Raw genomic sequence first — 264,236 nt, forward strand, 5'->3', positions numbered from 1 at the left:
ATTCAATTAATTATAGAAAGCAATTTAATTAAAGATAACCTTCACATTAGCCTGATTTTAATCCTATTCAGGTCGTTTTTCCTGAAGCGACAGACGGCCGCCGAGGAAAGTGCTTCTCGATCTAATTTATCTCGGTAATTGCTTCCTCAAGCAAATGATAAAATATTTAAAATCTCGTTTCCCAAATTCGCAGCAGCTTGACACGCTTGCAAAGTAGGTCTAGCCGCGCGTTTGGACTATATTTCGCATTAATTAAGCGCATTATTTCGTGCGCGGCCCGCGAGTATTAAAATAATAATAAAAAAAAGTAATCGCGAGCGCGCAATCAAGCCGCGCTGTTCTCATCCTCGTATAGACGTAATTGCGGCCTGGCCGAATAGAATATATACACGAAAAGCGCTGCTTTTGTTGCGGGAGAAGATGAGCGCCGCGCCGCGCACAAAAAGGTGCAGATGATAGATAGTAATCACGACGAAAAGCAGCTCTCGTGCACGCGGCCGCTCTCGTTTCCATTCATTTCGCGTCCGACACAAGTCATGCCGACACCTCTTCTCCTGCTCTTCGCACTCGTCGCCGCCGCCACAGCCGTGAGTACAATTTTAAAATTATATTTTTCATCTTAAATTACAATAGCAGCAAATTAAATTAATTTTTTGACTCGTTTTGTTGTTTTTAATGGCCAGATTTATTTTTAAAATTAGGAAAATTAAAGAAGAGACTAATTTTGAATTTTATTTTAAAGGAATTCACAAAATAAAATATTAGAAGGGTGGCTACATTTTTAAAAAATAAATATTTTAAATAGAAAATTCAAAATTAACCTCTAGAAGGAATCAGAAATGTTTTTATATTGTTTAGGTAATTAAAAAATATTTTTAAAAAATTAGCAAACGCAAAAAAAATAAAATTTTAATTTTTTATTGCTGCTTTTGAGTTTTATTATTCAATTCAGCATCTAAGAAATTAAACAAAAATATATTTACTAATTTTTACAGTAGAATATTGAAAAAATTAGCAACAATTTTAATTTATTTGGTGAAAAGAATGTATTAATTACCTCCCACTTCTAAAAAATTTCTACTCGCCTTTAAAGGAACAAAAGGAACCGCGTGGTGACAGTAAAATTACACGGAGCGCGGCTCCGAAAATAATAACGAGCAACGGCGTGAAACAGAAACGCTGATGCTGTTATTAACACGCACACGCAATTAAACCCGTCTCGGAATAAAACGGTGCTTCGTCTCCAGCACTTTCTTAAAAAACCAAATAATCCCTCATCCAACTCTCTTTTCAGGGCTACGACGGCCCTGGCGTGATGCAGGTGCAGGTGGAGGGCTTCTTCAACTCGGAGGGCAGAGAGGCGAGTGGCCGGTGCTGCGTTCCTCCTCCAGAAAACGAAACCCTGACGGCAACCAATTGTGCCGGCGATTGTCGCACCTTCTTCAGGGTGTGCGCGGCCAGGGTCGGTCCCAACTGGCCTGACGAGCCCGACCTGCGCCAACACACGCTCGCCTGTCCCCTCGGACTGCTGGTCACGCCCGCCATTGCCGGAAATTCCCTCGAGCCTCGCAGGGACGGACTGCTCCTCATGCGGTTCCCCTACGTCCAATGGCCGGTAAGGGTTGTTTCAGGGTGTTTTATGGGATGGTTTTTAATGGTTTGGTTTCAGGGTAAAGTGAAGCTGGTCATAGAGGCGTGGCACGACGTCGTCGGAAACCTGTTTGGGAAGGACCCTTACGACTCTCCTGAAGGTTTGTTTCGCTCTTTATTGCCCCAGTTGCCAATCCCTGTGGATCAAGGTGGAATCTAGGTGGATCTTGGTGGGTTCAATGATAGTTCTCCCTATGCCACCGTGGATACGGCACCTGGGATAGTACCTAGTACGTCTCCAGTTGCCAATCCCAGTGGATCTAGGTGAAATCCTGGTGGATTCAATGTTATTTCTCCCTATGCCGCGGTGGATCGGCACCTGAGTTCCCTCCCCTTGGAGTAAATTACACGCTGAGGTCATCATGTTGAGATTTGAAGCATAAAAGTCCCTTCATGGTGACCCCACTGCGATATGTACTTGCCAATCCTTGTGGATCTGGGTGGAATCCTGATGGATTCAATGATATTTATCCCTATGTCATGCTGGATTGGCACCTGAGGTTTACTCCCCTACTCTAATCACGTTCATGATTTGCAGCAGAGAAGGTGGCAAAGCTGATCGTGCGTGTTGAGCGGCGGCACAAGCTGGTCTACGGCCAGGATTGGCTCAGACGGAGCGTGCGCGTCAACCTGCCACCGCGTGGTCCGCAACGCAAGTCCAACCTGCGCATCACCTTCACGTACGCCCTTCGCCTCACCTCTCCGTCCGCCCCAACCACGACTAGCACGACTACCTCAACCACAACCACCACCACCACGACTACAACGACCACTGAGAGGCCGGAGAGTAAGGATACGACGTCACCAGGATTGGTCATGTCATCCTCAGCAGTCGTCGGCTACACGCCGGTCGTCCTTCAGGGCAACAATCACCAGCAGGCGACCACAGAAGCTCCGGAGAGGGAGTTCACGCTTCTGACTAATACCTTTAAACCGGAAGAGGTGGTCACCGCCACCATGATCCATCCTGCCACCCCTTCCACGCCTCAGGAGTCCGAGGAAGACAGGTAAGAGACACACAAATACCCCCTTTGGCTACTGGAGGTATTAAAACATAATTCAAACGAAGATTTACACCTGTGGGCATAATCCCTCAACCTCCAAAACGGTGGCCGACGGCTCCACCTGCGATTCCGTCAGGCTATCAACCTGAAGGTTACTACCCTGAGACGACGACGATGACGACGACAACCACGCGCCCACCTTCCGTCGTGTTGCAGCCCGTCAGCAGCGTCTTTGTGCAGCAGTTGGTGCCCAAGAGACCTACCGACGCGCCAGGAAAAACTGTCCTGGCGCAGGAGGCAGAGGAGGAGGAGGAAGAACTTACCCTGATACATCCCCCCTCCAAGTAAAATATCGATTTTTTTACTGATTTGGGATTGGACTACGGCACTGTTTTTAAGTTTGACCTTGAAACCCTGTACAATGCTATCCTTATGCCCAGCGTTGCCATTTTCTTTCAAGGTTGCGTTGCCGTAATCCTCCCTTGAAGGCTGAAATGTGTTTTAAGTGTCAAAAGCGCCACCTGTTAGTGGATTTAGATACTGAGCCATGGCAACAGAAATTTTTAAATTTCATTTTAAGCTGTTTATAGAGTTTTAGTTAATTAATTCCGAATTTTTAGGTTTGTCCCGTACAGTTACCCGACGACGCTTCAAGATGAGGTGGAGACAACGACCACTCCTTCCACCGCCGTCTCTGAGGAAGAAGAATCGACGGAGGCGTCCGTGAAGGCAGCGACGAACGCCACAGCCCACGTCGTGCTGGGCAAGCAGCCCGACTCGTCAGAAGAAAGCTCGGAAGAGGCGTCTGAGGAGAGCACCGAGACGGACGAGGAGCGCCTTTTCGACTACGTCGTTTACCCTGACACCTTGTTGTGAAATTATTAAGTGTCACATTAATTGTACAGTAATTTATATAAAAAAATGAATTGTTCTCAGTTCTCACTCAGGCAAAAGGACAAAAATTAGTATTTAATTTAGTTAATGATTTTGTTAAATATATGCATATATTTTTAATATAAAAAATTGCATTTTATTATTGAAAATTAAATTAGCATGCACTTTTTACAGTTTTTATTGGTGTGTAGGTAATGAGTTCTCTTTTGCTTCGGCTGGTCAATCAACTCTGCGTCGCGCGGAGCAACTTTCTAATCCTTGAACTTGACTGCCGTTGATTTCCTCGTGAGCGAAAATAAATTACGGAGGGAGAGAGAGAGAAGGAAAAGTTGCGTCACTGGCCTCGTTACCCGCATTTCTGCAAATTAATATTAATTTCTTCCTATCCGTCCGAGAGGACGACAATGACCGCGGCACTTCGAATCAAGGCCGGTGCACAAAAAACCTTTATTTAATTTTCGACAACTCACTCACTCACTCACTCGTCGGCATACAAACCTGGATTTTGCCTTTTTGGCACACGCAATTATAGCTCTGCTAAATTTGTTTGAATGCAATTGGAAGACGGGATGCTGGGAATGGAGGCGATGATTGAAGAATTAATTTTTAATTAATGTACTGTTAGTTTTAAAAAGGATTTTTGTTAAAAATTATTTTATAATTTGATAATCAGGCAAATTAATTAAATTCCATGAGAAAACCTTTTTGTTTCCTAATTAGTTCAGTAATAAATTTGAAAAATAATTTAAATGAACCACCAGGAAACGACGAATAGTTTTTTGTGCTGTTGTCAGGTGGAATGGGAAGTGGGCCCGTACCCTGAATCGGCGCGCGGCACCAAAGGCCGAGTCCCGTTACTCGCGCCGCTCGGCCGGCTTGCTCGCGCTTTCCTGCCGCCGCCGAGTCAGTCGAGAGCAGGTCTCGCTGCCTGCAACACGTTCGAGAGAAGCGAAAAGTAAACCACTTTGTCAGCCCAGAGATGAATTCCACGGGCGCCGTGCTGCTCGTCTTGTGCGCCATCGCACCCCTCGCCCTCCCCGCCAGGAACATCCCCAAGTGGAAGAAACAGGTAATTTTAATTTTTTTCAGCTGCGTTGAATTAATGAGAAAGGAAAGCGGAGCAGGAAAGACGATCGTGTGTGTGCCGTTGTTACACATTCGTGCGAGTGTGTGAGTCAGCAACAGACTCGCGCGCGTCAGGTCACTCGCCGCACCCACCTGACTCAACCTGAACCTGAGAGAGCAGCCGCGCTGACGAAAAAGGAAGCCGCTTGCTTCGTCTTCGCGCTTTAATGATTTCAATCAAATTTCCAACATTTAAATTATTTATTTTTCAGGCGTGCGAGTTGCCGCAGTCGGCGGACTCGAGCAGCCACTACGTGTGCGACGAGAGCGGCGAGATGCAGTGCTTGCCCGGATGGACCGGCGACATGTGCGACGTGCCCATCTGCAAGAAGGGTTGCGACCCTCTCCAGGGATACTGCAGACGCCCTGGCGAGTGCAGATGCAAATTAGGTGAGCTTAAAATTATTTAAAATATTTTTTCCAGGCTAATTTATTTTTGTCAGGTTTCTACGGCGAAAAGTGCGACAAGTGCATCCCCCTGCCAGGTTGCCAGCACGGCTACTGCAATTCCAGCTTCGAGTGCAAGTGCCGCGAGGGATGGGACGGAATTTTCTGCTCTGAACGTAACAATTTAAACAAAAATCATTAAATAAATTTAATTATTTATTTATTTCGGCAGCCGTGTGCAGGAGTGACTGCCACCCGCAGCGTGGCTACTGCGAGGGCCCTGGCGAGTGCCGCTGCCGCCTGGGCTGGGCCGGAGAGACCTGCCAGGACTGCCAGGTGCTGCCCGGCTGCCAGCACGGCTCCTGCTCCAGACCCCTCGAGTGCCGCTGCAACGAGGGATGGACCGGGCTCCTCTGCCAAACAGGTAACCCCGAAAACCCACTCTAGAAGTCGGAAAAATGGCTAATGGGCCCCCCTCCTCAGACCGGAAGTCATTCAAACGTTGTAGAGTCTATTTTAAGAGGTTTCGTCGGGAATAAGTGGCTGATTTTGGTTTAGAACCTTAAGGGAATATTCAAAAATACCAACTCCAGCCTGTGAAGGGGGGTCTAGTGTGGTGGAGCTCCTATTTTTACTAAAAGATGCCTATATTTTCCAGCCATCTGCTCAGGAACGTGCCACAGAGAGCACGGCTACTGCAAGAAGCCCGGCGAGTGCCGGTGCAAGGTCGGCTGGTGGGGCAACGACTGCGACGAGTGCTACCGCTACCCTGGCTGCGTCCACGGAACCTGCAGCAGGCCCTGGGAGTGCAACTGCGAGGCTGGCTGGGGTGGAATGCTCTGCGATCAAGGCAATAACCATTTTATTTAAACCTTAAATTCATAATTAAATTTTTAAATATTTTAGAGTTGACCTACTGCAAGGACAACGGCGATTTGTGCGAGAACGGCGCCAAGTGCGTGAGTCTGAGCGAGGAGGACGGCAACTACCGCTGCGTGTGCACCGAGGACTTCACAGGGCGCAACTGCGAGGTGCCCAAGCTGCAAAACGCGACTTCGCCGGCCACCACCACCACCACCGCCCCGGCGGCGCCGGCCACCACCACCACGGCCGCTCCCGCCACCGAGAACGAGGCGGCGCCGCCGTCTCGCCGCAAGTCCAAAATCATGAAATGGAACTGATTAACATGTACACGACTGTCACCCTCCGATCGCTCATTAATTTATTTCTTTATTTATTTGTAGTAATTTATTGAAGCAATAAAAATATACAACGGTTTAGAATTATTTTGATAGGATAAATCATCTGTCCCTCTTGACGACACAATAAAATTGAGGTTGACGTGGATCATTTTATTTCCTTTCAATGCCCTCATCGATAGGAAAGCTGAAATGACAGGGTTTTTAGTCCTTCAATTTTTCATTAAATCTCCAGGGTCCAGGTGACGATCTGTGTTGGTTCCCGCAGGTTAAATTAACTGAATTAATTAGCTTGTAAAATTCTCCCATTTTAAACTTGCGCAGTAAATTTGTGCGCATCTTATGCATGCGCAGTTTGTTCGAATCGCTTCTTCTTCTCTCAGAGAGGTCAAAACGCATCACTGCGCAGGCGTGACCAAAATTAAAACCTTCTGCGCAGTCGTAATTCCCACCGGGGGGCCGGGTTGCGATCTGTGCTGGTTCCCGCCGGTCAGATGTCAATATGGCGTCGAAATAATGGCGGCCAATCAGGAGACAGTGCAAAAAGAGGCGTGCCGACCTAATATTTTCACTCCTGCGTATTTTGTTACATTTCCATCGGCCTGACGTGCCATCTAACGGTCGATTCGCCAATTTCCAGGCTAATAAGCTGGTACTAAAGAAAGAACAACAAAAATATTCAACTTTTCCACCGTACTCAACCCGACGTCGCGGGAATCAGGCCCCCGGTGCACTAAATAATTTTTAACTTACTCCAGACTTTAATTATTAAAAGCACTTTCTCTACGACGCATACGTGATATTCTTATCATTTTGATAGCGTCTGATTGTGAGAGGAAATTAAACCGCAGATATAACAGGCGCGATGAAACCGCACGTGCAAAACACGAGGAAAAATTGCGCTCAGAACCCGTTAAGGCTGCATTCAGAGCGCACAACATGATTTAAGGTCAGTGCAATAATTTATTTATAATTAAATATCTGTACAAAATTAAACACGCTTCAAATTTAAAACCAAATTATTATATATTTTTTTAAAGTTGAGCGCGATGGCTTCGTTATTCATTGTGGCCTTCCTCCTTGCGCACTCTTTCTCCAACGCCGCCAACTTCGATACCGTTTATACCTGGAACGAGATGGATTACGCATGGCCTTCGAAAGCGAATAGGGCAAAGGCCGTGCGCGATGGAACATTTGAACCAGAGAATATCAAGTTTGAATACATGGCTGTGTTCGGCACCAGGATATTCTTCAGCCTTTCTGAAACTGGTGGTGGAATTCCCGTATCTCTGGTGTCTTTGCCAACGAGCAGCAAGTCCTCTTCTGCGTCCCAGAAGCTCACTCCATTTCCTTCGTGGAAGATGCATGTCAGTATATGTGTCAGCATATGGATGGTTTTCCGGGGGAAAGTCAGCAAAGTGCCAAAAGGGGCGGAATAAAATCGTGAAAATTGGCTCTTGGACCAATCTCAGGGTGGGGTACCCTGAAAAAGGTTGTCAGGGTAATTCTGGTGGTAGGGCTCGGCGAGACCTTTCGTTTAAGACCTTGTGACTTAAAATCTATCCATCCGTCGAATTATTAGGATTTTTCGAAACTTTTGAGCTTTTTAGAAATTTGGACATTTTAACAAATCGTAGTAATTCAAAAAATGGTCCGATTTTTAAAAACTGCACATGGAAATTTTTGCCTTACGAAGGAGCGTTGACTAGCACAGAAATCATCACCGGAGGGCCCACTGGGCCGGAGCTGGGCCCCAAAAACCACAATTTTGTAATGTCCAATTCCCATTTTTTACATTTAAAAAATTTATTTCTCGGCTCCTATCAGTCACAGAGGGGAAAACCAATGTTCGTTAGACTTGTGCTGAAATTTCACGTTGAATGGATCCAAAAGCACCCACAAATATTCGATTTTCATTAAAATATCATTTTAATTTCTTTTTTACAGAAAAAAGACAACTGCGATTCTATTCAGGCGGCCAGAGGAATGGAAACGGATACTGAAGGTCGGTTGTGGGTCCTTGATAACGGTAGCGGCCACTGTCCGAGCAAAATTTGGATATTCAACCTTCTCAAGAACGACAACACCGAGCTTGTTCACCAGTTCCCGGACGCAGTCGTCTCTCATTCATTTTCAAATAGGTACCTGCGTGATATAGTGATCGACAAAACACCAGACGATTACCTTGCGTACATCACGGACTCTCTTTCTGAGCACATAATAGTTTATAGCCAAAAGAACAACCTTTCGTGGCCAGTGAAAACACCGGGATATAAATTTAGTTCAATTTCCCTTTCCCCTGAGGAACCGAAACAGCTGTACCTGAGGATATCTCTCTCCAAGGTACTCTGTTCAATTCCCGTGGTGGCATTCGCTCAGAACGGAAATGCACCTGCAAAAACACTAAACCTTATTGTAACGTGGAAAGAGAGTGCATATAGAATGTTGATAGACACCAACAGGACTATGTATGTGGCTTTTTACAACAAGGACTACATTGTTGCTAGAGAAATCAACAAGCCTTTTAACGAGAGGCGTATCTATGAGGTAATTAAAAAATTGATAAAGGAATTAAATTAATTTATAACTGTAGTAAAGGGCAACTCGTCTATTTTTTTATTCCTTTCGAAAAATTTTATTTATCGCAAGCCACGAATTATATTCATGCCTATCCCTTAATCAAGCTAAAATATAAATTGTTCCTTTTGAAATATATAGATTGCAGACCTGAGCAATACATGGCCGTTTACTTTTGCCTTGGATTCGTCTGGAAACCTCTGGATTACTCAGCTTAAAATAAATTGGTGGAGTAGGAGGTACAGTCTCCTCAAGATTGCAGTTGGCTCAAAACCATATATCTTCGGTTCTCGGCAGACACCAGGTAATTTTTATCCATATACTTTTGAGTTTGAGTTTTATTTTCAATGCCAGCAAAGAATTCAATTTAGAGACAGTCTTTAACGAAGTTTCTGACGACACCAATCGATTCTTGACGGTCGAATTAGGTAAAATTGATATTTTTACCGACCAAAAAGTGCAGAGCGGCGTAAGAACTTTTTCCCGCCAAAAATTTGAACGTATTTGTGACAAATGCGCATGCGTGAGAGCTGGTTTGAGCACTTGTACGCGAATGACTTCTTTGTCACATCCAGCCAGCTCTGAAGCATGCGCACTTCTCGCATTTACGTTTTTATTTTTTGGCGGGAAAAAAGTTCGCACGTTGCGCTGGCCTTTTTTGGTCGGAAAAACATCCACTTTACCTAATTCGACCCTCAGGAATCGATTGGTGGGCTCAGAAACTTCGTCAAAGACATTCTTTATATTAACTTTTTTGTAGTTGGTAGAATATTCGTCCACTTTGAAGCTGCGCAGTAAACCTCTGCGCATCTTATGCATGCGCAGTATGTTCAGATCGCTTTTTAATCTCACAGAGAGGCCAAAATTCATCACTGCGCATGTGTGAACCAAATTAAAACCTTCTGCGCAGTCGTAATTCCCAGATTAAGGAAAATATGGTATGTTTCAGAAACGAGCTCTTCTGTGACTCCAATGACTTCCACATCATTGACAGCAAATAAATCAACACATGGTGAGTTTTTTTACATTATTTAAGGATTTTTATTTTGGCGGTGGACTGAATGAAAAATTCAAATCCGATTAAATTTTCACAGCTCCACAATCAAATGTTTCTTCGGCTAAAGATACCAGTCATGAGGTCAGAGATTGCAACAATGACGCCAAATATCAAAGCTTGCTCGTTCTGAACACCGTTTTGTCGTGCTGGAACGTATTCAGCCTCTTCTCCATCGCATCCCAGATTCTTTGGTTCCGGAGGATGAAGAAAATGCAAGACTGCATCGCCAAAACCAAGAAGGAGAGTGAACAAATGTGTTCTAATCCACCTATTTACAACAGAATAGAACCAGACACCTCCGAGCCGATTTATGAAGAAGTCGCAGCCGTGCCTTCAACTTCCACTTCCGCGCAACGCACAGTCGCTGAGGTTTATACTTAATTAAAGGTGTGTTTTTCTTAAAATTGTATGAAATAAACATTATCTTATGTCAGTTTTAAATAAATTATCGTTAATTAAAAATTTATTGATCGTTGTTTTAATTTCTTTTACTGAAAAACAGAGGAAAATTGCACAAAAGTATTTTTTGGGCGCTTATAAATATTTATAATTTTAATTTACACTGAAATATCACATTAAAAATGGTTTAAACACCCTCTTCTCTTGATTAAAATGCATTTTTACATTTTATTAATAGTAAGAACACGTACATAAAAGCAGTGAACCGAGTGCCCAGAAATCACGAGAAAATGTAGGAAAGTCTGAAAAAATCAAGAGGAAAATCCAGCAAAATTGTGATAAATTTTAATTAGAGTAAAATTATCTGCAGCTCGAGTGTTGAGTCGGCTTAGCTTCCGGCTTTGTGGCTTGAGCAGATCGGCGCTGGCCTCTGGGGTCTGGGGCAGAAATATAAAAATGTGTCATTCACCGTTACGCGCGTTTATGGTTAAATTATTGCTGAAAATTTTAATTAACAGGGCTTAAAAATATTTTTTTCGGGCCTCACAGGCCAAAACAAGACAAACCAAGGCAAAATTAAAATTAATATAATATTTTATAGGTTTGGTCGGCCTCCAGGAAGTTTCTTTCCTGTCGTGTGGCGATATTGCAATGTTATTCAAATTTAATAAAAAATTTTAAAGGCTTGAAAAAAGCTGGACACGTTATGATGGCTCTTTCTTTACCGCAAACGCGCCGTAAACGCTGTTTATGCAATTTTGATAGTGCCAGAGAGGAAATAAAACCACGAAAAACCCCGACAAAATATGCGCACTAGTAGAAAACAAGAACAGTTCCATCAGAGAACATGACAGAGAGCACGAGCACACATCAAAATTTAGGGTTAGTTTAAGCTCTTACCTCTACGGTATTTCGACAGGTTTTAGATCAATCTTTGAGTTTTTGTTAATTTAAATTCACAGGCATAAATAATTTGTCCAGCATGGCTCCGTTAGCAATTGTGACCTTTCTGCTCGCACTGTCTTTCTCCAACGCTGCCAACTTCACTACCGTCTATAATTGGGAGCACGAAATGGACTACGAGTGGCCTTCTGAGGAGAGCAGGACAAAGGCCTTGATAATGAGGTCTTTTAATCCAGAGAACATTTTTCCTCTTTACATGGCTGTGCACGAGACAAGATTATTCCTCAGCCTGTATAAATCTGATGGAATTCCCGTGACCCTGGTGACTATTCCGACGAGCAGCGAGTCCTCTGTGTCACCGAAGCTCACTCCATTCCCTTCGTGGCGCATGCATGTACGTTAGTTATTTCATTTATTTGTCGATTTTTTCTTCCTTCCACTGAAATTTTATGGGTTACAACCCTTGCCCCAGGTGCCAATCCAGGTACAGGTAGAATTGAATCCACCTAGATCAACCAGGATTGGCAACTGGGGCGATTCTAAAATTTTCCATCACATTTAGGCTAGTTTAGACCTCTAAAAAGTCATTTCACGAAGTTTCTGAGCCCACCAATCGATTCCTCAGGGTCGAATTAGGTTAAGTCGATATTTTTCCGACTGAAAAGTGCAGCGGGACGTGCGAACTTTTTTCCCGCCAAAACAATATGAACGTATTTGCGAGAAGTGCGCATGCGTCAGAGCTGGTTTGAGCACTTGCAGAGAGACAGCCTGTACGAATGACTTCTTTGTCACATCCAGCGAGCTCTGACGCATGCGCAGCCCTCGCAAATACGTTCATATTATTTTGGCGGGAAAAAGTTCACACGTCGCGCTGGACTGTTTGGCAGGAAAAACATCCACTATAGCTAATTCGACCCTCAGGAATCGATTGGTGTGCTCAGAAACTTCATCAAAGACGATCTTTAACCTAAAAATTATCATTTAAAATTAGGACAATAGAAACTGCAGCACGATTCAGGCGGCAAAAGGACTGGAAGTGGACGCCATTGGCAGGTTGTGGGTTTTGGATGACGGTAGCAAGGATTGTGGGCCCAAACTGAGGATTTTTAACCTGGAAAATGATGATGCGCAAGAACTCATGCATGAGTTTAGTTTAACATACAACAAGGAAAGCTATGAGTATGAATTACACGACTTGGTGCTGGATAAGACGCCCATGGGATACTTTGCCTACATCACGCGGAAGGGTCAATTTAACCATATCGTCGTGTATAGCTTGAATAAGAAAGAATCGTGGACTGTGAACACGCTCGGAATCAGTTTTTATTCCATCGCCTTCTCCCCTAAGGCTAACAATAAGGAGGAAGCGGCACAGCTCTACCTAAGCGATTATTTCTCTCATCGACTCGCTTCAATTCCCGTGGCGACGCTTCGAAACGGTACTCTAACTGCAAATCCAAAATTGGTTGGAAATTGGAAAGCACGACCATATAGAATGTTGGCAGACAGCAATGGAACAATGTATGCCGCCATTTATGCCGGGAATCACATCTCCACCTGGAAAATTTCCCAGCCATTCCAGGAGCAAAGTTTTTATGAGGTATAATCACCACCAAATGTTGCTTCTTAAAAATCTCAACTCGTTTCTATGAGCAGACTGGAGCACTAGAAAACTCTTGGCCTTTTTCTTTTGCCCTGGACTCGTCTGGAATCCTCTGGATGACTGAGCGTAAAAAAACATGGGGGGATCCAGAATACACGAGTAGGCTTCTGAAGGTGGCAGTCGGATCACCATCTTACGTCTTTGATTCCACAGGTAAACCTGAAAAATCACTCCCCAGTTACTAAAATCCCGGTGGAATCCTGGTGTATTCAATGTTGAAACCTGGGATTATTTTGTGGCAGAATCAATCCAGTTATGTAAGTTTAATCAAATTACAGAAACTGTGACATTCACGCCTTCTCCATCTCTATCATCGACCATTCATGGTAAATTTTCAATTACATGGTTGAATCAATGCTTACGCAAATCTAATCACTTCAGAATTTCTATTGACATCAAATTCACGTGGTAGAGGCAGAGAAAATAAAAATTGCGACCAGAATTTGGTCGTTTTGAACGTCGTTTTGTCCTGCTGGAACGTTTTCTGCCTCTTCTCCATCGCATCCCAGATTCTTTGGTTCCGGAAGATTAAAATGACGCAAGACTCGGTCGCCGAAACCAAGAAGGAGCGGGAACAAATGTGCTCTAATCCGCCTATTTACGATAGAACAGAACCAAGAACATCCGAGCCAATTTATGAGGAAATAGCCGACCCCGTTCCCTCCACATCAACGCAAACCGCAGTCTCTGACGTTCATTTGCAGAGCTAATTTTTTTCTAACACCTTTTTAGTGCCTAGAGAAATAAAGTAATGTATGAAAATAAAATTGATGTTCGAATAATTGTGTAAAAAATGTGTGACTGTATAATTTCGTGATAAAAGAAGAAAACCGCGGCCGCACCAAAGCAAAAAGTGTTTATTTCCCCGAAGAGAGAAAAAATAAGCTTCGCGCAAGCCGAGATAAACTGTTTCCTGTTATTCAATTAAAAGGAAATTTTCTTTCAAAAATTTGCTGCAGCGACAGCTTGAAAAACTGGCTATTTTTAATGATATTCAGCAAAAATGTATGCTCAAAAATAATTTATTTAGAATTCTAAGGATCACGCGCGAGGATTTTTGGAATTCTCGCCTCGCCAGAGTGGGAGCAGACGGTGGAGAATAATTATTTAAAAGGATTAGGTGCCTTTTTTGGGATTTTTATTCCGCGTTTGATATTATTGCAACTGCGCCTCTGAGAAAAAAGCATGAACCTCGTGCAAGAATTATACGTTTTTATATCAGAGGTCGGAAGTCGTAATTTTTACCATATACGGCTCTAAATTCGAAAGGAAGCTGGCGGTTTTTGTGACGCAAATGCAGCACATGCTATTTTTAAATCGATAACGCTCGAGAGGAAATGAAACAGTATGATAAAAAAATCGTGCTTTTCACATTTTAACGTTAAATGAGATGTAAGAAATTTTCAGGAGCTCAGAATACGATACCAAAACTGAACTACTAGAAAAAGGAAAGCCTGCCGTAATTTGTCTGGTCCAATTTTCCATTAAAAATTGTTTCCTTTGCGGCCAGCCTCTGTTTGCATGGAAGAAAGAAAGAAAATAGTCAAGTTAAAAACATCCTGCTTAAGCGAAAGGCGCAGATTTATTTCATGCTGAAGGCAAACATTCTGAAAAGCAATTATTATAAAGATGGGAATTCAATCACTCTTAACTGTCGCTCTTGCTATTAAGGTACACTACACGTGTGTACTATTTTATGTATATTTTAATTCCAGTACGAAATTGAAACATTGCGCATTATAATATAATTTGATTTTGAGTGCATGGTGGGAACACTTCCTTGTTTGTCGGTTTCAAAAACTGAGAGCGGACGGAGCCAAAACCACTAACAGTCAGCATTCTGGTCGTGCACGGTCTCCACGCTTGTGCCTTGCGCTTCATAAGGTCAGTTAAAATAAAATTTCTTAAAATGTCACCTCACTTTTGATTTAGCGCGCGGAAAAGTCGTCGGTCGCGCGATAAAGTATATTTTAAGGTTAGAAATTCACATATTCGTGAACTATTTTAGTGAGAAATCTTTAAGAAAATAAGTTTTTGTCTATATATCATAGCCCTATGTAGTTTTTCCTTCCTTTGTTTCAGGTTGGATAAAATTTCGGGACCCAGCAGTGAGCTCTAAAAGCCTGCTGGGTGTCCTGAACATGACTTCCTTATTCTTAATCGGGACATTATTTCTGCTCGCTTTCTCTTTCTCCAATGCCATCAACTTCACCACCGTCTTCACGTGGGATGAAATGGACTACGTGTGGCCGTCAGTGGAGCAAAGATCAAATGCCTTGAGTGACAATTTATTCAAGCCTAGATATATTGAACCTCGATACATGGCCGTTTTTGACAAAAAGCTGTTTCTAAGCCTGCATGTATATTATGGTATTCCCGTGACTCTTGTATGGCTACCAATCAACAGTTCGCCTGCTGCTGCGCCTCCAAAACTTGCACCGTTCCCTTCGTGGGAAAAGCATCGCGTAAGTTATTTTCTCGTCATATCCGTCGTTCGGATAAAAATTTTGAATATTTTTCTTGCATCTTTTGTTAGTCAAAGTACTCGACATCATTATTGTTTGCACTCTGATATTTTTATTTAGATTGATGTTTCAATGTAAACCTTAAACAGCTAAATAAAAGAATTAAAAAAAATTGGATCACAACATTTTCCTTATAAATATTGAAGTGCAATTCTTTTAGATTTTCTTATACTCATAGTAATCTTTTGTAAAAAATGAAAATCTTAATAAAATTCCAATACAAAATTTAAAATAATTGTTTTGATCCTAAATTTCCTTTTTTTGAAATTTTTAATTAGCTGGATAAGTGATGTAACTTCAAAATAAATTAGTTAATTCAATGTGAATAAATTAATGAATAAAGGAGAATATATATATTTATATTAATTCAAAATTGTGTATGCTCTTGTTGTAGGATTATAGTAAATGTGACTCAATCCAAGCATCAAAAGGGCTGGAAGTTGACATCATTGGGAGGCTATGGGTTCTTGACGGTGGTCATTTAAATTGTCCCGCAAAACTTTGGATTTTTAACCTCACCAACAACGATGAGGTCGATCATGTGCATCAATTTTCTTCAGACTATGGGCATCAAATGCACGATCTAGTGCTTGAAGAGACACAAAATGGATGGTTTGCATATATTACGCGCCGGGTAATCGAGAACATCCTTGTGTTTAGCTTGAAAGAGGACAAATCTTGGCTGATGGTTAAGAGTGAAGAAATATGGGTGTCAATAGCGCTTTCTCCTAAGGAAAACCCAAGACAGATCTACCTTGGAAAATACAACTCCAATGATCTGCATTCTATTCCCGTGGCCGATCTTCAGAACGAAAATCGATATTATTTGAATCCAAAAATTATCAGAAAACTGACTGCAGAGCCTTACCGAATGTTGATTGACAATGCTGGGACAGTCTATGCCGCATTTAATGGGAAAAACTATATTTCAACTTGGAAAATTTCAAAGGAACTTCAGGAGCAACGTTCTTATGAGGTAGTTATATTCACATTTCCAAATTATATAATTTATTTTTTTTGCTCTTTTTTATCCTTGTCCTCTCGGACCGGGAAGGGCGCGCACTGCACTAGCACGAATGCTGAAACCCGGGCTTAACTGAAAATTTGATTTTCATTCGGGACTTTGAAGAGAGTTTTTAATTTTTTTTGCTCAATTCACTCACATTTTAGTTAGAATTTCTTTATAGAAATATTGTTTTTAGTCATATTACACCTTTTTATGTATATATGTTTTAGGCTGTAAAACTGGGCTCATGGCCGTTTACTTTTGCCTTGAGCTCGTCTGGGACGCTCTGGATGATGGTGTTTTACGAAAGTGGAGAGCCGAAGTACAGACTACAGAGGGCTGAAGTTAGTGTATTGCCGTATCTCTACAACACCTCAACAGGTATTTTTTTTTCAAGTTTAACCGCATGCCAGCAAGAACTAAAGCAGAATCCGCAGAATCAAAATTTGATCCCATATTACAATTGTTTCAGAAGCTATCACACTGCCCCCAACTCCAACATTAGCCATAGGGAAAGACAAAGAAAATAAAACATGCAACAGCGACGACGCCACACACCAAAGTCTGCTCATTTTGAACACCATTTTGTCCTGCTGGAACGTTTTCTGCATCTTCTCCATCGCATCCCAAATCTATTGGTTCCGGAAGATGAAGCGCACGCAAGACACGATTGCCAAAACCAAGAAAGATCGCGATAAAATGTGCAAAGAGCCTCTTATCAACCGCGAAATTCAACCACGCGACACTTCCGAGCCGATCTACGAGGAAATCATCGATCCCGTTCCTTCCACATCAATGGACACTACGATCGCTGATGTCCACTTGTAGTTATTTAATTAAAATTTGTAGCCCTAAAATAAAAAAAATAATCTAAAAGTTATCATGAGCCTCATCATTTAGAAAGCGGAAATGATAATAATATTATTAAATTCTGATTGGCCGCTGGACTGTCTTCTGATTGGCCTCCATTATTTCGACGCCATATTGAATTCTGACCGTCGGGAACCAACACAGGCCTCGATGGGTATTTCGACTGCGCAGAAGGTTTTAATTAGGGTCACGCATGCGCAGTAATGAGTTACAGTCTCTCTGTGAGATCAAGAAGCGATCTGAACATACTGCGCATGCTTAAGATGGGCACAAGTTCACTGCGCAGCTTCAACACAGATCGCAACACGGTCCACTGGTGTGTTTCAAAAAAATTTATATTTTCACCTAGAGATATTTAATATATTGGCAAGGCATTGCATTTCCTTTATCAGATAGGTTTAAAAAAGGGAAATTATATATTTAGAATACACCTTATGATTGGTTTCAAGGTTAAATAAAAGCAGTTACTTCTATTAGCAGTAAGATTTTAATATAACTGTAAAATTGAATGTTTCTAAAACCGCGTTAGTGTATATAAGAAGTGCAGGTATCAGCCAATGCCAATTGTCCCTCGTCACTTTCTAACTGGGATGATCACACAGGGTTTCTCGTCAAACCTTAAACCTATCAAGTTGGGTCCGTTTCCACCCCAAATGCTGCAACTTGATGCGGCAGCATTTGCGGTATTTTTACCGCCTTTATGTGGATTCCGTCGTGGGGGTGGTGGCGGAGGTTAAGATCGTTGGTTGGGTGAAGGTGAAGTCGCTGGACGTTAATATTAGTTGAATCCACCCCCATTTCCCTGGGGTGAACACTACTGTGGAACGTGAGGTGGATACGGTGGTAGACCCTGCGGTGGGAACTGACTTGAAGGAACCAGCAGGACAATTTGTGGCGCACCCTGAGGTGGGAACTGAGCTGGAGGAACCTGCGGTGCAAACTGTGGTGGACCCTGAGGTGGGAACAGAGTTGGAGGATTCTGCGGTTTTAACTGTGGTGGACCCTGAGGTGGGAACAGAGTCAGAGGATTCTGCGGTTTTAACTGTGGTGGACCCTGAAGTGGAAACTGTGGCGGGAACTGTTGATTCAGGTTAGGTTGACTCATAGGAGGTGTACATTGGTTGAAACCGCCTTCTCCTCCTCCTATTGGGCCGTTTCCCAAGCCACCCTGGGACATCAGAGGTGGTTGATGTTGTTGAAAACCTTGACCTTGACCGCAGCCACCCTGGGGTGGATGCGGTGGTTGTGGTGGCCTTATCTGGGGATTGCCCTTTGGATGCCCATGCTGCTGCGGCTGTGTCCCTCCGGCGTATATAGAACCCTGCTGAGGGTCATGCTGAATCAGCAACTGTCTCCATTGTTGAGCTACAAATAAAATATTTGAAGACCAAAAAGCATAAATTCACATGTCGTAAATAAAATCTCGAAATTAATGTTGGAACACTGTTACGCACAATTATTTGTGAACTGTGGTGCACCCTGAGGAGGAAACTGCGGTGCACACTGTGGCGGACCCTGAGGTGGGAACAGAGTTAGAGGAACCTGCAGTGTCATCTGTGGTAGACCCTGAGGTGGTAACTGCGGCGGAAACTGTTGATTAGGGTTAGGTTGAGCCCTAGAAGGTGTGTTCTGGTTGATGCCTCCTCCTCCTCCTCGACCTGGACCGCAGCCACCCTGGGGTGGATGCGGTGGTTGTGGTGGCCTTATCTGGGGACTGCCCATTGGATGCCCATGCTGTTGCGGCTGTGTTCCTCCGTATATAGAACCCTGCTGAGGGTTATGCTGAATCTGCAAGTGACTCCATTGTTGAGCTACAAATAAAATATTTTAATGGATGAATTCATATACCAGTTCTAGTAGAAACAGTTAAGACCAAAGCATAATTTCACATATGTTGTGGAGAACATCAAATCTCGAAATTAATGTTGGCAACACTGTTACGTACAATTATTTGTAAACTGTGGCGGACCCTGAGGTGGAAAATGCGGCGGAAACTGTTGATTAGGGTTAGATTGAACGCAACCACCCTGGGGTGGATGTGGTGGCCTTATCTGGGGATTGCCCTTTGGATACCCATGCTGCTGCGGCTGTGTTCCTCCGGAGTATATAGAACCTTGCTGAGGGTCATACTGAATCGGCAACTGAATCCATTGTTGGGCTACAAATAAAATATTTTAATGGGTTCTAGCGGGAATAAGAGTAAAGACCAAAACATAATAATCACAAGTTGTACAGAAAATCAAAACTCAAATTTAATGTTGGCAACACAGTTGCGCACAACTATATGTGGTAAGAATTTGTATTACTTATCGGTCCTTTAATATTCAGTCATGCGGATTAGTCACATGCTTTACAGATTTAAGCAGATGTCTCGAATATCGCCTGCTCCAGCTGTAGCTTTCTTTCCAGACACTTTCGATCGGGGGAATTTCTCAGTTCTTTTATTTCCCACGGTCATACGCTTGCAGCAGCCACCTTTTCCCCCACTATCACCTAATATATGTTCAACTCGCTAGCGAGCGGGGTGGAGGTTATTGTAACCTAGGCCGTTGCGTTGTACAGGTGATAAGAGGGGAAAGGTAGCTGCTGCAAGCGTATGACCGTGGGAAATAAAAGAACCGAGCTCTCATCGTTAGACACCAATTAAGACGCGGATGGCTTCAGGAATTTTGATACAGAGCCGCTAGTAAAGATTGAGAATATGACATCCATATCTGGGAGCAATTTTTAAAAATAGTTCCTGTAAAATTTTCTGCATTCTTCGTCCCGGAATTACTAGAAAAATTCTAGAATTTCACTGGAGAGACTTAATGAAATTATAAGTAGCTTTTGTATTTTTCGGTGTTTTCTTTCTTTGTAATAAAGCTTTTGAAAAATAAAACTCAAAGCCAAAGGAAGGTTTAAAATCTCTCGTTCGCATCTCTCAATTTAATGAATTAAAAGGAATTATGTACCTTGTGCAGGAGTATAGCCATCAGATCCTTGTTGAGGGTTTCCGCCCCTGTAACCCTGAGGAGGGTTGCCATTGTAACCCTGCTGACCTTGCTGGAATTGTCCGGGATATTGGTTTTGCGGCTGGTTGGGATCGACGTAACCTTGAACCTGACCATTGGGATACCGATTGTGGTGCATGCTGCAGTCGCTAAGCAAGAAAACGCGTGACTTCAACCCCGAAACTGGTCTACTTGAGGACTGACTCGTTGACTGTACGTGGACGCGATCCCACCTGAAGCAGAACTGTATACAGGTACCAGCTGATAGGGATGCTTAATATTTGGTAGGAGTGTAATGTAAGGAGTATGGGAAATATTAATGTGATACTTAGAAATTATGAAGTTTTCCAGTTTATAATTGAAAGATGTGTTTATTTTGGTGCATTCTAATTGTTCAGAAGGTTTTTTAATGCAAATCAATATTCATCTTCTGTAATATATCTTAAGTTCTATTCCTGAATTTCAGCTCCTCGTCGTACTCCCTTTAGCGGGAAGAGGGGATCAGGGAAAGCAACCAATAAGCTGGTTTCCCCTCTCCCCTGATATTTAGGACATTATATCAAGAACGATATATCAAATTTGATATGCCCAACCCTTTTTCCTGCTAAATTTTAGTTTTTGGTTTGGTTGAAAATAAAAGTAATGTGCCTTGGAGAATTTTTGCCGTTTCCTGAAGCATATTTAACCGTTATTAACAACGCGAACCCATGGGCTTGTTAATTTGTATTTAAATTCTTTGAACCCTTCTTTGATTTTTTTAACGTTACGTTTATTATTTGATGATGGGGATTGTATTTTATTTATGAATTTGATGCAATATATTTCATAACATTAAAAATACGGTAACTTCCAGCCACTGGCCAAAACTACGTTGACCTTATTAGCTAATATGTGTACAAAAAATATTATTTCGGGACATAATTATAACCAAAATAAAACCCTCCACCTGTGCAGTATTGGTATAGGTAATCCTAATTATCAATTATTTGGTTTTTCTTGGCTCCAGCATAACTTTCTTTTTCTTCCGCTGACGTAAGAAATCCTTGAATATTTAATCTTTCTCATACCATATGGATTATAAGAGCGGATGTAGATTATTAATGCGAAATATCCGTGTAAAAGTCCTGTTGAAAGAAATTTATTTGAGCCAAAGTAACGGGCTTTGTATGATGTGCTGGTGCACTCTGTACTGCTTTACCTGATTCTCAGAACAGGCCAGTAAAAGCTTAGCTTTGAATAGATCACATATTATTAGTCGTTTGTTGATTAATTTTTATCGATTCAATTTCCAATTTTCCAGCTGCAGCACCTCTTCAATCATGACTCCATTATCCTTTCTGACCATCCTCCTAGTGCCAGGACTCTCTGCGGCTTCGAGCCATGATTTCACCACCATATACGAGTGGAGCAACTTAGTTTTAAAGTTGCCCTCTGATACAAGCCTGGTAGATGGAGAGTACAACCCAAGAAATAAACCATTATATATGGCAGTGTTTCGCGGAAGGGTGTTTGTCAGCTACTCTCGATACAATGGAATTCCTGTGACCCTTGCTTGGTTTCCAACGACTTCCGAGTCTTCTACGCCTCCACAACTCAACCCATTTCCCTCGTGGCAAGCGCAGGTAAATAAAATTCTCAGTAAAAAGTTTAAATCTCGCCTGAAGCTATCTATAACACACTATTTACATACATTTCATCGTAACACAGAAAAGAAGTGATTGCAAGGCCGCCTTATATAGCATCAGGGGCTTGGACATTGATATCTACGGTCGCCTCTGGGCTGTTGATGATGGAAGTGACGTCTGCAAACCAAAGTTGTGGATATTTGACCTCAATCACAAAGATTCGCTCAAAGTTAAACACGAGTTCCTTCCTGAAGTTGTTTCCTCAGAACGGTTCCTGCTTGACCTTGTTGTGGACGTAACGCCGGAAGACACTTTCGCGTACATTGCTGACTCATATGAGCAATCAACACACATCATCGCATACAGTCTCAACAAAGATAAGTCCTGGCGCGTGGAAACTGGAGCCAGTCGCATCGAAACTCTCGCCATTTCACATTCCAACATTTACGTTGGTGGACTGCACTCCAACAACCTGCATGCGGTTCGACTGTGTGAAATCAGAGCGGAAATTAAAAAACCGAAAACGTCTTTCATTGGTAAATTTTCATATGAAACTAGAAGAATGGTTTTGGACCTAAACGGGAGGTTGTATTTCGACCTTCCTTACGAAAGGTCCATAAAATCATGGGATACCAACGTTGCCAGCTTCAAAGAAGAGAAATTTTTCAAGGTATATGTCTTAATTTTCAGATATGAAAAGGACTAAGATAATAAAATACACTCGGACTTTGTTTCTAGGACACAAGGTTGGCCGAATACTATCCATTTATATTTTCCCTTGACGAATTCAACAATCTTTGGATAATAACAATGTCCGACAAAGAACCAAAATACAAGTTAATGAAATATGCAGTCAGTCGCACAAAATCAGAGACCTGTACCTGCAACTACACAATAAGTACTGCAACAACCAGCACGACGACCACTGAGCACCAGCCCGACATTTCCGCGTTTGACTGCGGTCTCAATTTCACTGAAAGTGGAATTTTTGCACGGTTGGATCGCCACCAAACTGATACTTTGATCATTTCCTTGATGTGCTCGAACGGAGTCACCTTCTTAATAATGGCTCTAATCATTTTGTTCCTTGGTCTGAAATTTAGAAGAATGCAAAATTCCATCGACCAGATAAATAAGGAGGGCGAAGAAATGTCCCAATTTCCTCGTGATGATGATGAGTCGGACACGTACGATGATGTTGGACCACCTGAGCCTTTGGCCGAGAACCAGGACGATAATGAACCGATTTATGAGCGATGCGAAAGTGAGTCAGAATTGTACGCGGAAATTGTTCCACAACCAGGACATAATTACTTTGTTTAACACGTTACGTATAATCTCAATATTTATATGAATATAGCAGAGCCTTATTATCTTATATTTGTTTAAAATTTGTGTGCTTATGTCAAATTAAAAAAAATAAATAGCTTGATATATTGTATTTTAGCTTATGCTTTAGTGATGTTCAATAAATTTAGCACAAAATATTCAACCCATTATAGATTTTAATTAAAAACCGCCCATACCTAAAACAGTTATAGTTTGAGTAAAATTTTTATTAGTAATGAAAATAGCATATTTTAAATTACGAAATAATTAATTTCTGTAATAGAGCCCACTTGAAAAACGTGAACAATTAAATCATTTTGTTGAATGTAATCTGATTTTGTGGTTATGTGTTTTTACGTCTAGAATTTATCGTTAAGTTTGCGTTCAACCTCAGAGATTGCCATATGCCGGATGTGCGACTTAAAAATTAGTACGCAGTTGCAGCTTGATCGGTTATTAGAACCATATATGGTCAAAACTCAGATTCAAAACGACAAGCAATAAACAATTTATTTCCTACCAATCACAGTCTACAAAACAAGACCATATTCAGAGGCAATCACTATTAAGTAGCGAGTTAAATTATATAGAAGGGTGTTGATAATAGCAAAAGTTTCTTGAACATGCAGTCACGTGACCAATAGCCTCTCGCCCTATAGGATCTTTCTCTTGTATTCTTCCTCGCATTTTTTGCTTTTTATCCCTGTCCAAGGACCGGGAAGGGCACGAATGCTGAAACCCTGGTCCCAATAACACCGCGAACGGATAACCAGGCCGCAAAGGGACCCAGCCCACTCAAGGGCCCCTTGCTTCCGCACTGAGGACTGCATTGAAACGCTAGACATTCGTCCCGTGAAGCCAAATCACGCATGCTGGAAAGGTGCAAAGCAGCAAGTAGCGAGTAGGCCTGGAGCTATGCAGCCGGCAGCCAGGTGGTCACCCATCCACCTACTGACCTTCGATGATCTAACGAGAACCAATGTATCCGCAGCATGCTACACCCTAGAACACATTAAAAAACTGTAGTAACCTCTTTAACAGATTTATTCAGAGTTTTGCTAGGGTGCTATCGATTAAGGAAAAAATGACGATATTTTTTGTGCAGCATGTACGACTATTTTTTATGTTTTCTTCAAGCTGAAGGAGCATGACTCATTTCCACTCCATTACTGATTTTTCCCTCTGCTAGTTTATTTTCAAATTATGTTATCTACTACAATTTTTACTAATTTTCCTTGTTTGTTTGAAATATGATTAGTGAGAAGCAGTCACTCTAACCGGGGCCATGGCTCCGTTCCGTTTGATCGCTCTGCTGCTCAGCCTGTCGGCGGCCGCGGCCCTCAACTTCACTTCCGTGTACGAGTGGGACCAGTTTGATTTCAACTGGTCCTCCTCGGACGATCTCAAGGGGACAAGGAATTTCGAACCCAATCAAATTTATCCCTTATACCTGGCTGTGTCCGGGCAGAGGTTGTTCTTGAGCCTTCGCCCGGTCAAGTACGTCCCTGCGTCCCTCGCGTGGCTGCCAACTCAGGACGCAACCTCGTCGCATCCCAAACTCAGTCCTTATCCTTCGTGGGCCATGACGGTAAGATTTTTTGTGTATTTTGGGCGTGGATTTAAATTTGTTGACATTGCCATTGATGAAAAAACCGAATTTTTGGTCTCTTCTCTTCTAACAATAAGGAAAGAAGATTCTAACTATTTACACGTCAGCTTTATGTGCACTTGCACTGCGTTGGTCTGTTGCTAGGCAACGCAACTCGTTCAATTGTTTGTTTACTTACGAGCAGTCTCGTTGCTAGGCAACAGACCAACACAGTGCAAATAAAGCTGACGTGCAAATAGTATCTGATACAATTGTCGTCTCCTTACAATTAGTCTCTTCTTGCAACTGAAGAACTAATCTGTCGAATTATAATCGCTGGAACGCATTGAAAGTTGCTTTAAACCGAATGAAGACACGCGCAACTCGAAAAAAGCACTAAGAATTCTTTGGATTTTAAATTCACGACGCTGACGTGTACGTGCATGTCAGCAGCTACTCAAGCGTTATTCATGCGAGCCGTTGCTAGGCAACCACGGGAGCTGTTGACAGCCAATCAGCGTTTAGGATTTGCTGCCTTATTAGATTGCTTTATAGCTGCTATAGTAGAGACCAAACAATCGGTTTTCCTGCTCTTATCGCAAGTCGCAAGCGGCTTATCAGAGGCACGGGGTTCAGCGACTTTTAGACTTTTTTCTTCTCTATTGCCAACTTCACGGTTCTTTCGAATTTCGTAGGGTATGGAATCCTGCAAAGCAGTTCAAAGTGCCAAGGGAATCGCAACCGACAACATGGGACGACTCTGGGTCCTAGACAACGGCCACCTAAATTGCCAACCAAAGCTCTGGATTTTTAATATGGCCGACGATTCCGTTCACCTGCTCCACGAGTTTCCGAATAGCCTCGTCTCCGCCAAATTTACCAGCAGGAATCTAAATGACTTGGCTATCGACGAGACAATTCGGGACAACCTGCACGCCTACTTCTCCGCCACCATTTCTGGCACCGATCACCTTTTCGTCTATAGACTGAAGGAAAATCAAATTCGGCTCGTTGCAACACAGAAAATCCAGATTTTTTCCCTCGCCTTCTCCCCTATGAGACAACGTCTTTACGTCAGCGGTGCCAATAATCCCTCTACACTGTACTCCATCTCGACCCCAGACCTCAGGGCTGGAGTAAATTCTGTGTCCCTCGCGCGAGTAGGAAACAAGATGGCTCCATCTCACAGAATGGCTATGGATGGCAAAGGGGTTCTTTACTCTGACCTCATTTCACCGAAAGGTTTATTTGTGGCGACTTGGAACACGAATTTATCCTTCAAGGAAGAGCGAATCTATCAGGTAAAACCATCAAATGAAATTATTTGTGAAGTAATTTTTGTTTAAAGGGTGATGGTCTCTACGAAAAATGGCCTTTTACTTTCGCTTTTGACGCACAGGGTGATTTTTGGATAACGCTCAGGTATAATTCGGTCAAGCCAACTTTCAAGCTTCTCAAGTATAAATTCAGCACATCTCAAGGTAATTATAAAATTATTAATTTATGTTTTTTCCCTAAAGAACGTCTTTAACGAAGTTTCTCAGCAAACGAATCGATTCTTGAGGGTCGAATTTAGGTAAAGGGGATATTTTTTCCAACCAAACAGTCCAGCGCGACGTGCGAACCTTTTTCCCGCCAAAACAATATGAATGCGAAAACTGCGCATGCGTCAGAGCTGCCTGGATCTGAAAAAAAGTCACTCGTACAAGTGGTCTCTCTGCCAGTGCTCAAATTAGCTCTGACGCATGCGCACTTCTCGCATTCAAATTGTTTTGGCGGGAAAAAAATTCGCACGTCACGAAGGACTTATTAATTGGTCGCTAAAAATATCCGCTTTGCCTAAATCGACCCTCAGGAATCGTTTATTGTGTTCAGAAACTTTGTTAAAGCAGTCGATTCAATGGTTTTCTCTTCATTTTGGTATCAGAAATATTCATAAAATAAATAATTAACTTTCAGGTTGTGATGGGAGGAGATCTTGCGTGACCGTTGGCAGTACAACCACCCCCGCGCCACCCACAACCAAAAGAATTCCGAGAACCACCACATCAAAAAAGTATCAAACACTTGTAGCCAGAATTTCCACCAAAACACCCGTAACGGACAAAGTACCAGAACCACCAGCAGAACTTAAAAATTCAAAACGAGAATCAATTTGGATCATAATTTTGATCTGCTCGAACGTCTTCACCTTGATCTTTTGCGGATTGGTCATTCTGTGTCTTTGCAAGCGTATGAAAACGCCATCTAGCGAGCCGCAACCATTATTCAACATGGCTTTCCGGAAACACCAACACAAGACGCACTCGATCCTCAGCGACGAGATCGTCGCCGAACCAATTGCCCCAGTGCGGGACCAAAGCCCCACCCCGGACTATGAAAACACGGCTCCAGCCGCTTCTTCTTCCGGTAAATTTAGGCCTTATTCAACTTCGGATTTGTACGAGGAAGTTCAGAACCCTTTCCCGGAGGAGGAGATTTATCAGAACACCCAGCAAAGCCGGATGTAAAAGTCTTGAGGCTTTTTTATTTATATGATTTTGAGTGTGTTCTTTGAAGCTTTTGAGTTCTTTGCACTTTTCAGACTTATATTATCTTTTTTATAAAATCACCGGGGTCCAGTAATTGGAAAATAGACCGTTAGATGGCTTATCAGGCTGATGGAAATGTAAAAAAATACGCGGGAAGGAAATTATTAGGTCGGCACGCCCCTTTTTTGACGCTTCTGAATGGCCTCCATGATTTGGACGCCATATTGACTCCTGACTGGCGGGAATCAGCACAGATCGCAACCCGGTGGGAATTACGACTGCGCAGAAGGTTTTATTTAGGGTCAAGCATGCGCAGTAATGAGTTTCAGGCTCCCTGTGAGATAAAGAAGCGATCTAAACATACTGCGCATGCTTAAGATGCGCATATGTTTACTGCGCAGCTTCAACGCAGATCGCAATCCAGACCCCGGTGTGTGAAATGAGGTTTTTAGGTCATTACATTAAAATTTTATTACTCTAATATACTTGGCATAAGGTTCATGATGTTATCTTTATCGGCGGAAACATATGGCTGCGGTCAAGCACATGTTCTTGCTGGTAAAATAAAAAAGAAATTTATAATATTTAATATGCTAATAAAAAATTCTTAACAAGCGTGAGAATGTTTTTCCTTTCTTAACAAAAAAAAGCACAAATCATTTCCAAAATTATAAGAACTTTAAATTAGAGAATATTAATTATTTAAAGCTAGGATCCAGTGCAACGGAATCATTTTAACTCATTTTGGTTATTTAAAATTAATTTCCCTGCTATTTGCGCCGGCTGCTGCAATATAAATTCGTTATCAGCAATCGTTTCCGTCTGTGCACGGCGCAAGCCGCAACGCACACAGCTCATTCGAGGCCTGCAATTAAATTCGAACTTTTATAGCTCTATTAAATTTCTTTCATTGACTTTTAACCGAAATTAAACCAAAATAAATCAGAGATACAAGCAAATTTTTATTTTTGTTATTATCAAAGGTCCAAAAAATTAGCAGAAATTTTTTCTAGACGTGCAACTCGCTATGGCTGCTCTCCAGAATTTAATGGTTGAAAGTTGACTAAATTGAGCAGAGTCCTTGCTCCTTATAAACCTGGAAAAAGGGAACATCAGGTTTTATAAAAGAACTAAACTGATTGTGAATAAAGGTTTACCTTTTTCAGGCCTTTAACTTGATCGGCGAGATTGTTATACTGCAAGCAAGAAAAATAATTAAGACGTTTAAAATAAAATTATTTCATGCACACCTTGATGATAGTTTCATTTTGATCGGATTCTCCCGTCTTGTGCTTCGAATCTTGTTGCTCCAATTTTGCTTGCATCCTGTCAGTTCTGGTCTGCAAATCATCCAATTTCGAGTTCGTTGAGCTCATTTTGGCGTCTAAAGAGTCCAATTTCGCTTTCACCTCGTTCCAGTGATCATTCATGTCCTGAAAATTGCTATTTCGCGAATGCAACAAAACCAAAATTACAAAAATCACCTTTCGCATTCCGCTGATGGAATCTGCGAACTTGGCTCGGAACTTTTGGCTTTCCAGGGCAACTCCTTCGAAAGCGTTTTCGACTTGACCAAACCTAGTGATTTAATATTAGATTTTTGCAGATTTAAATCGGTGTAACTTTACAAGAATTCGTGCTTGTAGATGCTTTCCTCGATGTCCACATTCGCCGTCACATTCGGCGAGAGGAAAGCGACCAAGAGGAACCAAAGCAGCAGCATAGTCATCGCTCAATTCTTATTCTCCGGTGAACGAATGTTGGAACTCTCACCACGGTTGATGGAAAGAAATAGTCGATGTGAGTGCTCGAAATGAGAGGAAAATTAATTTTTTAATTATTTTACCGCACGAATGTGGAAGTGGAAAACCGAGGAAAGATATACACCTTTTAAATTTAATTGGCCACATTTTTATGTAATCAGCTTGTGGCGAAAAGCAGAAATAGGCCGCTGACCAACACACTCTGATTTTGAGAAAAATAAAAAAGCAATCTCGAACCATAAAAACCACTAACAAGGAGAAGTATAACTATAGTGACCAGAATTTTTATCAACCTCTTGAATAAAATTAATTATAAAAATGAATTGCATGCCACGCAAATTAATTTTTATAATTTTTCAACTTAATTTGTTTGAATTAAGAGTTAGAAATGTTTTTTTTAATCTAACATTTTGCTGAGGCTGCTAAAAAATTGTGCTTCGAGTTCGAGACTAATAATTAATAATTCTTCTTTCCAATTTTTTGTTCGACTGGTGCGGCTATGGTCTACCTCATTTTCTCTTTTTGGTTCGTGCCGCAATAAAATCTTAATCAGCGTTGGCTTCCGTCTCCATCTGCTCGCTGGCTGCATAGCAATTTAAATTCTCGCTCGCTTAATTGGAGATAAAATTTTTAAAGGGCAGTGCATGAGTTCTTCTACTATATATTTATCCAATATCTGTTTCTGCTTGGCGAGCTTCCTATTTTTTAGAAGTTTCAGGTGAAGTGCAAATAAAACTCTCATGTTTAGATGGCCAAAATAAGTGTCAAAAATATATTATTTGCAACCGAGATAATCTCACCCCTTGGATGATTTTCGCACGCTTTTATTCCTGGTCGTCAGGGGCAGGACGAGGCACGAAATTCACATATTGCGAAACATTTATATGAGCATGGGTAGAGCCACCATTTATAGCCGTATATTTTAGAGTTGCTTGATGTTCCGACGCAGTGGTTTGATAAATTTCCGTATTTACGTGGATCATCTGTAGACCACGACTCGCTGTTTTTCGGAAGAGCCTGTCCATCGTGCCATCTTAAGTCACCTGCTTCTCGTCCCACGTTCGATGCAGACAGCCACCAATGAACGTCAGCAGCTGCATACAAATTTTGTACATAATTGTTTATTTAATAATTAAATTTCTAACCACTAAAAATTTCACCGGCTTTGCTGGACAACAAACGCACATCGTCTCCAGTCTTTGGCGACGCCAACTGCATTCCGATACTTTGGCAGTATTTTCTGGATTCATACCAGTCCCGCTGAAAGGATATATATTTATTGCCTCAATTAATTTAATTATTCAAACGGTCCTAGAACTGCATGTCGTGGAATGAAATGGAATAAAAATAATACTTGCCTTGACGGCCGAAAAATGGTATTTCTTTCCGTTTTCCAACCTATGCAGCACTGTCATAATAATTGAACATTAATTACTCAGCTTTATTTTCTTTTTAAAAAATCCTTACCGCGGGTTTTCAGGCAATCAACATCCTGGACACATGAAACAAAATGTTGGCACTTAAATATCAGTAGAACAATTGCAAAAGATATAAAAAGTAAGTTTAAAGTGCGTAGAATTGGAATAAATTTATAATATATATGTTACAGTAAAAATTCCGTCTATTCTCGCTGGCAGCGCTGATTTGTGACTTCAGTAGTAGGGGAAATTGTGCCGAGAATGCGTTGGTGGAAGAAAAATAAAAGCTATAACAGCCGTAAGGAGAGTAGAGACTAGGAGGCGACATTCCGTATCAGAGCTGATACCCTACTATATGCACGCCAGCTTTATTTGCACGGTGTTAGTATGTTGCTAAGCAACGCGACTGATTCCTAGTAAACAATCAGTCTAACAATGGGTCGCAATATCGAAAATCGCAGGAAAGCCCTGAAATCTCGCGTTCGGGACGGATACAGAACCTTCGGACAGTCGGATGGATCGCCAATAACAGCAAAAGTCTTCAGGTTAGTCTGTTGTGTTTGCACACCTGGTGCACACTACTAGACGAAGCTTGCTTAGCTCACCTATACTAACATGACTCGCGGCTGACACTTTTGCTGTTATTTGGCGATCCATCCGACTGTCCGAAGGTCTGTATCCGTCCCGAACGTGAGATTTCAGGGCATTCCTGCGATTTTCGATATTGCGACCCATTGTTAGACTGATTGTTTACTAGGAATCAGTCGCGTTGCTTAGCAACATACTAACGCCGTGCAAATAAAGCTGGCGTGCATATAGTAGGGTATCAGCTCTGATACCGAATGTCGCCTCCTAGTCTCTACTCTCCTTAAACAGCCGTTTTTAGATAAAAATCATGAAAAATTTAATGTTTTTATCACATATAATGCAATTAGAATCCAAATTTGTAGCTCTAATGTTTGTTAAAACCTTGATATGTTGATATGCGTGCTTACCTGTTTATACAAACTCTCTATTTCAAGAGCCAATGCGGTGTGCTAAAAATAAGAAAATAGTATTTCGAATTTAAGTAGCACTTTTGGGAAACCTTGTCTTGTATTATTTTCCGATTGGATGCTCGCTTTTCATGCAATCGCTCAAACTCTTGCACTTTCAATTCCTGCTCATCCAATTTTGATTCGATCCTGGCAATTTCAGACTCCAGCCCCTCCAACTTCCCTTCCATTTCGTCCGTTTTGGAGTGCAGATCGACCAATTTTAATGCCACCTCGTCCCATTGATCATTCATGTCCTATAAAATTATTAATTCGCGATTATCGTAACTAAAAAATAAAGAAATACCTTTGCCATTTGACCGAGCGATGCTGTGAGCTGAGCTCTGTACTTTTTGCTTTCCAGGGCCTTGTCGTCAAAGGTTTTCTCAACCTGACTGAACCTTTATTGTTTAAATTAACGATATTTAAATTAAATTTGGATATCAAGATTTTCTGTTTATACATCAAGTCGTGTTTGTGGATGAATTCTTTAATGTTCAGCTTTTCCTCCGCTGTCACAGTCGGCGAGAGAAAAGCGACCAGGAAGAACCAACGAATCTCCATGGCTAGAACTCAAATTTCACCTTTTCCCTGGAAAAAATGCGATTTTGTGCTGAGGGGACGCATATTCGCGTGTTGGAACTCACCACAGTTGGAGATTCGGCTGCTTCTGATTGTGATTTAATTGAGACCTTGCCTTTTTATACCAGAATAACCACAACTGCGTATAAGGAAAGAAAAATTCTAGCCTTTTTATTTTTATTTAAATCATACCACTATCGTGAAACGGCGACAAATGTGCGGCGAGCGAAAGCGGGCTGGCAGACCGACGATAAAGCTTTTATATTATTTTAATTAAACTAATTAGTTGTAAAATTTTTATCAGCTTTTGGTGAGAAGCAGAAATAGCCAGACGAATGATTGTGAGAAATTAAAAGGCGAGTCCGAACCTACATGAAAATTAAAAATATCAATGCTAGCATTTTTTGCCACGGTTGCCAATCCCGGTGGATCTAGGTGAAATACAGGTTGGTTGGCAGCCAGACCAGGGAGCTCAGAGAGATGCATCTTCGAAAGGTAAAAGGCTGAGAAAGAGCCTCTCGCCGCCGAACACAGCCATATGAATCGAGGAAGAATTTCTTCGGAAACGAAACCTCTTCCCCCACAGCTTCCAACCTTTTTTCCTCCAGGTGAAGTCCATTTTATTCCACTTGTAGACGGTCGTGAAGTTGACGGTGGCGGAGGCCAACGCAAAGCAGTGAAATGATTCATGGCGGACCGCACGGCTTTCTTATCGTCGACTGACCGAGGAGACGCTTTTTTTCACAACAAAAAACTCTTTTTGGGCCGCGTGCCCTCTGGAAGGAGGAGGTGATTATTTATTTCTCTCTGCCTCTGAACCAGTTTTTTCGGTTCATTGCCATGAGGATTAAAAGGCAAATCGGTGAATTTTAAAAACAAAATATAATGCTTACTCACAAATTCATATTTTGTCAAATTTTCATTTAAATTCTTATGATAATCAAATGTGTGTTACTGCAATTTAAATTTTGAGAGGAAAGCCAATCGTATTCTGGGGGGTTGAATTTGGTTTGGTAGGTGAATTAAATACTCGGCTGAAAATGCAGCGGAATTATCGCAGAGAGGTCACTTTTTTAAATTATTCGATCGGACGACGGCTCTCAGATGTTATGGACCTTAGGTTTTAAATCCCATGAGAACGAATTTTTCTGCTTTTTTAAATAATTTGCTTTTTTTGACGTGCTGATAACCAAAATCGGTTCAGCCATTCGCCGTAGAAACGTTGGAAAAGATTTTTTATTTAAAAAAAATAGTTTTTCACGATTCTACGGCGATTGGCTGAACCGATTTTGATGTTCAGCACGTCAAAATAAGCAAATTAACTGAAGAATGCACAGTAGCTAGATTGAGTCTGAAATCGCAGCGGAAGTGCCTTAAAATCGAAAGTCTACGGTGGCGCCATCTGTTGGCGGCTTCAAACACTTAGGGTTTATGCAACTGGTGAATTGAGTTTGTATCGCGGATAGCGTTATCGCAGGCAAGCTGACTTCGCGGGCTAAACGCCAAACGTAGAGCGTGTGGAGAAGGAGGCGGAGCCAGATGGCTCAAGTGCGCATGCGCGGTTGGCAGCTAGCGGTGGCATTTAAGGAGAAGCAGCCAGAGTACAAAAAGAGGGGAAGGAGTGGGGACAAACGACGCTTGGCTGCTGGGTGAATGACCCACTGCTTCCCCTCTTTTGCTGACTCTGTCTGCTGCTTCGCTTCTCCTACTCTCGTCAGTCTTTAACTGGCAGTGACGGCAGGAGGACGTGCGCGGAGCTGGTCTGTAGCCGTGATGGAGGGGCCAGCGAGCAGCGAGGCGGCCAGCGACCACCAGGTGACCATTGAGGACCACGGCCACATTAAGGGTGAGTCCAAATTCTTTTTTCATTCCTTTCTCAGCAGGGTCATGCCCGCCTGTGTTTTCGACGCTTGTGGGTGTGGCCCTGCTTTTTCCTTTTCCATTAATTTTCTCTTTTTAATTCAATTTCCCCTTTTCTACTTAATTTCCAGCAGGGTCGTGCCCGCCTGTGTTTTTGACGCTTGTGGGTGTGGCCCTGCTTTTTCCTTTTCCATTAATTTTCTCTTTTTAATTCAATTTCCCCTTTTCTACTTAATTTCCAGCAGGGTCGTGCCCGCCTGTGTTTTTGACGCTTGTGGGTGTGGCCCTGCTTTTTCCTTTTCCATTAATTTTCTCTTTTTAATTCAATTTCCCCTTTTCTACTTAATTTCCAGCAGGGTCGTGCCCGCCTGTGTTTTTGACGCTTGTGGGTGTGGCCCTGCTTTTTCCTTTTCCATTAATTTTCTCTTTTTAATTCAATTTCCCCTTTTCTACTTAATTTCCAGCAGGGTCGTGCCCGCCTGTGTTTTTGACGCTTGTGGGTGTGGCCCTGCTTTTTCCTTTTCCATTAATTTTCTCTTTTTAATTCAATTTCCCCTTTTCTACTTAATTTCCAGCAGGGTCATGCCCGCCTGTGTTTTTGACGCTTGTGGGTGTGGCCCTGCTTTTTCCTTTTCCATTAATTTTCTCTTTTTAATTCAATTTCCCCTTTTCTACTTAATTTCCAGCAGGGTCGTGCCCGCCTGTGTTTTTGACGCTTGTGGGTGTGGCCCTGCTTTTTCCTTTTCCATTAATTTTCTCTTTTTAATTCAATTTCCCCTTTTCTACTTAATTTCCAGCAGGGTCGTGCCCGCCTGTGTTTTTGACGCTTGTGGGTGTGGCCCTGCTTTTTCCTTTTCCATTAATTTTCTCTTTTTAATTCAATTTCCCCTTTTCTACTTAATTTCCAGCAGGGTCGTGCCCGCCTGTGTTTTTGACGCTTGTGGGTGTGGCCCTGCTTTTTCCTTTTCCATTAATTTTCTCTTTTTAATTCAATTTCCCCTTTTCTACTTAATTTCCAGCAGGGTCGTGCCCGTCTGTGTTTTGGACGCTTGTGGGTGTGACCTTGCTGTTTCCTAATTCCCACACTGCAAGTCAGGGTTGCGAAAATGTCACTGCGCTGCATTGAGAAAATGTCATCTCACCGCATGTCACTATTCATTGTGTGGGGGAGTTTTACGCACACACAGCAGTGACATGCGGCGGGGTGAGATTTTCTCACTGCAGCGCAGTGACATTTTCTCACCCCTGACTTGCAGTGCACTGCATCACAGGACCTTCATGTGAGACGTCGAAGTTGAGCGCGATGATGCTCAGTTTGGATCCTGGACTCGGCGTTCGCGACGCCGATGATGCAACCTGGTGCAGCGCTACGCCCTCCTCTTCACGCCGCGCCGCGACCCGCTCTGGCTGCAGCTCCACCCCCTCGAGGCCGTCAGTCTGATCATCGGCCCGCTGGATGTGCCGAGCAGCGAGTGGCAGGTCGGCAAGACGATGTTTCTGTGGAGGAGCGGCGGTCGCAGGTGGTGCGCCTGCTGGTCATCCAGCGCTCGTGGAAGCGCTTTAAGGCCGTCAAAGGTGAGTCAAAAAGCATTTTATTGTCTAATTTGTCTAATTCAGGGTTGGCAGAGTTCGCGAGGGTGCGGTGGGCGTCGCTGACCAAGCAGCACGGCATCCGCTTCCTCAGACAGCGCCGCCGTCGTCATCGAGTCGCACCTCCGCGCGGCGTCTTCGCCAGAGAGGTGGCCAGCTCCCTCAGGGAAATGCGGGGCGTCGAGCATTTCCTACTGTCAACATTTTAAATTTTATGTTTGAATAAAAGGATTTTCAAATACGAATATTTTTTATTTAATAAATCAAGTCAATGTATCATACGAGTGGACTTTGCAGGCAATTATTTACTCTTAGCTGCGATAAATTTGTGATAATTAAAGGAAAGAAATAAAAACCTCAATTATGCATGAGTGGTTTTCCTTTTTTAACAAAAAAATCAAAAATCATTTCCACAATTATTAGGTTTTAAATAATTTTAATTTAATTAATTTATCAAATTTTTTGATCAGTTTTAACGGTGAAAGGCAGAAATAGCCTGACAACTGATCGGGCTCATAGGAGAATTTAGAAAAAAAATCGGTGCGGAGGCGGACAGTGGCGGGCGAGGCGCCTAAAAGACGCAGAATCTTGTGCAAATTCTAAATAACTTTAGTTTTACACCGCACGACCCATAGGAGCCAAGTTATTAATTTTTTAAGTAGAAAAAACGTGGTTCAGACATTAATTCCTTGATTTTCAAAGCTCCAAATTAATAAAATCCAGTAAATTATGACGTCAACAACAATTCTGTGCATCAGATGAGGTTGAGACGAGTCTAACGGTGGGTAGTTTATTATGCCCTTCTGATGATTAGAACCTGATATTTGGATTAGCAAAAATCACAAAAATGGAAAAAATGCCTTTATCTCGCGTTTTTGGAAATTGTGCGACAATCTCAGGGCTCAGGCCGATTCAAAATCAAGCCCATTAGGCTGCACTTATTATTTTGCCTATTTTCCGTCAGGGATTCTGTTTGCACGTTTTTTATGATATTTCAGCAGTTTTGAGCACATTTGGCGATGCTCGATTTTTCACCATTGCCTGTTACAAACTTCCTCAGGTCACGCGACCTTACTTAAGAGCTGTTTTTACGCTGTGTCGACGGCGTCGTGTGCTGCTATGAAAATCTCATGGGAGGAGAAGAGGAGATTGTGAAGCGGCCAAGCGGCTCCATGTGCGCAAAAGAACCAAGCGCTTCGGGGGGCGGAGCTCTTTAAATTTCACCGAGTTAATACCGGTAATTTTTTGGAGCACCACTTCTACCGTTTACACCCATGGGAAGAAATGTAGCAAAATTTTCATTTTAATTTGATTAAAATTGGTAAATATTTTGATAAATAATTTAAAAGTTTCGATATAAGGGAGAGTTTCGTATTTAAAATACCTGAATTATTTATACCGGTTGTTTCGCGAATCACCACACTGTCTCTTGGACTTTGCATAAACCGGTACAGCTCAAGAAATTATTATCCTAATAATGCCGATTGCCTATTGATTAACAGCTCACATGCTTGAAAATTACGCAAGAGACGCTTTCATGCGTGTGCATCACCCAGGATTTTCAATTGATTATTTAAATTATTTCTTTTACTTCTTTTTACCGGTTTGAGCAAAACTGGCTCAAGTCACAACCGGTTATTCCGCTCTAGAATCATACAATAAATCGGTTTTCCCACAATTCTCATGCAAAGACCAGCTTGACCGCCATGTTTGATTCGCTGCTGCGTTCTTCCTGCCGCCTGTGACGTCATTTAAGATGGCGGCGCATTCGGCTCTCGCTCGCAGCAGCAGCAGCAGCTGCTTGGTTTGTTTATGTTTTGATTCGGGTCGCGTTGGTTTCGCGATGCTTACTCGAGTTTCGATACCTGAAATATTAATCCTTAATCCTGCGCAGCGGAGACGTCAGGCGGCGGCCGAGTCATTATATATAAATTGCTGGAAATGCTGTCGAGCGTCACGAGAGTGGTCGGCCGACTCCTGTCGTCAGCAACAACAGCCATGACCACTAAGGCCGACGACTTCCTCTTCAGACAGGTGAAAATTCAGAAAATTACTTTCTTAGAGGGCTGTTAATGGACCCTTTGCACTCCATTAACGACGGAACGGCCGCAGAGACCATTTTATTTGTTGGGAGGAGCAGCGTAGAAGTGGTCCTGATCTGTAATTCAACCAAATTCCAATTTATAATCGCTGGAATTCATGAATTTAGGTGGCCACAATCTGTATTAGTACCAATATTTCACTCTTCCATGCCTAAATAACGTGGGTCTTTACTGTAACGTGACCAAAAAGAATTAATTTTTTAATTCTGGTAGCTGTTTGACCGTGAGAGCTGCACCTGCTGACCGACCTGGGCCGTGCTGATCGACCCTGAGCTCGAACTGACCGAAAGGGATGCCCAACTCTCATCTCGCAACTCGGACTCACCCTCAAATACGCAAGTAAGGCTTCACAAAAGGTGAATTTGGGCTGATTGAATCGATTTGTCTGGTTGCAGTGAACACGACACACACGCCCACGTCACGGACAGCGAGCTCGTCGAGTTCAGACGCCACAAACTCATCACGCTCGGACACAGCAACGGTGATTTAAATTAATTAATTAATTACCCCTGCTTATAGCGGGCTGGATCAAAATATTTTGGGTTTTAGAATTGTTTGAAATTGATTTCGGTTTTAGGAACTGGTGCATGGCATTCACCGAGGACACGCTGCTGATCTTCCAGGAAGGCAGTCCGACCACCCTGTATTAGTCGGACCACTCCAAAATCTTCTCGCTGCCTCTTGAATTAAAACTCTACTCGGTAAACGATTACAAAGGTTTTTATTTTTTTTAAATCAAAATTTTTAGGAGCATTTTTTTTTAAATAATTAGCTTCTAAAGCAAAAATATTTTTAAATTCTACGCCTGTAATTCTGTAAACCAACGGCAGTAGCAAGCCAAATTTTTTCACAAATCCGGCCCATAGGGGCCCCGTTTGGACCCTCGGCCGAATCCGTTCCCTATCTTCCCATGTAAAAAAATCAGCAAATTTGCGAATTTCGGCACTCAACCTGAGAAATCAACGCGTTTTGTTGCGGGGAGGCGTATTTTCAAGTCAGAAACCGAATCCGGCCCATAGGCGAATTTAAAAAAAATAAATTAAACTAAAAAACCCCAGATTTTGGGGGCGTTGGAAGTGGCGGGACGGGCGGGGACGGAATTTGGGTTGAATCGACGCGAATTGTTACGGCGAATCTAAAAAACTTTGATTTTTTGCTCTGCGCCCCATAGGGGCCAAGTTATAAATTTTTTAACACGATTTGTGACACTTGCCAACTTTGGTTTTTGGGGCCCAGGCGGCCCCTATAGGCCGGATGGTGCCGGTTTTAGTACCAATCGACGCCTCTTGGTGCGGCGCGTCCGCCTATGTGTGGATTTCTAAAATCGAACCCATTTTAAAATTTTTAAAAAATAATTCTTCCAAATTTTTGAAAAAGTCAAAATTTTTAAAGCCCAATTTCGGTACAGGCCAAAAATTCTAAACAGTGACCCCTGAATCAACGCAAAATATATCTGAAATAATTTTGAGACCAAATACAAGCCGATCCGATCAAAATTAAAATAAACGTGATTTTTGCTATTTCTTAAACATAGAAAATTGAAAATTCGCAATTTTTTCCAAACGGAAGAAAACCTAGGAGTTTTTCTAACTCCATCGCACGCGCAGGTCCACCGCCAGTCTGGAAACCTATTTTCAGATTGTTCGAGCACATAGAAAAATTAAAATTAATTTTTTTTCGTTTTTCTTTTTCGGCTTTGCACTGTTTCCGAGGAAAAAGGTTTTATTTTTGTTTAAATTCCACCACTCATCCGATCGTTGACCACGACCCCTCATTGGAAACGTCTCAGGAAGGGCTTTGATGTGCGATACCCTGACGACCTTTTTCAGGTTACCTCGACCTGAGATCCGCTTGGAGACCGATTTTTAATGCCTTTTAATTAATTTCGGAAACGAAATTTTACGAGTTTTCACTATTGCATGTTATTTGACCTTCCTCAGGTGGCGTGACCTGAGGAATTTTTTGTGGTTTTGTTTGCGCCATCACTTATATTTGAGTCTTTAGGTTCACATTTTTCATTATAATTTCCAGGTTTGACCGAGACGACTGTTGGCGAGGAGTTCAACGCCCGGCTGACGAAGCTTCAGAAGGAGTTCTTGGACATCATGGACCACCTGAACCTGCCGTACCCCAAGATGATTGGTTAGCTTTTTACTGTCCCAGCTCGGAAGGGCCTCTTATTCAATTGTTCTGTCTTAATTCGCAGACAAGGCCGTACCCGCCAACCACGTCTGTTGCCTTCAGTTCCGAAAACAACGCACGTAGTGTCTATTTTTTACGATTCTGATTGGCCGCTGGACTGTTATCCTGATTGGCCTGCATTATTTCGACGCCATATTGACTTATAATTTAATAGAAATATTTTCAAATATTAGAAAATCCAAAATATTTTATTTTTTAAAAGAAAATTGATAAAATTCTGGAATTTATTATATGTTTTCAAGAAAGAAAGCCTTTATTTCCTAAATAAACACAACTTACCACGTAAAAATCGACTCTTCTCGTTTTGGCGGTCTGTGGCCCAGTGTGGTGACGGCGAGGATCGACCCGCGCAGAGAGCAGCATGTTAGCCTTGATATCATGAAAAGAGCAAGCTGCCTGTTCGTCCGCCTCGCTCCATCCCTCGGTTCAGCAGCCAAACGAATGAATTCGACTGACAATGAGCCATTCCGGCAGCTTTTGTTGCAATTATAATCAAGTCTCGGGGTGATTTTTATTTTCTTTCCTCTTAATTCATGAAATTTTGTATTGAATAGTTTACAAAAATGCTGAAATAAGAACACCGCTATTTTTATTCTTTCTTTGTTTCAAAGTAAAACTATTTTATTTACAAATTATTCATCGTTCCTAAAAATTTGTAGATAAAAAGTAAATTAATAAAAATGCTGAACAGATGTTTTTTTTATTAAATTCAATTCCTATAAAAATGATTCAATACCTCATTGCTGAAGAGTAAGTAATAAAACTCTTAAATATTCATAGTATTCTGCTCTTTTCTCTGCCGACGGCCACTCGAAGACCAATTCATCAGGCCACTCGAAGACGGGAGTGAAGTTAATGACGCCACTCGCCTATTTTTTGAAATAAAAAAATCTTTTTCAACGTTTCTATGGCGAATGGCTGAACCGATTTTGGTTTTCAGCACGTCAAAAAAAAGCAAAATAGATAGATTGAGTCTGAAATCGCAGCGGAAATGCCTTAAAACCGATCAAAACAAAATTTTAAAAAAGTCTGGTTGCGCCATCTGTTGGCGGCTTCAATAACTAAGGGTTTATGCAACTGGTCAATTCAATTTATTAATATTTCTAAGAGGATAAATGCCTCAAAATGAGCTACTCGCCGCGTTCGTGCCGTGCTGTGCGGCCTGTCTGGATCGACTCTCTCGACGGGTTAAACATTTCTTGGTGACGCCAGCTTTTAAAATCAGCATCTTGCCTCTTCTCCTTCACATTTAAAATTTAAAGCGCTTGCTCCGTCACTCCGACAAAAGTGAACCGAATTTAATGCTTTGCATAGATCTGGTTTAAAAGTTCATCGCAAAGCGTGAAAAATAAACTCCGAATTCCCAGGATAATAAAAATGTTCGGCGCGGTCCAATGTTTACAATGTGAGTCGTTTCTCGTTTCATGTGCCGCCTCGATATAACACACGTACGTAAATAATATACCCCTACTTCTTTTAAACACGTTACCGCGCTGCTCTTCTTTCTGCACATCGCACTTTCCTCCTGCCAGTCGTGCGATTGACTCGGCACGAGTGCTTTCAGCTCGGCTTGAAATCGTTAACAAAGCCTCAAGGTGCGTACATATTTTTATTTCCTCGGTTTAAAAGGGATTATTCACTAAAAGACCGTCTTTGACGAAGTTTCTGAGCTCATCAATCGATTCCTGAGGGCCGAATTAGGTTAAGTGGATATATTTTCTGACCAAAAAGTCAAGCGCGACGTGCGAACTTTTTTCCCGCCAAAACAATATGAATGCGAGAAGTGCGCGTGCGCCAGTGCTGGCTGGATCTGACAAAGAAGTCATTCGTACAGGTGGTCTCTCTGCAAGTGCTCAAACCAGCTCTCACGCAGGCGCACTTCTCGCATTCATATTGTTTTGGCGGGAAAACAAGTTTTCTTTTTCGTTCTGAAAAATATCCACTTTTAAACCGTCAAGAATCGATTGGTGGGCTCAGAAACAGTTTTAAGACATTAGATAAGCTCACCTTCAACGATGTCTCGATGTTGGATCATCTTGCTGTGGACAACTTGTGCAACGGCCCTGAACCTGAACCTCACCACCGTCTACGAATGGAATTCGACCAGCTTCGACTGGCCCTCCGAGAGAGACAAGGAATTCGCCCCGCCTGAACAAGGGATCAGGTACGATCCTCGTTTCATGGCCGTCTTCGGCTCCAGAGGCTGTTCCTCAGCCTGTTACCTTCCAGTCTGGTCTGGCTGCCAATCAACTCGACATCGACGTCTCCGAAATTCAATCCCATGCCGTCCTGGGAAATGCAGGTTGGCCGCAAATCAACGAAGAATTAACAATTATCTGACATTATATCCAGGTTTCAGGCGACTGCGAGGCCATGCAAGCAGTTCGTGGTCTGCAAGTGGACACCGTTGGACGCCTGTGGGTGCTGGACGACGGAAGGACTTCGACGGAGTGTCCACCGAAGCTGTGGATTTTCGATCTGAACAAAAACGACTCCGTAGTACTCGTGTACGCGTTCCCCCGTGACTTTTATTACTATAAGAGTGAACGTAATTATTATTCAAAAATAGTACTGTCCAGAATACAGGTTAATTTTGATCTTAAATAAGGTGGTAAGCTACACGACCTGGTGCTGGATCGGACAAAAACTGACTGGCTCGCCTACATCGCAAGTCCTAACGCCCGAAACCTCGTCGTCTTCAGTTTCAAAAGAAACGCATCTTGGGTAGTCAAGTCCAGTGTTGTTTTTTGGAGACAAATTTCTGGCGTCGCCATTTCTCCAGGAACCAGGGCAAGACTTTACTTCTTCCAGTTTAATTCCAAGGAGCTCTTCTCCGTTTCTGTACGTGATCTCAGAGCTCGGAAGGAAGATCCGGCCGTCAGGTTGGAATTCTCGGGAACTTCTATCAGTAGGATGGTTATGGACGCCGAAGGAGTGCTGTACTTCGACCTTGGAGTCAGGAAATCGCTTTTTAAATGGAATACGAGCAGCCCCTTTAAAGAGGAAAGACTCCTGAAGGTATTCTTCCTTTTTATCTTTATCTCAGCACTTTTATTATTAATCATTTTTATTAGGATGTGTTGCTGGTTCGAGACATACCGTTCACTTTCACCTTGGACGAGCAGGGAAATTTCTGGATTACGAAGCAGTACGAAAATAAGAAGCCACGGTACAAACTGCTGAAGGCTGATGTCGGAGCAAAATCTTATTTGTACGACGCCATAACAGGTGAAATTTAATTTCCTCTTTAAGACCGTCTTTAACGAAGTTTCTGAGCTCACCAATCGATTCTTGAGGATCAAATTAGGTAGAATGGATATTTTTCCGACCAAAATGTCCAGCGCGACGTGCGAACCTGCTTTTTCCCGCCAAAACAATATGAACTTATATTCGAGAAGTGCGCATGCGTGAGAGCTGGTTTGAGCACTTGCAGTGAGACCACCTGTACGAATGTCTCCTTTGTCAGATCAAACCAGCTTTGACGCATGCGCGCGCTCACAACATTCAGGTTTTGGCGGGAAGAAAGGTTTGCACGTCGCACTGCACTTTACGCTCGGAAAAATATAATTTACCTCAAGAATCGATTGGTGAACTCAGAAAATCCGTCAAAGATGGTCTAAATATTGCAAGAATGGAACACTTTTCTAACAGAGAACTCAGCCGCTTAGATTTAAAATTCAAATTGCTTGAAGTAGGAACAATAATTAGTAAAATTTTTATCATATTTCAGATTGTAGTTCCAGCAACGAAACCTGCGATTCCTCAGAAATGGAAAAGGACGATTCTCCAACCTTCAGCTGGAACTTTGAAATTTCCCCCGAAGGAAAGACGATTTTTATTATCTTATTGATATGTTTAAACGTCGCCATCGCTGTTTCACTTGGAACTGTTATTTACTGTTTGCTGCAGAAGTTAAAAAAATTGCAAGACTCATTCAAAGAGGCCATGGCCAGACCCAAGGAATTCAAGGGTCTGCTAGCTGTGAACTCAACTTGATGATATGAATGTATCGCGTCTAATGACACAGATTGATTAAATAAATTAGGATCGATATTTAGGAGAAAAACCAATCATGCATATTTATTTCGCGCAGTTTTTATTGTTTAGAAACCCGCGATAATTCTTTTATTCCATGAATAAATAATGAGATAATTAATTTGAGTCCTCTGATAGAACAACTGTGTTATATTTCAAACGAAAATGCAGGTACTATCCCAAAAAGAAACAAAAATATTGCCCCAATGACTCAATATGTAATACGGAATCACAGTCCAGTTTCCAATTATTTTCGAGCTTAAAGTTTTTTCTTTTCTTTTCAGGACATACAGTTCACTTATTCCTGTCCTTTCCGCGCTAGTTTAAGCTCTATATCTCTCAGTTCAGCAGAAAAACTAATTTAATTCTATAAAATAAATAAACACTGATGTCCGAGCGAACAAAATCCTTACAAATGCGTTAGAGTTAAATTGAGGTGGGGGGCAATATTTTAAGCCAGAACCCGGATTTGGCGGAGTGGAGCGTGGCCATATGTTAATATAGCGATTAAAATTTGTTGATAATATTTCTTATCCATATACGTCAGCATCCTTTTCATGTTGCTGCTTTTAAATTTTAATTGGAACCCTTCTGTCCATTGAAGGAATTTGAGATAGTAATTTTAGTATTAATTTAAACATGAGAGACGATTGACCGTGAGAAGCAGCTGCCGCGACGGCAAAAGATCAGGACGAAAATCTCCAGTTCAGCGAGCTGCATGTAAGTAAAGGGGTAGGCGGGCACTAATCATGTTTTCGGAATTCTCTATGTGTTCAAGAAAATCCGCAACAAATACAATAAAAATCGATCAGCCTATTCTTTTACTTTTTTGCTTCATCCTCAGACTCTCGCTCAGAAAAAAAATGATTTCGAAGAAACTCCTGAGCCGTTTAGCTACCAAGAAATCGTGAAGGGACTATAATCGTCGAAAAAATATAGTTTATTAAAAAAATACATTTAATTCGAGATATTATAAACTAATTGTGTGGAATTAAGTAATTGTAGATCTATAAATCATCAATATTTTGCCACTGTGAAACTTCATCAATAAAGCAGATTAACACGGCCTAAAATTTCCAAATTTTAGCCCCAATCTTTACATATAATCTATTTTCTTCTAAGCCGGACCAATATTCACTCAAAAATTGAAACGATTAATTTTTATATAAGAATTAAATATATATAATGTTGCTTTATAGAAAAAGAAATTAAAGTCTAAAATGCGCTAATTAAATAATCTCGTTTAGCTCGATTAGTTTGGCTGCTGCCGCCTCTGTGCGGGCCAGTGTAGAACTTACAGAGAAGAGGGCGAAACCGCGGTGACTCATTTTTAGCGAGAAAGTCTAACTCGCGAGAGGCGAGTCGCCAGCCAGCCAGCCGCTCCGCACGCACACAACAACAAGGAGCCGCTGCCGCGAGTCGCGAGTGTGCACGTCCGCCCGGCGACTGGCAAACTGCTCTCTATTAAAATTTGAGGGCAACTGCCTTGAAAATTTTCCTGAGTTCTCTGATTAAATGTGAGATCAACTAATTGGTAAGTAAAATTTTTATTGGTTAATTTGTTCCTGGCTCTGCAATTTATTATATTTTGTACTAACGTTTTGATAGCAATGTTGAGACTGAATTAAAAAAAATAATGCAATTAATTACTCTTCCATTTATATTTTACTGTTTTTTCAAGGAGTGATGAGTATAATAATTCGAGAATCACTCCAAGAATTAACGGAATTAATGTTTAATTATTTATTCTCCTAAAATCGAGCCACAGAGCCTGCGTAATAAAATAATGTTCGCCGCCTGCCGACTGCTGCGATAAGAGCGCGAGTGTGGTTAAGCAGGCGGCCTTGAAAGCGGTTATTGGACTTTTGGTGCGCGAGTCGCTCTTTCCTCTTGCCATCCGCCGAGCAGCCGCGCGGCAGATCGACACACCGGATTAAAAACATTTAGCTTGCTGGCACCGATCACACAAATAAAATGCATATTTAAGAGATTTGCCATAATTACATTACGATGGCCTGATATTTTTACTCATTATAAATTTAGGAAGTACATAGATTTAAAAATTAATTAAAAAAATTTAAATGAATCTAAGTTGAGGACGAGTTGCTTAGGGAACCTCTTAAAATATTTTTTTAAATTTAAACATCTAGGAATTTCATCATTTTCTATGGCATAAATATAAACGTTTGTATAATAATAGTTTGATTAATTAAAACCATTAACAATGGGAGAAATGTTCAGGTAATTTATTGGCTACCTCAACTCTGTTACCAGGAAAACGACAAGATTTTCTTCTTCCTGACATGGAAGAAATAAAAAGGATTGTTGAAGAAGGTAAGGACCCTGACAGGGCCGGACTAGCTTCCCTGGACCTATTTTTTCCGTTTCATGCCACGAATATATCACTTAAAAAATTAAATTGAACTTCTTGCACGTTGAATTCAGTGTTTTTCACATTAAATGCAAAATTTAAATTCTTCTAGACCCTTTCCACCCCCAAAGGCGCTCGCTTCCTTGACGCCCTTTTAATTTCCCATTCATTCATGCACGACCTTTTGGAAGTAATTAAGTGATATTCACTCATTATTTACAATTTCAGGGGAGAAAATGCCTGAGAGGCCGGCCAATTTAGGGTATTTCGTGTCCCAAGACCAAACTAGAACAAACGCAGACAAGTATAAACATCGTGGAAATTATCCGATGTATATTTAATTAAAGAAATAAATTTCAGTGTTTGCGTGCTGGTCGTCCACTACAACTTTGAAAATGCCAAAAACAAAAACTTGCATCGGAAAGGTGATGCTCAGGACGTAAAGAACCTGGAAAGAACCTTCAGAGTGAACCGGAACTGCAACTTCCGCAGTATTTTGTCACCGGAAAAAGGGCAGTTGCTCCAACTTCTCGCCAATCAGGAAGAGCTATTACGATTATTCGGCTCTTCAGGTAAAACGAATAATTTTATCTTTTTTTTATTTACCTTTATCAATTTTACAGAAGTTCCGTCCGTATTTGTGCTTTACATTCTTTCTCACGGCTACAGAGACGGAATAATCTTCACAGACCACTACCAGAACGAAGACCCAAATGACTTAATTTACTTCACAACAGCGGAGATATTCGATTCTCTGAAAAAGCTGACTGGTTTCGAGGATTGTCTAAAATTATTAAACTTTGGTGTAAGTCTCTGCTAAATATCACCAAGACTTGCAATAAAAAAATGTTTATTTAGCCATGCAGAGGGGAACTAGGAGACGAAGTTTTTGTTGCAAACAACAAAATTGTCCCTTTCAAGAACGAAAATTCCTGCCGAATCACCTACAGCCCTCTGATGAGGAACACGGTTGTGTTCTTCTCAACGGTTGAAAGTATGTCATTTGTCAATATATTATTATATTCTACTCTAAATTTAAATAATTTCACAGCAACCAGGGCTAAACGAAACCAGTCAGGAACAACTTTCACCTTCCTTACGTGCCAGGTCTTAAATTCGCTTGAGCAGGACGAGAGTCTCATAAATGTCCTGGCAAATATTCAAAATGAGAGTCACAAAAATGTGGACTTCGTGGAAAAAAAATACACTGGACAGACTCCAGAAGTGAAGATGTTTTCCCAGGACAGAAGTTTTTTCTTCTCAAAGTGAGTTTTTAACAGAATTTCCTTAGTGTTCATACATTTCAATGCCTGATATGCTTTCTAATTGTGTGATAAAATTTGTGTTTCAGAAGTCCTTCAATCTACTCGGCTCCCTCGACATCTGACGCAATGGGCATAAAAAATAAAAAGAAACGCGAGTTTTACTCTTGGAAATCGAGCTCAGGAGTTAACTTGCGACACCGCATTGCGTTCCTATTTTCCGCAGAACCAAATGAGCAGTTGAAAGAAATTAAAAGGGCCTTGTCCCAAAACCTAGACTTTGAAACCAGCGAAAGGATGCTCAGTGGAAAGCCTTGGGCGTCTATTAATGAAGGTTTTATTACTGATTTTATTGAATTGCCGGAAATTATGCAATTCATATTTCAGCCTCGAGGCTTGACTCCGACATTGGCTGCGTTTTCCTATTTCTGTTTGGCCGTCTGATTGAAAACAAGGACATGAAAGAGGTTTGCGTGCAAGTGGACAGCAGAGAAACTGCGGTATCAGAAATACTGCGCGAGTTCATCGGGCCGAAAAATGACCAGTGGATTGGAAAACCAAAAATATTATTTCTTGTGAACCTGGAAACGAGCTCATTTGACTACGTAAGTGCGATTGGCATTAAGTTAATTTCGAAATAATTCCAAAATGTCTAAAATATGTAAGAAACTCAATATGTCTTTTTCCTAAAGGAAATTCCATTGAGACCGAAAATGGAAATATCAGCAACAAACCACAGTGGATGGCTAGTCCTAGTTCTCCACAACAAAGGTATATATATTTAAACTCCTCTAGATTTTTTAATTAGTTTATATTTTTCATCTAAATAGAAGAACTTCAAAAGCTGATCGAAATCTTCAAGGGGCAAGAGCTGAAAAAGGAGAAAAGTCTGCAAGAACTGCTCGCAAGTCTGCTAATTTCCGATTCAATAGAAAGTAGGGATTTGCTTAACTCGACGCTCCAATATCTTCTCAATTTCCCCGACTGGCCTAGGTCTTTTGTTAAACTTAACTTTTCAGTGAAATATTCTCAACAATCTCAAAAAAAGAACTTCAGCTTTGACAGCTTGATCAAGGATTCAGCAACAAAAAAACAAACTTGGCTCTTGAGTTCCGATGCAGGATCAGGAAAGACGACAATTCTCAGGGAAATGGCTTTTCAGCTCGGGAAACTTCATCCAGAATTAAAAATTTTACGCGTTTCTCTCCCAAAAGTTTCGTTCAGCACTCTAAAGCGAAATTTTACTGACATTGAATTTCTCGTAAAAGCCACTCACAATTCGCACGAAGAAATCACCAAGAGCATAGAAAACAAGCAATGTGTTGTGTTTCTTGATGGGTTTGATGAAACTGAAAACCAAGAAATAATTCTGAAAGTTATCGACGCTTTAGAAAAGAAGCAGATATCGGTATGGGTTGGAACGAGACCTCACGCAGCAGAAGCAATCCAAAAGTGGGTAACAAATGCTGTTTTAGTAAAGATTGAACCCTTGAACCAAGAGCAGCAAATCGAGTTGCTTCAGCAAGAGACGGGCATGCGTAAAGGCGATTGTGAAGAATTCATAGCGAACTTTACATCAAAGGACATCTTGGAAAATCCTCTGCACCTCTCTTTGGTTGCTAAGTACGGAGCAGAAGGAAATTTGTACCAAATCTACGACCAGGTCGTGCGACACAAAGTCGAAGACTCTCTGATCAGGGAAGGATATGACAAAAACAACGTAAACACATTTCAAAGGAAATTAAACAAAGCTTTGGAAAGTCTTCAACAGATAGCAAGTTGCCACATCAGAGGAGTTGAAATAATAGGTGAAAATTCAAAAGACCTTGTAAAAATCAACTGTTATGGCATTGCCACGTTTGAAAATAACAGGGTTGATTTCATTCATCAGACTTTCGCAGAATTTCTTGCTGCCCAGTATTTCCTACGAGTAATCGAGGATGGTGATGATTTCCAAACCACCAACCAAGATGCTGCAAATTTGTTTCTTGGGGAATGGTTTTCTTGGTGTAGAAAGTTTGTCGATCTGTTCTATTCCACGGTGTTGACTGACGAGGCCAAAATTGAGGAGCACAGAGCATCAATTCTTCCAATCGTGAAGTTGAATCCAGATAGATTTATGGAATTGATTGCTCGCAATGGCTGCACAAATATTTTCACAATGATTGAGCCAGTTATTACCTTCGGTAATAACCAAGAGGGTAATTGTATTTCTGTTGTAAGGGATAAGGCTCTTCTGGTCAAAGCAATGGATGGTGAGGAGGAAATTGCTATGAAGCTGCTAGACAAGGACTTGATCAACAGTGACGACGAGTTGCTAATATTGTTACCATACCTGTTGAAGTCAGTAGCAAGGTCAAACGCAACTCTCTTTTTTGAAAAGCTGAAGACAAAATATCCAAGATTGCCAGAGATGATCCGCTCTAGAAGATTATCTATAGACGCTGCAGTGATGGCAGCAAGAAATAATAGCGGTGAAATCCTTGATCTACTGCTACAAAGCGGTGTCGATGTAGACACCATTGATAAAAACGAGGGAAACACCCTATACTGTGCAATTTCAAAAGGAGCTATGAAGTGCGTGGAAATTTTGCTAAAGCATGGCGCGAAATTGGCAAAAGATGTGAGTGGCAACAGCTGGGACCCATTGATGGTGGCTGTTAAAGAAAATCAACTAGACCTAGTCAAATACTTCTTGGAAGAAAATATCAGTGGGCTGCAACGCAACAAAGAAACTTTCGAAATCAATGAAGTAAAGACAGATTTGAATGCTCTTCAGTTTTCTATTCACAGAGGACACAAAGAAATCGCAAAATTTTTAATAGAAAAGAGCCCAAGCTTGAAAAATGTTGACAATGGCAAAGAAGGAAGTCTTCTACAAATTTCGGCAAAAAAAGGATATTTAGGAACGTGTCAATGGCTTGTTGACGAAGCAGAGGTTGACGTGAATACCTTACGACCAAGTGGAGAATCAAAAGATTGGTCTTTTTGGGAAACCAAATACATGGACCATCTCTTAATTCTGCAGAAGAGTGACATTAACAAAACAGACGAAAGAGGAAAAACTGCCCTTCATTGTTCTGCAGAGTATGGTTATCTTGAGAGTGTCCAAGATCTGATTCAATCTGGTGCAAACGTTCAAGCTCAAGACGATAATGGATGGAATGCTTTTCATTTTGCTTGCAAAAGTTCTAGTGACCATAAAGAAAAAATTATTCGACTGTTGCACGGCACGGATTGTCAGCTGGCTAAGGAGAAAACCAAAAGCGGTCAAACAGGGTTGCATATTCTTCTGAAATTCAGCTATTTCTCGGTTGAGAAAGTGCGTTTTCTGGTCGAAGAGATTGGAGTTGACGTGAAAGCAAAGGACAACAATGGCTGCAGTGCGTTGCAATTTGCACTTAGCAAAGGAATGGGTTGCGTTAACTATTTGATGAGAAAAGATATCAACCTGGAAGTAAAAAACAAATGGGGGCAAGCATGCCTGCATCTAGCCGCTGTAATGGGCGATTTAGAGGCTCTGCAAACTTGGATAGATCTAGGTGGAGACTTGGATGTGGTAGACAACTACGGGCTGACTGCGTTGCATTATGCCGCTAATGAAGGACATTTGCAATTTGTGAAGAAGCTTTTAGTGTTCGCGGCCAAGGAAGCCAAAAATCCAGATATCGGTGAAGGTTCTGCTGGATCCACCCAAAAAAAGAGAGTGAACAGATTTGACAACAGTGGAACAACAGCTCTGCACCTTGCTGTTAAATCAAAAAATGTTGATATGGTGAAAATGTTGCTTGAAAGCAACGCAGATTTAACTCTAACGGGCATGGAAGGAAATAATGCTATCCACTACGCTATCAACAGCGAAAGAATGTTACGATTCATCCATGAGAAAAACGGATCTCTGCTAAAGCAGGCTTTAAAAAACGAAAGCACACTTCTACATCTGGCATTGCACCACAATTATGTACTGGAAGATAGCGATAAAATCTATAAGTGGATTGTAGAACAAGAAGACGACACCGATTTGAACGTAAAAAATGCTTCTGGCGATACACCACTCTTACACGCTTGCAAACATATGATCTGGAGTGTCGCCGAAATGCTGCTGACCAGAAATGTTGAGGTCAATGTCCAAGACACGGAAGGAAAAACTGCGATGCACTACGCCGCAGAGAAAGGAAAATTGAATTTAGTGAAGCTGATGCATGAGAAAGGTGCGAATTTTGCTCTAACAGACGACGATGGAATGAACACTTTGCACAGCGCAACGGGTTACTTCGAGATATTTATATTTCTTCACGAGAAAAACGATGCCTTGTTGAAACAGCGTTTGAAAAACGGAGACACGACACTCCATTGTGCAATAAGGAGTTCCTACTGCACGAAATTAATAAAGTGGCTAATTGAACAATGCCAAATTGACTTGAATTCGACAAATAGTGGGGGTGAGACACCCCTTCTGCTGGCTTGCACAATGAGAAGGTGGATGATTGCCAAAATGTTGTTGGAAAAAAGCGTCGATGTACACGTGAAAGATAAAATTGGAAAAACGGCCCTGCACTACGCCGTTAATTCCCACGATGGCCTAGAAGATTTACATGCTTTTGATGTGGTGCAAGAGTTGTGCAAAAGAGGCGCAGATTTGGCTTCGACGGACAACGACGGGAAGAACGCATTTCACCATGCGATGAAAAACTTCCACATGGCGTTATTCATTCATGAATTGAATGGTGAATTAGTTAAACAGCGTCTGAACAATGGAGATACCACTCTGCATCTGGCAATCAAATCAGACCTATTAAACAGGAATCAAGCCTTAATTATGTGGCTTTTGGAGCAAGACTTCGTTGACTTGAACGCGAGAAACGCTTTGAATGAAACCCCGCTGATTCTGGCTTGTAAGGCGAGTCTGTACACTTGGAAAATTGTTGAAATACTACTGTCTCAAAACGTGGATGTCAACGTAAGAGACGATAATGGGAAATCTGCTCGGGATTTCGTAGAAGAATTTGTTGGAGGCGGTTTTCTTAAAAGGTTTGACGAAATTGTAGCGTCAAGAAACGCCAACAACGAAGTTGAGGACAGAAAATAAGGGATTTCCGCTCTTATTTAAGTTTGAGAGTGCCAGATGAGCTAATATTCTCATTGTTTTTGTGGCGTTTTATGACATAGGATCATATTTTTACTTGATTTTCATTTTTGAATGCCTAATTTGTATATAAATATTTAAATCACATTTGAGAAGTTTGAGTTTCGCAGAACTTTGTCCTCTATTTGAGAATTATATTATATATAGGGTGATAAATGTGAAATATGCAGTATATAAATTTATGTTAGTTACTAAGAGATTTGTTTAATTTCTGTACTCCACTAACTGGCTATACAGCGAACGTACCATAAAGAAAAGCAATAATGGTGTCCGCTGAAAGCATTTTAAAATAAAATATTAATATTTTGTAAAAAGACAACTGCATTTTACCCAAAAAATCCAAAAAATATAGCATTCTTATTACGAATTCATGTATAGTATTATGTGTTATGAATCAAATTAGAATCATTATTATTGATTTTAGTTTTTTAACAATGAAACGTACAGCAATGTCGCTATCCTCATTAATTAATCTTAAAATTAATTCAAATAATTATTTAAAACAATCCCTTGAAAGATAATCTAATTAATTTAATTTTTTAAATCATGACCGTTTCTTAATAATTTCGAATATTATATCTTATTATTATTTTTAAAAGTAAAAATCTCCTGAAAATTAATTGCGTAAAGATAAAAAAGACTTCATTCTTCACTACAAGTCCAACTTACCTATTTAAAATTGTGCCACGTGTCTCTTTTGAACTGAATCTTACTTCAAATAAATATGACATTCAGTCTTATTAAAAAAAGCTCCACTTGTAAAGCAAAAACAGCTGCTGCTTCCACACTCCCATCTAGTCGCACCTTTCTCAATCAACTACCCTGAACTACTTTTGAATTTCGATCCAGCAGCTGATTACAAGCGTGCAACAAAGAAGCTGTCTATGTTTCCACGCTCCCAGCTGCGGTCGCGGTCGAGCCTCCTCGATTGCCCTGAAGGTGGCAGGGAAGTGCGGCAGGCAATCAGCTGTAACCACAAAAACACCGCTGGATGAAGCCGTGGGTGCATCGAGACGCGACAACTTGGCTTTTCTTGGAAAATAATTGTGTAACTTGGGTAATTTTAATCTTTAAACCCTTTTTAACGATTCATATTTAGTTTTTGGAATTAATAGTGTTAATCATCCTTTCCCAAGCAGCACAATGGCGGAAAATTTTGACCCGATTCAGGACGTATTTGAGGTGTTAAATAAGCATTTCGATGCGCAGAAAAAAGCAGAGTCTGATTTCAAGAGAGCTGGGTGAGAGCTTGAAAATCCTTCAGCCTTTTTGTTCCTTTTTTAAATATTTTTTTCTTTAGTTTCGCCATGAATCTTAAAAAGCTTAGAAAGCCTGATTGTCGAGGAGAGACTTCAAATTCTTATGGTTTGTATAAATTTATTTAATTATTCTGAGGTGTTATAAACACTTCTTTTTAAAATATATTGAAAATTGAAATACAGTCACGACTATATGTGATTTAAGTCTTTTAACTCTCTAGATGAAAATCGTTTTCAACCTGCCAGGATCAAGACAAAAAACTGCGACTTTTGTGGATACTCTCCTCCATCAGAAAACCAATTAGTCTTAATCTCCAAAGGCGTCCAGCCGAAAAAGGATTATTTGAGGATTTGTACCGAGTGCGTCACCAGAACAAAGTATTTAACCCCTTTTAATTGTGTTAAGAGAAATTTAAAAATTAAAATTCACAGGCAGACCCTGGAGGATTTCTGCGAAATGATGAACATTCCCAAGATGGAGGATTTGACAGATGAAGCTCGTCAGATAATTCGCGAAATATTTGGTAAGCCCTTTAAGCTTTAAGAGTTCGAAGCCGGCAAAAGATGGCGCCACCGAATACTTTTGTAATAAATTTAATTTTATTGCACTTCAGCTGCGATTTTAAACTCAATCTAGCTACTGTGCATTCTTCACTTCATATACTTTCTTTTGACGTGCTGAAAACCAAAATCGGTTAAACCAATCGCCGTAGAATCGTGAAAAACTATTTCTCGAATAAAAAATTATTTTCCAACGTTTCTGCGGTGAATGGCTTACCCGATTTTAGTTATAAGCACGTCAAAAGAAAGAATATTAAGTGAAGAATGAACAAGAGCAGGATTGAGTCTGAAATCGCAGCGGAAGTTCTTTAAAATTTAATTTATAACGAAAGTATACGGTGGCGCCATCTGTTGGCGGCTTCGGATACTTTAGGGTTTTATACATCTGTTGTATTTTGTGATTTTGAATTAACCGCATCAACTATTTTCAATTCCAGACAATGATGATTGCGTAGGCATGTGGTTTGAGAGAGGAGAGTGCACCCTGTGCACCCTGGAGGGTAAAAACGTTTCCCTCAGCGTCCACGAGATGGAGGACCACGTGCTGGAGCATCACCGCGACACCTCGGCTGGCGGCAAGTGCGTGAAGGATTGCAACCTGCACTTCAGGACCTTGGAGGAAAGGGCCGATCACGAGCGCTACTGCGGCGCGTGGTGCAGGGAGTGCGGCACTTGCTTCCTGAAGTGCGACGCCCACTTCAGGGACGTGCACCATGCTTACGTGTGTCCGGGCGTCGGGTGCGTGGGGACCTTCCGTTCCCTTCGCACTGCCTGCAAACACGTTTCCTGGTACCACCTTTGGAAGGTCGAGGTATTTTTTTTTCTCCAAATATTTTCCTGAATGAAGAAATTAATTTTATTCTATTATTTTAGAAATCTGGTGATGGGCCAGCAGCCGCGCTGAGCCGAGCCAAACTTTTCTTAAGCCACCAGCCAGAATTTGCATCTTCATTTCATGTTTCATCATCAGTCGGGTGCGTTGGAACCTCCCATTCCCTTCGCACAGTCTGAAACCACCTTTGGATGATGGTCGAGTGATTTTTCTCCAACAAAAATATTCCTGGCTGATGAATATAATCCAACGAATTTGGTTTACTCGAGTAAATCATAAAAACGTAATTTTCATTTCAAAAAATTCACAACATTTCAATAAAATTTAGCATGACGCAAAATTCAAGAGGATCACATTTTTTATTGGTACTAAGAACCCTAAAAACAGCTCTCTTTTTGGAAGGCTAGAAAAGAATCTTTGTAAACAGAAGACGCCCGGCGAAATATTTCAGGAAATAATTTTTTATGCTCGATCATCTTTTTTTATTTTCAAAATAGAGGAATTATTATTTTAAGCAGGAATTTCGAACGGTAGTTCTCGTCTGATGGCTGGAAAATTGGTCCAATCAGCAGTTTTTGTAAAGGTAAGTGGTTGCAATCTCAGGAACGACCTGATTCGTCTTTTAGGGCGACGAAAAATGTGTCGGGAAAATTATCGTTTGGAAAGAAACGTTGTAGGGTAAGCTATTCAGGCATTTTAACTTGCCTAAATAATTGTTACTGCGAAAGGTGACACGGCAAAATCTCAGTTACGACCTGAACCGCAGCAGAAATAAAGATGGCTTGCACTTTTAAAAAATACGCGCTGAAAAATTACTCTGGTGTTTTTAATAACATCGTGAGGTTGATAAAGAATTTCTTTGTAGCTTTCAGTTTCTGACGCTAGGTGGCGGTATAATCTCAGGTACGGCCTGATTCGTTGAGCCAGGGTGATGCGCAGTAATTATCAAGTTGACGCCTGACGCATCGAGGGACCATTTTCAGCTGTCCGGCCGTGATTCGCAGGTAGGAAACGCACAAAATACGAAATTTTAGCTCCGCTGATGACAAATCTTCGATGTATCTCGCCCGTTTTCGTTTTGCATAGCGTCCCGTCAGGTTTTTGTACCTTTATATAACCGCGTACGCGTGTGTTTTTCTTCTGCACCCTCTAAACCGAAATACGAGAACGCAAAATTCGGGAATAGTAAATTATGCCTAAAAACCATTTTTTTGGACAGATCAAGAGTCAATTTACACTGTTTTCAATTCCATTACAGTTTAATTACTTTTGAAAATCCTGAAATTCCACATTTTTGGAGCAACCGACGAAGTGGGCGTGGTATACACCATCAAGGCGCGAACGCGAAGGGGAAAATTGACCAGAGATGAAGTAAATGCAAAGTACTTGACGTTATTCTGACAAAATCTTATTTTCCAACTTTCTAAGTGAAACTCTCTGTATAAATTTAACCATTTTAACTCATTGAATCACCTGGAAAAGGTTAAAAACGGAATTCTTAAGATCACTATTTTTATCTCCTTTGCTTACACCCATCAGATCCAGTGATTGTCATTTTTCACCGCGTGTACCTTTCGTCAGGGATAGCCCAGGGCCAAAACAAACAAAAAATGGCTTTATTTTAGACGCGAAATATATTTCGGGTCATTTTAAAACCAAATGCGAGTCGATCAGATCAAAATCGTAGGACTAGATAGTTTTTAAACTTTGAAAAACGTGATTTTTTGGTTTCCCTCATGGACGACATTCGGAAACTATTATTTTGAGATAGTTTTAGTTCTGATTTTAACTATTCCACGATGACCAGCCCGTCCTCTTCTAATTGACAAAAACTTATGCGAAACAGAGTTTGAATTTTTTGCGACCCAAAGGCGAATAATGGCGATTTTTTTAAAAAAAATGTGCGAAAATGGTTTTATTTTTGTTAAAATTCAGCCGCTCGTCCGATTCTCGATCACGATCCCTCATCGGACAAGTCTCGGTCTGCACTTCAACCTGGCATACCCTGATGACATTTTTCAGGGTACCCCGACCTGAAATCCTCTACGAGGCCGATTTTTGATGATTTTTCAACAATTTGGTGGTACTCACAGTCAGAGTCAGCCATGATATTTGACCCTTGTCCTTCATTAGCCTTCCTCAGGTCGCGTGACCTGAGATCTGGCCCCAGAATGATTATTTTCCGTCGCTTATTATGATTTTTACTGGCAAGTGAGCGTAAAGCTTGCGTGAAATCCTCTTCAGCCTCATAGACTGCAAAAATTCTGCCATTCAAATCCCCAGAGTTGCCGGCAATGTACGCAACTGGCTTGACAATAGCACCAAGCAGTGTGCATAACCAGAGAAAAAGTACACTGCTTTTCATTTCAGCTTGGCCATTAAAATTATTTTATCTTAATTTAGTCAAATGGAAATGCAGAAATAAAATGTCTGTGCGAATAAGCACAGCAATAAATTTAAAATGCATGCAGAAAATTAATATTAAATAAAGGGAAAAAATATTTTGTCCTCGCTTTTTTCCTTCCGACCAACTGCATACTCCCTCTTTCCTTGAGATAAAAATTAGAGGGCTAAGGAAATAAAGAAGTTAAGTTTATTCATCATTTACAACCGAGATCCGAATACATGGTGCTCATTCACGGCAAGATTTTCAGACATTGCAGAGACTCGGAAGTAGTAGCGTCTTCGCCACCTGGTGACCTGGAAGGTGCCGGTGCAACGTATTCGCACAGAGGTTCCTGTTGACCAGGGCCGCTGTCGTTGTTATTCTCAACTGTATCACGAGAAGCCTCTCCAGGTTTCTTGGAAGTTCTCGGCGTCGCTTTCCTTCTTCCTGCCGATCGCGGGCTGATGATGAGAAGTATAGCAGAAGGGGGCGTGGCAATGGCCTGGACGTCATCGACCACCCTGTACTGCCCTTCAATGGCGCCGTTGTCACGGAAAATGGACGTTTTCTGGGCTTCGCTGGTGTTTTGCAAAGGGGTGTTTTCTCTCTTCACTTTAAGTAGCAGAAAAATCATGAAACCCAACATGACGACGGTGCAGTAGGTCGTCATGATAATGATAAACTTTTGGTCAGATTTTGTTCTGGTCGGAATACGAATATGCGAGTGGGATCGTCCTGTAATGGTAAAAGAAGCACCGGTTAGTTAGTTCTTTTAGGAAATGGAATAAGTGGTGATTGAACAATTAATCGCCATGATGTCGTTCATTCTTGCTCCAACCGTCATTAATTCAAAGTGGAATGAGCCAAACTTTAGCAATATTTTTTTTTAATTAAAAATAAACAAATAAGGACTGCTATTCCCCCACGACGTTTTGATAAAACCAAGAGAACTAAAATAGAATATTAACTAATTACTGGTTTAGTTTTCAGCCTAAAAATTTAGAAATCCACTTGAAAATTTGAAAATTAAACCAACGTTTCAGTATTAGCTGTCAATTCTTTAAAAATATACTCACAGAATAAGAGCCATTATAATTATTGCATAATTATTATTAATAAATTGAGATTAACGACAATGTGAAATTTTACAGAGGGGATTACTTACTTCGCGATTCCTCGACGATGTACGAATCTGCACTGACTGCAGCCTTCAAGAGCGTGTATTTTGGCTGTATTTCATCAACAACCACCATCCAAATGGTTCCATTCTGATCCAATACAAAAGTAAACGGCCATCTTCCAAATGATTCATTCAGTGCAGGCTCCTAAAACCAAGCAATGCACTGATTTTAAATTCGTTACAAAATTATTCTATATATACTTTGTATTCATGGCTAAAATTAAAGTTAAACTACTTTATTTCATATTTGAGAAATTCTGCAAGTATTTTTTAATCAACGCATTAACAAAATTCACTAAATGCTCCGCACCACCAAATATAAATTTAATATTCATCTCGATTTTCAAAAATAATAGTAGAATAGCAAAGGGGCCAGTTTCAAATAAAAAACTTCGGCAGCTACAAAGGCATATTCGCGGTCCATCCACCTCAAAAAAAGAGACGCGCGTGCTCCCAAGGCTGAACACTCAAAATCGCGGAATATTTATCATTTTGAACCTCCACATTGAAAAGTTGACAAAATAGTTAACGACTAGTTCACTAAAATCGAGATTGATTTCTATTCTCAAATGTATTTTAAGTGAATTGGTGACCAAGTTACCTCATGAAAACGCTGCTGCACAAATGACTGAGAAGTGTTCAATAAGGAAGCGTAACTCTTAAACAGAAAGGCAGCATACGAGTTCCCGTGGTTGTCCATCAGCATTCTATTCGAATTTTCTGCAGTCCATTTTCCAGTTAGCTCCGGATTTGCAATTCCGTTGCGAAGGGTGGCAACGGAAAATGAATACAGATATCTATAGCCGGTTCTGGTGAGGTAGAGCTCTCTCGGTTCCTCATTCTTAGGGGACAGGGCAATGAACAAAACTTTGATTCCTTGCGTGTCCACAATCCAAGATGCATTTCTCTCCAAACTAAACACGACAATGTTTTCGTGATACCACCGCGAGATGAAGGCCAAGGTTTCGTTGGGCGTTTCGTCAAGAACCAAGTCATGCGTCAATATTTGAAAAGGAAATCGATGAAGGAGTTCAATGTGATTGTTGGACAAGTTGAAAATCCATAGTTTGGAATTGCAATTGTCACTACCACTGTCCAGTACCCACAGCCTGCCAACAGAGTCCACTTCCATCCCTGTTGCTTCTTCAATTTTGTCGCAGTTTCCGTATTCCTGCAAAAAAAGTAATTGAATTTTGACACAAGTACAAGACTACCAATTGAATTAAATAATAATTCCGAGCACTTTTTACTCCCATTAAAATATTCATCGAATTTAATTTATGTTTTGCTACTTACATGCATGTGCCACGAAGGGAATGGAGTGAGCTTTGGGGGTGCAGAGGACGCGCTGCTCGTCGGCAAAGACACCAGAGTAACCGGAGTGTTATTGTATTTTGTAAGGCCGAGGAAAATCCTTGTTCCGTTAACTGCCATGTTTATAGGTTTTAAATTCTCTGGTTCGAAAGTTCCATCTTCCAAAGCCTCTGTCCTGCTGGCCTCCGACGGCCACTCGTAGTCCAATTCATTCCACTCGAAGACTTGAGTGAAGTTGGCTGCTACTGTGGCCAGAGATGATACGCCGAGGAGGGAAATGGCGCACAGGATTGGAGTCATGCTTCTATCCTTTCCTGCCCAACTGTTCACAAAAAGCACAGAGATTAATAATAAAAGCGACTCTATTTTGACAAATTTCGGAGCAGGACGAACAACCAATGATCTTGTTTGCTGTACAGTCCACTTACCTTCTCATTGACTAACTAAGGGCCCCTTTGAGGCCTTTAACACTGAAAATACTAACGGAAAACCCCAAACACTTGTGTTTGTTTACAACCTGAGCGGCCTGTCCAGGATGCGTCGCACGCGGCCATCGGTGTGGGGATGCGGAAAGGAGCTTAGGACTCTAGTCGGCTATTGGTCGTCTAAGTACTTCACCCCGTTTCCTGCAGCTCGCATCTGCTCGCTCCTCCCGCACCTGAGCTGGCTGCGGAGCCGTTTTTGATTGGTCAGCTAAGGGTTTGCCTCCCTACGCGTTTTTTTCAAGTGAGAGGCGCGAAAGCCACGAGGGCGGCAGCAGGTCAACATTAAAATTAACCTGCTATATTTTTTATATAGATCGAAAACTCTACTATAACTAATCATAGCCAATATAAAGTACAATCAATTAAAGAGAGACTAAATATGCATCGAGCATGTGAACTGATTAAGTGATTGGCCAATTTTTTGAGTCACCGACGCTTACCTTCAACGGTCGATTTAAACCGCCCGCCGCACTTTCATTGGCTCTCTGGTGGGGCGCGCGCTGAGCGCCCCCACCTCTCCCGACCAGCCACGAAGTAGCTGAGGGTTGAGGGCATCGGGAAAGGTGGGGAAGTTCTGAGCCAGGTTAAAAATAGGCAAATATTGGCGGTTAAACATTCAAATGTCGAGAGGAACCATGAAACGAAACAAATAATGCCGAAATGAAGTTATAATGCATGAAAATAGTTCAGTCTCAATCAATGGGCCTTGCCGGCGAGCGGGCCGCTGGGCCTGTGCGCGTGCGGCCCAGCAGAGCTGGCGAATTACGGTCTGCTTGGCTAGCCTGCGCCTCTTGCCGGCGAGCGGCTGCCATCTTGGCTTGGAATCATATTTAACGGCAATAATAATCAATTAATTCCACAGCGTTTGGGTTCTAACGCGGGCTCAAACTCATTCCACACAACAGCGAAGCTTTAATTAACATAATGCATGTTGTTATTCGGCCGCCTTCGCGCCTCAACACTCCAAAAAATAACTATCCGTTTCCCGCCTGCCATGCAGCTACAGTCACCGCACTTCTGAGCGGGTTTTGAGGGAAAACAGGGGGCGGCGCGTGTTCGACCTCAAGGAAGGACTTCAGCTGTAATTGTTCAATCATTTTGGCCGTTGGCACACTCATCTTTCGCCCTTGAAGATTACTTTAATGACGTACTCTCCAGTCACACACATTTACTCTGCGTGCACGTGGCCTTTCCCACGCGTCAAGCTCGCTAGATGGCGTTGGAGTTTGCCAGACGCGGGAACCCAGGGCGTGCATATTGGCCGCCACCTCTCACAAAACTAAAATTGGTTAAGCTTTTTGCTACGCTGATTTGGTTGTTCAGCACGACAAATTAAATCTTTTTACGCCCAAAAATGTTAAGGAGCGGAATTAAACGCGAAAACGCAGTGGAAATACAATAAAATTTAAATTCAGCGGTGGCGCCATCTATTGGTGGCTTCGGGCACTAAGGACTCTCCCAATAAACGACTTAAATACATATAATCAAAATGGCCGACTCGAATTTTTTTCCGATTATTTTAAAATTAACCGGTTTTTTCAATTGAAATGTTTATCAAATTAATCGATTATTTCCTTACAAATCGACTATTTTCGCATTAATTATATCTAAAAACGATCATAGACTCTTGCAAATGACATTAAATCAATCAACTTTTAATATTTAAAAACAGGTTTTATACCGGTTTCATCCCAATCACTAACCGTGCCCGACCTTCCTCAACTGACCTGAAGGTGGCACGTGAGATCGGGAGGGAAACATCAGCTGATCAAGTATAAACAGTCTGGGTCAGCTTCTTTTCGAGTGTCGCGTGGTGTTTGAGTCAGCGTAAAACTAATTTGTGTTTAATGCACTTGGAGAAGTCGGAAAATTCCGAAAATGCCGTTTTACTGCACCTGTTACCACGAGGATCCTGATCTTGTGAGACGCAATTTGGTGTGCCCAAATCCAAATTGCACGTTACTGATGTAAAAAAATCTTTAATTGAATTTTCACAATTTTTGAATTGAAAATTAATTTTTAGAAGGCAGGCTCCGCAAGGCCCGCGTTTTCACCGACCTGCTCAACAAGGTAAAATCAGGTTTTCTTTACATTAGATCGAGATTTAGAATATTAATTAATTTTTCCTTGCGCAGCACTGCCCTATGCCAACCCGGCCTATAACCAGGATAATGGAAATCAAAATTATCCGGCTTTTCCGAGAAATGTTCCAGGTATTTTTTATTTCTAACATTGCTTGAATATTTTATAAAAGGCGCATTTTTCAGTTCCCCCGAGACACATCCAGCCTGGAATGTTCCTTGTACCTGAAGTTCCTGCAGCCCCACAGAATTTTAATCCTTGTGGTAGGTCGAAATTTTTTCTCCTGTTGTGTTCAAAGCCGCCAACAGATGGCGCCACCGTATACTTTAGTAATTTATTTAATTTCAAGTCACTTTCACACAGGGTTCCGAAAAAATCGGGAATTTTACTTTTTGTCTAATATCAGGGTTTTTTACCTGACGATGTTCCGATTAATATTATTCGTACCGATGTCATCAATCCAAAGGGGACAGGCGAGGTATAGAGTCAGGTGAGAAAGCACTCCTCAAGGGGAAGAGCTCTCGTTCACACTTTAGCCTGGTCAGTTTAAACCAGGTGGGGAAAATTCGGAACCTTGTTCGTTGCAATTTCAGACTTACAATTAATCCTGCCACTGTGAATTCCTCACTTCATATCCGTTCTTTCGACGTGCTGAAAACCAAAATCGGTCCAGCCATTCCCTCACTCATATCCGTGAGCGAGCTAAGAAGTTCAGCATCCTCTGGCAGGTGGCAGGTCGATAGCTTTTTCAGCCAATCAGAGGACGTCTCAGAGTTTCTTGCCTGTTATGCCCGCGTGAAGAAGGAGCGAGGAGTAGAAGGGCGTAAGCGGTGTTTTTCGTGGGCGTAACAGGCAACAAACTCCGATACGGCCTCTGATTGGCTGAAAAAGCTATCGACCTGCCACCTGCCAGTGAATGCTGAACTTCTTAGTTAGCTTGCTCACGGACGCTCCATATATGAGTGAGCTGAGCCATTCGCCGCAGGGCGTAGAAACGTTGGAAAAGATTTTATATTTCTAAAAATAGTTTTCACCATTTTACGGCGATTGGCTCAACTGATTTTGGTTTTCAGCACGTCTAAAGAAAACATTTTAAATGAAAAAAACCACAGTGGCAGGATTGAGTTTGAAATTGCAGCGAAATGACCTTATAATTAAATATACGGTGGCGCCATCTGTGAGCAGCATCTAAAACTAGGAGCTCATTCAAAGAACCTAATGAAATTGGTCTTTCAGCTCCTCCTGCCCCTCGTCGTGTGCGTGCACTTTATAATGTAGAGCCTGGCCGACCACCTGCACTCATGGTCGGACAAAATCGTCAGCAGATGAACCGGCCTGCTGCTCGCCCGGAATTCCAAATTCCGCCTCCTGGGTTCGGGTACATAGCGCCAATAATGAGTGAAAACTATAGCTTTAACGCATCACGTTGCTCTTGGTGCAAATTGAAGTTTGGCGTTCTCACTTTCGAGAGGCTCACCCTTCAAAATAATAGGGCCGACGTTTGCGAGCTGTGCCTTGCGAGAACACAGTATGATATATTTAAAAAATATTTAATTTCCAATCCTAATCCTTGATTTATTTTTCCAGGATGACAATGGAAAGAATTTTCGGACGCATCGAATTCGATAATAATCGTAACAATAATTTCAGAAACATATTCGATTTCACAGGTTTGTAAACTATCCTATTTAAAGTTTGATGATGGTAAATTTACCCGAAATATCCTTTGATACACATGCGGATTAAGAACAGTAAAAAATGTACATACATTTTCGAGAAAATCGGCCTCAAAGTTAGCATTGTTTTTAACGGAGAATCTTAAAGTAATTTTGCAATCATGATTTTCAATGAAATTCCGCATTTTCCCAAAGAAAGACTCTCGCTGTCGGATAGATTTCGATCAGAGGATTCCAAATCATGTGAGAAAACATGGTCAAGCCATGGGAATTTCGGAGAAAACGGGAATTTCTCACCCCGGAAGCAATTCCTTTGCTTAACAAAGACGGCGTAACCGGTAAAATTCGAATAAAATGGATTTTCGGGCAATTTCGGTAGAATATGAAGAACATTGGTCGATCATGGTTAAATTTTCATTTTAAAATCATTTTGTAAAATGAAAAAAATCCACTACATTCCACTTTAAGGAATTAATTCAACTTTAAAAAATTATTTCCATTTTCAGAGACAGGCAGAGTTCTTGGATACATGAATGACATGGTCCAATGCAACCACTGCCCGAAAAAAATACCGAGAGAAGAAATAGTTCCTCACGTAATTGACATTCACAACGGCGGTGCCTTTTACAAATGTCCTCGTAACTGCGAAAACTACTTCAGAAATGATCAGATATTGCAGCACTCCGAACAATGCGTGCGCCAGTGTATCATCTGTGTCGCCAATGGAAATTTGAATGCGCCACTAAATCTCATTAGTCACATCAAAGCAGAACACTGGCAGTACGCTATTTGTGGCATCACCGGCTGCGACGGAGTTTCCACCGAGCCTGATAGAATGTTCAATCACATGATGGAAAATCATGTCTGGAGACTTCAGCATGTCTAATTCGTCTGCTGCGGTTACAAAAGTTCCTAACCAACGAGTGATTCGCAGCAAGATTTTTTGTCATTTTTCCAACGCATGTTTTAGTCCTGATTGACGATGTACATATGACCGACCTATCTGTGCAATATCAATATACAAACCGTAGTGGAACATTGTAGAACTGTCTCATGACTTTAAATTCAACATGAACTACCTAACATTTAGATTAAACCGGGAATTTTAATCTGTACAGCTAATATTGCAAGAATATTGATTTGAGATAGCGTTTAAGCGGCGGAATTTTCGCCAGTCTTTTCATCCCGCCCACTTTTATGTCTCTCTGCATCGCACGCTCGAGTAAGCTGATCGGAGTGAAGTTAGCACTTGGAGAGGTATATGACATGGCGATAACTTCACTTTTTTCAGATACCTCGAGCGCGCGATGACAATACCAGAATCAACAAGTCAACTACAGGATTGAAAGGTCAATTCCAGGATCAACAGTCGATTCCAGGATCGACCAGGATCTTTCCGTGCATTTGTCGTGTACCAGAAGAGCACTGGGGGGTCTACGCGAATCTACAGGGGTGTCGGTTGTCTAGGGGGATCTTAATCGCTTGGGGGGAAATAATTAGTCACTGTACAAACAACTACAGAGAACGTAGGTAATAAATAGCAAATCAAACACACAGAATTAATTTAATCAAGAATGTACTAGTATTTAATCAATCTGTTCGGACACCTTAACTGAGGTATCACGGCTTTAATATTACAATTCTAACGTAACTTGACAAACTTTAAACTCTATTTTCAGACTTTGGATTTCTTAGCTCAGACTCAAACTTCGTTACTTCACAATTAACTCTTTCTCTAATCACAAACCGAATTAAATCTCACTAATTCACGCTCCACTCTGTCCTTTACATACCCGCCTAATCAACGTTTTCTCATGGAAAACACAACCGCTAGCCGCGAGAAAAAGCACACACGTCTGTCTCTTTTCGCAGCCAGAAGCCAAGAGAAGAGACGCGGCGGAAGCGTCATGACGCTAACTCGCAACGGTCATTTTCAAACCACGCGCCGCGCTCTCATTGGCTGTTCGGTGGGGCGCGCACTGAGCGCCCCCACCTCTCCTGACCAGCCACGATGTGGTTGAGGGCATCGGGAGAAGTGGGGAGGTGAGGGGCAGAGTCGGGCATCATGAACAAGGGGCAATGGTACAATGATAATTTGAACAATGTCGGGCGGAATCACATAAATAAACAGAAATTATGCCGAAAAAATAAACTCAAATTCAAGTTACATCATTAATTCACAACTGGCCCACGCCGGCGAGCGGGCCGCGGGGCTGGAGGGCCGTCAGACGGCGCCCTGCCTCAACATCACGCGCCATTTTGGACGCCTTGCACTTTTGGTTGAAAATACGAGTTCTGGGCTCTTTTGGGGAGCCCAGACTCGCGTTACATGGTTATGCACTTGACATTATGACGGAACTTAAATATCCAGTCGGCAACTAGCCGCTGAGTACAGAAAAACAACAGAATTTCATGCGGGCTTTGCCGCACCGCGCGCCATGTGGCTGACGCCGCCGCACTTTGGGGCCGTTTTTGGGGGTTTTTGGGTGATGACAGGGGGGGGCGCGGTTCACAGTGACGACACGGTTCACCTGGCCGGCTAGCGTCACTGCTTGGTTTGCACACGGTGAATTTCCCACGTCTGGCTCGCTAGATGGCGTTGGAGCTTGCCAGGCGCGGGAATCGCGGGTTATGTTTGCCGGCCGTCCCCTCTCACAGTCGGTCGGTTTGCTCTTGGAAATTGAGAGATAAAAAGCTCACCTGCAACCTTAAAAATAATGTTCCATGAAATTCAAGGCAAATTTCTCACCATAAGATTGGCAAAATGTATTACTTGCAATCTAACGCTTCAGCTCAAGGAATTCTAAGCAAACCACTGTCTTTCGGATAATATTTATAAAGTCTAGAAATGTGAAATATTTACGAGAGAGATGCTCCACGTGGCTCATCCAGACGATTATGGCCGAAGGTTAAAACGTCTAACGCTAACGGGTGGACTTCGTGGAGAGCAAGGAAAGGTGTTTAGTAGTCGAAGCGAAATTAATCGAGAAGAGAAAGTTCTTAATGGGACAATGCAATTCCCGCCGTTACTGCCCTGTTTCTGTTTCCTTCGTATTTGAAATAGCCAAGCACAGATGGCACGGCTGTTCCTGTGGCATCATTGGCATTGGCGGGAGAGGGACATCGCACCTGTGACACACAAGTTTGAGTGTGTTGGTTAATTTATCAAATTTCAATTTTAACCCTCTATTAAGGGTCTGTAGAACACTAAATCTGATCTGATGTGTGTCTAAATACTGGAACCTGGAACTGACAAAGAAGTCATTCGTAGAGGTGGTCTCTCTGCAAGTGCTCAAACCAGCTCTGACGCATGCGCACTTCTCGCATTCTTGTTGTTGTGGCGGGAGAAAATTTCGCGCGCCGCGCTGCTCTTTTTGGCCAGAAAAATATCTATTTTACCTAATTCAACCCTCAGGAATCGATTGGTGGGCTCAGAAACTTCGTCAAAGACGGTCTTTAAGAGATAAATAATCGCTTTTAATTCGCTAGACTTTGCGCTAAAATTCTCACAAGCAAATGCGCCTGCAAAATTTGGTTTTAGTGATGGCGCCCCGTTAAATTATTCTTTTTGTGTTTACTAGACTAAATTCTGTGTTTATTCTCTTAAAATTGGTTGTCTTGATGGGCTACATACAAAAATCAGTCAAAATCAGCGTTTTATACTCTAATTGATTTTTTAACTTTTTACCAATAAAGCAATTAAACGTGCTTCTTATTGTTAGCTCAACACAGTAAGCTAAAATTAACTAATAAATTAAAAATCTTGTTCACACAAAGAGTCAGGAAATTTATGAAAACGGTTTTAATTTTATTTAATCTTTCGAATAAACATATATTATTTACTTTCCTCGGTGATCACGCTGTTGATCCAATTGGTGAAGGATGCAACTTCTGTGTAGACGCCCGGTATTGCACCGCAATCTGCACCGTATCCCCACGACACAACGCCGTGCAGCACGCCATCCTTGACCAGGGGACCACCTGAGTCACCCTGAAATTTTGTATTATCTTAGACATTTAGACATCAAAGCATGAAACAATAAGCCTCGTCATTTAAATAAATAAGTTACTCACGAAGCACGTGTCCTGTCCTTCCCCACCAGCACAGATGTTATTCTCAAAGATGCCACGACCTATCTTGGCTTTGTAAAGCTCGTCGCATTTTTCCTTGCTCACAATTCGCACTTCTGCCTTCTGCAGGTAATAGGGTAGCCTGCCCACTGATTGCTGCGCATTTTCATCGTTTTGTAAACATTTTAAAGGGTACAAATATTTATAATTACATCAGTCTGTCCCCATCCGGAGACAGTCATGAGCCACCCGTCCTTTACCCTGCTGTTTCCAATCCGCACAGGTTGAATATTTTCGCTCCAAATGAAGGAAGAATCCACCTGATCATGGAAAAGGGTGTCTGATAAGCAATGTAGATAGTTAATGTTATTTAAACCTCCCAAACAGCAATGTCGTTTCCTTGGACCTTTTTGGACAAACGATCATATTCAGGGTGAATTGCGATAGAGCGAACGCGAACTCTTGTGCCTTCATTTGGGTGAATCGAGCCGGCGACAACGTCGATGTAATGTGGATTAAAAATACTGAAAATTCATTTATATTCAATGGTTATGCTTAAAATAGTTAAAATTTTCAAAATAAAGCAGATTTAAGAGGTTCATGGCATCTGTCCTGTTAATTTTCAAAAAAGGATTAGAAAAAGGAAAGAAAAGACTAACGAGCAATGTGCAGCTGTGACAATGTGCTTCCTGCCGACTATCGTCCCGCCACAAAAGTGGCCGAATCGAATATACTGGAGGGACACCTGCCACGGAACTTCACCATCGCGTGCATTCGTCCCGCCGATGATTCTTCCCTTCAAGGTCAGCTCCTGGTCAACGATGAGAGGGTTAGCAGCCACTCTCGCCCATGTACACGCTGAATAATTTGATAAGAAAAAAATGAACAGCTAAATTTGTTTTAAAAGGGTTTCTACCTGCACAGAACGCGGCGAACAACAGCAACGACCAAAGGAAATTCATGTTTGAGCTTCAAGTGCCGTAGCTAAATTGATTTAGACTTGACTTATATTTAATGGGCAGGTAACAGAAAATTAAAATGACGGGGGAAAATATTATTTAATGGTTTTGGATGGGCAACTTTAAATGCGAGGAAATTATGTTAATTTATGTCTTAGTTAGAAAAACATCTCGCAATTAGTTATTTAAAATATCGGTGCTGCGTGGTTCGAACATGGCAACGCCGCATGGGGAGGGGCTGAGTGAGGCCGGTAGGAGAGTGGGAGTTAGATGAGGAGCTGCCACGCGAGATACTTGAGGTGGACGATATCAGAGTGTACAACCACACTTAATACATTTAACAGTTTAAACTTATTACACTGAAATTCTTTTAAATTAATTCTCATTTAGTATTCTAGTGACTCTTAGAAGATTTAAATTTTAATTAACTAATTATGAGATGTTTTCTCAATAACACAAACATGATTTCCTCGTACTTAAAGTTGCCAAGAGGTTATTAATTAACCATTACAGAATATTTTTCCCCATCATATTTTGATTTTCTGTAACCTGCCCATTAAATATCAGTCAAGTCTAAATCACTTTAGCTGCGGCACTTGAAGCTCAAACATGAATTTTCTTTGGTCCTTCCTGTTTTTTGCCGCGTTCTGTACAGGTATTGAAACCATTTTAAAACTCATTCAGAAGTATATACTAATTTTAATTGAATAAACTCAGAGTGTACATGGGCAAGAGTGGCTGCTAACCCCTTCGTTGACCAGCAGCTGACCTCGAAGGGCAGCATCATCGGCGGGACGAATGCACGCGAAGGCGAAGTTCCGTGGCAGGTTTCTCTCCAGCGTAAGACTATTCGAATCAGTCACTTTTGCGGCGGGTCGATAGTCAGCAGGAAGCACATCGTCACAGCTGCACATTGCTCTATTTTTAAGTTAGTCTTAATCGATTTTAGTAAGACTTTAGAAAAAGGACATATGCCGAAAAATTCTAATCCGGCATCATTTTAAGCCTTTTAAAGAAACCATAATTTTATTGTAAAAAAATTTCAGCCGTTTTGAAGTCGTCGTTTTAGCCGGCTCGATTCACACGTACGGAGGCACTATGTATGACGTACGCTCTATCAAAATTCACCCTGGCTATGATCGTTGGACCAGCTTTGTCCAAGACAACGACATTGCTGTCTGGGAGGTAAAATTAAAAACCATAATTTAACCCTCAAAAATCGATTGGAGTGCTCAGAAACTTCTATCTATAATTTTTTGTCTGACTCTCACTTTTGAATCATCAGGTGGATTCACCCTTCATTTGGAGCGAAACTATTAAACCTGTGCAGATTGGAAACAGCAGGGTACAGGACGGGTGGCTCATGACTGTCTCAGGATGGGGAAAGACTTATGTAATTGGAAATATTTGAACTCTATTAAATGTTAATATACCTTCAAAATGATAATGGCAAAGCAGAACTCATGGCACCCGGTGCTACCTTATTACCTGAAGAAGGCAGAAGTGCGAATCGTGAGCAAGGACAAATGTAATGAGCTTTACATGGCAAAGTTTCATGTAACCATCTTTAAAAACAACATTTGTGCTGGTGGCGAAGGAAAGGACACGTGCAACGTGAGTTTTTTATTGAATTAAATTGATGGCGGGTCTAATTTTTAATAAAACTTCTTTCAGGGCGACTCAGGCGGTCCCCTGGTCAAGGATGGCGTGCTGCACGGCGTTGTGTCGTGGGGACCTTCAGAATGCGGTTTAATGCCGGGCGTCTACACCGAAGTTGCATCCTTCGCCAATTGGATCAACAGCGTGATCACCAGTGACAATGAATAATATATGTTTAATTGAAAGGTTAAATAAAATCTTTTTTAATCGCTTTCCTAATTTTCATGAACAGAAATGGATAATTTCCCCTCCATAAATAACAAGTGAACGAGATGTAAACGTTTTTCCCGCCAAAACAATACATATGCGACAAGTGCGCATGCGTTAGAGCTGGTTTGAGCACTTGCACAGAGACCACCTGTAGGAATGACTTCTTTGTCAAATCCGGTATTTGATATTATGCCAAATAAATATTTCCATATGGAAACTATGTAATTATGAGATGATTTCTCAATAATGTTGCGAGAAAGAAGGAAATAAACGAGAATTCGAAAAAATACCCTAAATTCTCTCAACTCTGGCCGACAATTCCTATAAAGCACAAAGCCTTTCTTCTCGCGGTGGGTTCTACGACCGCCAGCTGCAGCAAAATCAGAGATTCCTTGAGCAAATATCCAAAAAAATGTCTATGCTTAAAGTAGGGAAAGCCAAATTTAAACCCGCGCAACTTAACAAGACAATTCGACTTTATTGAATTACTCTAAACAAGAGATATAACGCGGATCACTCGAATTCCGCTTCGACGCCTCAAACCGCAATCACTCGCTTCCTTCTGGACCATAAAACCCCACGTCGCTCCGCCACTGCCGAAACCGGCAGAAATTAGCAGCAGCCTGACTGCTCACTCGCCGACATCTTAAAGTCCACGGCACGGCCCTGCGACGGAAGTCCTCGGCGTTGCCCACGAGCCCTCCAAAAGTGATCTCCTACCTTGTCTAATTACGCTGTCCGACTTCGGCTCGTTTAACTCGTGGACTTCGCTTCTCCTCGTTCCGTCCTTGTTCGGGTTCTTATACGGTCCTTTCTCCTCCTGCGTCTAGCTCCTCCTCGTTCTCCACGTTGTCACAACACCTAATGTGCTGATAAAAATGTTTGTAGGATGCCAGTTAATTTTGGAAAAATTAACAAAATTTATTCATTCAAAAAAATCTGCGTCAGAATTAAACTAATCTTTAATTATGACTCAAATTGCTCTAAACCAAAGGTCACTAAGGTTCTTCCCTGCCCTTCAAGAAAAATAGACTAAGTTAGGAATATCGCAAAAAATGACACACGGAATTTAATGGAATTAAGGTCGCTGATTATTATTATTAACCGGAAAAACAACAATCTTTATGAAAATCAGAACAATAGAAATTTGGCGTGTTGTTGAGTGTTTGTCTGTTGTTTTTCAATCGAGCGAATTCACATTAAAAAAAATGGAAGTTGTTAGTGGGGAAATTACAAATATAGAAATACAACAAAGAAAGAGATATCGACGCGCAACACTAAAAGGAGTACTTATCACAGCCTCTTCTCGGGTGTTGGCGCGGGGCCGCTCCGTCTATGTAGCTGCCGCTCGTATAGAAAGAAATCCGCAAAGTTGTCGATGCTGCCGCTCTCTCCAGGCTGGTGTGTCCACCGGGTGACCATGGGTTCGGCAAAGGTCACGGCGCGCGGGTGACGTGTGCGCGCGGCCGCCGATATGACGCCTCGGTTGGGCTCCGCGTGGACGAGGGACTCCTGACAGGGACTGGCCACGAGGGACACCTACAGGGTGGTGGACGAGGGAACATCAGAATGGCTCTTTGAAATAATTGTGGTGCCCGAAGCAACCACTGGCGGAAGCCCAAAAGGAGAATCCCAAAAGTTGGAAAAGCAAATGTTTACTTACAATTCCTGACTTAGGAGTGAATTAAACGTCGAATCCGAAATCTTATGATTTCGTTGTCTACAATGAGAGACGCACCCTGCTCAGGTGACGTGCGCTCTCGTCGGTGATTTTGGGCCATCTGATTTATTGTTCCCTGACCTACCGTGGGTTAACTCAGGCTAACCCCCCTGCGGCACCTATCGAAGGTGGAGAAATTGGGAGGGCGAAGCAGCTGGTCGCTGTGCAGTCGCACTCGTGCTGCACACAAGTTCGCTTTTGCACAGTTTTTCACATGATCACTTCACTCGCACAAATACAAAAAAACAAGCAATAATCAAAGAAGAGAGGGAAAGATAGGAAAGATATTTTTACAAAAATAAAAATAAATCAGTCATTTTACACAATTTACGTGTTTGCCAATTTCGCTATTGCCTTTATTACAAGTGATTGTAACAACGTTAACCCCTTCCTGTGCCTGTCGTCTTTTGAGAGGGTAGTTTTCTGCCTCCCCTAATAAAAGAATTAAGTTATCCCCTAGCACCTTCATCCCCCACCTCCTTAAAGCGCCCCTGCCCTTGCATCACACCAATAACTCAAACACAGTTTCCTCGTATTTAAATAAGTTGCCAAGAGACTATTAATAAACCATTACATAGAAAGTTTCCACCAACCTTTTAATTTCCTACTAGAAACCTGCTCAATTGCCCATTAAATATCAGTCAAGTCTAAATCACTTTAGCTGCGGCACTTGAAGCTCAAACATGAATTTCCTTTGGTCGTTGCTGATTTTCGCCGCTTTCTGTGCAGGTAGAAACCCTTTTAAAACTAATTTAGAAGTTTTTATTATTTTAACTAAATCAACCTCAGAGTGTACCTGGGCGAGAGTGGCTGCTAACCCCCTCGTTGACCAGCAGCTGACCTTGAAGGGCAGAATCATCGGCGGGAGGAATGCACGCGATGGTGAAATTCCGTGGCAGGTGTCCCTCCAGATAAGAGGATTCGGACACTTTTGCGGCGGGACGATAGTCGGCAGGAAGCACATTGTCACAGCTGCGCATTGCTCTACAATACAGTTAGTATTTCCGAGCATTTTCATTTTTAGAAATAATTTGGAAAAAAGGACAGATATGCCTTGAAAATCGAATCCTGCTTGATTTTTAAATTTTAGCCTTTTTATCGGAATATATAAATGAATTTTCAGCATGATTAACGTCTTTGTTGTGGCCGGCTCGATTTACAAGGACACCGGCATTAGTTTTGGCGTGCGCTCTTTCAAAATTCACCCTGACTATGTTCATTCGACCCAAGGAAATGACATTGCTGTTTGGGAGGTAAAATTAAAAAAATACAATTTGAAGACCATCTTTTGAAGAAGTTTTTGAGCACAACAATCAGGTCTTTAATTCGACCTTCAAGAATCGAATGGTGTGTCCAGAATCTTCGTCAGAATTGTTGTCTGACACACTTTTCCATGATCAGGTGGATTCTCCCTTCAAGTGGAGCGAAAATATTCAACCTGTGCAGATTGCAAACAGCAGGGTAGAGGACGGGTGGCTCATGACTGTCTCAGGATGGGGAAAGACTGATGTAATTGGAAATATTTTTACTCTATTAAAGGTTTTCATACCTTCCAAATGACATGGTAAGGCAGCACGAGGTGTGTCCTGATAACCTGCAGAAGGTAGAAGTGCGAATCGTGAACATGGACAAATGCACCGCGCTTTACAGGGCAAAGCATGACATGCCAATATATGAGAACCAAATTTGTGCTGGTGGGAGAGGGAAGGACGCGTGCTTCGTGAGTAACCAATTTATTTCAGTGCTTTATGATTTCAATGTCGAGGATTTTTATTTGTTGCTGTGTTATGTCTAAATGTCTTAGATCTTAGATAACAAAAATTTCAGGGCGATTCAGGTGGTCCCCTGGTCAAGGATGGCGTGCTGCACGGAGTTGTGTCGTGGGGACCTTCAGATTGCATGTCAATTCCGGGCGTCTACACCGTAGTTGCATCCTTCGCCAATTGGATCGACAGCGTGATCACCAAGGACAGTAAATAATATGTTTGTTTGAGAGGTAAAATAAATTAAAACGCTTTTTAATCGATTTCTTAATTGTCATGACAATTTTATCAATTTATTTGCAAATTTAAGCTGCCAGTGTTAAGCAAAGAAACACGTTTAATTGCTTTATTGCTAAGAAATCAATTACCATACATATACTATTTTAGGGAAAATAGTTTGTTTCTGACTGATTTCAATTTATTCATAAATTTAACGGGGCACCATGAAAAGCAGTAAAAGGGTTTACAAAAATTAATTTTAATTTTTAAAAGAGCAACTGCAATTTACTTTTTAGGTATTTAAGCAACGCGCAGGACTCATTAGACCAGCAAAATGCCTATTTCACATTCTTGCAGGCGAATTTACTTGTGGCAATTTAAGTTAAAAGTAACTTTTAAGCGATTTATTAGCGAGCTGTGCACCTGCGCAGAATAAGTCATATTTTTTCTCGAGATAAGGGGCAGCTCAGCGAGTGAAAAAATAAAAAGGCTTTGAGCACCCAACTAAAGTTGGCACGACTGTATCTGTGACGTCACCAGCAGTGGCGGGAGAAGGAGGAACCATTGGATTTTGGAGCACTTTTGGTCATGAAACAAATTCATATCATATACTATCTTTCTTTAAATTAAAAAAAATCATCATTCCCCGTTAAAGCACGGAATCAAATGATTGGTCTCTGTTATATATAGTAACCGCTTAAACATTTTACACCTTATTTCTTTCCAGATTATTTTCATTTAGTTTTCCAGTGACTCTTATATAAGGTTAAAATTTTAATTTGGAAACGAATTATTAGATGTTTTCTAAATAACACAAACAAATTTTCCTCATATTTCAAGCAGCCAAGAGAACGATTGCAAGATTAATATTAAAACCATTTTACAGCGTAAATGATTAAAGTTCAACCTGCCCATCAAGTATCTAAATCACTTTAGCTGCGGCGCTTGAAGCTCAAACATGAATTATTTCCTTTGGTCGTTGCTGATTTTCGCCGCATTCTGTGCAGGTAGAAACCCTTTTAAAACTAATTTAAAAGTATTTTTATTTTAATTAAATATGAAACTCAGAATGTACCTGCGGGAGAGTGGCTGCTAACCCTTTCGTTGAAAAACAGCTGACCTTGGAAGAAAGAATCACCGGCGGGACGAATGCACGCAAAGGCGAAATTCCGTGGCAGGTGTCCCTCCAGAATAGAGGATTCCACTTTTGCGGCGGAACGATAGTCGGCAGAGAGCACATCGTCACAGCTGCACACTGCTCTCAGGGTTTAGTATTAGGGTTGTACAAAACCGATTATTTATCTTTTGCCTCTATGATGTCCGCGGATAGATTTCATAAACCTCGAATCCCCTGATTTATTTTAAAATTTAATCGTTTTTAAGGCACAATAATTGAATATTTATTAATGAATTTTCAGCCGTATTAGCATCACCGTTGTCGCCGGCTCGATTCACAAGGACACCGGCATTAGATTTGGCGTGCGCTCTATCAAAATTCACCCTGACTATGATCGTTCGTCCCAAGGTTACGACATTGCTGTTTGGGAGGTAAAAATCATAAATATAATTTGAAGACCGTCTTTGACGAGGATTCTAGTTCATTATGAAGGTATATGCGAGAAGTGCGCATGCGTGAGAGCTGGTTTGATCTCTTGCAGAGAGACCGCTTGTACGAATGACTTCTTTGTCAGATCCAGCAAGCTCTGACGCATGCGCACTTCCCGCATTCATATTGCTTTGGCGGGAAAAAAAGTCCACACGTCGCACTGAATGTTTTGGTTGCAAAAAATACCAACTTTACCTCATTCGACCCTCAAGAATCGATTGGTGGGCTCAGAAACTTCAAAAGACGATCTTTAATTGTGTTTCTGACACACTTTTGCATTTTCAGGTGGATTCTCCCTTCATATGGAGCGTAAATATTAAACCTGTTCGGATTGCAAACAGCAGGGTAAAGGACGAGTGGCTCATGACTCTTTCAGGATGGGGAAAGACTGAGGTAATTGTAAATATTGGTACCTTTTAAAATGTTTTCAAAATGATGGCAATGCAGCAATCAGTGGACAGGCTACCTGATTACCTGCAGAAGGTAGAAGTGCGAATCGTGAACATGGACAAATGCAACGCGCTTTACAGGGCAAAGCATCACATGCCAATAAAAGAGAACCAAATTTGTGCTGGTGGGAGAGGGAAGGACGCGTGCTTCGTGAGTAACCAGTTTATTCCAGTGGTTTATGATTTAAATGCTGAGAATTTTTATTTGTTGCTGTGGTACGTCTAAATGTCTAAGTTAAGAAAAATTTCAGGGCGATTCAGGCGGTCCCCTGGTCAAGGATGGCGTGCTGCACGGCGTTGTAGCGTGGGGAGATGCAGATTGCGTTTCAATTCCGGGCATCTACACCGAAGTTGCATCCTTCGCCAATTGGATCAACAGCGCGATCGCCACAGACAGAAAATAATTTATTTATTTGAAAGGTTGAATAAACTAAGAACGCTTTTCCTAACTAGCTTTTTATTTTATTTGCGGATTTTAGCTGAAAGTGTTGAGCTAACTAAGAAAGCACATTTAATTGCTTTGTTGCTAAAAAAATGTTCAAAAGTAAATGAACTTATAAAACGCTTTAGCGAAAATAAATTTTTCTGATTGATTTTTGTGTTCAGCCAACCAAAAGAACCTCAGAATTTAGTCTGAAATCATGAAAAGTGCATTAAATTATAATACAGAATGATGCAATTCATTATTTGAACAATGTTAAAACCGAGGACAAAATCCTTGTGTATACTCTCCATAAAAATGTCAAGTATTAACTGTAGTCGATAGGAGAAATCTGCACGTGTTGGTGCAGACACACAAAATTCTTTAGAGACATTTACCGCCTTATCTGTGCCCTTTAGTAACTAAAATGTATATTGTTAAGAGCGCATGAAAGTGTTGAAGTGCCTGGAAACAGTCTTCAAGTTCTAAGTTACCGCCTGTGGAACAACCTCCCACAGTAATTTTATTTGCTTTTCAAGTATTTATGCAACGCGCAGGATTCATCAGTCTAGCAAAATGCCTAGTTCACATTTTGCAGGCAGCAACGCACAACTAAACACGAATTAATAAAATCTTGTGTGTCTTTCCTGCTTTCGTCGGTTAAATTAAATGTTTTTTTTTGTTTGCCTGTAACGAGTATTTGAAAATTCAAAGCTCACAAAACTCATCTGCCACCTAAAGAGTAATTTTCAATTATATTCAAGGCATATTTCTCGCCTAGAGAATGGAAAAATATATTACTTGCAATCTCACGCTCTAACTCCAGTAGTTCTGAGCAGCCTGCTTTATCCTCAAATAAAATATTTCGATGCAAAAATGTGAAATCTTTACGAAAGAGAGATGCTCCGCGTGGCTCCAGATCCAGATGAGTATGGCCAAACGGAAGCTGTGTGGGGACCAAGGAAAGGAGTTTAGGAGTCGAGCCGAAATTCTTCAGGTGGAGATAGTACTTGCCGGGACTAAGCCATTCCCGTCCCCGTCGTTACTACTATGTTTCTGTTTCCTTCGTTTTTAACGCAGCCAACAACAGATGGCACGGCTGTATCAGTGATGTCACCGGCATTGGTGGGAGAAGAGGAGTGGGTTTAGCCGGTAAAATTAGGAGAATTGGAATATTCGGGCACTTTTGGTCATGAAACAAATTCATATAATATACCATCATTCTTTAAAATAAAAAAATCACCATCATTCCACGTTAAAGCACGGAATCAAATGGAGTGACTGCAGAGGAAAATTAGGAATTTATATTATAAGGATTTATGAGGTGGATCAAATGTTTTAGTCTCTGTAATAATTACAGCTTAAACATTTTCTTTCCAATTTATTTTCATTGAGTATTCTAGTGACTCTTAGAAAGTTACTATTTTAATTAACTAATTATGAGATGTTTTCTCAATAGCACAAACATAATTTCCTCGTATTTAAAGTTGCCAAGAGGTTATTAATTAACCATTACAGAATATTTTTCACCCATCATTTTAATTTTCTGTTACCTGCCCATTAAATATCAGTCAAGTTTAGCTGCGGCACTTGAAGCTTAAACATGAATTTCCGTTGGTCGTTGCTGATCTTTGCCGCATTCTGTGCAGGTATTGAAACCCTATCAAAACAAATCTGGCAGTTATTAATTGTTATAATTATAATTAAACTTAGAGAGCACATGGGCCAGAGTGGCTGCTAACCCCTTCGTTGACCGGCAGCCGACCTTGAAGGACAGAATCATCGGCGGTACGGATGCACGCGAAGGGGAAGTTCCGTGGCAGGTGTCTCTCCATCATATTCGATACGGCTTCTATTGCGGTGGGACCATAGTCGGCAGGAAGCACATTGTCACAGCTGCACACTGCTCTAGAGATGAGTTAGTCTTTACACGCGTATTCTCTTTGGGGGAAAAATACATATGCCATGAACCTCGAATCTGCTTTATTTTAAAATTTTAACCTTTTCTAGGAACAATTACTGAATAATATCACATGTAAATGAATTTTCAGCCGTAGTGACGTCTTCGTTTTCGCCGGCTCGATTGACAGGAAAACCGGCACTAGATATGACGTCAGCTTTATCACAGTTCACCCTGACTATGATCTTTCGTCCGAAAAGGTCCAAGAAAACGACATTGCAGTTTGGGAGGTAAAGATAAAAACTATAATTTGAAGACCTTCTTTGACGAAGTTTCTGAGCACACGAATTGATTCTTTGATGGTCGAATTCGGTAAAGTGGATATTTTCCAAACAAAAAGATGAGCGCGACGTGCGAACCTTTTTCCCGCCAAAACAATATGAATGCGAGAAGTGCGCATGCGTCAGAGCTGGTTTGCAGAGAGACCGCAGCTGTACGAATGACTTCTTTATCACATCCTGCCAGCTCTCACGCATGCGCACTTCTCGCATTCATTTTGTTTTGGCGGGAAAAAAGTTCTTACGTCATGCTGCACTTTTTGGTCGGAAAATATATTTAATTTATCTAATTCGACCCTCAGGAATCGATTGCTGTGCTCAGGAACTTCAAAAGAGGTCTATAATTGTACGTCTGACATACTTTTGAATCATCAGATGGATTCTCCCTTCATTTGGACCGAAAATATTCAACCTGTGCGGATCGCAAACAGCAGGGTAGAGGACAGGTGGCTCATGACTGTCTCAGGATGGGGAAACACTAAAGTAATTGGAAACAGCGGGGGCCAGATGTGCGATAAAATTGGTTCGCACCGCGCAGATCCAAGATGGCGTCTGAAAAAGCTCTCTTTGGATTGCCGTACGATTGTTAAGAGTTTGTTTTTACGATCCAAAAGACACAATTAGTACAGGAAATGCAAATTATGTAACAATATTAACGAAAACTTGCTCCTTTACCGTGACCCTTTTTTCGCGCCATACTCCACCGGACGCCATATCTGCGCGTCGCACGAATCTGATCCCCACTGATTGGAAATATTCTATTAAATGTTTTCATACCCCCAAAATGATATATTGGCAATGCAGAATGCATGGGACGCGTTTCCATCTAATTACCTGAAGAAGGCAGAGGTGCGAATCGTGAACACGGAGGAATGCAGAGCGCGTTACTACGCAGTTTTTGAAGTAGACATCCCTGAGAACGCTATTTGTGCTGGTGGCGAAGGAAAGGACACGTGCAACGTGAGTTACCAATGTTTCTGGGCTTTTATTGAAATCAATTTTTCTTGCTATGCTGGGTCTAAGATATAATAAAACTTCTTTCAGGGCGACTCAGGTGGTCCCCTGGTCAAGGATGGCGTGCTTCACGGTGTTGTTTCATTTGCAGTTCGTACAGCTTGCGGTTTTTTACCGGGCGGGTACACCGAAGTTGCAGTATTCGCCAATTGGATCAACAGCGTGATCTTCGAGGACAATCAATAATATTATATGTTTGCTCGGAAGGTTAAATAAAGTACCAAACGGTTTTTAATCGTTTTCATAATTTTCCTGACTCTCTTCTCTCCAATACTTTCTTGTTGTTTTGGCGGGAAAAAAGGTCGCATGTCACGCTGGACCTTTTGGTTGGTAAAATTATCAACTTTACCTAATTCGACCCTAACAAATCGATCGGTGGGCTCAGAAACTTCGTGTTTAAATTAGCGAACTGCTCTGCGCCTGCAAAAAATTGGTCTTAATTTTTCCGAGATCGAGGCGCAGTCCATGTCGATGACCAGTGATTTCAGGCAGTTTAAAAATACAGCAGGTTTCAGAAGAAATGGTTTAAAGCCAAATTAATTTTAATTATTTTTTAATTCCCATTTAATTTTAGCAATTGGGTTCCTCAAGTCAAACACGCAGGACATATGAAAATTAAACCAACCGTATTTTCTATATTTAAAAATTTATAGTAGTAACAATTCTTCAAATTAATTTTCAATTAAATTCAAGGCATGTTTCTCGCTAAAGGAATGGAAACTTATTTTACTTGTAATCTCACGCTCCAACTCCAGTAGTTCTAAGCAGCCTATATACTATCCTCAGGAAAAATTTGGAGGAAAAAATGTGAACTATTTACGAAAGAGAGATGCTCCGCGTCGCTCCAGATCCAGATGATTATGGCCAAGCGGAAGCTGTGTGGAGAGCAAGGAAAGGAGTTTAGGAGTCGAGCCGAAATTAACCAGGAGGAGGAAGTGCTTACAGGGACTAAGCAACTCCCGTCGTTACTTCCCTGTTTTGTTTCCTTTGTATTTGAAGATGGCTCGGCTGTATCAGTGACGTCACCGGCATTGGCGGGAGAAGGAGGGAGCGTGGTAAAAACTTTGAATTGCATAATATGGCTAAATGTTTAGGGAATGAATGAAATTACGGAAATTACGTCCTCGGCGCTTGGGAAAGGAAAATAAGCGCAAATATGGTGCCGTTTTTGGGGATTTTAAGAGGAATTTTAATTAATTTCCACGCAAAATCCTTTATCACAAACAAACAGATTAGGTTATTTTCTGCACTTTCACGGAATCGAATGGAGTGACTGCAGAGGAAAATGAGGAATTTATTTAGTAAGTATTAATGAGGTGGATCAAATGTTTTAGTCTCTGTAATAATTACAGCTTAAACATTTTACACCTAATTTCTTTCCAATTTATTTTCATTGAGTATTCTAAGTGACTCTTAGAAGGTTACTATTTTAATTAACTAATTATATGAGATGTTTTCTTTTTCTCAATAACAGAAACATAATTTCCTCGTATTTAAAGTTGCCAAGAGGTTATTAACTAACCATTACAGAATATTTTTCCCCATCATATTTTGATTTTCTGTAACCTGCCCATTAAATATCAGTCAAGTCTAAATCACTTTAGCTGTGGCACTTGAAGCTCAAACATGAATTTCCTTTGGTCCTTCCTGTTCTTCGCCGCATTCTGCGCAGGTATATAGAATCCCTTTTAAAACAAATCCGGCAGTTTTTTTTAAATTATGCTTTAACTCAGAGAGCACATGGGTGAAAGTGGCTGCTAACCCCTTCGTTGACCGGCAGCTGATTTTGAAGGACAGAATCATCGGCGGTACGGATGCACGCGAAGGGGAAGTTCCGTGGCAGGTTTCTCTCCATCATGTTCGATACGGCTTCTATTGCGGTGGGACGATAGTCGACAGGAATTTCATTATCACAGCTGCACACTGCTCTAAATATGAGTTAGTCGGATCTTTCCGCTCATACTTTATTTTATTAAATAATTTTAAAATTTTAGCTTTTTTACAGATCAATTATTGAATAATATAACATGTAAATGAATTTTCAGCCGTAAAGACGTCTTTGTTTTCGCCGGCTCGATTCACAAGGACACCGGCGATAGATATGACGTCAGCTTGATCGTGGTTCACCCTCGCTATGATCTTTCGTCCCAAAAGGTCCAAGCCAACGATATTGCAGTTTGGAAGGTAAAAATAAATACAAAAATTTGAAGAACTTCTTTGACGAATAAGTTTCTGATCACACCACTCGATTTCTAATGGTCGAATTCGGTAAAGTGGATATTTTCCCCAACCAAAAATACCAGCGACGTGCGAATTTTTTTCCCACCATAATAATATGAAATGTGAGAACTGCGCATGCGTGAGATCTGGTTTGAGCACTTGCATAAAGACCGTTTGTACGAATGACTTCTTTGTCACATCCAGCAAGCTCTGGCGGGAAAATATTTCGCACGTTGCGCTGGACTTTTTGGTTGAAAATTTATCCACTTTACCTATTTCAACCGTCAAGAATCGATTGGAGTGCTCAGTAACTTCAAAATACGATCTTTAATTGTTTTTCTGATACACTTTTGAATTATCAGATGAAGTCACCCTTCAGTTGGAGCGAAAATATTAAACCCGCGGGGATTTCATTCAGCAGAAGGGTAGAGGACGGGTGGCTCATGACTGTCTCAGGATGGGGAAAGACTAAAGTAATTCCAAATATTTGTACTCTATTAAATGTTTTCATACCCTCAAAATAATATGGCTATGCAGAACTCATGGGACGCAATGCCATCTAATTACCTGAAGAAAGCAGAAGTGCGAATCGTAAACAGGGAGGAATGCAGAGCGCGTTATCAAAATGTTTTTGGAGTAGACATCCCTGAGAACACTGTTTGTGCTGGTGGCGAAGGAAAGGATACGTGCAACGTGAGTTACCAATATTTCGGGTGTTTTTATTAAATTAAATTATTATTTATTTGCCATGCCGGGTCTAAGATATGATAATACTTCTTTCAGGGCGACTCAGGTGGTCCCCTGGTCAAGGATGGCGTGCTGTACGGCGTTGTTTCATTTGGAGTTGGTACAGCTTGCGGTTTTTTACCGGGTGGGTACACCGAAGTTGCACTATTATTCCCCAATTAATGGATCAACAGCTTGATCACCGAGGACAATGAATAATGTATACTTGAAAGTTTTAATAAAGTACAAACCGTTTTCCTAAATTTCTGACTCTCTTTTCACATATAAGTTCATATTATTCTGGCGGGAAAAAAGTTCGCACGTCGCGCCGCACTTTTTGGCCGGGAAAAATATCCATCAACCCTCAAGAATCTATTGGTGTGCTCAGAAACTTCGTCTTTAAATTAGCTAACTGTGTGCCTGCGCAGAATCGGTCTTGATTTATTTCTGGAGATAGAGGGCAGCTCTCTCTGTGAGAGAAAACGACGTCTTCTGCGTTCCTATTCTGAAGCAGATTGCACGTGGAAAATATGAAAATGCTTCAGCTGAAGGAATAACAAAGAAAACTCTAGGCTTTGCTTCAAATCCGATTAAAATGTATTTATCCATCTGATTCATCTGAAAATCCGGAACGAAACTATTCCAAATTTAAGTGTTTGATTACTAATAATTTTTGTAGAATTATTAATTATTAGAAAACCGGTCGAGAACGGAGATGAGATCAGTGTCGACGAACCAATCAATCTCTTCTCCATCCGCGCCGGAGAAAAATAAATCAGAGCGAATTTTCGGTCCGTCACAGGTTCCAAGGTGGCATCTGACCAGGGTGGTGTACTCGTCCAGGTTGTTCATAAAAAACTGGACATTCTCGAGACGATGCTCTTTCAAGCAATCGTCGACGCATTTGATCAGCTCGAAGTACGCCTCGAGGGTTTCATCGTAGACCTGTTCAATCGTGGCGCAGTCCATGTCGATGACCATTGATTTCAGGTTGCGCAGGATTCCTCTGGTACCCTGAATGCTGCAGACCACATTCTCCACGTCCTCCACGTTTTCAGTTTGGCCAATCAGCTTGACCCTTTCCAAACTGGCTGACCGCAGAATGAACGACAGCAAATCGCTCCTGTCCTTTGAAATGCTGCAAAATTATTTACCTTCAAAATTATTGTATTTATTTCCTAAAATAAACCTACTGGGTCACCAGCAGCTCCAGTTCTGTCAAGTGATTAATTGGTGGTCGGAGCGCATCAACGTCCATCTGGTGAGAAACAAAATTGAGCCTTTCCAGATTTGGACACTGGTAGAAAATGCAGCTGATGCTGCAGGTCTTGATACTCGGAGACAGGCTCACGACGCTCAGAGTCTTAATTTTCATTTTGTATGTTTTCAAGAGCTCCTCCAGGATCGGATTGAACGTCAGTGGCCTGGACATGCGGATGTCCAGATGCTCAACGTTGGAAAAATAGAGCAGAAAATCTAATTGGTGAGAAACAACGTCCACAGGGAATAATTGGTCCTGAAACATCTGCGGAAGAACAAATTTCTAAATTAAAATCACCTTAAATTGAGCAAATTGGGGTCCGGATTGCGATCTGTGTTCGGGTTCCCGCTGGTCAGAAGTCAATATGGTGTCGAAATTTTTAGTTTTTTGAATACTCGCCCAATTTGAAGCTGCGCAGTAAACTTGTGCGCATCTCAAGAATGCGCAGTATGTTCAGATCGCTTCTTCGTCTCACAGGAAGGCTAAAAATCATCACTGCGCATGCGTGAAGCAAATTAAAACCTTCTGCGCAGTTAAAATTCCCACCAGGGGCCAGGTTGTGATCTGTGTTGGTTCTTTGCCGGCCAGAAGTCAATATGGCGTCGAAATGATGGAGGTCAATCAGGAGACAGTCCAGCGGCCAATCAGAAGCATCGAAAAAGAGGCGTGCCGACCTAATAATTTCATTCCCGCGTATTTTTTTACATTTCCATCAGCCTGATGTGCCATCTAACGGTCGATTCACCGATTACCGGGCTAATCAGCTGTTACTAAAGAAATAACAAAAAAAACATTCAACTTTCCCGCCGTTCTCGTACTCTACCAGACGCCATATCTGACCGTCACGTGAATCCAGACCCCGTTTGTCCTTATTAAAATAATTTTCAAACCTTCAAATGGGTGACGTGGGGAAACCTGAGATGAATATCATTAGCGTCGCGCAGATCCGTGTCCATATCAATTGTTAAATGAAGCAGGTTCGAAGCAGGTGGATTTTTATTTCTTGATTCTTTAGGATCAGGAAGGGGCAAACCCTGGCCTGTGCAGAATTCACTGGCGAACTCCTGGACGACCTGCAACTTGGGCAGGTTCCTGACGCAGAGCTGGTTCAGCTGCTTGACTGCCGCCTTCGATGGCGAGCGGAAGAGGAAAATCCGCAAATTGACCAGTTTTTTCTGCAACTCCGAAGCAGGTGGAAGAGGCACCGAGGCGTCCAGGTCGAGGTTGACGCTGACGAACACGAGAGAAGAGCGGCAGCTGAAGATCAGGTTCAACAGCTCGTCTAATTTGAACGAGAACAGCTCAATCCGCAACTCTCGCAAACGCTGCATGTTGCAGAGCATGTCTGACGGGAGTAAATTGGAGAAACTGATCTGCTGGTGGAAGAGCGGGTCGAGGTCCAGGTGCCTAAAGAGCAGCACCTTGCCGAGCGTTTCATGAGCGACTTTGAAGATTTTTTTCAAAACCTGTTAAGGATTTAGGTTGATTACCGTCTTTGATGAAGTTTCTGAGCACACCAATCGATTCTCGAGGGTCGAATTAGGTTAAATATACAGTGCAACGTGCGAACCTTTTTTCCCGCCAAAACAATTAGAATGCGAGAATTGCGCATGCGTCAGAGCTGGCTAGGTGTGACAAAGAAGTCATTCCGTTCTGGCGGACTCTCTGCAAGTGTCCAAACCAACTCTACGCATGCGCAGTTCTCGCATAAACGTTCATATTGTTTTGGCGGGAAAAAAGTTATTCGTTGCGCTTGACTTTTCGGTTGGATAAAACATCCATTTTACCTAATTCAACCCTCAGGAATCGATTGGTGTGCTCAGAAACTTTGTCAAGGGCGGTCCTTAATGAGTTTTAAACTATATTTACGTCTTGGAAGGTTTGAAACTTTTTGTCAGGATGGCAAAAGGAGATTAAGCCAGTCAGGTCGACCAAGTGCAAATGAGGACCAAGCATTTCATCTACCATCGCTTCGCAGGTCGGCAAAACTACCTTTTGCAAGGCTTCCTCGTTTCCGTACGGATTTTGACACTTGGACGTCTTCAGCTCGAGCGAAAAGTTCGTCGCTACACGAGGTTTAGACATCAAAGAAAGTAGGTTAATGCACACGGAATTAATGGACTCACGGGATTCTCTAACGGTTTTCATTTGAGTTGACAGTAAGTCCAGGAAGCATAATTCCATTTTCAGCTTTTGGGCCCGATCCAAAATAGCGCATTCGCATTTCTCCAAAATCTCCTCACTGTTATTCGTAACCATGGCCTAATAATTGAAATGTTTATAAATAATGATGGTAGTAAATAAAATCTAGGGAATTCCAATCATTTAAATAATCCTCAAGATATAATTTTAATAATTTCCCGAAATACCAATTTCAATATTTCTAGCAAACAAGTGAAATAATAATTTTCATATAATTAAATCTCCCCGAAAATAATTATTTCCTCTTGTAAAAAACTAATTTGGTGGAAATTCCACAAATATCGTAGAAAACTAAAAGGCTAAAATACCCACCTCGGTGTAAATTCTCGTCCAATTCTGCCTTTCTTGGAGCGACAGCTGTTTCTGTCGATGTGAAACGGAGTTGCACGTCTGGAAATGAGTCAGCGTTCAGTTTACCCCCAACCCTCGCAGCTCTCGCAAAGGTGGCACAGGAAAGCCGCGAGTTTTTAAGATGGAAAATTGTGCCGTTGAGGGTATACCCTGGAAAAAAGTTATTTTTATTTGTTTTTCGTAATTTGACTGCCTCGCCGAGACCTAAATATTAAATCGAAATAATATTGTCTGCTATTCTATAAAATACCGCCCTTTTCATTCTGATTGTATTATATTGAATTTTTTCCTTTGCCTGTAACTGTACCTGAGGATGGAGAACATGCCTGGAAAAACCGGAAAATCGTCGTTGACGGCTGCTTGGGACGAGCTGAAATAAACCTCTGGTACTGAGTAATTTTTAAAAGCTTACCTTTATTTCATTTAAATGAGCGTAAATATATTTAGAAAATTCCAAAACACGAACATTGAACCTCATTAATTTTGAAAAATAATTAAAATAATGTCAGGAATAATTACTGGAGTATTCTACATAAACAACATTTCAGCGTTTCTTTGGCCTTCAAAAATAAAATATATAACCTTTAATTGATAATAATGTTAAATTAATTCCCCAGTTGCATAAACCCTAAGTGTTCGAAGCCGCCAACAGATGGCGCCACCGTAGACTTTCGATTTGAAGACACTTCCACTGCGATTTCAGACTCAATGTAGCTACTGTGCATTCTTCAATTAATTTGCTATTTTTTGACGTGCTGAAAACCAAAATCGGTTCAGCCAATCGCCGTAGAATCGTGAAAAACTATTTTTTTAAATAAAAAAATATTTTCCAACGTTTCTACGGCGATTGGCTGAACCGATTTTGGTTTTCAGCACGTCAAAAGATAGCAAATTAATTAAAAAAAGCAATTTAGCTTGATTGAGTCTGAAATCGCAGCGGAAATGCCTTAAAAATAAAAACTCTTAAATCAAAATTGTTAAGAAAGTCTGTGGTTGCGCCATCTGTTGGCGGCTTTGATAACTAAGGGTTTATGCAACTGGTCAATTGCGTTAAGAAACAAAAATTAGAACTGGATTTCGGAGAAAATCACTCCATTAAAAGGGTTGCACCATTGCTCTCCTCACGAACCGCGATGCCGCCTCAGGAGAGCCCCGCAACCTCTCAGGTTTTGTTGTTGCTGTATTGGACTGGAGGATATCTGGTTTTCGGTCAATTCGGTTGTGGCTTGGCATGAGCGCCACAACCTCCATGACCTTTCCTTCTGCAAGAGAGGAAAAAAAGGATCAGTGGCGGAGGAGAAGTGGGCGGCGCCTGCAACTGTTTCAGTTTTTTACGCGTGGTATAGAGGTGTTTTTCTTTTATTGCAAAAATGAAGGCTGAAAGAGATAATTTTGTTTCCCTCTTATTTATGCAAATGCCTGACTGCATTAAATTTAAGATTTTAATTTAAACAAACAAATTTTTCAATAAAATTTTTAAATTACTATTGATTTCAACGGTCATGCAGAAATATTGCAACCTGCTCAGCGCTTATGTCGATCCGGTTGCATAAATTGCCAAAAACTCTGGGGATTTTCAAGGCAGAATTTTTGCTGAGTGAGAATATATCACGGAAGCACACGCCGATTTGGCAGTGAAAATCATTGGACAGAACAAAGAACTGGACGTAAAGGAGGCTGGAATTGCGACTTTGGGGAATATCTCATCTTTTTATAGATAAAATTAAGTACACAAAGCAATCCTCATCGCCGTTCTTTTATACAAAAATTAAACCAGGTCTTCTTATTACTAAGAAAAAGCTAACCATTTGAACGAAATATCAACCATATAGTTTTTAGTTTTGCGGTGTCTTAATTACGATCTATTTTCACGCGGCGGAGGACAATGGGAGTTCTGATACTCCAACGCTGGCCAGTTCCAAGATCAAATAGACCTTTTTGGAGATATTTTTAATTTTTAAATAACAAGTTAAACAAGAGACATCAAGAGTAGCTGGATAATGGGTTTTAATTTCGATAATATCACATTAAAACATTTAACTATATATAACAAATTAGGGAACACAGAGAATGCGACACAAATTTTGTATTTTATCGAGGACCGTCTTCGAAGAAACACGTACAATTTTAGAATGGCCACGAACGACGAGATGCGGCTGAAAATGACAGTGAGCAAGATGAACATCCACCGAAGCACCGAGTTAAATTAAAAACTTCTATGTTTAATTTTTAATATTTTCAATATTTAAAAAACAAGTTATAAACAATATTATTACAATGCAAGAGCTGGGTAATTGCTTTTAATTTCGATAATATTCTACATACATGTGACAAAAAATCAAATTCAGGGATAACACTCTGACAGTGAAAATTTTATTTTTATTGTATCGAGGACCGTCTTCGAAGACACACGTACGTTTTCAGAATGGCCACGAACGACGAGATGCGGCTGAAAATGACAGTGAGCAAGATGAACATCCACCGAAGCACCAAATTGGAGACGATTGCGGCTAACTGCATCGTGAGGAACCTCGATTCGTTCCTCGATCCGCAATACTCCGAAACACGGAACGTCAAGCTTCTTCGTGAGTTTTTTTTTTTTTTTAACAAATTCATTACAATTTTGATTAATCTTTTTGATGATCTGCAGCGAGTGCTCTGCGAAATATTGTTTTGCAGCACTGGCTGAAGAAGCATTCTGCTCAGCTACACAAACCAGAGAACTTTTCATCTGACCACCACATCAAAAATTTCGAAAAAAGAACGGAAGTCATCCAGAGTTTAGTCAGCTGCCATACTTTAGACGTTGATTTCACCCCTTTCACGAAACAAAAAAAATATAATTATTTGGCCAGAGGACACCTCTTAAAGGTAAGAATTTTACTTTTGTACTGTATTTGAAACTGATGTAAATCTAAATATTTGTATAGTATTTGAACCTCATTGGAGCAAATGCTACCAATCTCAAGGTTCTGACTGTGTCAGAGTATTGGCCAATGGGCGAGGAACTGAACAGTACAATGGCCGAAACGATTGGCAGGTTTCGCAATCTGAAATCATTGAATGTTGAGAATATTTTAGTAAATTACACAAATCTAAAAGCAATGTGTAAAAATCTGGAAAGCTTGACACACCTTTTCACAATGATACATTTCAATCCCAATTTTGACGAATCAAACCAACGTGAGATCGAGGACCTGCAGATCTTCTCAAACTTGATTGTTTTTTATATTGGCTGCTATTATAAGAACTTCACGATAAATTGCATCCAACGCCTGCCCAAGCTGCGGTGTTTTGGCACATTTTTAAAAACGCCCATAATTGAGGAATTGCTGGATCGCTGCCCCAACCAGAAATTTAATTTGACGCATATGACATTAACAGAAACGCCAAAAAAGGAAATTCACCTGAGCTTTCCTGATGTGACCAACCTTGTGGTAAATAACAATTTTCCTTATTTTAAAACGTATATTCTAACGCCCTCCACCATTATGGCTCTGTCATCGAGTTTTAGTTGCTATTATATTTAAACCAACTGCGTTTATTTTTCATTTTCTTTTAGATATTTTAATAACATAAATTTTAATAAAAATTCCAAATCTTCACAAGGAAATATGAAAATGCGTATAACTGAAAAATTGTCTTTTTTATTTTAGATTCTTCATCGTAATATTGCCGGCTTTCTCAACCTGCCAAAGTTTTCAAAAATAGAAAATTTGTTAATATCGGATTTCGAATCGGTAGACAGGCTGATCCCAATCCTCGATGAATATGGGCAACGTCTACTTTCGCTCAGACTAAATCGTTGCATTGGCCAGTTCAAACTAAGTTCCGTTCTCGACCGCTGCCCTAAACTTGAAAGTCTTCATTTGAAGGGTGTGTCCATACTGCCAGAATGCTCGAGACCGGAAATACACTCGTTTTCCACAGGATTGAAAACATTAAAATGGAAATATCCACGGTAAGCCAGTTTTCTTGAGCTTCTATCCTTAATGTATAGCACTGCAAATTCATTTCTGAAACTGACCGAGGGCCGACTTAAGTTTGGCAGTTGAAACGCTCGGTCGAAAATCGGCCACTACGTCGAAACCGTAAATTTGGAAGTTCTGGGCATGCATGAAAAACCAAAAAGTGCTACAATAAATAAAGCCGGTATAGCAAATCTCATTTGATCTTGTGGCACTTTTTGGCTTATATAATATTTATAAATAACCGTTTATCGATTTTATTGCTGGTGTTGTTGAATTGTCGACCGAGTGATTCGACTGCTGAGCCTAGATCGGTCCTCAGAAGATTCAAAAGCTAAAAATAAACATCACGAAAATATATTTTTACCAATGTTTCAGGTTTCGTAACGGCCCGGCTCCATCATTAATGGACATTCTATCAGTGCCCACAATAGAATGCGTAACTCTGAAAATGGTCCTCAAAATTTTTCACCTAGAAGACATTGAAAGGTTGACGGCAATGATCGCGTCACGGCAGATACTTGGCAACCTCAAACGCTTGAAGATATTTGTGATTAACATGGATGAGAGGGACGATGATAATCCTCGTGTTTTTCGCGTGCTCAGCGATTTCATCAAAAGCGCATCCGCCTTTCTGCCTCATTTGACTGAAATAAAAACTGATATTCTTTCCAACATCCAACTTGGAACGAGCTCCGAAGCTTCTTTGCAGGTTGCAACCCTTAAAACATTTATTGATGTTTATGAAAACTAGTAATTTATTAAAATGCAAAACATTTCATTCTGTTGATGAATCGTTTTTTCTGTAAATATCGACTTAGTACATTTGGATATCTGTCAGTCTAAATAAATTAATTTGGCACTGAAGAGTGTTTTATAATTTCCCCAGGCTAATGGAAAATAAAGAAAAACCATATTGCTGATTGAAGTTTTGTCCATAGGGTTGCCCAAGAAATTCCTGATTTCAATTTTCTCTCACTCTTTAGGTTCGGATTGAAATTGTATATTTATCGCTGATGGCTGTGATTTAACAGAGGAAGCAAGGAGTATTCTTGAATCATGATAGAATGATATCTTCGCCAATCAATTAAAATTAAATAGAAAAATATTAAAACAAACGCTCCACCCCACCATTTAATTGAATTATTTGGCAGAGAAGGATTTCCCCGGGTTTTGCTCTATCAATTTTTTTGACAGACGTCAACAGACCGGATGGGGCGAGTTTCTCTTTCAATTTCCGCTTGTGATTTATTTGGGACAAGGGTTATTTATAAATTTTGTCGGTCTACGCGTGTTTTTCGATCGTGTTGGGGCCTCTATTGGCATAACCGTAGATTCAATCGACGATTTTGTGGCCGTAAAAAGTTCGAGTTTGGCTTGGAACTGCGGTCGTTGAAATTTGCACCAGGTTTAATTGATATGGCGAGGCTTTTAGGGCCAGTGTGCTGCTGCAGATTTTGCCAATGGATTGGTAAAAGTTGAAGCTCATCTCTTAAATAGTTGAATCACATAACAGAGCAATCGCTGCTAACGCAAAAATAAGAGGATCAGGATGCGGATAATAAGAATGTAGTCTCAGCCGAAAATTTTCCTGCGGAAGAAATTTTTGGGATGATTTTAAAATATAATAAGTGGTATCAAAAGAGGAAAAGCTTGAAATGGATAAGAAAATTCATAGTGTTTTGCGTTAGGATCATTCGTTCAGATTTTCCAACACCAATTCCACCGCTGTCCAAGTTCATTAATATAACAATCGGGAGATTAAATTTATTTCCAACATTAACTGCCGTTAATACTTTTTAAATTCAAATAATTGAAAACACTGCTTGTTCTATAAATATTTTCAATTTTTTAATATACAATACTTTAATAATGCAACAGCTGGATAACTGGTTTGAATTTCGACAATATCTCTCTAAATACTATACACAGACAGTGACAATTATATAATTATTAACGATATTTTTACTAGAGCTGGATAATTAGTTTTATTTTCGGTAACATCTCATTAAAAAATTTAACAGAATAACAAATTAGGGAACACAGAGAATGCGACAAAAATTTTGTATTGTATCGAGGACCGTCGTCGAAGAAACACGTACGTTTTCAGAATGGCCACGAACGACGAGATCCGTCTGAAAATGACAGTGAGCAAGATGAACATCCACCGAAGCACCAAATTGGAGACGATTGCGGCTAAATGCATCGTGAGGAACCTCGATTCGTTCCTCGATCCGAAGAACTCCGAAACACGGAACGTCAAGCTTCTTCGTGAGTTTTTTTTAACAAATTCATTACAATTGATGAATCTTTTTGATGATCCGCAGCGAGTGATCTGCGAAATATTGTTTTGCAGCAGTGGCTGATACAGCAATCTGCACGTTCGCATGACAATAACTGCATCAAAATTTTCGAAAAAAGAATGGAAGTCATCCAGAGTATGGTCAGCTGCCATACTTTTGAAGTTGATTTAACCCCTTTCATGGATAATAGACCTATTTATTTCGTCCGAGAACACCTCTTAAGGGTAAGAATTTGATTATTTATTGTTGCATAGATGTAAATATATAATTTTGTTACAGTATTTGGATGTTATTGGGGCCAAAGCTACCAATCTCAAAGTTCTGACTCTATCAGCTTTCAACCCACATAAAAACAATCTGAACGGAACAGTGTGCGAAGCGATCAGCAAGTTTCGCAAACTGACATCGTTGAACATGCAGAACATTTATGTAAACTACACAAATCTAAAAGCATTGTGTAAAAATCTGGAAAGCTTGACGCACCTCTCCACAAGAATCATTTTCAATCCCAATTTTGACGAATCAAACCAACGTGAGATCGAGGACTTGCAGATCTTCTCAAACTTGGTTGTTTTCGAAACTGGCGCCATTGATGAGAAGTTCACGTTAAATTGCATCCAACGCCTGCCCAAACTGCAGTGTTTTGGCTATTTGGGATTTCCCCTCTTGAGTAATTCCACGATGGAAGAGTTGCTTGATCGCTGCCCAAACCAAAAATTTGCTTTGACGCGTTTGAAATATTCAACGTGGTCCAACAAGGAAATTCACCAGAGTTTTCCTGATGTGACACACCTTAAGGTAAAAATCAATTCTTTTAACGTTTATTCTAACACCCTGGCACTTTTATCGTTTTAAAAGATCGAAATCAACTGCGGTTTCTTAAAGATTTGAAGAATATTCAGACAAATTAATCCTGCCAGCTTTGGGCGATGATTTTTAATGATTTTAAAAAACTATGACGATTGCCTGAAACGAATTTTGGTAATTTTAAGATGAAAATTAAATGCCCAAACTCAAAGTGCCTCAAATAAAGTCGTATACGTAGAAAGTAGAAACTTGTAAACCAAGATGTTTGCTTGTAGATAATGGCATATTATAATGTATTAATGATATCTATTTTCTTTTCTAAAAGATAATTTGTCCTTTTTTATTTTCGAAATTTTATAATAATATAAAACTAAAACAAAATTTCCAAATCTTCACACTGCGTCTTTTTTATTTTAGGTTCATCGTCATGATATTGACGGCTTTCTCGACCTAAACGCGCTGCCAAGGTTTTCAAAAATAGAAAATTTGACATTATCGGATTTCCAATTGGTAGACAAGGCGATGATCCCATTCCTCGATGCATATGGGCAAGGTCTACTTTCGCTCAGAATAAATAATTGCAATGGCCAGTTGAAACTAAGTTCCATCCTCGAGCGCTGCCCTAAACTTCAAAGTCTTCGTTTGGAGGGTGTGTCCATACTGCCAGAATGCTCATCGAGACCGGAAATACACTCGTTTTCCACAGGATTGAAAGAATTTGAATGGAAACATTCAGGGTAAGCCAGTTTTCTTGAGCTTCTATATTCTAAAAGTAGCACTGCAAATTCATTTCTTGAAACTGACCGAGGGTCGAATTAAGTTTGGCAGTTGAAACACTCGGTCGAAAATCAGCAAATATGTCGAAATCGTTAATTTGGCAGTTCCGGGCATGCATAGAAAGCCAAACTGATTCCATCTTGTAGCAATTTTTGGCTTAAATATGATATGTTCGGGCTTGTTTATCGAGTTTTCGACCGATTGATTCGACTGCTGAGTTTAAATTCGGGCCTCAGGAGATTCAAAAGCTAAATTTTTCAGATTTGGAAACGATGAAAATGCACCATTATTATCGGACATTCTGTCAGTGCCAACATTAGAACGCGTAACTCTGAGGTTGGGGTGTAATCGTTTCCACCTAGAAGACATTGAAAAGTTGACGGCCATGATCGCGTCACGGCAGATTCTTGGCAACCTCAAACGCTTGAAGATAATTGTGATGAACGTGGAGAGAGACACTTTTCATCGATTGATTCGCGTGCTCAGCAATTTCATCAAAAGTGCTTCCGCCTTCCTGCCGCTTTTGACTGAAATAGAAACTAATGTTCCCTCGATTCCCTCCTACGTCCAGGTTGAAATTAACTCTGAAGCCTCCCTGGAAGTTATTGCAACCCTACAAAAATTTATTGATGTTTACGAGAACTAGTACTTTAAAATGTTAATCATTTGCTCCTGTTGATGAATCGTTTTTTCTGTAAATATCAACTTAATAAATTTGGATAGCTGTCACCTTATTCAGTATTTAGTAAATTTTATGTAATCTGGCACAATATTCACGATTGAGAGCGCAATTACACGAGTTTTGGATAAATTTTGCACAAAATAAATTGAGAAAAACGCAAATGTCTGTATTTCAGAAGAATTAATGGATTTTTGTGGACTGTGTGATAGCAGTAAATTGAATATAAGGTCCTAAGAAACTAAAAAAGCAAGTAAATAGATGATTTTATCAATATTTTAACATAAAATCTAAGCGAAAAATGACAAATTTTGATATTTTCCAGCGCTTGGCGAAATTTGACATTCCTCCAATTTTTCAATTTTCCAGGGAACCACGCCCCTATTTTAAATTCATTGGTGCTCTCAGTGAAAACAATAATTCTAGCGATTTGCCCAAGCTAAGTGCCCTTTGTCAAAATTCCACTGAATTCTTATCAAAAACATCGAACTTTACGTTTTTTCTCGCGTATTTCTGCGTAGAACCACTCCCCCATTTCAAAATTCTCTCAAGCTGTCAAGCTACGCCCTATTTCAGCCATCAAGTGATTTTCTAATCAAAAATTGGCAGCTATTTTACTGATTGCACTTAGGACATTGAATAAAAAAAAGAAACCGCGTTTATTCTCCTTAACAGAACAATTTTCAATGCAGTAAAATCGATTCATTTAAAAACTTTTGACTTACCGTGCTCGCCCTGCACCGCTTCCTCTGGTTGAAGGTTGCGTTGGTTGGCCTCAGCATAATTTTAAATTTGTTTTTGTTTTTCCTGTTTATTATTTACATTTAACACGTGCAAATGATGAATTATTATTAAAATTTTTTCAAAATAAATTCATCTTATCAGTTTTAATTATATTTAGTGTCAATAAGTACTGATTTTTGTCCCTCCCAAAATTCTAATAGAACTTTCATGAATTTTATTGTCAACAATTGGAATTTGCCTATCAGAATCTTGTGTTCAACTGAGCAAGACTTTTATCGCTCCGCAGTGAACTCGAGGCAAAGAGGTTCAATTTATTTTCAGCACAGGAATTGATTTCCATAAAGAAACAGTGTAGGACTGAAGCCTGCGGTTGTATATAGTATTTTCTTTTAAAAATTAGCATGGATTCAAGTAAATCAAAATACATTTGAATGATTTTATCTTTTGGATCAAATTTCCAGACTGTTTATTGAATTTTCTTTAAAATACGATCATTTTATATCATACTAATTAGGTTAATTTAAATATAACCAAATTGGATAGTGTTTATTTAGCTAGGAGTTTGAGCAAATAAAAAAGTCACTCATATAGGTAGAAGCACAACAATTTATTTAACAACACTCGCTGCCTGCACACCCGTGACATTTAATGTATTTATTGCTAGTATCAAAAGTGAACAAAGCATAATAACAATCAGGAAATGCAGGAAAAATCCGTTTGGCTCTTCATCTTCCCTCGACGTGCCTCGTTCGATCAACATTTTCTCTATTTCGTGACAATTTGACATTTTGGCATAGTGCAAAGCAGACTTTCCCTTATTGTCCTTTATGTCAATATCGACTTCTCTAGATAGTAGAAATCTGGCGACATTCCATCTTTTCTTTTTGCAAGCCAGCAACAGTGCTGTTTCATTAAATTTGTTTTTCGCGTCCAAATTATTACACATTCCGCATCTAAAAAGCCGAAGGATAACCTTATCGTTAAGTGCACATTTAATATATAACAATTCTGAATCAGAAGTAAGGTCAAAATGATTTTGTAGGGTTGGTAGAGAGTCCAAGCTATCCCAGGAATTTAGGTCTTCCGGCTTCTTTTCCCTCAACAGATCCCAGGATTTCCGGGGTATCTTTATGTTTTTAATACTATTTCCTGCTATTGCATAGTGCAAAGCATTCCTTCCTTTGTAGTCTGTCAAAGAAAAATCTGCACCGTGTGTTCAAATAACTCTTGAACTAGTTCTATATCGGTTGATTGGACAGCGTGATGCACAGCAGTTCTGCCTTTTTTGTCTTTCATATTTACCTTTGCTTTCTTGTGTAATAGAAATGAGACCGCATGCGAATAGCAGCATTTGCCCGCAATATGAAGTGCGGTTTCCCCTGCTTTATTCACGGCATTGACGTCGACACCAAGCTCTACGAGCCTCTTTATAAACGCAACACTTTCGTGCACAATGGCCACGTGAAGCGCTGTAGATTCTTTTCCGTCCCTGACGTTCAAATCGCCTCCCAGATTGAGCCAAACATTCAGAACTCTCAAATCATTCCTCTTCGCAGCCAAATGTAAACGCGACTCTCCTTTTTTATTCTTGAATCCTACGTCAATCCCTTGCATCATTAAATAGTCGGTGCAACGCAGCTTTCTTTCCACCGCGATACACAATGCCGTGCGTCCATCCTCGTCCACTGCTTTCACGTCAACTCCCGCTTTCTCAATCAGAAAACGAACAATTTCCATGATATCTCCTTCATTACCGTCACAGTTTCTGAGGTAAATGTGCAACCCAGTTTGGCAACTTCCCACGGGTTTCTCTTTGGCTTCACTGTGCAATAATTTTATCATTTCGTAGCAATTACGACCGGAGTTTTCGCAGGCATAGTGGAAGGCATTCCAGCCGTTTATGTCCTTTTCCTGGACATTTGCTCCAGAATTTATCAACTTGCGTAGCAGCTCCAGAAACCCGTACTCGGCCGCGCAGTTTAGGGCAGTCTTCCCTCTTCCGTCTTTTTTGTTAACGTCACTTTGGAGCATCAGAAAAAAGTCACAGTAGATATCATCTGCATCTTCTGGTTTTCCAATCGGCATCAAACTATTTAAATCGGCACCTGCTTCATCCACAATCCACCGGCACAGGTCCAAAGATTCACTCTCCACTGCCAAATGCAGTGGACTTTCTGCTGATTCAACTTTCATGTTTTTCATTTCTGGATACTTCTCTAGCAAGTATTTCGCGACGTCTGTGTGTTCTTCGAAAACTGCACACTTGAAAGCAAACCACTTCTCTTCCAACTCGGCTTGCAGGCTGTCGATTTGCCCCTCCAAGAGGAACTTGACCAGGTCCAGATGACCAAAGCGAGCAGACACAGTTAGAGGAGTGCAATATAACATTGAATCATCTCCACTTTGAGCCACTTTTGCACCATGATTGAGAAGAACCTTGACGCATTCAATGTTGCCGTTTTCGCATGAGATGTACAGAGGGTTTTCTCCGGAAAAATCTTGGAAATCGGTTTCTAGGGATTGGTATATCAACTTTGATATATCAACTTTGATATGATATTTCAAATATCATATCAATATCAACCCTGATATCAGAAATATCATATCATGGTGATATTGATATCAAAGTTGGATATCAAAGCTGATATTTTAGCCGAAAAAATACTTTTTGAGCTCACTTTTTCGTCTTTTTCTTGAAGTTTTCCAATTTCCAACCAACCTTTTTTGTGCCGGTGTGGCTGTGTCGTTGTCAATGTCAATATCGTTGTGTAACGTGTCACAGTCACAAAATATGAAAATATGGGCGGGCATGACTTGCATGGGTGTGGGCGTTACCGTAAACAAAGGCCCGGCCGTGATCAGCCGGGATCGGGATACACAAACACAAGTACTACGACAACTTCACTTCACCTTGTTGTTGTTGGCCTGCTAATGGCCTTACCTTAATGTAAGTCAAATATCATTCGTTAAATACTACATATTGCTTCAAGTGAAAGGCATTTCAATATTTGTATTGAATTTATATTTATTCCATTCCAGCAGTTATGAAAGCCATGAAAATTAGGAAAAATTGCTGGTGTGAATGTCATCTTGCTTCTGCTAAACGCTGGCGAGCCGAACGGAAAAAGCGCAATGCCCAAGCTAATCGACTGCTTATTGCACTGATTATCCTTGCTAATATTCCAATTAGTCTGGTTGAATCTGAAATATTCAGACGTTTTGTGAATTATTTGGCTCCTTGGTACCAAGTTCCTTGGAGGAAAACGGTAAGTTCCTTATTTGAAGTTTCATACAAGATAGTTGCCATATGACCAATGACCAATTTCGTAGTTCAACAAAATCTTGGACCACACTTACATCTCAGGGCAAAAATTTATGAAAAAAGAGTTAGAAGGGAAGACAGTCTCTTTAACTCTTGACCTGGCAACTGTTTTGAACTCAACAAGACATTTCATTGTTTGCTCTGTGCACTACCTGGCAGGTTGGTAAAATTTGTGGGAACTATTGAACATTTATTTATTTCAATTGTAATTAATGTTTCAGACCGCAGCTCAAACATCATGAAATGTTGCACACTGTATGTAAGCCAAATGACGCAAAGGAGCACATCAGCCGACATCTGCAGGTCTTTGAACACAGCGTTAGTAGAGTTTGGAGTTGACGTGGACCAGGTCATTTCGACTTGTACGGATAGAGGTGCTAACGTCTTGAAAGCGTGCAAAGACCTATTTGGAGAAAACAAGGTCACATCTTGCGTTTGTCATTTGGCTGATAACGTCGTGCAAGATTCTCTCTACTCACTACCTATTGTTTACGCATTATTGAAAGACGTGAAACAAGTAAGTTATTCTCTGAAAATAAAATTGATTAGTGTTGCAATTATATTAGGCCTTGATGTTTCTTCAAGTTTGCTTTTGGTAAAAAATAGTTAAATTCGTTAAATTAATTCACCTACAAAAAATAATATACACATGATATCATTGTATATTAAACACTAATTTTATTGCTATTTACCAAGTCTGAAATTCGCTCTAATATTTTTTTTTTATTTAGATTGCTGGGTTTATTAAGAGGAGTCCAACTGCAGCAAATTTGCTGAGGACATTCCAAATGCAAACAGGGAAAACGTATAGTGCTTGTCTTATGCCTATCCAAAGCGTAAGAACAAGATGGAATAGCACACTCGCATGCATCCGACGATACATCGAGCTTCATCATCATATAAAGAAAGTGCTATCGCATCCTTCCCTGAATTCCTCTAAAACCAAACCACCTGGTGTGCCTGATGTAGCGGTGGCGAGTCTGTCTGAAATGGCCTCTGTACTCATCCCATTTGAAGAGCTCACGAAGACATTTTCATCGTCAACACGTATGCGTAGCAGTGCTGTTGTCGCGTCAATCAAAGGACTCATTTTGAAAATCGAATCAACTAGTTTGACTGAACCAGTAGCAAAAAGCCTCAAAGAAAAGCTGCTTTTGAAACTCAACGAAAAAAAAGCAGCTATTGAAGGAAACAAAGTTTTCTGCGCTGCAAACCTTGTTGACCCAAGGTATTCCTCAAAACAATTTTTTAAAATATTAAATGCTTCACAAACTGAGAGTAAATAGCTGCAATTGAGCAAATTAAATTAACTGTTTCCTCACACAAAAGTGCAACAAAATGTTTTTTATTGTAGTTAATCTACAGGTGGTACCTGTATAATTATCTTGTTATATCTGCATAAAATTTGAGCTCAATGTTACTTTTTTGTTTCAGATTCAAAGGTTTGTCGTTAAGTAAAGAGCAGTTCTCAGCAGCTGCCAAACTGATCAAATCAAGGATGATAATGGAGGAAGGGGGAGATTCAGGTCCAGCTGCACTGTCCCTTGGCTCTAATAAAGATCAGGAGTAAGTAAAAAGTTGTTTTTATAACATAAATTAAATATGAGCTTTTGTTAGTGACATCTTGCTGGAGATGTTCTACAAAATGGAGCCGCAACCCAAGAGACCGCGGACTGTTCACCAAGAATTGAACGATTATTTTGACTCCCCAGTTGAGCCCTACCACTGCGATCCTTGGAAATGGTGGCAAGAAAACGCAGTACAATACCCAGCTTTAGCATCTGTCGCTCGAGACTTATTTGTGGTTCAACCATCTTCGGTGCAGTCCGAAAGAATCGTGTCCTCCGTCAATGCAGTGTTAACAGATGAGCGGAGTAGGTTACTTTCAATGCGGTTAGGAAAAATAGTATTCTTGAAAAGCCTTACTACAGACGCTTGGGATGCCATAATCTACAATCAAATTTAAATTTCAGCTGAGAAAATGAGTGTTTTATTTTATTATGTCCCGGAGTTGAGAAAAAATTGGTAACATTATGGGAGCAAACCATATAATATAAATATTTTGTGGTGCGCTTTAACAAAAATTATCATTACTATCGGCGATTCATATTATGGAGTTGAGACTTTTGATAGTTTGATTAGATAATCTAGAACTTGAGAAATAATAGTTTATAGGAAGTTTTATACTACATATTTTCTATAACATGATGAGTTGCAAAGTTTCTAACCATTTCATATATACATAATAATTTTGACACTTCGTGTGAGTTTTTGAAAAAAAATGGGATTAGAGAAGCCGAAGAGCAAAGCAACACCACATTTTAGGGTTACACTCGAAAATTGATAAAAAAAGAATCAGAAAATACGTATTACACACAGAGGCAATTCAAAATACTTGCAATATCAAATTTTACAGCGAACAATGCTAAAATGGAAACGATATTCTAGTGAGTGGAGGGTAATGTGCTAATAGAAAAAATTAGTTATTTTCACTTTTATTTAATGTTATAACAGTAAGGAACATATACTGTCAGTTGAGCATGGAAGGGTAAGATGCGACAAACGACATAACAGTCGCTTCGTCGTCAGACACGTCTCTTGTGAGCAATTTTAGCTTGTTTCGGCTCGCACACATCACAGCAAAGTATTTAGAAGCTACTGAATACAATTCATGACCTGACTTCAGCAACCAAGGCTCATGAAAGGTAGGAGTTGTGATGCTTTCCTGGGTCTCGTCTAAGTAAGCCTTGAGGTTGCTACTCATTCCATAATGTGCAGTGCTTGCATTTCCCCTTGAAATACATCTATCGCTCAGATATGTTTCCCAAAATGTTTTTAACAAGCCTAGATAAAGAAATAATTGTATTATTGAAGCCAAATAATTCCCATTATTTTCTGCTTGAAATTTTGGAATAAATCAAATTAATATGCTGTGCCAAAACCACACTTACAATGAAGAAGGCCCTGCGTGCTGCATAAAGGAAAAATTCTTCACATGCCGCTCCTCTCCAGTGACCAGTTCCGAGCAAGCAGAATCAGATTTTCTAATACTCCTTCTTCTAGAGTACTCGGTAAAGTGAGAAAGGCCAAATAGATCAAATGGGATCATAGACTCAAAATTACGGGGAAGCAGGCGATCCCTTTCAGTGAGCAGATAGTTAACTTTGTTTAGTTGTACTTTTCCTCTACTTATATCTATGGCCCCATTTGATCTATTTGGCCTTTCTCACTTTACCGAGTACTAGAAGAAGGAGTATTAGAAAATCTGATTCTTCTTGCTCGGAACTGTTCACTGCCTGGAGAGGAGCAGCATGTGAAGAATTTTTCCTGTTTGCGGCGCGCAGGCCTTGCTCATTCCTCATCCAGAGGAAGTGTTATAGTAAAGTCAGGAGCAGAGTGTGAGCAGAGTACATACAAGTATTTTAAGTAATTGCTATCGATTTAATTACAAACAATTGAACTATGTCCGTGATGTTATCAGTATTCTTAGCTTAAATAATTATATCAAAGTTCTGGGCAAGGTTTACATAAATGTTTACGTAAAATCTGAAGGCTTATATTAAATTATATCTATAGGAATTTTTTCAGTTTACCAAGATGCATCAATTATGCACGCAATCTGTTTCAAGCTCCTATTAAAATAATATTAATATTACCATCTTCACAGCTACTTTCCTTGCGCCTTTCCTCTTCTGCCAAATCATTGTGGTTTTTGCGCGTCCTTTTCAGCTCGGCTTCAAGTCTAGAAATGCAATTGGAATACACGATGGCGTCTTGGATGGGCGCATTTTTGGTTCTCAAGTCAAGAAGCTTCAGATATGTGGTTGTGTCTTGGTCAGGTCCCGAAAAGCAGTCTTTCAAGGCTTGTTTGGCAAGCTGTGCAATCGTCACAGCATCAGGCATTTTTAAATGCTTGATTTGTCCTTCAAATGAGGCTGAAAGAATCGATTATATTAATAAAGCGAGTATAAGAAACTCGACAAACAAATTACATCACAGATTGTTAAAATATTAAATAATAATGTTACAATATTAAAATTATGAGATCTATTCTCAAGCAGAAATGTAAGCAAAATTTAATTCATTCAATATTACCTAAGAATAAGCTCTCAAAGGTAGTCCAAAGTGAAAGATGAAGATAGTCTGGTTTTAAGAGTGAAGAAGTGAGGATCTTGTTCAGAGCTGAAAGGATATCAGTGATTTCCCTTGCAATGGTTCGCTCCCGGTGCGAGAGACCATCTAGGTCAGCCTCCTCGTCGCTGACGGTGGCCAGCAATGAGTTGTAAAGGAGGAGCAATTTTAGGGTTTCAGCAATGGACCCTCTTGCATTGGTAACTTGGTCTCGCTCCTCCTTGCTGGCTAGCAACGCCAAAAAACTAGGGCTGTGAAAGTGTTGAAAGGCTTTATTAGTAATCAAAAGACTGCAGTAGCGAAATAATTTACCTGAACATCTTTTTGGATAGTGGAACCACACGAGACTTGTAGAAATCGATGTCTTCGATTTCTTTTTGCACTTTTTCCCATGCAACTTCCAAGGCTGAAAACACGCAAACGACGACTGGGACGTGTTTTGTTGTGGCACACATGGCAGGAATCAGGAGTTCAGGCTGCGGGCCAATGATTATGCAGCCAACCTTGTCTTGGAGGTATTTGGCTGACATAACATTTTGGACCATTTGTTCGAGTTGGTCCCAGTGGATGAATTTTCTCACATCTAGAGTAACTGAAGCCATTTTGTTTTCCACTACAATAATAAAAGCAGTATTAGGATGCGAAAATTATTGTACATTTTAGGAATATAGACTTACCCGTCATGTAGATCAAGGTTGCAGTGAAATAATCTTGTCCACAGACGTTCCGAATCTTAAACTCAAGTGTTGCATCAGAAATTGATTTGTTCACTTCTTCAATCAGCATGCTCTTCTTCATTTCATACTGGGCTCGCATGTGGCATTTAACCTAAAACGTAGAGATCAGAATTTTAAGATAGAGGAATTCAGATTTATTAGAAATATTTGTTGCTTACATCCTCCGAGCTGGTGAAAGAACTGAATGCTGGACAAGCGCACTCAAGAATGGCCTTGAAATGTGGGCTATCAAACAGCCGAACGCTAGCGAATTCGCAATTTTCCAGAACAGCCATGGCTAACTCAGATAGTTTAGATTCAGTGGCTTTCTTGCTGAGAGCTGGAATAGAAATTAAATTAGTTTTTATTATACAAAATAAGTGGATTTAGATAAGAGGCTTCAACTGCACATCCCATTTACATAAATAACTTTAGGAGATTATTCAGGTGTTTTGCTTAATCTAGACTCACTCCCCACTAGTTGAAAAACTTACCGAAAGACTGCAAAATTGTAGCTTGTTTCATTTTCTTAGGCCCATTTTCGCTTGCATGTTCTACTTCATTATAGCTGCTGGTGCTGCTGCTGGTGCTTGCAGTGTTTGTTCTTTTCTGGTTCTAAAAGTTATACATATAGTTAGTGTCATCTAGAATTCCATACATTTTTATTAATACTTTTTTTTTACCCTCCTTTAGTTTCTGTCTTGAATGATGTTTAATGTAGATTGGAAAGTGGTGTTTTTCCAGGTGGTGCCATAAATTGCTTGTATTGCTTCCTCTTACTTTCTTAGCGCCGGGGCATTTCAGACAATAGTATAGCCCTTTATCATTTGCATCACGTCTGAAGTATTTCTTTACTATGCAGCCATGGCTTTGCGCACCAGCCTCAGCCTCCTCAGTCACATTCGATTCTGCTTCTTCCCGCTCTTCCTCCTCATCCTGATGAAATTAAAATTGATTATTTTAACCTTAATGAATGCTATTTCGTTATCGTAATAAAATTAAAATATGTAATGTATGTACCTCTATGTGGATATCTATTGGTTCCGAATTTGGTGGTGATGGCGGCGGCGGATCGTCTTCTATTTCATCGTTCTGTTGCATATTGCTTGAGGATAGCTGGTGAATTCTTTTTAAATTCAGCATTTTATTATCAATTCAGTCTCCCAGTTTCTGGACTTGCTTCTTCTCTTACGCAACGCAAAACGAAAACAACAACAGAAGCACACTCCCACGCTAGACCTGCGCAAGAGCCAGACCCTCCCCTGCGCCCGCCGATTGTCAACTGTCAATGTCAACAAAACCTAATCGAAAGGCGCCAAATTGAACTTATAAAGCAGTAATATATTGCTAAACACCTATAACCGGCTAAAATAACAAAAATTACATGTTTTTAAGGTTTAAACTGACTGTTGCCATTCAAGACCCATTAAATGGTCAACGTTTCGTACATCAGGTAATATCAACTATGATATATCAACTTTTGATATTTTTGTGTTGATATATCAAAAATTTGATATCTGAAATATCATATCAATATCAGATATTTGATATCGTTTTTGGCGCGAGTACCGATCCCTATCGGTTTCAACGCCACTTTGCAGAAGCATGTCAAGGATTTGTTCGTTTCCCAGCCTAGCTGCTTCCATTGCCGCGCGTCTTCTATGTCTTCTAGACAATTTAGATCCGATCAGCTGGGGTAAAATGGGGAACTTATCTTTGAGCTTCTTAAAGAAGAGAGTTGCGTTGCATTCAGCAACTCTCTTCAACAAGTTAGGCAGAATTTTAAGCAAAGGATCTTCGCCTTCGATCATGTCTGTTTCCACAAAATGAACAGCGATGTCCTCAGCGTTCTTTATCACGTAATTCAACAAAAGCGAATCCTTTCTGCAGTAAATCGAATCACCATTTTTGGTTTTTTTAAAGGTCATCAAAGATTTTATCATAGAGTACATGGATCTCAGATTCTCAAACACGACAAACTCCAAGAACGCATCTGGATTGGATTTCACTGCATGTAAAAGTGCATTTTTGTGCAGGTTTACTTTTTGTGCATCACGCTGTATCGTGGAGTAGTACATATCAACAAACTTCCAACACTCCCTGAAATCGCATTCGTCTTCGAATATGGTTTTCTCCTCATCGAAGAAGTTGCTTGGCTTGAAGAGCCCGTTAGCCTCCTCAACGTCATGCACGAATTTTCGGGCAGCTAAGAACTCCGCGAATGTTTCGTGCAAGAAAATGATCCTGTCATTTTGAAACATGGCGACACCGTAGCCATTTAATTTTTCCATGTCCTCTATTCTTCCTTCTCGGCCGAAACGTTTAGCTTGGCCTAGATAGCAAAACGCTATCCTTTGGAGAAAGCTCATTGCTGAATCGGTTTCAATTTCAAACTGGTTGTGGGTTGCGTCAAGCCCTACTCGATTTTTCAAACACATTTCCACCTTGAGCCGCACAACCTGCTCGTAAATTTGGTACAAATTTCCTCTGCCTCCGCTTTGCGCGACTAAAGAGAGGTGCAGAGGGTTTTGTAAAATGTCCTTTTTTGGAAATTTTTCTATGAATGATTTGCAATCATCTTCACTCTTTCCAGTCTCCAGTTTTAAAAACTCTATTTGCTGATTTTTCTTCAATGGCTCAATTTTTAATATCACTGCATTTTTCACGGCTTTTTTAATCAATGCAGCTTTGTGAGGTCTCGTTCCAATCATAACTGGCACCATATTTTTGCTCAATGATTCGATTAATCTCAGCATTTTGTTTTGGTACTTAAAGTAGATTTCGTCAAAACCATCGATCAAAACGACGAATTTCTTGCTTGAAATCCAGTTATTTACGTCTTCTAGTGAACGGTTTGTTGATTCGGCGAGAAATTCGAATTCATTCGAATGGCTTTTTTTCATCAATTCGTTTGAGATGCTTGCAAGGGAAATATGTACTATTTTCAGTTCAGTGTTTTCTTTCCTGAGCTGGAAAGCAATTTCTCTAAGGACAGTCGTTTTTCCTGAACCAGCAACTGAACTTAAAAGACAGACAAGATTTTTGGACACTACAATTTCAACTATTCTGTCCAAGCAGATTGTTTCATCCAGTTTGTACATTCTGAGAGATGGGAAGTTTCCAGATTCTATTGAGAAATGAAGTTTTACAAACGACCTTGGAAAATCGGGAAAGTCAAGAAGAAACTGAAGTGTCGAGTTGAACAACAATTGTTCGTCATTTGATTCTGAATAAAGCAGACGAGTTGCGAGCAGTTCTTGCAAACTTTTACCTTCCTTCAGCTCTTTACCTTTGAAGATTTCAATCAGCATTTCCAGTTTTTCTGTAGAACACGAAATCATTAGTTGAATTTATTATATTGGAAGAAATGCGTTACCTTTGCTGTTCAAAACTAGGACAAGCCAGCCACTATGGTTCGTTGCAGACATTTCAAAATTCTTTGGCCAGGAAATATAATCAACAATTTTTTTTTCAGGTATTAGCACAAAGAAATATAATTTCATTCAAAATTCAAACTCCGTGTGATTTTTTTTAAACGAATATATAAGTTTTTCGCTAAACAAGATTGAATTTCAAGTCTTACTTTGAATGAGCCAAGAGAGTCGTGGCAAGTTTCTTCCTGGTCAATTAGGAAAAATATTTTGGGCTTTCCGATCCACTTGTCATTGTTCGGGCCGATAAAATTACGAAGTATACTAGTCATCGTAATTTCTTCATCTCCCACTCGTAAGCAAACTTCTTTTGTATCTTTGTGTTCGCTTACTGACCCAAACATAAACGTAAAAATGCAGCCTACGTCAGGTTCAAGCTCAGATACTGCAGGTAAAACACTGTTTAGATTTAAAAACTTACGAATTCATTGATCTCTACCTTCTTTGAAGTACAACTCCAGGGACTCCTTTTCATTCAGCATCCTCTCACTGGTTTCAAAATCTAGATTTTTTGAGAGCGCGTTTTTAATTTTATCTACGGCTGTGTGTGGTTCTGCTAGGAGAAGGAACGCTCGACGGTGTCGGATGTTCGCTTTCGAGCTTGATTTCCAAGTGAAAAATTCTGGTTCGGCCGCCAAATTCTTCGGTGCAGTTTCGGAAGTAGGATAAGAATGGGAGCTTCGAGCATCATCCTGGCTTCTGTAAAATTACTGCATGGTGTTAAAATATCAATGAATTACCTCGTTCCCATCTGTTTAGTAAAAGATCTTTCCCGTTCTCACGTAGAAACTCTCAGCTTATTATTATTAAACTCACTTTGAGAAGGAAAAGTTGCTTTTCATTGCAAATATTTTGATCTCCGGTGTTTGGCTGATGTATTTGCATTCATCTAAGTCGTAGTTGCCCTTTGAATTTTGGTAAATTTGAAATTGAATCGAGGTGAAAACATTTACGAGGGGCTCATCCTTCGGCATCGAGTTTATGACATTGCAAGATTCTTGAGCAAATATCGTTCCAGATTCTCCTCGTACGGCTCTAGTGGCTGTCAAAATGTATTTCATGTGTAAAAATCGTACGTAATATTCTTAACACTCTTACTTTCCACAGTGGAGTAAAAGACAACCAAGTTGCGCATCTTTGGTTCGTATGTGATGCGACAGGAATTTTCGTTATCAAACTTCCCTTGGTTGGCGCTGTAAATCGTGTCGAAATATTCTCCTCGACATGGCTGTAGAAAGATTCTATTTTAAAATATTAAAGTCAAAGAACAAAATTACCCCAAAGTTGACGATTTTGAGGCAGGTGTCAAAAAGCGTCAGATTTTTTAAAGAGTCGAAAATATCGGTCGTGGAGAAGGAAATGAATTTGTCAGAATCCTCACTCTCGTAATGGTCGGTGCAAATTTTTCCATCTATGTTGCCGAAGGATAGAATGTAAAGCACGAAAACGGAAGGAACGTCGTCTGAGCGAATTAAAATAGTTATTAAGATCTGAATCATGAACTCATGAAATTTCCACCTTCAGAGCTAAATAAACGCAAAAGCTGTTCCTGGTCAGAGAGGAGTCCAAGCAACGCTTCTCTTTTTGGTGATAAAATACTGCGAAAATTGCACTTGCGATTCCCTTTAAAGGTCATTTCCTGGTCCAATACGTCCTTGGCATCTCCATGCCGAATTAAATTTTTGTTTCTCGCGTTTTTGAAGTCATAGTGGATGACAAGGACGCAAACGCTTTGAACAAATTAAAATTGTTAATTTTTCAAACAAAAATTCAATTGGATCCTTACTTTTCGGCATTTTGTTTCACGTTTTGAACAATCCCAGGCGGAAGGAAATAGCCAAGGTCAGCTTCTCCTTCAGGTCGGCCTAATGCCTCACCTATAAAAAATATGAATCGTTCAAGGACCCGATTTTGAACTGATTCGTAATAATATTAACAACAATAAATCTGACCTACCTCTCGCCACTATATCTTCTAAGGTCTCTTCCATTGCAGGTCTGGAAAAATCCCATAATTCTTTTAATGTAATTTTAAATGGACTATTGCTGCCTCTAAGGCTTAAAATTAGAGTTGTTGATTTAAGACGATCGACTGTAGTTTTGCTGAGCCTCAAATCTACATGACATTTTGAAATATGCATGCATTATGTATATAATTTGATAGCTATTAAACCATATTGGGAATCGTTTTCGTGCTCGATTTTCTCTTCGAAAATAAATAAAAAGTTCGTGTGTGAGCCGTGGAAGTGGCAATCAAATCCGAGCTCCAATGCTCTCGAAAAATTTGGCTGTTTTAAATTGATGTTTTGACGTATTCCAAAATCGCACCTGCACATATTTCGGATTAATAGAATAAAAATTATTTTGAATTTGAATTTGAACTCTGAAAAAACACTAAAATTCGGCCTGAGCAAGGATCGCAGGTCGTGGTACCCTGAGAAAAGTCGTTTGGGCCCTTTGGGCCCGCGCACAGGCCTCCCGGAAAAATTAATATTTGCCCAAACCACGTTTTTCGACCTTAATACTTCGAGATCTCGGCTCCTATGAGACGCACATTCAAAAACTTGTGTTGCCCGAACTCGTGGTAAAATTCTGCGTGCTGTAGGCGTATTTTCAATCCCCGCCCGCCCGCCCTCGCCCACCCCAACCCCGTTAAAATGCATGCAAAAAGCCCACTTTTGTTTTATTTTCATTTTTAATTTCTCATATGGGCCGGATCTGGTTTTGCACACTTTTTGGCACCGTTCTGCGTCACCAATCTTTATGAGATCATCAAAATAGCTTAAACCAGAGTGGTAAGGGAGGAAATTGCGACCCGGCCGCGCGCACAGGAATGCAAAAAAAGTCTAACTAATCGGTTACAAGGTCAGCTCTAGCTTGCACACACTAAATTATTAAAAACAAATAAATCAGGTCTATAAAAACACTTAAATCCATCTTTTTGGAATTCCCCCGGCCTCGTTATCAGAGAGTGATTAAATAAATTAATTTAATTAAAAATAATTATTTCCTACATTTCCAACTTGATTGTAATTTAAAATACTGAAAAAATTTAAAAATGCGTCGAAATCGCTAAATAATGATCAGTATTATTTAGAAAATCGCGTGAATTAGAATAAAAGAGAGCAAACTCACCGCGCGGACGTGCGCATCCGCCGACTCCGCTTATCACTCCCTGTGTGTGTGCTGCTGTGCTGCGCTTCGCCGAGTGTGTGACTCGCCGTTCGCCTCACGCGTGTTGTTAGACTTTTTCAAGACGACATCAACGCCCCACCCAGTGCTCACCTTCAGCAACTCTAGTCTGAAAGGATTTATTTATTTTCATGTAAAGTCTAGGTTTTTTAAATGTAAATTGGACCTGAGTTGTTAGTTGTAATATAATTTAAAAACTAATGTGCTCGAAAATTAAAGAAAATGGCATTCTAGAAAATAATACTATAATATTTTTTGGTCAAAAATCAACGGTTTGCCTTGTAAAAAATGCATTTAGGTTTTTATTAGCTCCAACTAACGATACAATAATTAAGTAGCTTTTTAATTATCCGCTATCCGCTTGAACAAGCACCCGCTAGTCGCTTACGGACCTTAGAGAAAAAATGGACAAGATTTTGCGTTTTAACACGTAATAAGATTTTATGCAGAGCAGGTTTCACGCCAAACGTCGGATGCATCGCCGCAACAGTGTGGCGAGAGGACAAAAATAGAAGCCCGGTCACGCCCACAGCCATTTAGGCAGGCAAAAGTCAAACTATCGGTTACAAGGTCAGCTCTCTCTTTCACTTATTCGATTAATAAAACAAAAATTAAAAATCGGGCACACGGAAACCATCGTTTTGAAATTTTCTCCGTTATCAGAGAGTGGCTGAATGATTTAATTTAATTCAAAATAATTACTTCCAACCTTTCCTACTTCATTTTAAAATACTGAACAAATCTAAAAATGGATCAAAATCGCTAAATAATGATCGGTAATATTTAGAAAAGCTCGTGAATTAAAAGAAAAAAAGAGAAACTCACCGCGCATAAGGGGGCCTCCGCCGACTCCGCTTGTCGCTCGCTGTACAGTGTGTGCTGCTGTGCTGCGCCGCGCCGAGTGTGTGGATTCGCCTCACGCGAGTTAGACTTTTTCAATATGACGTCATCTCTCCATCAGCTGTGCTCGGCTATTTTACGCATCATTTCCTCCAAACCAACTTGGGTTAGTCGCAAGTTTATTGCAAGAAGATGCATGCTGCCTTATAATTGTTTTCCTCAACACATTTTTACATGGCTTTATTGGTATTGAATAGTCAAATTAAATCGTTTGATATTTTGAAAATTCTAAAATTTAATTGTTTCCTTGTGAAAAGAAAAAGCATTTCCTTCGCAGTGTTACAATTTTATTTATTTTTATCTAGCACGTAAAAGATACAAAAGTTTGCATATTACAGGATGACTGCAATAATATTACATACCAATTTAAATCTATTCTATAAAAAAGGAATGCGACATAATATAACCAATTCGAACAAAGTAAAGTAATAAGTGCTATCATCCAAACTTGGAACTATTTCTCGTTCTAGAGTTTTAAACATGAATCGTGTTTCTTTATTTAAGCCCCATGATCGAGCAGTTCTTTCACTAAACTATTGCCAAACCAAGAATTTAATTTTTTGGCGTAGTACAATGCCGTTTTTTTACTATTGTCTTGTGTGTGTATGTCCACATTTTTTGACAGCAGCAATTCCGCCGCTCTGCAATTACCATTTTTGCAAGCAAGCAGCAGCGCTGTTTCTCCTTCATCGTTTGTGCAATTTAGATCGACTAGCCGTTCCGTCACGAGCCAAAAAATGACGTAATCATTCGAAGATTTAATAGCCAAATGCAAGGTTGTATCTCCGTTATTCAAGCGCAGTTTCATCAAATCACCGTTTATTTCATGGATGAACATAAACATGTATAAATCCCAAATCGCGTAGTGCAAAACATTTTTCCCTTCCTTGTCGGTCACACTAGGGTCTGCGCCTTTTTCAATTAACTTGCGCATTAAGTCCAAATCCCTACATTGAGCGGCGTAGTGCAGAGCGGTCCTTCCCTCTAGGTCTACCGTGTTGATTTCAACATCTTCAGCTGATAGAAGCTGCTTAGCGAATTTCCAACTCGTTTTTTTGCACGCCAAAAGCAGTGCAGTTTCGTTCAAATTGTTTTTCGCGTTCGAATCGACTTCATTCTGCTCCTCGAGCCAGGAAAAGAGGGAATCACTAACGATATAATGTTTTGCGGCCGAATGCAAAATTGTGTTTCCGTTTATCAACTTTGCTCTCGCCAAGTCCCTGTTTTCCTCAAAGATGAATTCAAAAATATGTGTGTGAAGTGCATGGTGCAAAGTATTTTTTCCTTTTTTGTCCGTCAACTTAATGTCTGCTCCTTTCTCTATCAACTCTCGCACGATATCCAAATCCCTACATTGAGCGGCGTAGTGCAGAGCGGTCCTTCCCTCTAGATCTACCGTGTTGATTTCAACATCTTCAGCTAGTAGCAGCTGCTTAGCAAATTTCCAACTTCTTTTTTTGCAAGCCAACAGCAGTGCAGTTTCGTTCAAATTATTTTTCGCATTTAAATCGACTTCATTCAGCTCCTTGAGCCAGGAAAAGAGGGAATCACTAACGATATCATGTTTTGCGGCAGAATGCAAAATTGTGTTTCCGTTTATCAACTTTGCTCTCGCCAAGTCCCTGTTTTTCTCAAAAATGAAGTCAAAAATATTTTTGCGACGTGAATGGTGCAAAGCATGTTTTCCTTTGTTGTCTGTCAACTTTGTGTCTGCTCCATTCTCTATCAACTCTCGCACGATATCCAAATTTGATGATTTTGCGGCGTAGTGCAGAGCCGTTTTTCCCTTTTCGTCTTGTATGTTGACATCGACGTTTTTGCACAGCAGAAAGCTGACGATTTCCCATCTAAATTTCTTGGAAGCCAGTATGAGCAATGTTTCGCCCAAGTTATTTCTCGCATTCAAATCAACGCAATTCTGATCCACAAGCCAATGGATTACGTCGTCGTTTGAAATTTCCTCCAGTCTAACCGTGATTTCATTTTTACACTCGATTGCATGGTGCAACACATTCTCTCCATCGTTGTCTGATATAGTCAAACTTGCCCCGTGTTCTACAAGATTTTGCACCAGATGCAATCGTTTAATTGAGTTGGCAGCTGCGTGATGTAGAGCGGTTTTGCCTTTATCTCCTCTCTGATTGACGTCAGCTACCTTTTTTAACAAGCAGTCAACAGTTTGCAGACATCCTTTTGCACTTGCAATGTGAAGAGCAGTTTCTCCCTTGTCATTCGTAGCGTTGACGTCAGCTCCAAGTTCTACGAGTTTCTCCACAAACTTGAAATTTCCCTTCTCTGCGGCAACCTGCATCGGCGTCGAGCCTGTTTTGTCTCTGATGTTCAGATCGCCACCCAGATTTTTCCAAATTTGTAGAGCTTCGTTGTCATTCCATTCCGCAGCCAAATGCAAATGTGACCGTCCCTCTAAATTCTTGAAACCAAGGTCGATTACCTTCTTCAGTAAATATGTGACGCATCGCAAGTTTCTGTCAACAGCGATGGAGAAAGCTGTTCTTCCTTCCTTGTCCACTGCTTTCGCGTCAACTTCTGCTTGCTCAATCAGGACACATAAAAATTTGTTGATTTGAAATCTATCACGCCGGAAAACTCTTTCGAGAATAATATCCAGTTTGGTTTGGTCACTTCCGGTTTTCTTTTCACGGTGACAACTTTGGAGAAATATATGCAGGCCGGTTTGGTCATTTCTGGTTTTCTCTTTGACAAGTTGTTTATCCGTGCTGAGCAACAGTTGGATTATTTCAATACTTTTGTCTCTCTGGTTCTTGCAGGCAAAGTGAAAGGAGTTCCATCCGCTATTGTCCTTTTCTCTAACGTTTGCTCCAGAATTAATCAACTTGCGAACGAGTTCCAAAATACCATATTCCGATGCGCAGTGAATGGCAGTCTTTCCCCTGTCGTCTTTTTTGTTGACCTCATTTTGAAGCATCAGAAAGAAGTCGGCGTACTTATTTTCCACCTTTGACCAATCTTTCGAATCTCCACTCGGAATCAAAGTGGTCACATCGGCACCTGCTTCGTTCACAATCCACTGACACAATTTCCAATTTTCTCTCTTTGCTGCCAAGTGAAGAGGACTTTCAGCTGATTGAATTTTGAGGCTTATCAAATTGGGACACTTTTCTAACAAATATTTCGCGACGTCTGTGTGACCACTTTCTACAGCACATTTGTAAGCTCTCCAATCTTCGAACTCTGTCCTTGCCCTGATCTTATCCTCCAACAAAAACTTGACCAATTCAAGGTGACCGAATATGGCAGATACTTCTAATAGGGATTCATCTCTGATTTCTCTGGCTCCATGTTTGAAGAGAACTTTCACACATTTGATGGATCCACACCTGCAAGAAGAGCGAAGAAGGTCTTCATTCAAAGTATAACGTCCATTGGTTGCTTCTGTTTGAACTGTATTTTGAAGAAGAAAATCAAGAATTTCATCGTGTCCTCTAACAGCTGCTGAGATCATAGGATCAATGGACTCAATCATCATTAGCAATTTTTTAAACTTCTCATCCTTAAACTTATTTAAGAAGAGAATTGCGTTGTATTTTGCCGCTTTTCGCACTAAGACAGGTAAACTTTCAAGCACCTGATCTTCGCCTTCGAAAAAATCCATTTCAATCAAATGAGCTGCGATTTCGTCGGCGCTCTTAACTGCACGCTCCAAAGTGTTCAAATTCCTCGAATAGCAAATGTGACCAACTTTTGTTTCATCAAAAGTCATGAAAGGTTTCAGCATGGAGAAAATGTTTCTCAAGCCCTCTTCAGCAACTTTTTCCAGGAACCCATCTGGATTTAATCTTGCTACGTCTAGAAATGCTTGTCTATGCACTTTTATCTTCTCTTCATTGCGCAATATTGTGCAATAGTACAAATCAACAAACTTCCAACACTGGCTAAGATTGTACTTGTCGAACAAGCCAGACTCCAACTTGCAATTTTCCTCAATATCGTGTACAATTTTTTGGGCTGCAAGAAACTCGGCGAAGGTTTGATGAATGAAAGTGAGCTTGTCATTTTCAAAGGTGGCAACTCCATAGCCGTTAACTCTTTCCAGTCTTTCTTTTGTCTCACACGTAGGTCGAAAACTTATCGAATCAAACGCTGTTGTTTCAAGAAGCTCCATTGCAGAATCCAACTCATTTCCGAATTTTTTGTGGTTTGGGTCAAGTCCATTTCTTTCTATCAAACACATTTCCACCTTAAGCTCCACAATCTGCTTGTAAACATCATGCAAGTTGCTCTTGCCTTCGCTCCGAGCAACCAATGAGAGGTGCAAGGGGTTTTGCAGAATATCCTTCGACGGAAAATTGGCAAGGAATGTTTGGCACTGCTTTCTACTTTTCTTGGTTTCCAATTGCAATAATACGATTTGTTGTTCTTTGTTCAATGGCCTGATTTCTGCTGAGACCACATTTTCCACAGCTTCTTCAATCATTTTTGCTTCATGGGGTCTCGTTCCAATCCAAACGGGAATCGATCTTTGTTTCAAAGCTTTGATCAATGTCATTATATTTCCTTGATATTTTGAGTCGATCTCGTCGAAACCGTCAAGAAAAACGACGCAATTTCTGCTTTCAATCCATTTCTTAACTTCTTCTTTGACTGGATTGTGCGTAGCTCCTGCGAGGAACTCAATTTCGTCTATTCCTCTCTTCGATATCAATTTGTTAGAGATGCTCGCGAGGGATATGCGCAGTATTTTCTGTTGAATATTTAGTAACCCGAGTTGGAAAGCAATTTCTCTAAGAACAGTCGTTTTTCCTGCACCAGCAACAGAACGCAAGACCCAGATACGGTTACCTTTCAAAGCTTTTTCCAAAATCGTGTCAAAGGACAACACTTTTTCACTATCAAACTCTGGCAAACCCTTGACTAAGAAGTGAGGCTTGAGGAAAGATCTTGGAAAATCCGGAAAGTCGAGTTTGAAGTGCAAAGTCGAGTTGAGCAGAGCCCGTTCTTTCGATTCTGAAATTAAAAGTTTTTCGACCAATTCTTGCAGGCTTTTTCCTTCCTTTAGCTCTCGGCCTTTGAAGATTTCGATCAGCAATTGAAGTTTGTCTGAGGAATGGAATCTTTGTCAATAACTGATTTTAAAAATTAAATAAACTCTTACTACCTTTGTTTTGCAAAACTAGGACAAGCCAACCACTGTGGTTCGTTGAAGTTACTTCGAAATTCTTCGGCCATGAAATCTAATTAACAAAATGGACTTTAGAAGAAAAATAACTATTTTTATTTTAAATTGCATTGACTAGACTGATAGATCAATTAAATCCTAGTTCCCGATTTTCAAGCTATTGAATATCTTCTTAATAATCTTACTTTCATAGAGCCGCCTGCGTCGGTTTTTGTTGCCTCCTGGTCAACTAGGATAAATATTTTGGGCTTTCCGATCCACTTGTCATTGTTTGGCCCGATAAAATTACGCAGGATCTCAGTTATTGCAATGTCCTCATCACCAAATCGGCAGCAAACTTCTCTCGTATCTTCTTTTTCACTTAATTTTGCAATAATAAATGTAAAAACGCAGCCGACGTCAGGTTCCAGCTCAGATACTGTGAACAATTGATTTCAATCAAAGCAATCATCGATATCGTCTTTTTTAACACTGACCTTCCTTGTAGTACAGCTCCAGAGATGATTCGCTCAGCATCCTCTCGCTAATTTCGAATTGGAGGTTTCCTGAGAGGGCTTTTCTAATTTCATTCACGGTGTCATTTGGCTCCGAGAATAAAAGGAACGCTCGGCGGTGTCTCACGTTTGCTCCTGAGTCTGATTTCCAAGGGAAAAACTCAGAATCTACTTTCACTCTTGAAACATCACCAGAGGAGCAGGAGTTAGAAGAAACCAAGCTGCTTCTGCAAAATAAAAAATTCAATATTTTCATCCAGTAATATATTTTATTTGCTTACTTTGCAAAGAAAAATCTTCGATTTAATGCAAACATTTTAACCTCTGGGGTTTGACTGATGTAGACTCCTTCCTTTACGTTGTAGTTGTCCTTCAAATTGTTGTGGATTTGGTTCTGGATTGAGGTAAGGACGTTTAAAAGGGACTCGTCTTTCTCCAGGGTGTCCAGGACCTTGCAAGCTTCTCGGATAAATGCCGTTCCGGACACTCCACGGATTGCTCTAGTAGCTACGAATTTTTAAGTATGATTGAATTTACTAGGTTTTTGTTTTTCATGATCACTCACTTTCCACAGTTGAGTAAAAGACAACTAAGTTGCGCATCTCTGGTTGATAGGTAATGCGACAAGAATTTTTGTTGTCAAACTTTTCTTGGTTGGCACTGTAAATTGTGTCAAAAAATTCCCCTCGGCATGGCTGTAGGAAGTTTTAATTATTATTTATTAAAGTTGAAGAATAAAATTACCCCAAAGTTGATGATTTTCAAGCAGTCTTCAAAGAGCGTCAGATTTTTCAAAGAGTCGAAAATGTCGGTCGTGGAGAAGGAAATGAATTTGTCCGAATCCTCACTCTCGTAATGGTCGGTGAATATTTCTCCATCTATATTGCCGTGGGATAGAATGTAAAGCACGAAAACTGAAGGAACGTCGTCTGAGAAAATTAATATAGTTATTAAGATCTAGATCATGAACTTGTGAAAGTGTCACCTTCGGAGCTAAAAAAACGTAAAAGCTTTTTCTGGTCTGCGAGGAGTCCAAGCAACACCTCTCTTTTTGGTGATGAAATACTGCGAAAATTGCACTTGCGGTTCTCTTTAAAGGTCTTTTGTAGTTTTTTCACGTCCTCAGCGTCTCCGTCCCGAATTAAATTTTTGTTTCTCGCGTTTTCGAAGTCATAGTGGATGACAAGGACGCAAACGCTTTGAACAAACAAAAATGTAAATTTTCCTACATAAATTCAGTCGGATCGTTACTTTTTGGCATTTTCCTTCACGTTTTGATCATTCCCAGGTGAAAGGAAATGGCCAAGATCAGCTTCACCCTCAGTTCGGCCTAATGCCTCACCTATAAAAAGTAGACCATCGTTCAAGGACCCAATTTCGAACTGATCCGTAATAGTTAACAAAAATAAATGTAACCTACCTTTCTCCACTATGTCTTCTAAGGTCTCTTCCATTGCAGTCTGGAAAAAACAGCCCGAGTTGATTAGCTGTTTTCCTGAACGATTTCCCATACTTCCTTTAAAATAATTTTAAATATAGACTATTGGAATATATTGCAATGTAAAATATTCGCTACGCTATAACAATTATTTCAACTTTTTTTGCATTCATCTGTACTTCAACAATCGGTTAATTACTGCGCCGCGCGACAAGGGGCTGCCCGGCTGACCACGACCTCAGACCTTTGATCCTTCAGGCGCCTGTCACCCTGCGGGCGTATGTCCGTCGAGACGATCGTGCCGCACACGCGTTTGTACTCGTGTCCTTGCCATTTGGCATGAATCATGTTGAAAATCCCCCAAAAAATCCCGAGCGGGTGCGTTTTGAATGCGTCAAAATGGTTCTGAATAAACTATTAAATTTGAAAAAAGTCATTGTGGCACCTCACTGCGTGTGCACGTTGCAGCTCTCCGCGAGTGCGAAATCCGCACACTGAGGAACACACCTGAGGAAGAACCAAAAATAAGCGACTGCGCTTGCAAAACCGCGTAAAAGCAGTCCTCGGCTGACGCGCGACCACAGGAAGGTCAGTAACAAGCGAGATTTCAAAACACCATCTCCGTGAATCGTCAAATGTGCTCGAAACTACAGAAAAAGAAATAAATACGATCCGCGGACAGGATATCAAGTCTGGGGAACCTTGGATAATGATAATGGTCGTCGATCGTCAGGGCATCAGAGATTAAAGTGGACAAAAGACCTATCCGATGAGGGGACTATTCGACTAACTTTGAGCTATCATCCCTTCACCCTTTTAGTTAAAAGAAAAAAACAAGGTGACCTCTGTCCCTGTAGGAAGATCTAAAATTTCTTAAAAATAAAAAATTAACATGGCGTATAGGCTCACTTTCAACAACTCTCGGTTCTGAAAAACCACGTAATTTGTAAAAAAGAGTCGTTCGGGCTTCGGGCGCCACACGGCGCTGAACCTCGCAGCACCGCAGAGTGCGCAGCACTACAAAGTGCTTCGCCGCGCTGCTGAAAATCGCTTCGCTGCAGAGCGCTCCTCCGCACACGCACAGCGAAAATTAGAGAAAGTGTTAGCAGCGCCGCGTGACGACGCAGAGTGCTTCGACTGTGAAAAGTCGGGAAAATGAGCTCGACGGCGGAAAAGACGAAGAGGCAGCTTGAGGGGAGAACCCCCCATGTAAAGTGGACCCCCCGCCACCCCTTGCCATGCCCTCAAAACCCCCCAAAAAGTACCTAAAGTGCCAAGGGCAACGCGGGCATGTATACACTATGCCGTCGATTTTAATTTTATTTCATTGTGAGTTGATGCGCTATTGATTTTACAACTTGTTTGCTATGTGTAGTTCAATTGATTTCGTATGTATAACAAGTTTGGGCCCCCAATAGGCACCAAGCGCCGAATAATTAGGTCACGAGCGCGAAATATGGGACCAAATGCAAGCCGGCGACACCAAAGCTTTTGGGACAGCCTCGTTTGCCACTGTGCACCGGCACTGCGTCGCTCGGTAACCCTAAGACCCCGCGGCCCGCTCGCCCAGGCAAGGCCCCCACGTTGGGTCTGACCCATTCTTGGTAATCTTTATCATTATTTTTCGGCATTATTTATTGTATTTCTCTCAAACGTATAATTGCTTAGAGTTTAAATTTTGATTTTTCTACGCTCCAAATTTCCACTGGTTCCGCCTTTTCCGGTGTCCTCAACCACCAATGAGAGAGTGGCGGGTTGTTTGAAACGACCGTTACGGTTTGGCGTCACTACGCTGCCGCTTGTTCTCTCTTCTCTCTTGGCGTCTGAACGTTGCAGAGATCGAACGTGTTCTACAGTAATTGTAAAAGTCAAATTCTCTTTAATTGTTTAGTGCCGCGATTAGTTGTTTCCACCCAAGCGAATCTTTACTCTTCCTAGACTACCGATTTCCCCAGTAAAGTAAATAAGCCCTAATTGTAAGTGACAGGTCAGCACACCCGTGCGCCATTGCGTTATACGTTTGGATGAAAAATTCTTCGCTGCACAGCGCTTCGCCGCAAAAATGAGCGTCGGCACCGCCAATACCGCGTAGAAGCAACCCTAAGGTTTCGCGACCTGAGGAAGTTCGTTGACAGGCGAAAGTTGAAAAATGTCGCCAAGTATGTCCAAATAAATTGGAAACGTCGAAACTGCAGAAAAACCATTAAAATTCAGCCTGGCAAAGGATTTCAGGTTGCGGCACCCTGAGAAAGGTCGTATGGGCAAGCCTGGTCGAAGCCCTTCGTGACCCCTGTTTAATGAGTGGTCGTGATTGACTCTCTGACGAACAGTCGAATTTTCACAAAATTAAATCCATTTTCGGCGGCACACAGAACGCCTTTTGCTGCACACACACACACACACACACACACTCGTGTCCAAAACCCAAAAAACTGCATAAAATCAATATAAATTGAGATCTAAGCGTCATTCGACTTCCTCATGGCCCGAGACAGATTGAGCTAAAAATATTTGAAGCCTTTAAAAAACATGTCAGCTTTCCCAGAGAGTTGGGACCACCTCAGGGTGCAGGGCAATTTTTCAACGGTAAAAATCGCCAAGTTTCGGTACTCGCAGCCCCCACGCGGGGGCCCAATGGGCCCCAGGGCCTCGAAACCCGAGATTCGGTTAGTACTCGCTGAGACAAAGCTAAGGGTGTGCGGAAATCTAAAATCGAGCCCATAGGGCCCGAGTTATTAAAGTGCCAATTTTCACCCTGAGCACCTTTCGTCAGGATTGGCGTCGACCCTGGGTAAAAATTCAAACAAGGACCACGATCATCGATGCACAATTTATCTGGAAGTATATTAAGACGAAATTCGACCCGATCGGACCAAAATCATGGCATGCATTCTTTTTGGCGCACGGGGTGGAATTATGTTCGCGCCTCTCATAAGGGTAACATTGGAAATTAAAATTATCGACCAGTCTCTTGGTAGAGCTTCGATTGGGATTATCCAAACCTCCTTTCTAAGGGTACCGCGACCTGAGATCATTTCCCAGGCTGGATTTAAATGCTTTTTCTGCAGTGTCGAGTTTATTTGGACATACTTGCCGATGATTTTTCACCCTCGCCGTCAGGTCACGTGACCTGCCGACTGCTTTTACGAGGTTTTGACAGAACCGACGCTCATTTTTTACGGTGAAGCATTTTGCAGCGGCACATGGGGTTGCAAAGCGCAGTAGCGAACGGGAAGGCGAAGCGCTGCGCTCTGCGGAGCTGCGAGGTACGGCGCCGCGTTTTTTAAGTTACTCACAGGCTCTTTCTTCAAATTACGCCGATTATTCAGAACCGCATTATGGAAAGTCAGCGCACGCAACGATAAATTTTGGTTTTTAAGCAATTTACCAATTGCTTACTTAGGGGGGGGGGGCACCTCGGTCTAATAATTCGACGGGACGAGGGATAATCGGTCACGACGTAAATGGCAGAGAGTTCATGCCAAACGTTTGGGTATCGCGGCAACAGTGAGGTAAGAGGAGGGAATATTGGCCGGCCACGCGTGCAGGGAGGCAGGAAAAAGTCTAAATATCGGTTTCAAGGTCGGAACAAACATAATTAATAATAAAAAGATATGTAACATAAAAATCGGGCGTTTAAACACGAAAATCCCATCGTTTTTGAATTGTCCTCGTTATCAGAGAGTCATTAATTTAATTAAAAATAATCATATTTACACTTCTTCCTGCTTAATTTTATTTGATGTTGTTCCTTATAAAAAAATGCGTGAACATTGCAAGAAAAGAAAGCAACTCACCGCGCGGGGGTGCGCATCTGCCGACTCCGCTTATCACTCGCTGTGTGAACAGCTGTGCTGTGCCGCGCCGAGTGTGTGCACCCGGTGCCTCCGCTTATCGCTGTGCCGCACCTAGGGTAAGTGATCCGCCTCGCGCGAGTTAGACTTTTTCAAGGTGACATCATCACCCCGCCGACAATGAGTGCTCTCCTTCAACTGTGCAGACACAAAGAATCATTATCAATGCTCAAACATGGGTTTTGGTGTTAGAAATGATGGCAAAAATAGAAAATTTTATTGCTGAAATTAATAAAAAATGTTTCCCTTATAAAGAGTGAAAAGGCTGAAAATAAAAATATATTTCGCCGCAATTTAACTAATCACTAATCAATATTTACTAAAGTGGTAAAAAAAAGGCAAATTGGGGTTGGTGGGGTAGGAAATCACCCCGAAAACTCATTGGCTCTCTAGAGCAGGTAGATACGAAGTTTTTCGAAAAATGGACAAGATGCTACGTTACAACTCGGAATATGTTTTTATACAGAGCAGAGTTCATGCCAAACGTCGGATGTACAGAAAATAGCAGCCTGGCCAAGCGTACAGCCAGTTAGAGAGCCAAAAGAATAACTATCGCGGTTACAAGCTTAAAGTCAGCTAGGTCTCTCTTTCTCTTAGATTTGAAAAAGAAAAAAATCAGGTCTATAAACACGAAAACCCATCGTTATAGAGTTTTCCTTGTTATCGGAGAGTGGTTCAATGACATAATTTAATCAAAATATAATTATTTCCTACACTTCCGGCTTATTTTTCATTTTAAATGACTAAAAAATATAAAAAAGCGTCGAAATTGCTAAATAATTGACAGTAATCATTTGAAAACGGCGTGAATTAGAAGAAAAGAGAGCAACTCACCGCGCAGACGATGTGCATCCGCCGCCTCCGCTTAACACTTTGCCGCGCTGAATTTGTAGATTCGCCTCACTCACGCGAGGTGTTAGACTTTTTCAAGGTGACACTTCTTATCTCCCCGCCGAGTGATCTCCCTTTGATCGACTTTTATCTCCATCATTTGCTCCAAAAAGCAACTCTAGACTAAAAAACGTTTTATTTATTTTAAGCTAAAGTGTTGGTTTTTTAATAAGGAATTGCGGTCCTGAGCCGTTATTTTTAATGCAATTACAATGAAAATACGCTTTAAAATTGTTTTTGGACAGGATTAGAAACATCATTAGCTGCTCATTACGGTTGCTTTAGTGTAGCTTTCACAGAAGCTAGGTGAAGTATACTCTTGGGGTGACTTTAATGGTGGGAATTGGGGTCTTTAAAATAATTAAGTTCTAAAATATTAAATCATCGCCATCACACGTTAAATTTGAGTGACTCTAACAATTAATGTAGCCCTTATCTAATCATCGCTTCTGTGCTGGCTTTGGGCGATGACATCACCATGAGAATTGACTCACATCTCTCCGTCCGTCTTATCGGGTGCTTTCGTGTTTGTGCAATGGCGGTGCTCCTCGCTCTCATGCCGATCGCGCCGCTCGCTGGAAAAACGGACGCGGAGGGAGGCAACTCTGAAGAATCCTGCTCAATATATATAAAACTATTCTGGCAGTGGTGGTCATCAATTCGTTGGCCTCAGATGGGCAAACTCGTCGGTTTGGAGAGATAGGGAATCGGCCAAAGAGCCGTACTAAAAAGCCAAAAATCCGCTATGAGCCGTCTGGCACCTTTATTAATTCTGACAAGGATAGTGAGTTGCGTCGGAGTTCGGGTTCATGCGTCAGCAACGGTGTCCTCTGATCTGCTCCTGTCGTGGTCCTCAGGTGGAAAAGGCGGTCGTGCCTCTGTCTGACTGCTGCAAGGCCGCGTGCGTGCTTTCTGCAACAGTGAATTAACGGAGGTGAGCGGAGTTAAGACTTCTTCAGGTCGAGCGTCTATTTAAGACCAGCCGGGTACCGGGCTGGTCCTGAATAAAGATTCCTACCTGAGTGTAGTGCTCAGGTTTGTTCCTTCTGCTCTAGGTCGTCGGCTGCACCACATGTCAGGTCCCGAGCACTTCTGCGAACAGAAAAGCACAGTTGATCAGGCTGTCTTTAAAGCCGGGAAGGTTAACACTCACAGGGAGTGACTGATGCAGGTGTATTCCCTCCTCACTCGAAGCTAGGTTCTTTCCAAGATCCGCTTGCCGCAGGAGTCGCCTTAACGGTCGCACTGGTCTGCAGGGGGCTCGTCTCAGAAAGTCTGTTCTCCGAGATCTCCTGTGTGGAAGAGCAAGAAGGTTGAATACGAGTGAGCTCGACTCCTTTTGCCAGCCGTACCTAGGTGTATATGAGATCGTCGCTCGGTCGAGCTCTCAGGGAAGAAACGTCCTGGGCCAAGTCGAAAGCACAGCAGTCGAGAGGTCTGGAAGTCTCTCCTCTCTAAGGAGAGTCTCCTCCCTAGGTAGGCGGCGAGCTCTTCTCCAGGGAAGTGGCAGCTCGCATCTGCCTGGAGTAGTAGCTTGCAGGCTCTTTTATACCCTCGCTGGCCTCCGCCCCTCGTGCATCGTGCAGTCGCCTGGCAGGGAGAAAGTGGAGGGTGGATCCTGCCTCGGGCGTGACCTTCCCCTAACATGTGGTTAGCGCTAGAACTAATTGTAAGGGGGTTGCCTCCTCTTTCACTTCGGGCGGCAGCACTTAAATGTTTTACTTGTGTCACACGTCAAAATAATAACTACTTTATTATTCAAGCGGTTATCTACTATTCATTCTCTTTTCTTTAGTGCCAGACTACGTTAAAACTGCTTCTGGATGGGCTGGGACATATCAATTAATATTCTAAAATATTATAACATGTACACTATTAATGTAAATGACTAGGGGGATCAATGATTAAAATTCTAAAAGGCACGGATTTGATTCTACACTTTAATATTAATATCCATCCAGATCAATAAAATTCAAAATTGGTTGTTCTTCTAATTGCCGAATCTAGACGTTCTGGAAGACGAAATAAATGCGGGAGGATGCCATGTTTCGTGGAACTTTTTTTTATCGGGAGAAATCGTAATTAGTATACTCGACCCGGACCAGCGGTTCTTTTGATGATTTTATTGATGCGCCTCTCTCCTCTCCATCCAAAATGGAATGTCGCACACAAGGAGACGCTTTTTGGAACTGCGCCGCAGTTTTTGAGCAAATCGATCAACTCTTAATCATGTAGAGATTATATATGTATAGATTAAGAGCGGCTCAAGCGGCTGAAATTGCTCTTTATCGCTTGCGCGTTAATTTCCTCTATTAGGAAATGAACATTTACTAAATATTAATTAATAATAAAAAATGAGCTGTTTTCCCTTAATTTCCTCTTTAAAGCGGTTTATTCCTTTTAATTAGATTAGTGAGCGGAAAGAACGAAAAAATAGCGACGATGCCGGTTTTCAGGTTGCACGGCCTGAGCAAGTTCGGTAACAGGCGAGGGTTTAAAATCGTCGCCATGTATCGTCAAAATAAAAGTTCCAGAAGTCGCAAAAATTGCATTCAAAACGAGCCGCGAAAAGGATCTCAGGTCGCGGTACCCTGATAAAGGTCGTTAGGGTATGTCACCTATAGGTCGAATAAAAGACCTGTCCGACGAGGATTAGAAAAACAGTCGAATTTTGACAAAAATCTACAAAGTGGCGCCCCTGCCGCATTTCGCACCTCAGCGAGGACAATTATTAAAAAATCAAAATCAAAATTTCTAGCAGAGCCACAATGGTTAAACTCGAGATTTCAGATTGTGTCGACGCCCCCGGTGTTTTGCACTCGCTAAAATTGATTAATATTGCCCAGGGGGCTGGCGGCGCCATGTGCACATTTCCGCCGGTCGTTCGTAAGGTTTATACAGGGGAGAAATCGTTGGAATCCAAATTTCGCGATATTTAGGAAGCCGACAGTTATTTTCACCACAGGAGTTGATTTCCATAAAGAAACAGTGTAGGACTGAATATATGGCAAAAAGATGCATTTCTCTCGTTTTCGCGGCTTTGCGGACACATTCTGCATCGCTTTAATCTAAAGTTCTTATCTGCTTGCGTTGATCGACAGGTGAGATGCTTTGAAGGGAGATGGAGCGCGTGTGTGTGTGCAGCTGCGTCCGTTCGTCTTATCGCGACCCAATTTCTTATCTTTCTTCTACTTCATCCTAGAGAGGGGACCAGGGACAGGGATTACGGGATTCCCGTCCCTTCCCTGAGGGACGCGACGAATTTAGAATTTCGGGACAGGGACGGGACGGGACAGGGACAAACTGCAGATGGACGAGGGACAGTTTTATCGGCAGCAATGGCAGCATTAAAATTAAAAGGCCAGAGATTCTCAGTTTGTCAGTCTGAGGAGGAAAGAAAGCAATCATAGAGTTCGCCAAATTTGCAATACGGAAAATGCACCACTGGTTTTCTTGCGCTAAAAAAGCAGCTGGAAAACACTAGTTTTGGTTTTATACGAATTTTTCCGAATTTAGCCTCAAAAAAGTTAAATATTCCGTGTCAATGAAGTCAATATTTTGGAAAATGTTGAATGAAGAGTTCAAATTTTTGGTATCTTGGTGACCAGTACAGCGTTCGCAAAAACCAGCATTTTTCCACTGCATTGCACAAACTTTTTCGGTTTTTTATGCATTTTTTTCAAAAAACACGCATTTTTATTGAAAATAAAAAATTCACATGATGGATGACCAAAAAATGGGATTTTTAAAATTCAGTAAAATGCCACTGGTGTCCACAAAAGACAGACAATTGTAACATAAACCGCAATTTTCCAAAATTCCAACATTTTTTAGCGCAAAATGTGGCCTTTTCGGGTTAAAGTAAAAATATGTAGAAAACCCAGAATTGATGGGTTTTTTTAACTTTTATGTGCGCAGAAAATCCACTGATTGCAAGAATATCTGACGCTAAAAAGGCGAGAATTATTTTAAATAACTTTATTTGGTCTCTGAGCAAGATACATTTTTCAATGCTTGAATATTTAATTTTTTTATTACGTGATCTGCACCTCCAAAGTAAAAAATGGGTAAAATTAAATAAAATTCATGATAGTTAACAGCAATAAATTTCTTTATTGTAATTTAAAACAGAAGCAGCCTCTCTCGCAGACGCCGTTTATTAATAATTTGAATGTGCATGCTCGGCAGAATAATTAAAAGCACGCGTTTTCGTAGGAGAGGCACGAATCAACAAGAGCCTGATAAAAACACATAAATTTACATTTAAAGGAATTGAGCAAAAGGAAGCGCGCTGATGCGAGGAGCCCGACGCCTGCTCCCTGCGGCGGCACAATTACTAATTTGCCCTTCGGTGCTCTTTCCTAACCCGCAGCAGCGCAATCACCGTCAAAAACAGAAAGAATGCACTTCTTTTTTCTCCGATAATTTTTGAACTAAAAAAATTTGCAATTTAATTATTATGATGCATATAGAGCTTTCAAGTTAATTAAAGAAAATTTGCAAGTGCTCCGAAAACTGGAAGGCAAACAACAATTTGCAGAGAGAAAAAGGAGAAATATCAAGCTGAGCACTTCAAGACTTTAACGCCACATTAAAAAAGTGAATGCTTTGGAAAATAGAAATAAACCAAATCGCCTAAATTAAAAAAAAATCGAAAGTAAATATATAAAAAAAACCGTCCAAATATATTCGACTATTTTCCCCCACCAAAAATAGGGCTGTCAACTAAAATTGACAGCCCTAGTTATTTGTTTGCGCCGGGCGTAATTTATAATGCGAGGCGACGCTTTTCTGTCCGGTGTGCCGCTGCTTTGCTGCTGCCGCTTCTTCACGGCCGTGCTGCGAAGTGTTTCGTCGCCGCATCGCCCGCCGCGCGTTGACATTTAAATAAAAGGAGCAGAGAGGCAGGCGTGCAGATTGTGCCATAAATTTGCTGGTAAAAGTCGCAGCTCATCTCTTGACTAGGTGAATCGCTTCTAACGCAAAATATCGATCAGGACGCGGAAAATCAAACAAATCGGACCTTCACGGAGAAATTCAGCAAAATGAAAACCTCTACGAGCCTTTTACTTTCTATCACGGAAGATTTTGGTTAAAATTACATTGACTAAAAATTTGCCCTCGAGAAAGAAATAATAATTGGAATTTTTAGTATTAATTAAACATTTGTCAAAATTAATTAATAAAATTAGCGCAAGGACAATTAAGAGACGAAAAACTCGAGAGAATATTTTCAGCGACAGTTGGTGCATAACTGGAAAATTTTCGTTGTTTTTTTTCTATGAAATAAAAAGCCATAAAATCCCTAAAAAAACAACCGCCGGCTCCGCTTCAATCGTTGTTTGTGCTGTTTGTTGTCTGATTCGCCTCGTCACGCGTCGGGCTAGACATTGTTGACATCTTCGCACCTCACTCTCACGCAGTGATAACAAGCCAGCTGGTTTTTCCCTCTCTCTTCTCACTCAAGAACCTCCAGAAATTGGGTTAGTCGCAAGTTTATTGTAAGAAGATGCATGCTGCTTTATAATTGTTTTCCTCAACACATTTTTACATGGCTTTATTGGCATTGAACAGTCAAATTAAATCGTTTGATATTTTGTAAATTCTAAAATTTAATTGTTTCCTTGTGAAAAGAAAAAGCACTTCCTTCAGTGTTACAATTTTATTTATTTTTCTAGCACGTAAAAGATACAAGGGTTTGCATATTACAGGATATGAATGAAATAATATTACATACAAACTTAAATCTATTTTATAAAAAAATGAATGTGACATAATACATATAACCAATTCGAACAAAGTATAGTAATTAAGTGCTATCATCCAAACTAGGATCTATTTCTCGTTCTAGAGTTTTAAACATGAATCGTGTTTCTTTATTTAAGCTCCTTGATCGAGCAGTTTTTTCACTATAATATTGCCAGTAAAAGAATTTAATTTTTTGGCGTAGTACAATGCCGTTTTTTTCCTATTGTCTTTTGTGCGTATGACCACATTTTTTGACAGCAGCAATTCCACCGCTTCCAAATTACCATTTTTGCATGCGAGCAGCAGCGCTGTTTCTCCTGAATTGTTTCTGCAATTTAGATCGACTTGCTGTTGCTCCACGAGCCATTCAATGACGTAATTCTTCCTCGAAGATTTCATTGCCAAATGCAAGGTTGTGTCTCCGTTATTCAAGCGCTGTTTCACCAAATCACCGTTTTTTCCATGGATGAACATCAACGTGTAATAATCCTCAATCGCGTGATGCAAAGCATTTTTCCCTTCCTTGTCGGTCACACAAGGGTCTGCGCCTCTTTCAAACAAGTTGCGCACTAAGTTCAAATCCCCAGAGTGAGCGGCGTAGTGCACAGCGGTCCTTCCCTCTAGGTATATCGGGTCGATTTCTACTTCTTCCGCTGATAGAAGCTGCTTAGCGAATTCCCTGCTCGTTGTTTTGCACGCCGACAGCAGTGCAGTTTCGTTCAAATAATTCCTCGCGTTCAAATCGACTTCATTCTGCTCCTTGAGCCAGGAAAAGAGGGAATCACTAACGAAATCATATTTTGCGGCCCAATGCAAAATTGTGTTTCCGTTTATCAACTTTCCTCTCGCCAAGTCCCTGTTTTTCTCAAAAATGAAGTCAAAAATATGTTTGTGAAGTGCATGGTGCAAAGCATTTTTCCCTTTTTTGTCCGTCACACAAAGGTCTGCACCTTTTTCAATCATCTTGAGCACTGAGGCCAAAACTCCAGATCGAGTGGCGTAGTGCACAGCCGTATTCCCATTTTCGTCTTGTTTGTTGACATCGACGTCTTTGTTCAGCAGAAAGCTGACGATTTTCCATCTGAAATTCTTTGAGGCCAGTATGAGCAATGTTTCGCCCGTGTTGTTTCTCGTGTTCAAATCAACGCAATTCTGATACACAAGCCAATAGATTACGTCGTCGTTTGAAATGACTTCAGTTTCATCAATGCTTTCATGGATACACTCGATTGCATGGTGCAACACATTCTCTCCATCGTTGTCTGTCATGGTCAAACTTGCCCCGTGCTTTACAAGATTTTGCACCAGATCCAATCGTTTAATTGAGTTGGCAGCTGCGTGATGAAGAGCGGTTTTGCCTTTATCGTCTCTCTGATTGACGTCAGCAATCTTTTTTAACAAGCAGTCAACAGTTTTCCAGCATCCTTTTGCACTTGCAATGTGAAGAGCAGTTTCTCCCTTGTCATTCGTAGCGTTGACGTCAGCTCCAAGTTCTACGATTTTCTCCACAAACTTGAAATTTCCCTTCTCTGCGGCAACCTGCATCGGCGTCGAGCCTGTTTGGTCTCTGATGTTCAGATCGCCACCCAGATTTTTCCAAATTTGTAGAGCTTCGTTGTCATTCCATTCCGCAGCCAAATGCAAATGTGACCGTCCCTTTAAATTCTTGAAACCAAGGTCGATTACCTCCTTCAGTAAATGTCTGACGCAATCCAAGTTTTTGTCAACAGCGATGGACCAAGCTGTTCTTCCTTCCTTGTCCACTGCTTTCGCGTCAACTTCGGCTTGCTCAATCAGGACATATAAAAATTGGTTGATTTGATATCTATCACGCCGGTGACAACTTTGGTGAAAAATATCCAGTCCGGTTAGGTCACTTCCGGTTTTCTCCTCACGGTGACAACTTTGGAGAAATATATGTAGGCCGGTTTGGTCATTTCTGGTTTTCTCTTTAACAAGTTGGTTATCCGTGCTGAGCAACAGTTGGATCATTTCAATACTGTTGTCTCTCAGGTTTTTGCAGGCAAAGTGAAAGGAGTTCCATCCGCTATTATCCTTTTCTCGAACGTTTGCTCCAGAATTGATCAACTTGTGAACGAGTTCCAAAATACCATATTCCGCTGCGCAGTGAATGGCAGTCTTTCCCCTGTCATCTTTTTTGTTGACCTCATTTTGAAGCATAAGAAAGAAGTTGGCGTACTTATTTTCAACCTCTGACCAATCTTTCGAATCTCCACTCGGAATCAAAGTGGTCACGTCAGCCCCTGCTTCGTTCACAATCCACTGACACAATTCCCAATATTCTCTCTTTACTGCCAAGTGAAGAGGACTTTGTGCTGATTGAATTTTGAGGCTTATCAAATTGGGACACATTTCTAACAAATATTTTGCGACGTCTGTGTGACCACGGTCTACGGCACGTTTGTAAGCTCTCCATTCTTCTTCCAAGTCTGCTCTCTCCCTTATCTTATCTTCCAACAAGAACTTAACCAATTCAAGGTGACCGGATTCAGCAGATACTTCTAATAGGGATCTATCTCTGATTTCTCTGGCTCCATGTTTGAAGAGAACTTTAACACATTTGATGGATCCATAACTGCAAGAACAGTGAAGAAGGAATTCATTGGTTGGTTCTGTTTGAGCTGTATTTTGAAGAAGAAAATCAAGAATTTCATCGTGTCCTTCAACAACTGCTGAGATCATAGGTTTTCTAGACTCAATCATCATTAGCAATTTTGGAAACATCTCTTTCAACTTATTTAAGAAGAGAATTGCGTTGTATTTTGCCGCTTTTTCCACTAAGACAGGTAAACTTTCAAGCACCTGATCTTCGCATTCGAAAAAATCCATTTCAATCAAATGAGCTGCGATTTCGTCGGCGCTCTTAACTGCACTCTCCAAAGTTTTCATGTTCCTCGAGTAGAAAATATTGTGACCAACTTTTGTTTCATCAAAAGTCATGAAAGGTTTCAGCATGGAGAAAATGTTCGTCCAATTCTCTTGAACAACTTTTTTCAGGAACCCATCTGGATTTAATCTTGCTACGTCTAGAAATACTTCTCTATGCACTTTAATCTTCTCTTCATTGCGCAATATTGTGCAATAGTACAAATCGACAAACTTCCAACACTGCCTAAGATTGTACTCGTGGAACAGGCTTTGTTCTTCTTCAGACTCCAACTCGCCATTTTCCTCAATGTCGTGTATGATTATTTGGGCTGCAAGAAACTCGGCAAACGTCTGATGAATGAAAGTGAGCTTGTCATTTTCAAAGGTGGCAACACCATAGCCGTTAACCTTTTCTAGTCTTTCTTTTGTCTCACACGTAGGTAGAAAACATATCGAATCAAACGCTATTGTTTCAAGAAGTTCCATTGCAGAATCAAACTCTTTTTCGAACTTGTTGTGGGTTACATCAAGTCCGTCTCTATTTTTCAAGCACATTTTCACCTTAAGCTCCACAATCTGCTTGTAAACATCGTGCAAGTTGCTCTTGCCTCCGCTCTGAGCGACCAATGAGAGGTGCAAGGGGTTTCGCAGAATATCCTTGGACGGAAAGTTGTCAAGGAATGATTGGCATTGCTGTCTACTTTTGTTGGTTTCCAGTTGCAAAAATTCGATTTGTTGTTCTTCGGTCAATGGCTCTATTTCTGCTGAGACTGCATTTCCCACAGCTTCTTCAATCATTTTGGCTTCATGAGTTCTGGTTCCAATCCAAACGGGTATCGATCTGTGTTTCAAAGCTTTGATCAATTTCAATATATTTCCTTGATATTTTGAGTCGATCTCGTCAAAACCGTCAAGAAAAACAACGCAATTTCCGCTTTCGATCCATTTCTCGACTACTTCTTTGACTGGATTGTGCGTAGCTCCTGCGAGGAACTCAATTTCGTCTATTCCTCTCTTCGATATCAATTTGTTAGAGATGCTCGCGAGGGAAATGCGTAAAATTTTCAGTTGAATATTTAGTACCCCTAGTTGGAAAGCAATTTCTCGAAGAACAGTCGTTTTTCCTGCACCAGCAACAGAACGCAAGACCCATATACGGTTACCTTTCAAAGCTTTTTCCATAATCGTGTCAAAGGACAACACTATTTCACTATCAATCTCTGACAAACTCTGGACCAAGAACTGAGGCTTGAGGAAAGATCTTGGAAAATCCGGAAAGTCGAGTTTGAAGTGCAAAGTCGAGTTGAGCAGTGACCGATCTTTCAATTCTGAAATTAAAAGTTTTTCGACCATTTCTTGCAGACTTTTTCCTTCTTTCAGCTCTCGGCCTTTGAAGATTTCGATCAGCAATTGAAGTTTGTCTGAGGAATGGAATCTTTGTCAATAACTGATTTTAAAAATTAAATAAACTCTTACTACCTTTGTTTTGCAAAACTAGGACAAGCCAACCACTGTGGTTCGTTGACGTTACTCCGAAATTCTTCGGCCATGAAATCTAATTAACAAAATGGACTTTAGAAGAAAATAAATTAATTTTATTTTAATGAACGTTGACTAGACCGATAGATCAATTAAATCCCAATTTTCCCAATTTTCAAGCTATTGAATATTTTCAGTATTTTCTTAATAATCTTACTTTCATACAGCCGCCTGCGTCGGTTTTGGTTGCTTCCTGATCAATTAGGAAAAATATTTTGGGCTTTCCGATCCACTTGTCATTGTTTGGGCCGATAAAATTACGCAGGATATCAGTTATTGCAATGTCCTCATCACCAAATCGGCAGCAAACTTCTCTCGTATCTTCTTTTTCACTTAATTTTCCAATAATAAATGTGAAAACGCAGCCTACGTCAGGTTCCAGCTCAGATACTGTGAACAATCGATTTTAATCGAAGCAATCATCCATATCGTCTTTTTTAACACTGACCTTCCTTGCAGTAAAGATCCAGAGATGATTCGCTCAGCATCCTCTCGCTAATTTCAAATTGGAGGTTTCCTGAGAGGGATTTTCTAATTTCATTCACTGCGTCATTTGGCTCCGAGAATAAAAGGAACGCTCGGCGGTGTCTCACGTTTGCTCCCGAGTCTGATTTCCAAGGGAAAAACTCAGACTCTACTTTCACTCTTGAAGCATCAGCAGAGGAGCAGGAGTTAGAAGAAACCAAGCTGCTTCTGAAAAATAAAAAATTCAATAATTTTAATCCCATAATATATTTTATTTGCTTACTTTGCAAAGAAAAATCTTCGATTTAATGCAAACATTTTAACCTCTGGGGTTTGACTGATGTAGACTCCTTCCTTTACGTTGTAGTTGTCCTTGAAATTGTTGTGGATTTGATTCTGAATTGAGGTAAAGACATTTAAAAGGGGCTCGTCGTTCTTCATGGAGTCCAGGACTTTGCAAGCTTCTCGGATAAATGCCGTTCCGGACACTCCACGGATTGCTCTAGTAGCTATACGAATTTTTAAGTATAATTGAATTTACTAGGTTTTTATTTTTCATGATCACTCACTTTCCACAGTTGAGTAAAAGACAACTAAGTTGCGCATCTCTGGTTGATAGGTAATGCGACAAGAATTTTGGTTGTCAAACTTTTCTTGGTTGGCACTGTAAATCGTGTCAAAAAATTCCCCACGGCATGGCTGTAGGAAGTTTTAATTATTAATTATTAAAGTTGAAGAATAAAATTACCCCAAAGTTGATTATTTTCAAGCAGTCTTCAAAGAGCGTCAGATTTTTCAAAGAGTCGAAAATATCGGTCGTGGAGAAGGAAATGAATTTGTTCGAATTCTCGTAATGGTCGGTGAATATTTCTCCATCTATGTGTCCGTGGGATAGAATGTAAAGCACGAAAACTGAAGGAACGTCGTCTGAGCAAAATAATATAGTTATTAAGATCTAGATCATGTACTTGTGAAAGTGTCACCTTCGGAGCTAAAAAAACGTAAAAGTTTTTTCTGGTCAGCGAGGAGTTCAAGCAACACCTCTCTTTTTGGTGATGAAATACTGCGAAAATTGCACTTGCGGTTCTCTTGAAAGGTCTTTTGTAGATTTTTCACGTCCTGAGCGTCTCCTTCGCGAAATAAATTTTTGTTTCTCGCGTTTTTGAAGTCAAAGTGGATGACAAGGACACAAATGCTTTGAACAAACGAAAAATGTTAATTTTTCCAACATGAATTCAGTTTGATCATTACTTTTTGGCATATTCCTTATCATTTTCACCTTTCCCTGGTGGAAGGAAATAGCCAAGGTTTGCTTCTCCCTCAGGTCGGCCTAAAGCCTCACCTATAAAGAGTAGGTATCGTTCAAGAACCCGATTTCAAACTGATAGTTAACAAATATAAATCTGACCTACCTTCCTTAACGATATCTTCTAATTCCTCATCTATTGTCTGGAAAAAATTAGCCACAGTTGATTAGCTGTTTACCTGAATGATTTTCCATCATTCTTTTATTATAATTTAAATGGACTGTTGTTTTTATAGGCTTGTAATTAGGGCTTTTAATTAGAGACGATCTACAATATTTTTTCTGAGCGTCAAATCTATAAGAGGCTTAAATAAGCATGTATATGAATGAACACAATTCAAACGTCCACTTATTCACCCCTTCAACAGTATTACCAACCCCAACTGTAAACTGAAGAATATTGCAATTTGAAATATTCGCTACGCTATCACAAATCAACTTAAGACGCATTCTTCTGTAATTTAACAATTAGTTATTGCGCCGCGCGTCAATGGGGCGCCAGTTGTCCACCGGAGGTCCCTCTGGGCTCCACGACTTTATTTCGCGCTTGGACCTTCCGCCCTGCGGACGATTTTCCGACGAGACGCGTTTGTGCTCGGCGTCCATTTGTCATGAATAATGTTGAAAAACCCCCCAAATAATCCCGAGCGGGTATACGATGACATCGAGTCCAAATGGTCAACAACATTTGAAAAATCACGGAAAGTTCTCAGGGACTAATCTAAGGGTGGATTACCCTGAAAAAAAAACAAAAAAAAGTTAATTATTCCGTCATGAATTCAGTTGGATCGTTACTTTTCAGCATTTTGTGTCTCTTCTTGATCATTTCCAGGTGGAAGGGAATTGCCAAGGTCTGCTTCTCCCCCATTGTCAGGTAAAGCATCACCTATAAAAAGTAGGAATCGTTCAAGGAACTGATCCGTAAGAGTTAACAAATATATATAAGACCTACCTTGCTCCACTACATCTTCTAAGGTCTCTTCCATTGCTATCTGGAAAAAATCAGCCAAAATTAATTAGCTGTTTTCCTGCAAAATGTCCCATAATTCTTTTAAATAATTTTAGATCGAGTTATTGTTTCTAGGCTTATAATTAGGGCTGTTAATTCGAGACGATCGACGATCGAAGGTAACGAGGAATGAAAATACACTTGACTAGTTTATTTTTTCTTTTGATCTGCATTGGCCCATTAGACATCTCAGGCTCTCTGTAGCCTGGCACATCGAACGATCCACGACCCATGGGGAAACCAGCGTCCCAGGTCGATAGGCCAAAGACGCGGATGCGCCCTCTGACTTACTCACAATGACACGCGGATGCATGCCAGCTGGTCTCGTTGTCGTTTCTGTATTTGCTCCTCTTGCAATTGTAGGAATGTGGCTGGTCAATTTGCACCTTTGCAACCTCTGTTCCCTGTTCCTACGCCAACTCGTCACCGGCCAGGAGAGTTGGCCTTGCAGTAGCATCACTCTGAACTTTGGTTGAGAATGTTTTTTTCTCAACTGCTCTTCCAAAGCCGAACCTTCCTCGTTCAAACTTGTTGTATCTTGAATTTTTGTTTCTCTTTGGTCGGAAATTTACTATCTTTTTGAAGTAACTGTTGCCATTGAAACTGGATGTACCTCAATTTCACGTCACGGTTTCTTTTTACAATGCGCTTGGTTCTTCTTGGTGCCCGGACTAGTGATAATGACAAACTCTACGTCTACAGCGCAGCAGCAGCACGCAAGTGAAGTGACCGGACCGCGCTCATTGGCTCGCTGCAGCCAGTGCGATAGTGCGCGTGTTTTTCAAAAGTTTGAATCACGGCTTCGACTATTCTGGCGAGGTGGCGGGATTTCCGAAAATGAGGAAATAATGCAGCTGCATGCAGCTATCCTATTTCCGTTCTCATGAAATCTATTATAAAATGGCTGAAATTTACCCTCTACTTAAAATTTATAATTCGGCACGCGTGGCGCGTGCCTGCTTTTTTCCAACCGCGGATGAATCCCGGCGCAGGTTGTGCACCTTCGAAAATTATCTTGGGTGACGAGAGTTTTGGGCCCGACGGACCCATAAGGGCTTCGCAGGAGCTCCTCGAGTAAATCGCGTTTGACGATTTTTCCCCGCAAATTTTTGCACGGCGCCGCCGCCCGGCGGTCGCCGCCCGCGACCCGGTTCGGGGGGCGACTCCGAGTTGGCCCCCGTCCCCGGTGTTAGCCCCCACATCGGAGCTCAAATGCGAAGCGCTTGTCAATGTTAACTATAATACGCCATTATTAGGATTCAATTTCTAACATGTGTAGCAAAGAATAGCTACAAAAATATGAAAACCCAATACTTTTCGGGAATGTTAATAACCAAAAGCGAAATGTAAATTTTCTGACTCACCTTCTCGATGAGCATGCATAGGACGTAGTAGATGGCGTAGGCAGGTATCCAGACCATGGAGGAGAACGATATGCATAGACCGAGCATTTCAGCCCAGTCAGGATACTCGTAGGTGCTGTAGGTCACAGGAGCGTTTTGCAAGTAGTAGAAAATGAAGACGCTCTGTACATAGGCCAAATGGTTTTATCAATAAAGTGGATTCTTTGCTTGGAAAATATAATCTCACCAGCATCGCAACCCAGCAGACGGTCCAGATCCTGCCAGGTCGGAAGCCGATCATCTCCCCTATGAAGTCACGGAAGTCACAGAAGCGCTCAGCACCGAAGAACCAGGAGATGGCGATGGTTTGGAAGAAGCCCTGCAAGAAAAATGATGTCAGTGACGTGAAAATGACGAAAAATCTTTGTATTTTCAAAAGGCTTTAAATTTTTATTTTGAACAACTAAAAACAAGTTTTGTTGGTTTTCCATTGAATTTTGAGCAAATTTGGAAAATTTCCTCATCCCTCCAATGACGTCACTGAGACATCACTGTGATATCACTCACGTCACGATTGCACTCCCGAAGACACGAGGAATGAAAATGATGTCAAAATGATATCATATTGACATACCCACGGTGACCAAACGTTTTAATATTTTTCCGTTGATATTCTAAAGAAATCAATATAATATCTCTTAGTTTTTCTAATTTTGGAAAAATTCAAAAAATTTAAAAATTAAAAAAAAATTGTCATTTTTTCATACTTTTTTAATTATATTATTGCAAATGGGGCCTACAATTCAGGTGTGCAGGGTCACGATTCGATGTGATGTCAAAGTGACGTCAAAGTGATATCAATATGACATGCTCAGCGTGATGATTTTTTGAAATTCTGGGGATGCAAGTGATATCAATGTGACATCAATGTGATGTCCCAAAAGAATTTTAAACAAAAAAATATGAAATCTTTGCTGATCATTAACATTTAAATTAATTAATTAATTTCATAATTTCATAATTTTTTGTTTAAAATTCTTTTGGGACATCACATTGATGTCACATTGATATCACGCGCATCCTCAGAATTTCAAAAAATCATCACGCTGAGCATGTCATATTGATATCACTTTGACGTCACTTTGACATCACATCGAATCGTGACCCTGCACACCTGAATTGTAGGCCCCATTTGCAATAATATAATTTAAAAAAGTATGAAAAAATGACAAAAAAAATATTTTTTAATTTTTTATTTTTTTAAATTTTTCCAAAATTGGAAAATTTTAGAGATATTATATTGATTTCTTTAGAATATCAACGGAAAAATATTAAAACGTTTGGTCACCGTGGGTATGTCAATATGATATCATTTTGACATCATTTTCATTCCTCGTCTCTTTCGGAAGTGCAATCGTGACGTGAGTGATATCACAGTGATGTCTCAGTGACGTCATTGGAGGGATGAGGAAATTTTCCAAATTTGCTCAAAATTCAATGGAAAACCAACAAAACTTGTTTTTAGTTGTTCAAAATAAAAATTTAAAGCCTTTTGAAAATACAAAATTTTTCGTCATTTTCACGTCACTCGACATCATTTTTCTTGCACTTAAGTGCAATTGTGACGCGAGTGATATCAAAGTGATGTCACAGTGACGTCATTGCAGGGATGGAAAATTTAATGCTTGAACAAGGAAATCAGTAAATATTTTTATTTTATAAAATAGAAAAAACTCCATGTTTTCGATTGGGTTGAAACGCAAATAATTTGCGATGGCTGGGAGATAAAGATTTTTAAAATAAAAGTGACAAGCGTGACGGGGCTACTTTTTCCGCTGATGCTCTTAACGGTGGAGATTCCTTACACTCAGAATTATATTGTATGCGATGTATGTGACAATAAAATATAATTCATATGTGTGTTCTTGGTTCCTAATCAAAAAATTAATTGAATTTTCCAGGAAAAAATATTACTGTGATGTCATATTGATATCACCAGGGTGACGTCAAATTGACGTCACTAAATGTCCGTCACAATGGGATCATATTGATATCATTATGATATCACGACCAAATTATTTTTCCCAGAAAATTATTTTTATTGCATTTTTAAAACTTGAGGTTGAAAATGCTATTAAAATAATTCAAAGAGAATTTTCTGGGGAAAATTTTTTGGTCAAGATATCACCTCAAGTGACGTCAATATGACGTCATATTGACGTCACTCCAGGTTGGAGCTCGGAATACGGATCCAAAAACTGTCAGTTTTGAAAATGCTATTAAAATAATAGCATTTGGGGAAAATTTTTTGGTCGTGATATCATAATGATATCAATATGATCCAATTGTGACGGACATTAAGTGACGTCAATATGACGTCACCCGGGTGATATCATGTGATGTCAATATGACGTCACAGTGATATTTTTTTCTTGCAGGGAGCAGACCCAGAGAAACGAGATGCCATAAGAGCGGCTCAAGCGGATGAACTTGTTCTTTGTACCTAGCGTTAGTTTTTCCTCTATTATTGATTTCCTCTATAAGAGAAAGAACATTTACTAAATTAAAAAATGAGCTGTTGATTTCCTCTCTAGAGCGCGGTGTCTTCTTTTTAATAAGATTAGTGAGCTCTTCATTTTTTTATATTTTTTTTATTGGTTCTGAACCATCGGCGTATTACATGGAAGCTCTTCATTCTTTACACGGGCGTCACTCTGTAAAGTTTATCGCAGCTTAAAGATGGTTTTGCGTTCTTATCTGCTGCTGTCTCCCCCTTCAAAGCAGTGCAGCAAGAGATGATTATTGGTTAGCAAGCCGGTGCAATATGTCGGAAAATTTGGACGATGAGATTTACCGTGATTTTCGAGAAGGCCGTTCATTGCGAATCGAAGCTGAAATTTCTATTCGTTTGCTAAATAAATTTTCTTTATTGCGTTTGATTTATTGGAATAATTAGTGTATCGAAATTCCTGCAAAATAGCTCCAGTCCTGATTCACTGATAAGATTATAAATTAACCGTCGAATGCTGACGACGACTTGTTCTGGCTGAGCCACTGCGTTGCCATGCCAACAGAGATAATGCCAAAGCAAAAATTTACAGCAAGCACGAGGAAATATTTCACCAGTTTAATTAGCCAATGGTGTTTTTAAATTCTAATAATATATCACTTGTAAAATTTTAGGATTTTTTTGGCGAACCAGTTGAGAGTGATGGCAAAAAGGTTATTATTGGAGTGTCTCGAAAAGCTCAAATAACTCGACAGGCTGGGCGACTTGCCACTTTCTCGTTTTCGCGGCTGCACGGACAAATTCTGCATCGCTTTTATCTCGAATTCTTATCTGCTTGCGTTGATCGACAGGCGAGATGCTTTGAAGGGAGATCCGGCGCGTTTGTGCAGTTGCGTCCATTCGTCTTATCGCGACCCAATTTTTTTATCTCTCTTCTACTCCATTTATTTTAATGGCTATATAGACAAAAAGATATTAAAAAATTGAGGTATTTTTAAGTCTACATTCTTTGTTTCTTAGATACAACAACATCGAGACTTATAAAACTTCATTTTTAACTCGCAATTAAGTACGTCACTGATAAATCAAGCGAAAGGCCCAATTCCGGCAGGTAAAAAAAACCAAAAACGGTCCAATAACTTCGCCAGAAAGTGAGTGGCATGAAAGAGAGTGCTGCGAGCCAAGATTCCAGTCAGCCGCGAGCAGCAGAGCAACAGCCTCTCTAATTTTGTCTGAAAGGATATCTAAGAGCTACGACTCCAGGTGAATTGCTCTTTTATCTATAGTCGCTAATTAAATAAAATACCCCAATTTTTCTGGCAAATCAACATTATAAATACCAACTTAAATTTACTCCATCTGTAAAACAAATTAACATTTTTTGCTTACAAAAGACTACAATTAATTGCCAATTAAAACAGCCGCACCAAACCTTTTTTGTTGCGTGTGAAGCAAAACACGAATATAAAATAAATCATGCACACACTGTTTATTTTTTAGAACAAATAATACTCTCCATTATTGTGTTTATAATAGTTTAGTTGCGAGTGAGTTAATAATACGAATCACAAATGGACAAATTATTGAATCAAATCACAGTATAGTTCTTTTTGCTCGGAGAAATGGAGGAATGGCGTTCAACCCGCGCTTCAAATCCGCTCGGCGGCACAGTTTCCACTTTGTCCATGGAATTTTACATTAATTTTTCCAATACGATTAAATCATAAAAACAAACATCTGTAAATCCCTTTTATTGGTTAATGTCATAAATAATTGCATCAAATATATTTTTAATATCCATCCTCCATCCTGGAAATGAATTCCTTTCCAATTAATGTCTCAATAATCTTGTCCACCATCGGAATTTCGATGGAAAACCTCATCCCTTTCGCTATGGCTTAATGAACCTAAGATGACACACGTCCTAAATGCGTAAATATTAAATTATTTATTGGATATATAATGAAGGACCACAATTTAAATAAATTATTCAATCTGCTTGCGTCAGCAATAATTTTTTGGACGCAATGGCCGCAATGTCAAGGCCGGAATTAGAAGTTTCGCAAAAACTTCATCCAGGGATGTGAATGAGGTTTTTGTCGGAATCAGGTGTTTTTGGCCTTAAAATTGAATTCGTATTGGTTATTATTAAATTATGTATATATACACGAACTTTATTCTCACCGTTGAATTTTCCCCAAGCGAACACTTCATCTGCTTCTGTAATTGCAGCACTGACAAAGTAAGCGAAATGAGCAGCTACGTCTTTGATCCTTTCCAAAGAGAAAATAAATATTGATTTTGTCTCATAAATATTTAAATCTTCGTCAGTATTTATATTACCTGCCGAAATTTCCAGATATCATAGTTGGTCGGTGTGAACTTTTAACGGTTCCTACTCCCAGCTGGCCTGATCCGTTCGATCCCCAAGAGAAGATTTTTCCATCGTTGGATAAAGCCAGGGCATGCGAATATCCACAAACAATTTTTGTAATTGAGATTCCTTCCAATCCAGGCACTTTGCGAGGAATGTTTTGCTCTGTCACGTCTTCAGCACTACGGCCCAGAATGCCATATTCATTTCTCCCCCAAGCAAGAACCTTTGAAATGAATGATTATACATTAGGAATTAAATAATATTTCCATTTTATTTGTCTATAAATAACATCCACTTTAAATAAAAATGTTGCTGCTGAAAAATAAGAAATAATGCCCGAAATAGATATGATATTCACCTCTCCTGAGTCTAGCAGTGCTACAGATGAAAATTGTAAACAGGCGATGGCTGTCACAACTCCACCAGCCGCAGGAAAGTCCAATTTCATTGGAAGAGTTTGGTCATCGCTGTGTCCCAGTCCCAACTGCCCGAAATCGTTACGACCAAAGGAAAAGACCTTTTAATAGAGCGTGCTATTTGGAATAATTTCTAATGACAATTATTTTATTAAAACCTCTCTCTCCAAAGTTAAAACCAGAGTATAGCAATAGCTGCAGGCGACTTGGACAACTCTTTTTGTTGCCAAAATTCCTTCTATTTTGGTCGGGAACAGGGTGTCTTGTTTCGTACCCAGTCCAAGCTGGCCGTAATCATTTTTTCCCCACGCGTATACTGAGCCGGTAGCAGAAATCGCAAAATACGTCAAGCTTGAGAATTGGAATTCTGAGAAAAAAACAAAACGTATTTATTTGGGCCACATCAATTTTCCTTCATTATAACTTAACCTTGAATGTTTTGTCCGCACAATTGTTCAATTTTTGTGTGCTCCGTACGTGGTTCGGTGTCGCCAGTGCCAAGAAATCCTGATTCGTTTTTCCCAAAGCCGAAAAGTTCGTCATATTTCGTTACGTAAATTGCGCCATCTCCTTTGAATGATAAATGGCGCAGATGAGAGTGCGTCCATCAGGATCAATATATTTTGTCCCGATTTTACAGAGTTAATAACGGAATTTTTCTCTAAGCTCCCACTTTAGAAATGACAATAACTTAGCATTGGGCAATGGAAACTATAAATGATATATAGTGACGAGCACCAGCAGAAAAGCTATTCAACACAAAAAATGTCCATTATTCTTACTAGATATAATTTTAATTAATATTAAATAGAGCTTACTAAATACGACCGCAAGCCTGATATTCCGCTTCAGTTCGTCGTTTAGCTCCTGAAATATTTCCCACTTATCCAGGATGTCCGACATGGCTGCAGCAGCAGACTTCCGCGCCAAATTCTCTTCAGCACTGCTTGCTGACAAGTAATGAAGCATTCGATTTGGGGTTTTTATCTCTGTTGGTGATGACGCAGGCTTATCGACGAGTCGGTCGGCGACTCTCTGCCTCATTGCCGCTTATCGAATTTTAATCTTTTAATCAAAATAAACGCCAAGCGCCATCTCGATAAACAGGATGAAAACAAAAGTATTTTCTTTTGAATTAAAAAAGAGCTTATGACTGGAGTTGACGCTTTCCATTGTATTTAAGTATTTAATAGTTAATTTCCTTGTAAATTTTTAATGAACACAAATTGATATTGCGTGTAATAAACCATTAATTATATAATTAAATTGATATTCAAACCACGCAATGGTCCGCACATACATAAAATTCGTTATTTTAGCTCGGACAAATAGAGGTGTAAATATATAAAAATATATGCTCGAAAATTGCTGAAAGAAGGATTCTAGAAAATAATTATAACAATTTAAAACAGCTAGAAAAGTAATCCTAGGGACAAAATTTGATATTGAATTATTGCTGCCCCTAAAATGTGTAGTTTCTCTGATTTCTCATTTCATGTTGTCTTAAAATCAATGAGGTTTCTGGTAAAAATAAAAATACTTTTTTTAGATATAAGATTTTATTATCTCCAACCAAGTGAATCATTTAGTAAATGATGGACCTTTAAGATACAAAAAAACATGGTCTATAAAATTACAGTAGCTGGCAGCTGCAATATCTTTGTGGTTTACAAACAATAACTAATTTAGATTAAATCACGTGTGCTTTAATCTCGTATCGCATTAAAGAGAGTAACTTTATACTCATATCCAGTTATAAGCACGAGGGCAAAAAATTAGACATTTCATTATTTTATTTTAATCAAGGCAGAGAAACAAAAAAGTAGACACTCTCAACTCAAAAATTCTTCTAGAAACACTCTTATCTCTGATTGGTTGGTGGAGATCTCGTGGCTCTCCATGATTGGTTCACAACAATTAATTATTTTCACACGTCATATCAATAATAATCAGCTTCCGAACCGAATTTCAGTGTCAGCAAGTTAAAGGTTACAAAATGAAATTCAGAATAATTAGATTGACTTCTCAATTAAAACAAAAAGAGGCTAGAGTGTGTCCTGACATTGCATCACACCTCAGCAAAGTAGATCTTCCTGAAAATGCACAAATCGTTCAACTCCTGATGGTGGTAATTTCTGTTGTTTGTAACAGTCGCAGCAATTCTGCCGAAGGTTTCGACGATTCTCGGCTCGTTGCAGCTGTTGAGGTCCTCTTGCTGCAGGTGCACGTCCCTGAGGACGCACGCCTGGTTCAGGGTGGCAGTCAGGATCAAAGTTCCGCCAGCAGGCACCAAGGCGAAGTGGTCGACGCGGCTGCACTCGTTCATCGGCAGCTCTTCCGGCAGTTGCACCTCTTTGCTTGAGCTTTTCTGCTTTGCAGAGGTGACCGTGGACAAAATGTGCAGGAAAGTGTTGGTTTTGAAGCTCCCGGCCTTGTTCAACCTAGCGGATCAGGTAAAATGGATTATTTTTCAGTTAAAAAGGTGCAACGCGATGTGTGTAACAAATTTTCCCGCCAAAACACGTTTGAATCGTCTGGTCACTACTGCATCCTCTGACGTCACAGCAGCCATACTTCCTGCTGAGTGAGAGCTGTGACGTTAGAGAGATGACGCTAGAACTGTAGCGAAAAAGCAACGTGCCTTTTGCTTTTCTCCTCTGTTCGCACGTCAAAAAACATTAAACGATCAGACAAATTATGTATTCCACCTATTTTGACCCTCAGGAATCGATTGGAACATACGAAAATGAGGCTCAACTCCAAGGGTAAAAATAAAAGCTCTGGAGACTGACCTGTCAAGCCAGTTTTGGTTGTGGTAGTCATCGTACTTCCAACTCAGCGGGCAGATCAGTTCAAAAGCAGAAACTGCGATGCTCCTTATCGGACACAGCGTCAGGGTGAACACGTTCTGGCCTACCTCAAAGTCTCTCACGAGCTTTTCGTTCAGAAAGAGCCTTCTCAGGTCCACAATCTTCCTCCTGGGCACCAAAATCAGGGTCTTCTTGCTACTTCCCCGCTTCACTCTGATAGGACACAAGGTCGGAAGAATTTTCATCTGCTCGTCGTCGCTCAGGGCAAAGTGGAGGGTGGCCAGGCACGCCACCTCCTCGCTCGACAGGTAGGGGCACAGGTGTTTGATTTCCTCCCAGTCCAGAGTCAGCAGACGCAGCTCAGGCAGGAAATACTTCCGGAATTTTTCCCTAGGTAAAGAGAGTGGGGTTCGAGGAAGCGAAGACAAGCGTCCAGCAGCTCCAGTTCGGAAGAAATGTTCATCTTTTTCAGGGAGAGGAAGAGCTGCACCGCCTCGCACCGAGCATCCATGAAGCTCGGATGCTGCAGACACTGCTCCGACTTGGAACTGAGAAACTGTAAAATAAAATGCGTGATTTTCCGAACCAGTTTTGGCTCTCAGTCAGCTCAGAATCCTTTTTTGGATGATCAATAATTAATTTCTGACACCAAATTTGGATTCTACAGGGTTTAGAAGAATCAAAAAACCCTGAAAAGGACACAAATGTGCTTTTCTCAGGGTATGTATTTTGAAATTCAGGTTCGAATGAGAATTTCTTACCTTCAGGCAGGGTGACGTAATGGCGTTGATCTGGTAGTGCTTGTTCATCACTTTCCACACGTTGTCCACGCTGAGGAAACTGTCCTCGAGCATTTGGGCGCAGAGACAGCTCAAATCGCGAATGAGAAATTCGTCCGCCGCCCGAGCCAACCGGAGGCACTCTTCCAGGCTGCCAACGTCGGACACTAGCTGTCCACTCAGCGTGCAGAACCTATTTTTACGCACGAGAGGGGTCGTCACTATTTTTCCTTCAATTAAAATTCAAGCAATTACTCGACAATCAGAAGGAAGGTGGATCCGTCGATGTTCCTGAGCCTGATTTTAGTCTCGTTTGGCGGCGTCCAGGTGCTGCTGAAGAGCCGCCCAAAGTACTCACTGCTGAGCACCAAATCAGACTTGATGGCCGCAATCTCCTGAAGAAAAAATATCATCTGTAAAATTAATCAAAGGTTGACGTGGATCATTTGTAAAAAAAACCTCGGTTATTTCATCATCCGCGCCGATGACGAAAATGACGTCAGTCGCCAGCTTGCCGTCGTGCAGGGCCTTCAACTTCTTCACCGCCACGGAACTCCGCTGATCCTCTTCCATTTCGTCGTCTGCTCGAAAAGACACCACGAGATAGAGTTGTAGAAAAAAATTAATTATTAAAATTAACGGAGTCGTGTCGCGTGTCTGCGACCGCGAGCTGATTGCGAGCCAGATGATTAGCGCCCTACGAGAAAAATCACGTGTTGACACGAGTTTTCGGTGATTCTCTCAAATATTTTTTTTGATATTTTTCCCGGGTTATTTGAGGCCCCCTTAGTCAATATTGACTGGAAATTTTGATTTATTTTGTGTTTTTAATATTTCTGGATCACGTGATCATCACGTGACAAACACGTGTTACCGAACACGAGTTAAAAATTAAATTACTTGTTTATTGCTTCAAATGCATTTCAACTATGTAGTTTGCAGTTTTGTTCCTTAATTTAATAATTTTCAGGGTAAATAATTAAATTTAGCTACACGTGTATTTTAACTCGAGTTGAACACGTGTGAAAACACGTGTTTTTAAACACGTGTCCGAGATCACGTGATGAACACGTGTCAGAGATCACGTGTTCAACTCGAGTTAAAATACACGACTAGCTAAATTTAATATTTACTTATAATTTATAAAAATTTGCCCATTTTTCAAGTAAAATGGGCACAAATTTTCAAAATTCGTAGAAAATACGTGGTCAATTTAACTCGTGTCGGAGACCACGTGATTAACACGTGTTTAACACGTGTACCGTTACACGAGTAGTTCGGTTGAATAATTTGCCCTCAAAATAATTTTAAAAAGAAAAACCTGCACTTAAGTTAGCTATTACACTACATGTGGTATAATAAAGTTCTGTATGTTCCCACTTTAACCATAGAATATTTTTCGAGGAATTAATTTTTTAAATTTAATAAATTTTAATTTCAATTCCTTTTATTTCTCCAAACAAATCATAATATTTTACAAACATTTAAAGTCAAATGATGGTTTACTAGAAATAATTCATAATATTTTATTCAAATTAAAATTTTATTTTTATTTTTTTAACTTTCTAATTTTTTATTTTAATAAGGTGCTTTTATATTTCTTTGATATATTATTTAAATTTTTATTAACTAAATTTTAATTAATTAAATTTAATTATATTTCATTGATGAGAAATTAAAAGAATTGCTAGCGGAATTTCAAGTGCACGGCGCCAGCAACTCTATTCTACTGCTTTTGCGCTTCGCGCGGTTGGTTTTTCACCAGCTTTTCAATTTCATCCTCGCGCGCAACAAAGATCCCAGCTGGGAAGAGCAAGGAGGGGCAGGAGCGGCTGGCGTTGCTGCTTGCAGCGTAAGCGGCAACGGCAAGAGAGAAAAAGCGAAAGTGGGGGCGGGAGCTGGTGAAGCACAAGCACAAGCATGCAGGATCAGGCAGCCAAACGCCAACGCGCCAACGGCTAAAAGAAAATAGCTAAAGACAGTGACATACGCGCGCATTCACGTCCAGTTCTTATTACGCATAATTACGTACGCAATCCGCTAATTAACACCGGTGTAAGTGCACGCACGACCCGCGGAAACCACCCTGGAATTACGCGTCTCGCGGCTGTGTGTGTTTGGACCCGTCAACATCAACAATCAACTGCATTTCTGTGTGAACTCGACGATGCATCGTTTTGCAGGTATGTAATGTATTAAAATCACTCTAGTTTTCTTATTTATGTGTCAACATGTACATAATATGAGCTTGTTAATCTCGAAATGTAAATGGCATCGCGTCTTATGGTGCCGTAAAAATTGTGCATAGCTCAACAACCAAACGCGATTTTCTTTGTCGCAAAAATGGCAACAACCAATTCGACACTGAAAATTAAGTTGTTTGTTGAGCTATGCGCAATTTTTACGGCACCAAGACGTGTTTCATTAAAAGAATTTTCTACTTTTTAAAGAATAAACAGCATGCACTTTGACAATTATCTATTTTTGCTCTTTTACTTATTTAAAATGTTTACAATTTGTGTTTCAGATTGAGAATTTGTGAAACTTCAATCGAAATTGGCCCCGCTGCCCCCGCCTCTGCCGTCTGGAAGAAAGCGGATTGAGGCTGCTGAACATGGATCTGTTTTGGAGTGGAACCCTGGGATCAAATTCTTCTATATTTCTGCCAGGTATGTTCATGATGTCTAACATTTTCATTATTAATGTAATCTATGAATACAAATAATTTGCATTGCCATATTTATTTGTATCTATGAAAAACCCGTTTGTGTGCACTCCATATTCACATGCGCGAGCGATAACAGATTTAATAGTCGCAATTTGCTTCAGTTAATTTATGATTCAAATTAATTATATCTCTTTTAAAACCATTTATTCTGTAATTTTCTTGTATAATTTTGTCGATTGCCACCTTTTCCCCCGGGTGGCTGCTAATCAGTCCTGGCATCGCCTTAATATACACAAATATATATTATGTATATTTATGTACAGCAGCATGTATGTAGATATTTTCGTGAATTTTCTACTTGTTATACATAAAACACATAGCGTGCACATTGACCATTTATTGTTTTGCATATTTAAATGTTTACAATTCTGTTTTTTAGATTGAAAAATTGGAAAAATTTGTGGCACTGCTGTGATGAAAATCGGCCCTGCATCCCCGCCTCTGCCACCTGAAAGGAAGCCCATTGATGATGCTCTGCGCTGATCTGTTTTGGTGCCAAACCCTGGGATCAAAGGATTCTCTATTTCTGGCAGGTATGCGCATAATAATTTCTAACATTTTTATGTCAAGTGTTATGTATCTGTATCAACTTCTACTTGTTGCATTTTCATAATATTTTTCTCGTTTTTATTTATGAAGTCTAAAATATAATTTATGTGTGCATTTCCATTTGCGTGAGTGATAACAGCCGCATTTGGCTTTCGTGATTTTAATGCCATTAACCCTAATAACTCGATACCATTAATTTCTTGGATAAGGAACAAAGGATTAAAATGTTGAATGTTGATATCCTTTATGCCCTGTTTTATTGCATTAATACTGTTGAAATCCCGTATTTTGTTTCTTTTATTTAAGTAGCATGTCTGGACTCTTTGGAATTTAATTCCTATTTTGTATAGGTGCAACTGTAATTAATATTTATTTATTATAATATTTATTGGATGACTAATAATGCGCAAAATTTATATTTTTTACCTTGAAATGTGCCTTGAACCATTCATTCCAGGCCATATTACAAGTTGTGGTTTAAGAATTTCATGAATTTATGCTGTCGTTTTTAGAGCATTTGTACAGATTGTATTTTGGGCTCGAATTTTAATTTTAAAGTTCAGTTCGCAAACTCTCGAGTGAGGAATGAGCCCACTGTCGAGCCAGCTACGAGCAGCAGACTCAGTCGGAACTATATCTAACAGTAATGAAATGAACAGTACTATGCAAATGAGCATTCTAAATAGACTTGAAGTGTTATCGTAAAAGCCACTATACTTGGCTCAAGTTTATAGACTCTGATTGAGTAATTTTTTTGTAAGGTATGAGGCATATTAATTCAGATAATAGAAGATGTGCCAAATTAATAAATAATTAAACCTTAAAATTTAAAATGCACGAACAGAGTTAAATTTTTCATACACTTTAAATAGAACAGCATGTGAATTAAATTTTTAAACCATAAATTTAATTTGGCTTGATATGAATAATTTATTTTGTGATGTTAAACTAAATTTATGCTGGATATTTACCTTGCAAATTTATAACTAAGCGCATTAACTGATATTCATTTTTTGATCTATTTTAGATTTTTCTGGTCAAAGATCAAGTAGAAGCAGCAGATGAGGAAGAAGATCAAGAAGAATACGGAGCCACGTGAGACAAATTATTTTGATTCGACTGAATCGTCTTTGATATTGTGCCGACTGCTTCTGCTGCTCGTCGGAAGGCTCGGTTCGCACTCGAAAGGGGGTTCCAACCTCGCGCTCTCCCCCTCGCAGGGAGGGTGGTGGTTGTGGTCATGGTTGTAAGGTCAAACTCTCCCCTTCCCCTAGATGACCTAAACCACAACCACCATTCTCCCTGTGAGGGTGAGAGCGTGAGAGCCAGAATGGGAACCCCTCTCGAGTACGAACCGAGCCTGCCGACGAGCCAGCCGTGAGCAGCAGAAACTGTTTAAATTTTATATTTATTAACATGCCAACCATTTTGAGTTTATGAAAACATTTAATGTCGTACTTGCATTGTTATTTTAATGGTTTAATTATGAATTTAATTTCTGCTTATTAAGTCGTCAAATTAATATATTTTTTAACAAAATTTATCAGAGTTAAAAACTTTAATATAGTTAAGATAACATTGTATTAAACTAGTTTTTTAAGGATTGTTCCTTTGCATAGATCTGCATGTTCATTTCTTTACTTAAAGGATATTGTGCCGACCGCCTCGCTGCTCGCGGCTAGCTTGTCGAAGAGCTCGGTTCGTGTTCGAGAGGGGGTTCAGACCTGGCTCTCGCGCTCTCACCCTCGCAGGGATGGTGGTGGTTGTGGTTTCGGTTGTTAATAGGGGATTTTGATCTAGGTAAAAGTCAAAATACCGCCTAATTGAAAATTACCCTTAATACTCTCGCGAAAATTCACTCTTAACTGTTATTTCCGCGAGTGGGGCATCAAAATTGAGGTCAAACTCTCCCTTAGAAGACCGAAATCACAACCACCATCCTCCCTGCAAGGGTGAGAGTGCGAGAGCCAGGTCGGAACCCCCTCTCAAGTGCGAACCGAGCCTTTCGACGAGCTAGCCGCGAGCAGTAGAACAAACATATGCGAATATTAATTGTAATTGTATATGTAACATGGGTCATTATTTGCTGAAAATAAATATATTTAATGCAAAATTAAAGCCTAGTTTCAACTCGTTCCAAACCCGTGTCAACACGTGACTCGTTCCAAAAACACGTGATTTTACACGAGACTTCACACGTGTCTAACTCGTGGTAGACACGTGTTTCGAAACACGTGAACTCGTGGCAAAAACCACGAGTTTTTCACGTGTCTACCACGTGATTTTTCTCGTAGGGCGAGTGGGCGTGGTTGCCTATTTGGTTGCGCCGCAGCTGAGAGCGGATGGCGGGAAAAAATGTCGGGAAGAATTGACACAATTATTGTATAATTATTATATTTTGATCGTGTTTCGTGTCGATATTTTATTAAAAATATGCGTTGTGATCGACATTTCCCTCTGTTATTCTCAATTATTCCAGTTTCGACAGAGTTCAGAAGAAGATATATAGCAATCCTTATATAATTCGCAGGGATAGTTTTGGCGTGACAATTAAATTCGTATGATAAATTAATCTTGAAAATAGCTTCAGCAGGATGAATCCGATGAATATTTTTGTTTTTATTTCTTTATTAACAGCTGATTTGATTAGCCCGATAATTGGTGAATCGACCGCGTTAGATGGCACATCAGCACTTTTGTTCCACGGTCCCCTGCCCTGATAATTTTTTTGTTTTTCTCCTGTTTATCTAGGTGGCGTGTTTTCTGATTAAAAGATTAAAATTCAATTGATACAGTCAGGTAGACCGGCTCGTTGATAAGCCTGCATTAATTGGTGCAAAAAGAGATAAAAACCATTCATTTCTTGTCTGCCTTTCTTGCAAGCAGTGTTGAGAAGAACTTGATTTGGTTCGGATATGGAGTCTGCTGGCGCCATGTCAGACAGCTTGGATAAGTGGAAAATATTTCAGGACCTGAGCGACGAACTAAAGCGGAATATCAGGCTCGCAGTCGTAAATGGTAGGCTTTTAATTTTATTGTTTTACATAGCATGAACTGGCCTTACGTAATGCAAAATTGTTATATTTATGTTAAATTTCTAGTGTAATTATTCTTTATTATTTAGTTTCCATTGCTCGCCGCTCAATTCAAGGCTTTTATTATTTCAAGTTGGAGCTTAAAAATTCCTCACTCAGTTTTAACAAGCATCCCCTCATCTGCATTATTTATAATATTTAAAGATGGTAGCGCAATTTACGTGACGAAAGATGACGAAGTTTTCGGCTTTGGGAAAAACCAAACAGGATTTCTTGGTACTGGCGACAAGGAACCACGCAGAGAGCACACAAAAATTGAACAATTGTGCGGACAAAATATTCAAGGTGAAAAGCTATAGTAGACAATATAATGCGACTCGCAAATAAAACGTTTTATGTTTTCTTCAGATTTGCAATTCTCATATTATACGATTTTTGCGATTTCTGCTAACGGCTCAGTTTACGCATGGGGAAGCAATGGTAATGGACAGCTTGGACTGGGTACGAAAAAAGACACCTTGATCCCAACCAAAATACAAGGAATTTTGGCAACCAAAAGAGTTGTTCAAGTTGCCTGCAGCTATTATTACCATACTCTGGCTTTAACCTCGGAAAGAGAGGTTTCAATAAATTAAATGTCTTTAAAATTAATTTACAATTTCTAAATACGACACTCGCAAGGTCTTCTCCTTTGGTCGTAACGATTTCGGGCAGTTGGGACTGGGACGCAAAAGAGACCAAACTCTTCCAATAAAATTGGACGTTTCTGCAGCTGGGGGAGTTGTGACCGCCATCGCATGTGTATATAAATCATCTCTAGCACTCTTAGACTCAGGAGAGGTGAAAATGATATATATTTCGTGAATTTTATCTTATTTGTCAGCAGCATCATTTTTGTTTAAATTAGGTGCTATTTATAAAAAAATGGAACATTATGTAATACCTATATATGCATAGTTAATACTTAATATTCACTTTAAAGTTGTTAGCTTGGGGGAAAAATGAAGATGGCATTCTTGGCCAAGATGAAGAAGACGTGGAGGAGCAAAACATTCCTCGCAAAGTGCCTGGCTTGGAAGGAATCACAATTACAAAAATTGTTTGTGGACATAATCATGCCCTGGCCTTATCAAACGATGGAAAGGTCTACTCTTGGGGATGGAACGGATCAGGCCAGCTTGGAAATGGAACCAATAAAAGTTCACACCAACCAACTTTGATATCTGGAAAATTTGGCAGGTAAAGTAAAAAATTACAAGCATCAATGCCGATGTAGATTGAAATATTTGTGTGACAAAAATTGTGAATAAATTAATTTATGGACAGGATAAGAGACTTAGCTGCTAATTACAATCACCATGTTAGTGCTGCAGTCACAGAAGCAGATGAAGTATTCACTTGGGGTGAATTCAATGGTGGGATTTTTTATCTTCAAAAATAAAAATTAAACATGACCCACACGAATTAAATTTCAAGGCCAAAAACACCTCATTCCGACAAAAACCTCATTCACAACACTGGATGAAGTTTTTGCGAAAATTCCAAATTACGCCCTTACATTTCGACCATTGCGTACAAATCTTGATGATGAGCCAACAGATGAAAGGAACGCCACAAACGAATTGCCGGAATGGTTCAAAAAATCGTTTGGTGACGTCGTAAGTAATATTACACATTTATTTCAAAAATGTATAACACTGCGACTAATCATGAGATATATAGGAATCTGCTGACGTTGTTTTTGTGGTCGAGGGAAAGAAAATCCACGCGCACAAAAATATTTTGATAATGCGTTGCACCGTCTTCAGGACCATGTTCTTGGGCAATTGGAAAGAAAGCAACGAAAGGTAATATTTTAGCTTGCGAATTAACAAAAACTTAATATTAATAGGGAGCAAATCATCGAGAACCACAGCTACGATGCATTTTTCGCCTTTTTGAAATACTTCTACACCAACGAGGTTGATTTGCAGCCAGATTTGGCTCTAGGTAAATAACTTGAATTGTTTTGGTGTCTGTTTTTGAATAATTAATTTATAAAGAGGTTTACGCCTTGGCCCACTTCTATCAAATGACTGATCTGCAAAAGGAGTGCTTGAAAATGATTAAAAGAGGCCTGACCGTGGATAACGCTGCTTTGATTTACGACAATGCAATTCAACTTGGTGCCGAGGTACCTAATTACTTTTTAAAATTTAATTTCTGGTCTAGACTCTAATTTCAATTTAGGAACTTAAGGAGTTCATTTTGAAGTTCTGCAAGAAGCACATGAATGCTGTTGTGGAGAGTGATGGCTTCAAGCTCTTGAACAGCGATGTCGTGAAAGATTTCGTCCTTCGTGCTGCGCAGCAAGGAGTGTTTAAAAAATGATTAGTAGGCGATATTTCCTCTGCTGTGGGATGCAGATTGCATGCTCAATTTTTGAAAATTTTGTTTCTTATTCGATAATTATTAATTTCGATGGGTGTTATCTCTGTAATGCGCGTGGCTTCTTTGCTCTTATCTTTTGTTCTTTTCTTGACTGCGCCTCCGTGAGCGACCAGATAGTTAAAATTTCACAAAAATCACCACCTTAGTTTTTACGATCGTTCCACTCGTCAGCGTAAATTTTGTAATTATGAGAGGAATAATTGCTTGTTCTATTCTATATTAAAATTTAAAATAAATATTCTAAACACTAATCATTCTGATCTACTGTAATTTCAATCCCTTATTTAATCATCGCTTAATTGCAGACTTTGGACGGAAGACTGATTTCCATCAAATCGAATGCTGTCGTTCTTATCTGACATGGTGCGGTCGTGTTTGATGATTTGATTAAATGGTTTTCTCCTCTTAGAAGTATTTTTTACAACACAGGCGTCGCTCTTGATAAGCCTAACGCAGTTTAAAGATGGTTTTGCGCGTCCTTATCTCATCTGCACTTACCTTATTCCCTTCAGAGCTCTTAATTTGGTGCAATATCGGAATACCTGGAAAAGTAGGGAATATTTGGAGTTATGGACGATGATTATCCTTGATTTTCGAGAAGGCGCGAATCATTAAAAATTAAATGTGAAATTCAAAGTTGCGGTTCTAAATAAATATTAAAAATTTAATTATTTTTAATTGCGTTTAATAAATTGGAGTGGCGTTAATGCTTTTGAAGCGGAAAAGATAGAAAATCTGCAGTCCCGTCGATGAAGATGGACCCTACTTATACAATACCCATCGACAGGGGGCGCAGTTAAGGGGCGGGGGTAGGGGGCGAGGGGCCGAGGGGGGTTCGGACCCAAGATTTTTTTTGCCGCCACCCCATAGGGGCCCGGGGAGCCCCTTCGAAGCGAGCGGCCTCACTATGCTCCTGTGTAAAAAAATCGCCAAAACGGGGCCGATCGGGGTGTAACTCAAATGGTCGATGCGGGGTCGCCCACGAACGCGTTTTCAACGGAGAAACCCAAGATTCCTCCCATAGGCGAATTAAAAAAAAATAAACCAAAAGGGGCCTCCGGGGCAGCGGGGAGTGCGAGGGGGATGGGGGGTTGAAACTGGTGCCATCGCCTGCAGAATTTAACGGCGAGTTCAGCCAACACCGGTTAAAGCCCGCAGGTCCCATAGCGGTTGAGATATAAAATTCGAAAGGTGCAAAAACGTGGTTTGGACAATAATTAGTTTTTTTTTTAGGAGCCCCCGCGAAGGCCCACGACGCCCGACGGCCCGCCGCGACCACTCATTCGAAAGAAGCCGCAATTAGCTTCATTTTGACGGGTAGTAACGCCATCCTGCTCGAACGCCGCCGGAGATGGAAGGGCCGAAAGGGTTAAAAACAGGCAAAAGTCGAAGCTGCCATAAGGTTAACACGGCCTCAGACATGGAAAACTAAAAATCTAAAAACCCCATCAAAATCAAAAATCAATTTTGCCCATCCTAAGACCTCCCAGCGAGTTTTAGGCCTGTGCGACCTCCTCAGGGTCAACGGTGACCTTTGAAAGGTACAAAACGCGATTTTTCGATATTCGCGGCCCCCCGCGGAGTCCCTATCGGCCCCAGCGCCCCCAAACTCGAGATTCGAGTAGGTGACGAGTGGACAAAGTCAACGGTGTGCAGAAAAGATTTTTCCGCCCAAGAGCGAAAAGTTATTAACCGGGCAAAAAAAAATGAAAAACTTGGCTCTAGAGTTGATGCGGAATTTATCTGCGAGTATTTTAAGACAAAATTCGACCTGATCGGATGAAAAACCTGGGAGGAGATAGGTTTGGCGCGCGGCGCGGAAGGGTTTTTCGCCTCCCATAAGCTTAACATGGGAATTTCGAAATCGGATTTCGGGCGGAAAAAATTATTTTCGGCCGCGATTGCTGTGCTATACTCTTCCGCCCGGCGAAAAGTGCCTGCAAACCGATTTTGGAGGCCCATAGGCGAATTACGGCGGCGCTTCGAAAATCCGCGATTTGCCGTGCACGCAAATGGACAGGCTGAAAATACGCGCGGCGCCGCCGCGGAGCCGCCGCGCATTTAATCTCGAATTTGACCATCGGAAACGCACGACTGAGTGCGCGGGCGTCTGAAACAAAATTTTAACCGGTCTAACTCTTCCCAAATTCATTTTATAGGCGATTTTCGGTTTTTGGTGTGCAAAACGCGTGCAAGGTAGGACGATCGTGCGGTGCGGCACCGAGCCGCACAGATTTATTTTTGCCGAAATTCGAGTATTCGCCGCAGCGTCAACCGCGACCCCTCATTCGAAAGTGCCCGCCGAGATCTTTAACCCGCCGCCACCGGCCGACCTTTCTCAGGGTCCCCCGACATGAAACCCACGAACGGCGCGCCACGGTCTTCGCCGCCCGACGACCGGACCGGCAGAGCGATTTTCGCGCGCGACCCCTCCCCGCGCACCCCCCAACCACCTCGGCGACCTTCCTCAGGGTGGCCGCCCAGAAATCTCTCAACGAGCAGGCATTCTCGGCGTTTCCGGCTCCGCCGCCCGGCGGTTGCCGCCCGCGACCCGGTTCGGGGGCGACTCCGAGTAGGCCCCCGCCCCCCGAATCGCCCCCACATCGGAGCTCAAGTGCGAAGCGCTTCTAAGATAAGATAATAACCGTCTCATGACGACGACTGACTGAGCCACTATATGCGTTGACATGGCAACAGAGATAATGTTAAACTAAAAATTTTCCTTTCAACAGCAGGCAAAAGGAATTATTTCAACAGATGTCAGTAATAGTGATATAGTAAATTCTAATAATATATCGTGTATTATATGTATTTTTCTTTCGTTGTAAAAAATGATTTTAAAGTGGATTTTTTAGCTGGCGAATAATTTTATGAAAAGTGGAATAAAGATGTTGATAAAGTGGCTCAAACAGCTTAACAGGCTGGTCAACCATAGCCACTTTCTCATTTTCGCACCTTTTGCAGCGGCCGTAAGGAAAAATTCTTCTTCGCTTTTATCTCAAATTCTTATCTGCTTGCGTTGATCGAAAAGGCGAGATGCTCTGACGGGAGATGTGGCGCGTGCAGTTGCGTCTATTCATCTTATCTCGATACAATTTTTTATCTCTCCTTTACTTCATTCCATTTGAGAGCTAAAGACAAGCAGTAATATTTAAAAAAACAAATTTTTTAGGTATTAATTTTTTAAATTTTATCTTACAAAAACGCACGTTGCTGATAAATTGTAACGCAGTGGCTTTTGTTGTTGGCACTTTCTATTTTACCACTTGATAGCCCATGTCCGAAAGGTTTACTCTCAAGGGAAGCCTTAAAAATGCTTTTTGCCACATCCTCCCGTGATGTGGAAGCTCAGTGTTTTTTTTAATTGACTACTCATCGTATCGTCGACAACGACCACTCATCGGCCAGGTATTTTTTATACTTTTACTTGACATACCCATACGACCTTTTTCAGGGTAGCCTGACATAATATCCTTTCGTGGTTGATTTTTAATGCGTTATTTTCATCGATTTCGAGCACATTTGCCAATACTCTTCGACGCTTTTCCACCCTCGCCTGACAACAACCTTCCTCAGGTCACGCCACCTGAAACCTGCTTTCTGGTGGTTTTGACCCGCTGACCATTTTGACACGTGTTTGAGCGATCAAAACACTAAAGGTTGAAATTCGTTTTAATTTCGTGATAATTCAACGAGTTATATTGATGGATTTCAGGTCAAGAAATCTCAAACGGATCGTCTGACAAAATTTCAGTTTTAAATTACCGAGAATTTCTATTCTGTCAATTGCATGCACAATTAGTCCTGTCAAAATGACATTTATCAATAAGGCTCCAAAGTACTTTTCTCCGGACATCTGCCTTGATAATTCTTTTTTTTCTCTCTGAAGAAAAAGGCTAGTTTTTCTCCGGTTCATCTCAAGGTGGCGTGATTTCTGTTTAAAAGATTATAATTCAATTGAAAAAGTCAGGCAGACCAGCTCGTTGATAAGCCTGCGTCGTCGGCAAGAGAGATAAAAAAATCATTAATTTCTTGTCTGCTTCTCTTGCAAGCAGTGCTAAAAAGAGAACTTGATTAGGCCGTGCACGGTGCAGAGTCTGCCGACGCGATGTCGGACATCCTGGATAAGTGGGATATATTTCAGGAGCTCAGCGACGAACTGAAGCAGAATATCAGGCTTGCGGTCGTATTGGGTAAGCTTTTAATTTTATTGCTTTACATATAGTATGAAATGGCCTTATATAATGCGAAATTGAGATTTATTTATGTTGAATTGCTGCTGTATTAATTCCTCTGTATTATTTAGTTTAAAATTGCTCGCTGCTCAATTCTAGGCTTTTAATTCAAGTTTGAGCTTTTAAATCCCTCAGTTTCAACAAACATCTCCTCGTCATCTGCGTTATTTATAATATTTAAAGATGGTAGCGCAATTTACGTGACGAAAGATGACGAAGTTTATGGCTTTGGGAAAAACAAAGAAGGATTCCTTGGTACTGGCGACATGAAACCACGCTTAATGCTCACAAAAATTGAACAATTATGCGGAAAAAATATTCAAGGTAAAGATATAAAGGACAATATATTTGATCCGCGACTCGCAAATAAAACGTTTTATGTTTTTCTTCAGATTTGCAATTCACATACTTCACATTTTTTGCGATTTCTGCTACCGGCTCAGTTTATGCCTGGGGAAAAAATGATTGTGGTCAGCTTGGACTGGGTACGAAACCACAAATATTGATCCCAACCAAAATAGAAGGAATTTTGGCAACAAAAAGAGTTGTGCAAGTGGCCTGCAGCTCTAACCATACTCTGGCTTTAACCTCGGATAAAGAGGTTTCAATCAAATAAATGTCATTCGAATTAATTTAAAATTTCCAAATACCACAAACTAAAGGTCTTTTCCTTTGGTTGGAATAAGTACGGACAGTTGGGACTGGGACACAAAGATTGCCAAACTCTTCCAATAAAATTGAGCTTTCCTACGGCTAAGAGAGTTGTGACAGCCATCGCTTGTCTACTTGCCTCATCTCTAGCACTCCTAGACTCAGGAGAGGTGAAAATTATATTTATTTCGGGTATTATTTCTTATTTTTCAGCAGCAACATTTTTATTTAAAGTGGATGTTATTATATATGGACAAAAAGAAATTTAATTCCTAACGTATCATTCACTTTAAAGTTATTTGCTTGGGGAAAAAATGAACATGGCATTCTGGGACATAGTGCAGAAGACAAGGTACAAAACTTTCCCCGCAAAGTGCCTGGCTTGGAAGGCATCACAATTACAAGAATTGTTTGTGGATATAAACATGCCCTGGCCTTGTCCAACGATGGAAAAGTCTACTCTTGGGGAGGGAACGGATCAGGCCAGCTTGGAAATGGAACCGATGATACAAGTTCACACCAACCAACTATGATAACAGGAAATTATGGCAGGTAACATAAAAAAGGGACAAGCATCAATGCCGATGTAGATTGAAATATTTATATGACAAAAATTGGGAAATAAATCAACATTTATTTTGTTTTGGGACAGGATAAGAGACATAGCTGCTCATTACAATTGCCAAACGAGTGCTGCCGTCACAGTAGCAGATGAAGTATTCGCTTGGGGTGACTACAATGGTGGGAGTTCGTGTTACAAATAATTAAATAATAACCATCACGGTGAATTCTAATTTAAGGCAAAGAAAACTTCATTCCGACAATAACCTCATTCACATCTCTGGATGAAGTTTTTGCGAATATTCCAGATGACGTCGTAACATTCCGACCGTTGCGTATAAACTTTGATGATGAACTGATAGAAGAAATGAACACTACAAACGAATTGCCGGAATGGCTCAAAAAATCGTTTGGTGACGTGGTAAGGATTATTACACATTTATTTGCTATAAATTTATAGCACGATTAATCGTGATGGATAGGAATCTGCTGACGTTGTTTTCGTAGTCGAGGGAAAGAAAATCCACGCGCACAAATATATTTTGATAATGCGTTGCGCCGTCTTCAGGACCATGTTCCTGGGCAATTGGAAAGAGAGCAACGAAAGGTAATATTTTAACTTGCGAATTAACCAAAACTTATGCTTAAATAGTGAGCAAATCATCGATCATCACAGCTACGATACGTTTTTCGCCTTTTTGAAATACTTCTACACCAACGAGGTTGATTTGCAGCCAGACATGGCTCTAGGTAAATAAATTGAATTGTTGTGGTGTTTCTGAAAAGATTATATGAAAATAAAGAGCTTTTCGCCTTGGCCCACTTCTATCAAATGACTGATCTGCAAAAGGAGTGCTTGAAAATCATCAAAAGAGGCGTGACCGTGGATAACGCCGCTTCGGTTTACGATAAAGCGATTCTTCTTGCTTCCGAGGTGCCTATAGTTATTTTATTAAATAAGAGTCTGAACTGAACATTTTTTACTTTTTAGGAACTCAAGGAGTTCGTTTTGAAGTTCTGCATGGCGAATCTGACCGCGGTCGTGAACAGTGATGGCTTCAAGCTCTTGAAGGATGATGTCGTGAGAGATTTGTTCCTTCATGCTGCGCAGCAAGGAGCGTTTAAAAAATGAATAGTATGCGATATTTCCTCTGCTGAAAGATGCAGATTGTAGAAGTTTTATTTTTTTTAAATTTGTTTTTTATCCGATAAATATTAATTTTGATGGGTGTTATCTCTTTAAACCGCGTGGCTTTTTGCCCTAATCTTGTTATTTTTTTGACTGCGCCACCGTGATAGTTGAAACTTCACAAAAATCACCACCTTAATTTTTACGATCGTTCCACTCGTCATCTTAAATTGTGTAATTACGAGAGAAATTATTGCTTATCATGTTCTATATTAAAATTAAATAAATATCCTTATAACCAATCATTCTGGTCTACTGTAATTCCAATTATATCCCTTTTCTGATCATCGCTTTGTGCTGACCGTGCTGACTTTGGACGAAAGAGTGTTTTTCGTCAAATCGAATGCTGTCGTGCTTATCTGACATGGTGCGGTCCTGTTTGATGATTTGATTAAATGGTCTTCTCCTCTTAGAAGTATTTTTTACTACACAGGCGTCGCTCTTGATAAGCCTAACGCAGTTTAAAGATGGTTTTGCGCTCCTTATCGCATATCTGGACTTGCATAATTCCCTTCAGAGCTCTTAATTTGGTGCAATATCGGAATGCTTGGAAAAGTAGGTAAGACATATCCTTGATTGTCGAGAAGGCGCGATTCTTTCCAAATAAAATGTGAAATTTAAAGTTGCGGTTCTGAAAAAATATTAAAAATTTAATTTTCTTAATTGCGTTTAATAAATTGGAGTGGCGTTATTGCTTTCGAGGCAGAAAAGGTTGAAAAGCTGCAGTCCCGTCGATGAAGATAAGATAATAACCGTCGCATGACGACGACTTGTTCTGGCTGAACCACTACGTTGCCATGGCAACAGAGATAATGTTAAACTAAAAATTATCCTTTCAACAGCAGGCAAGAGGAATTGTTTCAATAGAAATGTCAATGTATAGTAAATTCTAATAAAATATCGTGTATTATGTATTTTTCTTTTGTTGTAAAAAATGATTTTAAAGTGTGGATTTATTAGCTGGCCAATAATTTTATGAAAAGTGGAATAAAGATGTTGATAAAGTGGCTCAAACAGCTTAACAGGCTGGTCAACCATAGCCACTTTCTCATTTTCGCACCTTTTGCAGCGGCCGTAAGGAAAAATTCTTCTTCGCTTTTATCTCAAATTCTTATCTGCTTGCGTTGATCGAAAAGGCGAGATGCGCTGACGGGAGATGTGGCGCGTGCAGTTGCGTCCATTCGTCTTATTATCGCGGCCCAATTTTTTATCTCTCCTTTACTTCATTCCATTTGAGTGCTAAAGACAAACAGTAATTTTTAAAACATCAATTTTTTAAATTAAGCTTGCAAAAACGCCCGTCATTGATAAATTGTATCGTAGTTTCAGTTTCAAGTCCGTATAGGTGGCAGAGATAAATACAATCATTTTTTTTATTTATTAAGAACGTCTCGACACGAACGCGGGGGTTAAAATTAAGGGGTGCACCTTTACTTTTGGGGCTTTTGGTGTTAGAATTTTTCATTCTAACACTTGATAGTTCTTTTACAACATTTTTTCCCGAGATTTAAGAGTCGAACTTTGCAAAAAATGATGTTTGCATTTCTCCCGTAATGCGTTTTTATTATTATTAAAATTCGACCGCTTATCGTATCGTCGACCGCGACCCCTCATCTGATAGTTCTTTTTTTAGACTTTTATTACCCAAACGACCTTTTTCAGGGTAGCCCGACCTGATATCCTGTCCGCGGCCGGTTTTGAATGCGTTATTTTCATCGATTTCAAGCACATTTGCCGAAATAACTCCTCGACGCTTTACACCCTTGCCTATCAACGACCTTCCTCAGCTCGTGCCACCTCAAACCTGCTTTCTGGTGCTTTTGACGTCACCATCCCATGTACCCCGATACTACCTTTTGACTACTTTTGACGAATTTTCCAACGACACTTTGCTTGGGTGGCGAAAACGCTAAAAGGTCGAAGTTCATTTTAATTTTGTGATAATTCAACGGGTTGATGGATTTCAAGTCACGACATCTCAAATGAATCGCCTGACGAAATTTTAGTTTTAAAATATCAAGAATTTCAATTCTGTCAATTTCATGCACAATTATAGTCTTGTAAAAATGACATTTATCAATAAGGTCCCCAAGTGCTTTTCTCCGGACATCTGCCCTGACAATTCTTTTTTTTCTCTATAGAAGAAGACTTGTTTTCCTCCCAATTATCAAAGAGGCGCGTTTTCTGATAATAATTAGATTAAAATCCAATTGAGACGGTCAGGCAGACCAGCTCTCGTTGATAAGCCTGCGTCGTCGCCGCAAGAGAGATAAAATCCCAAATATTATTGCTTCCCTTCTCGCCTACTTCTCTTGCAAGCAGTGCTGAGGAGAACTCTCGGTGCGGACTTGCGGAGTCAGCTGCTGCCGCCATGTCGGACGACAGCTTGGATGAGTGGGAAATATTTCAGGAGCTGAGCGACGAACTGAAGAGGAATATCAGGCTCGCGGTCGTATATAGTAAGCTTTTAAATTTATTGTTTTACAAATCTTTCACCGTAGCCTTTTCTCGTAAGGATATATTGATGTTTTTAATTTGAATTGATGGTGCTATTCATTGTTATTTAGTATCCATTAAATTACAGGCTTATTTTAATATTAGAGCTTTGAGAATAATTTCTCAGTTTCAACAAACATCCTCTCATCTGCGCCATTTAACATTTAAAGGAGGTGGCGCAATTTACATGACAAAAGATGACGAAGTTTTCGGCTTTGGGAAAAACCTAACAGGATTTCTTGGTACTGGCGACAAGCAATCACGCACAGAGCACACAAAAATTGAACAATTGTGCGGACAAAATATTCAAGGTGAAGCTATATTAATGACTATATTTGATGCAAATTGCAAAAATTAAACGCTTTATGTTTTTCTTCAGATTTGCAATTTCCATACTCAACGTTTTTTGCGATTTCTGCTACCGGCTCAGTTTACGCCTGGGGAAAAAATGAAAATGGCCAGCTTGGACTGGGTACGAAAAAAGAAACCTTGATCCCAACCAAAATAGAAGGAATTTTGGCAACAAAAAGAGTTGTCCAAGTGGCCTGCAGCGATTTCCATACTCTGGTTTTAACCTCGGATAGAGAGGTTTAAATAAAATAAGTGCCATTAGAATTAATTCCAAATACCACGCTCTAAAAGGTCTTTTCCTTTGGTCGTAACGATTTCTGGCAGTTGGGACTGGGACACACCGATGACCAAACTCTTCCAATAAAATTGGACTTTCCTGCGGCTGGGGGAGTTGTGACAGCCATCGCTTGTCTTGCTAGATCATCTCTAGCACTCCTAGACTCAGGACAGGTGAAAATTTATATCTATGTTGGGTAAAACAGTCTCCATTATTCAAAACGGCTCTTATTTTATGAGTAAATAAGATTAAAAAAATATTTATACCATAGCTGATTAATTTTATTATTGGATCTCTTTTAAGGTATTTGTTTGGGGAAAAAATGACGATGGTATTTTGGGCCATGAAGAAGTACGCGTGCAGGAGGAAAACATTCCTCGCAAAGTGCCAGGATTGGAAGGCATCACAATTACAAAAATTGTTTGTGGCTCAAATCATGCCCTGGCCTTGTCCAACGATGGAAAAGTCTATTCTTGGGGATGGAACGGATCAGGCCAGCTTGGAAATGGAACTGTTAAAAGTTCGCACGAACCAACTTTGGTATCTGGAATTGTTGGCAGGTGAGATAAAAAAGACAAGCATCAAAATATACCTGTATTGAATGAATAACTAATCAGACAATAATTGTTTACAATTTAATACTCATTTCGTATTTTGCACAGGATTAGAGACGTGGCTTCTAATTTCAATTACAGTGTAAGTGTTGCAATCACAGAAGCAGATGACGTGTTCATTTGGGGTTGGCTCAATGGTGGGAGTTTTACGACTTGAAAATATTGATTTAATCACATATTATTTATAGGCTGTCAAAATAAGAGGCCGACAAAAACCTCATTCAAATCACTGGATGAAGTATTTGCGAAACTACCAATTTTGGCATTTACATTGCGACCATTACGCCTAAAACTAAATGATGAGCCGATAGTAGAAATGAACACTGCAAACGAATTGCCGGAATGGCTCAAGAAATATTTCGATGACGCCGTAAAGAATATTAAATATATTTATTTTATAACTATATAACAACTGTTTAATCGTCGTGAATAGGATACTGCTGACATTGTTTTCGTTGTCGAGGGAAAGAAAATCCATGCACACAGAACAATTTTGTTAATGCGATGCGCCGTCTTCAAGATAATGTTCCAGGGCAACTGGAAAGAGAGCAACGAAAGGTAATATTTTAACTTGCCAATCAACCAAAACTTATGCTTAAATAAGAGAGCAAATCATCGAGCCTCACAGCTACGATTTATTTTTCGCCTTCTTGAGATACTTCTACACCAACCAGGTTGATTTGCAGCCAGACATGGCTCTAGGTAAATAAATTGAATTGTTGTGGTGTTTCTGAAAAGATTAAATCAAAATAAAGAGCTTTTCGCCTTGGCCCACTTTTATCAAATGCCTGATCTGCAAAAGGAGTGCATGAAAATTATCAAAAGGGGCCTAACCGTGGAAAATGCAGCTTTGATTTATGACAGAGCGATTCTTCTTGCTGCCGAGGTGCCTAAATTTATTTTTTTTAAATAAGAGTCTGAAATGAACACTCATTTACTTTTTAGGAACTCAAGGAGTTCGTTTTGAAGTTCTGCATGGAGCACATGAATGCGGTTGTGAACAGTGATGGCTTCAAGCTCTTGAAGGATGACGTCGTGAAAGATTTCGTCCTTCGTGCTGCGCAGCAAGGAGCGTTTAAAAAATGATTGCCTGTTCTTAGAGAAGCATATCATATATACATTTTGTAAAAACTGTTTCACAAGCAATTTAAAATATTAATTTTCGAATTAAAACGTTGGTGTTATGTCTGCGAGGTGGCTTCATGCTCTTATCTGTCTTATCTTTACTCTGCGCCTCCTTGATGAGCAACCATAATTTCAATATCAGAAAAATCACCACCAATTCTTTAATTTTTCGCAGTCATACATCATACATCGCACGTCATTCAAAATTGTGTAATTATGAGAAGGATATTATGCTTATCCCAAAATAAATAAATGAATATTCCAAATAACAACCATTAATCTGATTTACATCAATTTAAAACCACACCCTTATCTTATCATCGCTTCTGTGCTCACTCTGGACGATGCACTCATCATGATAATTGACTCACACTTCGGTGCTGTCACGCGTAATTTTTTGTTTAATTGAGCTGGGCTGTTGTGCTTATCTGCGACTTGTTTTTGTTTGATGGTTTGATAAATTGGTCTCTATATATTACATACTTTTCATTCAAAATTGACGCCACATAGCGCTGTTTTGCCTCTTTTTCTGCATTCATATTAATAATGTCTTTGAGTCTATTGGACCTTGGACACAATATCGACGTACGTACGACTTAAAAGCTGCTCTTCTTTACACAGGCGTCGCTCTGATAAGCTTATCGCAGCTTAAAGATTTATTCCATCCTTATCTGCCCTTGTCTCCCCTTCAGAACAGTGCAGCTAGATATGATTTTTAGTTTGGATCGAGCTTGCTTTTAGGAATACTTGAACCAGTGGGAAATATTTCGTTCTCTGGAAATGGACAATGAACTGAAGCAGAATTTTACCAAGATCGATCTATTCTTAAAAATTTGAAAAAAATAATAAGAATTTAAGGAAGGAGAGAACGTAATATTAGTAGCGGAGAAAGAATTTCGCATTTCGGTACAGGCGAAGCAATTCTACTGTGTGACAGAGCCGAAAAGAATTGCACGGTTCAGTGGATAAAAAAATAAAAAGCAATTAATTTAAAAAAAGCAATCAATTGTTTATCTGAGCAACGTTTCTTTTGCTCTCCCACTGTTTAACCCAAGCAGGCACAGTTAACACACGGACGATAAGATAAAATTCGAGCAGTAAATGAGAAAGAAGGTCATCTCATTGTCAGCCAGCCGCGCTGTGCTGTGCCGCACCAGACGGAAAATGTTGGGTCACGTGGGCAGCCGCCGTGAATCTGGCTATTAAGCTGCTCCATTGCAGGAGAAAAAAACGTCTTATTCCGTCGAATACTATCTAACTTCGCGTTTAAAATATTGTCAGCAGCTCCAGTTGCCGGTGAAAATGGCCAGCCGCTGCCGGCAGGAAAAAATTCGGCTAATATGCCGGTCCCGACAGTCGCCGCCTTTAATCTCGCGGCTAAATTCTGATTTGCGGGTTAGGTTCAAGGAATGACTCCAGTCGGGGAGGTGGATCTATTAATTATTAATTCATGAGGGACAGCGCAAACGCTTACTTTTCTTCTCGGACGAGGTTTAAACTTTAAACCACCTTATTGACCGCGGTATGCGCGGCTCTCCCCAACGCAACTTCCTGATTTTATAATTGAATATTTAGAAATCAAATATAAAACGAGTTTATATCAAGAAAAATTAAATTTTATTAATTAAAGAAACTGAATGGCTCTCTACTCTGTGCGAAAAAAACTGGATGGCCAGCTATCATTAAAAAAGTACGAGGGAAAATAAAAATAACACGTTCTACAGCCGCAGGCTTCGGATCTCAGCAGTAATTTAAGTCCAAAACAAAATTCATGGCCTGCAGAGAATTCTGAATCAAAGAATTGTTAAAAACGTTCAGCTTTACCCATTTCTGAGTAAAATTCGTTCACATCTTCTTTGTTTTTAAAAATTAAATTACCTGCTATCTAAACTGGATTTATATACTGTCTCAATTGTTCCTTCTGTTTTGAAATAAGGTCGATGATGGCGCTGTTACTCGCCTCCTCTCAGGTAACTCACTGTCTCTGCGATAAATTATGGGTAAATAAGGGGATGAAGCAGATATTTTTTATACGAAAAATCTGCAGACGACGGATGTTAATAAACGACTGCAAAAGTTCGAAACAGGCAATTTGTCTTACAAACGAGAATGGCGCGTTGCCATTTTCAAAGCCCGAATTTTTTTTACTCAATTTCGCGTTAAGGAGAATGAATAAAATGCTTGAAGCTTTGCTCGGGAAGTTGGAATAAAAACCGCTGTTGGTTTGTGGATTTTTTTAACGAGGAATTAAGTGAAATTAAATTTAAATTTTAAAAATTAACTTAAGTTCATGTATCTTTATTTATCAACTTAATCGAGACAAGAGAAATGTGTATAGTATGAAGACAATATCTTTTGTGAAATCAGATATTTGGATTAACTGCTATACGCCAACGCTCCCAAATAGGCAGCTCGCAGAAGAAATTTCTTTGCAATATCCTCCTGAAGGTTGTTGAAAGCGTCAGTTTTGGCCACCTCAGAAAAGTGTTTCATGCAAAAACTGAAGCTGAACTCTTCAAGTTCCTGAATAAAATATTAAATAATTAAATAAGCGAATGTACAAATCCACCTATAACCTTGAAACCGTATTGCACAGCCGTTTCGTAAATCAAAGCTGCGTGGCCGACCGACGTGTTGCTTTTCATGAATTTTTCGCAGATCTCTTGCAGTTCCTCCATTTGATAGAAATTGGCCAAACGAACCAACTCTGCATAGCATCAAGAAGGGAATTATTTGAGACGATTTAAATTAAATTTTCTACCGAATATTGCCAAGGAGCCTGGCTGCAAGTCAATTTTGTCGTAGTAGAAAAATTTCAAGAAGTTATAGAACGCAGTGAAGCTGTATTCGTTGATTGTTTGCTCGCTAAAATAGATATATGATGATTAATTTTTAAATTAAAAAAATATTAAATTAGACCTTGTGCTACTCTCCTTCCAACTGCCTTTGTACATGCTCCTGAAGTAGGCACATCGCATTGAAAGAATCAGTTTATGAACGTGTATCTTCTTTCCCTCGACAGAAAATACAAAGTCAGCGGACTCCTGCGAGCACAATAAAATTGAAATTGTATATACATTCATAATTTTCTTACGGTGTCGTCGAAAAAGTGGTTTAACCAAGCATTTACAGATGAGCAGGTCTGTTTCTGTTCAGGACGCAAGGCTCGGCATGTGGCTGCTTGCGTTGGGACTTTTGCAAAAACTTCGTCCAGAGATGAAAATGTGGTTTTTGTAGGACTCCTTATAATTGCATCTATAATAAATCATTTTTCATTTGGGGTTAGAAATAATTTTAATTATTTGCGACTTTGCGAGACACCTTACCTCTGCATTGGCCCCACATGAAAACCACATCCGTCTCAGTAATTGCAGCACAAGGTTTTTTCTCGTAGTAATTAGAAGCAGCAACATCCTTAATCCTGTTACATACCAAACATTAAAAATTAGTTATAAAACCCGAAAATTATGTGTGTGGCACACCTTCCAATGTTCTCTGCAATCAAGGTCGGGCGGGTGATTAGTTCGAAAGTGGGTCCAGTGCCAACTTCACCGTCGAAGTTACTTCCCCAAGAAAAGAGTTTTCCATCTCGGGACAGAGCCATTGCGTGCCTTGGCCCACACACAATTTTTGATATTTCTTCCAAACCAGGCACTTTGCACGGAATGCTAATCCTCATCTCTTCTAAAGGACCCAGACCCAAAATGTCGTCACTGTTATCTCCCCATGCGAAGACCTAGCGAAACAATTATACTTTATTATCGTCAGTATCAATGCATAATTTTCCCAAATGAATTTTGTTAAGTAATCCATTCGATGTGTTTAAAATAATTTCGTACCTCTCCCGAATCGAGCAGTGCTATAGACGCGTGCATTTTACACGCAATGGCAGTCACAAATTTACCATTTAGCGGGCCTCCTACTTTCATCAGAGCATATTTGTTTTTGCCATTTCGATTTCCAATACCCAATTGCCGGGATGTGTTTCTCCCGGAAGCGTAGACCTAAGGTATCTCCGAACCGATTAGTACATTCAGTAAGATTTAATTCGAGTTTAATGACCACTCCGTCTGACGTGAGAAGCAAAGTATGTTCAAGGCCGCATGCGACTTGCACAACTCTGCTGCCTTTTAAGTTGCCCGATATTTTTGATGGAAACAAGAATGTGTCTTGTTTTATTCCCAGTCCTAGCTGGCCGCACTCATTCTTGCCCCAAGCGAAGACAGAGCCACTAGCGGTGACTGCAAATAGGCTTGGCGTGTTTCCAGAACCGCTATGTTCCAGATCTTGTGGTAGAAAATTTGTAAATAGAATTTATACTACACAAAATGAGTAAAACCTTTTATTTCTTGCCCGCACAGCATTTCAATCCTCTTGGGTTCTTTAACAGGAAGGGAGTGGCCAGTTGCAAGGCAGCCATTTTGGTTTCTTCCCATGCCGTAGACTTCATCGTGTTTTGTCACAAATATTGCATTGCCGTCTATTACAGAGAAGAAAGGAAAAATATTGACCATGAAATTGTTAACTCACGGAAAACGATAGCAAGCTGAATGCTCCGCCTCATTTCTTCTTCGAGAGAACGAAATATTTCCCATTTTTCATACGCATCAGACATCTCACTCGATCACGTGTCTCTTCTGCACTGCTGGAGACCAGGAAAATGAGAGATTTTATATTAAACCGCAGATTAGATTACGACGGAGCATGACATCAGACCTTATCTTCTTATAAACACGCGATTATCTAATATTAATCTCAAAGGCAAATAGATTTTCCTTTTCACTTTGTTATGACGTAGAAACAAAACACCCTCATTGCTGATATTGTATTAAATATTTTATTAAATAAACCAAGGAGCACAAAACATTTTAAGTGTTCATTCCAAGGGACTTGAAATAGCTCCTGATCTTGCCATCGTTTCGCGGGACGAAATCGAGAGCCGTTTTTCCATAAATGGTGCGGGCGTGAACGTCGACCCCGGCGTGGACGAGCCATCGGCAAAACTCGAGGTCTGCCCTCTGCGCGGCGTGGTGCAGCGGCGTCATTCCGCCCAAACACGACTCTTTGACCAGTTTTTGGTTCCTGTCGTGCAGGAATTTGGCGCTGGGGAGCGTGTTGGACCAGCAGGCGCAGAAGTGCAGCAGGTTTTCGTGTCCGATTTTGAGCTGCGTGTCGGCGCCGAGCCGCAGCAACTCGTCCGCCACCTCGAGGTTGCCGCACACGAGCGCCAGGTGCAGCGGCGTCTCGTCCATTTTGTTCCTGACGTGCACCTTGAATCCGAGCTGCGGAGAAACGAAAAGTTGCACCAGTTGCCGTCCGTGGCGCTGGTTCAGCGCGGCGAAGTGAAGCACGTTGTTGCCGAACTCGCCGCTCGCCACGAACGCCCTGGCGCCCTCCTCCAAGAGCCACTCACACATCTGCCGCCCGGAGAACTCGGCCGCCAGGTGCATCACGTTCCTCCCTCCCCTCCCGTCGGCCCTGATCAGTTCTTTGTCCTTCGAATTCACGAATTGGGCGCCTTTCAAATTGTTCTGCCGCACGCAGAAGTGGAGGAGGTTCTGGCCGTTCACCTCCGACCTCAAATCGGCGCCGCGTCTCACCATTTCCTCGGCAACCGCCAGGTTTCCGACCCTGAGAGCGTAGTGGAGGGGAGTCTCACCCTGCTCGTCCCGTTTCTTCAGACTGAATCCCAGGAAGGTGAAGAAGCGGACCAGACTCTTTCCGTGCTGCTTGTTCAGCCCGACGTGGTGCAGCACGCAGGACTTTCTCTCGCCGCTCAGGGCCGTCACCTCCACCCCGACCTGCACCAACCACTCGCACATTTCCCTGCAGGCCTTCTCCGCCGCCACGTGCACCGCGTTTCTTCCCCTTGAGTCGCATTTCTTCAACTGTTTCTCGTCCTTGAAGTGCACGAAACGGGCGCTTTGGATTTTATTCCTTTCAACGCAGAAGAGGAGAAGGTCCTCCTCGAATTCGGCGCCGCAGTTGAGCAGTTCCTGGGCCAGGTCGGTTTTCTCGAGCAACAGCGCCAATTGGAGGGGCGTGTGGCCAGCCGGGGTCCTCGCGTCCACGTCCACCTTCCAAGCGGCCAGGTAGCGGATGACCCATTTGGCGTGGCGCTCGTTTCGGACGGCGTGGTGCAGAGCCGTCGCCTTTTCGACGCTCAGGGACTTCGGGTCGATTCCGCGGCAAATCAGCCAGTCGCAAATCTCCGGGTCGGCGTGCTCGGCTGCCAGGTGCAAAGCATTCCTGCCCTCAGGGTCAACCTTCGTGATCAGACTCTTGTCGTGTCTGTGGCTCAGCTTGACCAAATCAAGACAAATTTCCACCACGAAAAAGTGCAGCAGGTTCCCGTTGTTCCTCGTGCCGAGCAGCGTGAGGGCCAGGTCGAAGTTTCCCGCCCTGACGGCGTAGTGGACGGGCTCCTCGCCATCCACGTCCTTCAGAGAGCTGCAGGCGAGCTGCGGGAAGTGTCTGACGATGCGCAAGCCGTGTTTCTTATTCACGCTGGCCAAGTGCAGCAGAGAGACGCCGAACGGGGTCTTCTCGTCGGCAATTTCACCCGCTTCCAGCAGCCTGAGGCAGCGTCTCAGGTCGCCTTCCTTGGCCGCAAGCATCAGCCGCGTCAATCCTATGGTCGTCTTCTCCGCGAAACGCTCTTTGTGTAGCGAGTCACTCATTTTCTCTTATATTTGAAAAGCAAAGAAATTAAATTTAAACTCCAATTTATTGATAAATTTATGCACTTACTAGATGTTAGGTCTTTCACTCCTGGCATGGCGAATAAAACTGAGAACTTCTAGCATCAAAGCAAACCACCGCTTGATCTTTGGACTTTGATCGTAAATAGAAAAATAATAATGGCCGTATCCAAATAGTGAAGGAACGTGTTTGCTCCTATTAAATATTATCTCTATAACGTTTCTAGATGAAACACAAATAAATATTCAGAGGCTTTTAGTTAAAAATGAAATAAATTCTTATTTAATAAAACCGCAGAGGTCGGAAGTTTCCCTAGGATCCAAACAGTTTGAAAAAATTTGAAAGGGAGAGTAGAGAGCACTGATTGGTTGCACCCCTTCCACCTTAACATTACAGGAATGCAATGAGGAGTTGAAGTACTAATGAAAAACTTGAGTTTATATTAAGCAAATCTCTGAGTTTTATTTTATAAATTATGATCTGCCAAAAAAAATTCAACAATTTCAGATAATCTGTGGTAAATATAAAGTTTGTACTAAATACTTTTACCAACGTTGGCATACACGCGACTCGGGTAACGTCAACGGCAGAGGAAGAAGAGAGGAAACACAGATAGTTTAATAAATGAATTTAATTGCCAAGTTTATTCTTACAGTGAAATCATTATCAAATAACAGAGTTTATGTAACAATATGAAACATCGTGATGAATCATTTTCGGTTTCCTTGTTCCACGTCCAACATTTCCGGCTGGAAAAATTTCGGGACAGTGGGCATTTCCACGGCGCCTGCGTCACGCTGCCTGATGTAATTTTGCAATTTTCTCAACCTCATGTTGAGCCAGAGGTTGTAAGTGCAGACCACAATAGAGAAAATGAAGCAGATGATCAAGCCAATCAAAGCAAAGTTTGTAGATTCTTCCGTTAGCTTATTTGCTTCTTTGAAACGTACGCCTTCTTCACATGTACAGTTGATGTGTGTAACAGTAGTGGTGGAAGGAACTGAAATTTTATCCATATATGGGATCGATGCTTTGTATATCTTAATGGTTGGAAGATTTTCCGGAAATAGCTATTTACCTGTCGTCTGACAATCACTGATGTAGTATGGCTTCGCACCAACTGCAGCCTTCAGGAGCCTGAAAGTTGGCTTAGTCGCTGTTTCATTAATCTCGGTCACCCAAAAGGTTCCCGATGAGTCCAATGCAAAAGTAAACGGCCTAACAGTATTCAGCCCTTCAACCTAAAAAATGAACAAGACTGTTTCATTTTTCGTAATTTAATCTAAGACTACTAAAGGATAAAATATAAGAAATGAAACCGCACGCACAACTCTTCAATTTAAAAGATTAAAAAAATTGACAAATATTTAAAAATTAATCGCTGATAGAATCACAAGTTTCTTATTTCATTTGGTTACCCACCACAAGAAAACGCTGCTCCTGCATTGACTGGTATGTGTTCCAAGAGGTTATGAAATTCTCATCAAAAGAGGCGATATACATTGTCCCGTGGTTGTCCATCAGCATTCTATACTTCTGAGTTCTAGTCCATTTTCCGATTAGTTTCGGATTTGCAGTTTGAATTCCGTTGCGGAGTGCGGCAACGGAAATTGAAAAAAATTCATTGGTGAAAGAATGGCTGAGGTAGAGCTGTCTCGGTTCCTCCTTAGGTGACAGGGCAATGGAATAAGCCATGAATCCAGGCGTGTCCACAATCCAAGATTGGTTCCTTTCCAAACTAAATACGACAATGTGGTTTCGATACAACCGCGCGATGTATGCAAATGTTCCGTTGGGCGTCTCGTCGAGCACCAAGTCGGCAAGATATTTGCCAAAAGAAAAACGATGAATGAGTTTGGTTTTATCGTTATTGAACAAGTCGGAAATCCATAGTTTGGCATTGCAATTTTCGCTACCGCTGTCCAAAACCCACAGCCTGCCAACGGCATCCACTTCCAATCCTGCTGCTTCTTCAATTTTGTTGCAGTCTCCATATTCATCCTAAAAGGTTTATTGTTTCATTTTTAATCAAACACTTTTTGAATTTTCATTAACTGTTAAGAGAAAAAAATTGAATTTTCATTATATATTTTTCACTGTTGTTATATCATATATGTATCAATGGTATCTCTTGTGACGATCCCACTCAAGTTTTTAATTTATTCAGGTTCCGAGTTCCCAAAAGCCACTTTGTGATTTGAATTACCATACTAGTATCAGTATCCTTTGAAGGAAATATGATTATTTCAAAATAATCGTCTCCACGGTGCACGTGAAATCCCTAAAATTGTAACAAATGGCTGTCCGTTTTGTAAAAATGTAAAGAAATATAAAATATCTAAAAAAAACTTCGACTAAAAAGAGATTGTATTCACTGCATGAGCGCATTCGATTTAGATTGTATCTCTTTAGAATATTCTTACTTTATTATGCATGTCCCACGAAGGGAATGGAGTGAGCTCCGGAGGTGCAGAGGTTTCGCTGCTTGTCGGCAAAGACACCAGAGTAACTGGAATGCCAACATTGTATTTCTCGAGACTGAGGAAGATCCTTGTTTCGTAGACAGCCATGAAAATTGGTTGAATAAGCTTTGGATTGAAATAAGTTCTATTGTTCAAGGCGCTTGTCCTGCTAGCCTCCGACGGCCACTCGTAGTCCATTCCGTCGGGCCACTCGAAGACTTGAGTGAAGTTAACGGCGGTGGCCAATGAAAGGCGGAGCAAAACGACGACGATGAAGAAAAGATCCATGACTGGGACGATTTTTTACTAAAAAAAAGTAACAGTTTGACTTAAATGTTGGATAATTTTAGTTAAATCTACTTGGAAGAAACTGTAAATAAAACAAAAAAGAGAAATTTATTTTAATCCATTTGAACCATTTGTTTTATATGAGACGAATAAATTTCAAATAAAAAAATAGCTTTCAAGAAAACGAACCTGCTCGCTGGGTAAAAACTGGGACGGAACTGCACAGGTAGATCGCAGAGAGTCGAATGACTTTCAGAATCAACGAACTCCCCTCTTAAATAGGCAGCCTATACCCGGAAATGTTTAATGCGCTCTTTGCTCCCGCAGCAAGAGTCCAAAGTCACCTTTGTGTGATACTTAGCACACGCTGCACAAACACTCCGCGTTACATTTTCTGTCGTCGACCTTCTCATGCTTCGCCTCACTTGTGCCTTATTTTTAGACTTATTTTCTAAAATTCAATTAACGGCTCTTCACAACTGAATAAATTTCCTCACGTGGCCTTAATCGTAGAAACAGGCATGCACCTCTCGCTTTGACACGTTCAAGGAAAAATTGCAGCTTTAGGATATAATTCAAGCAGCAGGGCTGACTGGTTGAAAGTGTTTTTTTCTAAATAAAATGCCATTGAGAGCAGACTGAAAGATATTTTTAATCATTCTGCGATTAATATAATCTGTTAAAATGATAGATATACTGAAAAATCAAGGGGGAAAGAGAAGGGTTCGAATAATTGTGAAAGATATGCCATTAAAATTGAATCTTTTAGATTTAGCGGACTTGAACTGTTCAAAACTTTGGTAAAAATGTTCAGAGATGCGCGTCTAATTTGTTAGCGGACCAATGCGAATTCTCCCTTCACAGATCAATGTCCGCCTATTGCAGAATAAAGCGTTAAAATAAAGATAAAGAAGTTGAAAATGAACTAATTTCTCTCCCTGTGAAATTTGATTATTGGCGCGTTGGGAAGCTGACGCTGCGACGACGGGTGTCTACAGAGAGAGAGTTAAAAAACTATTTCTTCCTCCCTTACTGCATATTCTTAAGGGAGATTGATCTGGAGCCGAATGAACTTCAATACTCTAATAAAATTTCAGGAAATCGTAGTGTAAAATTCTAAATGAAACACAAAATTTATAATTGTTTGCTGCAATATTTAATTCTAAAATTCCATATAGATTGATTCGCTGAAGTTTCTTCCAGCGATAGCTTCCCTTTTTTGTTTACCCTATAAACCACCTGACGACCTGACAAACTGCAGCTGTGTCGATCTCATTCGCGCCACTTCAATTGTCGTGATGCCGCTTGTGAAGCCGCTCTGCCGCGTTTGCGAGCGTCCGACGGCGGACGGCGCTGTCCAGGCTGTCCAATTGGACAAGGAGAAGCTGCAGACTTGGTTCTTGAACGTCTGCGGCTACGAATTTGCAGAGGAAATCGAGGATGAAGATCTGATTTGCAATTTCTGCATCTGGCACGCTGAGTGAGCTGCATAGCGGGATCTTTTTTTAATTTTAATGATGATCTTTATACATATTTTTAGGTTTCTTGCCAAATATGTTTGCGAGCTCAAAGCTTTGGTTTGGTGGCCGCAAGATATGGATTATTTAGAGGACGTGGCGAAGGAGTTGAGGAAGAAATATCTAGGTAAATATCAGCGTAAAAATTCAATTTGAGTAATTTTTCTTGTATAAATGACGCAAGAAAGGGTACTAATGGAGATTAAGGAACGGATTCAAAATGAGCAAGGAACGTAATTATAACGCATGAGGATACAGCAGAACATGACACATACTATATTATATTATATAAAAACTATAAAAAATGATTTAAATGTATAATAACATTTACCGATATGAAAATTTAAGATTTTACCGCTGTTGAAGGTACGCATTTAACCCTTAAAATCTTTATCTAGCTCCAAATCTAATAGATGCATTTTAGTTTTATGAATGCAATTGAACCTTTTTCCTTGATTTGGTCTGGATTAATTAATTATTGTTGCAGAAGGAAAAGCAGAGCAGTGCTGGGTGCAGCTGGAGAAGATTGTGCTGCCGAAAAGCAAGAAAGACGAAAGTGAAGAGCATGAGGGAAAGTCCGACGGTCAAAAGAGCAAGAAGAAATGTTTCTATTGCGGACAAGCTGTCGTAAGCATTAGAGATCACGTGAGGTATATGCATGAGAATGCCATCAGGTGTGACTTTCATAATTGTGCCACATATTTCCACACTGTCGAGGAAAAGGAGAGCCACACAAAGGAAGTGCATGAAAAATCAAAAGCAAAGAAACTGATCAAGTGCAATTTTTGCAAGAAGGAGTTTCGGTGGTCCTCAGACACCAGAAAGCATATTCATCGGCTTCATTCTGAATTTTTGGTTCGATGCGCTTTCCATGGTTGCCTTTCATACTTCAAAACCGAATTCGAAATGAAGAATCACTTTGATTCAGTTCACAACAAAGAAGATGAGGAAAAGGGATTTAAATGTCAGCATTGCGAGTATAAATCCTCAACGAATGGCAATTTGACGTCTCACATTTCTCGTCTTCACGTGCCTAAGACAGTCAAGTGTGACAAATGTGACGAAATGTTTGCCTCGAAGAAACTTCTGGCTCAGCACTTTAATAAGAAACATTTGTTTCGGATGTGCAAAATTTGCAATTCAAATGTTGTTATAAGATATAGGACGCGTCATTTGAATAAGACTACGTGCCAGCGCTGCAAGATTGAATTTGAGTGCTCAGGTTTGTACCGATATCATTTGAAAACATGCAGAGAAACTCTTTTTAAATGTCAAAAATGCCCAAAGACTTTCCAATATCCATATGAACTGAAATACCACTTGAAATTGAAACACAGAAACAATTTGTGGCGTGGTTTGCAGTACATAAGTCTTGGATTCAAGTGTGAGCCGTGCAAAAGGTACTACAAAAATAAAAAACAACTGAGAGTCCACTTGAATCACTTTCACAAGAGACTGAATTTGAAGCATTGCGCGCACTGTCCAAAGAGCTTTACTGATTTAACACACTTGAAAAACCATTTGGCTGCGAAACACAATTTGATTGAATGCAAATTCGAATGCGGTGAGTGCCAGAAGAAGTTTGTTTCTTCGTATTTCCTGGCTGCACACAAAAGAAGTGCACATTTTCTGAACAAAAAACTGAAATCATGTAAGGTTTGTGGAAAATCAATGTGGGAAAGGTGTGTAAAACCCCATTTATTAATGATTCATGGAATTAGCAGTCTGTAAGAACTGTCCATTCAATGTCCAGAGTAAATATCATCTGTTAAAATATGTTTAGAGGATTTTTTCAAATGACTATTGTTTTATGATTGTGTCCTTTGTTCGTCTGCCACTATTATTTGGTATCTCCATCCCTAATAAATCATGTAGGTGTTCTTTTGATGTACGAAAAATTTGTCTGCAATATCTGCTTATAGTGTCTAGCCTTGTCTCATTTTTTGTATACTTTAACTGTATTTAAAAGTGTTTGATCCAACCAATCTTTTTAAACATATATTCTTTCCAATAAATCGTGGTAAAGGTACAACATGAAAAGTTTAATTTTTTATCATAAACCACTCCCAATTTGCTGCTAAAAATTCCATTTCAATAGCGTGCGTATTTTAAAGTTAATTATTATAGACTGACTAAAGATAAATATTTGAGAAAAAGCAAAATCGGTGCAGTTTGTCGCTTTCAGATTTATGCAACCCGCAACTAATATTTTACACAAATAGAGTGACGTCAGTGGCATGAATTGTAGGAGAGGGAAGCAAGAAGGCTGAAAGCGCCACCGGTGAACAAGAGGAGGCGTTCAGGAAGGACTGCGCAGATTCAGTTGCGATGAGTGCGGAAAGAACTTTCAAGTGTTTTTCTTTGCAAGCCAGAAACGTTGAAAGCACCTGACAATGAGACACCGAAGTCGCAAGACGCGCGACATGCGCAGGAAATCAATTTTTAGCTCTTGTTTGAGAAGGAATTCACTAATTCAGAGCATTGGCACTAATTTTCTAAACACCAACAAACAACTTGAAAATAAGTTAATTTTGTAGCATAAAATTGTTATAAAAAGTAAAACCTATATGCTGATTGCAAAATCTTGCTTTTGATATTTTCCGCATTCAGTGATATTAAAAAATAATACGGGACTGTTTTTTACTGGTGACGATTTGTATTTGTATATTTATTTTTCTTGTATGCCTGTATTTCAGTTATCTTCCCTGGCTAACAACGATAGTAAAGAACATCTAGAATTAAACTATACAGATAAGTCAAACTTAAAGTTTATTTTTTACAATTTATTTCTCTCAAAAGCCCAGAGTTGATGGAAGAATATGAAGAAATCGGGACGGACATTTGAAGGTCCCAAACTAATCATTTTAGATTTCATCCTCCGATATTTCCGGTGAAACGCAATTCGGGACAGTCCGCATTTCCCCTTCGTCGGCATTGCACTGCTCTTTGAAATTTTGCATTTTTCTCATCCTCAGGGAAAGCCAGAGGTTGAAAGTGCAACTCAAGACCAGGAAGAAGGCGAGCGAGCCAGTCAAAGCAGAGTTTGTAGATTCTTCCGTTGGCCTTTCTTCTTTTAAGCGAACTCCTTCTTCGCATGAGACGTCGGGTTTAACTGTAGTGGTGGAAGGAACAGGAAGGGTGTAGACAACTGAAACTGAAAATGTATCCACATAGAGGAACAATGGGAACAATGTTTTGTATATCATATTGGTTGGAAGATTTTCCTGAAATAGCTATTCACCTGTCGTCTGACAATCACTGATGTAGCATGGCTTCGCACCGAATGCAGCCTTTAGTAGCTTGTACGTTGGCCTAGTCGCTGTTTTATTCATCTCGGTCATCCAAAAGGTTCCCGATGAGTCCAATGCAAAAGTAAACGGCCAAACAGTATTCAGTTTTCTATCCTAAAAAGTGAACAAGTTTCGTAATTTTAGCAAAGACTAAAGGACAAAATATAAGAAATGAAACCGTACGCACTATTCTCCAATTCAAAAGATTAAAAGAGTTAATGTCAAATAATTAAAAATCAATCGCTAATAGAATCACAATTTTTCAATTACCTCAAGAAAACGCTGCTCCTGCATTGACTGGTATGGGTTCCAAGAGGCTATGTAATTCTTCCTGTAAAAGGCGGCATACATTGTCCCGTGGTTGTCCATCAGCATTCTATACGGTAGAATTTCAGTCCATTGTCCGATTAGTTTTGGATATGCAGTTTGAGTTCCGTTTGAGCGAAGTGCGGTAGCGGAAATCGAAAAAAATTCACTGGTGTCGAAATTGCGGGAATTGCTGAGGTAGATTTGTCTTGGTTCCTTTTTAGGGGACCGGGCAATGGAGTAGGCCTCGACTCCAGGCGTGTCCACTGTCCAAGATTGGTTTTTGCCCAAACTAAACACGACAATGTGTTGATGACGCCACCGAGCCATGTAGGCGAAATATCCGTTGGGCGTTTCGTCGAGCACCAAGTCGGCAAGATATTTGGCAAAAGAAAAACGATGAATGAGTTCGGTTTTATCGTTGTTGGCCAAGTTGAAAATCCATAGTTTTGCATTGCAATTTTCGCTTCCGCTGTCGATCACCCACAGCCTTCCAAAGGAGTCCACTTCCAATCCTTTTGCTTCTTCAATTTTGTTGCAGTCTCCATGTTCATCCTAAAAGGTTTATTGTTTCATTTTTAATCAAATACTTTTTGAAATTTCATTAACTGTTAAAAGAAAAAAAATGGATTTTCATTATATATTTTTCACTGTCGTTATATCATAAGTATCCTTTGAAGGAAATAAGATTATTTCAAAATGATCGTCTCCACGGTGCACGTGAAATCCCTAAAATTGTAACAAATGGCTGTCCGTTTCGTAAAAAATGTAAAGAAATATAAAATATCTAAAAAAAAATTCGACTAAAAAGAGATTGTATTCACTGCATGAGCGCATTCGATTTAGATTGTATCTCTTTAGAATATTCTTACTTTATGCATGTCCCACGAAGGGAATGGAGTGAGCTTTGGAGGTGCAGAGGTTTCGCTGCTCGTTGGCAAAGACCCCAGAGTCACCGGAATGACAACATATTTCTCAAGGCTGAGGAAGATCCTTGTTCCGTAGACAGCCATGAAAATAGGTTCAATATTCTGTGGTTTGAAAGCTCCAGATCCCAAGGCCTGTATCCTTTTTTCCTCCGACGGCCACTCGTAGTTCAATCCAGCGGGCCATTCGAAGACTTGAGTGAAGTTGACGGCGGTGGCCAAAGAAAGGCAGAGCAAAATGACAACGATGAAGAAAAGATTCATGACTGGGACGGTTTTTTACTAAAAATAAAGAAATAGTTTGACTTAAATGTTGGATAATTTCGGTTAAATCTGCTTGGAAGAAACTGTAAATAAAACAAAAATTAAAACAAAAAAGAGAAATTTAGTTTTATCCATTTGAACCATTTGTTTTATATGAGACGAATAAATTTCAAATAAAAAAGTGTCTAAAAATAGCTTTCAAGAAAAAGAACCTGCTCGCCGGGTAAAAACTGGGACGAAGCTGCACAGTGCACAGCTAGATTGCTGAGAGTCGAATGATTTTCAGAGGCAACGAACTTCCCTCTTATATTGTAAGCAGCCTATACCCGGAAATGTTTAACGCACTCGTTGCTCCCACAGCAATAGTCCGAAGTCCACTTTAGGTGTTACTTGAGCACACACACACTCCGTGTTCCATTTCCTACCGACGACCTTGCGTAATGCCTCGCATCACTCGAGTCCTTTCTAATGCACTTAAGTGTTTTCTAAAATTCAAATAATATCTCTTCAAGAATGAATATATTTCCCCACACGGCCTAGCATCTGAAACAGGCCTTCAAAAATATCAGATATAAATCAAGCAGCAGGGCTGACTGGTTGAAAAATTTATTCAAATTAAAATGCCATAGGGAGCAGACTGATTGATTTTGTTACCTAATTTTGCGAATAAAATAAAACATTAAAAAGATAGATATACTGAAAAATTAAGGGCAAAAGAAAAGTGTTCGTAAAATGCGAGACATGCCACTTAAATTATATCTTTTAGATTTTATGGATATATGAATTGCTCTCAAAACTCCCAAAAAATGATCAGAGTTACACGTATATAACTGTTAGCAAACCAATTTGAATTCGCCCTGCGCAGATCAATGTCCGCCTGTTGTAAAATAAAGCGTTTAAGTGAAGATTAAGGAGTTGAAAATGAACTAACTTTTCTCCCTGTGAAATTTGATTAATGGCGCGTCGGGAAGCTGACGCTGCGACGACGATTGTCTATGGGGAGGGTTAGAGAACTATTTTTACTCCTACCTTGCTGCTTTGTTCTTAAGGGAAGATTGATCTGGAGCCAAATTAACTTCAATACTCTATTCAAATTTCATGAGTCAACCGAATAAATTTATAAATAAAAAACAAAATTAAAAATTGAATGCTTCAAAATTTAATTCTACTTTTATTATTCAAATCGAGAGATTTGCTTAAGTTTCTTCCAGCGATTCCTTCTCCTTTTCGTCAACCATATAAACCACCTGACGACCTGACAAACTGCAGCTGTGTCGATCTCATTCGCGCCACTTCAATTGTCGTGATGCCGCTTGTGAAGCCGCTCTGCCGCGTTTGCGAGCGTCCGACGGCGGACGGCGCTGTCCAGGCTGTCCAATTGGACAAGGACAAGCTGCAGACTTGGTTACTGAACGTCTGCGGCTACGAATTTGCAGAGGGAATCGAAGATGACGATCTGATTTGCAATTTCTGCATCTGGCACGCAGAGTGAGCTGCATAGCGGGATCTTTTTTCAATTTTAATTACATATGAACTTTATATATTGTTAGGTTTCTTGCCAAACATGTTTGCGGGCTCGAAGCTTTGGTTTGGTGGCCGCAAGATATGGATAATTTGGACGACGTGGTGAAGGAGTTGAGGAAGAAATATCTAGGTAAACATATGAGCTTTTAAATTCAATTATAGTAATTTTTCTTGTATAAATGACGCGAGAAAAGGTACTAATGGAGATTAAGGAACGGATTCAAAATGAGCAAGAACGTAATTATAACGCATGAGGATATAGCAAAACTTAACACAAAGAATATTATATTATATAAAAAAACTGATTTATATGTTATTATAATACTCTTTACTGACGAGAAAATTTTACCGCGGTACATTTCACCTTTGAAATCATTATCCTATTCCAAATCTAACTGATGCATTTTAATTTTATGAATTCAATTCTCTACTTTTACCTTAATTTGATCAGGATTAATTGTTACAGAAGGAAAAGCAGAGCAGTGCTGGGTGCAGCTGGAGAAAATCGAGTTGCCGAAAAGCGAGAACGAAGAAAATGCGGAGCACGAGGCAGAGAAGAGCGATCGAAAGAGTAGGAAGAAATGCTTCTACTGTGGACAAGTGGTCGCAATTATTAGTATTCACATGAGAAAAATGCACGTGAATGCCATCAGGTGTGACTTTCGTAAATGTGCCACATATTTCCACACAGTCGAGGAAAAGGAGAGCCACACCGAGGAAGTACATAAAAAGTCTCAAGAACCAAATCTGATCAACTGCAGTTTTTGCGAGAAACAGTTTCGGAGGTCTGGCGACCTCAGAAAGCATATTCGACGTGTTCATTCCGAGTTTCTGGTTCGATGCACTTATTACGGTTGCTTTTCATACTTCAAAACCGAATCAGACTTGAAGAATCACTTTGATTCAGTTCACGACAAAGAAGACGAGGAAAAAGTCTTCAATTGTCAGTATTGCGAGTATAAAACCTCAAGAAATGACAATTTGATACGTCACATTGCTTGCTTTCATTTGCCAAAGACGGTCAAGTGTGACAAATGTGAAGAAATGTTTGCCTCAAAGCAACTTCTGGCTCAGCACATCAATGATAAACATTTGTTTCGGATGTGCAAAATTTGCAATTCAAATGTTGAAAATTACAGGAATCATTTGAAAATAGCATTCTGCAAGCGCTGCAAAAACGAATTTGAGTGCTCAGGTTTGTACCAATCTCACTTGAAAACATGCAAACAAACTCTTTTTAAATGTCAAATTTGTCAAAAGACTTTCCGATTGCCATTTCAATTGAAATACCACTTGAAAATAAAACACAGAAACAATTCATGGCGTGGTTTGCAGCACAAAAATCTTGGATTCAAGTGCGAGCCGTGCAAATGGTACTACAAAAGTGCTGAATCCTTGAAAATCCACTTGAATCACACTCACAAGAGACTGAATTGGAAGCATTGCGCACACTGTCCAAAGATCTTCACTCATTTTGCCAACTTGAAGAACCATTTGGCTGCGAAACACAATTTGATTGAACGAAAATTCGAATGCGGTGAGTGCCAGAAGAAGTTTGTGTCTTCACGTTTTCTGGCTGTACACAAAAGAAACACTCATTTGCAGACCAAAAATCGGAAAATTTGTAAGGTGTGTGGAAAATCACTGGGGGAAAGGTGTTTGAAACCCCATTTATTAACGATTCATGGCATGAGAAGTCCGTAATAACTGTCCGCTCATTTTCGAGAGTAAAAATCAGCTGTTGATATATGTTTAGAGAGTTTTTTTTAGAGGACTGGTTTTTTATGATCTTGTCCATATAGTTCATCTGCTACTGTAACTTTTGTTTTTCCAGCATCCCTTAAATCACTTTTTCGTGGACTTTCGTTTTACGAACAAATTTTTCTGGACAATCCAACTATCCTTTTCCCACTTTTTGTATATTTAATCTGTAATAATAAGCGTTTAATCCAACCGATCTTTGTAAATAAGGTAAATACATATACTTTCCAATAAATTGTGGTGAAGGTAAAGCATCAATAGTTTAATTTTACTCGGGCAAAACCACTCCCAGTATTTGAAAATATGTACATTAATAACATTTGCATTCGTCTCTTGTAAAACAGAAACGCACGAACTCTTTTTTGTGATTTTTTTATGGATTGATGTAAACACAAACCATTTGTCATTTGCTGCTAAAAATATTTTTTATTTATAATGTCTAAATTTACTAATTTATAAGCAACCCGGGAAAAAACAATTTGCTTTATCCAAATAAATTTGTGCCTTATTGAATCCCTGATAAAATAAAAACTGCTTTAAATATACTAACAAATAGAATATTCTATTGCCTTCAGAAATTGAAATTTTCAGAAGAAAATACTAATCACCTATCTGTTCGGAACGGTTGGTACGTATAATTTTAATATGTATTCCTTTTTAAAGGACTGATACTTTTGCCCTTTAATTAAGATGACGCAATAGCTAAAGCACAAAACTTAAACTCGCATTGCAAACTGCAATTAATTGAAAATTGTTTAGTCCACATCTTTTACTACGGGAATTCAGGATTAGACTCCATTTCAATCGCGAGAATTTATTAAAGCAAATGTACAACTTAAAATATGTTACTTTTGTGGCATAAAATTGAAATAAGGAGTAAAACCTTCGCTGATTGTAAAATCTCGTTTATATTTTTCGCATTAATTCATTAATTAAAAAGTAAAACACGGGACCTTTTTAAAGTGATTTTTAATTGTATATTTACTATTTTTCAAGTAAACACAACAGAATGATTGACGGAAACACAAATCAAGCAGAGCGGCTTGAATGAATTTCACCTAATATATAAATATCAGGGCTTCTAAATTCAATTTCCCTTTATTGCTCTGGTTAACAATAAAAATTAGAAAATCTGGTTAAAAAACATCTGAAATGGCCGTGAAGACTCTGTACAAAACATTTTCGATTCCCTCGTCCACGTCCACCATATTATCCAAGGAAACAGAATTCCGGATGGTGGTAATTTCCATGGCGACTCCGTCGTCGCACTGCTCTTTGTAAGGTATCGAATTTCTCGTCCTCAGGGAGAGCCAGAGCATGACAAAGCAGCTCAAGACCAAGAGGAAGGCGAGCGAGCCGATCAAAACAGAGTTGGTAGACTTGTCAGTTTTCCCTTTTCCTGTGAAACGTCCGCTTTTAATACATTTTATGTTTTAATTGTTGAAAGAATATAGCTATTTTCGGAGAAAATTTATACCTGTCGTAGGAGAATCACTAGTGTATGGCTTCGCACCGACTGAAGCCTTTAATAGCCTGAAACTTGGTTTGTTCCCTGTGCTATTCAATACAGTCATCCAAAAGGTTCCCAACGAGTCCAAGGCAAAAGTAAACGGCCAACTCATTTCCAGCTTTCCAGCCTAAAAAGTGTAACGGACTGTTATATATTTCGTAATTTTAGCTAAGACAAAAGAAAATGAAACCGTATACACACGATTCTCCAGTTTAAAAGACTGAAAATGTTGATCGCAATTACGAAAAGCAGTGTACTATTTATTATTTAAATTATGGTAACCTCTACCTCATAAAAATGCTGCTCCTGATATGGCTGGGAAGTGTTCCAAGAGATTATGTAATTCATATACAAAAAGGCCGCATACATGGTTCCGTGGTTGTCCATCAGAATTCTGTACGGTCTCGCTTTCCAATTTCCGATTAGTTTCGGATTTGCAGTTTGAGTTTCGTGGGGATTTTCGGGAATTGGAATTGAATATAGTTCAGTGGAGATGTATTTGCTGAAGTAGAGTTGTCTCGCTTCCTCCTTAGGAGACAGGGCAATGGAAAAAACGTTCATTCCTGGAGTTTCCACAATCCAAGATTCTTCTCTTTCCAAACTAAACACGACAATGTGTTGCTCCCCCCACCGCGCGATGTAGGCGTAATGTCCGTTAGGCGTTTCGTCAAGCACCAAGTCGTGAATGTTGTAGTGAAAAGGAAAATGATGAATGAGAATGGTATGGTCGTTGTTGGACAAGTCAAAAATCCATAGTTTGGTGTTGCAATCGTCGTTAATACCGTCATCAAGCACCCACAGCCTTCCAACGGAGTCCACTTCCAGCCCTGTTGCTCGGTCAATATTGTTGCAGTCATCATATTTCTAAAAAAAATAGTAGATTGTTAAATTTTTAACAATTTAAATCCTTATTGAAATTTAAACATTTCTACAAAATGATACTAAAAGGTATTTACTGGGCGCATTTGTTTTTTACTCTATACTATAATTATATTCTTACTTTATGTATGTTCCACGAAGGGAATGGAGTGAGCTTCGGGGGTGCAGAGGACTCGCTGCTCGTCGGCAAAGACACCAGAGTCACCGGAATGCCAACATTGTATTTCTCGAGACTGAGGAAGATCCTTGTTCCGTAGATAGCCATGAAAAGAGGTACAATTTTCACTGGTTTGAAAGTTCCATCTTTCAAGGCCTGTGTCCTGCTCTCCTCGGAAGGCCACTCGTAGTCCATTCCATCGGGCCACTCGAAGACTTGCGTGAAGTTGACGGCGGTGGCCAAGGAAAGGCGAAGCAAAATGATGACAAAGAAGCCAGGATTCATGACTCAAATGTTTCTGAACTGTAAAATATAATAAGAAATGGTTTGAGTGAAGCTGCGTGAAAGAAATAGAATATCAAACTAAAATAAACAAATCAAAGAGAAATACAGTTTTATCCATTTAATTAAAAATCCAAAATTAGCAAAAACTGCTTCCAATAAGTACGAACCTGCTCGCTGGGTGAAAACGAAGGCGACTCTGCAACTATGTGCTAGCTAAACGATGACTGAGAACTTCTACCAAACAAAGCAAACCACTGCTTAAAAATCTTTGGACTTTGATCGTAAACATAAATATTAATAAATATCCATCTCCGAAAAGTAAAGGAACGTATTTGCTCTTGCTAAATATTATTTCTTCAGTTCTCAGATGAAACAAACAAATATTAAGACGCTTTTATTTGGAAATAATAGAAATTAATGAAATTTATCAGGTTCCTCTAACACAATCAACTGCAGGAGCCGTAACTTTCCCTTCGAGCCAAACAGTTTGAAAGAGAGAGTACAGAGCGCTGATTGTTTTCCTCCTTGCCACATTTTAGCATTAAAGGAAAGCAAGTACTTATAAGAAAAAAAATCGAGGTTATTTTAAGCAAATCTCTGATTATGCTCAGAATTAATTTTAATTCATTATCAAGTGTATGTTATCTATCTAAAATTATTACAAAAATAGTAGATAAACTGAATTTAAAATGAAGTTTGCTAAATAATACTTTATGTCCTCAACTCGTATCTACGTTATTGGCACCCGACCGGAGTGACGTCAATGGCAAGAATTGGACCACAAAAGCGGAATGACAGACAGTGAAATGAATGAATGAATTCCATGACAAAGCTGACAGGTTAAACATTAAATCAAAACATTTCTAATTTAACTTGCTATTTTATTTCATTCTTTATGTCATCGCAAAGAGAATATGAAAAAAATCGAGAATTTATCACAGCCTTGGTCAAGGGGCGGGGCTGCTAAGACGACGTAAAATTAATTTTAAATTCTCTCTTCCACCATTTTCAGACAGGGTGCATTTCCATTTGCACGACGCCTGCGTTGCGCTGCTCGTTGGAATTTTGCAATTTCCTCATCCTCATCCTCATGGAGAGCCAGAGGGTGATGCTGGTGCAGCTAAAGACCAAGAGGAAGGCGAGCAAGCCGATCAAAACAGGGTTGTCTGTTTGCCCATTTGCAGCAAAATTTCCGCCTTTAATAAATTATTTTAAATATCATGATTGGTTGAAAGAATTTTAAGGAAAAAAGTTTTCACGAAGAAAATTACCTGTTTTCGAGGGTTCGTTTATGTATGGCTTCGCACCAACTGCAGCCTTTAGTAGCCTGTAACTTGGCCTAGTCGCTGTTTTATTAATTTCAGTTATCCAAAAGGTTCCCGATGAGTCCAAGGCAAAAGTAAACGGCAAATCAGTATCCAACTTTCCAACCTAAAAAGTGTAACGGATTATTATATTTTTCGAAATTGTAGCTAAGACAAAAGAATAAAATACAATAAATTGAACAGTAAATACAGTTCTCAAATTAATAAGATAAAAAATGTTGACCAATAATAAATATCAATCTCTTAACTCATAAAAATGCCTCTCCTGATGTCGCTGGTATGTGTCCCAAGAGAGTATGGAATTGTCCCACAAAAAGGCAGAGTACAATGTTCCGTGGTCGTCCATCAGCATTCTATACGAATGAAGTGCAGTCCATTTTCTGATCAATTTCGGATTTGCAGTTCGAATTCCGTCGCGGAGTATGTCAACGGAAATTGAAAGCAGTTCATTCGATTCTAAATTGCTGAGGTAGAGTTGTCTCGGTTCCTCCTTAGGGGATAGGGCAATGGAAAAAACCTTCATTCCTGGAGTTTTGACAATCCAGGATTCTTCTCTTTCCAAACTAAAAACGACAATGTCTTGTTCACCCCACCGCGTGATGTAGGCGAAATATCCGTCAGGCGTTTCGTCAAGCACCAAGTCGTGCAAGTTATAGCGAAAAGGAAAATTATAAATGAGTTTGATTTGATCGTTGTTGGACAAGTCGAAAATCCATAGTTTGCTATTGCAATTTTCGCTGCCGTCATCGAGCACCCACAGCCTTCCAATGGCGTCCACTTCCAATCCTGCTGCTTGTTCAATTTTGTCGCAGTTCCCGTATTCCTGCAAAAAAGTAAATTGTTTCAATTTTGAGCAGTTCCTATTCAAAATTGAACTTTTGAAGCTAAATCATTAACTCATTTGATGAAAAAAGAAAAATGTAAATACAAAATTCGACTAAAAGTGACTGTTTTTGTTAGTGCATATACATGATGATTTGATTGTTATTCTTTAATTTTTAAAACTTACTTGCATATCCCACGAAGGAAATGGAGTGAGTTTTGGGGACGCAGAGGACGTTCTGCTCGTCGGCAAAGACACAAGAGTCGCCGGAATACTTTCATCTTTATGAAGGCTGTGGAAGATCCTTGTTCCGAACACAGCCATGAAATTAGGTTCAATTTTCTCTGGCTCAAAAGTTCCATCTTTCAAAGCCTGTGTCCTGTTCGCCACGGAAGGCCACTCGTAGTCCAATCCATCGGGCCACTCGAAGACCTGGGTGAAGTTGACGGCGGTGGCGAAGGAAAGGCGAAGCAAAGTGGCGACGAAAAATAAAAGATTCATGCCTTAAAAGATCCTGAACTGAAAATAAAAGTACGATATAGTTTTATTTAAGAGAAGGCTGCTTGGAAGAAAAGCAAACAAAAATTAACAAATCAAATTTAAACATAGATTTATGTTTATTTCGAGAAGAGTTAATTTAAAATATAAAAAGTTACAAAATCTGCTTCCAAGTAATACGAACCTGCTCGCTGGATAGAAACTATTGGTCCCAGAAAGATGAGTGGCTTTCAAAAGAAAATAACTCGTCTTTACTAGCAGCGTACCCGCAACTGTTTAACCATAGCTATCTCTGCTTTGTGTACACATAAAACACTGACTATTTATAAAGCTTTTCTGAGCTTATTTGTGGCCGACCTCGCTGCTCATGGTTGTAAGCACTACACTGTGGTTTATTTATTTATTTATTTATGACCACATTACATTTATTTATTATATCAACATATATATTAGATGAATTAAAAAACGAAATGTAAATCATGGTGTGAGAAGTGTGTATCATTGACTCAATAATCTGTCTAACAAATAATGTTAATCCCTTATTATTGTACCAATACATTCAAAATCGTATAACTTTTGATTATTTAGAATGTTTTTCTTTGTTCGAAAGTGAATCCATAATAATTTATTAACAAACAATTACAATAGAAGGCACTTCGCTCTCGTTATATGCATAGTTAGAATGTCACTTTTGGAAGAATAATTATTTGTTCAACGAGTTTGATGAAATTAATGTTCACTCAAATGCTCTTCGAATAAATTTGATTTCTCCTTCTACTGGGGAGTTCTGTCCTCTGCGGCCCGAATTAAAGTCTGGGTACGTGAATATTGCAACGTAATTCTATAATTCTAGATAAAAGGCAAATTCCTTAATAATTTTGAAGTAAGATTAGTCCTGATCGACACCTTGATCATAGAAAGAAATAATATAATAAAATCCATCATCTTCAAATATTAAAAAAGGAACGGGTGTTTGCTCTTGTTAAACATTCTTTCTAAAGTTTGTCAATGAAACACAAACAAACTATATTAATACGATAATACGTTATTTGGAAAGCAAAAAATTCTAAATTTATCACGTTCCTCTAAGAGTCGGAAGTTTCCCTACGCGCAAAACAGTTTGAAAGGAAGGAGTAGAGAGTTAGGAGTACAATGAGGAGTAGAAGTACTTACGAAACACTCTAGCCTATCTTAAACAAATCTCTGGTTATTCTCCGAATTAAATTTTGCTAATGTTTTCTGCCAAAAATTATTAAAAAAAAAATGTCAGATACACAGTGGTTAAAATGAAGTTTAGTTAAATAATACTTCTTCTCCTCAACTTGCACCAACGTTGTCACACGACTGAGTGACGTCACTAGCAATGAATGGACCAGACGAAAGGCAAGACAGACAATGAATAAATGAATTTCTTTGTCAATCTGATAGATTATACACAAAAACAAACATTTATTTAATTTACTTTCATATTTAATTTGTTCTATAGTTTAATTAAACTCTCATTAATTCTTTTGTTCGATTTTAACCAGTTTTTAGATATCATTTATAAATGAAAATTGCAATTTAATATCCTATGGATATATTTTTATTGATTTTTATAAGACTGCCTATCGATATAATGTTCATTTATCAAAACTGACAAATTTATTTACAGTTCAATCGTTCCTTCCATCTTTAAGGAGACGTGAGGAACTTGATACATGCACGAATGACCAACAGCCACCTCAAAATTGTAAGCTCTGAAAAACTCAAGCAAGTCGGCATCTCCAAAATTCTGGCACAATCTTTGGAAGATGTGTGGAGATCCGTCACTGGCGAGCATGGCATAAAATTGAAGTTGAGTCATCCAGTACTCGCAACAGACTTTAATCAAAAGCGGCAGATGGGCAGACGCGTTTTTCACGAAGCTGCTGAGAGCGTGGAAAAAGTCGACAGACATTTCTTGCGAATTGACACCCACAGCAAACGAGTCGAGGTTTCGCAGGATCTTCCCTTCAGAGATCATTCTCGAGAGCTTCTGCAGTTCGTCAGCTTCAATTCTACCTCCTGGAAGGTGTAGAGTAAATTTTTCAAGAAGCGGTGCCCTCAGAATGTTGGATAGGCAGATCTCTGCACTGGAATTTAATTTTTATAATTATTTAAAATGAAATAAATTTAAAAAAAACCTACGTGTCTGTGTACAGCCAATGAAATTCTCTCAGCTTTGAAAAAAAGTTAACAGGCGTCAAACTATTCGAGATGGCCACGTTTTCCAGAAGTAACGTTTCCAATTCGGGGCAAGAGTTGAAGATTCTTTTTAATTCCAAGGTAATGCGTCTGTTCGCTGTGTTTCTTATTTCGCATCTTTGCAAACGTTGTCCGTACGCGTCGACAAACTGTTCAACGCATTGGATTGAGGGAACGTTGTACAAGTCCAGACTCTCGATTTTTGTAAATTTCAGCAATGGGCTCACTTCACTATCATTGTAGACCTGACCTTCCAGATACAGTACCTACAATTTTATAAATTGTTTATTAGAAATAGGGCTGTCTTTGACGAAATTTCTGAGCACACCAATAAAGTGGTAAACTGGGTATTTTTTCTGACTGAAAAGTTTTGGCGGGAAAAAAATCTGCACGACTTTTTGGTGGGAAAAAAGATCCACTTTACCTAATTCGACCCTTCAGAATCGATTGGTGGGCTCTGAAACTTCGTGAAAGACAGTCTTTAAATTTTCTGTGTTACTCAACCAAAATATAAGAAAATTTATCTCATTTCCCGCCTGTTTGAAGTTTCCAAAAGAGAGATAATCTAACCCGTAAGACTGCAATATCTGGGAACTTGAAATGCAGATCAAGAGAACTTGGCTTTGTGCTCAATTTGCCAAGTTGAGATGTCTCCTGAGGAAGATCTTCTTCGGTCAATTCCAAAAATGAATTCGGGTCTGTCCCGTATTTTCCGACAGCTTGGAGGTTTGGCAGGTGTTTGATGCAAAGTTTCCAGAACCGCTTCATCGTTTCTTCCATAGTCGAATACACACAATCGAAGAGAAGAACAATCAAGTGAGAAAAGCTATCTAATAAATCACGTGTGTCCTCAAAGTCCGTGGGGTTAACGAAAACCACTTTAATTGCCTTGACGAACTTCAAAGAGGGTAGACTTTTGCAGATTTCCATCAAGTCCACGATGAAGATGACGCATTCTGAAATGTCCAGATTAACCAGCATTTTCAGCCGGCCGATATCCTCCATCATATCTGCTCTGAGACGGGTCCAGATGTTGAAAGAGAGTGACTTGACATTCGGTGCGTGATTTGCAGCACAACGTAAAATCTGATAAACACAAATAAAATGTTTTAGTGAAGGAATTTTGGCTTCATTTCTCTCGTCACCATTGCAAAGTAATAAAGAAAACTCTGTGGACTAAGGAAGCCGCTCATCAGCTGGCCGTTTATCGAAATTTCTTCGATTTCCTTGCAGATCAATTGTCCGAAGATTTCCATCTGCCTGGCGGATGTGCTTAAGTGCAGTTTCCATTTTTCAGTGTGAATTCGCAGCAGTTTTTGTTTTAAGGTTGGCGCTGCGTTTGATTTTAAATTAAAATATTTATTTTATATATATTCAAAAATGATTTTCCTACGTAGGTTTCTGAGTTTTTGCTCTTTCTGATCTATGTACAGGTCAAAGGTTTCGACGACCTTTCGAGTCGCAAGCTCAGCCAAGCTCTTATTTCTCCTCGTCAGGTTGATCAGCCTCGTTTTGGTTAAATCCAGCCTTGGATCCATTTTTAATCATAAACCTATCGCCAAATTAATTGATTTTCTTCTGTTGCAAATATTTTAAGCAAGAAAATCTGTAAAACCTTACCTGGAATATTTCCAGTCTTCAGCGCAGCTAACAGAGACAGCTGTTTCTTTGAAAACACCTTAAATTTCTGAGCGCCACCTGCAGGTTGCCAAAGGAAGCACGAGACTATAAGTGGGATTTTTCAAACTCAATTCAAGTATCAGCCGTTATATTTTGTAGCGCCGGCTTTCTAAGTTACGTATTTCGAAATATTTATTGTGATTTTAAAGTGGAAATAAAAATTATTTTTAATTTCATACTGTCAGTAATACAATTATCAGTCTCGTAACGTTAAAAAAGCCATCTTTTTACCTTGCTTGAAATACAAATCGAACGGAGTTAAAAAATGAAAATTAGGAAATCTTGCGGAGTGTTTATTTTATCGCATATAATCTGGCTGGTAATTATAAAAGACAAGAACTTTGTAGCAAGTGATGCAAAGCTGTGTTCTATAATATCTTACTTTTAACAAATTCCTAAAAAAATCTTAAATTCGTTAGCATTTTTGGTATATCTCGCAGTTGTGAGCATAAAATGCATGGCATCTGTCAACACACAAATAAATAAATGTTTTCACCCCAGCACAATTCAAGCTACCTGAATTCTTAAGAAGCAATGTCAAAAATTTTCCCGAATTCTTCTAATTTCCAGCAACAACGACTTCACTGACCCTTAAGCTTGAGCGTCACTGCTCGGAGGATTCTCGCTCGGAAATGTCGTTCGTGAAGCCACTCTGCGTTTTGTGCGAGCGTCCGACGGCGGACGGCGCGGTCCAAGCTGTCCAATTAGACAATGAGAAGCTGCAGACTTGGTTCTTGAACGTCTGCGGCTACGAATTTGCCGAGGAAATCGATGAATCGGACTTGATTTGCAATTTCTGCATCTGGCACGCAGAGTGAGCAGCAGCGGGATTATTTTTTTCGTTTTGTGTAACGAATTTTTTTTAATTTAAGGTTTTTGGCCAAACATGATTACGAACTCGAAGATTTGGCTTGGTGGCCGCAAGATCCGGTCTATTGTGACGACGTAGCTGAGGAGCTGAGGAGGAAATATTTAGGTACATGATATGGGCTTGCAAATTTTATCGTAGAACTGTTATGGAGGGAACTATATACTAAAAATCACGCAAGAAAAGGGAATAAAGGAAATGATTCGAACGAACGTAATTACGGATTAGGTAATATCAGAATTTTAAATATTTAAAATTGCTACAAATTATCAAGTCCAGTTACAAATTAAGATGCGCATTTTAAGCCTTGTACATATACAAATTTATTAATTGATTTGCAAGTGCGTGTGTGTTCTTAGATGCGTTTAATTATTTTGATATAATTAAATTATTCACTTTTACCATAACTTGGTCTGCATTAATTGTTACAGAAGGAAAAGCAGAGCAGTGCTGGGTGCAGCTGGAGAAAATCGAGCTGCCGAAAACCGAGACGGAAGAAAATGCGGAGCACGAGGCAATGTCTGATGGTCAAAAGAGCGGGAAGAAATGTTTCTATTGTGGACAAGCTGTCGCATACATTAGAAATCACGTGAGAAAAATGCACGGGAATGCAATCAGGTGTGACTATCATAATTGTGTCACATATTTCAACACTGTCGAGGAAAAGGAGAGCCACGCCGAGGAAGTGCATGAAAAGTGCACAGTAAAGAAAATGATCAAGTGCAGTTTTTGCGAGAAACAGTTTCGGAGGTCTGATGACCTCAGAAAGCATATTCGACGTGTTCATTCAGAATTTCTGGTTCGATGCGCTTATTACGGATGCCTTTCATACTTCAAAACTGATTTCGAAATGAAGATTCACTTCGATTCAGCTCACAAGAAAGAAGACGAGGGAAAAGTCTTTAAGTGTCAGTATTGCGAGTATAAATCCTCAAGGAATGACAGTTTGAAGACTCATATTTCTCATGCTCATTTACCCAAGATGGTCAAGTGTGACAAATGTGGCAAAATGTTTGCCTCGAAGCAACTTCTTGCTCAGCACTTTAATAAGAAACATTTGTTTCGGATGTGCAAAATTTGCAATTCAAATGTTCTAAATTACAGGAATCATTTGAAAAGAGCCTTCTGCAAGCGCTGCAAAAACGAATTCGAGTGCACAGGTTTGTACCAATCTCACTTGAAAACATGCAAACAAACTCTTTTTAATTGTCAAAAATGCCCAAAGACTTTTCAGTTTCATTCTTACCTGAAATATCACGTGAAAATGAAACACGGAAACAATTCATGGCGTGGTTTGCAGCACAAAAATCTTGGATTCAAGTGCGAGCCGTGCAAATGGTACTACAAAAGTGCAAAATACTTGAAGAAACATTTGAATCGCATTCACAAGAGACCGAATTTGAAACAATGCGCGCACTGTACGAAAAGCTTCACTTATTTTCCAAATTTGAAAAACCACTTGGCTGCGCAACACAATTTGATTGAATGCAAATACGACTGCGGTGAGTGCCAGAAGAAGTTTGTTTCTTCATGTTTTCTGGCTGTACACAAAAGAAATGCACATTTTCTGAACAAAAAACTGAAATCTTGTAAGGTGTGTGGAAAATCAATGCTGGAAAGATGTTTGAAAACCCATTTATTAGTGATTCATGGAATTAGCAGTCCGTAATAACTGTCCGCTCATTTTCGAGAGTAAAAATCAGCTGTTAAAATATGTTTAGATAATTTTTTGGGAGGACTGCTGTTATTTGATTGTGTGTAATTAGATTGACTTATGCTTCTATAATTTTTTGTATTTCCATCCCATAAATCATACAGGTGATGACTTTCGATGTAGAAACCGATTTTACTGCGCTATAGAACTATCCTTTCCTCAATTTTTGTATACTTAACTTGTAATAATAAGCGTTTAATCCAACCAATCTTTGTGAATATAAATAAATCGTGGTGAAGGTACAACAAGAATTTTTAATTTTTATTCCATCAAAACATTCAAAACCCCTCTAAATATTTGGAGAAATCCGTGTTTAACTTAAGAAAAAACTTGGAAACACTGCAAGTCATCAAATAGTAAGAAAGCAAAGTGCGTGCACTTTAACATAGTCAAAATTTGAAAAATTTATAATTAAATGTTGAAAATCAAATTGCCGATTCGAATTTAAAAGGATTTAGTACTCCCACGTCTGTGCTCGCTCGTTGGTCAAGCACTTGCTCACGACGTAGTCTGGGAAGCGGCAGAAGACGTCGGTTTGGTACTTGAGCTGCTCGGTGGCGGCGACGGCGTGCAGATTTGGCTTGGCACCCGGCAGGGAGACGAGCATCACGAAGTCCTGTTTCGTCGTCACGTTCACGGCGACAGGGATCGGAATATTTGCCCCTGGTCTGGAGGGACCGAATTCGCTGCGGCACCATATGAATTCATCGTACAGCGTGTCAAAAAATCCTTGGTCCCAGATTATCGTCAGATTCGGAGCCACGCCTTTGATTTAATTTAGCTTTTGGATTTATTTGTTGAGGAAATTCTCACTTCTGATATATTTGTAGATCATTTCAAACTCCTGCTTGGTTTTCGCGTAAGGCAGCGAGCCCCTCCTCTCCAAACACGCGGTGAAAGATGACGTGTTGAACTGCAGAAATTCATAAGAAAGATTTAAATGCTTAATTTGGGCAATAAACCCTTTTTATGTTAATTGGTCCCAGGGTGAGAAAAGGCCCAGATTCGGTCAGTGGAAGCAAGTAATCCGCTTTAGAATAAATTAAAATTGATTAATAAAATTTAAGATGAAATCGTACGTGGAATGCATAAAGAAGTATTTTTTAAAAAATCGTCAAACGTCATGCACGGAGTGTTTAGATCGTGGTCCGCGGGAATCACACTGGCTTGCTAATACAATGGCAAAAAATTAATTAACAGGTTTCATTTACACAAAATGTTTGGTGAAATACCTCAAACTTGAAATCATAAACTTTCCAGAAGCGGTCCATTTCTTTGGACTGAAGGAGACACGCCAGGAAGTCAAACGCGAACGTTTCCTCATTCGTTTCTTTAAAGTTAATGTTTTATTTTTCGTAAATAGTCAGCAGTAGACATCATATTTCTGACTATAATTGTTCTGATTTTGCTTCAGTTTACATAATAGTATAAAAGAAAGATTTATTGAATTTTCCGCAGATTTGCTACTCATTTTTCCCCGCATTGACTTTAGCAACTCTATATACTTTTGATTCCTCTGCATTCGTAGAGTTTGATGATCATTTCGGCGGCACGATCAAAGTGGGCCGAGTAATAGTCATCCGTCACGTCATTCGACATGTCAACCTCGAAATTCATGACCTTCTTCCAGCCGTAAATGGCTTCGAACGACGAGAGCCACGCCTTTTGGTCCTCAATCGATTTGTTCATTGAATCAACGTCACTTTCGAAAAGACGTTGGATTTCTGATTTAAAAGCTTGATTTTTACTTACAGGGGATGAAACATCCTGGACATCATTTTCAGGTAAACACGCTCATTGATTTTGGTCGAGTTGTACACCTGGGATTAATTGTTTAAAGTATTAATTTCTCTCAATAACTTTTACCAGTCCTATATGCTCTGCTAGGCATTGTATCATTTTCTGGGAAACAGTATTAACAATAATGTATCGAATTTATAATTAATTTTAATTTCACTTTGGTTGCGTAACTGGTTCGGCTCAAATCACCAGTGTTCCAGATTTTCTCGGCATCGCCTTTATTAATTCATAAAGAATTGGAGCAAAAAATAAAATAAAGAATTACTTTCTTTAGCTCTGAAATTTCTCCTGCAAGCGTAATAATGCATCGCTGATTTGAAACTGACTCCCATGGGCGCCTTTTTGCAAAAGAAAATTAAATTATAATCTCTTTAACTTACGCAATAAACCTCGCAAATGATCTGTTTCTTTTTTGAGCAGTCTGCCAGCGCCAGACTAGGCCCAACTGGATCCCCAAAATCGATGTAGACGCACGAGTTGTTCGCAGATCTCGGATCATGGCCCTTTTTCCACGTCAGGTCATTTTTCAGGTAGTCGTTCAGGTAGCCAGTGCACCAACGCACTTGTCCGCGGCAAGACTCAATATCCCGCCCTGCCGTCCAGGCCTCTGTCCAAAAAGGCAGATAGTCTGCCATATTCGTGTACCAGTTGTCTGATTAACTAGTTAAATTTCTGAAAAGAACTTTTATAAAAGCTTAACTGTACGGGTTGCCTAAGCAGTATTGCTTGGCTGGATTGTGGACTGAAAGGAGGTCCATTCCAAGGGAGCAGCACCGCTTGTAAGCCTCGTCCCAAGTGCCCTGATGTATGAGTTAATAAATTGGTTGGTTCTAATTGTGAATTCGTTACATATTCATCTTGTAGTTCCAGGATGCTGTTGTCGCAACATGAATGCCAATTGCCGAAACGCCAGGGTGCTTTTAATTTAATTTAAATTTTCGTTCGACAAATTTAATTCCTGACGCACCTAGCAAGACTCGGAGGGGTTGCTTGAGGGACAATTCATCCTGCAGACAATTCTCGGTAATTTTTTCTCCAATTATTTCACAATTTTACTTCCATAACACAATCTGGAAGCCCTGTGCACTCTGGCAGATCGCAGTTGCTTCCGTCATCCTTATACCAGATAAATTTTAAATTAAATAATAATTTTTATATTTTTGTAACCCTGATTTCGAAGGTCTGCTCCGTTCCTTGGCAGCCCAACAGCAGTTTGGAGGCGCAGACGGTGGTTTTCACTGCCAGACTCGTGCCCATCATTTCCTTGGTCTTCGGGTCTCGGATCGAAACGGCCACGCAAGAGCCTCCTTTTCGGATTCCACAGACGTCAATGAAGAGCGATTGCGATGAGTTGTGGAGGCAGTTTTCAAAGTGAAGCGGACATCCCGCTCGAGTCATTGCCGACCAGTAAACCACACCTTGCATCGCTGATAAAAAAGCGTTTTTACATAATGCTGAAGCTCGAATTATAGGTTTAGAAGCCAAGTCACAAAGTCAACGTGCCGAAAATCGGTGGAAACGTAAAACTTTGGCGGTATTTAGGGTTTGGACCAATCTAAAAGCGTTTCAAGAACACCGACGACTAATCAGAGAAGGAACAAGCGTTTCTCTGATTGGCTCACAGCATCAGCCAGCAGTAGTTGCAAGCATGCCACTGTGGCGCTGCTGTATCGATCTAGCTTCTCTGATTGGTCGTGCTATGGCATTTTTATGGCGCTATAGTTTCGATTTTTGGCACGTGTCATATCCTGCTGAATAACCAAATTTGATCTTCTGGAATTAATCGATTGGCATTGTCAACAATAAAATTCTACAGCTATACACCATAGTATTATAACATAAGATTTTTAAAGTTTTACGGGAATTCGGTCTGTCGAAATGGACCATAAGCCTGTCAGTCAGGGCTAAAGGTTTGAGGCCCAGACTGCAGCATGTCATCCAGTTTTCCTTCCAGTTCACCTTCGAGATGATGTTTTTAATTTGTCTGAGAAATCTCTATAAAAAATACCAATTTCTCTCCAAGGAAATAAAAGAAACCAAAATTCGTTCGCTCCCAAGTGCCACGGATCTCATGTTCTGCTTTAAAAATTAGAGATGTTTCTACGGAAAATTCAGAAGGAACCTTTTCTGAGGTACGTTTTCCCGCCAATTACTTCAAATAACGACTCCTGCCAAATTTCATTGTTTCCTTTTAATCACACAAATCTCAATAATTTCCCTTTCTTACATTTTTTCGGCATTCATTCTCTGACGGACATTTCGGCCTCGAGCACGCTGACTAAAAACAAGTAAGATTTTAATATGATTTATTAAACAGGCTCCGATTTAAATTACCTCGCACAAAAATAGAGCTTTAAAGGAGCAATCCATTGGTGCGAGTTGCTTGGTCGACCTTCTGTAGATCATGCAGTACGGCCGAGTAAGTTGGCCCAAATTCAACGAGTAGTTTAGCTGAGTTTCCACATTGTTCGAACACCAGGTGACACTGGAGCACGAATTCGTGGCTTTGTTCAGCGGATCGCTTTTCGAACACGGCACCGCACTCGTCCACAAAAACTCCATGTCCGCTTCTGAAGCAATGATTTATTATACTATTAATGTATTGGATACTATCGGCGTGTGAAATAATTACAATTTTTTTTCTTTACAACAGATTTATACAATTAATCGTGTTTTTGGACCTGTATCATTGATGTGGATGGTGTCGTATTCGAGTGACTGGTTGCCAAAATACGAATCGTTGATTTCGTCGGGAGTGTCGAGCGCCAGCAGCTGCAGTTTCCGGTACAGACACCCCTCCACTGCTCTTTCGTACTCAACCTATATGATGGGAAAATATCGAGTTAAATCTAAGTTTCAGCATGCAGTTTACTTTGTCAAAGCTGTCGAAGTAAAGTCTGAATCCTTTTTTGTTGTATGTTCCGAACGGCCGGTCTCGAACGTCAAGCAATTCGGTTATGCTATCTTTGATGCAAATTAATTATTGTTTTTAATTTCCCTCCAAAATGCTTACCCCGTTTTCCTACGATGAAATCTATATAGTTGAATGATTTATTTAAAAATTGTAAATTGAAAAACAAATTTTGCTATAAACCATCACTTAGTGCCGTATCTAGAACTTTCTAATAGAAAAATAAAGATTTAATCAGGAAGTTCTATAAAATTATGATCTAACCTTTTTCATTCGATTGTAATTTCTGCAAAATGGGTTCGGACTCTCGGTTTTCGGACTGGTGGTCGTCGGCTTGACTGTAGTTATAGTTGTCGATTTTCTTATGCGTTTTTTCAGGGTTTTGGTGGTTGATTTCCGCCTGCGAGTAGTCGCACCCCAAACCTCTAAGGAAAATAATGTTATTCCTGTCTAGCTTTATAAATTATAAACAAACCTGCAACAATTACGAGGAGTGAGAGCAGCAATAGGACTTGGATAAAGAGCCTTTTCGCCACAACCATGTTGCGTTTTCACACTGTTCGTAATGATGTTGAACACCAGAGACCAGACTGACTGTTTCCTGTCTGCGCTTGTGATTTTGCTGAAATAATGGGGCGAGAGCGCAGTTTTCACGGATGTGCTCTTTTTTACGCTTCGCTGCCGTTGTTGCACACCATGCGCACATCCGGACTCGTAGAATCGCACGTCCACTACCCATAAAATGGAAATCCCAAGCACTGCGCAGTTTGGATTTAAAAATTTGCAGAGACACCACAGAGAATGATTTCACAATAATTTTTATATGTATTACACGTGTGTTGTTGGCTAGCAGGATGATGGCCGGGCAGGATACTCTCAGAAAGGGCAGGTTGACCTTTAGAAAGGGAGAGAAATGAGAAGCCTATGTTTTCTGAGAGGGGGCAGACCCTCTTTGACCAAGTTTGTGAGCACACCAATCGATTCTTGAGGGTCGATTTAGGTACAGTGGATATTTTTTCTGACCAAAAAGTGCAGTGCGACGTGCGAAAATTTTTCCCGCCAAAACCATGTGAACGTATCTACGAGAACTGCGCATGCGTGAGAGCTGGTTTGAGCACTTGCAGAGAGACCGCCTGTACGAATGAATTCATTGTCTGATCCAACCAGCTCTCACGCATGCGCACTTCTCGCATTCATATTGTTTTGGCGGGAAAAAAGTTCGAACGTCTTCAACAAATTCCTCAATTGGTCGTATATGAAATAGCTTTTATAGAATTTTCTCGCTCCAAATCTCATCCTAGAGCCGGAGAGAGTTCATTTGCTGTGACCGCTTTGGTGCGAGTCTGATAGTGTGCAGAGTGGGGGGAGATGATCCAGTAAGGGTGCACTGCTTGTCGCACACTTGTCGCACACAGGATAAAATGCAAACTATAGTTAATAGGACAGTAGAGTGGCGAGACGGTGCCACAAGAGGATATGCTGGCTTCTCAGGGCTGCTTAATTCTAACAAGAAACACCTTAAAATTATTATGACCCCAGACCAAGTTATTTTCTTGGCTTATTGAGGTCTAGAATTTAATTCCATATACACATATATATATATCTCATTTTTATAAAAAGTTTTTATTAAAAGTGGAATTCTTGAGCACATACAAAAAATATCAAGATGACCAACCAAATGGTCATCTTTCTTGTCATTAATGGAGAATGAAGCGGTGAGGTCAGCCATCAGCGGCAATTTCCTCCGAAATGGTCTGGATTGCGGCGAAGGCTTCCTTGCCTGTTGGCACAATTGAGCTGGCTGGCAGCAAGAAGCCGTACTGACCCCTGTCCCTCAGTTGGATCGTGTACGTGTACTTTATCCTGGAACCTCCCTTGGCCAAGTCATCAGCGCCCCCTTGTAAATAAAAAGTAAATATATTTCTTAAAAGGCAGAAAATTAAAAAAATACCCGAGGCTGCGTAAAGGAGACTGGCAGAATTTCCGACCGTGTACGAGGCACCGGCGACCTCCCTCATTTTGTTGGCAGCCTTCTTTCCAATCCTGTCCAAATCGTAATCAGGAGGGACCTTTTTGTCGTAGCCCCAAGGGTACAGGATGTACTGCCCGTAAGAGTGGAAAGTCACATACGCCTGCCATGGAATTTAATGGAAATATTAAAACATGAAAATAGTTTAGAGAATGGCAAAAAAATCAATTACCCTGACGCTAACGCCGAGGCTCGAGACAAAGTTTCTGAAGGCGTAGGTTTCCTGGCAAGGGTCGTGGCTGGAGCCGGCACCATCCCACTTGTAGCCGAAGTTCTTGTCGAGGTCTGTCCCTGCGCACGTGTTCTTCTTGCGCCACAGTCGCACGCCATTGTGCGTGTACTCGTAGCCGTCAGGGTTCACCACGGGCACGATGTAGAAGTCGATGGCATCCATGAACTTGTACTTGTCGCGGTTCTCCACCAACTCCTGAATTATGTAGGTTACCGATGTAGGTGAAATCCACTCACGAGCGTGAATGCCTAAAATTATTTAATTTAGAAAAGAAAATTCTGAAGGAAATATACACTCTATGGCATTTAAAATAAATGTTCCTTCACCTCCGTCGATGTAAAATGCAGGTTTGGGGTCAGCATTTGAGCCGGTAATTTTGATCAATTTCAAAGGCCTCCCCTCGACAGAGGAGCCGATGGTCTGCACGGATACCAAATCTGGAAAAGTCCGTGCCAAGTATTCCAAATAACCGTGAATGTCGGATACTCTGTGGTAGTTCTGGAAGGTCATGCGGTGGCCTTTATTAAATAATCTTATTTTAAAATGTTAGCAATGATTTAAATTAATTCACCTTTCCGAGCCATGCGCTTATTATTTCCCTCCTTCAAGACAGGGTTTTGGTTCCGGATGGCAGCTCCCACGTCTTGGATCATCACCTTAAAGGTGGCACTCACGTTTTTCAGGGTGGCCTTCACCTGCTTCAGCGACACGGCCGGCACCATTATGTCTACCTGCGTCCCTCCTTCCACCGCTGGAATCTGCCAAATGTCCACCACTGCGGAAGGTATATATTGTGGATTTAATTTGACATTTCAAAATTATATTTCTAAAGTCTCTCGAACTGTAGCAACATTTTTGATGAAAGTAAAATTCTTATTCAGACCTTGCTCATCTTGCATCTTCTTGATCACGTCCTTCTGCACATTATTTTTGACAGCCTCAACCCTGAGGACCTGGGCGCCTTTGTACCGCAGCTGGGCTTCCTTCACATCTTGTAGCTCGCCAGCTCTCGTAAGGGCAACGCCCACAATTAGCAGCAGCCACCTGGTCGGCATTGTGGTGGACCCTGAGCGCTGCCGCCAGCTGCGTCGCAATATATACGATGTGAGCTTCCTGCAGCACTCTCCCACCCATCGCTCTCACTTCCGAGCTGTGGTAAAAAGCAACTATCACACCTCTGAAGTAAAAATTGAACATTTTAAAGGTTTTCTGCATTTTTAGGAAATAAGTGTACGGACCCTCTAAATTTCAGAACGCGGCTGGAATTAAATTTTATTAAATTCTTTAGAAATATCTATAAAAAAATTATTGCGTTGGCAAAGTTACAATTTGTCATCTATGTATTATATGAGATTGAAATCCGCGAGTGAAATGAGTAATAAAATTAAGAACATCTTTTAGCCCACAAACTCTGAATTTCCCAACTTTTGAGGTCAACGACACGCTATAGGACGCTCCAATTTGCCAGCACTTTTCGTGTCAGGAAACAGCGCTCCATATATTGCGTCCATGAAACATCAGCATTCTGATTGATTGACCAGCAAAACATCCTGATATATTAATGCTCTAAATACAACTCGCAACTTAACTTGGTAAAACCCCGAGTTTCTAAACGACAGGAACATCCGGCACATTTTGCATAAACACGAGCCTCGTTGCCACTCAGAGTTGAACAACCTTTTCCCTACCGCTTATGAAAATCAGGCCGGCACATAATATCCTCATAAATATATAGTTATTTTAATATCTTCTTATATTGCCAATAATAAATTTAGATTAACCTTTCTAGGCCCCGGAACCAATTTTGTTCAAAAACTTGATTGAAATTTTATATCGAAAAATAAAATTTAAAGGTTCGATTATTATTAATTCCTCACTGTGTCTTTTGCTTACAAAATCTAAATTTATTTACAGTACCAGAAAAATGCGATATTGCTAAAAGGAAATTGCTCTAATTTTTCAAGTTTTTGTACGTGTGCGGGGCAGAATAAGACGTCATGTCGACGTAATTGACTTGATCTTGATCAGAATGATTTGAAGGAGCAGGTTTAATATAAGATCCTGAAAGAGAAGCAGGGTTGCTCGTGGGTTCAAATGGTGTGGAATGTGGCCCTGAAGATGAGCTTCCTGGCAAGTTGTCAGTCCTGAATTCACGTTGGTTGAGACTGAGACGCGTTGGCTCAGGAGAGCAATAATCAGTCACTTTTCCAATACACTTCTCGATCAGTTCGATGGGGCTTCGCAACCTTTTTACCCAGAGGGCCAGCCACAAAATGATGCAGATCAAGATCAGTATGACCAGTGCGAGAGACATGTTCATCCAGGAATTGTTTTTGCAATCGAGAAAATAGACATTTCCACTGGGATTTGATCCTGCATTGATTAAAATTAGTTAAGAAATTATTATAGATTATTAAAGACCATCTTTGATGAAGTTTCTAAGCACACCAATCGTATCTTAAGGGTCGAATTAGGTAAACGTGGATATTTTTCCCGCCAAAACAATAAGAACATGCGTGAGCTGCGGGAAAAATTCTTCGTTGCGCTGCGTTTTTTAGTCGGAAAAAGATATCCACTTAAACTAATTCGACCCTCAAGAATCGATCGGTGTGCTCAGAAACTTCGTCAAAGCCGGTCTTTTAAGAATAATACCTGTTGCATTATTTAGGAGCTTCAGTTTTATGGTTGCTGAATTATCATTTTTGGTGAGCAACAAAATATTATCGTGCACGTCGATGGAAAACGTCAGCAGCCGTTCATTGGGATCTCCCTATAAATCAATTTATAGCTACGAGCATTAAATAAACAACTAAAAATTTACCTCATAGATCAGTTCCTCCTCAAATGACCGATTGGTATCCCACTTTTGAACAATTGCCCCTTTCCGAGCACCGAAATACAATTTTTCTTTCTTGCTGTCCGTGAGCATTTTGAAGGCACCAACTTTCTTCTTTGCATAAAGCGAAGGGGTCGCGGATTCGGTTGATCTGTTCCTGATAGTAGAGAACGGGAGGGAATACAGATTCGAGCCATTCCACGAGCTGAAGTAGAGATATTCCGTTCCTTTCGTTGGCGAAAGCACAATAGAGTGTAAAGAATAAATTTCCTCGATTTTCACGGCTCTTGAGAAGTTTCGCTTATTGTAACTGAACACGTATAAACTTCGTGAATAATATTCTGCAATGTACGCAATGCAGTCGCTCTTCTGTTCTTCATCCAGCACCAGATCGTTCAACCACGGCTTTTTATCACCCCGACGAGGCAAGCTTACGTTTGGGAACTGATGGATGAGCTCAACAGAATCTTGGTTTGTCAGGTCGAAAACCCAAAGCTTGGCTGCACATTTTTCACTTCCCATGTCCACGGCCCAGAGGCGACCGACGCTGTCTACTCGCACGATTTTTACGCTCTGCATCGTGCTGCAATCCCCTTTTACCTGGAAATTACCAGTTTGAATTTCATCAAGAATTAAAACAAATCACTGACTTGAAGTTCCCTCGACGGAAAAGGATTGAGTTTCGGAGAATTCGAGCCCGCATCAGTCGGCAGCCAGGCGAGGGTCAACGCAACATCTCCAGATTTTGAGAAGAAGCAGACGAAGATCCGCTGTCTAAAAACTGCCAAATCGATGAGAACCGTTTTTCCAGGCGTTGCCTTTTCGCCAATTCGACTGCCTATTTGTGAGGGCCATTCCAATGAGTCAAACTCGGTCCACTCGTACACAGTCCTGGAGTTGACTAAAGCCCAGGAACAGAAAAGGCCAACGAATAAGAGCGTTAAAATAAGGAAGCTTGAAGAGGCCATTTTAAAGCGACAGCAGAACAGGAATTTAACTGATGAAATTGTGAAGGGCTTTTGGAGAATGTTGATTTGAACTTTGGACTCCGATTTGTTAGCTTACAGAAATCAACGCGCGGCAAATATTGGGATCGTTAAATAACACTTTTCCTAATGATAACTATACTAAATTAAATTCAACTTGCAGGAGGGATAGATTTTCCTAATTCACCACCCACCAGTAGTCGCTCTTGATTTCACTTTTATATGGAGATTTTATAACTCTCGGTAATTTTCAAAGTATGCAACTTGCTAAACAACCATGCAGTGCAAGTTGTCTACATAATATGCGCAAATTGGAGATATCGCACTGCATCTTTTGGAAAGAGGAGGGGAGAGTTCAATCCCATAAATAACTCAAGCGAAGAATTAGCTGATTAATAACCTCAGGTAAACCATTTTCGGGCTGTAATCGTAGCTTTCTAGCACAGAAGAAATGACTTTTAACCTTTACAAATATTCTGTAAAATCCTTATTAGCGTTCGACCAACAGCAATTAACTCCGATGAAATTATTGCAGCTCTGTTGTCCGCTCTTCTTCTTCTTTAGATCTAGAATTGGGAATCAAACGTCTAATAATAAACCCGTTCCTGTGTTTCTAACAATAAGTGTCCAATAACATGTGTGAAAACCTGGTACATGAAAATCTGGATATTTCAGATCTTGCTTTAAGAGCCGCGGCAAACGGATGAAAAACTTGGACTCGTTTCTTTTTTAAAATCCTTGATTTTATAATTCTTTATTTTAGTTTCAATTTATATTCTCATGCTTGCGGGAAATTTCAACCTGCTTGTTATAAGACTACGGAATTGCCATGGCTAAGAGGACAGCGAAGAAAACGCTCGAGTCGATGAGTATTCTTTTTTGGGTCTCTCCACCACTTGCAGCATCTAATTCTGAAATTGAAGTTCAAATCGTGAGTTCAAATATGCTTGCGTGCATTCAAAAACGATTTCTTAAGAAAATTGAAAATTAAAGAAATTGGCTCCGGTTTTCTGCTCGTTGGTTTTAGAAATACACTCATTATACAAAGAAAGTGCTCTTTGGCTGGCATTAAATACCAAGAAAAATTGGGTTTTTTATTCTTTTTGGTTTTAAAAAGTTGTCGGTGTTCAAGAGAGCTTGCCTGGTGAGGCCATGAAGGCTGCTGCAGCCTTCAGAAGCCTGTATTTTGGCTTTCTTTCCTCGTCAAACACCGTCATCCAAAGAGTTCCATTTTGGTCCAAGGCAAAAGTGAACGGCCAATAACTATTCAGTCCAGCAACCTAAAAAAATGCAGTGCACAAACTTAAAAATTATTAAGATACAGAAATTCTTGAAATATTCTTCATTCCTACGTACAGATCGCATAATATTGAAGTGAACAAAGATAATTAATAGGGAATACAAAAAAGCTTCTGATTTTGGCAAAATTAAACCGAAATTATTTATTTTGTTCTCAATTACCTCATGAAAACTTTGCTCCCGAAATGGCTGGGAAGTGTTCCAAGAGTGTATATAATTCTTCTCCAAAAAGGCGGCATATGCGGTCCCGTGATTGTCCATCAGCATTCTGTATGGTATTGCAGTCCATTTTCCGATTAGTCTCGGATTTGCATATCGAGTTTCGTTGCGAAGTGTGGCAACGGAAATGAAATACGTTTCATTTGATTGGTAGTGTCCAAGGTAGAGCTGTCTCGGTTCCTCCTTAGGGGACAGTGAAACGAAATTCGCCCTTATTCCGAGCGTGTCGACAATCCAAGATTGGTTCCTTTCCAAACTAAACACGACAATGTGTTTTCGATACCACCGCGCGATGTATGCAAATGTTCCGTTGGGCGTCTCGTCGAGCACCAAGTCGTGCATGTAATAGTGAAAAGAAAACCGGTGAATGAATTCGGTGTGATCGTTGTTGATCAGGTCGATGGTCCACAATTTGGCTTTGCAATTGTCACTACCGCTGTCCAGCACCCACAGCCTTCCAATAGAATCTACTTGCAGCCCACTCGCTTCTTCAATTTTGTTGCAGTTTCCATACTCCTGCAATAAAAAGAATCGTGTTACATATTGTCACTTTTCAAACAGAGTCAAACTGAAAATTTGTGGCCAACCAATGGCTTTTTGCAACTAAAGGTTAAAGAAGTCGAGTTGCAACTTTTACGAAAAGTAAGTAATTGCATTCAACATAATCTGATTTTAAAACCAAATCAATGAGAGAAAATTGCTCTTCCTAATCTATTCAGATGGGAAGCCAATATAATTTTATAATTTATAAAATTAAAACGTGCCACGCGCTGGTTAAATTCAACAAAAAATCGATTGCAATGTTTTTTTTCAGATAATTCTGTTGCAGATTAATACAAACTTTCCCCACAAATATGTACATTTCGAATAGCATTTATTTTTGCAACTTACATTCATGTCCCACGAAGGGAATGTAGTGAGCTTCGGGGACGCTGAGGACGCGCTGATCGTCGGCAAAGACACCAGACTCACCGGAAGATAGTTACTGTATTTATTAAGACTGAGGAAGATCCTTGTTCCGTAAACAGCCATGTAACGAGCTTCAATTTTCTCTGGTTTGAAAGTTCCGTCTTCCAAGGCCTGTGTCCTTTTTGCCTCGGAGGGCCAGTTGAAATCCCATTCATCCTGCCACTCGAAGACTTGAGTGAAGTTGGTGGCGGCGGTCAGGGTTGAAAGGCCAAACAAGAAAATTGCGTATAAGGACGGAGTCATCCTTCCATCCTTTTGCAACTGTCCACTAAAAGCACGAGGTGAAAAAAATTCAACCCTTTATTCTGAGAAAATTCAGAACGAGACGTTAAGATCGAAAACAAACCGGAACTTTTGTAATCCGTAGATTACGATTGAAGAAAAATAACTGTTTGGAAAAGTTTTACATAAAAAACAAGAATTGTACAATTTAAATTCAAGATTTGGTGCATTTAATATTATTTAATTTTTAGGAATCAAAGGGGTTAAAACACATCTAATGTTTATTTTTGCCTTTAAACACATTTAAACAGTTTAAGAAAAACCAAGAAAAGGAAAATTTTAATTTTTTTGATTCATGAACTTTTTATACTACCATATTTTCGTTTTACCAAATTATTAAAATAAAATTGCAAGAATATATGCTATTTAGAGTCATTCCGTAAGAAGTTATATGTGAATATGACCGTATTTTTAAGAGTCTCAATGCGCCGATGCTGACGAAAAATTTCAAGCGAGAGAACTCACCCCGGGCGTGTCTCTCGCGCGGCTGCTCTTCTCGTTGTGTGCTGTGCTGAGTGAGTGGAGTGTTGGCCTTGCGAATCGAGTCACGTGATGGGCCGCATGACGCACGATATTGACGTCTCATGCGTTTGACTTATTTCGGCCCCGAAAGGGGTTGCCAGCTCGTGTAAGTCTCGGCAGTAAAAATCTCATTGAATCATCAGATGAAATAATTATCAAAGCTATCTATTAATTTGATTGCCTAATGATTAATATTCATTATCATAAAAAATGTTTAATATTTGTTATATTCAGATTTATTTTAATTTATCAAAGAAATAGCTTGCATGGATTAGTTAAGTTTAATTAGGGAAAATGCATCAAAATAATATATTTAAAAAATTCTAACAAATAAAAGATTTTTTTATTCAAATAGCTGAAGAAAACCGTAACTTTATCTTCAGCTCTATTTTATTTATAAATGAATTATGCATTAAAATGCAACCTACATTTTATATTAGTCCTGGTGATTGCTATCCGGGAAAACGTACATTTCCCCATTATTTTCCACCGGATTCTGCCTCAAATAAGAGGTTTGCATTCTTCTCATCATCAGGGTCAGCCACGCAATGACAATGCCGCTCAAGACCAAGCAACACACGAGCAACAAAATCACAATTGACAGAATTTTGTTCAAAGATTGACATACTCGGAAATCTTCTACAATTAGACCAGCATATCCACCGCTTGTTTCGTTTGATTCCAGAGCCGGTTTAGGAGTTTCTGACTTGCTTGTCGACGTTTGTGTGCTTTTCACGACTTGCGTAGTCTCTTCATTCACGTAAACTTGAGGCGTAGTCGTGGCTGCGAAAGGATCAGGAATGGACTCAGTGGGCGGTGTTCCAATTGAAATTAAAATCAAGCATATAATTGAATCAATTTATATATCAACATTTGTACGCGTGTACTAATATCAAGAAATATTCCCTAATTACGTAAGATCTTAGAGTTCTTGACAAATTAAATTTGAAGGAAAAAGGGAAAGCATTGCAATATTTAAGCCAAGAAAGAACTGAATTAATCGGAAACATGTGCTTCTAAAATATAATTAAATACCGATTAAATATTATGGTTCAAACCATTTTCTTGTATAATATTTTAGGACTCGAAACTCAGCAAAATTTTAGGACCAAGAACTATAGTATTTGATATTTTAAATCTTGACAACAATATGTAGACAAATTGAAATAAAATTTAAGTGACAAAGAAGCACTCTAGGATTTCATTTACCTGTGGACGTGCTGGATAAATACGATCTTGCAGCCACATCAGCCTTGAGCAGTTTATACCTATTCCCACTCCCAGTTTCATTTCTCTCCGTCATCCATAAAGTTTCTTTCGTGTCCAAGGCAAAAGTAAATGGCCAATAGGCACCCAGTCTTCTGACCTATTAAAGAGTGCAGTGATTTGATATATTGTTAGCCAGAACGGAAGAATAAAATAATCGGGAATAAAAAGAAAGTTTAATACTTGGTATTTTCTTTTGTAGCAAATTAAAGATGAATTAAAGAATGAAAATTACTTATTTTTGCACATAATCGATTTATGCAGGGATGAATTATATTACCTCATGGAACCGCTGCTCACGAAAGGGCTCCGAAATATTCCATATGGAAGTGTAATTCTGGTAGTTAAATGCAGCATACAAGACATTGGCACTGTCGATTAACATTCTGTAAGGTTTTCCAGTCCAACTGCCAATTAATTTCACAGCAGCGGCGCTTCCGCCTTCATTCTTCAGCTCAGACACAGACACCGAATACAGTTCTGTAGAACCTCTTCTTCCAAGGTACACCTGTCTCGCTTCCCTGATAGGAGAGATGGCCAAGGAATCCCATTTAATCCCTGGTGTTTTCACTGACCAGGATTTGTCGTTTTTATTGCTGTAAACTACGATGTGTTCAGATTCAGATTCCGTGATGTACGCAAGATTATCGTCCGTTGTTTTGTCGAGCACGATATCACGCAGGTCCCTTTTATAAAATGAATGAGAGACGACTGCGTCCGGAAACTGGTGAATGCGTTCGGTTGTGTCGTTGTTGAGGAGGTTGAAAATCCAAATTTTGCTCGGACAATTGCTGCTACCTTGATCAAGCACCCACAACCGACCATCTGTGTCCGTTTCCATACTGTAGGCCCTCTGAATAGTGTCGCAGTTGTCCTCTTTCTGGCACAATAAATAAACACGGTTACTATTTAAGCAGAATATAAAATTCAGGTTTAAATGAATCAAAATTTTGCGATAAATTTTAAAAAAAGTTATATTTTTATAAAAATATCAAAGAAATGAACTTAGCTATAATTTTACTTACTTAATAAATGAATTGATTTAATGTAAAATTTCCCCAGTGTATTCTAATAGAATTTTTTCATTCAGAGACTTACATGTGAATCCCAGGAGGGGAAAGGAGCAAGCTTTGGAGGCGCAGTCGACGAGCCGCTCGTTGGTAGCCACACCAGCGTGGCGGGAATTCCGGGAAGCGTATCAAGGCTTAGAAACAGCCTTTCTCCAAAAACAGCCATGTATATAGGATAAACTTTTTCCGGACTGTATTTATCTTTGATTTGTTCATTATTTGATCTATTTGCATTTGTTGGCCAGATAAAATCGAATTTATCCCACTCGTAGACGGTTGTGAAGTTGATGGCGTTTGCCAGGCACAGGCCAAGCAAAAAGATGGCGGCAAAGAACGGAGACATTATTGCGTTCGAGCTGAAAGCATAAAGTTTTCTCATTTTTCCCAAGTTTTAAAACGAAATATACTCGAAAAAAGGCTTGACATGATTGAATTGAATAAATATACAACCATTTCTATTTGATAGAATTCCAAGAAGAAAGAAAATGCATTGAGAACCGTTCCTTAAAGAGCTATTTGACTGTACTTTTAAGAGTCTGGATGCGCCGATAAATAAAAAATATTGGAAGAGAGCGAACTCACCCGCGTGTTTCTCTCGCGGCTCCTCTTCTCGTTGTGTGCTGTTGCTGTGCGGTGCGCCGGGCTGTGCCTCGGCCTCGCGAATCGAGTCACGTGACGGGCCGCAAAAAAGACGTTTTTGTGCGGTGGCTCGTTTTGGCTTTTCGTTCTCATGTAAGCCTCCGCACTAAAATAAGCTCATGCACCGTTGAAATTTGATGAGACATAATTAAAGCTATCGCCTATTTTTTATTTCCCAATAAAGATGAAATTCGATTGACAGAAAATCATCAAAATGTTTGTCCAATGAACAGAAATTTCAAGCTGGTTATTGAATTTTTACGTCAAATGTAATATGCACTTAAGTAATTATATTGAGTTAAAAGATACACATTTTTTAAACAGTTTTGTGAATAATTCTATGATTTATCTTTCCGAGAAAGAGTCAAAATTATTTTTTCTTTCTGTTAACTTATTACTTACAAATAATGGAGCAAAATGCTCAAGACTATTAGAAAAATTATTATTGGGAAAAGGAATTTTAAAATTACTATCATCTCGAGACTTATAAATGGATTAGATAAGAAAAACCAACAGCTTAATTATAGGGAAAAGGAAAAAAATATATTTTTATTTACCTCGAAAATTCTTACATATAAAAATTTTTTTATTCAAAATGCCAAAGAACCGTAACTTTATGTTCAGCTCTATATTGTATTTAAAATGCAACCAACATTTAATATTAGTCTCGGTTATTTCTATCCGGGAAAACGTACATTTCCCCATTATTTTCCATCTGAATCCGCCTCGAAGAGTGTTGCATTCTTCTCATCCTCAGGGTCAGCCACAAAATGACAATTCCGCTCAAAACCAAACAACAAACGAGCAACAAAATCAGAATTGTGTTCGAAGACTGACTTTTGCGGTCATCTTCTACAAGGCAAGCAAATGCCCTACGAGAAAAATCACGTGTTTACCACGTGAAAAACTCGTGGTTTTTGCCACGAGTTCACGTGTCTTGAAACACGTGTCTACCACGAGATAGACACGTGTGAAGTCTCGTGTCAAATCACGTGTTTTGGGAACGAGTCACGTGTCGACACGGGTTTGGAACGAGTTGAAACTAGGCTTTAATTTTGCATTAAATATATTTATTTTCAGCAAATAATGACCATTTTACACATACAATTACAATTAATATTCGCATATATTTGTTCTACTGCTCGCGGCTAGCTCGTCGAAGAGCTCGGTTCGCACTTGAGAGGGGGTTCCGACCTGGCTCTCGCTCTCTCACCCTTGCAGGGAAGGTGGTGGTTGTGATTTCCATCGTCTAAAGGAGAGTTTGATCTCAATTTTGATTCCCCACTCGCGGAATAAACAGTTAAGGGTGAATTTTCGCGAGAGTATTAAGGGTAATTTTCAATTAGGGGGCATTTTGACTTTCACCTAGATCAAATTCCCCCATAAACCGAAACCACAACCACCACCATCCCTGCGAGGGTGAGAGCGCGAGAGCCAGGTCTGAACCCCTTCTCAAGCACGAACCGAGCCCTTCGACGAGCTAGCCGCGAGCAGCGAAGCAGTGGGCGCAATATCTATAAAGTTAGTAATGAAATGTACATACACCCTATGCAAATGATTATTCCTTACAAGACTAGCTTGATACGTTGTTATCTTTTAAACAAACTACTAAACTCTGCTTAAGTTTTAAACTCTGATTGATTAATTTTGTTTAAGAATATATATATTAATTGGATGACTGAATATGGACAAAATTTACTCACAATTAATTAACAATTAAAATTAATATGAAGTTAGAGAATTATAAATGTTTTATTATGCTCAAAAAAGGTCTGTCTGCATGGGAGTAAAATTTTAACTGCTTTTGCTGCTCGCGGCTGACTTGTCGGAGGGCTCGGTACGTACTCGAGAGGGGTTTACAACCAGGCTGTCTCGCTCTCACCCTCGCAGGGAGAAGTGGTTGTGGTTTTTGTCGTAGAGTTTGACTTAATTATGTGTGCCAAGAGCGGGGAATCAAATTTGAGGTCAAACTATCTCCCCTAGACGACCGAAACCACAACCATCACTCTCTCTGCGAGGGTGAGAGCCATGTTGGAAAACTCCCTCGAGTGCGAACCGAGCCCTCCGACGAGCCAGCCGCCAGCAGAAGAAGCAGTCAGCATAATTTCTAAGACAGTTGAACAAAGTTTTTCTCACGTGCTCCATATTCTTCTTGGTCTTCTTTTTCCTCGTCGGCTGGTTCCTTCGTCGGCTGGTTCCTTCATCAGCTGCTTCCACTTCTTCTTCTTCTTCCCCATCTCCTTCGACCAGCCTAATCTAAAATAGATCAGAAAGCAAATATCAGTGGATGCTGTTTAATTTTTCAAGATATATATATGTAGAATGAATGTAGCCAAACATGACATTAACACGACAAGAATTATTCATATGAGGCCATATTAAATTTATAGTTTTTTTAAATTTTTATTCACTTTGTCCTGTTTTGAGTATATAAAAACACATTATTTTGTGCCTGCATTTTAATTTTAAAGGTTTATTTAAGAATATATTTTGCTTATTTTTAGTCATCCAAATAATACATATCCTAAAATAAAAATTAATCCATCAGAGTCTAAAAACTATAAAGCAGAGTATAGTGACTGCCAAAAGATAACAACTAACAACATATCAAGTCAGTTTGAGTTCTCATTTGCATAGGTCTGAAACAATTTATTAGTTTTAGGATATTATTCTGACTGCTTCTGCTGCTCGCGGCTGGCCCGTCGAAGGGCTCGGTTCGTGCTCGAGAGGGGGTTACGACCTGGCTCAAACGGTCATTGAAATTCTGATGGCACAAATCCAAGATTTGGTGATGCTACTATAGGCGAAAATTCAGTTTCAATTTTTGTTTTAATTTTAATTTGGTTAGTCGATTCAATAAAAACCATCTTTTAGCTACTGACAATGAGCTTTAAATTAATTTATATGCAAAAGGGATTCCAAATATAAATTAATAATAGACAAAACATTATCTGTCTTAATGTATAACAGCCCTAATTGTAATTGAGAATTAATTATTTAATTAAAAAATCTCTGCCACATAAATGAATTGATAACTGGATAATACTATAAGTTGATACAGTATTTATTACACATTTAAATGCATCGAACTTGAGTCATAAATATCTTTTAACCTCCTAAAAGTGTTTGCTTTTTTATAATAAATGTTTTTAAATTTGAAATATTTCATATTAAACAGCCTTATTATCATATTTTTGCAGTTAGAGAAATTTTATACAAATATTCATGACTTCTTGCAAATTTTATCGCGTTGTATTTGATAAAAGAGATTGCGGCACACAATTTATCAGTGCTTGGATAATGCAGCAAACTTTGCAGCAATATAATTTTGATAATTTATTGTCAATAGATACCGTATCATCAAATTGCAATCGCTTATTGATTTAAGTTACTAAGAAAAGATGTGTTCCAGAGCCGTGATGATGGTTTGGAATCATTCCGCTTCAGAGCCGAAATTTGTTCCAGAGTAAAAAATCGACAGATCTAATTGAAATTGTGATTTTTCGTCTATTAAATATGTACTGATGTTGTAGTTAAACCGATTGGCTTTTAACTCTAAAAATACGTTGTCATGGAACTCTGTTTGCAGCTGAATTTAGAGGAACAAACCAGTTTTACATCGATGATTACAAAGAGTCATTCCAGAGTCATGTGATAAAATAAATGGCAAATTGGCAATACTTATAAATATCCGAAAACGCTATATAAAAATGTTAACATTGAATTTACCTGCCAGAGAAATAGAAACCTTTGATCCCCAGGGTTGCAATCAAAATAAGATCTGTTCCTCACGCAATCAGCAGATTTATCAGCCTCAATCGGTGTTCTTTAAGGAGGCTGAGACGGGGGCTACGGGGCCAAATTCGATAATTAATGTCGATCTGAAACACAGAATTGTACATAAACATTGATAATTATGCAACTCAATTATGGCCCCAGTGCGCTGCGCACGCTATTTTTGATGTTAACCATGTAAATATAATTTATATTACATACATACACATTTGCTGAATGCATGTGTGTGTATGTATGTGTGAGGGACATGCTCATTTTACATCCATACGCATTCAACTAAGACAACTAGACTGATTTTTAGACGTATACACATACCTGCAATATGGAGTCGTTGAGTTCACATCAGCAACTAGATGAGGAGCGTTTGGGTAAAACACGTTTGCTTGACGCGCGAACTTGCTGTACATAGTTAAAGCGGGTGCTGCACTTGAAACGCGGATAATTAGCGAATTGTGTACGTAATTGTTCGAAAAATAATGACACGCGCGTGTGGCCGTGTGGTGTTATCGTCTGCTTTTCTCTTTGTGTTGATGACCGTTGGCGTTGGCTGCTTGCGCGCTGTTTCTGATTTCCGATTTCCGATCCTGCCTGATCCTGCAGCCTGCATGCTTACGCTTAACCAACTCCCGCCCCCACTTTCACTTTTTCTGTCTTGCCGCTTACGCTACTACAAACAGCAACGCTAGCCGCTACCGGCCGCTCGCCTACCCCTCCTATGTCCCTCCTTGCTCTTCCAAGCTGGAGCTGTCAGCTTGATTGCGCGCGTGGATGATATTTAAAAATTGGTACAAAACCAGCCGCGCGAACCGCAAGTGGGATTGCTGCGCCGTGCACTTAAAATGCTGTTAGCGAATTAATTGATTTCACAATCAATTAAATAAAATTATTCGCTCCTACCCCACCTACCCCGCCCAAGACGGACATCATATTAAGTGTCGGGAGATGACGAGAAAAATTTAATCAATAAAAATTATTAATTGGAGCTTATTAAATTTTAAATTAAATTTAAATAATCAATATTTTTAGAAATGTATTACCAAGGATATAATTTTAGAATTCATATTATCCAATTACTATTCACTGCCGAAAATGGTATTATAAAAATGAATTAGCAATATATAGAGTAAAATTTCAAAAATTAAAGCAATTTGAATGAAATACGTAAAGATTAAGATGAAATTTATTCATAATTTTACAATAAGCTGTTTAAATTATTGAATTAAATATTCTACATGAAATTAAAACATCCCTCTGATAAATTATTTCTATTAAATATACATTTAAAAATTAATCCCTCAATAAAAAGCTATAATTAAATTGCGAAAAATATTTGATACAGAGAACTCTTATGCACTATTGTGGTGCTATAATTAACTTGGATGTAATTTTTTCTTCTTAAAATTATTTTGAGGGCAAATTATTAAACCGAGCTACTCGTGTAACATAACTCGGGCTAAACACGTGATAAACACGTGATTTCCGACACAAGTTTAATTGACCATGTATTTTTCTAAGAATTTTGAAAAATTTTGCACATTCTTTAAATAAAATGGGCATAATTTTAGAAAATTACAAGAAAATATTAAATTTAGCAACTCGTGAATTTAACTCGAGTTGAACACGTGTTAATCACGTGATCACTGACACGTGTTTTCACGTTATCACTGACACGTGTTTAGTACCACGTGTTAAACACGTGTTCAACTCGAGTTCAAATTCACGAGGAGCTAAATTTAATTATTTACCTTTAAAATAATTAAATTGAGGAAGAAATTTGCAAAAGAAAATAGTTTAAATGCAATTGAAGAATTTATCAGGTAAATTAGTTTTAACTCGTATCCGGAAACACGTGTCTATCACGGGATTATCACGTGATCCAGAAATATTAAAAACATGAATTAAATCAAAATTTCCAGTCTATATTGACTAAGGGGGCCTCAAATAACCCGGGAAAAATAGAAAAAAAAATATTCGAGAGGGTCACCGAAAACTCGTGTCAACACGTGATTTTTCTCGTAGGGTGCACCGCTCGTTTCGTTTAATTGCAGAGCCGGTCGGGGAGTTCCAGTCTTGCTTGTCGTCGGCGTTTGCGAGCTTCTCACAACTTCAGTAGCCTTCCCATTCACGTTAACTTGAGGCGTAGTCGAGGCAACGACAGGATCAGGAATGGACTCTGAAGGCATAGTGTTGCAAATAAATTTTTGAAAATTTGCGATTTCATTTTATAAGAAATTGAAATTAAAAAATATAATTGAATAAATTTAAATCAACATTCATCGTACATCGTAAATATTTTTTAAATAAATTTGGAATAGTAAAAAGCACGAAATTGTGGAATGTAAAGTGCACTCTAGGATTTTAATTACCTGTGGACGAGCTAATTAAATACGATCTTGCCACCACATCAGCCTTGAGCAGTTTAAATCTATTCCCAGCCCCAGATTGATTTCTCTCCGTCATCCATAAAGTGTTGCTCGCGTCCAAAGCAAAAGTAAATGGCCAATTAGTATCCAGTCTTCCGACCTAAAAAAGTACATAAAAAAGAACATATTATAGTCGAATATACATGCAAGGAGATAGTATGGAAATTTAATTTGATAGTTTATTTTGTTTAAAATTAAATACGATGTTAACTTTATTCTAACTCCCAATTTTTCAAAAAATGGCCCATGTGACAGTATAAATTGCCAACTCGCTGTCGCAACGTGCGTTAAAAATCACGGTCAAAAAAACATAACGTGTTTAAAGCTCCAACCTATTATGTAGAAAATTATTCTAAAATTTTAACATTTGTCGGGCAGAACCAAAATTTATATTTTTATAAATATTTCTTACCTCGTGACATTGCTGCTCACGAAAGGGCTCCGAAATATTCCATTTAGAGAGGTAAGTCTGGTTGAAAAAGGCGGCATACAAGACATTGGAACTGTCGATCACCATTCTGTAAGGTTTCTCAGTCCATTTGCCGATTAATTTCACAGCAGCGCTACCGCCTCCATTCTTCAGCTCGGATACAGACACTGAATACAGTTCATTGGAATATAATCTTGCAAGGTACAACTGTCTCGCTTCCCTGTTAGGAGAGAGCGCCAAAGTAACCCAACGTTTCCCTGTCGTTTCAACCGACCAGGATTTGTCGGTTTCTCGGCTGTAAACCACGATGTGTTCAGATTCAGAGTCCACGATGTACGCAAGGTAATCGTCTGTCGTTTTTTCGAGCACGATATCCAGGAGCCACCTTTCATTATGTGAATGAGAGACGACTTTGTGCGGGAATCGGTGGGCGTGCTCGGTTTTGTAGTTGTTTACCAGGTCGAATATCAAAAGTTTGGCCTGACAAACGCTGCTACCGTTATCGAGCACCCACAACCGACCATCAGTGTCCGTTTTCATTCCTTTCGCCACCTGAATAGTGTTGCAGTTGCCTTTTTTCTGAAAATGAGAGAAATAAAAACAGTTACTCTTTTAAGTAGAATATCCAATTGATTTTTTAAAGATATAGGATCTAAAATCCAGCAGATAGTTAAATATCCTTGATTTAAATAAAAGATGCAGAAAACGTCACCATTTAAATATTTTCTATTAAATGATTTATTGGTTTCACTTCAAATTTTCCCAGTTTATTTAAAATAAGCCTAAAAAAGTTTTATTTATTTAGAAACTTACATGATATTTCCAGTATAGGAAAGGAGCAAGCTTTGGAGGTGAAGAGGACGTGTCGCTGTCCCTCGTTGGCAGCCACACCAATGTGGCGGGAATTCCCGAATCCATGCCTAGGCTTAGCAACAGCCTTTCCTCAAAAACTGCCATGAATAGAGGAAAAACATTCTCCGGCCTGTATTCGTCTTTAATCGGTCCCATTGAACTATCCGATGCTGGTGGCCAGATGAAATCGAATTTGTCCCACTCGTAGATGGTTGTGAAGTTGATGCCGTTGGCAAGGCAGAGGCCATGCAAAATGATGGCGGCAAAGAACGGAGACATTTTTGTGGTCGAGCTGAAAGCATAAAGTTTTCGGTTTTTGCCAAATTTGTAATATTCAATTTCCTCGGAAAATAAAGGCTTGACATGATTGAGTTGAATATTAGCTAAAATTCCAAGAAAAAAAATCAATTAAATCCGCTCCTTAAAGAGCTATGTAAATTTGACTGTAAGTTTAAGAATATCTCAATATATCGACTAAATATCGCAAGAGAGCAAACTCACCCGCGTGCCTCTCTCTCTCTCGCGGCTCCTCTTCTCGTTGTGTGCTGTTGCTGTGCAGAGCGCCGGGCGGTGTGGTGGCCTCCGAATCGAGTCACGTGACGGACGCAAAAAAAAGACGTTTTATTGGTGGCTCTAATTGGCCCCACAAGGCTCGCATTCGCTTTTCGTTCTCGTGTCAGTCTCCGCACTTCAAAAAGCTCCATTGAAATTGGAGTTGACATAATTTATCTTTTTTTACTTTCCGATGAATAAAGAAGAAACTCAATTAACATAAAAACCACTTAAATGTGACGATTTTTTATTAAGATGCTAGTTAAACTATTTCTGAATGACATTTATTTTTTTATTTTAAATTCAAGAAAAACTGAATTGAATGAAACAAATTACTTCTGTTTGCATGCGAGTGTAAATAATTATTCACGCAGCAATAAAAATTGCAGTCCAAAGATCTTAAAACGAGCCACTCTCCGATTTCGCACTCGTTTCTTTTGGTGTCGCGGCGTTTTCACCAGCGCTGCTTTTATTAAAGAAATCAGACCGCCTCTCGCATCTCCTTTGATTCAGTTGCCACTTTAAAACTTCGATATTGGCTTTTAAAAAACATTGCTGTCCACAAGATATAGGAATGGGTGGCAAGTGTAACGTTACCACGATTTCTAGTTATTAATAAGATCAGTCAAGTCGCCGCAACTGATTGAGAGTGCGCGCCGGCGGCGGCGGAGAGGAGAGAAAAAGTCTGGCAGCAGCGATCTCGCTCGCTCATCCATGAAAGGCTCTGAGTGCGCCGAATAAGTATTGTGTTAAAGAAACATGCTCTTGTTCTGCGCTTATTTTCTGATTCGTCGCACATTGCGGATAAAATTGTTTATCGATGAACTGTGTTGTAATGCATACAACAATTTAAATAAATTTAAACTGTCATCCCGTATCGATCCCCTTTAAAATGAAAATAAACTTCTAATAAAATTAAAAGGTGTAATTAAGAAAACTATATCTGTCCAACGCACAGCAAAATCAATAAGATTTTTGTTTAATTTTAAATGTTATAAAGATTGCAGTCTTCTGAATTTTGAGCTTCATCTTCCCGAGTAAATTGCAATGGTCAAAACTATACTTTGTAAAAGGTCTTTGAAATGTCGTTACCAAGAATGAAACAGGACGTTCAAGAAATTATTTCAAGCTTTTATTAATATAGAACCGTTGCTTTATGGCCACCTTTTTATAATTATTTGATTCTTTATTTATTAAAATGCAACACAAAATATTTTATATATTTGTCTTGGTAGAAGACTAATTGCGTTCAGGGAAAACGTACAATTCCCCATTATTTTCCATCTGAATCTGCCTGAAAGTGGTTCGCATTCTTCTCATCCTCAGGGTCAGCCACAAAATGACAGTGCCGCTCAAAACCAAGAAACTAACGAGCAACAAAATCGGAATAATTGTGTTTGAAGACTGACTTTTGGGGTGATCTCCTACAAGACCAGCATATGCACCGCTTGTTGGGGTTTGCGCGCTTTTCACGACTTCAGAAGTCTCTTCATTCACGTTAACTTGAGGAGTAGTCGAGCCTGCGAAAGGATCAGGAACGGGAGAGAAGAGATTAGGCTCTGTTCCAACGATATATTTAAAAATTTAATTCAATTATTTATATATAATTCAATAAATTTAAAGACCGACATTGATGAAGCTTCTGAGCACACCAATCGATTCTTGAGGGTCGAAGTAGGTAAAGTGGACCAATTTTTCCGTCCAAAAAGTGCAGCGCGACGTACGAAATTTTTTCCCGCCAAAACAATATGAATGCGAGAAGTGCGCATGGCGAGATAGCTGGCTGGATCTGACAAAGAAGTGCTCAAATTAGCTCTGACGCATGCGCACTTCTCGCATTCATATCGTTTTGGCGGGAAACACAGTACGCACGATGCGCTATACTTTTTGTTTGGAAGAAATATTCACTCTACCTAATTCGACCTCCAAGAATCGATTGTATGCTCAGAAATACTCTTTCTTTAAATACCGATTAAATATTACAAAATGGAATTTAATTACCTGTGGACGTGCTTGTGTCGACTGAGGCCTTGAGTAGTTTATACCTATTCCCACCCCCAGATTGATTTCTCTCCGTCACCCATAAAGTGTTGGTCGTGTCCAAAGCCAAAGTAAATGGAAGATATTTATTCAGTCCTTCGACCTAAAAGAGTGCATTGGTTTGATATTGTTAGCTTTACAAAGCATAAAATAGTCAGGGACGTAACGAAAGTTTAATATTTAATTTTGTATAAAATTAAATACGATGTTAACTTCTACAGGGAATTATTATCATTACCTCATGAAATCGCCGCTTACGAAAGGGCTCCGAAATATTCCATTTAGAGAGGTAATTCTGCTTGAGCATGGCAGCATACAAGACATTGGAAGTGTCGATCACCATTCTGTAGAGTTCTTCTCTCCATTTGCCGATTAATTTGACAGTAGCGTTTCCACCTTCATTCTTCAGCTCAGACACAGAAATTGAGTAGAGTTCATTGGCACTAGCACTTCCAAGGTACAACTGTCTCGCTTCCCTGATAGGAGAGAGGGCCAACGAATACCAACGCGTGCCTGGTGTGTTAACTGTCCAGGATTTGTCCATTTTTCGGCTGTAAACTATGATGTGCTCACAATAAGAGTCCGTGATGTACGCAAGGGAATCGTCTGGCGTTTTGTCAACCGCTATATCAACGAGCTTCCTTAAACCATATTCATGATGAACGAATGTGTTCGGGAACTGGTGAATGCGGTCGGTTGCGTCGTTGTTGAGCAGGTCGAATATCCAGAGTTTTGCCTGACAATTGCTATTTCCGTCATCAACCACCCACAACCGACCTTCAGTGTCCGGTTCCAAACCTCTGGCGTTCTGAATAGTGTTGCAGTTATCTTTTTTCTGGTAACAAGAGAAATAAAAACATATGTCATTTAAGAAGAATATTTAATTGATCTTTAAAATAAAAAATTCCCGTCATTTTAGACCTTATCGTTTAATTATATTTCCATTAAATGAGTTTATTTCACGTCAAATTTTTTCAGTTTATTTTCACAGAAGCCCAAAACAGTTACTTACATGTAAATCCCAGGATGGAAAAGGAGCAAGCTTTGGAGGTGCAGTCGCAGTCGAAGTGCCGCTCTTTGGCAGCCAAACGAGCGAGGCGGGAGTTCCGGAATGCACAATAATGCTTAGGAACAGCCTCTCTCCAAAAACAGCCATGTAACGAAGATCAGCCTCCAATGGATTGAAATTTTGTTTAATCTCTGCAATGGAACTGTCCGCTCCTGATGGCCAGAGGTAATCGAATTTTTCCCACTCGTAGACGGTTGTGAAGTCGTCAATGGCGCTGGCCACGCACAGGCCATGCAAAAGGATGGCAGCTAAGAATGGAGACATTTTGTTCGAGCTGAAAGCATAAAAAATTAAATTTATAAAAAAACGAGACGCAAGGAAATCGAAAACATATCCGGCTTTTGTACACCTAACACCTTGATAAAAAAAAATAGTAAATCAAGAAACAGTTCAGTTGGGCAAAGGAAAATTCAAGAGTCTCAATGCGCCACTGATACACCGACAAAATATTGCAAGAGAGCGAACTCACCCGCGTGTTTCTATCGCGGCTCCTCTTCTCGTTGTGTGCCTGTTGCCGTGCGGTGTGCAGTGGCCTCAGCCTTGCGAATCGAGTCACGTGACGCGCCGCAAAAAATACGTTTTGTGCGAAGGTTCATTTTGGCTCTCGCTTTTCGTTCTCGGCAGGTCAGTGTCAGCAGTAATAAGCTCATGCTGCATGTCTCCATTGAATTTTGAGTTGACATAATTTATCTTTTTAGACTTTTTGAATCGATTAACAGAAAATACCATCAAAATATTTGTATATTTATATCCAATTAGCGTAACAATTTCTACAAATAATCTGACAGTTATTTATTAAGATGCTGATTGAACTCTCTGAATGACATTTATTTATTTAAAAAGTGTCTGTATGAAAAAAATATTAGTTCTTGTTTGCATGCGAGTATTAATAATTATTCGCACAGCAACAAACAAAGCTCAAACGAGCCACTCGTCGATTTCGCACACGTCTCTTTTGGTGTCGCGGCATTTTCGCCAGCGCTGCTTTTATTAGAAAAGTCAGACCCGCGCCTCTCGCATCTCCTTTCCTTCAGATGCAAGTTTTAAACAGCGTGATTGGCTTTTAAAAAAAATTCCTGTCCACAAGATAAACGACTGGGTGACAACTGTAATTGTACGATGATTTCTGGTGTGTAATAAGATCAGTCAAGCAGCCGCGAACGGGATGCGCGCCGGCGGAGAGGAGAGAAAAAAAGTCAAAGAGCAGAGATCTCGCTCGCTCTATCAAAAGCTGGACGAAAAAGAGCCTTGAAAAGCTCTGCGTGCACCGAATAAGTATTCCGTCGAGCACTTGTTGCTTGCGGGGAGGCGGCCCATTAACCAACTCGCAAAACGAGCTGCTAATTTGACTTTTGATCAGTACTCTCGAGAGCAAAAAAAGAAACACCGCTCTCTGCTCTCTCTTGTCTCGCTCCATTCAACCAGATATACTTTTGAGCCACCTAAAAATTAATTTAATTCGTAAAATATCAAAGCAAGCGTCAAATTTAGATTTGCAAAGATTAATGACTTAAACTTTTTATCATCTCTAGACTTTTAAATGGATTAGATAAGAAAAACCAACAGTGTATATAAATGCTATATTTTTTTTTAATTTCCTCAAACAAGTCTCACAAAATAAAGTATTTTATTAAAAAAGACGAAGTCATGTTCAGCTTTAGTATATTTTTTAATCGTCTATTGATCAAAATGGTAAAAACCCTAGTTTAATTACGCAGTGGACGTGCTGAATAAGTACGATTTTACGCCGACTGCAGCCTTGAGCAGTTTATACTTATTCCCACCCCCAGATTTGTTTCTCTCCGTCATCCAAAAATTGCCGTTCGTGTCCAAGGAAAATGTAAATGGCCATCCAGCATCCAGTCTTCCGACCTAAAAAATTATAGTTTAAAATACAAGGAGATGGGATGATCATTTCATTTGGTAATCTATTTTGTATATAAAATTAAATACGATGTCCCAGGAAATTGGAACGTGTGACAGCAGAATTGTTTAAATATAGATTGAAACAAACAGGATTATGCCAACTGTTGCAACGCGCGGAAAAGGCGAAAGGTGAAAAATATTTCTTGTTTTAGGCTTAACTTTTATTTTTAAATTGCGGATTTTAAAAAATTATTACATTTGTTGGGCAAAACCGAAATTTATAGTTTTACAGAGAATTCTTACCTCATGAAACCGCTGTTCACTAAAGGGCTCCGAAGTATTCCATTTGGAGAGATAATTCTGGTTGTTAAAGGCGGCATACAAGACGTTGGAACTGTCGATTAGCATTCTGTAGGGTTCTTCATTCCATTTGCCGATTAATTTCACAGCAGTGCTTCCAACGGCTTCATTCTTCAGCTCAGACACAGACACTGAGTATAGTTCTTCGGAACCATCTCTTGCAAGGTACAACTGTCCCTTGCTGGGAGAAAGGGCCAAGGAAAACCAATTTCCCCTTGGCATTTTAACTGACCAGGATTTGTCCATTTTTCGGCTGTAAACTATGAGGTGCTCAGATATGGAGTCCACGATGTACGCAAGATAATCGTCTGCCGTTTTGTCGAGAACCATATCAAGGAGCCACCTTGAACCAATTGCATGAGAGACGACTGAATCCGGGAATTGGTGAACGCGCTCGGTTTTGTCGTTCTTGGCCAGGTCGAATATCCAAAGTTTGGCCTGACAACTTTTGCTGCCTTGATCGAGCACCCACAACCGACCATCAGTGTCCACTTCCATTCCTTTGGCCGCCTGAATAGTCTCGCAGCTGTCTTTTTTCTGGAAAAATATAAATAAAAACAGTTGCTTTTTAAGTAGAATATTTCCAATTGATTTTTTTATCGAAATTCTTGAATTTTGAATTATTAGATAGTTTTTATCGATTTTATGTGATGAATGGTCTTTAGCTATTTGCCCGTTCAGTACCAAAGAGTAAGAACAAAAGCCCATTTTCTGAGCTTTCCAACAGTAATTTTGAATCGTGGAAAATAATAAAATATGAGGAGATGGGGAGAAAATTCTGTAGTTTGTTATTTTCGGATAAATTATTTTCCATTTTTACCAAATCAATCACAGGAATGAAGGTTGTCCTCAGAAATGTTGCGCAAAATATAAACAATACAGCAAATTGAGAATGTTCCCGACATTTTGAACGTAACAGTTTAAATATTTTTTATTTAATGAGTTGATTTCACGTGAATATTTCCCAGTTTAATTTAATAGAAGCCCAAAATAGTAAGAAACTTACATGTAATTCCCAGGATGGAAAAGGAGCAAGTTTTGGAGGTGCAGTCGACGTGCCGCTCGTTGGCAGCCACACCAAAGTGGCGGGAATTCCGGGCTGCGGAATAAGACTTAGAAACAGCCTCTCTCCAAAAACAGCCATGTATTGAAGATGAACATTGGCCGGATTAAAATTTTGTTTAATCTGTTCAATTGAAGTGTCCGTTTCCGCTCCTGAGGGCCAGACGAAATCGAATTTGTCCCACTCGTAGACGGTTGTGAAATTGACGGCGTTGGCCAGGCATAGGCCAAGCAAAAAGATGGCGGCAAAGAACGGAGACATTTTGTTCGAGCTGAAAGCAAAAAAATCAAATTTATATAACAATTTATTTACTAACGATGAAAGAGACGCAAAAGAATTATTTGACTTTTGTAAACCTAGCAACTTGATGAAAAAATTAGTACATCAAGAAAAAGTTCAGTTGGGCAAAGGAAAATTCAAGAGTCTCAATGCGCTGCCGATAAACCGCGAAAATATTGCAAGAGAGCGAACTCACCCGCGTGTTTCTCTCGCGGCGCCTCTTCTCGTTGTGTGCCTGTTGCTGTGCGGTGTGCAGTGGCCTCCGCGCGCCTTGCGAATCGAGTCACGTGACGCGCAGCAAAAAAGACGTTTTGCGCGGAGGTTCATTTTGGCTCTCGCTTTTCGTTCTCATCAGGTCAGTGTCCGCAGTAATAAAGCTCATGCAGCACGTCGCCGTTGAAATTTAATTTTGACATAATTAAAACTATCGCATATTTTGATTTGCCAATAAACATGAAAATCGATTAACATAAAATCACTGATATTTGACAATAATTATTTATTAAGACACTGGTTAAACTATATCTCTGAATAGCATTTATTTTAAATTTAAAAAAGTGAACTTTCTGAAACAATTAAATTACTTCTGTTTGCATTCAAGTGTTAATAATTATTGAGGGAGCAACAAAAATTGCAGTCCAACGCTCTTAAAATGAGCCACTCTCGGTTTCTCACTCGACTCTTTTTGTGTCGCGGCATTTTCGCCAAACGTTTCACCCATTTGAAAAATCAGACCTCCTTTCGCGTCTCCTTTGATTCAGATGCAAGCCCAAAATATCGTGATTGGCTCTTAAAAAACAATAAAGGACTCTGGGTCGCACCTGTAATTGTACGACGTTTTCTGGTGTGTAATTAGATCAGTCAAGTCGCCGCAACTGATTGAGAGTGCGCGCCGGCGGAGAGGAGAGAAAAAAGTCAAAGACCAGCGATCTCGCTCGCTCATCCAGAAGCAACACGAAAAAGAACCTTGAAAAGCTCTGCGTGCGGCGAATAAGTATTCCGTCGTGCACTTGTTGCTTGCGGGGAGACGGGTTAAGAATTAACTCGCAAAACGAGCTGCTAATTTGACTTTTGATCAGTACTCTCGAGAGCAAAAAAGAAGCACCGCTCTCTGCTCTCTCTTAATGTCTTGTTCCATTCAACCAGATATACTTTTGAGCCAACTAAAAATTAATTAAATTCGTAAAATATTTAAAAGCAAGTGTCAAATTTAGATTCGCAAAGAATAATGAATTAAAACATTATCATTTGAGTGACCCTCATACGAATGCGAGTCATTTTAATTTACCAGCGATGAGATCTCATGCGCCTGATCACTGCAATTTAATTAATGATTTTTGATATAAATGAGAATGATTTTTAATATTACCATCTTCTCTAGATCTAGAATTATAAATGGATTAGATAAGAAAAACCAACAGTTTAATTAGGGAAAATTCCAAACAGATACTTTTATTTACCTCAAAAAATCTTACAAATAAAAGATTATTTTATATTAATCTCCGTGTTTGCTATCCAGGAAAACGAACATTTCGCCATTATTTTCAAAGGGAATCTGCCTGAAAGAGGTTTGCATTCTTCTCATCCTCAGGGTCAGCCACACGATGACAGTGCTGCTCAAGACCAAGAAACACACGAGCAACAAAATCATAATTGTGTTCGAAAACTGACTTTTGCGGTGATCTGCTACAAGACCAGCATGTCCACCGATTGTTGGATCTTGCGCGCTTTTCACGACTTCCGAAGTCACGTTAACTTGAGGCGTAGTCGAGCCTGCGAAAGGATCAGGTATGGAAGAGTGATTAGAATCTGTGGGTGGAGTTTATTTTATTTTTTAAGTAAGGAAATTGGAAAATGAAGCATATAATTGAAAAAACCTACGAGAATATGATCGATAATATTTTGGTATCAAGTTTAAATGTTGTAAAAAATTTTGGCGCCCAAAGGGGAGACAGGAGGGAGAGTCTCAGGTAAAATATTATTTTAAGACACTCGAAACTCGGCAATAATTTAGCACCAAGAATTATATATACAGACACATTAAAATAAATTTTATGTGAAGAAAAAAATACGAAGAAAAATGGAAAGTGCACTTTGCAGTATGAATTTATTTACCTGTGGACACGCTGAATGAATACGATCTTACGTCGACATCCGCCTTGAGTAGTTTATTCCTAGTCTCATTCGCACCCCCAGATTGATTTCTCTCCGTCATCCATAAAGTGTTGGTCGTGTCCAAAGCAATAATAAATGGATAAAAAGCACCCAGTCTTCCGACCTGAAGGGAGTGCAATGATAATGATTGATATTGTTAGTCTTACAAAACACAAATAGATGAATATTAAATTTGGTAATTTATTTTGTATAAAACCACGTAAACTTCCACTTTTAAATTTCCAAAAAATGGCCCTAGTGACTCTATAAATTGCCAGGTTAAAAATCACGGGAAAAAATACATTTTATGTTTAAAGCTTAACTTAAATTTCAATTTTTACAGGGAATTCTTACCTCGTGAAATCGCTGCTCATGGAAGGGCTCCGAAATATTCCATTTCGAGAGGTAATTCTTGTCGAAAAAGGCGGCATACAAGACATTGGCACTGTCGATTAGCATTCTGTAAGGCACTCCAGTCCATTCGCCGATTAGTTTCACAGCAGCGGTTCCACCTTCATTCTTCAGCTCAGAAACAGACACCGAGTACAGTTCATAGGAAAAAGCTCTTGCAAGGTACAACTGTTTCGTCGCTTCCATGTCAGGAGAGAGGGCCAACGAATACCATTTTCTGCCTGGTGTTTTAACTGTCCAGGATTTGTCCATTTTTCGGCTGTAAACTACGAGGTGCTCAGATTCAGATTCCGTGATGTACGCAAGATTATCGTCAGGCGTTTTGTCCAGCACGATATTACGCAGGACCCTTGTTTTATACGTATGAGAGACGACTGCATCCGGGAATTCGTGAACACGCTCGGTTTCGTCGATGTCGAACATGTCGAATATCCAAAGTTTGCTCTTCGGACATTCCCAGCTGCCGTTATCGAGCACCCACAACCGACCACCAGTGTCCGTTTCCATTCCTCTGGCCCTCTGAATTGTGTGGCAGTTGTGCTTTTCCTGGGAGGAGAAATTAAAACAGTTATTATTCAAGTAGGATATCTTTTATTGATCGTAATTTTGCGATGATATCTAAACGCAGACGCAGACCTTTTAGCCTGAACTTTTAAAATGAATCGATTCCACGTCAAGTTTCCTAATAGTTTATTCTAATATAAAAGCTCAAAACAGATTTTTATTCAGAGACTTACGTGTAAATGCCAGGTTGGGAAAGGAGAAAGCTTTGGAGGTGCAGCTGAAGTTCCGCTCGTTGGCACCCACACTAAAGTGGCGGGAATTCCAGAATCCAAATTAAGGCTTAGAAACAGCCTTCTCTCAAAAACTGCCATGTTTTGAAGATAAACATTCTTTGGATCAAAATCTTGTCTAATCTTTCCATATGGGCAGTCGAAATCGAATGTTTCCCACTCGTAGACGGTTGTGAAGTTGATGGCGGTGGCAAGGCACAGGCTGTGCAAAAAGATCGCAGCGAAGAACGGAGACATTTTGTGTTTGAGCTGAAAGTAAATAAAAATCAAATTTATTTCAATTTACTAATTCGTTTCAGTGCTGATATTATTGCGAAACATGTTCATCGTTCAATTTGTTGACTTAAAAATCCATTATTCATTTAAACAGAGTCTCAGTGCGATAAAAAATTAATTAAAATAAAAGAAAAAAGTTAAGATATAAATAGCAAAATCCTGCAAAACATGAAAATTATTCTTTGACTTTTTGAGGCACGGCCGGAGCGAATGGAATATAAATATCAGAAGTTGTGGTTGTAAAAAGTGTAAAATGAATATCGTTGAATTAATTTTTTTTAACTGAAATGGAAACAAATTTAGTTTAAAGTAGCTAATATTTTAAAGCTATTTTAAATATTATGCCCTTTAATTCGTTGATGATAATTTTAACGTTATATCTGCAGGCGCTTTTACTCATCGTTAATTCGAACGAAATTTAAAATGTTTTTGAAGCGAGGGTCGCAATAAAAGTGCCCGGCCGGTCGTTCTAAATAAACATTCTGTATACAAATATGTTAATTGGCTGGAGTTTTTTAGTCCTGAGAACACTCGTTAACTAATATACAACTGGTGGCAGCCAAAAATAAATTTAAAAGGAAAAATGCTTTTGTTGTTTGCTGTGTAGTGTTTGGGGTAGCGCACCCTTGAACGTGACGTGCCGAGAGTTATTTGTAGACGTTCCATGCAGTGCGCGCGGCTCATACGGCCCCGCAAGAGGAGGCCGTGCAACTCACTTTGCTTGTCAGTTAATATTTTACGGATTTTTCGGTTTTTGCCCAATTTAGAGTCAAATAAATACAATCAATTATTAGATTAGTTTCAAGTAAAAATAAAATTCTTTTTAGAACCGTTCCTTAAAAATCTATGTGAATTTGACTGTAAAATATGAGTCTGAATCCGCCGACACACCAGCAAAATATCACAAGAGAGCGAACTTACCCGCGTGCCTCTCTCTCTCTCTCGCGGCTACTCTTCTCGTTGTGTGCTGTTGCTGAGCGCGGTGCCGTGGCCTCTGAATCGAGTCACGTGACGGACGCAAAAAAAGACGTTTTATGTGGTGGCTCAAATTGGCCCCACAAGGCTCGCATTCGCTTTTCGTTCTCGTGTCAGTCTCCATTGAAATTTGAGTACACATAATTTATCTTAATTTTTTTATTCCCAATGAAGATGAACACGCTTTTCATTCACGCGCTGTGAGGGAAAATTAATTCGAGTTTTCATAGAAACAGGCATTTGTGCAAAAGTTATGTTCAACTTAAATAGCAGACAAAAAATATACTTAAATTTGTATAATATATGAAATTATCCAAAGTTACACAAAAAAGTCGTTAATAGCGTTGCGTGCGCCGAACAGGTACATAATTATTCTGTGAAGGGAAATGGATATAATATATTCCTCTTCTTTCTTGTTGTGTGCGGTGAGGTGGGCCATGAATTGACTCACAAATTAGACGCTGACTTGACGTTTTATGAGTACGCTAAAGAGCAAAAGACAAGCAGTGCATTCCTCTCTCTTCTCACACTCCGTCGAAACTTGAGCCAACTAAAAATTAATTTAATTCGTAGCAGATAGTCAAATTTTTAGAGGTTTGGAAAATAGGTGTGCCATCTAAAATTCAAATCCGCAGTTTTGAAGTATTAAATAATATTAAAAACATTAACCAATTCCAGGAGTTTAAGTGCCCGAAATAGGGAATGAAAACCTACAGAGGAAGTAGGCTCGCGTGAGCAAATTTTAATCTGGATGTTTCAGATTTCAGATCTGGTAAGCGGAAAGGTGTATCACCACTTTTCAGTGCTAAAAGGCACGTATTTTAACATAATATATTAAACTGCTGTTGATTTAAGTCGGTATTTCAAGAAGTATAAAATTAATTTAATTGATATTTTAATGTAGTAGCGGAATTGGTATCAAGCGTCAGACTTTTGCGAAAACAACAAAATGACGTTGTGGCTATTCTGCAAAGACAGAGCAAGATAAAGTTCTGATGTGGAGAGAAATCGATAAAGAAGCTAAAGATGATGGAAGTAAATTGATTTTTTATTTATTCTATTCTACTATAAAATATGTAGTACATTTAATTCACTATAATTCATCCAATGAGGATTGAGTCGATGCCAAATTGAACTAAGCAGGACTGTAATTTATGCTCAAGTAGCTGCAAAGTTGGAAAGATTTTCAAATGGTGAGGACAGGTCGCTAAATAACGTTGGCAATCAAGAGAAAGCCAAGCGTCCAAGCGAAACAAAGCCTATGATAAAACACTAAAAAATAATTTTTTATTTCACAGCAAAGAATATACCTAAGCCTGCGCTAGTGAAACTATAACAATAAGAAATAGCCATGGCAAATAGTAAAACGAAGAAAACGCTCGAGTTGATCAGTATTCTTCTTTGGGGCTCTCCACCATTTATAGCAAATGAAGTTGAATTGAATCCTGAAACTGAATTTCATATCGCGAGTTGAATAATGAATAATGCTTGCATACGAACGTCTTTAGAAAGTTAAAAAAAATGCGCAAATAGATGATTATTTGGCAATTTACCAGTTGCATATACCCTAAGTGTTCGAAGCCGACAACAGATGGCGCCACCGTAGACTTTCGATTTTAAGGCACTTCCGCTACGATTTCAGACTCAATCTAGCTACTGTGCATTCTTCAATTAATTTGCTAATTTTTGACGTGCTGAAAACCAAAATCGGTTCAGCCAATCGCCGTAGAATCGTGAAAAACTATTTTTTGAAATAAAAAAATCTTTTCCAACGTTTCTACGGCGAATGGCTGAACCGATTTTGGTTTTCAGCACGTCAAAAAAAGCAAATTATTTAAAAAAAAGCAAAATAGCTAGATTGAGTCTGAAATCGCAGCGAAAATGCCTTAAAACCGCTTAAAACAAATTTTTTAAGAAAGTCTGTGGTTGCGCCGTCTGTTGGCGGCTTCAAACACTAAGGGTTTATGCAACTGGTCAATTGAAATAATTAATAGAAAAAAGTAATTTTAGTAAGAGGTAAGAGCACAGCAGCATGAAAAATAAATGGTAACTATATTGGTAAATATTATTTTTCATTCTCTTTAATGGTATTAAATAAGATTGCAAGGGCACTTATGTCAAGAGGAATAACTTACCTTTAAATGTTGGGTGATCAGATAAAAAGACTGATGCAGCCTTTAAAAGCATGTATCTTGGCTTTCTTTTGTCATCAAACACCGTCATCCAAAGAGTCCCATTTTGGTCCAAGGCAAGAGTAAATGGCAAACCAGTATCCAGTCCAGCGACCTAAAAACAAAAATGCAATTTTTTTACTATGGAAACCCGTCAGAGCTAAAATTTGATCATGTTTGAAATATTTAATTTTGTTTGAGTATAGGAAGGGATTTAAATTGCGTTAAAATGTGCCACAAAAAGCTGCTTACCGTCGCAAGATTTTTTTAAAAATATACACTCATTTACTCTACAGAAGCAAATAGATTAATTTTCGAATCCCACCAAGGGATTTTCCTATTTTTAAATACTTGGCATTCTTGGCTAATGGAAGGACAACATTTAATTTTCAAGTGTGGGAAAAATTTGAGCAGCATCAACAAATATTTTGGAATCAATTAACTACTTTAAAATGCTGTATAAAATCAGAACCTTTAGACAACTTTGGTTTGAGTCGTAATGAATACATTATTTTTATTCTATACTCTTTCAATTCTGATCACAAATGTAAATATTTTCTTTTAAATTGGTATATTGGTGACCTACCTCATGAAAACGCTGCTCCTCAAATGGCTGGGAAGTTTTCCAAGAGTATATGAAATTATTCCCCTGAAAGGCGGCATACATGGTTCCCTGATTGTCTATCAGCATTCTATACGAACTAATCGCAGTCCATTTTCCGATTAGCTTCGAATTCGCAATACGAGTTCCGTTGCGAAGGGCGGCGACGGAAATTGAATTCAGTTCATTGAAGTTCCATTCACCAAGGTAGAGCTGTCTCGCTTCCTCATCCTTATTGTTAGGAGACAGGGCAATGGAATAGGCCTTGATTCCTGGCGTGTCCACAAACCAAGATTTATTTCTTTCCAAACTAAAGACGACAATGTTTTGTTCAACACCCCGCGTGATGTAGGCCAAGGTTTCGTTGGGCGTTTCGTCGAGTACCAAGTCGTGCATCCATTTTTGAAAAGGGAACCGGTGAATAAGTTTGATGTGATTGTTGTTGGCCAAGTCGATTTTCCATAGTTTTGCATTGCAATTTTCGCTACCGTTGTCAAGCACCCACAGCCTACCAACGGAGTCAACTTGCAGCCCTGTTACTTCTTCAATTTTGTTGCAGCCTCCTTTTTCCTGCAAAAATAGGAATTGTTGGGTTCTTTTAAAGCGAATCAAACCAAAAATTGTATAAGTGTTATATCTACATTTTTAAACAACCTTTCCAAATTTAATCGATTTTCCCCATTGTCTTTTGGATCGCAAAAACAAACTCTTGCGACACTCGTACGTGAATCCGGAGCTTATTGTTTTCCAAATTCACACGCCATCTTGGTTCTGCGCAGTGAGAACCAATTTTATCAAACTTCCCAACCCGCTGCAACAAATAGATTTTTTTTCTACTTACATGCATGTCCCACGAAGGGAATGGAGTGAGCTTCGGGGGTGCAGAGGACGCGCTGCTGCTCATCGGCAAAGACACCAAACTCGCCGGAATGGAAATATGGTGTTTGTAAAGGCTGAGGACGATCCTTGTTCCGTGGACAGCCATGAAACGAGGTTCGATATTCTTTGGCTTGAAATTTCCATCTTCCAAAGCCTTTGTCCTGTTCGCGTCTGAGGGCCACTCGTAGTCCAACTCATCCCACTTGAAGACTTGATTGAAGTTGGCGGTGGTGGCCAGCGATGAAAGGTCGAGCAAGAAAATGGTGCACAAGAACGGTGCCATGCTTCCAACTTCCAACTGTCCACAAAAGGCCCTAAAACAAAAAGCTCAACAGTTTTTTTGGGAAAATTTTGTAACCATACAGACAATGAGTCGAATGCACGCTCAGTCTTGTGGCTATTTTGGATTATAGACCGATTTCTTTGGTGTCAAACTCAATTGGTTCAATTCAAAAAGGTCACTTTAGATACATCAGACTTTAGGAGAGAGGTCAAATAAATTTAATTTCGAATGTTTTTCTCAAAATTGGACTTATAAAGGCCTCATCAATACCTAACGAGACATTATTTCTAATTATTAAATTAATAGTTTTCAATGATTAAATTAATTTCCAATTTTTAGCGTGAAAATAATAAAGGGCAAAAAGTCTCGGTGCCGTAATGAATTGGCGTCATTGGCGAGCAGCTAAGTATGGGAAAAAAATCGAGATCATGTGCCCTCACAATTTTAATCGAGAGCAAACTCGCGCCAGCCGCTCCTCGTTGTTGTTCTTACACGTGCGATGCGGCTGGCTGGTTGGCGATTCGCCTCTCGCGAGATAAACTTTTTCGCGTGTAGTGAAGCGCCGCGGTTTCGCACTCCTCGCTATCAGCTCCTCGCTCGTCCGCGCAGAAAATGCGGCAGTAGCCAAAATTAATCGAGCCAAGCGATAATTCCAGCAGAAATAATAGTAAAAAATAGTTCCTTTTAATTATTTTTTTTATTTAAATTGCAGATTATCGAAAGAGGTCTGTGTTTAGCCTATTTAAAATTCGCCAGTTGATAGCAGCGTAAAAAACTGCCGATATTCTGAAAGCTGATTAAATTTCCAGTTTTTTCCAGCTGCGCAAAATTCGCCTTGATTTCTGCTGGCCGTTAAAAAACCTATAACATTTTTTGGTAAGAATCAAAACATCCAAAAAAAGTTAATTTATTCGAGAATCATCTCAGCAAAATTATTTTTTTCATTTTAATAATTTCTACGATTTTCAGAGTTAAACTCGCTCGGACCAAGCTTTTAGGGACTCTTTCTCCCGCATGACTTGGAAATCTAATTAGGGGTAAATTCGGAAATTCAGTGAAAATATCGCGATTGCAAAAATCATTTGAGGATTCTCTATTAAAAACAATGCTAACTATGGGGCTGATTTTCTCGAAAATTTACACTCTGCGACCTATGTATTTTGTTAACTCTGTACCTTGGGACCTAATCTGTACGCGTGTTGAAGGATTTGGCGGGGAAATCACTCTCATTCCACTTTAAGCCTGTTGATCGATCTGCCGCGGGACTGATCGGCGGGTGAGGTGCGGAGAGGAAAGAGAAACGCGCGCACTAAATGCCTCTCAAGGCTGCTCGGTTGGTTATTCGCATTTTATTCGCAGCAGAGAGCACACGGGAAACGGTATTTAATTAAACAAAAAAGCTCTGTGGCTAAACTTTAGAAGAAAAATTGTGCGATGTTGCGTGGAAAATAAATTTTGAATTCCAATTTCTTCTTAATTCATTTTACTAACAGTTCGCAAATTTGTAAATTTAACGTGCTAAAAACGCTTATCTGAAGTAGAAGCAGTTACATAGAAAAGGAGAGGAAAAAGCAGCACGTGCACAAAATGTCAAAGAACCGCTCTTATGGTCGCTGGATTAATCTCTTATCTTTTATCGCAGCTGCTAGCAAGGCAAATATTTTATTTCGCAAGCTCAATTTTGGAGGGCGAAAAATCTGTAATGTTGCATGAAAAACATTATATGAATTTCTTTAATTCTGGCTGTGATTTCTCTATTAATTTCGCAAAATAGATGTTTTTCCAACATTAGTAAAATTAAATAATGCGGAAGTCGCATTCTTTTTCATTTAGCCTCGATGATGCTATCCAAACGGTATATATACGAATTTAATAAATTGCAGATCCGCCGGGAACAAATAAACATTTAACTTACCTAATATTGATCTCACAGTCAGAGAAACAAAGACAATTTTCAGTGCAGTGGACTCAGTGGAGGGTAAACCATCACAATTTTAAGAAAAAAACTCGCCGCGCGGACGTGCACACTCGCGGCCGCTTCTACTTTTAGTGAACGTGAGCAGCGGCTGCTTGCCGGATCGCCTCTCACGAGTTAGACTTACTTTATGAATAGAGTGAGGGGTTAGGCGCCGCGCTTCCACTGCTGCCAGTTCAATATTCGCACGTACAAAGGCGGCAGCAGCCAAACCTCGTGAATGCCCCACCCATCGAGTGAAAATGTGCGGGTCGCTCATCCGTTCTTGCCGCGTTTCGGGCCATCACCCGCCACCAAATACACATCTGATGCGGATGAGTCACTCATTCTGAGTCACCGACCGCTCCTGCGATGAGTGGTCGAATTTTTATAGAAAGAGAGCCATTTTCGCGAGTTTGCTTTCCTTGTGGCGAAGGCGAATAATCCGTAAAAAAATTAAATTAAATTTTTCTATGGGCGCAAAAAATCTCAAAAATGGTGTCGAGACCGGCGTTGGACTTACGCGTGCGATGGAACAGGTGGCAACCCTTAACGGGTCCCCTTGCGGAAAATATGGCAAATTTTCCATTTCCCATGTTATTCTTACGGAGAAAATGCAAAAAACACGTTTTTTTAAAACTCCAAACTCTTTCTAATACTGCGGCACCATATTTCGTTATCCTGGCGCAAGAAATCAGGTCGTTCCTGAGATTACCGCTGCAACCATCACCTAGCGTCAGAAAGTGGCAACTTCAAATAAATGCTTTTTCAACCCCCTGATAATCGTAAACACAAATGAGAGAATATTCTACATTTTTTTAAAAAAATTGCAAGCCACATAACTACAGCGCCGATTTCATGGATTATTTTGGAAAGTAAAAATGCCTGAATAGCTGCCCCTACCACTGTTCTTTCCGGATGATAATTTTCCCGTACCGCTAAGGATTTCCACGACACAGCATTTTTCGGCACCCTAATAGTAGTCGACGAATCAGGTCGTTCTTGAGATTGCCACCACTTACCTTTGCAGGAACTGCTGCGATTGAATCAATTTTTCCAGCCATCAGACGAGAACTAGACACTACGAAATTCCTATATTTTGAATATTCGAATATGTATAAAAATTATTTCCTGAAATATTTCGCCGTCTTCCGTTTGCGATGATTCTTTTCCAAGCAGCTGTTTCCTCGCGTTGGAAGCCGAGCTACGTGACAGGTTGTGTCTTAATATTTTCCCTGGTTATTATTATTATTTTAAAATTTCATTCTTGAAATTGTAACTGGAATGAGTTAAATTCCACAAGACACATTATTCACTCGTAAAGGAAGAATCTTGGTAATTTTATTCTTCCCACGCAGAAGCTAAATAAGTTTGACCTTGTCTTCTAAAAAGCGGTCGTAAGAAAGGGAAGTATTTAAAAGACTTTTATGACTTTTACTTTTATGAAATCTATTTATTCCTGTTTTTTGAGGAATTATTTTTATTTAAAAAATTATTATATACATTTTAAGATTAATGATCGGATAATGATATTTCTGCACGTATATTTCGCAGGTTTCGTCCTGGGAAAAGTTTGAAATCAATCCTCCCATAATTATCGTTATTTATTGACTCATAACATTTTTTTAGGAATGATCAAATATCTTATTATATTTTGGAATAAAAGGCAATAATCATATTTTACAAACTATTCAAATTTTATTGTAAAAATTTAATTTATTAATTAATTTCCATACTATGCTATGCATACAAAATTCCTAAGCATCGCTTTTTTAAAGGTACGTTTTATACAGCCAGAGTGCAATTCATACACTAAAAAATTTCTTAGGAAAATTAAAATCCATACTGCATAATTATTTCATCCATCTACATATATACAATTTCCAAATAATACAAATTGAAATTTCTGCAAACCTCTTATTATTAACAATATCAACAATATACAGAAGAAAATAATTGGAAAAGGCACATTACTAAGCAAACATGTCGGTGAAATGCCAATCAAAAATAAAAATTAAAATCAAGTTAAAATATGACACCATATAATAACACGCCATGAAAACGTTAATAGTATAGCTAAACTGGTATGTACTTTCCAACTTAAATAAAGATTGAATCACTCATTCTCCGACCTCATCTACGTTTGACGCTACGATTTCATCAAACCTTTTTAAACGAGTTTGATCATCTAAATAGTCCCGAGCAGTTTTGCCCTTATTGTCTCTTATGTTGACATCCACATTTTTAGACAGTAGTATTTCAATAATGTCCCAAGCCCCAAACCAGTGGCTCTTCTTGCAAGCCAGAATTAGCGGCGTTTCGTTCAAAGCGTTTCTCGCGTTCAAATCAACGCCACCTTGCTCCACAAGCCAATGAACAATTAAGAATGGGTTGAATTTTTCAACTTTGATTGCCAGATGCAGAGTGGTATCTCCATTGTTCACACGCTGATTAACCAAATCACCATTTAACTCATGAATGAATAGAGCCATGCGAAAGTTTCTCATCGCATGGTGAAATGCGTTCATCCCGTCGTTGTCTGTCGAAGCTAAATCAGCGCCTCTTTTGCACAACTCTTGCACCAAATCAAAAGCATGTAAATCTTCTAACCCATCGTCTTCAGTGAAATTCATGGTGTAGTGCAGGGCCGTTCTTCCTTTTTTATCTTTCGCATTTACATCAACGCGTTTAGCCAGCACCTTTTGGGCAATAATCCATTCTCCTCTCTTGCAAGCCAGCAGAAGGGGTGTCTCACCCTCGCTATTTGTCGAATTCAAGTCAATTTGGCATTGTTTAACTAGCCAATTTATTATTTTCATGCAGTGATAAGACCTTATTGCCAAGTGGAGGGTTGAGTCTCCGTTTTTCAAACGCTGTATCAACAAAGTATTATTTTTCTCGTGAAGAAATAAAAATACCTCGAAGTTGCCCGTTGCGCTGTGCAAGGTGTTCAATCCTTTGTTGTCTGTTAGAGTAAAATCCGCACCTTTTCCATGCATCAGCTTCACTAAAAACACGTTTCCTTTTTTTGCGGCGTAGTGCATTGCGGTTTTTCCCTTCTTGTTCGAGACATTGACCTCAACATTGCTGGTCAGCAGCAATTCGGCGACTCTCCAGAACATTTTTTTGCAAGCCAATAAGAGTGGTGTATCGCCAAAATCATTTTTCGCATTCAAATCGATGTCGCCTTGCTCTAAAATCCAGCGTATGATGCCATCGTCCTCTACATTATAGGATTCCAATGCCAGGTGTAGAGATGTGCTTCCGTCTTTTAAACTCTGTTTAAGAAGAGATCCGTTCTTCTCATTGATGAACCGTAAGATTCCTTCGTTGTTGATAGCGTAGTGGATCGCATTCTTTCTTTCCATGTCCGTTAAAGTTAAATCTGCGCCGTTTTCAAGCAACAATTTCACCAAATCAAAATTTTCTGATTGAGCAGCAAGGTGCATAGGTGTCCTTCCAAGATTGTCACATATGTTCACTCTCACGTTCTCTTTCAGTGCTGACCCAACAGATCCCTCACCAACATCTGGATTTCTTGCTTCCTCGGCCTGACAGGCTAAAAGCATTTTCACAAATTGCAAATGTCCTCCTTTAGCGGCAAAATGCAGCGCAGTCAATCCTTCATTGTCTACCACATTCAAGTCTCCACCAAGATCTATCCAAGTTTGTAAGGCGTCTATATCACCGCTTTTCGCGGCTAAATGTAGGCACGTTCGCCCTCGTTGGTTTTTTACTTCCAGGTTGATTTCTTTTGTCATCAAAAAGTCAACCTTTTTTCCTCTGCAATGTGCAATACGCAACACAGTGCGGCCTTTATTGTCTTCTGCTCGTACGTCAACTCCAATCTCTTCGACCAGGAAACGCGCTTTCTTAGTCGAGAAATATCTGAATTTTAGATAAATATGCAGCCCTGTTTGACCACTTTTGGTTTTCTCCTTGGACAGCTGACTGTCGGTATTGTGCAACAATCGAATCACTTTTTCTTGATGTTTACTTTCACTTTTGCAAGCAAAATGAAAAGCGTTCCATCCATTTTCATCAACAGCTCGAATATTTGCGCCAGATTGAATTAACTCTTGGACACGATCAAGATATCCATGTTCCGCAGCACAATGAAGAGCAGTTTTTCCTCTTTCGTCCGTCATGTTAATGTCTTTCTTTTGTAGAATTAAGAAATGGTCCATGTAGAAATTTTCATCCGAGGACCAATCAGTTGGTTCTCCACTTGGTCGTAAAGTGTTGACGTCAACCACTTCTTCGTCAACAAGCCATTGACACATTTCTAAATACCTTTTTTTTGCTGAACTTTGTAGGAAACTTCCTTCATTGCCATTTTCCACATTTTTAAAACTTGGATTTCTTTCTATAAAAAATTTTGCGATTTCTTTGCGACCCATTTGAATAGCAAAATGGAAAGCATTCAAATTTGCTTTTACTTCATTGATTGCGAAAGTTTCTTTGCTGCGTTGCAGTCCAGTAACGTTTTCCTCCAAAAAGTAGTTGACCAGGTCTAGGTTATTTACTTGAACAGCCACCATCATTGGGTCCCAGATTTGGTTATATGCATCGGTTGCCAATTTCGCGCCATGCTTGAGCAAAATTTCCACGCACTTTATAGCTCCATGTGCAATAGCGGAATATAGGGCGTTTCCGTAGAATTTTTCTATGATATCTATGTCGACACCGTTTTGCAGCAGTAGATCAAGGATTTCGCCGTGATTCTGTCTTGCTGCAATCGCTCCAGCCTCAATTGTCAGTTTTCTAGAGCGGATCATCTCTGGCAATCTTGGATATTTTGTCTTCAGCTTTTCAAAGAAGTCGGTTGCGTTTGATTCAGCTATTGACTCCAACAGGGAAGGCAAAATCAGTAGCAACTCAGCGTCACTGTTGATTAAGTTGGTGTCTAGCAGCATGATTTCGATTTCTCCCGCACCGTTCAAAAGAGACTTATTCTTTGCAAAAGAAATGCCATTATCCTCTAGGTTTTTACTGAAGGTGATGATTGGATAAAGCATTTTGAAAATATTTACACAGCCATAGTGAACAATCAATTCCAAGAACTTATCTGGGTCCACCTTCACGATTGGAAGTATTGATGCTCTGTGCTCTTCTACCATTTCCTCATCAGTCAACACTGTGGAATAGAAAAGATCGACAAAATTTCGGTACCCAAAATGCCATTCCCCTAAAAATAAATTTTCAAAATTATCAGTACTGGTTTGGAAATCGCATTCGCCACTATCCTCGATTTCTCGTAGGAAATGCTGGGCTGCAAGAAATTCGGCGAAAGTCTGATGAACGAAAGTAACCTTGTTGTTCTCAAAGGAAGCAATGCCATAGCAGTTGATTTTTTCAAGGTCTTGTCTCGTGTTACCAATTGGGGGAAATACTCTGATGTGGAAACTTGCTATCTGTCGAAGACATTCGAAAGCGACGTCAATTTCCTCTTGAAATTTGACTTTGTTGTTCTTGTCGTATCCATTCCTGATCAGAGAGTCCTCCACTTTGTGTCGCACAACCTGGTCGTAGATTTGGTACAAGTTTCCTTCTGCTCCGTACTTAGCAACCAAAGAAAGGTGCAAAGGATTACTTAAGATGTCCTTTGATGTAAATTTCTTGATGAATTCTTCATAATCGCCTTTAGTCTTTCCCGTCTCTTGCTGAAACAACTCGATTTGCTGCTCTTGGTTCAAGCGATCAATCTTTACTAAAACAGCATTTGATGTCCGCTCTAGGATTGTTTTTTCTGCGTGAGGTCTCGTTCCGATCCATACGGATATCTGCTTCTTTTCAAGACCATTGATAACTTTCAGCACTTTTTCTTGGTTTTCAGGACGGATTTCGTCAAGCCCATCAAGAAACACAACACATTGCTTGTTTTCTATGCTTTTGATGATTTCCTCTTGTGAATTGTGAGTTGCTTTCGCCAGAAATTCAATCTCAGTTATATTCCGCTTTAGAATACTGAACGAAACTTTTGGAAGAGAAACGCGTAGAATTTTTAATTCTGGATTTAATTTCCCGAGCTGAAAAGCCATTTCCCTGAGGATTGTCGTCTTTCCCGTTCCTGCGTCGGAACTCAAGAGCCAAATTTGTTTTTTTCTTGCTGATTCCTTGACCAAGCTGTCGAAGTTGAAGTTCGTTTCTTGAGATTCTTGCAAATTTTTCACTGAAAAGTTAAGTTTCACAAAAGACCTAGGCCAGTCTGGAAAATTGAGAAGATATTGCAGCGTCGAGTTAATCATATCCCTACTTTCTATTGAATCGGAAATTAGAAGACTTGCGAGCAGTTCTTGCAGACTTTTCTCCTGTTTCAGCTCCTGCCCCTTGAAGATTTCGATCAGCTTTTCAAGTGTATCTATTTAGATGGAAAATATGAACTAATTAAAAAATCAAGAGGAGTTTAAATATATATACCTTTGTTGTGCAGAACTAGGACTAGCCATCCACTGTGGTTTGTTGCTGATATTTCCATTTTGGGTCGTATTGGTATATCCTTTAGGAAACAAACTTATTGAGTTTTTTGTATTGTCTAGATATTTTGGAAATATTTTTAAATTAACTAGATGCTAAACGCACTTACGTAGTCAAATGAGCTCGTTTCCTGGTTCACAAGAAATAATATTTTTGGTTTTCCAATCCACTGGTCATTTTTCGGCCCGATGAACTCGCGCAGTATTTCTGATACTGCAGTTTCTCTGCTGTCCACCTGCACGCAAACCTCTTTCGTGTCCTTGTTTTCACTCAGACGGCCAAACAGAAATAGGAAAACGCAGCCAATGTCGGAGTCAAGCCTCGAGGCTGAAATATGAATTGCATAATTTCCGGCAATTCAATAAAATCAGTAATAAAACCTTCATTAATAGACGCCCAAGGCTTTCCACTGAGCATCCTTTCGCTGGTTTCAAAGTCTAGGTTTTGGGACAAGGCTCTTTTAATTTCTTTCAACTGTTCATTAGGCTCTGTGGAAAATAGGAACGCAAGGCGGTGTCGCAAGTTAACTCCTGAGCTCGACTTCCAAGAGTAAAACTCGCGTTTCTTTTTATTTTTTATGCCCATTGCGTCGGATGTCAAGGGAGCCGAGTAGATTGAAGGACTTCTGAAACACAAATTTATCACACAATTAGAAAGCATATCAGGCATTGAAATGTATGAACACTAAGGAAATTCTGTTAAAAACTCACTTTGAGAAGACAAAACTTCTGTCCTGGGAAAACATCTTCACTTCTGGAGTTTGTCCAGTGTATTTTTTTTCCACGAAGTCCACATTTTTGTGACTCTCATATTGAATATTTGCCAGGACATTTATGAGACTCTCGTCCCACTCAAGCGAATTTAAGACCTGGCACGTAAGGAAGGCGAATGTGGTTCCTGACTGGTTTCGCTTGGCCCTGGTCGCTGTGAAATTATTGTTATAGTCAGAGAAAATACCAATTGACAAAAGTCTTACTTTCGACCGTTGAAAAGAACACAACCATGTTCTTTATTAGAGGGCTGTAGGTGATACGGCAGGAATTTTCGTTCTTGAAAGGGATATTTTTGTGGTTTGCGTCAAAAACCTCGTCACCCAGTTCCCCTCTGCATGGCTATCAATAAATTATGATATTATTATTATAACGCAATGGTGACAATACAGTAGAGACTTACACCAAAGTTTATGAATTTTAGACATTCCTCGAAACCAGTGAGCTTTTTCAGAGAATTGAATATCTCCGCTGTTGTGAAGAAAATCAACTCGTCCGAGTGTTCGTTCTTGTAGTGGTCTGTGAAGATTATTCCGTCTCTGTAGCCGTGAGAAAGAATGTAAAGCACAAACACGGACGGAACTTCTGTAAAATTGATAAAGGTAAATAAAAAAATTAATTTAAATTATTCGTTTTACCTGAAGAGCCGAATAATCGTAATAGCTCTTCCTGATTGGCGAGAAGGTGGAGCAACTTTCCTTTTTCCGGTGACAAAATACTGCGAAAATTGCAGTTCCGGTTCACTCTGAAGGTTCTCTTCAGGTTCTCTACGTCCTGAGCATCACCTTTCCGATGGAAGTTTTTGTTTTTGGCATTTTAAAAGTTGTAGTGGACGACGAGCACGCAAACACTGAGAATGAAGGTTTTTTTATAAAAAAAACGTCGGATAATTTCCACGATGTTTATACTTGTCTGCGTTTGTTCTATTCTGGTCTTTGGAGACGAAATATCCTAAATTGGCCGGCCCCTCAGCCATTTTCTCCCCTGAAATTGTAAATAATCAGTGAAAACCAGTTAATTCCTCCAAGATCATGGAAAATTATTGGTTAAAAACTTTCAACGAGATTTTAGTTAAAGGGCGGCAAGGAATTGCACACTTTTGGAGGGCGGGAATGGTCTGGAGGAATTTAAATTTTGCCTGTAATGCGTCGAAGGAAATTAATTTAACGCGCAAAGAGGCTTAATTTAATTATTTAAGGATATTCTTGGCTCGAAAGGGAAAAATGTTGGTAGAAGGAAGCGCCAGTACTGCTCTTTCGGCGTCCTTAACTCCCTCAACAATCCTCCTAATTTCTTCCATATTACGTCAGTTTGCAAGTAACAAAATTGAAGTAGCCGATAAATTAACTGAACATTCCTCCCATTTTTAATGGTTCTTGGTAATCAAACTATAATTAAACAAAAATTATTTAAGATGTAATAGTTAATGACAAAAACTCTAGATATTTAAATTTCAAAAATATTTTTTGAGGTTTCGTAACTGACTCCCGTCAACTGTTATTAATTTAAATTTTATAATTAATTTAATTCTTTCAAATTTTTTCCCAGAAATTTGTTATTATTAATCTTTATTTCACTGATATCACATTTAAAAAACAAGTGAAAAAGGCAAAAAAAGGGTAAAAAATCTGGTCACCGTAATGTAAATATGGCAATCTCTTAATTATGCATTTTATTTGTGTGATCGGTGCCAGCATGTTAAATGTTTTTCATCCTGTGTGTCGCCCTGCCGCGCGGCTGCTCGGCGGATGGCAAGAGGAAAGAGCGACTCGCGCACCAAAAGTCCAACAACCGCTATCAAGGCCGTCTGCTTTACCGCACTCGCGCTCTTATCGCAGCAGTCGGCAGGCGGCAAACATTATTTTATTACGCAGGCTCTGTGGCTCAGTTTTAGAAGAATAAATCAGCTTAAAAAATTAAATATGACTTCCATTAATTCTTGAAGTGTTTCTTTAATTATTTTACTGAGCACTCAGTCAGTGAAAAGCCCAATAAATTAATTTTATAGAAAACCGTAAATTATACATGGTAGCGATAATATTTTGCATTTTTTATAATTTAATTTAACCTCAATAATGCTATCAAAACGGTTGCTAAAAATATAATAAATTGCAAAGCCAGGAGCAAATTAAATAAAAAAACCATTAGACTTACCAAATAGTTGATCTCACATTTAGTCAGAGAACTCGGGAAAATTTCCAGGGCTGTTGCCGCGCGGACGTGCACACTCGCGACTCGCGGCAGCGGCTTCTCGTTGTTGTGTGCGTGCGGAGCGGCTGGCTGGCGAGTTTGCGACTCGCCTCTCGCGAGTTAGACTTTCTCGCTGAAAATGGGTCACCGCGGTTTATTCGCTCTCTTCTCTGTCAGTTCAACGCTCGCCCGCGCAGAGGCGGCAGCAGCCGCAAACTCGTTGAGTTATACAAGAAACTGCGGGGGTTCGTTCTTGCCGCGTTTGGGGCTAACACCGAGACACCTGATTGGGAGTGAGCCACGGCAACGATGCGATCAAGGGTCGAATTTTAATAAAAAAAAAAAAAAAAATTAATTCATTTGTGGCAAAGGCGGAAAACCCGTAAAAATGAAATTTATTTTTTCTATGGGTCAAAATTGGTAACTAACAATAAAATTTATAAAATCTGCGGTTGAGCAAAATCAAAAAAAAATTACAGATCAAACTTAAAAGTGTATTTTTATTTAGCCATCATAAAAGCGCAAGTTTATTGAATAATTTTAAAAATTCACAGCCATTGATGAAGAGGCGCTGCCATGATGACGCCGTATAAATCATTTTCGATTTCCACGTCCACCATTTCCGGCGGGACAGGATTCGGGACAGTCGGCATTTCCATTTCCACGGCGCCTGGGCTGCGCTGCTCGTTGGAATTTCGCAATTTTCTCAATCTCAGGGTGAGCCACAGGGTGATAATGAAGCTCAAGACCAAGAGGAAGGCCAACGAGCCGATCAAAGCAGAGTTGTCAGTTTGCCCTTTTCCTGCGAAACGTCCGCCATTGATGATTCAAAGAATTTCCGGAAATAGCTATTTTGTTGGAGAAAGTTACCTGTCATCGGAGGATCACCGATTGCAGCCTTTAGTAGTCTGTACCTTCGTTTAGTTCCTGTTCTATTAAGCTCAGTCAGCCAAAAGGTTTCCGACGAGTCCACGGCAAAAGTAAACGGCCGGTTAGTAGACAGCTGTCCAGCCTAAAAAACATATCGCGCTGTTTTAATTTTAGCTAATAACAATGGTTAAAATTTAAGAAATGAAACAAACCTCTCTAATTTAAAATAGGGAAAATGAAAACTAATCTAGAATTTCTTATTACAATCGGCGACCTACCTGGTAAAAATGCTGCTCCTGAAATAACTGGGAGGTGTTCCAAGAATGTATGTAATAATTCCCTGAAAAGGCTGCATACATGATCCCGCGGTTGTCCATCAGCATTCTGTATGGCTTCGCCGTCCATTTTCCGATTAGTTCCGGATTTGCTGATCCAGTTCCTTCGCGAAGTGCGGCAACGGAAATTGAATAAAGTTCATTGGACTTGTATTTGCTGAAGTAAAGCCGTCTCGGTTCCTCCTTAGGGGACAGGGAAATGGAGGAAATCATGATTCCTGGCGTGTCCACAGACCAAGATTGGTTTCTTTCCAAACTAAACACGACAATTTTTTGTTCAACACCCCGCGTGATGTAGGCCAAGGTTTCGTTGGGCGTTTCGTCCAGCACCAAGTCATGCATGTGATAGCGAAAGGGAAATTGATGAATGAGTTTGGTTTGATCCGCGTTGACCAAATCAATGGTCCATAGTTTCGCATTGCAATGTTCGCTGCCGTCATCGAGCACCCACAGCCTGCCAACGGAATCAACCTCCAGCCCTCTCGCAGCCTGGATGGTCTTGTTGCAGTCTTGCAATTTCTACAAACATATATTGTTACGTTTAAGAACAAATCTTCATAGAAAATTCAAAATTGGCTTACTCTTTTTACTCTGTTAAGGGTAAAATGAATTTTCAAAATTATTGCAATGCCATTTTTCATGTTAATAAATTATTTCTTATGACGTACAACACTGCAGCAAATTTTTATCTTATGCAGGTTGCATATTCGCACTAATATAACTTATCATCTCCTTGAGAGGAAATTGAAATAATTTGTGTTTATCCTGACCACGTGAAATCAAGAAAATTCAATCACGTGGCCGCTCATTTCATGAAAATGGAAGAAAAATATACAAGTTTTGACTAACTAAAAAGTGACTTTTTGCTGAGCGCATTTCAATTGATTGTTACTCTTTACTTTTCACACTTACTTGGGTGTCCCAAGAAGGAATTGGAGTGAGTTTCGGGGACGCAGAGGACGCGCTGCTCGTAGGCAGAGACACCAGAGTCGCCGGAAGATTGTTGCTAAATTTATTAAGGCTGAGGAAGATCCTTGTTCCGTAAACAGCCATGTAAAGAGGTTCAATATTCTCTGGATCGAATTTTCTGTCTTCCAAGGCCTGTGTCTTGTTCGCTTCCGACGGCCACTCGTAGTCCATTCCTTCGGGCCACTCGAAGACCAGAGTGAAGTTGACGGCGGTGACCAAGGAAATGCGGAGAAAAACGATGACAAAGAAGAAAGGATTCATGACTCGAACGTTTCAGAACTGAAAAAAGTTAGAAAAGGTTGGTTATTTGAGAGAAAACTGCGGATTAAGAACAGAAAAAAGATACAATTCAAATAGATTGTTAGAGTTCAGCCTTTGTTTATAGTAAAAAGAGTTGAAAAAACTGCTTTCAAGAAATACCAACTTGCTCGGTGGATAAAAACGGAGGCAAAACTGCAGCTATGTGTCGCAGAAAGTTGAGTGGCTTTTAAAATGAACGAGCTCGCCTTTATATAGCAGCCATCCCGGATATATTTAACCTATCGCTTTATTGATTTTGATAAAGGCACTACGCACAAGGTGATAAGACAATATGCAGTCGGAATAAGGTTTTGCGTTTCATTTTCAAATAGGATTTACGCACGCATGTATATGTTTTGCGTCAGAGGTCGATAAGAAGAAACTAAAATAGAATCCGCGGCCTAACCGCAGAAACATGAGACATAAATAAGCCTGAATCTCGGTCGCAACTCAAACCAAGAAGAACAATCACCACAAATCGAACAATTCAAGTGGCATGACATCGATCAAAGGTTATTTAATGTTCTCGAATTATTTTCAGCACTTCCCTTATAGGCTATAAGTGGCCGCATAGGATCTTTGGATCTTTGCACCTCTCTGTGTTTTATTGAAACGCCACATATTGGTCCACAAAGCCGCTGGAAAGACGCGAAAACCATCCCGTTGAGCTCTTTGAGTGTTTCAACTCTCCTAATTAACCACCTTTTGCCATCTATGCTAAAAATAAATCCCTCTGAAAAGCAAATTAACTGTCCGCGGAGAAAACTTTAAAAACGTGAGCCAATTGGCTGGCTGAAAAAAGAATATTATTCGTGTTTTGTGTTGCCCATTGCGAGAGGACGCATTTAAATTCAATAATTCTAGTTTCTGCTAATTTAATTTTACCCTCTCTGTGACTCAGTCGCATTTTCAAGCGCAGGATGCGTGTATGCGTCAGTTTAATGGATAAGAATAGAACCGCAGAAACAGAAATACACCTCGCTTTGCGCACGTAGACACGGACAAGGAAAAACTGCAGCCACAATTCAAGCAGCAGAGCTGACTAATTTTTTATAAATAAAATTCCATGGATTGCACGCTTGATCGACATAAATTTTCGATAAATACACCTGGCCAGAGTACCGAATAATATGTTAAAATGATGGAAAATAAATACTGAAATATTAAGGAGAAAAGGGGGCTTGAAAAATGCGAAACAGCGCTGAGCCAACAAAGTCGGCCGCTGGCTTTAACGGCAAAACAAAATTCAAAAGTTCAACTGGCGTTTCGAAGAAATATATCAAACAATTCTTTTATCTTTAATATTCATCAAAAATATTCATAAAAATTACGAAAGTCATTTTAAAATCATCATAAACGGCTTCCTCGTGGATTTAAATTTTCTTTGCTGAGCTCCGCCTCCTCAACTCCATATCCTACTCCTCTCCTCGGAATGCCATTCATTTCAAGGTCGCGTGCCTTGTATTTTACTCTTCTGAGCGCACTTGATTAATTTTCATTCATTTCCCCTCCGCACCCTTAGCTATGCCATTCAAAGTCGCGTGCCTGCTTCCCCCTCCGATTATGTCATCACTCAAAGCGCTAACAGCGCCGTGTCTGAGTGAGTGGGGCAACCGGGGGCAACTGCTGAACCCCTTCTCTCGGCTTTGAAAATGCAAGCTCCGCCTCCTCTAATTCGTTTGTTCCCCCTCCAGTCGCATGCTTGCATAGACTGGCAGTTTTTCTCCCCGCCCCACTGACGTCATACGAGTGCCACCAGCGCCGTGTCTCACGCAGCTTCTGAACTAACACAAACAGGCTGTGGCAACAACGCTCTGCTTCTCGCGGCCACTGTAAACCCCGTTAAATCATGATAAAATCCTTGTTTTTCTTTTTGTAGGGCATGAATTCTTAAGATGCTATTCCAAAAATGTTCCCGAATTCCTCTCATTTCCAACCACTTCACTAACCCTTCAGCTTGTGTATCATTGCTTTGAGATTTCTCGCTCGGAAATGTCGTTAGTGAAGCCACTGTGCGTTTTTTGCGAGCGTCCGACGGCGGACGGCGCTGTCCAGGCTGTCCAATTGGACAAAGAGAAGCTGCAGACTTGGTTCTTGAACGTCTGCGGCTACGAATTTGCCGAGGAAATCGAAGAAACGGACTTGATTTGCAATTTCTGCATCTGGCACGCTGAGTGAGCAGCAGCGGGACTATTTTTTGTTTCGTTTTGTGACGTTTTTTTAATTTTAAGGTTTCTAGCCAAACATGATGGCGAGCTTGAATCTTTGGCTTGGTGGCCGCAAGATCCGGTCTCTCTGGACGACGAGGCGAAGGAGCTGAGAGAGAAATATTTAGGTACACGAGCTTTTAAATTTTATTATAGAACTCTAAAATTGAGGTAATTGTAGTTAAATTGACGCAAGAAAAGGGGACTGAATGAAAGGTTTCGGAATTAACAAAAACGTTAATATAATAAGGCAGTAGGAAATAGAGGAGAACATAATAACAAAAATAATATACTGCCGTATTGAAGGTTGTAAAAACAATATAAAAAACTGAAGTTACTTATTGTAGTATAATACTTAAAGTCGATAAAAATTAAGATTTTACCTCGGTTCACGGTGCGTTTCGCCCTTGAAATCTTTACTAAGTTCATCCAAACATTATATACGCTTTTTAATATGACTAAATTATTAGCTTTTGCCGTAACTTTGTCTGGATTAATTGTTACAGAAGGAAAAGTAGAGCAGTGTTGGGTGCAGCTCGAGAAGATCGAGCTGCCGAAAAGCGAGACGGAAGAAAATGCGGAGCACGAGGCAATGTCTGACGGTCGAAAGAGCAAGAAGAAATGCTTCTACTGTGGACAAGCTGTCGCAAACATGAGTAGTCACATGAGATGTTTGCACGAGAATGCCATCAAATGTGACAATCATAAATGTTCCACATATTTCCACACTGTCGAGGAAAAGGACAAACACACCAAGGAAGTGCATCAAAAGTCCAAAGAGAAGAAATTGATCAAGTGCAATTTTTGCGAGAAAGAGTTTCGGAGGTCCGATATATACAGGGATCATATTCGTCGTAATCATGCAGAGTTTTGCATCAGATGCAAATTCTTTGGTTGCCTCTGTTATTTCAAAGCCGAACCTGAAATGAGGGACCACTTTGATGCTGTTCACAAGGAAGAAAACGAGGCAAAAGTCTACAATTGCCATTGTTGCGAGTTCAAATCTAAATTGAAAAAGGATTTGTTGCGTCACATTTCTTGTTTGCATTTGCCAAAGGTGATCAAGTGCAACAAATGCCACAAATTGTTTTCGACTAAGCAGAATCTGGCAAAACATGCAAGACTAAATCATGAGACTCGGGTGTGCTCAATTTGCAATTCAAATGTTTTTCTTAGAGAGATGAGTCGCCATTTGAAAAGCATCAACTGCAAGCGCTGTAAGAATGATTTTGAATGCTCAGGTTTGTACCAATCGCACTGGAAAACTTGCAAAACAACTCTTTTCAAATGTGACAAGTGCCCAAAGTCATTTAAAATACCTGCTTTATTGGATTACCACGTGAAAAGGAAACACAGAAACAATTCCTGGCGTGGTTTGCAGTACAAAAAACTTGGATTCAAGTGCGAGCCGTGCAAAAGGTACCACAAAAGTGAAAAAGTATTGAAAATCCACTTGAATCAATTTCACAAGAGACTGAATTCGAAGCACTGCGCGCACTGTCCAAAATACTTCACTGATTTTTCATACTTGAAAAACCACTTGGCTGTTGAACACAATTTGATTGAACGCAAATTCGAATGCGGTGAGTGCCAGAAGAAGTTTGTTTCTTCAAGTTTTCTGGCTTCACACAAAAGAAAAACACATTTACTGATCAGAAATCTGAAATCATGTACTGTGTGTGGAAAATCAATGGCTGAAACTTGGTTGAAGACCCATTTGTTGACGATTCATGGCATTAGAAGTCCGTAAATATGATAGTGTCCACTAAATATTGAGAGAAAATATATCATCTGTTTAAATGTGTTTAGAGAATTGTTTTGGAGGACTGTAGTTTCGGGATTGTGTGTCCTTGGTTGAGCTGCGACTGTAACTTTTGTTTTTCCATCCCTTTTACCAAGAGGGCGTGGACCTTTGATGTACAAAAATAATTTTCTGCATAATCTACCTATCATTTTCCCACTTTTGTATTTCATTTAGTTCTGTAATCAGCCATCTTTGTAAATTTACTTTCAATAAAAATCGTGGTAAAGGTACAACATGAAATTTTACTCGACCACAATCGCTCTCGATGTTAGAAAAAATTAGCATTACTCACAGTTGCCTTCGTGACCCGTAATACAGACCGCTAGCATCCTAGCATGGGTTATTTTTGTATTTGAAATTATTAGCAATTGAAGGAAACTATTTCGTTATTTTCTGCTAATTTTTATTTATATATAAAGTCAATTAACTAATCTGTTATAGCTATCTAGGGAAAATTACTAGATTTGAACACAGATTTGAATTTAAATAAAAATCATCTGTTTAAAATACGGCACGTGACTGACGTTTATGCAGATTCTGCTTGCCATTTTTTGGCCTTTGTTCATGTAATTTTATGATCGTCTCTAATTGAACGTAAGGTTACGAGTCATAAACTATAAACAACAATAAAAATAGCCAAAACCAGGTTTTCATTTCAATCAAATTCTCCAAAAATTGCTCCAAACAATGCAAGTTGATATACGCGTTCTAACAAAAGCCCATTTTCTTACAATAAGAGGTTCAAAATAATAAATAAATAAAATAAATGTAATGTGAGAAGGCTTTTTGAGCCACAAATATCATCACTTGAAGAATTTGCAATGCCCCCTCACAGGCATGGAGATTGACAGCTCAGCCCCCTGAGTAAAGGTGGCGCCAGGGTAGCCAAAACGACTGGAGTAAATATGTCGTCGAGTAGCCTGACAAAGGGACGGTTTTGCGTATGGCCAGAGTTTTTTCGAGCAAGAATGCATGCAATCGGCTAGACATTAGTGCAGCGCAGGTTGCGTTTTCTTGTTCGCAGGAGGAAATATGTTTAATATTCATCAACGCCTGGATTGTTTCGTTCGCATGAATTCGAAATTAGTTAAAATGAATATATATGCAACCGGCGTGACTTTGTTTATACGCAGGTTGCATATTCATCCGCTTTTTGAGTTGGTTTATTCAATCCAGACTCCAGAGGCAACGACGGCTTGAGCTAATTCATTGATTTATTCACAATTCGCCAAAAAATCGTGCTTTGAAGCCTTTCTGCGTCGATTTATACTCGCTTTCCCACCTCTCAGAGCAATGGAATTAATTTATAACTTATAACCAATTTGTGTTTAATTTTTGATCTTTTGTGCATAACAGATTAAAAAAACATAGGTCACATTTTATTAGAGATTAATTGTCATTGTATAATTATTTCCTTCGTGAAAATACAACAGAACGCCTGAAGGTAGAAAAATCAATCTGCGGCTACATTGATAGTAAAAAATAAATTTATTTCAGCTGAAATTTATGAGAGCTCCCAAGTTTGTTTCATTCGAAATATTAAACTTTAAATAACTTATTAACAATAAAAATTAGAAAATCTGTTTGAACAACTTCTAAAATTAAATTACAGGTCAAACTTTCAGTTTATTTTTTACCATGAAGTCTTCACAAGAGCGCAGAATTAATGTAAGAACATATAAAATAACATGTATTTTTTCTCACTGCCTTGGTCGAGTGGGAGGGGCCGTGACGACGCCGTATAAATCATTCTCGATTTCCTCGTGCACCATTTCCGGCGAGACAGGATTCGGGATAGCGGGAATTTCCATTTCCACGGCGCCTGCGTTACGCTGCTCGTTTGAATTTTGCAATTTTCTCATCCTCAGGGTGAGCCAGACGTTGATAATGAAGCTCAAGACCAAGAGGAAGGCGAGCGAGCCGATAAATGAAGAGTTTAGATATTCCCCCTTTTTCCCTTCTTTTTTGAAATATGGTCCGCCTTCACCGCATGCACAGTCCGGTTTAACAGTGGTGAAAGTAAGAGTGGATACCTCTGGAAACAATATTTTACATAATTCTCTTGATGGTTGATAGATATTTTTTAGCGAAAATGTACCTGTGATCGTTGGTGAAATACTGATTTTTGGCTTCGCATTGACTGCAGCCTTTAGTAGCCTGTAACTGGGCATGTCCCACGAAGGAACTGGAGTGAGCTTCGGGGACGTAGAGGACGCGCTGCTCGTCGGCAAAGACACCAGACTCACCGGAATGCTATTGTATTTTTTAATGCTGAGGAAGATCCTTGTTCCGTAAACAGCCATTTAACGAAGAGAAATATTTGCTGCTTTGAAAGTTCCGTCTTTCAAGGCCTGTGTCCTGCTCTCCTTGGAAGGCCACTCGTAGTCCATTCCATGGGGCCACTCGAAGACCAGAGTGAAGTTGACGGCGATGACCAAGGAAAGGTGAAGCAAAATGATGAAAAGGAAGAACGGTTTCATGACTCGAACGCTCCCGAACTGCAAAAAATAAGAAAAGGTTTAAGTAATGCTGAATGGAATAAATAGAAAATCAAACAAAAATTAATAAATCAAAGAGAAACACAGCTTTATCCATAGTATGCTAGTAATGTAAGAAGAGTAGTTCAATTCAAAATCCAAAATCAGCAGAAATCGCTTCCAATAAGCACGAACCTATTCGCTGGGTGAAAACGAAGGCAATGTGCAACTATGTGTAGTTAAAAGATGACTGAGAACTTCTACCAAACAAAGCAAACCACTGCTTAAAAATCTTTGGACTTTGATCGTAAACATAAATATTAATATTATCCGCATCTCCCAATTGTAAAAAACATATTTGCTCTTGCTAAATATTATTTCTTAAGTTATCAGATGAAACAAACAAATATTTCTGCTTTCTTTTTGTTTTAACTTGTCTGCGACTCACTCAGCTTTAAAGCAGGATGCGTGTTTGCGTCGGATTTTGATAAGACAATAAGCTGGCTAACTGTAGGACAAGCTCCCCGCACCTCGGTCACAACCTAGTTTGCGTCAGAGGTTAATAGGAATAGAAGCAGGCCTGCAACTCGAACAATAAAGGAAATGAGTTTTCAACTCAAGTGAAGCAGTTTGAAAGCAATTCTTGTGCGGATTGCGTTCGATTTTCAAGCAGGAAATTTACTTGCGTCAAAGAGGGCGATAAGAAGGGCTGCTATCAACGTCAGCCTAACCGCAGAAACATGCAGGCCTGCAACTCGCTTGCGCACGTAGACACAAAAGAACAAGGAAAAATCGAAGCTACAATTCAAGCAGCAGAGCTGTCTGATTGCTAGATTTTTTCTAAATAAAATGCCATAGAAAGCGCAGACAGTTCGTTCGATTAATACACGAGGCCAGTGCCGAATAATATGTGAAAATTAGGGAAATACTGAAATATTAAGGGGAAATATGGCTCAATAAATGCGAAACATGCAATTATATTTTAATCTTTTAGATTTTTTGCGCGTCAGTCCGCTCTGAATGTCTGAAAATAAGGAATATTCTCAAAACGGCAGCCTCCTCGCTTTTATTTTAATTTTCCCAGTGCCACTTTGTTGCTCTCCATTCATTTTCATTCATTTCCCCTCCTCTCACTTTGCTATGCCATTCATAGTGATCCATTGTCGCGTGCCTGCCTCTTCATTTGGCTGATTCTCTCCCCACCCCGCTGACGTCACACCAAGAGCCACCAGCGCCGCGTCTGATTGTGAGTTGGGCAACTGCTGAACTAACGTCAGGCCCTTCTCTTGGCTTTGACTTGAAAGCTCCGCCTCCTCTACCTCATTCGTTTCCCCTCCAGGCCTCCAGCGGTATGCCATTCAAAGTCGCGTGCCTGCTTCGTTCTTCTGTCTAATCTTTTCCCCGCTTTCATTGACGTCACACGAGTGCAACCAGCGCCGCGTCTGAACTAACACAATCAGGCTGTGCTCTCGCAGGGTTTGTAAACGCTAATCCAAAATCCAGTTCCCCTCCAACTAAAAATATTCAGGTTTGACTTTTTCAAATGACTCCCACAGCGAGATTAGAACAATGGTATACGCTCTACGCAGTTTCTTGAAACGTTCCAAGTGAGCCAGCGACATACTTGAACTGTTAATAAATAACCACCCATTTTGTTTCACCGTTTTTCTCACAGTCAATTTTTTAACCGCTTCAGAGTCCTATAAAAATTAAAAAATAGTAACACAAGATTGTAATATTCTTAAGCAGGATGTTAGTTTTGCGTCAGAGGTTCGATAAGAAACCAAAGCTGCAGAAATAAATTAAAAATTCAATCACTCGGCTCGATTTGAAATATCTCGCTATCTCTCAAAAGCAGGAAATTGCGGTATGACCGTTTGACGCAGGCTGACTGATTTGGAAAACGGTAAAATATAAAGACTTTGATGGCATTCTCTCCTGGCTTCTCTAGGTTCTCCAAACAAAGATGAAAAGCGTCCAAAATATTTAAAAATTATTTACTACGCATTTGAAAACTGCAAAATTGAGACGCATTGAACCCTGGAGGAAAAGGATTGTCGACTTTTGTTGCTTCTGCCGCAAATTTTCTAGTTTTTCGCCTCTGATTTCTGGATTCAGAATCGCAGTGGCGTCAGACCTCAGACTGGGCTGGCCGGTGACGTCAGCGGAAACGGCTGGGAAGGGGAAGCGCGGTGGTCGGAGAAGCACAGCTGGCAGGAAGTAGGCAATAAGGGAAGTGCTGGAAAAGCGAGGTGGCCGGGCCGCGGTTTTTCGATCTTTTCCAGCTTTAAATCAAATTTCAAGGCCTGCAGATGTGAAGAAATGAATTTTTCTATTTTAAACTTTATTTTGCATTTATTTTCAAGTTCAATTTGAGATTTTATACCTGCTTAAGGCATGAGATTTGCTCTATTCTTGATTTTCGCTTTGTTGTTATCAATGAGGTTGTTGTAAAGGTTTTAGTTTATAAAAATCTGCTGAAGAAAAAACGCAAGAAAAATGCATATAAAATCCATTTTCATACCGCCAACAGCTCGCTGCTTTCTTTATTGTTTCCCTGGATACCTTTTTTAAATATAAATCAGATCGAGGTAGCAGGACAAAATGAAGAAAAACCAAAGCACTGTCTTTTACACACTGCCTATACTTGACAGCCGTTTCAACGTTTTATTTTAAAATTTGGTTTCTTTAATTTCTGGTAACTAAATTTTGCTGTGAAAAATTGATTATTCAATAGAAGTGAACGGTACTATGGACATAAAATTCTAAGAAGTAACCAGGTTATTTTTTATTTTCGCCTAAAATAATTATAATACAACCATGTTAAAGGAAAATGCGTCAATGAGTAAAATAAGTTAAACTATTAATATTCATATTAAAAACCAAGATGTGATGCGGTGCTTATGGCAGGATTTGCAGGTACTGCGCCAACTCGGAAGTAGTGTCTTCGAGAGATGGTGTCGTGGGAGTTTCCGGTGCAACGTCGTCGTACAGAGGTTCCAATTGAGAAGTGCGGACGTAGTCGTCCTCAACTGGAGCACGAGGCGCCTCTCCAAAATTCTCGAAAGTCCTCTGCCTCTCAGGCATCGCTCTCACTCTTCTCGCCGATCGCGGGCTGAGACGAATCGGTCGCTCGTAGAGACTAGGAGGCGTAGCAGCCGCGTGGTCGTATATTACGACTTCCTCGTACAGCGGCACTTCCGCGGGGCCGACGTCATCGTGGTTTTCAGCGATAACGGACATTTCCCGGGCCTCCGTCGTGTTTTGCAAAAGGGAATTGCTTCTTTTCTGTCTCAGGATGAGCCAAAGAATGATCAAACTCGACAGGATCACGGTGAATACGTTGGAGCAGATCAGAATGATGTTAAACAAGCTGGATGGTTCAGTAATGGTCTCTTGGCAATTGGGGGCGGGGATTTGATTGGCTGAAATATTAAAAATAAATCACCATGGTGTCGTTTTTTTCTTGAAGCTTTCCATTGAAATAAAAAGGAACTAAGAAACAATTAGGAAAGAAAAAATAAATGAAATTGATAGTAAATTTGGTTTTCAGTGATTATCTTAAAAGTTAAAAAGTACGGGGAATTTTGGAAATTTCCCGTCCCAGTTTCACATATTTATAAAAGTGAGCCAAATATCTAAAATTTAACCTAAATTTCCGGCAATGTGATTGTTACATATGCATGGGTGAACTGTAAATTGGTGGCTAGAAATAAAATGTAATGCCATGCAACTACGGTTATCGCTGCAGCGAGTCCTTTTTAATTAAATCTGGTTTTTGCAAAACTCATTAAAAATTTAGCTCTTTGTCTGGCTTTTAATATAAAGAAAAATGAGATTTTTGTTTGATTTAAAAGTTTTCAGAGGAAACTTACCTGGTGAGGCCTCAAAGATGTAGGGCTTCGCACCGACTTCAGCCTTTTGTAGTCTGTACTTTCGCTTATTCGCTGTTTTATTAAGCTCAGTGAGCCAAAAGGTTCCCGACGAGTCCACGGCAAAAGTAAACGGCCGGTTGGTAGACAGGTGTCCAGCCTAAAAAAGTATCGGGCTATTTAATTTTAGCTCATAACAATGGTTAAAATTTAAGAAATGAAACAAACCTCTCTTATTTAAAATAGGGAAAATGGAAACTAATCTAAAATTTCTTATTACAATCGGTGACCTACCTGATAAAAATGCTGCTCCCGAAATGGCTGGGAGGTGTTCCAAGAGATTAGGGAATTCTTTCCTGAAAAGGCTGCATACATGATCCCACGGTTGTCCATCATCATTTTGTAAGGCTCCGCCGTCCATTTTCCGATTAGTTCCGGATTTGCTGATCCAGTTCCTTTGCGAAGTGTGGCAACGGAAATCGAATACAGTTCATTGGACTTGTATTTGCTGAAGTAGAGCCGTCTCGGTTCCTCCTTAGGAGACAGGGAAATGGAGGAAATCATGATTCCTGGCGTGTCCACAATCCAAGATTGGGTTTTTTCCAAACTAAATACGACAATTTTTTGCTCATTTTCCCGTGAGATGTAGGCCAAGGTTCCGTCGTGAGTTTCGTCCAGCACCAAGTCATGCATGTGATAGCGAAAGGGAAAGTGATGAATGAGTTTGGTGTGGTTCGCGTTGACCAAGTCAACGGTCCATAGTTTCGCATTGCAATTTTCGCTACCGTCATCGAGCACCCACAGCCTACCAACGGAATCTACTTCCAATCCTTTTGCAGCCTGGATGGTCTTGTTGCAATCTTTAATTTTCTACAAACATAATA

The 264,236-nt window shown here is 40.0% G+C and overlaps 48 protein-coding genes and 11 long non-coding RNA genes across 61 annotated transcripts in view; 24 read left to right on the forward strand and 35 right to left on the reverse strand.

Annotated features, from left to right (window-relative positions):
- Nucleotides 1-458: 458 nt before the first annotated feature.
- LOC135935805 (mucin-2-like) lies at nt 459-3,583 on the forward strand. 2 transcript variants are annotated; one of them, XM_065478364.1, is made up of 6 exons: nt 459-587; nt 1,295-1,615; nt 1,670-1,751; nt 2,189-2,657; nt 2,720-2,998; nt 3,275-3,583. In XM_065478364.1, exons 1-6 carry the CDS (start codon nt 537-539, stop codon nt 3,528-3,530), a joined length of 1,458 nt encoding a protein of 485 aa, XP_065334436.1. In that variant the 5' UTR covers nt 459-536; the 3' UTR covers nt 3,531-3,583. The 2 variants fall into 2 exon arrangements, with proteins under 2 accessions (XP_065334436.1, XP_065334437.1); XM_065478365.1 differs by having other exon boundaries at nt 2,192-2,657.
- An 867-nt stretch (nt 3,584-4,450) lies between these two features.
- LOC135936891 (delta-like protein D) lies at nt 4,451-6,407 on the forward strand. Its single transcript, XM_065479898.1, has 6 exons — nt 4,451-4,617; nt 4,886-5,063; nt 5,117-5,236; nt 5,293-5,484; nt 5,719-5,910; nt 5,967-6,407. The coding sequence occupies exons 1-6, from the start codon at nt 4,528-4,530 to the stop codon at nt 6,239-6,241; spliced, it is 1,047 nt and encodes a 348-aa protein (XP_065335970.1). The 5' UTR covers nt 4,451-4,527; the 3' UTR covers nt 6,242-6,407.
- A 1,798-nt stretch (nt 6,408-8,205) lies between these two features.
- Nucleotides 8,206-10,353, forward strand: LOC135936504 (uncharacterized). Its single transcript, XM_065479334.1, has 4 exons — nt 8,206-8,806; nt 8,978-9,140; nt 9,786-9,848; nt 9,931-10,353. The coding sequence occupies exons 1-4, from the start codon at nt 8,246-8,248 to the stop codon at nt 10,272-10,274; spliced, it is 1,131 nt and encodes a 376-aa protein (XP_065335406.1). The 5' UTR covers nt 8,206-8,245; the 3' UTR covers nt 10,275-10,353.
- A 7,720-nt stretch (nt 10,354-18,073) lies between these two features.
- On the reverse strand, nt 18,074-20,369 carry LOC135937337 (proline-rich protein HaeIII subfamily 1-like). The gene is made up of 4 exons (XM_065480487.1): nt 20,214-20,369; nt 19,333-19,417; nt 18,714-19,070; nt 18,074-18,624 (listed from the first exon to the last, which is right to left on the reverse strand). The coding sequence occupies exons 1-4, from the start codon at nt 20,367-20,369 to the stop codon at nt 18,074-18,076; spliced, it is 1,149 nt and encodes a 382-aa protein (XP_065336559.1).
- Nucleotides 20,370-21,633: 1,264 nt separating this feature from the next.
- On the forward strand, nt 21,634-23,325 carry LOC135937311 (protein yellow-like). Its single transcript, XM_065480456.1, has 3 exons — nt 21,634-21,874; nt 21,960-22,547; nt 22,616-23,325. The coding sequence occupies exons 1-3, from the start codon at nt 21,737-21,739 to the stop codon at nt 23,198-23,200; spliced, it is 1,311 nt and encodes a 436-aa protein (XP_065336528.1). The 5' UTR covers nt 21,634-21,736; the 3' UTR covers nt 23,201-23,325.
- Nucleotides 23,326-24,291: 966 nt separating this feature from the next.
- Nucleotides 24,292-27,710, forward strand: LOC135936105 (major royal jelly protein 1-like). The gene is made up of 4 exons (XM_065478796.1): nt 24,292-24,794; nt 25,490-26,095; nt 26,143-26,275; nt 26,754-27,710. Exons 1-4 carry the CDS (start codon nt 24,492-24,494, stop codon nt 27,302-27,304), a joined length of 1,593 nt encoding a protein of 530 aa, XP_065334868.1. The 5' UTR covers nt 24,292-24,491; the 3' UTR covers nt 27,305-27,710.
- A 678-nt stretch (nt 27,711-28,388) lies between these two features.
- LOC135937339 (uncharacterized) lies at nt 28,389-29,093 on the reverse strand. Its single transcript, XM_065480488.1, has 5 exons — nt 28,954-29,093; nt 28,810-28,903; nt 28,576-28,758; nt 28,483-28,521; nt 28,389-28,421 (listed from the first exon to the last, which is right to left on the reverse strand). The coding sequence occupies exons 1-5, from the start codon at nt 29,052-29,054 to the stop codon at nt 28,389-28,391; spliced, it is 450 nt and encodes a 149-aa protein (XP_065336560.1). The 5' UTR covers nt 29,055-29,093.
- A 1,029-nt stretch (nt 29,094-30,122) lies between these two features.
- LOC135937340 (uncharacterized) lies at nt 30,123-32,014 on the reverse strand. The gene is made up of 7 exons (XM_065480489.1): nt 31,848-32,014; nt 31,594-31,797; nt 31,502-31,543; nt 30,556-30,580; nt 30,447-30,496; nt 30,274-30,348; nt 30,123-30,182 (listed from the first exon to the last, which is right to left on the reverse strand). The coding sequence occupies exons 1-7, from the start codon at nt 31,854-31,856 to the stop codon at nt 30,123-30,125; spliced, it is 465 nt and encodes a 154-aa protein (XP_065336561.1). The 5' UTR covers nt 31,857-32,014.
- A 5,359-nt stretch (nt 32,015-37,373) lies between these two features.
- Nucleotides 37,374-40,454, forward strand: LOC135936382 (uncharacterized). Of its 2 annotated transcripts, none has more exons than XR_010574324.1 (6): nt 37,374-37,606; nt 37,888-38,013; nt 38,070-38,155; nt 38,252-38,391; nt 39,706-39,816; nt 39,881-40,454. It is a non-coding gene; the product is annotated as an uncharacterized LOC135936382 (long non-coding RNA). The 2 variants fall into 2 exon arrangements; XR_010574323.1 differs by having other exon boundaries at nt 37,376-37,606; nt 38,252-38,375.
- Nucleotides 40,455-41,876: 1,422 nt separating this feature from the next.
- LOC135937341 (uncharacterized) lies at nt 41,877-43,872 on the forward strand. The gene is made up of 5 exons (XM_065480490.1): nt 41,877-42,178; nt 42,229-42,424; nt 42,485-42,894; nt 42,951-43,104; nt 43,607-43,872. Exons 1-5 carry the CDS (start codon nt 42,158-42,160, stop codon nt 43,870-43,872), a joined length of 1,047 nt encoding a protein of 348 aa, XP_065336562.1. The 5' UTR covers nt 41,877-42,157.
- Nucleotides 43,873-45,901: 2,029 nt separating this feature from the next.
- On the forward strand, nt 45,902-53,018 carry LOC135936833 (uncharacterized). The gene is made up of 10 exons (XM_065479806.1): nt 45,902-46,245; nt 46,511-46,586; nt 46,643-46,854; nt 46,906-47,087; nt 47,141-47,276; nt 47,334-47,547; nt 47,634-47,878; nt 47,932-48,149; nt 48,237-48,315; nt 48,375-53,018. The coding sequence occupies exons 1-10, from the start codon at nt 46,215-46,217 to the stop codon at nt 52,631-52,633; spliced, it is 5,652 nt and encodes a 1,883-aa protein (XP_065335878.1). The 5' UTR covers nt 45,902-46,214; the 3' UTR covers nt 52,634-53,018.
- A 270-nt stretch (nt 53,019-53,288) lies between these two features.
- On the forward strand, nt 53,289-55,682 carry LOC135936193 (uncharacterized). The gene is made up of 6 exons (XM_065478932.1): nt 53,289-53,931; nt 53,991-54,055; nt 54,171-54,327; nt 54,382-54,473; nt 54,948-55,321; nt 55,384-55,682. The coding sequence occupies exons 1-6, from the start codon at nt 53,834-53,836 to the stop codon at nt 55,519-55,521; spliced, it is 924 nt and encodes a 307-aa protein (XP_065335004.1). The 5' UTR covers nt 53,289-53,833; the 3' UTR covers nt 55,522-55,682.
- Nucleotides 55,683-57,959: 2,277 nt separating this feature from the next.
- On the reverse strand, nt 57,960-59,858 carry LOC135937692 (uncharacterized). The gene is made up of 3 exons (XM_065480878.1): nt 59,510-59,858; nt 58,894-59,053; nt 57,960-58,463 (listed from the first exon to the last, which is right to left on the reverse strand). The coding sequence occupies exons 1-3, from the start codon at nt 59,612-59,614 to the stop codon at nt 57,979-57,981; spliced, it is 750 nt and encodes a 249-aa protein (XP_065336950.1). The 5' UTR covers nt 59,615-59,858; the 3' UTR covers nt 57,960-57,978.
- Nucleotides 59,859-60,976: 1,118 nt separating this feature from the next.
- Nucleotides 60,977-65,895, forward strand: LOC135937691 (uncharacterized). The gene is made up of 6 exons (XM_065480877.1): nt 60,977-62,777; nt 62,843-62,920; nt 62,975-63,052; nt 64,026-64,317; nt 64,377-64,459; nt 64,972-65,895. Exons 3-6 carry the CDS (start codon nt 63,001-63,003, stop codon nt 65,349-65,351), a joined length of 807 nt encoding a protein of 268 aa, XP_065336949.1. The 5' UTR covers nt 60,977-62,777; nt 62,843-62,920; nt 62,975-63,000; the 3' UTR covers nt 65,352-65,895.
- Nucleotides 65,896-69,709: 3,814 nt separating this feature from the next.
- Nucleotides 69,710-76,067, forward strand: LOC135937342 (trypsin delta-like). The gene is made up of 8 exons (XM_065480491.1): nt 69,710-69,746; nt 70,213-70,423; nt 70,542-70,680; nt 70,781-70,888; nt 72,884-73,002; nt 74,208-74,337; nt 74,486-74,593; nt 74,912-76,067. Exons 1-8 carry the CDS (start codon nt 69,710-69,712, stop codon nt 75,062-75,064), a joined length of 1,005 nt encoding a protein of 334 aa, XP_065336563.1. The 3' UTR covers nt 75,065-76,067.
- LOC135937174 (kallikrein-8-like) lies at nt 70,499-71,376 on the forward strand. Its single transcript, XM_065480265.1, has 2 exons — nt 70,499-71,109; nt 71,170-71,376. Exons 1-2 carry the CDS (start codon nt 70,936-70,938, stop codon nt 71,320-71,322), a joined length of 327 nt encoding a protein of 108 aa, XP_065336337.1. The 5' UTR covers nt 70,499-70,935; the 3' UTR covers nt 71,323-71,376.
- Nucleotides 76,068-76,379: 312 nt separating the features above from the next.
- On the forward strand, nt 76,380-77,723 carry LOC135937343 (trypsin alpha-3-like). The gene is made up of 5 exons (XM_065480492.1): nt 76,380-76,384; nt 76,485-76,614; nt 76,958-77,065; nt 77,120-77,272; nt 77,373-77,723. Exons 1-5 carry the CDS (start codon nt 76,380-76,382, stop codon nt 77,523-77,525), a joined length of 549 nt encoding a protein of 182 aa, XP_065336564.1. The 3' UTR covers nt 77,526-77,723.
- Nucleotides 77,724-79,494: 1,771 nt separating this feature from the next.
- On the forward strand, nt 79,495-81,021 carry LOC135937173 (trypsin-1-like). Its single transcript, XM_065480264.1, has 4 exons — nt 79,495-79,732; nt 80,156-80,263; nt 80,585-80,740; nt 80,825-81,021. Exons 2-4 carry the CDS (start codon nt 80,156-80,158, stop codon nt 80,978-80,980), a joined length of 420 nt encoding a protein of 139 aa, XP_065336336.1. The 5' UTR covers nt 79,495-79,732; the 3' UTR covers nt 80,981-81,021.
- Nucleotides 81,022-81,396: 375 nt separating this feature from the next.
- On the forward strand, nt 81,397-83,991 carry LOC135937172 (trypsin alpha-3-like). Its single transcript, XM_065480263.1, has 6 exons — nt 81,397-82,466; nt 82,528-82,732; nt 82,840-82,978; nt 83,377-83,487; nt 83,552-83,707; nt 83,798-83,991. Exons 1-6 carry the CDS (start codon nt 82,421-82,423, stop codon nt 83,921-83,923), a joined length of 783 nt encoding a protein of 260 aa, XP_065336335.1. The 5' UTR covers nt 81,397-82,420; the 3' UTR covers nt 83,924-83,991.
- Nucleotides 83,992-84,424: 433 nt separating this feature from the next.
- LOC135937344 (uncharacterized) lies at nt 84,425-87,260 on the reverse strand. The gene is made up of 5 exons (XM_065480493.1): nt 87,128-87,260; nt 86,871-87,067; nt 85,892-86,467; nt 84,934-85,265; nt 84,425-84,878 (listed from the first exon to the last, which is right to left on the reverse strand). Exons 1-5 carry the CDS (start codon nt 87,258-87,260, stop codon nt 84,425-84,427), a joined length of 1,692 nt encoding a protein of 563 aa, XP_065336565.1.
- A 10,510-nt stretch (nt 87,261-97,770) lies between these two features.
- On the reverse strand, nt 97,771-99,220 carry LOC135937345 (putative ankyrin repeat protein RF_0381). The gene is made up of 2 exons (XM_065480494.1): nt 98,225-99,220; nt 97,771-97,785 (listed from the first exon to the last, which is right to left on the reverse strand). Exons 1-2 carry the CDS (start codon nt 99,218-99,220, stop codon nt 97,771-97,773), a joined length of 1,011 nt encoding a protein of 336 aa, XP_065336566.1.
- Nucleotides 99,221-99,735: 515 nt separating this feature from the next.
- On the forward strand, nt 99,736-101,475 carry LOC135937113 (uncharacterized). The gene is made up of 5 exons (XM_065480197.1): nt 99,736-99,779; nt 99,875-100,098; nt 100,163-100,313; nt 100,376-100,671; nt 100,886-101,475. Exons 2-5 carry the CDS (start codon nt 99,877-99,879, stop codon nt 101,438-101,440), a joined length of 1,224 nt encoding a protein of 407 aa, XP_065336269.1. The 5' UTR covers nt 99,736-99,779; nt 99,875-99,876; the 3' UTR covers nt 101,441-101,475.
- A 16-nt stretch (nt 101,476-101,491) lies between these two features.
- On the forward strand, nt 101,492-102,136 carry LOC135937114 (uncharacterized). Its single transcript, XR_010574453.1, has 2 exons — nt 101,492-101,720; nt 101,772-102,136. It is a non-coding gene; the product is annotated as an uncharacterized LOC135937114 (long non-coding RNA).
- Nucleotides 102,137-105,159: 3,023 nt separating this feature from the next.
- Nucleotides 105,160-106,574, reverse strand: LOC135937347 (uncharacterized). The gene is made up of 4 exons (XM_065480495.1): nt 106,022-106,574; nt 105,674-105,937; nt 105,496-105,616; nt 105,160-105,341 (listed from the first exon to the last, which is right to left on the reverse strand). The coding sequence occupies exons 1-4, from the start codon at nt 106,142-106,144 to the stop codon at nt 105,160-105,162; spliced, it is 690 nt and encodes a 229-aa protein (XP_065336567.1). The 5' UTR covers nt 106,145-106,574.
- LOC135937348 (uncharacterized) lies at nt 106,357-108,447 on the reverse strand. Its single transcript, XM_065480496.1, has 3 exons — nt 108,378-108,447; nt 106,571-108,323; nt 106,357-106,366 (listed from the first exon to the last, which is right to left on the reverse strand). Exons 1-3 carry the CDS (start codon nt 108,427-108,429, stop codon nt 106,357-106,359), a joined length of 1,815 nt encoding a protein of 604 aa, XP_065336568.1. The 5' UTR covers nt 108,430-108,447.
- A 683-nt stretch (nt 108,448-109,130) lies between these two features.
- Nucleotides 109,131-110,139, reverse strand: LOC135938045 (uncharacterized). Its single transcript, XM_065481542.1, has 4 exons — nt 109,951-110,139; nt 109,710-109,894; nt 109,531-109,660; nt 109,131-109,474 (listed from the first exon to the last, which is right to left on the reverse strand). Exons 1-4 carry the CDS (start codon nt 110,066-110,068, stop codon nt 109,245-109,247), a joined length of 663 nt encoding a protein of 220 aa, XP_065337614.1. The 5' UTR covers nt 110,069-110,139; the 3' UTR covers nt 109,131-109,244.
- Nucleotides 110,140-110,218: 79 nt separating this feature from the next.
- Nucleotides 110,219-111,706, reverse strand: LOC135935873 (uncharacterized). The gene is made up of 3 exons (XR_010574257.1): nt 111,567-111,706; nt 110,389-110,429; nt 110,219-110,309 (listed from the first exon to the last, which is right to left on the reverse strand). It is a non-coding gene; the product is annotated as an uncharacterized LOC135935873 (long non-coding RNA).
- A 1,204-nt stretch (nt 111,707-112,910) lies between these two features.
- LOC135937349 (uncharacterized) lies at nt 112,911-119,961 on the reverse strand. Its single transcript, XM_065480497.1, has 9 exons — nt 119,845-119,961; nt 119,596-119,635; nt 118,920-119,104; nt 118,741-118,870; nt 118,457-118,682; nt 118,158-118,402; nt 117,867-118,099; nt 117,661-117,736; nt 112,911-117,602 (listed from the first exon to the last, which is right to left on the reverse strand). Exons 1-9 carry the CDS (start codon nt 119,959-119,961, stop codon nt 113,023-113,025), a joined length of 5,832 nt encoding a protein of 1,943 aa, XP_065336569.1. The 3' UTR covers nt 112,911-113,022.
- Nucleotides 119,962-125,187: 5,226 nt separating this feature from the next.
- On the reverse strand, nt 125,188-125,691 carry LOC135937017 (uncharacterized). The gene is made up of 3 exons (XR_010574420.1): nt 125,512-125,691; nt 125,377-125,450; nt 125,188-125,270 (listed from the first exon to the last, which is right to left on the reverse strand). It is a non-coding gene; the product is annotated as an uncharacterized LOC135937017 (long non-coding RNA).
- A 139-nt stretch (nt 125,692-125,830) lies between these two features.
- LOC135937350 (uncharacterized) lies at nt 125,831-139,849 on the reverse strand. The gene is made up of 14 exons (XM_065480499.1): nt 139,832-139,849; nt 138,905-139,036; nt 138,679-138,840; nt 136,412-136,448; nt 136,251-136,341; nt 135,983-136,194; nt 135,748-135,926; nt 135,569-135,698; nt 135,283-135,508; nt 134,983-135,227; nt 134,692-134,924; nt 134,475-134,550; nt 130,452-134,416; nt 125,831-125,998 (listed from the first exon to the last, which is right to left on the reverse strand). Exons 1-14 carry the CDS (start codon nt 139,847-139,849, stop codon nt 125,831-125,833), a joined length of 5,874 nt encoding a protein of 1,957 aa, XP_065336571.1.
- Nucleotides 139,850-143,072: 3,223 nt separating this feature from the next.
- On the reverse strand, nt 143,073-143,735 carry LOC135935248 (uncharacterized). Its single transcript, XR_010574189.1, has 3 exons — nt 143,510-143,735; nt 143,351-143,439; nt 143,073-143,286 (listed from the first exon to the last, which is right to left on the reverse strand). It is a non-coding gene; the product is annotated as an uncharacterized LOC135935248 (long non-coding RNA).
- A 1,791-nt stretch (nt 143,736-145,526) lies between these two features.
- On the reverse strand, nt 145,527-147,154 carry LOC135936302 (uncharacterized). The gene is made up of 2 exons (XM_065479063.1): nt 146,752-147,154; nt 145,527-146,400 (listed from the first exon to the last, which is right to left on the reverse strand). The coding sequence occupies exons 1-2, from the start codon at nt 147,012-147,014 to the stop codon at nt 146,028-146,030; spliced, it is 636 nt and encodes a 211-aa protein (XP_065335135.1). The 5' UTR covers nt 147,015-147,154; the 3' UTR covers nt 145,527-146,027.
- On the reverse strand, nt 147,116-148,215 carry LOC135936301 (uncharacterized). Its single transcript, XM_065479062.1, has 4 exons — nt 148,008-148,215; nt 147,804-147,943; nt 147,531-147,741; nt 147,116-147,325 (listed from the first exon to the last, which is right to left on the reverse strand). Exons 1-4 carry the CDS (start codon nt 148,119-148,121, stop codon nt 147,116-147,118), a joined length of 675 nt encoding a protein of 224 aa, XP_065335134.1. The 5' UTR covers nt 148,122-148,215.
- Nucleotides 148,216-153,702: 5,487 nt separating this feature from the next.
- On the forward strand, nt 153,703-154,668 carry LOC135936310 (uncharacterized). The gene is made up of 3 exons (XR_010574312.1): nt 153,703-153,843; nt 154,065-154,480; nt 154,542-154,668. It is a non-coding gene; the product is annotated as an uncharacterized LOC135936310 (long non-coding RNA).
- Nucleotides 154,669-155,190: 522 nt separating this feature from the next.
- On the forward strand, nt 155,191-155,708 carry LOC135936309 (uncharacterized). The gene is made up of 3 exons (XR_010574311.1): nt 155,191-155,275; nt 155,337-155,518; nt 155,583-155,708. It is a non-coding gene; the product is annotated as an uncharacterized LOC135936309 (long non-coding RNA).
- Nucleotides 155,709-155,713: 5 nt separating this feature from the next.
- Nucleotides 155,714-156,514, forward strand: LOC135936308 (uncharacterized). The gene is made up of 3 exons (XR_010574310.1): nt 155,714-155,849; nt 155,903-156,033; nt 156,090-156,514. It is a non-coding gene; the product is annotated as an uncharacterized LOC135936308 (long non-coding RNA).
- A 3,845-nt stretch (nt 156,515-160,359) lies between these two features.
- On the forward strand, nt 160,360-161,387 carry LOC135936307 (uncharacterized). Its single transcript, XR_010574309.1, has 4 exons — nt 160,360-160,483; nt 160,709-160,849; nt 160,918-161,126; nt 161,188-161,387. It is a non-coding gene; the product is annotated as an uncharacterized LOC135936307 (long non-coding RNA).
- A 203-nt stretch (nt 161,388-161,590) lies between these two features.
- Nucleotides 161,591-163,153, forward strand: LOC135936306 (RCC1 and BTB domain-containing protein 1-like). Its single transcript, XM_065479066.1, has 7 exons — nt 161,591-161,728; nt 161,829-161,917; nt 161,977-162,158; nt 162,220-162,344; nt 162,390-162,487; nt 162,541-162,671; nt 162,729-163,153. Exons 1-7 carry the CDS (start codon nt 161,706-161,708, stop codon nt 162,867-162,869), a joined length of 789 nt encoding a protein of 262 aa, XP_065335138.1. The 5' UTR covers nt 161,591-161,705; the 3' UTR covers nt 162,870-163,153.
- Nucleotides 163,154-165,257: 2,104 nt separating this feature from the next.
- LOC135937737 (uncharacterized) lies at nt 165,258-165,984 on the forward strand. The gene is made up of 3 exons (XR_010574543.1): nt 165,258-165,385; nt 165,593-165,733; nt 165,802-165,984. It is a non-coding gene; the product is annotated as an uncharacterized LOC135937737 (long non-coding RNA).
- Nucleotides 165,985-167,187: 1,203 nt separating this feature from the next.
- Nucleotides 167,188-167,750, forward strand: LOC135937351 (RCC1 and BTB domain-containing protein 1-like). Its single transcript, XM_065480500.1, has 4 exons — nt 167,188-167,222; nt 167,293-167,366; nt 167,420-167,550; nt 167,610-167,750. The coding sequence occupies exons 1-4, from the start codon at nt 167,188-167,190 to the stop codon at nt 167,748-167,750; spliced, it is 381 nt and encodes a 126-aa protein (XP_065336572.1).
- Nucleotides 167,751-170,110: 2,360 nt separating this feature from the next.
- Nucleotides 170,111-172,134, reverse strand: LOC135935909 (RCC1 and BTB domain-containing protein 1-like). Its single transcript, XM_065478539.1, has 8 exons — nt 171,629-172,134; nt 171,272-171,525; nt 171,116-171,210; nt 170,884-171,044; nt 170,709-170,833; nt 170,551-170,654; nt 170,366-170,496; nt 170,111-170,312 (listed from the first exon to the last, which is right to left on the reverse strand). Exons 1-8 carry the CDS (start codon nt 171,716-171,718, stop codon nt 170,166-170,168), a joined length of 1,107 nt encoding a protein of 368 aa, XP_065334611.1. The 5' UTR covers nt 171,719-172,134; the 3' UTR covers nt 170,111-170,165.
- A 523-nt stretch (nt 172,135-172,657) lies between these two features.
- Nucleotides 172,658-174,469, reverse strand: LOC135937352 (putative ankyrin repeat protein RF_0381). Its single transcript, XM_065480501.1, has one exon. It carries the CDS (start codon nt 174,467-174,469, stop codon nt 172,658-172,660), a length of 1,812 nt encoding a protein of 603 aa, XP_065336573.1.
- Nucleotides 174,470-175,201: 732 nt separating this feature from the next.
- Nucleotides 175,202-177,241, reverse strand: LOC135937353 (protein yellow-like). The gene is made up of 4 exons (XM_065480502.1): nt 176,915-177,241; nt 175,914-176,492; nt 175,570-175,732; nt 175,202-175,491 (listed from the first exon to the last, which is right to left on the reverse strand). Exons 1-4 carry the CDS (start codon nt 177,239-177,241, stop codon nt 175,202-175,204), a joined length of 1,359 nt encoding a protein of 452 aa, XP_065336574.1.
- A 5,059-nt stretch (nt 177,242-182,300) lies between these two features.
- On the reverse strand, nt 182,301-183,544 carry LOC135937354 (protein yellow-like). Its single transcript, XM_065480503.1, has 2 exons — nt 183,227-183,544; nt 182,301-182,909 (listed from the first exon to the last, which is right to left on the reverse strand). Exons 1-2 carry the CDS (start codon nt 183,542-183,544, stop codon nt 182,301-182,303), a joined length of 927 nt encoding a protein of 308 aa, XP_065336575.1.
- A 4,421-nt stretch (nt 183,545-187,965) lies between these two features.
- On the reverse strand, nt 187,966-189,660 carry LOC135937355 (protein yellow-like). The gene is made up of 3 exons (XM_065480504.1): nt 189,340-189,660; nt 188,707-189,203; nt 187,966-188,242 (listed from the first exon to the last, which is right to left on the reverse strand). The coding sequence occupies exons 1-3, from the start codon at nt 189,658-189,660 to the stop codon at nt 187,966-187,968; spliced, it is 1,095 nt and encodes a 364-aa protein (XP_065336576.1).
- Nucleotides 189,661-199,170: 9,510 nt separating this feature from the next.
- LOC135937356 (uncharacterized) lies at nt 199,171-201,388 on the reverse strand. The gene is made up of 12 exons (XM_065480505.1): nt 201,295-201,388; nt 200,984-201,246; nt 200,860-200,932; nt 200,752-200,810; nt 200,661-200,696; nt 200,547-200,614; nt 200,300-200,496; nt 200,027-200,124; nt 199,874-199,964; nt 199,757-199,824; nt 199,608-199,707; nt 199,171-199,559 (listed from the first exon to the last, which is right to left on the reverse strand). Exons 1-12 carry the CDS (start codon nt 201,350-201,352, stop codon nt 199,249-199,251), a joined length of 1,422 nt encoding a protein of 473 aa, XP_065336577.1. The 5' UTR covers nt 201,353-201,388; the 3' UTR covers nt 199,171-199,248.
- A 175-nt stretch (nt 201,389-201,563) lies between these two features.
- Nucleotides 201,564-202,854, reverse strand: LOC135936983 (uncharacterized). The gene is made up of 6 exons (XM_065480006.1): nt 202,822-202,854; nt 202,717-202,762; nt 202,603-202,670; nt 202,454-202,553; nt 201,651-202,021; nt 201,564-201,601 (listed from the first exon to the last, which is right to left on the reverse strand). The coding sequence occupies exons 4-5, from the start codon at nt 202,530-202,532 to the stop codon at nt 201,747-201,749; spliced, it is 354 nt and encodes a 117-aa protein (XP_065336078.1). The 5' UTR covers nt 202,533-202,553; nt 202,603-202,670; nt 202,717-202,762; nt 202,822-202,854; the 3' UTR covers nt 201,564-201,601; nt 201,651-201,746.
- A 65-nt stretch (nt 202,855-202,919) lies between these two features.
- On the reverse strand, nt 202,920-204,087 carry LOC135937357 (uncharacterized). The gene is made up of 7 exons (XM_065480507.1): nt 203,981-204,087; nt 203,770-203,930; nt 203,689-203,716; nt 203,608-203,628; nt 203,467-203,558; nt 203,276-203,414; nt 202,920-203,164 (listed from the first exon to the last, which is right to left on the reverse strand). Exons 1-7 carry the CDS (start codon nt 204,045-204,047, stop codon nt 202,920-202,922), a joined length of 753 nt encoding a protein of 250 aa, XP_065336579.1. The 5' UTR covers nt 204,048-204,087.
- Nucleotides 204,088-205,226: 1,139 nt separating this feature from the next.
- Nucleotides 205,227-206,821, reverse strand: LOC135937358 (carboxypeptidase B-like). Its single transcript, XM_065480508.1, has 6 exons — nt 206,650-206,821; nt 206,338-206,541; nt 206,093-206,284; nt 205,707-206,014; nt 205,457-205,637; nt 205,227-205,402 (listed from the first exon to the last, which is right to left on the reverse strand). The coding sequence occupies exons 1-6, from the start codon at nt 206,819-206,821 to the stop codon at nt 205,227-205,229; spliced, it is 1,233 nt and encodes a 410-aa protein (XP_065336580.1).
- A 1,601-nt stretch (nt 206,822-208,422) lies between these two features.
- LOC135937947 (uncharacterized) overlaps nt 208,423-264,236 on the reverse strand; it is a 90,604-nt gene continuing 34,790 nt past the window's right edge. The window contains exons 2-3 of the long non-coding RNA XR_010574578.1: nt 208,588-209,202; nt 208,423-208,536 (exon numbers count right to left, since the gene is read on the reverse strand). This is a non-coding gene — a long non-coding RNA (uncharacterized LOC135937947). The remainder of the gene's footprint in view (nt 208,537-208,587; nt 209,203-264,236) is intronic.
- LOC135935742 (protein yellow-like) lies at nt 210,405-212,322 on the reverse strand. Its single transcript, XM_065478292.1, has 4 exons — nt 211,998-212,322; nt 211,050-211,622; nt 210,730-210,868; nt 210,405-210,499 (listed from the first exon to the last, which is right to left on the reverse strand). Exons 1-4 carry the CDS (start codon nt 212,316-212,318, stop codon nt 210,405-210,407), a joined length of 1,128 nt encoding a protein of 375 aa, XP_065334364.1. The 5' UTR covers nt 212,319-212,322.
- LOC135936649 (protein yellow-like) lies at nt 213,232-215,566 on the reverse strand. Its single transcript, XM_065479534.1, has 4 exons — nt 215,244-215,566; nt 214,426-215,025; nt 214,089-214,245; nt 213,232-213,662 (listed from the first exon to the last, which is right to left on the reverse strand). Exons 1-4 carry the CDS (start codon nt 215,556-215,558, stop codon nt 213,316-213,318), a joined length of 1,419 nt encoding a protein of 472 aa, XP_065335606.1. The 5' UTR covers nt 215,559-215,566; the 3' UTR covers nt 213,232-213,315.
- On the reverse strand, nt 217,003-223,640 carry LOC135935748 (protein yellow-like). The gene is made up of 5 exons (XM_065478300.1): nt 223,316-223,640; nt 222,485-223,081; nt 222,016-222,172; nt 221,634-221,822; nt 217,003-217,103 (listed from the first exon to the last, which is right to left on the reverse strand). Exons 1-5 carry the CDS (start codon nt 223,631-223,633, stop codon nt 217,003-217,005), a joined length of 1,362 nt encoding a protein of 453 aa, XP_065334372.1. The 5' UTR covers nt 223,634-223,640.
- On the reverse strand, nt 225,017-227,507 carry LOC135936225 (protein yellow-like). Its single transcript, XM_065478969.1, has 5 exons — nt 227,485-227,507; nt 226,959-227,289; nt 226,185-226,781; nt 225,908-226,049; nt 225,017-225,426 (listed from the first exon to the last, which is right to left on the reverse strand). The coding sequence occupies exons 2-5, from the start codon at nt 227,277-227,279 to the stop codon at nt 225,146-225,148; spliced, it is 1,341 nt and encodes a 446-aa protein (XP_065335041.1). The 5' UTR covers nt 227,280-227,289; nt 227,485-227,507; the 3' UTR covers nt 225,017-225,145.
- LOC135935891 (protein yellow-like) lies at nt 228,588-230,925 on the reverse strand. Its single transcript, XM_065478513.1, has 4 exons — nt 230,780-230,925; nt 230,248-230,575; nt 229,185-229,778; nt 228,588-228,887 (listed from the first exon to the last, which is right to left on the reverse strand). Exons 1-4 carry the CDS (start codon nt 230,908-230,910, stop codon nt 228,726-228,728), a joined length of 1,215 nt encoding a protein of 404 aa, XP_065334585.1. The 5' UTR covers nt 230,911-230,925; the 3' UTR covers nt 228,588-228,725.
- Nucleotides 232,005-234,288, reverse strand: LOC135937132 (protein yellow-like). Its single transcript, XM_065480217.1, has 4 exons — nt 233,886-234,288; nt 233,092-233,694; nt 232,699-232,861; nt 232,005-232,356 (listed from the first exon to the last, which is right to left on the reverse strand). Exons 1-4 carry the CDS (start codon nt 234,177-234,179, stop codon nt 232,079-232,081), a joined length of 1,338 nt encoding a protein of 445 aa, XP_065336289.1. The 5' UTR covers nt 234,180-234,288; the 3' UTR covers nt 232,005-232,078.
- LOC135936292 (protein yellow-like) lies at nt 235,941-241,172 on the reverse strand. The gene is made up of 5 exons (XM_065479054.1): nt 241,043-241,172; nt 238,807-239,158; nt 237,951-238,535; nt 237,329-237,479; nt 235,941-236,644 (listed from the first exon to the last, which is right to left on the reverse strand). Exons 2-5 carry the CDS (start codon nt 239,125-239,127, stop codon nt 236,481-236,483), a joined length of 1,221 nt encoding a protein of 406 aa, XP_065335126.1. The 5' UTR covers nt 239,128-239,158; nt 241,043-241,172; the 3' UTR covers nt 235,941-236,480.
- On the reverse strand, nt 242,636-246,809 carry LOC135937106 (ankyrin-3-like). The gene has a single exon (XM_065480191.1). The coding sequence runs from the start codon at nt 246,199-246,201 to the stop codon at nt 243,202-243,204; it is 3,000 nt and encodes a 999-aa protein (XP_065336263.1). The 5' UTR covers nt 246,202-246,809; the 3' UTR covers nt 242,636-243,201.
- LOC135935752 (uncharacterized) lies at nt 246,213-250,604 on the reverse strand. Its single transcript, XM_065478302.1, has 11 exons — nt 250,483-250,604; nt 249,237-249,312; nt 248,967-249,178; nt 248,732-248,913; nt 248,535-248,670; nt 248,269-248,482; nt 247,939-248,183; nt 247,668-247,885; nt 247,502-247,580; nt 246,394-247,442; nt 246,213-246,218 (listed from the first exon to the last, which is right to left on the reverse strand). Exons 5-11 carry the CDS (start codon nt 248,560-248,562, stop codon nt 246,213-246,215), a joined length of 1,839 nt encoding a protein of 612 aa, XP_065334374.1. The 5' UTR covers nt 248,563-248,670; nt 248,732-248,913; nt 248,967-249,178; nt 249,237-249,312; nt 250,483-250,604.

The sequence above is a fragment of the Cloeon dipterum genome, chromosome 2, assembly GCF_949628265.1.
Source record: "Cloeon dipterum chromosome 2, ieCloDipt1.1, whole genome shotgun sequence".
NCBI classification, from domain to species: domain Eukaryota; kingdom Metazoa; phylum Arthropoda; class Insecta; order Ephemeroptera; family Baetidae; genus Cloeon; species Cloeon dipterum.

What these genes read in the sequence shown, in the direction of transcription:
- LOC135937113 (XM_065480197.1), top strand. Translation starts at nt 99,877, where the DNA reads ATGAAAGCCATGAAAATTAGGAAAAATTGCTGGTGTGAATGTCATCTT. An exon ending in AAGTTCCTTGGAGGAAAACG is followed by an intron (nt 100,099 to 100,162) that starts GTAAGTTCCTTA and finishes CCAATTTCGTAG; the next exon opens with TTCAACAAAATCTTGGACCA. An exon ending in CTCTGTGCACTACCTGGCAG is followed by an intron (nt 100,314 to 100,375) that starts GTTGGTAAAATT and finishes TTAATGTTTCAG; the next exon opens with ACCGCAGCTCAAACATCATG.
- LOC135937342 (XM_065480491.1), top strand. Translation starts at nt 69,710, where the DNA reads ATGGCAACGCCGCATGGGGAGGGGCTGAGTGAGGCCG. An exon ending in ACGACATTGCTGTCTGGGAG is followed by an intron (nt 70,681 to 70,780) that starts GTAAAATTAAAA and finishes TTGAATCATCAG; the next exon opens with GTGGATTCACCCTTCATTTG. An exon ending in CAGGATGGGGAAAGACTTAT is followed by an intron (nt 70,889 to 72,883) that starts GTAATTGGAAAT and finishes GACTCCTGACAG; the next exon opens with GGACTGGCCACGAGGGACAC.
- LOC135937692 (XM_065480878.1), bottom strand. Translation starts at nt 59,614, where the DNA reads ATGCTGATGGACAACCACGGGAACTCGTATGCTGCCTTTCTGTTTAAG. An exon ending in TGCAGCAGCGTTTTCATGAG is followed by an intron (nt 59,054 to 59,509) that starts GTAACTTGGTCA and finishes GCTTGGTTTTAG; the next exon opens with GAGCCTGCACTGAATGAATC. An exon ending in CATCGTCGAGGAATCGCGAA is followed by an intron (nt 58,464 to 58,893) that starts GTAAGTAATCCC and finishes TTACCATTACAG; the next exon opens with GACGATCCCACTCGCATATT.
- LOC135936193 (XM_065478932.1), top strand. Translation starts at nt 53,834, where the DNA reads ATGGCGGAAAATTTTGACCCGATTCAGGACGTATTTGAGGTGTTAAAT. An exon ending in TCTGATTTCAAGAGAGCTGG is followed by an intron (nt 53,932 to 53,990) that starts GTGAGAGCTTGA and finishes TTTTTTCTTTAG; the next exon opens with TTTCGCCATGAATCTTAAAA. An exon ending in ACCACCTTTGGAAGGTCGAG is followed by an intron (nt 55,322 to 55,383) that starts GTATTTTTTTTT and finishes CTATTATTTTAG; the next exon opens with AAATCTGGTGATGGGCCAGC.
- LOC135937343 (XM_065480492.1), top strand. An exon ending in CAGGATGGGGAAAGACTGAG is followed by an intron (nt 77,066 to 77,119) that starts GTAATTGTAAAT and finishes ATGGCAATGCAG; the next exon opens with CAATCAGTGGACAGGCTACC. An exon ending in GAGGGAAGGACGCGTGCTTC is followed by an intron (nt 77,273 to 77,372) that starts GTGAGTAACCAG and finishes GAAAAATTTCAG; the next exon opens with GGCGATTCAGGCGGTCCCCT.
- LOC135937106 (XM_065480191.1), bottom strand. Translation starts at nt 246,201, where the DNA reads ATGGTAGAAGAGCACAGAGCATCAATACTTCCAATCGTGAAGGTGGAC.
- LOC135936504 (XM_065479334.1), top strand. Translation starts at nt 8,246, where the DNA reads ATGGAAACGGATACTGAAGGTCGGTTGTGGGTCCTTGATAACGGTAGC. An exon ending in ACGAGAGGCGTATCTATGAG is followed by an intron (nt 8,807 to 8,977) that starts GTAATTAAAAAA and finishes TGAAATATATAG; the next exon opens with ATTGCAGACCTGAGCAATAC. An exon ending in AGCAAATAAATCAACACATG is followed by an intron (nt 9,849 to 9,930) that starts GTGAGTTTTTTT and finishes AAATTTTCACAG; the next exon opens with CTCCACAATCAAATGTTTCT.
- LOC135937355 (XM_065480504.1), bottom strand. Translation starts at nt 189,660, where the DNA reads ATGAATCCTGGCTTCTTTGTCATCATTTTGCTTCGCCTTTCCTTGGCC. An exon ending in CTTCGTGGAACATACATAAA is followed by an intron (nt 189,204 to 189,339) that starts GTAAGAATATAA and finishes TATTTTTTTTAG; the next exon opens with AAATATGATGACTGCAACAA. An exon ending in ATGGACAACCACGGAACCAT is followed by an intron (nt 188,243 to 188,706) that starts GTATGCGGCCTT and finishes ATGTATTAAAAG; the next exon opens with CGGACGTTTCACAGGAAAAG.
- LOC135936292 (XM_065479054.1), bottom strand. Translation starts at nt 239,127, where the DNA reads ATGGCACCGTTCTTGTGCACCATTTTCTTGCTCGACCTTTCATCGCTG. An exon ending in TCCCTTCGTGGGACATGCAT is followed by an intron (nt 238,536 to 238,806) that starts GTAAGTAGAAAA and finishes CTATTTTTGCAG; the next exon opens with GAAAAAGGAGGCTGCAACAA. An exon ending in AGGAGCAGCGTTTTCATGAG is followed by an intron (nt 237,480 to 237,950) that starts GTAGGTCACCAA and finishes TTTTGTTTTTAG; the next exon opens with GTCGCTGGACTGGATACTGG.
- LOC135937691 (XM_065480877.1), top strand. Translation starts at nt 63,001, where the DNA reads ATGTTCCTTGTACCTGAAGTTCCTGCAGCCCCACAGAATTTTAATCCT. An exon ending in ACAGAATTTTAATCCTTGTG is followed by an intron (nt 63,053 to 64,025) that starts GTAGGTCGAAAT and finishes TTGGTCTTTCAG; the next exon opens with CTCCTCCTGCCCCTCGTCGT. An exon ending in CTGTGCCTTGCGAGAACACA is followed by an intron (nt 64,318 to 64,376) that starts GTATGATATATT and finishes TTATTTTTCCAG; the next exon opens with GATGACAATGGAAAGAATTT.
- LOC135936649 (XM_065479534.1), bottom strand. Translation starts at nt 215,558, where the DNA reads ATGTCTCCGTTCTTTGCCGCCATCTTTTTGCTTGGCCTGTGCCTGGCA. An exon ending in TCCCCTCCTGGGATTCACAT is followed by an intron (nt 215,026 to 215,243) that starts GTAAGTCTCTGA and finishes TTATTGTGCCAG; the next exon opens with AAAGAGGACAACTGCGACAC. An exon ending in GTGAGCAGCGGTTCCATGAG is followed by an intron (nt 214,246 to 214,425) that starts GTAATATAATTC and finishes ACTCTTTAATAG; the next exon opens with GTCAGAAGACTGGGTGCCTA.
- LOC135937350 (XM_065480499.1), bottom strand. An exon ending in AGAAGATATCGTTAAGGAAG is followed by an intron (nt 136,342 to 136,411) that starts GTAGGTCAGATT and finishes TACTCTTTATAG; the next exon opens with GTGAGGCTTTAGGCCGACCT. An exon ending in ACGTTTTTTTAGCTCCGAAG is followed by an intron (nt 135,927 to 135,982) that starts GTGACACTTTCA and finishes TATTTTGCTCAG; the next exon opens with ACGACGTTCCTTCAGTTTTC.
- LOC135937344 (XM_065480493.1), bottom strand. Translation starts at nt 87,260, where the DNA reads ATGGTTACGAATAACAGTGAGGAGATTTTGGAGAAATGCGAATGCGCT. An exon ending in GAAAACCGTTAGAGAATCCC is followed by an intron (nt 87,068 to 87,127) that starts GTGAGTCCATTA and finishes AACCTCGTGTAG; the next exon opens with CGACGAACTTTTCGCTCGAG. An exon ending in AGTTTCAAACCTTCCAAGAC is followed by an intron (nt 86,468 to 86,870) that starts GTAAATATAGTT and finishes AATCCTTAACAG; the next exon opens with GTTTTGAAAAAAATCTTCAA.
- LOC135935742 (XM_065478292.1), bottom strand. Translation starts at nt 212,318, where the DNA reads ATGACTCCGTCCTTATACGCAATTTTCTTGTTTGGCCTTTCAACCCTG. An exon ending in GGGAGCAAAGTTTTCATGAG is followed by an intron (nt 210,869 to 211,049) that starts GTAATTGAGAAC and finishes GCATTTTTTTAG; the next exon opens with GTTGCTGGACTGAATAGTTA. An exon ending in AGCCTTCATGGCCTCACCAG is followed by an intron (nt 210,500 to 210,729) that starts GCAAGCTCTCTT and finishes CTTCAATTTCAG; the next exon opens with AATTAGATGCTGCAAGTGGT.
- LOC135937311 (XM_065480456.1), top strand. Translation starts at nt 21,737, where the DNA reads ATGGCAGTGTTTCGCGGAAGGGTGTTTGTCAGCTACTCTCGATACAAT. An exon ending in TTCCCTCGTGGCAAGCGCAG is followed by an intron (nt 21,875 to 21,959) that starts GTAAATAAAATT and finishes ATCGTAACACAG; the next exon opens with AAAAGAAGTGATTGCAAGGC. An exon ending in AAGAAGAGAAATTTTTCAAG is followed by an intron (nt 22,548 to 22,615) that starts GTATATGTCTTA and finishes CTTTGTTTCTAG; the next exon opens with GACACAAGGTTGGCCGAATA.
- LOC135935748 (XM_065478300.1), bottom strand. Translation starts at nt 223,633, where the DNA reads ATGTCTCCGTTCTTTGCCGCCATCATTTTGCATGGCCTCTGCCTTGCC. An exon ending in TCCTATACTGGAAATATCAT is followed by an intron (nt 223,082 to 223,315) that starts GTAAGTTTCTAA and finishes TCTCATTTTCAG; the next exon opens with AAAAAAGGCAACTGCAACAC. An exon ending in GTGAGCAGCAATGTCACGAG is followed by an intron (nt 222,173 to 222,484) that starts GTAAGAAATATT and finishes GTACTTTTTTAG; the next exon opens with GTCGGAAGACTGGATACTAA.
- LOC135936306 (XM_065479066.1), top strand. Translation starts at nt 161,706, where the DNA reads ATGATAACAGGAAATTATGGCAG. An exon ending in ATAACAGGAAATTATGGCAG is followed by an intron (nt 161,729 to 161,828) that starts GTAACATAAAAA and finishes GTTTTGGGACAG; the next exon opens with GATAAGAGACATAGCTGCTC. An exon ending in TGGAAAGAGAGCAACGAAAG is followed by an intron (nt 162,345 to 162,389) that starts GTAATATTTTAA and finishes ATGCTTAAATAG; the next exon opens with TGAGCAAATCATCGATCATC.
- LOC135936105 (XM_065478796.1), top strand. Translation starts at nt 24,492, where the DNA reads ATGGCTCCGTTCCGTTTGATCGCTCTGCTGCTCAGCCTGTCGGCGGCC. An exon ending in AGGAAGAGCGAATCTATCAG is followed by an intron (nt 26,096 to 26,142) that starts GTAAAACCATCA and finishes TTTTGTTTAAAG; the next exon opens with GGTGATGGTCTCTACGAAAA. An exon ending in TAAATTCAGCACATCTCAAG is followed by an intron (nt 26,276 to 26,753) that starts GTAATTATAAAA and finishes ATTAACTTTCAG; the next exon opens with GTTGTGATGGGAGGAGATCT.
- LOC135937340 (XM_065480489.1), bottom strand. An exon ending in TGATTGCCTGAAAACCCGCG is followed by an intron (nt 30,497 to 30,555) that starts GTAAGGATTTTT and finishes TTATTATGACAG; the next exon opens with TGCTGCATAGGTTGGAAAAC. An exon ending in CGCCAAAGACTGGAGACGAT is followed by an intron (nt 30,183 to 30,273) that starts GTGCGTTTGTTG and finishes ATTTGTATGCAG; the next exon opens with CTGCTGACGTTCATTGGTGG.
- LOC135937339 (XM_065480488.1), bottom strand. Translation starts at nt 29,054, where the DNA reads ATGACTATGCTGCTGCTTTGGTTCCTCTTGGTCGCTTTCCTCTCGCCG. An exon ending in CCATCAGCGGAATGCGAAAG is followed by an intron (nt 28,759 to 28,809) that starts GTGATTTTTGTA and finishes AGCAATTTTCAG; the next exon opens with GACATGAATGATCACTGGAA. An exon ending in AAGTTAAAGGCCTGAAAAAG is followed by an intron (nt 28,422 to 28,482) that starts GTAAACCTTTAT and finishes CCCTTTTTCCAG; the next exon opens with GTTTATAAGGAGCAAGGACT.
- LOC135936225 (XM_065478969.1), bottom strand. Translation starts at nt 227,279, where the DNA reads ATGTCTCCATTCTTAGCTGCCATCCTTTTGCATGGCCTGTGCGTGGCC. An exon ending in TTCCATCCTGGGATTTACAT is followed by an intron (nt 226,782 to 226,958) that starts GTAAGTAACTGT and finishes TCTTGTTACCAG; the next exon opens with AAAAAAGATAACTGCAACAC. An exon ending in GTAAGCGGCGATTTCATGAG is followed by an intron (nt 226,050 to 226,184) that starts GTAATGATAATA and finishes GCACTCTTTTAG; the next exon opens with GTCGAAGGACTGAATAAATA.
- LOC135937173 (XM_065480264.1), top strand. Translation starts at nt 80,156, where the DNA reads ATGGATTCTCCCTTCATTTGGACCGAAAATATTCAACCTGTGCGGATC. An exon ending in CAGGATGGGGAAACACTAAA is followed by an intron (nt 80,264 to 80,584) that starts GTAATTGGAAAC and finishes TTGGCAATGCAG; the next exon opens with AATGCATGGGACGCGTTTCC. An exon ending in AAGGAAAGGACACGTGCAAC is followed by an intron (nt 80,741 to 80,824) that starts GTGAGTTACCAA and finishes AACTTCTTTCAG; the next exon opens with GGCGACTCAGGTGGTCCCCT.
- LOC135937348 (XM_065480496.1), bottom strand. Translation starts at nt 108,429, where the DNA reads ATGTCTGCAACGAACCATAGTGGCTGGCTTGTCCTAGTTTTGAACAGC. An exon ending in CCTAGTTTTGAACAGCAAAG is followed by an intron (nt 108,324 to 108,377) that starts GTAACGCATTTC and finishes CGTGTTCTACAG; the next exon opens with AAAAACTGGAAATGCTGATT.
- LOC135937347 (XM_065480495.1), bottom strand. Translation starts at nt 106,144, where the DNA reads ATGCTGAATTTAAAAAGAATTCACCAGCTATCCTCAAGCAATATGCAA. An exon ending in CAATAGATATCCACATAGAG is followed by an intron (nt 105,938 to 106,021) that starts GTACATACATTA and finishes TAATTTCATCAG; the next exon opens with GATGAGGAGGAAGAGCGGGA. An exon ending in TAAAGGAGGGTAAAAAAAAA is followed by an intron (nt 105,617 to 105,673) that starts GTATTAATAAAA and finishes TATAACTTTTAG; the next exon opens with AACCAGAAAAGAACAAACAC.
- LOC135937174 (XM_065480265.1), top strand. Translation starts at nt 70,936, where the DNA reads ATGATAATGGCAAAGCAGAACTCATGGCACCCGGTGCTACCTTATTAC. An exon ending in AAGGAAAGGACACGTGCAAC is followed by an intron (nt 71,110 to 71,169) that starts GTGAGTTTTTTA and finishes AACTTCTTTCAG; the next exon opens with GGCGACTCAGGCGGTCCCCT.
- LOC135936983 (XM_065480006.1), bottom strand. Translation starts at nt 202,532, where the DNA reads ATGACATGCTGCAGTCTGGGCCTCAAACCTTTAGCCCTGACTGACAGG. An exon ending in TTTCGACAGACCGAATTCCC is followed by an intron (nt 202,022 to 202,453) that starts GTAAAACTTTAA and finishes CTTTTTTATCAG; the next exon opens with CGATGCAAGGTGTGGTTTAC.
- LOC135937351 (XM_065480500.1), top strand. Translation starts at nt 167,188, where the DNA reads ATGTTCCAGGGCAACTGGAAAGAGAGCAACGAAAG. An exon ending in TGGAAAGAGAGCAACGAAAG is followed by an intron (nt 167,223 to 167,292) that starts GTAATATTTTAA and finishes CGAGCCTCACAG; the next exon opens with CTACGATTTATTTTTCGCCT. An exon ending in CGATTCTTCTTGCTGCCGAG is followed by an intron (nt 167,551 to 167,609) that starts GTGCCTAAATTT and finishes TTTACTTTTTAG; the next exon opens with GAACTCAAGGAGTTCGTTTT.
- LOC135935891 (XM_065478513.1), bottom strand. Translation starts at nt 230,910, where the DNA reads ATGAACCTCCGCGCAAAACGTCTTTTTTGCTGCGCGTCACGTGACTCG. An exon ending in TTCCATCCTGGGAATTACAT is followed by an intron (nt 229,779 to 230,247) that starts GTAAGTTTCTTA and finishes ATATTTTTCCAG; the next exon opens with AAAAAAGACAGCTGCGAGAC. An exon ending in GTGAACAGCGGTTTCATGAG is followed by an intron (nt 228,888 to 229,184) that starts GTAAGAATTCTC and finishes ATAATTTTTTAG; the next exon opens with GTCGGAAGACTGGATGCTGG.
- LOC135937353 (XM_065480502.1), bottom strand. Translation starts at nt 177,241, where the DNA reads ATGGATCTTTTCTTCATCGTCGTCGTTTTGCTCCGCCTTTCATTGGCC. An exon ending in AGGAGCAGCGTTTTCTTGTG is followed by an intron (nt 175,733 to 175,913) that starts GTGGGTAACCAA and finishes TTCATTTTTTAG; the next exon opens with GTTGAAGGGCTGAATACTGT. An exon ending in CAGTGATTGTCAGACGACAG is followed by an intron (nt 175,492 to 175,569) that starts GTAAATAGCTAT and finishes ATAAAATTTCAG; the next exon opens with TTCCTTCCACCACTACTGTT.
- LOC135935805 (XM_065478364.1), top strand. Translation starts at nt 537, where the DNA reads ATGCCGACACCTCTTCTCCTGCTCTTCGCACTCGTCGCCGCCGCCACA. An exon ending in TCCCCTACGTCCAATGGCCG is followed by an intron (nt 1,616 to 1,669) that starts GTAAGGGTTGTT and finishes GTTTGGTTTCAG; the next exon opens with GGTAAAGTGAAGCTGGTCAT. An exon ending in CTGATACATCCCCCCTCCAA is followed by an intron (nt 2,999 to 3,274) that starts GTAAAATATCGA and finishes CCGAATTTTTAG; the next exon opens with GTTTGTCCCGTACAGTTACC.
- LOC135936302 (XM_065479063.1), bottom strand. Translation starts at nt 147,014, where the DNA reads ATGAAAATTCTTCCGACCTTGTGTCCTATCAGAGTGAAGCGGGGAAGT. An exon ending in AACCAAAACTGGCTTGACAG is followed by an intron (nt 146,401 to 146,751) that starts GTCAGTCTCCAG and finishes CTGATCCGCTAG; the next exon opens with GTTGAACAAGGCCGGGAGCT.
- LOC135937132 (XM_065480217.1), bottom strand. Translation starts at nt 234,179, where the DNA reads ATGTCTCCGTTCTTCGCTGCGATCTTTTTGCACAGCCTGTGCCTTGCC. An exon ending in TCCCAACCTGGCATTTACAC is followed by an intron (nt 233,695 to 233,885) that starts GTAAGTCTCTGA and finishes TTCTCCTCCCAG; the next exon opens with GAAAAGCACAACTGCCACAC. An exon ending in ATGAGCAGCGATTTCACGAG is followed by an intron (nt 232,862 to 233,091) that starts GTAAGAATTCCC and finishes CACTCCCTTCAG; the next exon opens with GTCGGAAGACTGGGTGCTTT.
- LOC135936833 (XM_065479806.1), top strand. Translation starts at nt 46,215, where the DNA reads ATGGAAGAAATAAAAAGGATTGTTGAAGAAG. An exon ending in ACTAGAACAAACGCAGACAA is followed by an intron (nt 46,587 to 46,642) that starts GTATAAACATCG and finishes AATAAATTTCAG; the next exon opens with TGTTTGCGTGCTGGTCGTCC. An exon ending in ACGATTATTCGGCTCTTCAG is followed by an intron (nt 46,855 to 46,905) that starts GTAAAACGAATA and finishes TCAATTTTACAG; the next exon opens with AAGTTCCGTCCGTATTTGTG.
- LOC135936891 (XM_065479898.1), top strand. Translation starts at nt 4,528, where the DNA reads ATGAATTCCACGGGCGCCGTGCTGCTCGTCTTGTGCGCCATCGCACCC. An exon ending in CGAGTGCAGATGCAAATTAG is followed by an intron (nt 5,064 to 5,116) that starts GTGAGCTTAAAA and finishes TATTTTTGTCAG; the next exon opens with GTTTCTACGGCGAAAAGTGC. An exon ending in CGGGCTCCTCTGCCAAACAG is followed by an intron (nt 5,485 to 5,718) that starts GTAACCCCGAAA and finishes TATATTTTCCAG; the next exon opens with CCATCTGCTCAGGAACGTGC.
- LOC135937352 (XM_065480501.1), bottom strand. Translation starts at nt 174,469, where the DNA reads ATGAGTGACTCGCTACACAAAGAGCGTTTCGCGGAGAAGACGACCATA.
- LOC135937358 (XM_065480508.1), bottom strand. Translation starts at nt 206,821, where the DNA reads ATGCCGACCAGGTGGCTGCTGCTAATTGTGGGCGTTGCCCTTACGAGA. An exon ending in TGCATTTTACATCGACGGAG is followed by an intron (nt 206,015 to 206,092) that starts GTGAAGGAACAT and finishes AAATAATTTTAG; the next exon opens with GCATTCACGCTCGTGAGTGG. An exon ending in GCCTCGGCGTTAGCGTCAGG is followed by an intron (nt 205,638 to 205,706) that starts GTAATTGATTTT and finishes ATTCCATGGCAG; the next exon opens with GCGTATGTGACTTTCCACTC.
- LOC135937345 (XM_065480494.1), bottom strand. Translation starts at nt 99,220, where the DNA reads ATGTTATATTGCACTCCTCTAACTGTGTCTGCTCGCTTTGGTCATCTG.
- LOC135937357 (XM_065480507.1), bottom strand. Translation starts at nt 204,047, where the DNA reads ATGGTTGTGGCGAAAAGGCTCTTTATCCAAGTCCTATTGCTGCTCTCA. An exon ending in ACTCCTCGTAATTGTTGCAG is followed by an intron (nt 203,931 to 203,980) that starts GTTTGTTTATAA and finishes TATTTTCCTTAG; the next exon opens with AGGTTTGGGGTGCGACTACT. An exon ending in ACTTCGACAGCTTTGACAAA is followed by an intron (nt 203,415 to 203,466) that starts GTAAACTGCATG and finishes CCCATCATATAG; the next exon opens with GTTGAGTACGAAAGAGCAGT.
- LOC135936301 (XM_065479062.1), bottom strand. Translation starts at nt 148,121, where the DNA reads ATGGAAGAGGATCAGCGGAGTTCCGTGGCGGTGAAGAAGTTGAAGGCC. An exon ending in CGGATGATGAAATAACCGAG is followed by an intron (nt 147,944 to 148,007) that starts GTTTTTTTTACA and finishes TTTTTTCTTCAG; the next exon opens with GAGATTGCGGCCATCAAGTC. An exon ending in ACCTTCCTTCTGATTGTCGA is followed by an intron (nt 147,742 to 147,803) that starts GTAATTGCTTGA and finishes GCGTAAAAATAG; the next exon opens with GTTCTGCACGCTGAGTGGAC.
- LOC135938045 (XM_065481542.1), bottom strand. Translation starts at nt 110,068, where the DNA reads ATGACCTTTAAAGGGAATCGCAAGTGCAATTTTCGCAGTATTTTATCA. An exon ending in TCAAAATCGTCAACTTTGGG is followed by an intron (nt 109,661 to 109,709) that starts GTAATTTTGTTC and finishes ATCTTTCTACAG; the next exon opens with CCATGTCGAGGAGAATATTT. An exon ending in CTTTTACTCCACTGTGGAAA is followed by an intron (nt 109,475 to 109,530) that starts GTAAGAGTGTTA and finishes ACATTTTGACAG; the next exon opens with CCACTAGAGCCGTACGAGGA.
- LOC135937356 (XM_065480505.1), bottom strand. Translation starts at nt 201,352, where the DNA reads ATGGACCTCCTTTCAGTCCACAATCCAGCCAAGCAATACTGCTTAGGC. An exon ending in AAATTTCAGAGCTAAAGAAA is followed by an intron (nt 200,811 to 200,859) that starts GTAATTCTTTAT and finishes GAATTAATAAAG; the next exon opens with GCGATGCCGAGAAAATCTGG. An exon ending in TTTATGATTTCAAGTTTGAG is followed by an intron (nt 199,965 to 200,026) that starts GTATTTCACCAA and finishes CCATTGTATTAG; the next exon opens with CAAGCCAGTGTGATTCCCGC.
- LOC135935752 (XM_065478302.1), bottom strand. Translation starts at nt 248,562, where the DNA reads ATGGTTGTGTTCTTTTCAACGGTCGAAA. An exon ending in AGAAGTTTTGTCTTCTCAAA is followed by an intron (nt 248,184 to 248,268) that starts GTGAGTTTTTAA and finishes TTTGTGTTTCAG; the next exon opens with AAGTCCTTCAATCTACTCGG. An exon ending in CCTAGTTCTGCACAACAAAG is followed by an intron (nt 247,443 to 247,501) that starts GTATATATATTT and finishes CCATCTAAATAG; the next exon opens with ATACACTTGAAAAGCTGATC.
- LOC135937341 (XM_065480490.1), top strand. Translation starts at nt 42,158, where the DNA reads ATGCCGTCCTGGGAAATGCAG. An exon ending in TTATTACTATAAGAGTGAAC is followed by an intron (nt 42,425 to 42,484) that starts GTAATTATTATT and finishes ATCTTAAATAAG; the next exon opens with GTGGTAAGCTACACGACCTG. An exon ending in TTTGTACGACGCCATAACAG is followed by an intron (nt 43,105 to 43,606) that starts GTGAAATTTAAT and finishes ATCATATTTCAG; the next exon opens with ATTGTAGTTCCAGCAACGAA.
- LOC135937349 (XM_065480497.1), bottom strand. Translation starts at nt 119,961, where the DNA reads ATGATTCATGCCAAATGGCAAGGACACGAGTACAAACGCGTGTGCGGC. An exon ending in ATCAAAGGTCTGAGGTCGTG is followed by an intron (nt 119,636 to 119,844) that starts GTCAGCCGGGCA and finishes TGTTTTTTCCAG; the next exon opens with ACTGCAATGGAAGAGACCTT. An exon ending in TGAAAATCATCAACTTTGGG is followed by an intron (nt 118,871 to 118,919) that starts GTAATTTTATTC and finishes AACTTCCTACAG; the next exon opens with CCATGCCGAGGGGAATTTTT.
- LOC135937354 (XM_065480503.1), bottom strand. Translation starts at nt 183,544, where the DNA reads ATGAATCTTTTCTTCATCGTTGTCATTTTGCTCTGCCTTTCTTTGGCC. An exon ending in CTTCGTGGGACATGCATAAA is followed by an intron (nt 182,910 to 183,226) that starts GTAAGAATATTC and finishes TAAACCTTTTAG; the next exon opens with GATGAACATGGAGACTGCAA.
- LOC135937337 (XM_065480487.1), bottom strand. Translation starts at nt 20,369, where the DNA reads ATGGTCAGGTTCAAGGTTACGTCGATCCCAACCAGCCGCAAAACCAAT. An exon ending in TGGCTATACTCCTGCACAAG is followed by an intron (nt 19,418 to 20,213) that starts GTACATAATTCC and finishes TTTTATTTGTAG; the next exon opens with CCCAACAATGGATTCAGTTG. An exon ending in ACCACAGTTCACAAATAATT is followed by an intron (nt 18,625 to 18,713) that starts GTGCGTAACAGT and finishes TTTTATTTGTAG; the next exon opens with CTCAACAATGGAGACAGTTG.
- LOC135937172 (XM_065480263.1), top strand. Translation starts at nt 82,421, where the DNA reads ATGAATTTCCTTTGGTCCTTCCTGTTCTTCGCCGCATTCTGCGCAG. An exon ending in CAGGATGGGGAAAGACTAAA is followed by an intron (nt 83,488 to 83,551) that starts GTAATTCCAAAT and finishes ATGGCTATGCAG; the next exon opens with AACTCATGGGACGCAATGCC. An exon ending in AAGGAAAGGATACGTGCAAC is followed by an intron (nt 83,708 to 83,797) that starts GTGAGTTACCAA and finishes TACTTCTTTCAG; the next exon opens with GGCGACTCAGGTGGTCCCCT.
- LOC135935909 (XM_065478539.1), bottom strand. Translation starts at nt 171,718, where the DNA reads ATGAAAGTAGGAGGCCCGCTAAATGGTAAATTTGTGACTGCCATTGCG. An exon ending in ATTGCAGAGAACATTGGAAG is followed by an intron (nt 171,211 to 171,271) that starts GTGTGCCACACA and finishes GGTATGTAACAG; the next exon opens with GATTAAGGATGTTGCTGCTT. An exon ending in CTGTGCAATACGGTTTCAAG is followed by an intron (nt 170,313 to 170,365) that starts GTTATAGGTGGA and finishes TATTTTATTCAG; the next exon opens with GAACTTGAAGAGTTCAGCTT.